At 43.4% G+C, this 288,358-nt stretch overlaps 5 protein-coding genes and 1 pseudogene across 13 annotated transcripts in view; 4 read left to right on the forward strand and 2 right to left on the reverse strand.

Moving 5' to 3' along the window:
• Positions 1-22,774, forward strand: part of LOC147458778 (uncharacterized) — a 372,832-nt gene extending 350,058 nt beyond the window's left edge. For 2 of the 9 annotated variants that reach the window (XM_086510217.1, XM_086510215.1), the window contains 6 exons: positions 13,127-13,255; positions 18,413-18,474; positions 21,122-21,463; positions 21,539-21,650; positions 21,727-21,849; positions 21,952-22,772. In XM_086510217.1, the coding sequence (XP_086366343.1) occupies positions 13,127-13,255; positions 18,413-18,474; positions 21,122-21,463; positions 21,539-21,650; positions 21,727-21,849; positions 21,952-22,071 (888 nt within the window). In that variant the 3' untranslated portion in view covers positions 22,072-22,772. Of the gene's footprint in view, positions 1-13,126; positions 13,256-18,412; positions 18,475-19,610; positions 19,748-20,267; positions 20,395-21,121; positions 21,464-21,538; positions 21,651-21,726; positions 21,850-21,951 lie in introns of those variants that run through there. The other 7 variants (XM_086510216.1, XM_086510214.1, XM_086510218.1 and 4 more) reach the window with 7 other exon arrangements.
• A 44,744-nt stretch (positions 22,775-67,518) lies between these two features.
• Positions 67,519-187,573, forward strand: LOC147458780 (ATP12 protein-like protein). Its single transcript, XM_086510223.1, has 4 exons — positions 67,519-67,954; positions 130,813-130,975; positions 131,116-131,393; positions 187,199-187,573. The coding sequence occupies exons 1-4, from the start codon at positions 67,592-67,594 to the stop codon at positions 187,295-187,297; spliced, it is 903 nt and encodes a 300-aa protein (XP_086366349.1). The 5' UTR covers positions 67,519-67,591; the 3' UTR covers positions 187,298-187,573.
• Positions 136,658-139,256, forward strand: LOC147458781 (uncharacterized; annotated as a pseudogene).
• A 48,388-nt stretch (positions 187,574-235,961) lies between the features above and the next one.
• LOC147458782 (oleoyl-acyl carrier protein thioesterase, chloroplastic-like) lies at positions 235,962-238,841 on the reverse strand. The gene is made up of 7 exons (XM_086509692.1): positions 238,226-238,841; positions 237,612-237,745; positions 237,438-237,551; positions 237,262-237,357; positions 237,102-237,189; positions 236,958-237,026; positions 235,962-236,882 (listed from the first exon to the last, which is right to left on the reverse strand). Exons 1-7 carry the CDS (start codon positions 238,703-238,705, stop codon positions 236,541-236,543), a joined length of 1,323 nt encoding a protein of 440 aa, XP_086365818.1. The 5' UTR covers positions 238,706-238,841; the 3' UTR covers positions 235,962-236,540.
• A 43,867-nt stretch (positions 238,842-282,708) lies between these two features.
• LOC147458783 (pentatricopeptide repeat-containing protein At4g13650-like) lies at positions 282,709-287,772 on the forward strand. The gene has a single exon (XM_086510224.1). It carries the CDS (start codon positions 283,033-283,035, stop codon positions 285,715-285,717), a length of 2,685 nt encoding a protein of 894 aa, XP_086366350.1. The 5' UTR covers positions 282,709-283,032; the 3' UTR covers positions 285,718-287,772.
• Positions 287,773-287,919: 147 nt separating this feature from the next.
• The window catches only part of LOC147458784 (uncharacterized), a 1,123-nt gene continuing 684 nt past the window's right edge, over positions 287,920-288,358 (reverse strand). The window contains exon 2 of the mRNA XM_086510225.1: positions 287,920-288,358. This exon is cut by the window's right edge and continues 421 nt beyond it. Within this exon, the coding sequence (XP_086366351.1) occupies positions 288,167-288,358 (192 nt within the window). The 3' untranslated portion in view covers positions 287,920-288,166.

Genomic DNA, 288,358 nt, shown 5'->3' on the forward strand with positions numbered 1-288,358 from the left:
CAAAGGAAATCCGCCCTCAACCTGGGGAAGACGAACCACAACAAAATCCAAGTTAAAAGTAAAGTCTTGTACCTGCAGAGGCACATTGTCCACTATGCCCACTGGGTAGACTGTCCGTTGGTCGGCCAACGTAACTATGAAGGGAGCAGGGCGAGTAGGCTGTAGACCTAGAGCTAACATAGTGAACTCAGGCATCAGGTTGATGCCAGATCCACCATCCACTATCACTCCCGAGAATTGCAGACCTAAAACGGACACTGTAAGGCGAGGGCTTCTATAATCAGTGAGTGGAGCAGCGGGATTAGATATCATATAGGACTCTGATGGTCGCACTGGGAGGTGCCCTCCACTAGGACCTGCTCCAAGATAAAGTGACTGAATAACACCAAGGGTGTCACTTCTAAAATTTGCATCTAGCCGCAACATGTCATAAAGGGACACTTGTTGGAAAGAACAGACTGTCTCTGCTGTAAGCTTCTCTTTTTCTACCTGTTGTTCCTTTGGTATCTTGATCTTCTGCAGATCGGAAACTGCTTCCAAGAAAGCTTCATCAATATCGAAGAGCAAAGATTTGGATTCTTTCATGGCACTGGGGGATTGCTTGTTAACAGCTGCAGGCAGGGTATTCATTGGTGTGAGAATGTGTGGGGGAGTTGAAGTTGATGGAATGCTAAGACCGAGAGCGGCTCTCTGGGCCCGGGTGAGGATGCCCGATGGCTCTTCTGCCAACTGCCGCAGCTTATTTTGAGGGGTAACCACGTGGGTAGAAGGGGGCGGCTGAGAAATAGTGCTAACTACTATCAAATTGAGCTTGGGAAAGGCAAACTCAGTCTAGCTTTGACTTGGGTTCGAAGCCGTAGATGCACGAATTTTAGGGCAATCCTTACTGTAGTGATCCTTCGTATAGGGGCAATGACGGCAGGGAGGAGACCCTTCGGGCAGAGGGCATTTGCTTTGGTAATGACCATATTCCCCGCATCTGTAGCACAAAATGGGCCGATTCACTGGACGAGTTGAAGGACGAGGTGGTCCTTGCTCCATGGAGTTGGAGGTGGAGGCATAGAAGCTGTGAGGTGGTGATGGAGCATGGGTATGATAAAAGCTCTGAGAGGGAAAAGTGCTTTGCATACCTTGCATAGGAGGGGCTGTCAGCAAAGGTGGCATATGGGGTGGATGGCCACAGGGAGAAACCATGTTGGATGCAGGTGTTGGCCCTTGCTGAAGAGAAGGACCAAGACTTTGCTGTATTTGTCGCAATCCTTTGAGGCAGTAACAATCCTTGTCCTCATGTCCAGATTTTTCACAGAAGTTGCAGTAAACCCGAAGGGGGCATTCTTGTGGAGGGTGCCTTGGAGAGCGGCATGAGCTAGACCAAACCGTAGCCTTAGTCTCTTGCTGACACTTGAGCTCTTCTAGCTCGCGTTTAATTTGTTCCAATGCCTCATGATGTGGAGGCTTCTCTTGTCTAAGAGAGAAGGATCTCTCCTCTTGAAGAGCTCGCTGTAACTTTAGGGCTTCCAGTTCCCTGCATAAAGAAGTTAAAGGATCAGAAGGACTTTCCAAAAACACAGAGGGGGTCTCTATGTGAGGGGGGTTGGTGAATAGCTTCCTAGCCCCCTCTATCCTCGTAGCAGCTGCGCTGAACTCCTCCAGAGTGGCGTCGGGTCGGAGACTCTCTTGTAGTTTTTGCTGAGAACTTTTGGGAAGCGCCTTCTCTACCCACTTCTTAACCATAAATTCACCTAGTTACTGGGGAAGCTTGGCAACTAGAGACTTGGTTTTCGTCATAAGTTCTGCAAAAGTCTCCTCTGGCTGGAGCACCATGTTGGCTAACTCATCCAACACCTTCTCCTGGTAGTCACCGGGCCTGAAAGCTGCACAGAATTGTTGCCTTAACTTAAGACTGCCCAGGTTGCAAAATGGTTCTCTGCAAATTGGTTGTACCATTTGTCTGCTAAGCCATCCAAGGTGGATGGAAAGAGTACCAAATAAGCATCTTCCCTGTTAAGACCACGACCCCTACAAAGAGATACAAACCTCCTTGCATGGTCGTCAGCATCTTCTGAAGAGAGACCTTTGAATGTAGGGAACTTGATGTTTACCTTAGCCAAAACGCTAGCCAATGGCTCCATGGCCCCTTGTTGAGCCTGTTGCTCGGTAGCCTGCTGTAGCAGAATAGGAGAGAGCTTCACTGGAGAAGGTGATCTGGAAGATGTGGAACCGGAGGGAGGAATGGGTGATGCCGTATGTGGAGGTATGGGTGATGAGGTTGATGGACTTCTAACAAGTTCCAAGGGTCGTCTTCTGTTGTAGTACTTCAGAGGACTCAAGAGTGCGCTTTGACGCTCGACTGACCGCCTTGTATGGGTCATGCAGCAACCACCAAACCAACCAAGCTTTGGGCAAGAAAACCTTGAACTGGCTGAAGACTAGTCTAGACTCTACTAGACCAGGCAGGTGACTAGACCGGGCTAGACCAGGGACGAGGAGGACTAGACCAGCATCTAGACCAGGCAAGTGACTAGACCAGGCTGGACCAGGGACGAGGAGGACTAGACCAAGGTCGAGCAGGTCTAGACCAGAGACGAGGGCAGGTTGGACTAGGGCGAGAGATGACTAGGGCCAGAGAGGACTAGACCAATTGGACCAGGCTAAAGGAGAACAGTGCAAGGCAAGGTCGGTGAAGCTAGGCAAAGTAGGCGAAGCTAGATAGACCCAACTAGCTTCAAGATTTGCACCTCACAGAGTGAAATTTCAGTTGAGGTCCCACCGTGATCGCCAAAATGAGAGCACCTGTAGAGCAGATAGTGTGTCGTGCTCTCTACAGTGGGTACTCCTCAGTGCAATGTGCGTGAAAATCTCACTCAAAACAGACTGGAAACAGGAAACAATAGACAACAACGCTCACAGACACAACAGCGACAGCAACAGTAGACCACACAAATGACTCGACTATCTCAAAGCACTGATACAGACTCTGGCGTGGCAGCACACTCAGCTCCAGTCCAGGACTCTCAAGTACAATGGGGGTGTCGAGGCTCAGATATGCAGGGAGAGTGAAGAAGTGCTGTGTGTCTAAACTCTATGCTCCAGACGACAACGCTGGACCATATATCCAGAAGATGATCCCCATAAATGGCAGTCACCTAAGCCAATCTCCAAAGTGAGTGGTGGTGGTGACCTGGCCACGATGTCCACTAGACCACCGTCCGTATCCTGCCACGTGTCACTGCCCAGCCCAGAGAGTCCGTCCAGTGTGAACCAAACTGAACCAACTGTACTAACTGAGTGTCCTGCGAAAGTGACACTGTAGCCTGCTACACACGCGCACGCGCGCACACACACACACAACACACACTCACTCACACCCCTGCGCGCGCGCGCACACACACACACTTGCGAGCGCAAAACTGTTAAGCAATGGCAGGAAATCCGCACAATAGAGTAGGGCAAGAGGTTCGCAAGACAATTCTCACAAACTCGCTCCCCTCACACAAACGAGCATGCACACGCGCACACACCTTTTTTTTGTAAATCGATTTGATTAATTTACTAGTGGGAAACCTCGAAGCGAGGAAAACCCACTGACAGGATCATATAAAATGGGAAGGACACAGAACTACTCAGCTATACAGAGTAGCTGAGTAGCTAGAAAATGGGAAGAACACAGAACTACTCAGCTATACAAAGTAGCTAGAAACATTCATAGGAAAGCTGATGCATCTCTACGGTGATATCACCAACTTCCAAAGCAAACCGTAACGGTTGCCTAAGAGAAAGCTTGAAGAGTGGAAATGGGTCTACATGAGTATGATGGAACATGTACTCATTACGCTGACGCCACAAGGTCCAATAAACCAAATATCTGACCCACATAAAGAAGACCGCAAAACGTTGTAGTGTCGGCGAGAAAATGCCAAATGCCCAGAACCTTTTGCGAAAGACAACCCCAGGAAAACGAAGACGCATACAGGCCGATACACGGCGAAGGAAGTCTCTAGTAGTGCAGCAGTCCCACAACAAGTGGCAAATGTCCTCTTCTGCCATCGAGCAACGAATGCAAGAAGAAGTGCGAATATGAGAGAAGCTTCCTCCACCAGAGATCAGATTTGTGCATGCGCCAAAGGACATCACAATGATCACCAAGCCATGATTGTGGTAGAAGAAGAGCATAAATTTGACCTGCAAAAATATCTCAAAAAGGCGTTTCCCGAAGCTCCCAGTCATACATGCGATCACCATCAGGCAAAGGTGAAACAAGCAAAAAGTCGAGCAATATGCTTTGAAGCTCTCTCCAAAACTGACGGTAATGCATACCCAATCCAAAACGGCGAGCGGCAAAGAAAACTCAAAAGTATATCCGACCTCATCGACTACATCCTCAACCACACGAATGCCACGACCAAAGAGAAATTAAGCCTGACGAGGGGAGCGGTCGACCAAAGTAAGAGAGAATACCCGACTCCAATGAAGACTTTCGAAACGAATTGAATCACCTTCCTGCCGAGGATTCCATGAAAGATGAATCGTAACCTCTTTCTAGGCAGATACCAAAGTGGAAGCAAGAGGACATCCAGGAATGGGCCCTTCCATCTTGCCAAAAACCACCTCCCAGATAGATGATTGCCAATGGCCAAAAGAGGAAGCAACAACATGCTGACCAAGGTATGCAAACATGAGAGTCCAAGGCTGAATTTGTTGCGCAAGTGTAGGCAGCAGTATAGCTTTCCTAGCAAAAACATGCCTGCGCAAATCTAAGATATTAAGGCCACCAAGACGTTTAGGAGTACAAAGCTTCTCCATCGACATCAAGCATAAGCCTTTTTTCTGAGCATGGATGGGTCCACCACAAATGAGACATAATGTTCGACGTAAGAGAATCAAGACAACGACGAGGCCAATGCATTAGTGGCAAAAAGAACTAAACGTATGCCAACAGTATGCTCTGAACAATTCGCAAATGAACATGTAAAGGCTAAGTGGATAGCTTCCAGTAATGCAATTTGACATTCAAACATTGCATAACCCCAATCCACTTTTTGAGAGTGAGTGACATTCCATCCAATTGGATAACCCAAATGCCTAGTGATCACATTTGGAGAAACAGTCTCACCTGGCCACAATAGACTATGCCAATCACAAGAATGGAGAGGCAGAAGCTTCGATTTACAAAAGTTGACTCTAAGTCCAGCCGCAATGCCAAAAAGTTCCAAGGCTTCCATAATCGCTTCGACATCCGCCTGCTGATTACGAGGCATAAACAACGAATCATTAGCGTAAGCCTGATCAACGAAGGTACAACCCGAAGGTAACTGCAGACCATGAAGACGCTCAACATAGATCAAGTGATCAAGATAAGTCAACAGCGGGTGAGTGGCAATAGCATACAACAGAGCACTAAGAGGGCAGCCCTGCCTGACCGAACAACCAAGAGGCCAAGATTCTGGTAACTCACCCTCCAAGATTCCTGAAGACGTGCTACATGCATACAAGAAATAAACCACATTGGCAAATTTAGGACCAAACCCTAGGCACCTCATCGTCGCAACAATGAAGTCCCACTGTACAGTGTCAAAGGCCTTTTCAATATCAACTTGCATAACCAGCACATCCTGCTGAGTGTACTTAGCATACTCCATGCCAATCATAACATTAGCCAGATTGTCCATAATCTGGCGACGTGGAATGAAACCATATTGAGCCTGATGGAAACCTACAAAAAGATGATCCTTAATGCGGTGCACAAGCATCTTAGTCATACACCACCAGCATCAAAGTAATCGAGCGCCAATGAGAGAATCGCTCACAGAGTGCTTGCTTAGGCAGTAATTTAAGCAAACCTTCTTTCCCATGCTGCATTTATCATGAAAAGTAGTGGTTGTTCAAGAGCCTCCCAGAAGGAGAGGAAAAATTCCACAGTAAGCCCATCCCAACCGGGAGACCGCCAACGGCCCAAAGCAAGCAACGCAGTATGCAATTCTCAGGCAGTGAAGGGGTCCTCAAGGCAACATGCATCGTGCGGAAATATGATCAGACTAACAAAAGAAAGCATCGATTGACGCGCATGACAAACGACCAAAGATGCCTGAGAAGGAGCAGCAAACACTTGTCGATAATGCAAAACCATGGCATCAGCAAGTTCTTGCTTTGAAGAAGTCCAAACACCTGAGGGAGACATGACCCGCTTGATTGCTTGTGACACTCTTGTATGATGCAAATGCTTAAAGAATTGCTTCAAAGCACAGCCTTTATCCATGAAAGCGTGTTGACGGGCATGCGTCTGCCATTTAGCAAGCTTACGCTTGTCATTATGCTAAATACACACAGAAGCTTCGTACAACTCCGACATTTCAGAATTAGACAAAGGCCGCAAATCAGCCAACACTTGCAGCCGTTGACAAGCTTGCTTCGCATCCTTGACATCCCCCCAAGTGCACTGCATGTAATGTGTGTCACAGTCACAAATAACACTTTGCACCCTCATAACAAAGCGATACCAGGCAGCATCAAGATCAAGATGCATGTGAGCAAGCAGAGGGGGAATAATCTCAGAAATCATGTCATGAACAACCTCATGAGTGAGATAAGCATTGTTAATAAGTACCAGGCATTTCCTAGGAAGAGACCGATCACAAAGAGACTGTCCAAAATTCACATTCAACAAAACAGGGTAATGATCCGATAACTGTAAGGAGTAATCGATGCTGACCTCACATACAAAATCCTTATATTGTTGCAAATTAAGCAAATGCCATCTATCCAACCGCGCTCGGTAAGAAGAGTGGGCAACATGCTGAAAAGTAAAACCAGAGGCATTTGGATGCAAATGCCGCTGTATATCAATCATCTGAGTAGAAGCAAAGAGATTATCCCATTCTTGCCAAACAACATATGTGAATTACTAGTGGTACTATCATCCATGCCAAGGGTATTATTAAAATCACCGCAAAGGAATGCATTTGAAGTCCATGAGCGAGAAGAGATGTCTCACCATAGAGCAGCCCTTTGCCTAGATGATGTATGCGCATAAATGCCTCCGAATTCACATACCTGACCGTTCAACAGGCATTGTGCCACCATCCAGCGGCCTTGCTGATCATTATACAAGGTGCAAAACAAGAACATTGACCAGCAAAATCATGGTGATTGTGTTCTTGCAAAACAACTATATCTGCCCTACATGTATGTACATAGTGTCAGGTCAGTCGCCGTTTATATTTATCAATGTTACATAACTTACACACATTTTATGAAATGCATTTAATGCGGCTGTGCATCAGAAAAACCATATATACAATGGCAAGCACACGAATCAAGTCGAGATGCCCATATGGACATCTACCTCCACCACATCCATGCCAGAACCCATCCGCTGAGTCAAAGCAGGAAACTTGTCCTTAGAATCTACTTGAGAGGTGGAAGCCTCACCCAAAAGTACATCCTTATAAGAGTGCATCGCTTTTTCCCAAGCAACAGCCGAAAGAGAGCGCTGCAAAACTACTTCAGAACATTCAGATTGCATGTGACCGAATCTACCACATCTGAAACAGGAGTTAGCAAATTTGCCCCATTTGAGTTTAAAAGGACGCTTGCCCACCCAAGGATCTCCTGAATCCACCATAATTCCATCCGGGGTATGCTTGTCCGTATCCCAAAGAATGCAAAACCTATTGGTGTTCGCATCCAATTTCGGGGGGAAAATGACCTTGCCAAGCTGAGCAGCCAACAATGGAAGAAAATGCCTCCACATGCGAGGGAAATCGACAGTTTCCACCCACACAGGACATTTGTGATGAATAAGACTTTGATAGTCCTTCATAAGTGCCCAAGGCAGAACATGGGTCATCTGCGTGCCAAAAAAGAGGGGAGACATCTCCAGCAAAAGGTTTCTAGCCTCAGTATCTGCCAATAAAACCTCATACAAACCCTGAGCACCAAAATAAACGCCTCGAACAGCCTGGCATTTGAGAAGGAAATCAACCCACTGTCCGACATCCTGCGCAACGGGCATTTTGCCAGGGAAAAACAAGATGACCGCATTCATAGTATATTGCGCTACCGGATCCATTAGGCCCTGTACTGGAATTCGCACCTCAAGGGCAGGTGCCTGACCATTCCAAGCTTTTCGGGCCTCTTCAAAGTCTTGATACAGACAACTTTTGATTTCAGAAACACTTTCCATGGCTTTACGACGCTTGAAGACACACGGGAACTCTGACATGCATCAACCTGACCACGACCGAAAACTAAAGCAAAAGACTTTTTTTTGTATTTTATCCATTTATTTATTTATAGAGACCTCAGAGATATGTACATCTCCCACAGAACACATACATATGCAAAATAACTTTGCCTGGAATACAGTAAATTGCCTCTATCTGTAAATTGCCTGACACTGTTTGCCTAGAATACTATAAACTGTCCGGAATCCTTACATTTTGCCCTTGATATTGGAGGCACTTTATGAGTTGATATCCTACAGGTCTATTGTGTGTGCTTTTAATGCCTTCCCCTTTCAGAACACCTCTGTGTTCTTCTTTGTATTCGAACTTTCGGATGGGTTTCCTTATGTTGAGGTTTGCCTTTTGTAAATGAATCCAAGATTTACAACAAAAAAATGTGTGTGCACATTCCTTACATTTTTCCCTTGATATTGGAGGCACTCCATGAGTTGATATCCTACAGTCTACTGTGTGTGCTTTTAATGCCTTCCCCTTTTAGAACACCTCTGTATTCTTCTTTGTATTCGATCTTTCTGATGGGTTTTCCTCATGTTGAGGTTTCCCATCTGTAAATTAATCCAAGATTTACAACAAAAAAATATGTGTGTATGTGTGTGTGTATGTGTGTGTGTGTGTGTGAGAGAGAGAGAGAGAGAGAGAGAGAGAGAGAGTTTCCCACCTGTAAATTCTATCAAACAAGATATGTGTGTGTGTATAGCAGTTCTAAATAAATACAAATACATACACAAACGAACTATACAGTTCACAGACCAATAATTCTAGGTAAGTACAATGGTTTAGTACAATAATTTATTTGCAATTGAAAATAAATTTTGTACAAGGTAGTAAAAATAATAAGTAAAGCTTGGGAAATAGTCATCCCAGACTCTGGCGTGTAGTAGCTTCAGGTAAGCGAATAGCTCTCAGTCATCTACCACAAAGAACAAAATGTTTTTATCAAAGAAGGTAGCCCTCACCTGCATCCATAACCACAAGAGAACAGATTGTTAGCACGTGGCTGTACACAGGTGATGCTGGGCATCCCAGTTGTTATCCATGTCACAATGAAAAAACAAACCGTTCTTTAATATGTAAAAAATTAGAGTTTATACTAGGAATACCCCCTTTTTTTCGGGAGTGAGCCTCCTCTCAAGGCTAAAAAAAAAAATATTTTATAAAAACTAAACCATAAGCCCTTTCTTTATCTGAGTCTCATATTATGCCATAATCAACATATTCTTCAAAAAACAAGTGTCTCATAAAGTCGCAAAATATGCTACTAACCAATGATTTCCATCTAAATATAACCAACCAAGGCAGGTTTACACATTTTTTAAGCAAGAGCAAGAAAACGGACAAATAATTTAATTGTTTTAATCTATAGAAAACTAGCCTTTCCATTTCTCGAAGTCATGTATGCTAGGAAAAAAGCAACAGCTTGCACAATCAGTACCAACTGAAGAAACAAGCCCAGCAACAACTCTTATCTGAAGAGCCATATAATCGAAGTTTCGCTCACTTAGTGATAGTCCAGTAACGTTCATACCAGTTGGGAAGGTCTATAAACTTGGCATAGACAATCCGCTAAAAGCAGGTGACATAGACCAGTACAAGCTAAAAGACGGACCAGCACTTACTTTTAAACAAGTAATTTTTCATCTGTCTTCATTATGCAAGAGTGGGGTCATTCCATCAAGTATTGATACCGTAAGTGATGTTTAAAAAAACATTCATGTTTAAAGATTTTTATTAAAGCTGGAGACCCATCTTTCTTCTAAAAAAACAAGATGCATCAGTTATTTAACAAGTTATATCCTTAGAGGTGTGAACAATCTGGTAACAAACATCAGCAGGCAAGATAACTTTATTATTTTCGTTTTTAATCAACTCCTACTGATCAAATGCTCATAACCTTCCAACCTAGTTTACCAAATATGGCTGTCCTTCATCAACCAACAAGTGAATTAGTTTCGAGATTTGGTATTTCATAGCATCAGAAAATAGTCCCAAAACAACCAGCTGGAATCATAACCTCAGAACAGGTATGCAACCATACGACCATGTATAACACAAAGGTCAAGTTCAAAAACAAGGCCTGCTTCCCTTAGTAAGTGAACAACATATTTAGGGCAATATCCTTAAAAGTTATCTCCTGTAAGAAAGTAACCAGGCAAAGCTAAGTCTGCAAAATTTATTTTCAATTTTCAAGAATCTAAACGGAAATCACTACATTATATGGAAAAGAATAGTATCATCATTCACAGCAATTTTTTATACTGCCAGGCATAATCATAGTAGAGACATCATTTTTAAGTCTCGAGCATAGGTAGCAACAAGGATACAGTCAAAGTGCACCGATTTTATTTAGTATACCAGTCGATCTACTATTCATGCCATAGCTTTAGGTCAACCATACCAGCATATATTGTTTTTAGGATTTCAAGAAAGTCGAAAACCATGTTAGCTAGTCAACTAGTTTATGAAGCCATCCAGTATGGTAAGCTTGGTAAAAGAGAGCATGGTTTAATAGAAGCCATACTTGTATAGGACAAGAAGGACCAGATTTTTGCCACAACTTTATAATGAGTAAGTTTTAAGTAAGATTCCGTAAGATCTAAAAAGGGATGTCTATAATCCAGGAGAAGTTACCCAGCCATAGATAAATTATCCAAAAAAGAACCGAGATTTCTAACGGTTCAGTGACAAGGTCACACACAATATGATATTCATTGATAGTTTCCATAGTAAGCATGGAGAAAGCATTTCAAAATTTTCTTCAACCCGACATGTATGTAATACTCTAGTAGTCTTTGCGCTAAATATAGATGTTAGGTGCTTTTTAACTATGGTGATATTTTAATGATGAGGACTGGCAAGGGTCTGCTAATGAAAAGGGTACAATCTACATGGCTAAGTTTAGGACTTTGAGACAAAAGTAACAAATCCAAAATTAGGCAATAAGTCGTACTACGCCTCAAAAGATCTATACTCGATCTTTTAATAGACACACTATTATGCATGGAAACAACCATCAAGATATTCCCAATCATGGTCAAGTTCTTTATCGCGAATCGAGATCTGGCAGCAAAACGTCAAGATGTAGTTCACAAATTTTATCAAGACAATCAGTCTGAGCAATCTTCCCATAACTTTAATCGAAAAAAACCCCGTCATATTGAGCGGCACTATACAAAATGCATACCAACCATTAGATTTCCCATCCAAATATTAGCAAAAAACAGTCCAGATTACGACAATGCTTGAGGCTTTTAAAAAAATATCAGTTAACCTGTAGATTTGAGGACGACGAATCCATCACCGCCTTATCAGTTTTTTTCGGCATGATGAGGACACCACAGCAAACCAGAAAATGAATGCAAAACAAAGGTTACAGAACCCAATGCTAAGTGAGTCATAAAGACTCACCTTCCAGTGTATTTATAGGAGAAGAAGCTACTCCATAGCAGAAGGGGCCAGAATCAAGCAGGAACTGCAGCCAACGATGTCTGCATTGAAGACCCCCTATATAGGGATTATTTACAGCACCGGATCCGGATGCAAGCGGTTAGCATAGGGCTCCTCCACACAATCTACGCACACTCAGCCTCACATATTTTGCAGACAAGGACGTGCGGCAGTAACCCACTGAGCATCACTCAGCAGAGATATTCTCTCACGTCACAATGATTTTAAGCATCAAGGGGAAATTTTACCCTAAGGTAACTGAGGATAAAATAACCAATAAGTTAAAAGGCATACCCACCAAAAAAAAGGAGGTTGTGAGCTAAATATGCTTTTTTAACCAAGTTGGTAGATAGCCAAGTTGTCTAGCCGGCTGTCGAGAGGTCGAAAAGCCCGGTAGATAAATTTACCAAACATACACCTGTTCACATCGATGGGTGAAAACACCATCTGTACACAACAATATTTCTAAGGCAACTATAATTAGAAGGCCATATAAATTAGACACATTAAGAGAGTAGACAATTTGCCAGTCACTACAAAGTGAGATAAAGTGAGGGAGTAATTAATTTTGGGAATTTCGAAGCAATAAACAATGAGTATAGGTATCAATGTAGTTCTATAAAAGACGGGCAATCTTTTTGAAAGGGTGAGTGCACAAAGATCTGCCTTGAGTCGCTTTCTGAGAGTTTTTTCATCCAACATATGCTATGACTCTTAGTGATGATCAAGTTTTAGCAATATCCATTGCACATCTTTAGCAGTCGCAAGTCTACTAAGAGGACCACATTGCTCTGTTATGAACGACATTTATTTCCGCAGTTAGGAACATCGGTTACTCAGACTAAGTGGTGGACATATAAGGATAGAGTGACGTGGGTGACTCTTTGGGGTCGAGAGCATTTTAAAAATAATATCCGTCTGGCTATAGTGGCAGAAGCCATGGGCCTAGGGCCACACTACTATTATGTAGAACATTCAATGAAGCAATGGTTTCTGAGCGGTTATATCTGCTAGCACAGTTTCTTCCTCCACAAAAGATTTTTTTGTATCGTGGATATGGGCAGACACTACGAGGGTATTTTAATTGCACTCCTCGCACTAAGGAGTATGGTGTAGTCTTGGAAACCCGTATCCTACCCCTGGCTGAGCGTCCAAACACTTGCTATTACTGTGATAGTTGTTTGTGCGCTCATGTAATGGATGGTTTACTTGATATGTAGGGGAGAAAGAAAGAAAAAAAAGGGGTTATTTCTTTCTAAAAATCAGGCTTTTCTATCATAAATAAAGTGGTGAAGTAAGAGAAAAAACACAAGTAGTTTTGTGTGTGTGTGTGTGTGTGTGTGTGTGTGTGTGTGTGTGTGAGAGAGAGAGAGAGAGAGAGAGAGAGAGAGAGAGAGAGAGGAGACCAAATCCTATTTGCGATAGTTTCAAATTAACAGGTTCTTTTCACATCTGATATCAAAGGGTATGTAAAAGCGTGGATGATAAAACATGTGAGCTTTGTGAAAGAGAACGCTGATTCTAAAATGTCGGAGATATATTGTTTTCGAGCACACCATGAAACAATTGTGCGTAATTATAACTATATTACTATTTTGAAATCTTGATTTTGATTAATTCTTAAGCTTGCAAGAAGCTTTTTTGTCTATCTTCATTTGCAAATCTCATTATCTATCCTAGTCACTGGAAGTCGGTTTCAAGGCCTTAGAAGCAGGGTTACATGCTCCATAAGCTTCCTTGTTCTCATTCTTGTTCTGCAAGCACACATAAGGTGGTGAAGCCTTGCTGATATACATTTGTAAAATCATAATCTTTCTAGCTCTAGCTAATGTTAGAATGTTGTGGGATGGTATAACTGAAACCGATAGAACTTTGGGCCTACTACTAGCCTATAATGCTAAGGTAGTCAAAACAATGAAGTGATGCGTGATACATCATTTTCTGATACACCAAAAACCATTCTTCCTCTTCCACAAACTTCTGTTACATTTGCACATTCATAATCCGTGAGACTACAGTATTTAAGTTTTTTTTTTCGACACACCAGAGGGCCCACAGGGGGAGGTGCTTATCCCTTCCAAATATTAGCCATGTTACATGGTCGGGCAAGGGCCGCGTACCATCGGGCAAGAGCCACGCGTAGGCATCACCATGGCCACCTAATTGATGCACCACATGCTGGGAACGACGGAGAGAACTCGTAGCAACCAGCTAGGAACCTCCTCCTCGGGTGACCCACCCCAGGAGGAGGATGCACTCGAGTGTCCAAGGGCAAGAGCCCTAGCAACGTGAACACCAGGTGAGCACAAGGTGTCCCTCTAGAGTGTGACCCAACAGGGGATTTGAACCCACAACCCGTAGGTTGAGAGGCCAAAGCCTTACCGTTAGACCAACTCTTTGGGGACTACAATATTTAAGTTAGGAAATTAATTCACGAATTAGAAATTTGTGCAGTTTATTGAATTGGAAATTTGTAAGCAGTCACACAATTTACATTTCTAATAGTTTACCATAAGAATAAAGCTTCATTAACCATTGCTAATCATACCATCTCTCTCATCAATATTAAGTACTTTCAAGTGTCTGTGATTTCACATAAAGAACGAGGCCTTTTGAACTACAATGCAATATCTTTGTTTCAATGTAAAAGCTTCAAGCTGTCTTCATTTGATTAACAACAACGAGGTAAAATTACCCTTCATTTATATCATAGTAAGAGAATACTTATCTTGAAAATTAGGTGTTCTTTTTCTCATCTTTTTGGATTGGCAGCAAAGTATGAGAGGTCTAATTTAGCCATGCTTAGTTTAGTCCTCTTACTGCTGCTATAGTCATGACAATCTTTTTAAAGATACAGCTTATAACCCACCAAGATGAAACAACTTTGCACTACTTCAAATACATGTATGTAACATGGCATTTGTCCAAGACCCCTCTTAAATGTTAGACTTACACCACTCTGCTGCTTCACAGGTCTAGGGCATGCATGTACGGCTAGTGTGCCTCCAAGTTGGCCACCCATAGCATATGCATATAGGCTGCACTTGTGTCCGGCCGCCCAAGTTTGGGGCGGCCGCCCGCCCAAGTTTGGGGCGGCCGCCCGCCCAGTATGGACTCCCATGGGCACTCCTATATATGGGGCCAGGGGGTACCCATTTCTCATACATCATTTGGCATTGTACTGTTTCTTGCTCTGGTAGTCACGGGGGTTGATCGCTCCCTCTTCCCCTACACCAGTGTTTTGTGTTGTGTCTATTGTCTCTCTCTCTCTCTCTCTCTCTCTCTCTCTCTCTCTCTCTCTTCCGCATACGCGCACTCTCACATGGTATCAAAGCTTCAGTTCTTCATGGTCGTGAGACCGGACGCGTCACCTCCGCTTCAGGTTTTCTCCGAGGGTAAAGATCTGCCAGCGTTTTCAACATGGAGGGAGGGGGGGCAGCCCCTAGGAGGATTTCATCGCAAAGGATTGCCTCTTCCCCTACGTTTTTGGCTGTGCATCTCAGATCCGCCCTTCCTCCATCAGCGCACCTCTTTTGGGACAGATTCGTCGCCAGAAGTACCTCCTGTACACCATCGTTTTTTTCAGCCTCCTCCGTTTTTGGGGCTGGACCCCCTGCGTTTTTGGGAGGACCCCCTGCGTTTTGGCTTGGGGTGGGCAGCGCTACACAGTGGGGTTTGAGATCTTTCCGTTCTCTACCCGGTTAGGCATCCAGTGCCTGGACCGGCCCAGATTTCTCTCTTTTGGCACTGTTTTGCAGGAATTTTGGTGATGTTTTTTCTTTGTTTTCAGCCCTCCGACAATTGTGCACACAGAGATAAACCCTTTCCAGACCTTCTACACCACTCCGGTCCGTTCCGCGAGCGTACGTGCACGTTGAAATTCGCTGGACAGCAGCGTTTTCATCACCTTGCAGTTGCGTTTTTTGGTGGACAGCAGCCGACAGTCTTGTGTTTTGTGCATTGGAGAATGCTACATCCGACAGGACACTATTCAGTGGTATTCCGCACGGTCTCTTGGTGATTGTTGCAGCGCATGGTAGCTTTTACATCGGCTTGATCATCTACGGGCGTACAATCCTTGGGAGATCCATTCATTCCAATCCTTGTTTGGCAGTTGCACACTCTAAAGGGGGTAGTGACTCGTGGATTGCTTTGGACACACCTATGCACTTATCTGAGGAGCTCACACGAGATATGGCCATGCTCATGGCATATGGGATCACGACTTTTTCAGAGAAGACACCACCATCTTTGGTGGATAGACACTTACCACTTGACCTCGACACGTTAGATCACTTGCTTACACAGGAGCATCTACATGGACTTAGGGACAGGATCTTGGATCTCTTCTTAGACAGGTTCATTGCTTGGATCTATAGACTGGAGTGGGACTTCAGAGCTTTGGACTCTCTTGGAGAGTTTACCCGCGAGATTCGGGAGATAGGCATCATTACGCGACTACATCCGGAGTCACCCGGAGCTTGGCTTGGATGATAGTGCAGTTGCTCTTCTATAGTCCTGATCATTTGGATTGCTACCTTCAGAGTTGCTTACACTCACCCTCAGTAACCTTACAGTAGACTTATACCCCGACATGGGCAGTAGGCCACTCCCAACTCATTCACATTGAGAGCCACACCGAGTCGTAGTTTGGCGGCGTTGCTGGCGTGAATTCTGTTTTGGTTGACACCGGAGGATTGGAGGTAGGAGATACAGGCAAGATGGCGTAGACAGATTGGTCTGGCCTTTCCTCTTCTCAGAGGATCTTTACAGCGCAGACTGCTTAGTCTGGCTTCCCTACTTCTACAGGACGATCACGGTGCAGACAGCTTGGTCTGACCACACCTCTTCTCAAAGGCCCTTCATAGCGCAGACTGTTGAGTCTGGCTTTCCCCTCATCTTGGATTACCCTACCTACTGACAAGACACCATCCGGTGGTGGTCCATGCAGTCTTCCGGTGACTACTACAGCTTACAGTAGCTTCTACAGTGCAGACTGTTTAGTCTGGCTTTCCTTGTTTCGAAGGACGTTTATGGCACAGATTACTACATCTGGCCTTCCTGGAGTTTTTCACAGCTTAGCCATTTGGCCACACTGGGTTACAGGTTCATGCATTGACAGGCTTCCGGTCATTCTCATGACGGTTCCTTGGCTTCTTCATTTTCTTCAGACGGTTTGACTACAGACACCACAAATCCTATTGGGCAGGAGTCTATTGGCACTTCTTTCTCGACAAGGAGTTGTTTTCACACTCAGTTCGGGACCTTCACGCGGTATCTTCACCCTGTACCGGCGGTACAGCAGTTTGCTTCACTACTCATGACGGCATCTTTCCACGGAGATTTCTTGGCGGTCGGGACACCCCAGACTGCTGTTACACTCATGGAGTATCCTTCAGTAAACATTGCAGCAAACATCTTCATCATTTGCCTCACATCTCTGGCTTCATACGGTTTGTTCAGCATCAGGTGCTGAGAGGGGGTGTTAGACTTACACCACTCTGCTGCTTCACAGGTCTAGGGCATGCATGTACGGCTAGTGCGCCTCCGGGCTAGCCACCATAGCATATGCATATAGGCTGCACTTGTGTCCGGCCGCCCAGGTTTGGGGCAGCCGCCCGCCCAGTATGGACTCTCTTGGGCACTCCTATATATGGGGCCAGGGGGATACCCATTTCTCATACAGCATCTGGCATTGTACGGGTCTCTCGCTCGGGTAGTCAGGGGGGCTGATCACCCCCTCTTCCCCTACACCAGCATGTCTACTGTCTCTCTCTCTCCTCTCCTCTCTCACGCTTCCGCACACGCGCACTCTCACATTAAATCCTCCATGCATGAAACTTTCTCCATGTTTCTATGCACAAGAATGCTTGTATGTGTGGAATGACAGTCTGCTGTTTTGCATGTGTCTTTCCCTGTTAGCCTCTTCTTGGATATCTCCATTGCATTGCGTATCGTGTTTCCTGGGATGTCACTTCAGTAAAAAGATATCTGCTTTTTGGCGTGTTCCCTTGTATGCTTTTGCTGCACCTTGTTTCTCTGTCAGGCTCAAGTATTGGTTTTCCATACTACATGAAAATCCTGCAGTTCCCTGATATCTCATGCTGTATGAACTTCGGTCCTCCGTCCCCACCTTTTACACACACGCACACCCATTATTTATGTATGAACATGTACACTATCTTCTAGAAAAAAAAAAGGTGGGATTAAGATACAAAGTTTGACAGTAGTTTCTCCCAAGATAAAGCAAAGACTGTGGTCTGACAGCAGGTTGGATGCTACAGTACTAAGTGATATTAGCGCTCCAATACCTTGACCACAATTGGTTACAATCGGCTGTCCAAGGTAATTAGCATCAAGTTTAGTCACTATGTCCTCTCGGCTTAATCTGAGCCACAACTTACATGTGATTCTTGGTGAGAAAGATATACTTGCTATCAGCTTGGAGCTTTTAAGTAGTTAGGGTGGCACAAGGAAAAGTCAAGACAACTGCACTACTGATGGCACTATGCTTGTTGCGTCGGGCTAATCACCAAAGTGCAAAAGAACGCTGAAATTTATTGAGGCCTATGGGCAGGGAAGGCTCCCTGCCTCCAAGAAAAATACACTTCCTATAATTTAGTACTAGAATTTCAGTTCTATCCAGAAAGAATTCTGCATAAATTCAGTACTCAAAAAAAAACGTCTTTCTTAGATCAGCTTCTGACTTGGTCTATTATTTTCAGGTCTCCATGATATTCATTGACGAGAAGAAGCTTCTCTTAACAGCATCCATTTTCTTTACCTGGTAAAGTTTCCAGTCTGATAAAAAAGTTGATCAAAACAAAAGTAGTGTGCAATTTTCTTTTCATGAAAAGTGATGGCAGGGGTCTTAATGGAAGAAAAGTTATTCTTAAGAAGGAGAAATGAGGTTGAAACACCATAGAAAGCTCACAAATCAATCTTGACTCATAGTCTACACCAGATAATGAGATTGTCATGCTTTTGCATTTGTAAAGGAGTGCATTAGTTGATTGATTACCTTGATTGCTTCTGCGCCAAGCTTGCCCTACTCAAACACATGTAATGTGAAAAGAAAGCCCCCTTTCAATAATGCCCAATTCCCGACTCTCATGAAAAGTCCACCGATTTGGCCAGCACACACACAACTCAGAAGACCTTCCTAATTGATTGACAGCAGCACAAGTCGACACCTCTACTCAAGAGTTTTATCCATGACATCCAAGCATAGTAGTATTTGGGAACCCAAATTTATTACTTTGCACCCCACCTTCATCAGGTTATTGCTATCAATGCTTCCTTTAAAACTCATCCCATTTTCCCAAGGGTCCATCATACCTGTGGCATCTTGTTTTCATTGTCAAAGATGGCAAGGGTGGGTCCATCATGGTCAAACTTGCATGATATTTGTCGATCTCGCCCGGGGGGGGGGGGGGGGGGGGGGGGGGGGGGGGGGGGGGGGGGGGGATGACACCTCCTTATGAATAGAGTCTGTTTTGATCACGTGCATAAGAATTACTTGTATATCTGAGTTGTGGAAACTTACAGGTGACTTTTGTATGTTTCTGTTTCTGTTTCAGTAAACATGTTGCTATATTACCCTGGCCCAGATGACCCTCATCTTGCTTATATACGAATAAATTCTCAACTTGATGTCTCTTGAGATGTGGTTGACGTGTCTAAAAGCACAAAATCACTAGGCACTGATATTTGCACCCTCTTGGGTACTGCATTTCATTAGCATCAAGATTACCACTGCTTTGCATAATCAAAAGAAATTTCCTTTTTTTTTTAAATCTGCAAAATGATGATATAGAGAGCATTTAACATCTGTTCAACTTGAGAGCAGCTAGGGTAAAGGGGCCATTATTATGACATCAAACTTGTGCCTCTCCGCTTTTCTTACCTGCATGCAATTTTCAGTTTCGCTTGCTGCGCCTGCTTCGCGAGGTTCGAAATGGTGGGGGGAAAAAAAATCTGCATTCAACTATGGTCGATGGATGGAGTTCCAAGTAAAACCTGAGCTGAAAACGGAAAGGCATGGAGCTGAGCCAGTTGAAGCGCAGTTTTGAGCCCTCACGTGCAGAACCAAAGAGTAACACGTACACCACTAAGCTGGCGTGCCTCATGCGCAGATGGAGCAAGCTTGTGTTTAAATTGGGAGATCCTTGTGCCAAAATTGTAACCCGTCACCTAATGGGCCCCTTTACCCGCTGGGAGGTTGGAGGGGGGGGGTGGGGGGGGGGGAGAACCATTCCCTACAATTTGACCAGCAGAGGCTGGGAGCCAATGGGGGGAGCACAAATTACGGAGGTAATGGTCAGTAGGGGACCATTCCCGACCGTCAAGAGTCGGGGGGAGAGGGGCAAATAATGAAGTGGTGACAGAGGTGACAAAGGTGTACAGGCAGCAGGAATGAGCTTTGCACTGTAATGAAGTTTTTATCAGGCTACGTGGTGGCTATCAATCTTGCAAACGTCACCATTGTTTCTTCCCAGTGCTGACATGGACCTTCTTTCATGCACACGTCGCCATCGGTTATTCCCAGGGCTGACATGGTGCTTCTGCCTTCACGCACAGGTGCACCATCAGGCAGCAGCAATGAGCTTTGCACTCTAAGAAGTTTTTATCATGCTATCTGGTGGCTGTCAATCTTGCAAACGTCACCATTGTTTCTACCCAGCACTGACGTGGACCTTTCATGCACACATCGCCATCGGTTATTCCCAGGGCTGACATGGAGCTTCTTCCTTCATGCACAGGTAGACAAGAGGGTAGTTTGATTAATACCGAGTGCTGAGGTGTTGAAGCTCTAATGGTTGCAGCACTCCATTCCACAGGAGAACGGACAGTAGATGGACGGCTGAGATTCTCAACCCCCCAGCTCCCGACCTTGACGGGCATGGTAAGCACTAGGAAGGACCCCGAGGTCCCAAGGCATCAAAGGTGTTGTTATATGGTAGGTTATCACCCATGTCATCTTTCAACATGCAAATACCTTGTTCTAAACAGAATAAGGTCAGCTCAATCCATCTTATAATTTTCTTGGTTGGCCCCACTTTCCAACGAGTGAATTGCAGTAGCCGCTACATCCACCTTTGTTGCCCAGTCAACGACCAAGCCCTTACTTGAAAGTTTCATGTCTGTATTTCTTTGCAAGCAACCTCACAAAAGGTTAAGGCTTCAGCAAGCCAAGCAGTTAAAAAGGTTTTCTGTCACAGATGCAATGCTCTTGGAAGGGGGTTCTACTGGTATGGATAAAATTTCAGAGTTGGGGTAAAAGGTAGATTCAATAAAACAAACATCTGTATCCACCTCTCAAAAGTGAAATGTCATCAATTTGAAGTGCTTGTTAAAACCAGTACTGGTCTCCTTTGACTTTACCGTAAAATTTTCAAGATGACCATGTCTGCTGATTGTCTGCTGTTTGCCAGTCGCTTGTGGACAGATGCCGGCGTGAAAATAGGGCAGTTTGGGCAGGTGAATGCCTGGGACTTGAAGGTCCCAGATACATGGGCCAGCAAAAGCCCTACATATGTTGCAAGCATGCCTACTGTTCGAGACTTGGATAGCATCTCAAGCACTCGCTCAAGCTCTCGCATTAGCACAAGTGCAGGGACTTCTGGCAGCCGCTCCACCAATAGTAGACAGGCAAGCAGAGGGAGTTTGAGCACCCCATCAGTGGAATTAATGCTGGAGCCAAAAACTAACAGTTATGAGCACAAGTATGGAGAGGCCACCAAACAAGATGCCAAAAACACAGATGACAGGATGCAGTAAGCCCTTTGTTTCCATGTTTCATATGTTATGACAGCCAAATGGCAGGAGCAAATTCTCATCTATTGTTGCAGATATCCATATTCATTCATTGCCAATGTTCTGGAGAGTGGGCCACCCCACTTGCGCCTTCAATCTTGGTTCAAACCGCTCCAGATGGCATATAACAGGAAGCTACCCACCAAAGTAAGTCTTCTCACTGTGGCTCTGATGAACAGAGCCTGACACTAACTATAACATTGTTCTTTGTGTCAATCCAAAGGACTTGACACCTTTGGGAGCCGCCATCCCTCCTCATGTATCATTCATACGGAAGAAATGTCCTCGCGAGAGCTTGAATGCAGTGGCACCCCCTAATTGCAACAGAAAGAAATCCAAAGTTCAGGTTGTAACACCCACCCCCCCCCCCCCCCCCCCCCCCCCCCCCCCCCCCCCCCCCAAAAAAAAAAAGAATTTCCTTGACGGCTGAACATCGCTTGTTGTGCAGGACTCTCCACCACGCCTGTCTTTGCCACGCTTTCGCTTGAACTCAACTGCATTGACATTCACCACAATAAAGAGTGAGACGAGTTCAGGGAAAAGTGTGAGCACCGTAGCCTACGACTGACCACTCAATGGGATTCATGTATGCAATTGCATCCTGTGGGAAGTGCACAATTTCTTTGGCCCTTCTCATGACGGAATATCACAAATTTACAAGTCAGTTTTTGCATTGAAGCAATATGTTTGGTGAAGAATATATGAAGGCTGTGAATTTGGTGAACAATATTGGTAAATCTTTATTTACAAGCATTTGGGTAGGTCAAAACATTCTCCACTGCACTTTTGGAGATATTGCTTTCCCATTTCCAACGATATTTAGCATGTGCATGTTCTTTAAGTTAGATGGGCCAACTTAATGTACCCCCCTTCCATTGACAGGCACCCTATTTTACTTCTCTTCCCCTATAGAAGGGCAATTTTTAGAAAAGGCCTTCCAATGACACATTCATGATAATTTTTCCCTTCATACAAAGAGACTCATGAAGGGAGATGTACATCAAATCCTATCGTTGGGGCCCCGACTCACAGCTACACTCTGTGGGTTTTGAGGTTTCACTCCATGATTTTGAAAAAAGGAGAATACCAAAATATCCCTTATATTTGTGGAAATTCCCCTCATATTTTGCCTTGAATTCCCAAACTAGCCTTGAATTATCCCAAAACTCTCATATTACCGAGTGTTAATCTCACAAACATCTCAAAAGACGTCTTTTTTGCAGCTTCTCATAGAAAGATCAGTTTTTCGTCAATAAAAGATGTGAGAGCTAAATTGTTTGATGGTATTGTGGGCTCTCAAGATCAGATGGCTCATTGTTTGTACACACAAATCCCTCTGTTTGTGAGCTAATTGGTGAGTTTTTTGTTCTAACACACTTAAACATAAGGCTTCTATGGTGAAACAGGAAGAAATCCATCCAAAATTGGTAAAGGGTATTTTGGAGAATTTTTGAAATTTGAAGAATATTTTGATAATTTTCACAAATTTCAGGGGTATTGGGGGGGGAGAGAGAGAGAGAGAGAGAGAGAGAGAGAGAGAGTGAGAGATGGAACATGTGCCATTGTTGAGCTTGAAATTGTAGTCATAATCAAAATCGTTGTGTAGGATTGACTATATGATTCGTGCAGCTATAATCAAACAGGTGCGTGCTCTCTAAATCGAATGGGCAACTTAATGTACTCCCCTTCCATTGACAAGTACCCTATTTTACTTCCCTTTCCCTATAGAAGGGCAATTTTTAGACAAGACCTCCCAATGATAGACTCGTGAAAATTTTGCCCTTCATACAACATACAAAATGCCTCATAAAGGAAGATGTACGTCAATCGTGTCTTTGGGGCTCACCGCTAGACTCTGCGGGTTTTGAGGTTTCACTCTATGATTTTGAAAAAAGGAAAATACCAAAATAGCCCTTAAATTCCCAAAGTGGCCTTGAATTATTCCAAATGTCTTAGATTACCATCGTGAATATCGCAAACATCTCAAAAGACGTCTTTTTTGCAGCTTCTCATAGAAAGATCAATTGTCCATCAATAAAAAGATGAGAGAGCTAAATTGTTTAATGGTATTGTGGGCTCTCAAGATCAAATGGCTCATTATTTGTACACAAAAATGCCTCTATTTGTGAGCTCATTGGTGAAATTTTTTGTTCTAACACGCTTTAAACGTAAGACTTCTATCGTGAAACAGGATAAACTATGCAAAAAATGAAGGAATACATCCAAAATTGGTACAAAGGGTATTTGGGGAATTATTGAATTTGAAGAGTGTTCTGATAATTTCCACAAATTTCAGGGGTATTTTGGTATTCTTTCCCAAAAAGGAGAGAGAGAAGGGGGGGAGGGGGGATGTTCCACTGTTGAGCTTGAATTTGTAGTCATAATCAAAATTGCTTGGTAGGACTAGAGTATAAGATTAAAGCTCCATCACTCAGTTTACAACGATGCAAGCGACAAGTGATAAAATCACAAGGCCTGTTGTGTGTCGGTAGGACTAGAGTATAAAAGGTTGAAACTCATCACTCAGTTTACAGCTATGCAAGAGACAAGTGATAAAATCACAAGGCCTGCCTACTTGCAATCAAATATAGCCAGATGAAAAAGGTGACTATTTGCAATAAGGTTTAAAATCACAAGGCTTGCTAATAATGAGATATAACTTGACAGCAAATTTTCACTAGGTGAACTCATGGAGGTTTTCTAAATCTATGACATGTTGTAGTAACCTAGGACCAAATCAAAACTGAGTTTGTTTTTGTAGTACTACTTTAAAGTATGAAACTATGGCCTCCGTATTGTCATGCCAATAATATTGAACATAAAATAACCTTTGGGGCTTAAAGAGTTTCTTAATTGATACCTCAATCAAAATAGAGAAAATAAGTGGAGTTTCCACAATACCTTTGCCTATCTCTCGCCACGAGATAGCAACATTTTTTATAGAAAATGACAAAAGGATATATGGTTTTTAGTGCATTCAATATATTTGAGTCAATTTCATGTCTTTGATCAAACTTCTAGTGCATTCCCATTCAAGCCTCACCACCAAAGTAAAAAACCGTCTCAAATCAATTTAAGCAAGAACTATTAAGGCTTTCTATACACAGCTCAATGGGTATGTTTATATCACAAGCGTTGAAGAAGGCAACTCCTACCATATCAGTAAGAGTTCAAATAACTACAACAAAGATGCCAAAGCCTATCCTTATTATTCTCTCATGCTTTCTCTTTGTCGAGATACACAATCAACCAGTGTTACATATCTTTGTTTGAAAATTTTTATAGGGGGTGGAAAACTAAAATGAAAAGGCAACACTCTTGAGATAGTGTGCTACACACATTATAGAGTTAACAAATGGAGCGAGTTCTCCAAAGCGATTTTCAAGTGAGTCCCCCCCCCCCCCCAAACCAGTTGCAATCTTTGTTCTCTCTTCTCTCATGTTCCTACTGTCCAACTCGACGATGCGGAAGCGGGGACAAAGGGGAGAAAGCACGAGAGAGAGAGAGAGAGAGAGAGAGAGAGAGAGAGAGAGAGAGAGAGAGAGAGAGAGAGACTCCTGAACCAACCAACCTTGGAAATGAATTGCAATGGGGGCAAGGGGTTGCTTATATAGCAATGGGGGCAAGGGGTTGCTTATATAGCAACCTCAATAAATTGCCATGTTCAGACTTCAGACTTTCTCCTTGTATGATGTCGACAATCTCTATCACCAAGGTTCTCACAACTCCTTTCACAACAAGATGCCCTATTTTGGGCTTGGGATCCTATTGTGGTCAACCCCCATAGCTAGGGGAGTTTCCGCACATACTACTACACGCTTTTCAAATCTTTTGAGAGCTTGTATCAATCACAGTTTCAAGGATTCAAGGTTTTTCTTAGTATTTTTGTACAAAAGTATGCAAAGGTTTAAAACTTACTCAGGAGGGTGTAATCCCTTGTAGACTTGATTGAGGGTGTAAGTCTAGACTTGCAGAAGGGTGTAATTTCCTTTATGAAAGACGATATCAAGCATCCTTATTTTGAAGTGTTCTTCTCCTTCCATCATCGACCATGTCGTCGGAACACCTCTTCGAGATGATCATTGGTTCAATTTCAAAAATCATGGTTTGGTTAAGATGCAAGCTTTTGATGCACTTCTGTGTTTTATGTTCAACACATGGAAATCAATTTCGTGCAATCTTCTCAAGGTATATTGACCCAACATAATAGTGGATGCCTCGCCAATCAAGCAACTTGCCGCAAAAGCCGGTTCCAAAATGCAATAGATGTTGGGGCTCTACACACCAGGCTCACAACATGAATGGCTTGGGCAATGGTGTTAAGGCGCAACACCATAATCAAGGGCTTCAATGACCACCATGAAGTGATCTTGGGGAATGAATTCACTGTGCAAAATGGTGACATCACTAGGGGGAATTTTGAATGTAGTGTGCCAAGAAGGATTGCCTTCTAAAGGCCGTTTGAGTGCCTCTCATACACTCTCCAAACTCTTCGAGCTCCACAACATCTTGGCACAAACCTAGAAAGGATTAGCAAAAAGAGAACACAATCCAATGTTTTACTTCTTTCTCCTCCTCCTCCCTATTTCCCTTAGTATCAAATTCAATGCATGATTTGATGGCATCCATAACCTTACATTTCTGGGGGGTGCGGCTGGAAATTTTCCTTGGGCAAGTTCCCTTGGCGAGTTGCATGTGATACTATCAAGGATTTTTTAACATCCGACAACATCTTTTGCTTCAAAGATGCTACCGACCACAAATCTAATTTGGGCCAATCCAAACCTAATAGAGATGAGGGTTCAAGCCTCCCATAAGCATCCACATTAGTAGGGACAAATATACTAGAAGTATGAATAAAAAAAAGTTCTACTTTGCACCAACTTGGTTGGACAAAGCGTGCGATAAAATTATCGCTCCAATATTGGCATGCAATGCTTTAAATATTTCCGAGAGTCTATGAAGTGGCTAATCCTCCACCAATGTAGATGAAAAATTTATTGCACAAGCAAGTAGGTACACAACTAGGCAGCCCAAAAGATTTTTCAATGTGACTCCACATAAAACTCCTCATTTTCAAAAGAGGCACCACAATGTGGTGGGAATGCCCTTCGAGCAAGTTGTTGCAACTGTATGCTTGACATTGAAAGAACGTGTTGTACAATGACTACGGTCCCCTCATCCTTAAAATTCTTGAAGACAAGGAGTTCCCTTTGCAATGATGGTCCGAATCTCCATGGTATCAAACACAGTTGGGGTGAGTAGGATGGATGCATATATTACCTAGAACCTTTGGTGCTCTTATGGCACCCACTCACCATCTACAACTCTTGTGTTGTGACATACAAGTTGTGTGAGCTCTACCTTTGGCTGCCTTTGGGGAGTAGAGGTTCCCATGTTTGAACGAAGAAAAGGAGGAGAACCAGGAGTTTGCTTCATGCTACAATCGAGGTGGGAGAAGGGGGATGAGTTTTCTTGCTTTGGCATTGAAAGTTGGGAGGTGGAGAGAAGAGCTTGCTTGGTGCTAGAATAGAGGTGGGAGAAGGTGGATGAGCTTGCTTGGTGTGGCAATGTGAGGTGGGAGAGGGAGAGAAGGGGAAGGAGCTTGCTTGGTGCTCATCAATGTACATGTAGATGTTAGTGGGTGTGGCAATGTGAGGTGGGAGATGGAGAGAAGGGGGAGGAGCTTGCTTGATGCTCAACAATGTACATGTAGATGTTGGTGGGTGTGGCAATGTGAGCTAGAAAAGGGAGAAAAGGGGGAGGAACTTTCTTGGTGCTCAACAATGTACATGTAGATGTTGGTGGGTGTGGCAATGTGAGGTAGAAAAGGGAGAGAAGGGGGAGGAGCTTGGGAAAAGGTTTTTGAATAGAGAAAATCACTTTTTAGTTAGGATAAGTTTGGGGAACTTTGAACATTAGAAAATGAGGTTTCGCAATGGAAGTAGGAGAAGGTTATTAGAGAGAGGATGTTGGGGGATAAGGTCAGTCTGGTTGTTGTAGCAATGGAGGGCTTGGGAAAAGGTTTTTGAATAGAGAAAATCACTTTTTAGTTAGGATAAGTTTGGGGAACTTTGAACATTAGAAAATGAGGTTTTGAATTTTTTCCCAAAAAAATCATTTTTTGGGTTTATGGGTGCACATTGTTACTTTTGAAGATCAAACAGTACCTTTTTGACCATAAAATATGTTTTTTTTAATCCAAATTTTAACTTTTTTAAATTCTTATGGTTTTTTGAAACTTGGGCCAAGAAAAGGGAGAAAAGAGGTCAAAGTGGTGCAACCCCCTTTCCCACTTTCTCACAAGGTAAGAGGTCATCAAGCTAATTAACCTTAATCCCAAATGACCCCCAAAAATTTTCTATGTTGCATACCAAGAATGTGATTTTCTTCACCAAAAAAATTTATCATGTCGAATTTCTCATCATGCAACTTTGCCTTATGCATCTACCTCAAGATTCTTCTTCCCAACCATATGTATTTCATCCACTTAAACAATCCAGATCACAACCTTATCATCTGTAGCTTGGTGTAGAGAGAGCCATCCATAACTCTCCTTCTATAACCTTGAGACTTCATAAAGATATCAAACTCATAATATCATTCCCCTTTTTCCTACATCCAACCACATAGACTTCTTTTAAGTTTACCAAATTATACTTTATTTTACCTACAGAAACTTTTGGTTGCTTCATGTAAATGCCTCAAATCAACATAACCATATAAGAACGCCATCTTGACATCCATTTGGACAAGGTTTAGGTCCTCTGTGGCACCAAAAGCAAGAATTGTGTAAAGAGTGTCTATTTTGTCTAAGGTAAGAATGTCCTAACAAATTCTTTACCCTCTTGTTGCTTGAGTTTCTTGGAAACCAATCTAGGCCTTCTACTTAGGCTTCCCATCACTAGGTGTGATCTTTAACTTGTAGACCGTGTTACATGGCAACATATTCTTTGCTTTTGCCAAAGAAACTAAGCCCCAAGTCCCATTCTTCTGCAAAGTATCCCCTTTTTTTGCTCAGTACATAGCTCCATAAAAGCTTGTTAACCCTTACCTCACCTTCATCTTAATGAGGCTCTTTGCAATCACTCAACATGACAGAATCAAGAGATGAGATGTATTTATTTGAAGGATGTGACACACTAGGAGCCCTCTACAAATATGGATCAATCCTTTTTCCATGTGGTTTTTCTATCGACATTCACGATAGGAGGATTTTCACCTTGCACATGTTTCCCTTGCTGCCCAACATGTAATGCATTTGGCACCTTACTATGCACAGTTTTATTGTCTTGAAGTAACATGTTATGTAGCTTACCTGCTTCTACACACGCTTCTTGTGCATCTTGTGAAACTTTGAAGTAAATATCATTACTTTGTGTGATCATGCATTTTCTTAGATCTATTTCATCTCACATTATTGCCATAACCAAGAAGAATATATTGAGTTTTGGCCAAGTTCACTCTCTTTTTTTCTTAAAACATGGTTAAAATCCTCATGAATAAAGACTATAAGATGCATGTAAGAAAGTGGATTATCATACCATATTTCCTTTAAATCTTCTTTTACTATGTCCCTATTAGGTGATCTATTGATAAGATGTTACTATATGGCAATACATTCAGCCTAAAACTCCTTCGGCAGCTACTATGCATTGTATGCAGTGTGTGTGTGACATAGTGTTGATTATGTTTGTATGTGAGAGGATGTTTGATTTTCTCTTTGTGTGTGTGTGTGTGTGTGTGTGTGTGTGTGTGTGTGTGTGTGTGTGTGTGTGTGTGTGTGTGTGTGTGTGTGTGTGTGTGTGTGTGTGTGTGGCCACAGCCAATAACGATAGCCAACAAGAATGTTGAGGTAGAAAAATTGAAACAAAAAGACAATTTCAAGATAAAGTACTGGACACAATAAACCATTTAGCTAGTGTGAGCCAATATGTCATAATTAATAGGATCTAACGCCTTTGACAACATCTCACAATAAGTAGGAAAGTAGTGAAAGGTAGTATAAAAAGCCACATAGCAATAGACCCCCAGCTTGATTGGTGAGCTAATTAGTCAATGTATGCAGCTAGGCATTTCAAAAAAATAATAGAACCATAGTAAAGAACCCTTTTGCCACAGGAAAATCCAATTTTTAGAGCCCTTAACGGGAGGATATACAAGGATCAAAGTAAAATGGCCATTAACCATATCAAAAGGGTGATCAAAATTAGAATAATGAAGTCATGATAAAACACCTTAGAATCTATTTCAAAGTAAATTAAATCAATAAATCCATGTAGTTCAAAGCAATCAAGTAGTCAAAACAACAAAAAATCATATTCCAGGAGTAGCTAAATACAAGTACACCTCATTTTATAATTAATCATAGTAGCATCCCTTGGACAAAAATCGTTAGTAAAGAAAAGGCCACATTTGGCCAAGAAATTTTCAAGATCACAACAATTATCCACTAGTTAGTAACAAGAAAGGAGAAAAGGTCAGGTTCAGTAGTGAAGATTCTTTCAGACCAAGTAATGTCAAATTTTAGCATATAGACCAATATTTTCACCAATTATCTTAGAAATTCAGATCCTCAATAAATTTATGGTGATCCAAGCCGAGAAGAAAGACCCAAACCAATCCAAATGCTGCAAATATTCATATAAAACCAGTAACAACAAATTCAATTATAAATAACCAAGGTAGCCAACAACTTATAATAGTCAATTTTGAGTATTACAAGTTAAGATCAAGTCAAAGAGTCCAGTAAAGCTAGGGCAATAGAGATTCTCCCAAGCAATGAACAGTTCCTTGATCATCACCATGTGCTTTCTCAAACCTCTAGCAATATAACAGACGTACATATCAGAATTTTATTATAAAGGATATTAGATATTCCCTATGTTTTACCACAAACAACCAGTCAGTCAATCCAAAGGAGAGTCTATGCATGAGGTATCAAGGATAAGGCAACCCCATCCTTCATCATGCAAATTACTCCATGTCTAGGGTTAAAAATCCCTTTAGTATAGCCAAAGATCCTTAAAAACATCACTTTGAGAGACTAACTAAATAGACCATTAGTAAGCTAGTGTTTAGATCAAGCAAAATTGTTAAAGGGACATGCTAGTGTTCAATGTCAAAGATTTCTTTCAAGGCAGTGGAACATAAAAAAAGGTAAAGGATATTCAAAGCTAGTTACAAAGATTTCAGCAATTCTTGTAAAATTTAACCATGCCAAGCAAGGTCCTTTTGTTGAAACAAGGGCATCAGATACTTTCAAGGTGGTGAGCAAAATGAATAAGAATTAGAAAAGTAGTAATGGATTTGTGAAGATGATGCACCCTCAACAAGCTCCATGTGTTGAAAGGTGGAGTAAAGCCCACGGATATTAGTGACCGGCAAAATAACACCACCAAAGAGCTCATTGTAAGGTCTTTGACACCCTTGCAGAGGGGATTCCCATGTCAAGGATTAATATCATGCCATTTTGGTCATAAATAGAAAGTTTCTATTTTTCGCAGTTTTTTCACATTTTATGTACTAATGATGAATATATTGATGTAAGATTTTCAAAAATGAAAGTTTTACTTTTTTGTCACCTTTGTCCAAATATGGTAAGTTTTGAGGTTCTTGCACCTACCTAAACACGACCGTCTCGTCTAAATCTACCTCGTTCTGAATTTCCATAAAATTAGATGTATGTCATAGAAATTGCTAAATATAGCAGGTGTGTACATTTGATACCTTAGTTTGTCTTCCTCAAGATCATCTTTTGATAGCAACTTTTAGAATTAACTTTTAATAAGCCAAGCTCACTTTAGACAATCAAATTTCATCCTAACGTTAATAAATTAATTCCTAAGCCTAAGGTATGCATATATATATATATATATGCATGGGCATGGGTATGTATGTCCATGTATATGTATGTGTATGAGATGTGAGTCCATAACTGACCATATCCATGGACCCATTTCTTATGGTATGTTGACTCTAAGCATGGGTAAGTACATGAGGTGTATCACCCAAAAGGGTAAAGAGGGACACCTCTAATGACTAAGTGAGAGCTTGTGACACCTCTACACATGCTTTTAGCAAGAGGGGGCGAGTAGGGGAGGTACGGGGCTAACAGGGAACCTCCAAACTCTTAATAAAGGGCATTCCCACTCAGTTTTACACACACTTGAAACGTTTAGGAGAAGGGAGCTCTGCTACTGTGGCAAACAACATGTGACTACTACATCGAAGCTTTGAGAGATCAATAACTCCAAAGCACATTTGGGTAATGTAAATCTATTATTTAATCAAGTTATTATCATCCTCTTCTCTCAATTGGAATCCTTTCCGATTGCTTCCATATTATTATTCAATTGGAATCCTTTCCAATTACTACCATATTATTATTCAATTGGAATCTTTTCGAATTCCTCTCTATTATCAAAATGATATACCCTTATTTATTTATCCTCAATTGGCAATCAATAATCATTATACGTATTTATGGTAATTTCTCTACATTACAAAGTAATGAAGGTCTCACAGCTCGATTACATAATCAATTGTGTTGACTGCATGCACAATCCTTTATCAATGTAGCTTAGATGTTGTTGGGTTAAAGGCTTAAATAACCCCTTTTTGTACATTTTTATACTTTGTGAACCTGGACACATTTTTTTAAAGTCACTTATAATAAAAGTGGGAAAACCCAAAATTCACTTATTGAGTTTTTCCCAAAAACGTGAGCTCTCTCTTTCTCTGCTTTTGATTGCAACAATTCTTCTCTGATGCACTCCGCCTCCTGCTTCTTGCCCCAATCCTGCACTACATCGCGACGTCGCGCACCTACCGGTACCTTTTGCTTCGCGCTTTCAACTGGTATCAGAGCCCTAGGGTTTCAAAACAGCCATGTGCAGTCTGCTAAAAATCAAGTAAATATTACTCTCCCACGATCAATTTCGCTTCCATCGCAAAGCTTCTTGCTTTCGGGGTCGAAAAGGTCACCAAAACTGCCAAAACAGACTGTTTTTAGGTTAAAACAAGTGATTTACACGTTATTACAGGTAAAAACAGCAATATGCAGGTGTACCAAAGTTGTGGGATCGTCAAATTTGGATTGTTCCATGTAAAGAAACTGTGGCTCTTTGTATGCAAAGTCTTGTGGTTGCTACTATATGCTGAAATTTTCAGCCTATTGCATCTCCCTTGTATACAACTTGTGGTTGAATTAAGATGGCTTCTTCCTCTTCCGCATCTGACACTAAAATTTTGATGGAAATCAAATGGTTCGATGGTCAAGGCTTCGATATTTGGCAAGAACGCATGCAAGGTATCCTTTTCTTAAAGGATTGTGAAGATGCATTGGAACATAATAAGCCACCAGGTTTGTCTGACGAAGAGTGGACCAGGTTGAATAAGAAGGCTATGCATAGCCTACATCAAAATGATGACATTTTGACGGATATCAAGCGTTTGGACTTTGCTCATGCAATATGGCAAAAGCTAAAGGCCAATTATGAGAACACCATGCCTGTGAACCAGGTGCATTTGATGCGAAAGTTGGTGAATATGCAGCTTGATGACTCGAAGTTAGATACTGAGTATTTGAGTGCTTTTACAGGTGTGTTGAGTCAGTTGCACGACAGTGGGCGTCAGCAATTTGATGATAAGTTGACAGCTATTTTCTTCCTTATGACATTGCCAGATACTTGGGAAACCTTGGTCGTCTCCTTGAGCAACAGTCCCACCCTCACGTATGACGGTGTGAGAGGGTCTATTCTCAATGAAGAGATTAGACGCAAGTCTAGTGGGGAAGGTTGTAGTTCTACCTACAATGCAAGAGGTAGAAATCAAAAGCGTGATGCGGGTAACAGGACTCAAAATAGAAGTAAGAGCAAGACAAAAGATAAGGATGTCACTTGTTATCAATGTGGCAGAAAGGGTCACAAGAAATCCGATTGTAGGTATTTCAAGAAAGAGCGGGAAAGGAAGAAGGAACTACAAGAAAAGAAGAATAAAGATGAGAAGAAAGGGAAAAAATCAGCAGGTGATTCTTTCAAGGATGCTAAGAATGCAAATGTATCCTCGAGTGTGGTCATTGAGGAGTTGTTAGACATTGAGGAAATCTTGGTTGCGGCTTCATGCCCCTCAGATTTGGTGATAGCTAATGCAGAAGACATGCTTATCTCGAAGAAAGATGTCATTGATGCATTGCTCAGTGCTAATGATGGCCTATCTCAGTCATGGATAGTGGATTCTGGTGCTTCATTCCATGTGACTCCATCTTTGGAGTGTTTTGCTACATATGCTATAGGCAATTATGGCAAGGTGTACCTTGGTGATAATTTTGCTTGCAATATTGAGGGAATGGGTACTATGCATTTGGCTCTTAACAATGGTCAAGAGCTTGTGTTGAATGGGGGTTCATGGAAGTTGCTTAAGGGCTCTATGCTTGTTGCAAAAGGGTCTAAAAGAGGACTTTGTACTATCTTCGATATAAAGCTATGCCTGGCAAGTTTCTTGATGTTGCTGAAGTTGCTTCACGGAATTGTGGCATAAGAGACTTGGCCATATGAGCCAAAAGGGTATTGATGTGCTTTCCTCTTTGAAGAGGGTTGATGTAAAAGGCAAAAACTTGGATTTTTGTAACGATTGTCTTTATGGAAAGCAAAAGAAATCTTCTTATTACTCTGGTGTTTCTCGCAAAGCTAATCCTCTTGATCTTATTCACTCCGATGTATGCACTATGCCTATTAAGTATTTTGGTGGTGCATTGTATTTTGTTGCATTCATTGATGACTGTACTAGGAAAGGATGGGTGCATTTGTTGAAAAGTAAGAGTGAGACTTTTAATGCTTTTAAGAAGTTTCATGTTTTTGTCACTACTCAAAAGAGTGCTAAGATTAAATGTCTCAGATCAAATAATGGAGGAGAGTATGTATCTGCTGAATTTCAATGTTTTTGTGATGAAAATGGGATTAAAAGGGAGTTGACAACCCCTTATAATCCGTCTCCTAATGGTGTGGCTGAAAGGTATAATCGTACTTTATGCAAGAGAGTGCGTTGCATGTTGTCCACCGTTAATCTTTTCCAAGAGTTTTGGGGAGAGGCATTGAAAATTGCAATTCATATTTTCAATCGCTCTCCTAATAGTACACTGAAAAATCACATTCCAGAGGAGGTTTGTTCTGGGAAACTTGCCTCTTATGATCATTTGAGAGTATTTGACTGCGAAGCTTTTGTTCATGTACGCAATGACTTGAGAACAAAGCTTGATATGAAGTCCATTAAAGGAGTCTTCCTAGGTTATGGGGAAGAAGATGAAATGGGCTATAGAGTGTGGTTACCACAGTTTAGAAAGGTAATATGCAGCCAGGATGCAGTGTTCAATGAGGCAAAATTGCTTAAGAATGCTACAAAATCTGATGCTGACAAGAAAACAGTCAGATTTCAGCCTTTTGTGCCACCTTTTACTGTTGAAAAAGAGCCTCGTGATGCATTACCGCAAGCTGAAATTGATAATCAGCCGGTTAACCTTGAGCCAGAAGAGGTAGGACATGATTTTGATGCTCCTCAATGAGGATGCACAACCATCGAATTAGCTGAAAATGAGTTGCCTTATGATGTAGAACCATTGCCTTAGAATGTAGATCATTGGGTATGTAGGTCAACTCGTTTGAGAAGGCAACCGCAGAGATTTACTCCCTCATTGGATCATGTAATGTTGACAGATGAGGGTGAACCTTTTATATATAAAGAGGCCAAATCATATGAGTCAAGCAATAAGTGGGAGCTTGCAATGCAAGAGGAAATGAAATCCTTGTATGCAAATGATACTTGGGATCTTGTGCCATTGCCTAAAGGGAGAAAGGCTCTTCCTAATAAATGGGTGAACAAGATTAAGATTGTGGATGAAAAACCCAAGTACAAGGCAAGATTGGTTGCAAAAGGATATGCACAGAAAGAAGGAATTGATTTTCTAGAAATCTTTTCCCCTGTTGTAAAGCTTACAACTTTACGTGTCATTTTTGCTCTCGTTGCAATGCTTGATTTGGAATTGAATCAAATGGATATAAAGACAACGTTTTTGCATGGTGACATTAAAGAGGACATATACATGAAACAACCTGAAGGTTTTGTAGTTCCTACACGTGAGGAACTTGTATGCAAATTGAAAAGGTCTCTGTATGGTTTGAGACAATCACGACGGTGGTATAAGAAGTTTGACACTTTTATGTTGTCTCAAGGCTTTAAAAGCAGCCATGCAGATCATTGTTTGTATACGAAAAGGGATGAAGATGGTAGTCCCATCATACTTGTTCTCTATGTTGATGACATGCTGCTTGCCGGGAAACATAAGACTAGTCTTGATGCTCTAAAACGTAAGCTAAATTTAGCATTTGCTATGAAGGATTTGGGTGATGCAGAGCATATTTTGGGCATGCGTATTAAAAGAGATAGAAAGCTGAAATTGTTGTTTTTATCTCAAGAAAGGTACATTGCAAAATTACTTGACAGATTTAATATGACTGATGCTAAGTCTCTTGGGGTACCTTTACCTCCATACACTAAGCTTAGCAAAGCAGATTGCCCAAAGGATGAGGTGTTATTGAAAGCAATGAAGGGAATCCCTTATGCATCAGTTTGTGGTTCTCTTATGTATGCTATGGTTGCCACTCGTCCCAACATTGCTTATGCGGTGGGAGTTGTTAGTAGATACATGTCGAATCCTGGCAAAGCGCATTGGGAAGCTTTCAAATGCATTCTGAGATATTTCAAAGGTACACGATCAAAGTGTATTTGTTATGGCAAAAGTGACTTAAAGTTGCAGGGATATTGTGATGCAAACATGGCAGGTGACATGGATACCAGGAAATCTACCTGTGGATATGTATTTGCCATTGCTAGTGGTGCAGTCTCTTGGTGTTCTAGGTTGCAGAAAATTGTGGCATTGAGTACTACTGAGGCTGAATATATTTCAGCCACCCATAGAGGCTTCAAAGGAGGCCATTTGCTTGGGCAGACTTGCAAAAGTACTTGGCATACCTACTCATACACCGTGTTGGGTTGTGATAGCCAGAGTGTTGTCTATTTAGCCAAAAATTCCATGTTCCATGCACGTACCAAACACATAGATGTGCGGTAAAACTTCATACGACAGGTATTGGAGGATGGTTTAATCACCTTGATTAAGATCCATAGACAGGATAACCTTGCAGATCTTCTCACCAAGAGTCTTGCTAAGGCTCAACATGAGCATTGCATACAACTGGTGAGAGTTGGTTAACTTAAAGACGTCATTTATGCCTTTAAGTGGGAGGTTGGTATCAGTTTCATGCGCGTACTACGACAGGTAATAGAGGATGGTCTAGTCACCTTGATTAAGATCCATACACAGGATAACCCTACAAATGTTCTCACCAAGAGACTTGCTAAGGCTCAACATGAGCATTGCATACAACAAGTGGGAGTTGGTTAACTTAAAGGCATCATTTATGTCTTTAAGTGGGAGGTTGGTATCAGTTTCATGTGCGGTACCACTTCATACGACTGGTATTGGAGGATGGTCTAGTCACATTGATTAAGATCCATACACAAAATAACCCTGCAGATGTTCTCAGTAAGAGTCTTGCTAAGGCTCAACATGAGCATTGCATACAGCTGGTGGGAGTTGGTTAGCTTAAAGGCCTCATTTATGCCTTTAAGTGGGAGGTTGTTGGGTTAAAGGCCTAAATAACCCCTTTTTGTACATTTTTATACTTTGTGAACCTAGACACATTTTTTTAAAGTCACTTATAATAAAAGTGAGAAAACCCAAAACCTCACTTATTGAGTTTTCCCTAAAAACATGAGCTCTCTCTTTCTCTGCTCTCGATTGCTAGTGCTTCTTCTCTGCTGCACTCCGCCTCCTGCTTCTTGCCCGAATTCTACACTACATTGTGACGTGCACCTATCGGTATCAAGTTAAGTTAAGTATCTAGTAGTGGGAATGGCACCCAAGAGAACTAGCTATGGTGGGTCACACGATCACGAAGTTGGAACCAATGATGGTAAAGTCAAAAGGGAAGGCCCCGATGAATGAGGATGTGCCACTTATCCCACAAAGTAATGTTATTGTTCAAGAACAGGTAGGAAACTTCGTTTTGTTCAATGCATTATGAGTAATTAGGAAGGAGAAAACTACCTAAACATTGGGTCAATCCAAATTCAACACCCCATCAATTGAACTTGTTAAATTGTTATATTAATATGAAGGACTGTTTGAGGATATATTGTGTGAAGTAGGAAATAAATGTTTGCCTAGTAGGAAAACTCTCGAACCTCCTTCATTCAACAATTTTCTGCCGATATAGTCAAAACTCTCTTTGATATCCAGGGAGGTGGTCTTAGCGGAGTGAATGCTAAAGCAGTGCATATGGGTGCACACATCTTGCGGGTTTGTGCCCAGAATGCAAGATATTACTTACGGGTTTGTGTCCAGGTTGTAAGTTAGTCCTGCAGGTTTGTGCCCAGATTGCAGGACAATTTAGTTGTATGGGCAGTCAAAGACACAGGGAGCAATCAAGTCTAGCTCAAATTGCTAATCCTCTCTTTTGGAAGGTGAAAATTAGGGACATATATAATTCTTGTATTAGTTCATGCTTTCCCTGCGAGACAGGGCTAGGAACCCTCTTCAATGGTTTAGACTCAAGTTACTTGGTGACGAGAGACCGTCCATTGAAAATCAATTCCTTCTTGGCTATATTTTCTCAAGAGATCAGGGCCTAGCGACCTATCAGGTACCCTCCTTTTGCTACATGGATCTGGTAACAAGGCGGGGACCTCACACGTGGTATCAGTGCCTAGGTTATGAAATTGGAAGAAAAAATTGTTATTCTTTAAAATTTTGGAAAAATGAATTGGAGATTTAAGTTTGAGAACTTATCAGCATTGATGTTTGAGGAAGATGCCGATGCTAAGTATCGCAAGTTCAAGACCTTTGAGATAATGTATTTTGAAGCTTTTCGCTCTTCAAATTTTGCTTTTCGATGCAACATGAGGTTTTGATGAAGGCTTTATCTCTTCCATCAACAAGAATACAAAGGGATGGGAACTTGCATGGAACTGTGAAGGTGGTATCTTTTACATCAATGTGAGGAAGCTCGGATGCCTCTCCTCTGATCTAAAGAAGCTTCAGTGGGGGAAGAGTTGCGAGTTATCCAGCTTTACTACTTCCTTGGTACTACTAGGGATGACTACACTATTATCTTTGAAGATGGCATTTCCATGACCTTAAACAAATGGGTTTTCAATCGAGTGGTCCTACTTATAGGATCAAACCCATTTTTTCCTTGACATCTTTCCTCAACCGCAAAGATGTGTATAAAAGATACTACTCATACGAAATAGTGGATTGTAAAAACTTATCCACAAATACCTATCGATTGTACCACTATGTCCTTGGGACGGCTCTAAGAATCATGTAGCTTTTTAGCAGAGCTAACCTTTGTATATATCATTATAAAATAAAAAGATACTCATCCATGAGATCTCAACTTTGTACATATCTTGATATAAATAAATTTATGGCATCTTGAATTTAATAAAGATAATTGCTTTCCAAATTTTGTCTTGAGTTGTGGAAATTTAAAGCACTTGATAATGTATTAAGTCTTAAATCAAACCATCAACAAGCGTATTATTGCGTAGGTACCCTCAAATGCTTTATACATGGCCATACAAGAGAAAAAACTTCTCCTAAAACAAGCCCAACCACCCACATTCAAAGGCGAGGGAACCCATATCGAGCGTGATGTTGAATCCTGGATTGAGGCAATGGAGGATTATTTTGAAGCTGCAGGGACCCAACCTATAAATCAAACTACGCTTGTAATGTTTCGTTTTACTGGCGATGCAAAAATATGATGGAAACAACATTGCAAGGACTTGGGTAATTCAGGATCTTCCCAGTCCTGGGAGGATATTAAGGAGCATTTACAGCACGATATCTTCCACCCGCTCATCAAGACGCCACAATGAATGAGTTCTTTTCTCTAAGGCAGTTATCTTTATCAGTGGGGGAATACTACTCCAAATTTGTAACCTTGTGAAGATATGTCTTAAAAATGACCGTTGAGCAGCAGGTAGCACGGTTCTGTCAAGGATTGAATCAACTCTTGGATACCCGTCTTGAAGCAATGAGACCCACATCACTTCAGGATGCTCTCTTAAGGGCAACACCTCTAGCTAAAGTAATGACCATGAATCAGGGGAGAGAAGGCTTTAAAAATCAAAGGGGTAGGCCCAACAATTGCAACCCTATACCTGTTAATCAAGCTTATCAACCTCGCCATGTAGCAACCGCAACTACAACAACTCAACTTGACAATCCTAATGTTTTTTGTTATGAGTGTAATGAGCTAGGACATAGGAACAGGTGTCCTAGAAGAAGTGTGTAGCAACTACTGTAAATGAAATTCCTATAGCAGTGAATGGTAGAGGTCAACCGGTTCGTTGTGGAGAAAGGAATGCAGGAACAGGCCGTGGAAGAGGAGTCGTGTTTCTAACTCATGTCATTATTATGAAAGAGCTAACATTAGGAGACCTAGCTAATGAGAGAGTAACTTTGCACCCTTGAAACTTCAAAAATGAAGCTTAGGAACATAAGCATCATCAAGCACCTAATCAAATGGACGGATTTCCCTGAAAAAGATGCAACGTGGGAAGACAAAACATCTCTCCTTAAAGATTATCCGGACTTAATTTTGAGATGAGGACATCTCAATTCTTCAAGTTGGGAAGAATGTAAGGTCTCTGGCACCCTTACAGAGGGGATTCCCATGTAAAAGATTAATATCATGGCATTTTGGTCATAAATAGAAAGTTTCTATTTTTGGCAATTTTCCCACCTTTGATGTACTAACGATGAATATATTGATGTAAGCTTTTCAAAAATGAAATTTTTACTTTTTTGTCACCTTTTTCCAAATATGTTAAGTTTTGAGGTGCTTGCATCCACCTAGACGCGATCGTCTTAGACATCATCTAAATCTACCCCGTCTTGAATTTTCATAAAAATAGTTGTCTGCCCTTAAAAGTGCTAAATATAACAGGTGTGTGCATTTGACACCTTAGTTTGTTGTCCTCAAGCTTGCCTTTTAATAGCAACTTTTAGAATTAAATTTTGATAAGCCAAGCTCACTTTAGACAATTAAATTTCATCTTAATGTTAATAAATTGATTCCTAAGTCTAAGGTATGCATATGTATGCATGTGCATGTGTATGTGTATCTATGCCCATAACTGACCATATCCATGGACCCATGGCTTATGGTATGTTGACTCTAAGCATGGGTGAGTACATGAGGTGTATTACCCAAAAGGGTAAAGAGGGACACCTCTAATGACTAAGTGGGAGCTTGTGACACCTCTACACGTGCTTTTAGCAAGAGGGGGCGAGTAGGGGAGGTATGGGTTAATTTTATCAACAAGGAACCTCCAAACTCTATGTGAAGGACATTCCCACTTAGTTTTACACACACTTGAACACACTTGAGAAAAGGGAGCTCTGTTGTTGTGGCAACAATTTGGGGACTATTGTATCAAAGCTTTGAGAGATCAATAACTCCAAAGCACATTTGGGTAATGTAAATCTATTAATTAATCAAGTTATTATCATTCTCTTCTCTCAATTGGAATCCTTTCCGATTGCTACCATATTATTATTCAATTGGAATTCTTTCCAATTACTACCATATTATTATTCAATTGGAATCCTTTCCAATTGCTACTCCTATACTCTCATTTACCTATTCTCAATTGGAAATCAGCAATCATTATACCTATTTTATGGTAATTTCTCTACATTACAAAGTAATGAAGATCTCATTGCTCGATTACATAATCAATTGTGTTGACTGCATGCACAATCCTTCATCAAGGTAACCTAGATGCTTGTGTGAATTAGCTAATCATATTCAAGAATTTTTCTTGACTAAAATGATGGATTGTTCTTGCAAGTAGATATAAGTGAGTAATCATGTGATTAGTGTATGGATTATAACGCATGTTTATCATAGGATTATGGTAGGATTAAGCAAGCATATGTTTTTGGTTTGATGTGTGGAATAATCATATATGTTTTGGAATTAAAACACTTATAATCATTTACCCTACTTCCATTGGATTCTTATACTTTAACTTACAACTTCTCAAGTTAAGTTAAGTATCTAGTAGTGGGAATGGCACCCAAGAGAACTCGCTATGGTGGATTACATGATCATGAAGCTGGAACTAGTGAAGGTAAAGGCAAAAGGGAAGGCCCCAATGAATGAGGATGTTCCACTTATCCCACGAAGTAATGTTATTGTTCAAGAACAGGTAAGAAACTTCACTTTGTTCAATGCATCATGAGTAATTAGGAAGGAGAAAACTACCCAAACATTGGGTCAATCCCAATTTAAGACCGCATCAATTGAACTTGTTAAATTTCTTTAAGTTGTATTAATATAGAAGGACTGTTTGAGGATATAATGTGTGAAGTATGACATAAATTTTTGTCTAGTAGGAAAACTCTCAAACCTTCTACATTCAAAAATCCTATACCGATATAGTCAAAACTCCCTTTGATATCCAGGGAGGTGGGCTTAGGGGAGTGAATGCTAAAGCAGTGCATATGGGTGCACACATCTTGTGGGTTTGTGCCCAGAATGCAAGATATTACTTGCGGGTTTGTGCCCAAGTTGCATGTTAGTCCTACGAGTATGTGCCCAAATTGCATGACAATTTAGTTGTATGGGCAATAAACCCTTGCCAAGAGGAGTGAACTCTTGGGGTTCAGATGTTTTAATGAAGAAGGACCATATGTTGTTTTTCTTGTAAAAAATATTTCTTTGATGCCGCTTTGATCATGTTTAAAGGACTATTTAAGCAAACTTGTGATGAAAATCTTAAATAGGAATTTTGTGTATGAACAATCATGTGGTAGTAATTAGAAAACAAGCTAAAAAGTGTGAGTGTGGGGTGGAAAGTGGGGGCTGGTGCTAGTCAAGGATGGGTGGTTTCGATTAGTCGAGAAACTATCCATTTCCTCTTATTAAGAGAAACGAAATTAGAGACTCATTGTGCCAAGAGTTGAGAAGTCCCAAATATACGTGCCCCTGAAAGCTATGGAGAAAAAGGTAATTGGATTTTCTCTCTTTTGGAAGGAGAGAATTAGGGACGTATAAAGTTCTTGTATTAGTTCATGCTTTCCTTGCGAGACAGGGCTAGGAACCCTCTTTAATGGTTCAGACTCAAGTTACTACGGCCATTGGATATCCAATTCCTTCTTGACTATGTTTTCTCAAGCAATTAGGGCCTAACGACCTGTCAAGTATCCTCCCATTGCCACATGGATATGGTAATGGAGCGAGGAACTCACACTCATACTCTTACACTCACTGTCTGTAGCTTGAAAAAAAGAAATTCCACCAAGTACAAGTCTAAATGAGGGATATAAATACCTTACCTTTATATAGAGGCAAGGCTTAGTCTTAGGCTGGCAATCAAATCTTCCTTCCATCTCCCAAACCTAGCATTTAATACATTGAAAATTTAAGAACTGTGCAAGGCTAGGTAGGGAAAATTGCAAGTGAACCATTGTAATGATTCTACAAGCTCCTTGGGAAAGAAACCACAAAATCTACTTTCAAAGAGGTACGAGTGATGATGAAGCAGCATAGGTATGGCATGTAGTGTACACCATAAGGAAGATCAAATAATACCTTTAGCAAACTCAAATGCTTCTCTATGTCCAAGTTTAAGCTCCAAGAAACTTGTGAGGAAAAAAACATGATAGGTGATGCAAGAGTAACACCCAAATGAAATGGTAACATGTGGATGCATCCCCTTTAAATTATATAATAGCCCACATGAGGCAAGAAAAAAATTCTGAGAGGCAATAGTACCTATAGAACTTACATGATTACATGCAACCTTGTCAATTGTATAGGGGGAAGTGGAGGGATTAAAGCCTATAGAGGGAGAAGGGGGGGAAGGACCATCCATTTCCTATGCGAGTCACCACAATGCAAGGGTGACAAAGACTGTAATAGAAGAGAAGACAATACTTGCATTCCCCTTCACACGGTATATCATATTCATAGAGATTTTTAAAAGTGAAAAAAAGTATCTACGCAATACCCCCATAGGGATGTTCTTCAAGTTCCAAAACAAGCAAAACCTTGTATATGTTGCAAAAAAGAGATTATAGTTTATTTGTTATAAACAATCCTATGTGGAGATTTTTGACTACCTATGATGGACGCGGTTCCTCCTCCACTTTCTTTCCCTTCTTCTTGGTCATGGTGGTAGTAAGCACTCTTTATGCAGCGATAGAAAAAGCACATATATGTAACACACAAAGGACTAAGTGAGCTCCAGAAGGGGGCTCACATTTCATGCTTTATAGGTCAAGCCAAAAGATCATCATCACCATGATCCTCAGGGAGCTAAAATGTTACTCAAGTGTGTGAGAGAAGAGGGAAGATCTTGGCGTGAAAACAATCAATAAACATGGGTTATTTCCCTCATATCTCTAAAGAGGTTGATATGGATGACCAAAACAAGGGCCCATTCCCATCATGTCAACTCTTTGGATAGGATCCCAATGTTAGTTTGAAGTTTTAGCAGTCAAAGGTGAACAATGTGCCCTATGTGTTCTCCTAGTATATAATGCACAGGAATATGTGTATTTTTGCATGGGTAACTGCCCTATCTCAAGCACCCTAATATCTCTTAGAGCTAGTAAACCCCAAGAGAAGGGGCATACTGCATCATCAAAGTGATGAGTGTATTGATGTTAATCCTTCTTTCACACCAGCACTTGGTCTTGAGTGCATGGATAATAGAGTCCATTGCATTATGTCTTGAAAGCCATTAGCACATATTTTGTTTTCGGTTTTATTAATTTCCTCAAAGACAATAAAAGTTGTAATCAAGGAATACATGGTTAGATGTAGGGTACCTAGACAAGTTTTAAGAGAATTTAAGAAAAATCATGTTGCTGTTTTGTTTTATAAACTTTGATGGAGTAACCTCCAATTTGTCCCTTTTTCAACATAATGTAACATCATATGCACTCGTGAGAGGGGTGTTTAGCATAATATTTAGATTGAGGTAGGTCACTCTCATTGTGAAGGTATAATCATTAACCTGGTTCAAAATTAGGCAATGAGGAAAATTAAGTTTGAGCTCGTCTCCTTAGACAGAGTTTTGTTTATACTAAGGAGGCCATTCATGTACGATGGTTCAATATGAAGGCAATGAGGATAAATAAGTTTAAGTTCATTCTTAAACAGGATTTTGTTTATACTAAGGAGGTCATCCATGTACGTGAAGGTATGGTTAAAAGGTATTAAGCTTTGTGTTAAATTCAGTGAGCCGAGACGTTTCTAATGCCATTTATGCTCAAAGAAGGACAGGTTGAGGTTACACATAACTGGTGAGCAAGAGAATCTCATAGGGATTCCCAGTAGTTGTTTGAATGCAGAACTACCACACTCTACAAAAGTATAATCAAGCATCTACGCAATCCTCTTACAAATGTCAGATTGATTTAGGTGAAAAGGTGCTTTTTCCTTTGGAGTTTTAAGCCATTTAGGTTCCCAATTCAAGGAAATCATTGTATATCATGTTTTGCTCACAGATTGAAAAGTGAAATTCACAAGTTTATCCAAGGTATTCATGAGGTCAAAGTTTCTAGGTAATGGGATATTTTCATAGCATTGAGTCATGTCGAAAAAAAGAGATAAAGTGATGGGAGGTTGATGAAACCTCAAACATATTTAATAAGCCAAATGTTGTTGATGGATAGATTAAGGAATCTTTTGATCATTATACTTCTCCTCCAAGAGTTAAAGAAATTCTCTTAGGATAAGATTGAGACAGACAATAATATCATTTGTGATTTTTGAAAAACAATGGAATTAGATTCATTGAATATCCAATGAAACTTATATTTGTGACTTTTGTAGATAGGGAAGAGAACCGGTATGCAGTAATGTTAGGGATCAAAAAATTAAGATATCCAAACTCGGACCACTTATATTATTGGTGAAAATATCACAAATGATGTGAATTATGTCAATATAATATTCTCCTCTAGTTGAAGTTGGTTAGCTAATACTAAAAATTAATTAAGTAATATCGTTAGGGCTAAGTTAGGGCTAAGAGGTTGCTAAGGTATATGGTTTGACCCCATAGAAATTAAAGATCTAGGGAAGAAATCTTCAATGAAATCAATATCCATACTGCATAAAAGACGGCCAAGACTCCTGAAATCTTTGCAAAACTAATCGTGGTTTCCACACGGGCAATGGGAAAATCATCACTTTTTAGAAAATATGTTTGAGACAAGATACCTTTGATAGGATCCACGTATTTCCATCTAAATATTACATTATCAAAAAAATGGTGATTTTCAAATTTACTAAAAGCTTATGCAATGACAAGCTTAGGCGGGTACATCAGAAAGTTTATTGATAAAAAGACAATGTACAAAAACTAGGTGACTAGGGTTTGGAAAACTGTAGAACATTCTTTTCCTAGAGCAACTAATTAGTACCTTTCACATAGCAAAGGTCTAGTAAATGTCTAACTTGAGGGTTTCTCCCTCTCCCTCTAATCAAACTCCTACCTTTACCGCGTAGAAAGTTGGAGTTAATTGGGAAGTATAGGACCCACTAGAACAGGTAAGATAATTGGCGACCTATTTAGGGAAGGGGTAGTTTCTTCCTCTAAACAAGGGTTGATCATGCTTTGGATAACCTTGAACCAATAAAGATACTATATGAAGAAAGGAAAGTACCAAGTTCAACTGCTTTAATCTATTTGAGTGCTTCTAACATCATGTTCCTAAGTGCATAAAGGAAATTTGAGCAAGTACCAGTTGCCAAGCTTGGTCACCTAACCATAAGAAAAATATGAATAAATGATATTTGACAAATTTAGCCGCGAAGATAAGCTCCAAATGGTTGAGAAATTACCAAATGGCATGATCGAACCACATTATACTAGACTCACAACAAGGGGCCCTACTATCCAAGAACTGACAAGCACCCTTGATATAAGGCCTATAGACATTCCCAATAGAGTTCGAATAGTATTCGGTTGTAGCTTTGAAACACCATAGCCCCTTTGGTTCTTCCATGCAATCCTATGGTTGAAGATAATTTTGCAATGTCTAGAAAACTCATGGTAAAGGAGGCCTTACTCAATTCCCCTTTGTTCAAAAATTGTATCCCCTTCAAAAGTTTAAGACAACGATCCTCAAGTAAAGCAACTAGAAGACTTGCAAGGAACAACCAAGTGTCCAATTGGATACGAGCTAAGAAGCCTTTATTGGGTAGTGAAGAGGTCAACTTTCATAGATTCTACTTCAATCTGTTTGATTGGTAAGAAAGGAAATACTTTAGAAATTTTTGGGATGGGGTCTAAAAGTGTGGCCTCAGCCATAGAACAAAGGTTTGACTAAAGCTCGTTAACAGCTTTAAAAATGGTAGGACTATGAGAAAAACTGCCACCACTCATAGGTAGGCTCAAGACAGTAGGAGTCATAATAGAGGAGGGACTAAGGCCACAAAGCTATTTAAGAAAGTTTGATAGATCCAAGCCAATAGAAGTGAAGGAGGCAGGCTCCTCACTATGGTATTTGGCCAAGATTGGAAGCTGAGAGATGTAATCTAAGAGAACCTTATTGCCATCAATCTGGCTTTTATATAGTGCAGCAAATAACTTGACCCAGTCGTTGATTGTAAGAACTTGAAGTAATGAACCATGTGAGTCAAAGGTAGTAGATGATGGAATCTTCCAGAGGGTACTTGGGTCATTAAGGAATTTCAAAACAAGAGAAGTATTGTGTGATAAAATCTTGAAAGAGGATTAAACTCTGCAAACACAAAAAAGAGAGTTACAAGGGTTCCAAAGTTGTGTATCTAATAGGTAGTTTTTTGGTAGCTCTATAATACAAATAGGGCCTAGTTCTAGGAGAAGATTGAATGGGCCCAAATAGTTCAAGAAACATAGCGTGTGGAAGTTCCTCAATCATCTCAACACTTTTAATAGCATCATAAATCACCCTCATACAAGTAGTTTGTTTGAAGTGGCCAATTACCTAATCAAATTAAAAAAAGGTGGAAATTTAGACCAATATAAATGGTAGTCAAATCTTCCTTGGAAATCCGTCAATCCAAAAAAGATGTAACAACCACAAGAAGGAGCCCTGTTTTTGAGAATCCTCTAATCATTAGAATCTAAGGCCAAGATGAGCCAAAAGGACAATGTCAAAGAGGAGAACCCAAAAACTAAGAAACCTAAGCCAGTGTCATAGCGTTTGCCAAGAAAGAATGCTCTGCATATACTATGTGTATCCTTATTTAATATAAACTAAAATACCCAAATTAGAACATGTAACAAATGTTACAAATGACAACTAACAAAGGAGAGTAAAGGGTTTTTGTACCATAATCCAAAAATTATAGATCTACTACAAGAGGGTTAGATCAGAGTTTTGATTTAGTTTTAAAATTGTTTGAAGATTTTTATTTTCCTTTAATTATCAACAAACCCGAAGAGAGAGAGAGAGAGAGAGAGAGAGAGAGAGAGAGAGAGAGAGAGAGAGAGAGAGAGATCCACTCCTACATCTATACAACAAAAAGACAATTATTTGTTAGTCCTTTGTGCATTTTACAGGCCTCAATAGACTCTATACCAGTTATCCACATTCTTAGTTTATACAATTCAAAAAAATACATTGATTGTTCTATGTCTAGAAACATGTGAAATCTTTTAAGATTTGACCATTTCTTACTCTGCCAAGCTCTTACGGCCTAGCAACCCCAAACACGTGAGAGTCCAATAACCATCAAGCATAGGATAAAATTCATTCCAAAGCTTTTTTTCATTACTCTATCAGGCTCTCAAAGCTTAGTAACCAAAGACATTGTATCTTTCATGAGCCTACCCATAAATCAATAAGGTCATCAAGAGATCAACGATATGGAGAATAAGTGAGACATATATGGTGCTTTTAACCCTAGTTAAGAAAACTATTTACATAATATCATTTGGATTTTTATTCTCTGTAGCAAACCATTTTAATGCTCAAAAAGTCCATTTGGATGATGTATATGAATGATTTAATTTGTAAAACCACTTTTTATGCAACCCATATGGCAACACCTACAACAAAACGTTAGCATTCACATGAAAAACACCCTTCTAGAGTTGTGGTGGTCATCATAACACCAACATAAGCAAAAGAATAAAAGTAGCCAATAATACTAGTTTACAACTCCATATCTATATGGATATTACATAGTATCCCAATATGGATACTCTTCAGGTTTTTTCAAAACAAGCACAACCTTGTATATGCCGCCGAAAGGAGATTATTGTTTATGCAATAAGCACAATCCTTGAGGAGATTACAATCTATATTTGTTAAGGACATTCCTATGAGGAGATTCTGGCTGCATATAATGGAGCCAATTCCTCTTCCACTTTCTTTCCCTTGTTTTTGGTCATGGTGGTAGTAAACAATCTTTACTAGCGACAAGAAACACACATAAATGTAATGAAAAAAGGAGTAACCAAGCTCCAGAGGGGGCTCACTTTTTATGCTTTGTAGGCCAAGCACCTCTCATCATCATCACCATGACAGTGAGGCGGCCAACACATGTGCTCAGAGGTGAGAGAGAAGAGGGAAGATCTTGGCATGAAAACGATCAATAGGCTAGGTTATTTCCCCCATACATTTAATGAGGTGGATATGGATGTCCAAAAGAAGGTCTCATTCCCATCATTTGTCAAATTTTTGGATAGGCATTGTTAGTTTGGGAGTTTTGGGAGCCAAAGGTGCACATAGTGCCCAATGTGTTCTTTGAGGAGCTAGCACACATGAATGTGTGTGTGTGTGTGTGTGTGTGCATGTGTGTGTGTGTGTGTGTGTGTGTGTGTGTGTGTGTGTGAGAGAGAGAGAGAGAGAGAGAGAGAGAGTCTCCCTTGACCACGAAAAAACGAATGTATACAAGTGGAGCAGTAGGCCACTATTTATGTCAATAGCCTACTATCCCCTCAAAACGAAGCATAATAAGAGAGAAATGGATAATCTAAGGCCTAGAAAAGTATTATCACAAAAAACTATAAAAAATTTGTGCACACACAAGAGGCAGAGCCACAATAACCAAATACGAATAGCAACTCCATATATATTCAACCATTCCCCCCCACCCACCCTCAAACTTACAAATTGTGAGTGATAAATGTATTAAAACCCAAAAAATTTACATTGGAAGCCGTGCTCCACTGGAGCCATGACATCTACACACATTAGACACACCAGATACATCGACTGATAAAGGGTGGCACCCTGAGGCCAATACCAACAGAACTTGGGCTGACTTGAGGTTGCAACCAAGGAGTTAGCCTTGCCATAGCACCCCCCTTGACCTGCAAGCCACTTTATAGGAGACATAATGCAAAAAAGAAGAAACACCGTAATCATAATAATTTCATTTTTTCTTTTTCTTTCGCTTAAATAAACTAACAATGTTGGTCAAAAAGCCCAAAACATGAACTACATGGCTAATGAGATCAAGCTTCAAATTTTGATCACCACCCGCATTTGAGCCAGGTTGACTTGAGTCGATCGTCTTCTCTTCAGCTGTTGATGAGTGATTCTTGTTTATCTTGTATTTTGGCTAATGATCTTGCTGTCTCTTTGCTTATCTCCCCATCATACGGTCCGATGGGCACATCTGGTTCCCCATGCATATGGATATCTGTGGGCAACCCTTCTCTTTAGCCACCTCTTTGCAAGACAAGTCCTATCCACGGATCTTATCATCCGGCCTTGGATCACCTGTAGAGAGCTTGACCTCCCTAGTAATGCGTCTCCGAGTTGTCTTGACCTTTGGGTTGCGGGCAACTCCCATCTCGTGGCAATCCTTAGCATAATGAGCAATTCTGGACATTTGTAGTAGGCATTTAAAAACAACAAAAATGATAACTCTTGTTAGAAGTTTCCAAAATTACCCATCCTTAGATCTAGATACTTGGAAATTGGCTTACTCAAATTCCACAGGACATAGACTTTTATGTCCAAGCCGGATCAACCGTTGTAGTTTTGGAATGAAAAATCACCCTACCCAACATAGTAGCAATGGAGTCCACATAGTCATTCATCCAAAGAGGAAAGGCTTTGAACATAACCCACACCCGACAGAAGTCCATAAACTCTTCATTTGGACAGAACTCGGGCAGCCAAGGCATAGCATAAGCAAAGTGGGAAGCTCCCTAGATATCCCCTCTCATCACAAGCTCCTGAACAACTTGCTTGGAAGCACACCTTGCCATGTAAAATCCATTTCCCAATGTCATAAATTGACAGATCTCATTTTTTTTTCATTGTCACTGTTGCTACCCACTCCCACAAGTTTTGAGTCGACATTCGACGCCCATAAAATAGAGCACCACACCGAGTGAGCACATCAATCCTAAAGGCTTTGTAACGCTTCTTTTAGACTAAACTCAACACACAACACATACTCATCTTCAAATTTATTCTAGCTAAGCCTAATTGCCCTGTGCAAGATTTCCTCTGCCAAAGTTTGAACTCCAAAGTGAGATGGCTTTTGAATCTTTTTTGGAATGACAGTGTTTGTAAATGCCTTTGAGGCCCTCTTCCTCCCTTTCATAGTGAACACAAAGCTAGAGCCCCACCTAGAGGGGTTCGGTGGTCCACCCTCATTGCCATCTTGGTAGTCTCCATCAAGGTCCATACCAGTGCTTATCCACAAAGGGAGAGGTGTGACCCCCCCCCCCCCCCCCCCCCCCCCAAAACTCTTTTAAGTATTAAATGATAGTTTTTTAATGATAGTTTTTTAATGATAATTTTTTGATATTGCTCGAATGGATCGCAATCCAAGGGTCACAGATTCTCACCCAAGTGAAAGCTGTAAACAGATCTTGCGATCTATAGAACAGAGCCTAGCAACTCGGGTGCCAACCCTCGTAGTACCAAAGATCACATATGTTAAAGCACTTGCTCACCGATCGTGATCCGAGACAACTAGAGATGGATTGTGATATACAAGTAGTAGCTAAGCCAAGATGCCAACTAAAGGACAAACCACAAATGCCCAGTCAGAGCAACCGTGGGCTAACTAAGATCACCTCACCGCCACCTGGCAGCACTCCTACACCCCCAAACTGGCCTTGGTTACATGGCTCAACAGAGAGGCCCATCTATTCACCAAAATCGCATGCTCGTCGATGGGACTGGAATTGGCCCCTACCCTCAGGACTGAGATCAACCCCTACTCACCAGCTCACGAACTCCATCGCGACTAACCTCCCCCCCTGACACACACCATCACCAAACATCAAGGTGTTGAAAGTCTGTCGTACATTCAATCATTTTAATCAAGACACATGATATTGACATTAATGGTATTCTTACTTCAAGAAAATTAAAAGGTATTTCTAATTCAAAGAATTCCTCAATAAAAACAAAAACAATATGCTAGTCTATAGCACACAACAACGTGCAATGATGAAGCACGTCGATTTGCAACAGTATCAGCTGGACATGAGAAAGATGGATACAACTGTGTGTGTGTGTGTGTGTGTGTGTGTGTGTGTGTGTGTGTGTGTGTGAGAGAGAGAGAGAGAGAGAGAGAGAGAGAGAGAGAGAGAGAGAGAGAAATGGAAAATAAACGAGGAGAGAAACACAAATGTACAATGTGAAGCCAAACACCTCTTTATATGGACACAAAAGGTCTTTTGACTTTCCACCTTCATATGTCTTTTGACTTTCCACTTCAGTCTGTCTTTTCATTTCCTAAACTTACCCTCCACTTACGCACTTAATATGTTTTGAAAGACTTTTTTTTTTTTGAGATTAGGGAGATCTTTTCGGTTTCTAAACTCACCCTTCACTTACGCACAATATATGTAATTTTTTTTTGAGATTGTGAGGACCTAATCCTACCTTGATAAACATTGTTATGGCTCAAGTTTCCATGTAGATGCCCTTGTGATAGGGGCAAAAGACCTTCTTGGTGTTTTGCCTATGGAAAGACTAATTTTATCCCCATACACAAAAACAACCTAAATCTGCACCTCTCGATCTCTCTTCACAACTTCCCCTACTAGGTGATATCCCAATTTCCATCACACAGACAGATTTTACTTCAAAGCACAGTTGATCAGTTGAGTTCTAGAGTGATGATTGAGATGAAGGAGACGAATGCCCAAATTGATGCCAGGATGAGTATACTAGAGAGAACTATTGTAGAGACACCTAGAGTGACTATTCCAAAGGTTGTTACTTGTTCTCTAGAGGATGTATAGCCTAGTGAGATGTTCCTATTCCTAAGACGAGTCTTAAGCTAGTAGAGATAGATAGAGTGCCAGATTCCACACGTATTGACAATTCCAGTGCAACTATCTTAGAGGTAGATGCCCCACCAGAGCCTATAGATGTGGATATTGTTGATGCCCATGACCACGAGAATGCTGACTTTATGACTAAACCATTAAAGACTGAGATACCTATAGATATGATAGAGATAGATGTTTCCATTGAAATAAATGATCGTGGGTATTCACGACCACATTCATCGACGATTGACCACGTAGATTGCCCATGCGAGACAAGGACATATGAGGTACTTATAGACCTGACTGCCACCCCACTAGAATAGAGGTCACACCCGAGGATTCAAAGATCAGTTTGTTTAGAGTGACTTCTATCACGACACTTGCGACACCACGAGATCAGGTAGAGCCTACCTTAGAGGATGTTCATAAGAGTAACACTACCTATGAGCGACCTAGGACACATCAGCCTAAAACTCATCACAAAGAGCTTACTGTAGGGCCACTAGACACATTTATGTGCCCCGCATGATGGCACAAACTAGATCATTGACTAGTGATGATATACTAGTTTGGATTGAGAGCCACAATACACATGATGGTTTATCCCAAGGTTGGCTCACATCTAGATAGTCACTAAAGACACTGGGATTCTATAGAGGACATAGATAGATTTGGGTTCCTAGACCATAGACCCTAGCAGATCCTCATAGATATCCTACCTCTTTGTTGACCACACCCATGCTACGAAGATCTAGACCATGTTCATGACGAAAGAGGCCTACCCTATGACGAGTGCTGATATGAGCTAGATATCCACTACCACATGCGAGGAGAGCTCTACATTCATTCATTGAGATACTACAAACATTAAATATTTTCCTATTGAAGAGCCGACCACCTATCACATCATAGGTCTCTAGAGCTCACCTGAAATTTTCAGTGACCATGCTATTGACTTAGAGCTCGGCAGGAATCAACCATTGAGGGATCCCAAGCCACAAATTTCATTGACCATACAGTCAGAGGTTGATGTCATCCCCCTAGACCCATTTGTTGTGCTACAGATTCTACTATCAATATGGAGCTAAGTGCTAGCTAGCCGATGACCGTGAACAGAGAGCTAGGAGATTGCAGATTTTATGTTCGGAGAGAGTTCTCTTATCCCTCCTAGTTGCACTAGCCCTTTGACTTGTGTAGATTGACTATGGTGTGGTAGACAAATGCGCACTACTAAAGGCACTTTCTTTCTTTGGTTTTTTCCTCTACACATTAGGTTTGAGACCTTAGTATAGGATTTCTTTTTATTTGCATTTAGGTAATAAAAATTTCACCTTTATGCTGACACATCTTTCTAGGTGGTAGTGTCTGGTCTTATGATTTTGCAGCATAGATAAACTTTAGCTTTTATATGGCATGGATATAACAAGATTCATCATTGCATGTTTGTTTCCATAGCTGTCGAGGAGACGCATCACCTGCCTCCACATGTACTACTTTCTATGTTTAATGTTTGTTGACATTTATATTTGTTATGATTGTGGTTGTTTAAGGTTTGATTCAATGCATTTAATTATGTCTATTATCTGCCATTAAAGATGTATAAATTTTTCTTTGATTAAGTTAATTGGCCTAGAGTTTAGGCTTATCAATGAGCCTTGAGGCTAGTAGGCCATAACTTTAGGGTGACACATTCACTTGACTACTAGTCAAGTTGGCAAAATTATTTGAGTATTTGAAACCTTAGGAGTGTTTTTAGCATAGAGAGGCTTGCTAACTTAAACAACAAAGGAAGTGGAAGTAAAAAACAAAATTATTAGATGTGTAAAAGCTAAAGCTTGAAGAGAATCTTGGTTTGGATTTGGTACTTCACTCACATGTATTGCCTATGGTACTAGAGCGCTAGAGGTTCCCAGTGTGGGCGCTTTTCTTTGAGAAGCAAAAGCCCTTGACATACAAAATAAGCACACACACTAAATGATTTTGAATTAATGTGGAAAAAAGAAAAAAGAGAAAAAGGAAAAGCAAGAAAAATAAAATGAAAAAGACTTCCATTGAGCTTCAAGTGAAAAATTCAAGCTTTTGTTAAAGTTTGAGAGTTAGTTAATTAATCTAAGCTAAAAGACACAATTAGGGAATCTTGCATTTAGATAATCCTTTTAACTTAGCTAGTACTAGAGTAATTGTTCTAATCCTCAGTCATAGCTAACTAATTGATTGACTCATCAATAAGCCCAAAACTCTCGATTAGTGAATTTTGGCAAGTGCAACTTATTTGTCCTTAATGGCAGTGTAGCATTTCATAATTCTTTGCATTTACTCATTATTACATATGCTTTGCCTTTCCCTTATGCTTTATTTCCATATGATTGAGCTTGCTACCTCATCGATGTTTTTCTTTTGCACACACATTCTTCCTCAAACGTCTATCATGACATGGCTTTGTCAGGAATAACAAAGCTTAGGAAGGGGGGAATGTAAGCATCCAACACCAGCAACAGTTTTCACCTCCTTCATGCACACATTTCCATTTGCTATGTATAGAGTCACGGTAGTTCCAAGTTGTATCTATTACTTTACTCTATGTGCCTTGGGGTGGTTGGCCATTCATTTTGGAAACCCTGGGCATATAAGTGAATTGTAGGTCAATTGAAAGAGAAGAGATCATTGTGAGAAAACTTAGAGTAGAGAAGAAGAAGAAAGAGGCTATGGAGGTGGAGGCTTGGAGCCATCCTCTCTTCACAAACTCATTAATGCATGCAATGAAATTGAGTCATATTACTTCTCTCTTGATTTTCATTCAGGTTGTGTATTAAGAAATAACTGCCCTCCACTTGCTTGACTACCTAGAGTTGTTTGGTTATGGTGTTGTGTGCAAGATTAGATTAGTGTGTAGATTAGGATTTGTGCATGCATTGCTATGATCGTAACCCCATTAGCTTGGGTGAGCTCGTGATTAGGATGTGCCTACAAGTGTTTGTAGGGAATGCAACGAAGATCAATGCGTGATTAGCATAAAGTTAATCATGTGTGTGACACTAATCCCTTCCATTAATTATCTCTTCTTCTTATTCCAGATGGCCTTTCATGATTTCTCCACTCCTTTTTAACTCGTTACTCTCACACACTCACCCTTGTGTGATGCTTCCATGCCCTAATAAGGTCACTATCATTAACGGATTTATAATTTTGTTGATTCGTTGGAGCTATGCTACAAGAGAGTCAACTCTCTCTCTCTCTCTCTCTCTCTCTCTCTCTCTCTCTCTCTCTCTCTCTTCCTGCATCTCTCTCTTTCTCCCTCCCTCACCCTCCGCTCAAGTGGACACACACACACACACACACACACACACACACACACACACACACACACACACACACACACACACACACACACACAGAGAGAAGGGGAATGAGAGAGACGAAAGAGGGAGAGAAGAAAAATATGGCTCTAAAAGCTATGTTTGGTGCGATCTTTTTGAGTAAGCGTTTAGAGCGAGCTTTTGAAAGGAGCTTTTTTTTCCCCTTGAGCGAGCTTTTTTTCTCTTTTTGCTTAAGTCACACATTTAACAAAAAAGTCTTGCTTAAAACCTTTTTGGGACGATCGTTTTTTCTCTCCGTCTCTCTCTCTCTCTCTCCCCCCCTCTCCCTTCTGTCTATCTCCTCTCTCTCACTCCCTTTCTGTCTTCATCTACCTCTCCCTTTCTCTCTCTCATCTATGCATCGATCAATTGGAACAAATGGTACTTGAACTTATGCAAGAAGAAGGCAATAAAGAGGTCACTATTTGCAATGTGATAACCATGGTTTTGTTGTATGTGGATGATGTAGTGCTTCTAACACACACTTTAGAGGATGCACAAAAACCTATGGTTGTCCTTGAGAAATTTTGCTTACATAAATGGGCTGATTGTGAATGAATCCAAAACAAAGGTTGTGCTTGTGAAAACCAACCATAAGGAGAAGCCATGCATTGTGTAGCTTTAAGTACCTTGATCTTGAGGTTCCAACCAATCACAAGTGTCATGAATGTGCTATGCATCATTTGGAAGCCATGAAGAGAGCGTACTATGAATTTGAGAACATGTGTAATGTGGGAAGTATCAAATGTTGGGTTCTCAAAAACCTTTTTGACAGATTGGTGACACCAATTCTTCTTTATGGAGTTGAAGTGTGGGGCAGGAGCATCTCAAAGTCTACTTGGAAAGAGTGGGATTTTTCTTACAAAATTTCTTCAAGTTAAGACACAAACACCATATATGCTCCTACTTCTTGAGTCAAGATTTCTTCTAATTGAAGTTATGGACATGGAAAGGGTTGTGGAGTACATGATAAAGATGCATCAAAACCCCTCACATCGACTTCCCACAATTGCATGGGAAGCAAGCAAAAAAGTCTAAAAGATGCATAAAAGCAAGACCTTGACCACACGATGGATGCAAGACATAAAGAAGTGGTTTGGGAGATGGGATGCATACACTTGCTACATGATGCCTCAATAGACTCCCAAGTGAATAAAGCTTTTCTACAACCCCAATGTATTATGGCTTGGTAAGAATACACTCGGTCACGCTTCATACACTATGTTTCCCCCAACTAAAAAGCCATGTTCTTAGCTAAAAGAGGAAACCGTACTCACCCTTATATGCTTGAGCCTATCCCCTTGTCAATAATATGTACTATTGCAGCCACTTAGCTTAGCTCCCACTCCCTTCAATGCGAGACAAAGTAACATTCACATGTAACATTTGTCCCATAGGTCATCTTTGACCTTCGAGGAAGATAATAATATCTATATATCTCTCTCTCCCTCCCCCCCCCCCCCCCCCCCCCCCCCCCCCCCTCCCTCTCTCTCTCTCTCTCTCTCTCTCAGATCTCTCTCTCTCTCTCTCTCTCTCTCTCTCTCTCTCTCTCTCTCTCTCTCTCTTAGAGAGAGAGAGAGAGAGAGAAAGATGATAGTATTAGTGTAGTTAAGGAGGATGGGTTAGTGTCCCATTCATGATTGGACAACACTATTCCTAATTAAGATAAAAATGCTTAAGAACACAAGATGATAGAAATTGGTCAATCTCACATTGCAACACGAAGTTTCATTGCTATTCGAGCATAAAAATGAGCTCAATATATAGGAGAAAAAAATGGTAGCTTTAGTGAAATCAACAATGAGGCATGGAAAATTATTCAAATTAGCCTGAGAAGAGAGTATCAAGTGGCAAAACTTGTGCACACCTCTTTGGGGCTGTTTTTGACCTATCTATTGGCTTCATATGCAAGTGGAAAAGTGCCAAAAGGTCCATGGGGTATATATGCACATGTGAGCATCATTTTGGATATGAAATCATGCATGTGGACTTAGGGAGAGTCTCCATACTAGGGGCATAAGCTAGGCTTACCCCAACAATCACCCTCCTCAGTCTAGACTATTCCAGTGATCAAATCATAGTGCCTAGGTCTCTTGTCGGATACATCTACAAAGTTCTTGTGATACATCATGATGGGTTACCACTGGATTCAACACTGATGGTTCTCTATTGGATACATCATGGTGATTCTCAGCAGATTCAACGACCACGGTTCAATCGGATACAATGTGTAGGGTCTCATGTGGTCCTAAGTTTTAGACAAAGCTGAAAGGAAGTGTGTGCGTGTGTATGTAGAGGGAAGTTGTTAGTAGCGGCTAACACACGAGATATGCTATGGATGTGCACAATGTTTCCTACTCACTTTGTACAAGGTCTTGCGCTCATTGGGAGTTCCAAAGTTGTATATGCTAGCTAGAGGGCTCAAACTTAAACCCATAGTAGAAGGGATTGTGGTGAAAGCCTTTATAAGGAAGCCTTTATGCAAGGAGGCTTCACTCTTGAGTATCCACTCTTAAGGATCCACTTTTGAGAGCTCTCTCTCTCTCTCTCTTGAGTGTTCACTCTATGGATGGCCTAGCCTTGAACTTAATGCCCATGCTTAAGTGGCTAGTGCTAATCCATTTTAATTAGAGAAGCATTCTTAATCTAATCTCTACTTTCTCATTAGTCTTAATTCTTCTATTCCATTATGCCATGAAGTACTTTCACCTTTCTCATTATTCTAGATTTGAGTGTGTGTGATGACTTCTTGCTTATTAACCACTCCTACCCTTCTATGAGCATTTGATTTGCGATATTTAACATCTCTAATTAGGTTGATTAAGTTGGTTCATAATCTTGTAATTAGTGTATGTGCCCTATTGTTTGCTTGTGTGTGGATGGGTTTTACGAAACTCTAGCACCATTCACCTTGTGTGTGTAGCTTTGATGAAGTGCCTTGATTGGCATGTGGTGATTGGAGAGGCCAACACCAATGCAATTAGTGTGTGCTTGTCATGAGTGTGCTTTGGGATTCTAGTCTATGGTAAGTCGGACTTCGGTGGGCTTAATGTGTGTAGGTGATGCTTGATCGATGATGTGACTAGAGATAGTGAATAATGGCTAATCTCTATTGCATTGGATGATCATACTCTTGAATCCTCGAGGTCATTCGATACATCCGATGCTCGTGCTTCCATGCCCTAGCCGGGTTGCCGATGCTAGGATTGATAATTTTGTTGGTCTTGGGTTGATTAGGCTATGCTACAATTACCCCCAACAGAAGTGTCGCCTCTACTCAAAAGCATGATATGTGTGAAGAGGGATGCCGCCTCTTCTCGATGTTGATGATGCCCTTAGTATCATAGTCATATTTGTCTTTGGTCTTCAAATCCTTGCGCTCGTCTCCTTGGTTGATGTCTTTGTTCTTCGTATCTTCATCTTCATGTCGATAGTCTTCATGGTCTTTGTTCTCTTTTGTGTTGTTGGTGAGCTCGTCTATGGTCATGCGATTCCTCTTGTGGTGTTTGGTCTTTGTAGAGTCCTTCATCTTCATGGAATGCCCGATCTCAGCTCCGATTTGGAAGTGTTTTAAGGTCTCATATGCTTTGCAAAATCCCAAAGCATTAGTGTAGGAGCTTATACCAATTACATTGTAAGTCATAGCCAATGCATAAGAAGTTTTACTATTCGAGAGCATGATTAGTTCTCTTAGAATACTAGGCATTTCAATGGCAAGAGCCATTGTAGAGCATGAATGCTCTATCCAAATTCTGCAAAACTCCATAGAATCACTTTGACAAGGATTAAGTTTAAGTTTCAAGCCCTTCTATTAGTTGTTTAAACTTGTGGGAACTGCTCCTGTGGTAGACACATGCATACCACCCCTTTGGATCATGCAAATTGGAGTAGCTAAGTTTAGCTTTTATATATATTATAAAAGGTTGATAATATTCAAATAAGAAATAGCATGTTCTCTGTGTGTGTGTGTGTGTGTGTGTGTGTGTGTGTGTGTGTGTGTGTGTGTGTGCGCTTTTCTTGCTCCTTTGCATGCTTAACATCTCCCATGGATCCTCCTTGGTGGCATCCACCATAGCCGAAGCCTTTCAAGTGGTAGCAGAGCCCAGGATAGCGTTCTAACATGCTTGCAGCAGGAACTTCAAGGTGTGGGTGTGTCGCCAAGCATGGAGTTTTGATAAGCGGCACTTGCAGCTTGTCTTGGTTGTCATCTTCTTGCAACGGCATATCAAAGTGTCAATGGTGAAGTGAATTCCCTTGCGTTCTGAAATGCTATCTGGTGAGTAGCCTTTCAAAATGCAAGGACAAGTGGTGACACTCGAGAAGGGTGATGAATCTCTGCACATTGGTAACCATAACTTCTCAAAATGCACTCTCTTGTAGTTATTTGTAGTTTTCAACATATTAAAACACTGCCTCGGCGTTTGCGGTGTGTTGCACACCAGGAGATGCACTTGAATCTCTCATTGGAGTTAGCTACGTACAAAGCTTCTTAAAACGTTGTTGGTGGAGGTACTTTGCAACGACCGACATAAACACTATAAAAGCTCAAGTTGGTGACAGTTGGCAAGATTCTCCGACAAGGTAGTCCAATAGCTTCCATAATGTTCCAAAAATTTTCATGCAAGAAGCATACCATGAAAAATCTCAAGATAAAGACTAAGGTGACAATTGCAATTGTTCAAACTAATTTCCACAATATGCTTTTGCTATATCTTGGTCAATCTTTTCTCATTGAAACTATCCTGATAAAACTAAAGGTGATTTATTCCTGGTTGTTTTTCAATCATAGATTTTCAACAATTCTCATGTCTCAATTGTACGAGTTATAAACACTGCCACATAAAAGAAAAAAGGTGGTAAGACCTCCCAAGTTATCAATTTTTGGTTGAGTTCTTGTTGTTTCCATTCTGATGGTTGTTTGAGAGAAGTACACACACACCCCATGTTGTTGTCATTGGGGGGGGGGGGGGCTGGGCTTTCCTACTCATTGTTTTCAAGTGGTCTGTTGAACTCTGTCGTGGTTTGTTCTCAGCCCGTTATCAGTGATTTGTAAATCACTTCTCGTGAGGTTATTAGGTAAACCTAGACCCAATGTTTGGGCGTAAACCAAAAACCCCTTGTCTTGGTAGCTTAAAAGTAGCACCAGGTTATGGGTATACCAAAACCCTTGGTTGTGAGAAAACCTGAAACTCACGCGTGTTGAGTACACCAAAAAAACTCAAAGTGTCATGAGAGTGGCAAGTCTAGTTTGGGCTTGAGGGGGGGTTGTTGGGTTTCAAGCCCTTCTGGAATTTCTCCTGTGGTGGATACATGCATACCACCCCTTTGGAGCATGCAAACTGGAGTAGCTAAGTTTAGCTTTTATATATATGTGTGTTCCCTTTTTCTGTGTGTCGAAGTCTCTCTCTCTCTCTCTCTCTCTCTCTCTCTCTCTCTCTCTCTCTCTCTCTCTCTGCTTTTCTTCCTCCTCTGCATGCTCAACATCTCCCATGGCTCCTCCTCGGTGGCGTCCACCATAGCCGAAGCCTTTCATTAAATCAATAATCTGATTATTAGCATTAATCCTCTTCTAGAGTGAGGGAAATTTGGCTTTGACGCACGACGTAGTTGATAAAATGGGCTCAAATTTGGTGAGCATATACTTTTGAGTAGGGAAAAGCTACCCCAAAGGGAATTTGATATAGTCAAAGCAGGCCACAAGAATTTGTGCTCTGAGCTGTACGCAGGTTGCGATGAAGAATTAAGCAAAATTGGGGAGTAGAACGAGAAAAAGGAGAAGCTATAGCATTGAAAGGCCGCGTCTTGACTGGAAAGTTTTTTTCACGTTGATGGCAAGCTCTAAGGAGGCTGCTTAGTGTGTAAGAAGCTCTACAAACATCAACAAAAACTTGAGGCTACCAAGCAGTACAACTGATGAAATCGTATGAAATTTGGCGAGCAATTCTTGTTTAGCATGGCAAAACTGCACCTTGAAGGAATTGTATAAGTTTGTAGTACAGCATGAGTATGATCCTTTGCAACAATGCACAAGAAGAATCTACAAATCGCCAAAATTGGCGCATGCAAGGGCTGATGGTCTACGTTGAAGCAATAGGAGGTGCGTCTTGAGATAAACTGCGACTTCTATGTTGGATGCTCCACGAATGGGACCGTGTACAAGCCGCATTCAGATTAGCAATGTAGGTGTCCATGAGATGCTAGCCTTTTCAAACATTTTCTCCATTAAAATAGGGGGAAGTCATGGGCAAGTTTGACTTTTGCTATTTGATTGGCCAAATGTGGGGTATAGCCTTGAGAAAAGAGCACGAGTTATTGATCCTTGCAATGATTAATAAAGCTTAACCTAAGGAAGCTAAAGACGAAGGATTACCAAACATTTTTTTTTTGTAAATGGTACTCTCCACCTAATTACCATGAGTGGTGGAGCAAGAGCGGCTCATATCTCACGTGATAATTAAGGGAGGATTTATTACTAAATGCAAGAGGAGTTTGAGGGCTTAAGTAATGCTTCTAATCATTGGAATAAATAGGCCTAAAGGATATGCCATAGGCTTTGATACCACTTGATAGGATTAGCATAGTTAAGGAGGATGGGTTAGTGTCCCATTCATGATTGGACAACACTAATATTAATTAAAATAAAAATTCTTAAGAAAGATGATAGAAATTGGTCAATCTCACATTGTAGCATGAAGTTATGTTGCTATTTGAGCATATAAATGAGCTCAATATATAGGATAAAAAGTGGTAGCTTGAGCGACATCATCAATGAGGTGTGGAAATCCATTCAAATTAGGCCAAGAGGAGAGTATAGAGTGGAAAAACTCGTGCACACCTTTTTGGGTTTGTTTCTACCTATTTGTTGGATTCATATGCAAGTGGAAAATTTCCAGAAAGGTCCATGGGTCATATATACACATGTGGGCATCACCTTGGATATGTAATCATGCATGTGGACTTAGAGAGAGTCTCCATACTAGGGGCATAAGCTTACCCCAACACGAGAGAGAGAGAGAGCAGAGAGAGGGGAGAGGGAGAAAATGAAAAAAAAAAGCTCGCTCTAGAAGCTTTTGGAGCGAGCTATGAAACATAAGCAAACAGAGGGAAAAAGCTCACTCCATATTAATCCCTTAGCTTTTTTACTAGACTTAGCTAGTAAAGCAATATTCAAAAAAACTTCGCTCCAAACCTGTACTCCTTGCATCCGTCCTATTCTCAAGGTCTTGCTTTTATGTGTCTTTTGAACTTTTTTACGTGCTTTCCATGCAATTGTAGAAAGTAGATGCGAGAGGATTTGATGCATCTCTATCATATACTCCACAACCCTTTCCATGCCCAAAACCTCAATCGGAAGTGATCCCGACTTAAGCAATAGGAACATGTATGATGTTTGTGTTGACTGAGAGAAAGCTTGTAAGAAAACACTTTTGAACATTCTCAAACTCTTTCGGAGTAGACTTTGAGATGTTCCCACCCCACTATTCAACTCCATGCAGAAGAATCGGTGTCATCAATGTGTCAAAGAGGTACTTCTAGAGAACCAAAACGCGTGACATCCCCTTCATCACACATGTTCTCAAATGCATAGTATGTGAAAGTGATGCATAACACACTCGTGCCACTTGTGATTGGCCGCAACCTCAAGATTAAGGTACTTAAAGCTCTCAACAACTTCAAGTGTCTAAATGTTCACTCACTTGGCACTTGGGATTCTTCTATCCTTCTCCACGAGAGAGAGAGAGAGAGAGAGAGAGAGAGAGAGAGAGAGAGAGAGAGAGAGAGAGAGAGAGAGAGAGATCCATGTAGACCACACATTGACGTTCCTCCAGGTTGAAAAATGACAACATCCTTCATAAATTTGTGTTTTTCCACCCTTTCCGTTTGCAATATGTCTGCACCACAACAAAAAAAGAAAAAAATCAAAGATGCCTTGGTAGCTTCCCCCCCTCACTCGTTGGCTTGATTTGAGCCTCTCTCTCTTTATCTATTCTTGGCCCCCAATTTTCTCTCTCTCTCTCTCTCTCTCTCTCTCTATGCATGAGGTGGGGCCAAGGGGAGGGAGCAACAAGTGTGTGTGCGAGGGCAGGTTGTGGGAAGGAGAAGTTACAAGGGTAGGGTTGTGGGTAGGCACCTCTCTCTCTCTCTCTCTCTCTCTCTCTCTCTCTCTCAATGCAAGAGGTGTGTCGGTGTAGCAAGGTGTGGCACGACGCAATAGGTGTACATGGATTTTTGATGGTGGTGGTGGTGGTGGGTCTCCTTATTGATGTGAATATATTTTGCTTATATTTGAATGTTTTTGGCCTACCCCAAAGGGGTAAGGCCTTAGTGATGCCTCCCCTATTTGCTAATGAAAAAGGGGAGGTTATTTTACGAACAATTTTTTTATTTTTTGAATTTGACAAGTTTCTAATCGATGCATGAAGTTAGTGGTCATTTATTTGATTGGGTGGATGGGGTAGGAATCCTAAGAAAAAGCAACGAAGAGATATCTTTCATGAATGAGATCTTGAAGATAATGTACATCTATATCTATATATCTATTTATATATTAAATTTTTTGTCCTCCCATCGAGGTGACTGATTCTCCATGCAACCACGTCGGATGGGATTCTAGCCTCGCCATCCAACATTTAGACCTCTAACATGGCAACACTTGGCAGTGCAAAAGGCTCCAACGTGGTGCCCATACATCGCTTTGTGCAATTCTATGCAAGCTGCAACTGATGTGGGGTGGACTAGAGTCCACGTGCTTGTAGTCCCAATCAACCACAATGGAGGTTGTCTATTGCTTTGGCTCTATCGCCTGTTGATGTATGAGCATGTATTTTGAAGCTTGAGCTGCGGCAACCAGTAGTGCCTTCACTACCTTGAGTTGTGGGTGTATTCCTTGGGACCCACTGAGTTCGCCATCAAGATCCACATGTTTGAACCACCCAAGCTTGGTCATGGGCATTGGGCACCCACATCATAACAACAAGGAGGTTCGTTGATGCCAGCCTATTGTACGCAATCTCAGATGGTCATCCCATAGGTCGAGCGCATTGGCTGCCTGCAACTTGAGAGCATCCTTCTCCTCTGCTTTCCTCTTGCAACTCCAAAAGAGCCTCATCTATGCATCACACAACAAAAAGACACCTCTGTTGCTTCGCTCAATTTCTCTATATTATTATATGAACCCCACTAGGGCCTCTTCGCCTACTTACCTTTGAGGCATAGACCGATCAAGACCTACCTTGAGTCTTTTTCCTCTCCTTCGAGCCAATGCAAGTGGGATCACAACCTTAACATGAGCAAGCATTCACAAGTGGGGCCATGCAATTGATACTCTCTCTCTCTCTCTCTCTCTCTCTCTCTCATCTTGGTCTGCAATGAATAGAGCAGCTTGTGTTTCCTGCACCATAGTTTCCTTGTGCATTTTTGTCATTTTGGCATGCACTATGGTTTTCTTGGCCCATTAACGTTCTCTATGTGGTGTGAATTGTTGTCTTTGTGGATTGTGCACCAATCATGAGTGATGCTGCATTGTCTTAGTGCTATCCTACATAAGCCCCTCAACCTCCTCAAGAACCTTAGAAGTAGCTAATGAGTGAAGGGCAAGATTGGGATTCTCAAAAGGAGATGTAGCATGTGTGGTGCGCATTACAATAAGCGATGTGACACTTGGTGATAATGATGGTGTTGATTGTGTTGTGTGGTGCAAAGGTTAATGAGGGTCGACATCACTTTCAATTGACCAAGATGATACCAATCAAACCTATGCAGTAAGTGAGGAAACTAGGGGGACCAAGATGGCCGAAAGATAGAGCTTTAATTAGAGCTACAATTGGATGCAACTAAGGTAGGGGCAAGAAGATGGCTAGAAGTAGTGGCAATGAAACATGTGGACAGAAAATGGCGGGAAACATACAAGCCAGGCTCAAGATGGTGTATATTTGGAGTTTTGGATTGTATTTTATTTTTTTGAAGCCATTCAGGAGACTTGAAAAATTAGGAGAATGTAATGACATGGTAAAAATCGCTATTGACAAAGACTTGAATAATTAGGAGAATGTCATTACATTATAAAAACACATTCTATCCTAAAAATCTCTATTGAGAAGTGTTCCAGGAATGAATTTCCATGAACTCTCATATGTGGGAGGAGAGTTACAAATTTGGTGGATAGTGAAGCTTACAAGTGCATTAGGAAAGCTAAAGCTTGAAAGTTCCTGCCTCTTTGCTTTCGAAATTTAATTAAATGAAATATTGTAAACATATATTTTATGCATGTATATATACTGTTACAAAAGGAGGAGGGATTCCACCCCCTCTCGCACCTCCTTGATTCGGCATGTGTGCCCTGCGGCTTCGACTACATAACAACGCAACAAGAGAGAGAGAGAGAGAGAGAGAGAGAGAGAGAGAGAGAGAGAGAGAGAGAGAGAGAGAAGTGACCGAAGGCCGCTAACCGTACTATTGTATGCATAACATAGAGGACCTTTCAAGTCGCATCATTTCTTGCATGTGAGCAATCCTCACACACAAGCTCTGATAGTGATATATTTTGTTGAAAGGTGTCAATGAGATTGAGGAGGAGAAGGGAGACGAAAGTGATGCCAGTGAAGATCGCATGGAGGGGCTAGTTTGCATAGAGAAATCTAAAGAAATAGCATCAAACACTAAAATGTTTTTTTACATAAAATGAAAATGGCTTAAAGACAACATTTATACCAAACATTGTAATTTTTGTATAGAGTTTAGACTCAACATTTATAACACCGAAAGTTATGTTTAAATAGAAAGGGAGACATGGTTGAGGTTGATAATCAAAGCTAGAAAGAGTATCATTATAAGCTTTAATGGATACTTCATTACACTTAATCATCACTTTGGCTATTTCGAGCACTTGAGAGCCTACATTTTTACAAAAGCTACCATCTCAATTGAAACTTTTTGGACCTCTTTAATTCCAATTTGTATTTGAACTCACTCCTAAGTTGGCTAAGGCATCCATAAATCCATTTTTCACTATCTATTTTCAATCTTCATCTCCGTGTATTGCATATCTCAGTACACACTTCCATATTGTTATACATACATGCACATGCGTATCTATCGTTATTGCACACACCTCTCTCTCTTTCTCTCTCTCTCTCACTCAAATTGAAATGATGGTCATTTTCACCTTCCCCTGCTGGCAGGCCTCGTGATTTTATCACTTACTGATTTAATTTCTCAAAATTTTGTACATTCTGTGACCTTCAAATTTAAAATTTTAAAGGTAAAACCTAAAAGCTGCAAATTGCGAGAGGACGGGAGAAGTGTCCACTGGCAAGGGTGATTGATGCCAGGAGAGGGCGTTGGGAGAGAATGAATCGGTTGAGTGGGCTATGGAAGCACTTGGGAAGGACGAAGTTGCCATACGGAGCGTGCAGAGATCCACGGATCCCGTCCTTCCTTTGCACCATCTTGTCGTGCTCCTCCTCCTCGCAGGCTGCTCGTGTTGAGCAGGCATCATTGCGTGAAGTCTCTGCACAAATGCCAGCATCCGCCCACAGTGGCCCTTCCATTGGCCGCCGCTTCTACAAGTCTGCATCTGTCAAGGCGTCTGCTGATGACGATGGATATCTGGTGATGCTGGATCATCGTGTCCTGAAGACACCCTCTAAAAAGCATCTCAAGGTGCCTTCCTTGAGACTTGCCCAAGCCATTGCTGTGGAATGGGAATATCAGGTAATTGTTTCTTTTTCCACGTAGCAGGTCACATAAGTTCATCAATTCTGCAATGTAGCTTCTGTGGTCTAAGACTCTCCAACTCTTCTCTCTATCTACGTCACAATACCATCTTTCCCGTCTAGGTGAGTTTCCCTTTGAGTGAGGAATCCCCTATACCTCTGTTGACTTCATACCTAGTCCATGTTTAGCTAATGTGGCACCTCGTCATGCAATGAAATGTGTTGCCTATGTGGCTTCTCTAATTGTACTATCCTATCTTCCAAAAGCATCCCTTCTATTGTGGGCTGACCAATGTAAGTAGTAGGCATGTGTTATGCAGTAGGTCACCCTGGATGTGAGCCTTAGATGCCAGATTGCTCTTATGTATGGAGCATCTTTGCTACGCTCAATAATCTCTGGCTAAAGTTATGCTCATTTTGTTTTCATCATAATTACTACCACGAAGAGATCATTAATATTTCTTCCTCACACTTAATTCTTTCTAACCCTAACAAGTAATATTTGTGGTTAGAGCCACAAGGATCAGCACACTATAATCCTTTGTGACTTAGCCTAATTGTTAGTCAATCATTGCATTAGTTTTCCGATCTATGTGTGCCCAATCAAGTGTTGCATGTTTGTTGGGCAAGCCATTGAGCCACTACCCTTCTTAGAAGCGAACTTAGCATTGGAAAGTTTGTCTAGGTAGTATTATCAAGCATTCCTCAATCTCTGCCCTAATTCCATCTCAATAAGGCTTTGAATATTCTCTTATCGCTCTCTCAATTGCAATCTTCCTGAGTCAACCTTGATTGTATTTTGATCGGTTAGTGATTGCATATCCCAAAAGCTATTGATCTTATATTTATGTGACGATGTGACTTTATGTGTGTGTGAGTGTGTTTGGTTTATTTATTTCATTTTGTGTTAAACAAGGAGAAGTATTTTGGTCCTTTTGTAATATTGGCTTTATTATGATCGATTCTCAAGAGTTTCTTTTGGCCTTGGTTGTGGTTTTGTTTTGTTATGTGAGTACTTTTTGTCTTTGCCTTGTTTTGTTATGTTTGTGATTAAAGTTTTACTTTATAAATTTGTATAATGTATATCATAATCGCATTACTTAAATTTTTTAACTAAATAATAATAATATCTCAATTTGGGTCCTTTGTATCAAGGATTTCTTGTGCGATTTCATGAAATATCTCTTGTGAAAGGAGAGGTGAAGTAGTGATTCTATCGTAGAAGTGCATCCCCTATCCTTCTTTTTTAGCGACAAGAACAGAAGCACCCCACCCCATGGAGATTTACTAGGCTAACTAAAACCTTTTGCAAGATAGGCTTGTAGCTACCTAGCGATCTCATCTTTCCCTTTTGAGCTAAACGTGTAAGGTTGATGAGAGACGGATGGCTATCGGGCAAAAGCTCTACCTTGTGATCAAGGTCAGGCCCATGAGACGATGAAAGCACATCTGGTAAATTTGATGTCTACATGTTAGCATAATCTTTTAAAACGGAAACCAAATATACTTCAATAGTAGGATCATGATCAAAGGAACAACATGCTCAGAGGGAGGCATAACAACATGTGAATTTACTGAATGACAATGAAAAGAAAATCAACAATGTAGTCCATGACAAAACATACTAAGGCTTGAACCTTAGGATCATGACATTAGAATCTGTGGTTCTAGAGCATAGAGAACCCTCGACTACAGGATGGATACTCATGATCAAGCTCAATAAGCATAGTATGAGATGCATAATCTTGTGACAGAGAAGCTGTTTTGCTATAGAATCACGGCATGCCTAGAATGACGTGTAGATGCTGTAAACTCATAATACAGAAGCTCAATACTTCATGATCGTGATTGTAGAGGTCGATTTGTGGCACGACCTCAATTCATCGATCCAAAACTCGATTTTTTGCGTATGAAACCGAGTAGACACGGTGTGCAAAATGGTCTTGAGCTTAAGATCGTGTACCACATGAGAAAAAATAAAATTGTGAGTGAATCCATTGCTAAATAAAGTTGTTACAGCTTGGCCATTGATTTGCCTTTTCACACATAGACAAGATCATGCGGGCCAAAAATGGTCTTATCGACTTGACAACCTTGGCATTCACGGGCATTAACATGAAAAATCTTTGAATTAGAAAAACGTAGAGTATGTGGCTCGTTGATGATATTTACTGGTGTCTTTGCTGCCGTAGAGGTGGTTGGATTCATCTTTCGTTTGGATCATCCTTGTGGTTACGGAAGTGACCGGTTTGATGGCTCATAGCCTCCATTTTTCTTCCGATCCTCGGCACAACGGGTCTTGTGAAACCGGCCTGTTTGATCCAAAAAGGGCGGTAGACTTTACTTTAAACCTTGATTTAGCTTTCACCCATTATTAGTCGTCTATTTTACCTGTACTTTCAAGACACAACAAAGGGGAGAGGGATACAGGCTGCTGGATTGCACCTGTATGAGTAGACGGACACCAGATTGGCCCCTAACTTAGGCGCCCCTTTCGGTATTTCTTTATTGTTCAAAAGAGGGAATAAACGCTGTGGTTCCTACAAGCTGCCCCACACAAACTCGGCTGAATTTCCACTGTTCCAGCCCGATTTCGGCAGCATAACTGTACTAGAACCCTTCACGGTCAGTATTCCCACGCATTGACTGACTTTCCCGACGCATACGGGCACTTTGCAAAACCTGGCGAGAATCTGCAGCACGCTGAATTCTCTGTTTTCAGCCCTGAAAATGCACCAGATCGCCTGTACAGCGGTCCCCTTGCGTCCCCGAACCTCCTGGGGGTATTAGGGTCCGTTTAGGGCCAAAACCCTAAACCTGCAAAAATACACAGCAGGCTGTAATTCACTGTTTCGGGCTCCGTTCCGCGTGCCGGTCGCATCCCTAGCAAGTCCTCGAGCTCCCGCACCTGTAGGGCTACTTGCCCTTTGAATCGGACGAGATTTCTGGCGTGAAACCTCTCCGAATTCACCTGTACCTGCGGGGGGATTAGCCGCTAGCTAATCCAGTACCTGTGCAAGAGGCTCTTGCCTCGGCAATCGCGCATGAACCCACACAACTGTACATTGGTCAAATGAAGAGCCCACTAGAGGGGCATAACATACTGCCAAAGGGGAGAGAGAGAGCAGTGCGTAGCGTGCAGGGCATCACTCCTGGCACCGCACTGTGCATAAGAGGGAAAGCAAGCACTCCATAGCTCTTAACCTGTGACAGACACTTGCAAAATGAGCCTCCCAGCTATAAATCACGTTTTTGCCTTCTCTATAAGTAGTAAACTGGCCTCAGAGTGCCAAGTGTCACTCATTTGTGCATTTTCCCGCTTTAGACCCTCGGGTCTAAAAATATCTCACCTGCAGCCTCTGTTGACTTGGCCACAGAGTAACAAAATGATCCCCATGTCAAACTGCACGTAATGACGCGAAGACATTTTCAGGTCCCAAAATAGCAGTTCCCTAAATTTTAGGAGATGCTGCCATTGTATCTTTCTAGGTCATCCGACCCTCTTTGTACACTGCGGCCACATCCAGAACTGAAATGTAGCCTCTGTAGCAAAGGATTCCACTTTGGCTAGTCAATGACCCCACTTGGCTAACCATAGTCCTTGTCCAACCTTAGTGCTCTCTTGCCCTCAGGCCTGGACTCCCTCTGGACAGTTCCACACTAGCTATGCAATGCAGGGCAGTTAGATTTCCCGAGGGGTGTTTCCAAAAAGTGAAAGTAAATAGATAATAAGAAAGAAATCAACAAAAAGGATAGATAGTAGTCACACGCTGGTGACATACCCCCCTCTTGAAATCTCAAACGTCCTCGTTTGCATCTATGTCGTCCATGCTTACTGTCAACACTGATGTATTCAACACCTGTCGACACATATACGACACATACATGCTCATTGTCAACCCTGGTGTATTCAACACCTCGTCGACTCATGTATTGCCTGCGTGTGAACCCTGTCCCAATGACATAGTGGTAGCTTCGCACTCTGCCATTGCTTTGAGTCACGAACTTTCCAATGACAAAATGGTAGCTGCACATTTTGCCACTGTCTTATAGTACACGTTGGATCCCGTAACACTTTCGAGCATACCCAAACCGACAGTTTAAGAATGCAGTTACACATGTACTCTTCAATAGAAGCAATCACTGTATCCTTGACAAACTGACAAGAAATACTCACTTCTATAGCACTAACCAAACTTTTGGACATTCCATAAGAGCAATTGCCAAACTGACAATCTGTACAGCTCTAACATTCATGTAACAGGTATTTCATTTGAGCTCACTTTAAATACCATGTACATCATTTGTTTCAGAAGCCATTGTCACACTGACAATCCATGTACCTTTGAAACTCAAGGGGTCAAGGTAGGTTGCAAATCGAAGGCTTCCAGGTAAAGTGATAACACAGTTGGTGACTCTGCAAGTTCACCTTCTTCCATCCACTTAGCATCCATTGGTGGATAGTTTCTGAACTTTACCAAGTAACGCCTAGCAACCTTGCCTTTCACTTTCCTTTCTTTGTGTGCCAAAATCTGTTCAGGGACCAAGATCTCGTCAAGTTCCTCGACTTCCGGCTGATCTTCAGCTGGCATATCTTCTGGCACATCACCCACATAGGGTCTGAGAAGACTCACATGAAACGCATTGTGAATCTTCCAACTGTCAGGCAATTTCAGCCTATATGCAACATCACTGATTATGTCGCACACTTGAAAAGGCCCATAGTAACGCATGCTGAGCTTTGGAAACACTCTTTCCTTGCCCTTCATCTTCTTTAACCTTGCCTTTTCAAAGCGTAAAAGCACCCAATCACCAAGGGAATATACCACTTCACGGCGGTGACGATCAGCTGCTTTCTTTTGCTTTGCCTGAGTCCTTTCTAAGGCCACTTTGACCTTCTTGTACATTTCATCCATGTCTTGAACATACTTATCTGCTTCAAATATCTTGTCCTTTGTATGCAGTATGGGAGGAACTTTCTTGCCACCTTCAACTATCTCAAAGGGTGCCTTGCCAGTTGATGAATGCACTGTATTATTGTATGCATACTCCACCAATGGCAAATACTGCTCCCACTTTCCTTTATGCTCTGACACATAGCACTTGAGCAGATCTAGGACAGTAGAATTTGCCTCTTCCGACTGCCCATCTGTTTGAGGATGAAATGACGAAGAGAATTTGAGCGTAGTACCCATATTCTCAAACAAGCCTTTCCAGAACAAACTAGTCATGCGTGGATCACGGTCGCTAATAATCGACTGTGGCATGCCATGATACTTGAAAATATTGCTCATAAACAAGCGTGCCATCTGATCTGGCTTTATCTTCTTCCTGACAGGAATAAAATGAGCCTGTTTGCTGAATCTGCAAATAATGGTCCAAATACCATCATTTCCTGTCTGCGTTCTCGGAAGATCAAAGATAAAATCCATAGCAATACTTTCCCATGGTTTATCTGGAATAGGTAGTGGTTGCAATAACCCTGGTGCCTTTTGCCTGTCAAACTTGACCTTTTGGCATATTAGGCATTCTCGCACAAAGGCATCCACATCCCTTCTCAATGTAGGCCAATAGAAGAATGTCTCAACCGCTTTAACTGTAGCATCGATACCACGATGCCCTGCATACGGTGGGACATGACTCTCTTCCATAACTTTGCGTCGCAATGGCTTTGTGACACACAATCTGCCATGCATCATCATGAACCCGTCTTTAAGAAGATAGTGTTCATGACGTTGTCCATCCATTAGTTGCTCGAAGACCCTTGCAAAATCTTCATCATTTGCATACTGTTCTCTCATATCATCAAGTTCATGATGATAAGGAATCGACACAGCTGAAATTTGTGGCTTCCTTGACAAGGCATCAGCCACAACGTTCTTCTTGCCTTCCACATGCACAATCTGAAAATGGAACATGGACAAGATATTTGCCCATCGCATATGCTTCTCAGATAACTTTGTCTGTGTCAAGAAGTATCGCAAGGTCTGATGGTCCGTTTGGACAACGAAATCTGCACCTAGCAGGTAGTGTTTCCAACTTAAGAGCGCATGAATCACAGCCAGTAACTCTTTCTCATAGACCTGCATGGTCATCTCTGGCCCTTGCAAAATTCTGCTCTCATAGGCTACTACCCTGCCATCTTGCATTAGCACAGCACCAATGCTACTACCGCAGGCATCACACTGGACCACAAATGACTTCCTAAGATCTGGCAACACAATGACTGGATCCGAAGTCATCTTTTCCTTTAAGAGATTAAAAGCTAAAATCTCTTTTTGTGTCCATCTAAAGGTGACTGCCTTCTTTTGAAGAGCATGTAAAGGTGAAGCAATCTCAGCGAAATTTCGGATAAACCTTCTGTAATAGGAGCATAGTCCCAAGAAGCTTCGGACATCATGCACCGTCTTCAAATTTGGCCATGACTTGATCGCTTCAACTTTTGCAGGATCCATTCTGACACCATCCTTTGAGACAATGTGTCCAAGAAAGTGAATCTCTTCCAGAAAAAACTCACTTTTCTTTGCATTGATGAGCAACCTATGACTGCGTAGCTCTTTGAACACAATGGCCAAGTGATGCCTATGCTCCTCTTCATTCTTTGAGTAGACTATCATGTCATCAAAGAATGTACCAACAAACTGCTGGTGTGGACGGAAAATTCTGTCCATCATCCTATTGAACGTAGCAGGAGCATTTGTGAGACCAAAGGGCATCACTAAAAATTCGTAAAGGCCAAACGTTGTTCTAAAAGCAGTCTTGTGCACATCCTCTGATCTAATGCGGATCTGATGATACCCACTCTTTAGATCTATCCTGCTAAACATAGCTGCTCCTTGTAATTTGTCCATAATATCATCAATTCTAGGTATAGGGAACCTATTCTTGATGGTATTCTTGTTCAGTGCACGGTAGTCGATGCACATACGCCATGAGCCATCCTTTTTCTGCACCAACAACACTGGAGAACAGAATGGAGATGAACTGGGCTGAATCAGCCCTTTTTCTAACAGCTCCTGTACTTGGCCCATTATCTCTTTCTGCTGAGCCGCACTAACCCTGTACGGAGGCTTATTTGGTGGGCTACAGCCTGGCACCAAATCTATCGCATGGTCCTCGGGTCTCTCTGGCGGTAATTGAGACGGTAATGAATCAGAAAAACAGTCACTATACTGTTGTAAAAACATTGACCTTTCTTTATCTAGCACAGATAAATTTGATTCATCACAATCTGACACTTCACGTGCAAAAACCAAGTACGCAGAAAGATGCTTTTTCATTACAGAAGTAATAGCAGAAGCTGATACAGTAGGAATAGACTCCCCTTTAAGCTTTACATCCAGAATGTGAGTCTTTCCCCTGCTCTGTACAGTGATCTTTTTGTTGTAGGCATCCATGATTCCCTGTACACGAAACAACCAAGGAATACCTAACAACACATCACATCCGTCCAGTGGCATGATGTAAAATTCTTCAGCATCTACATAGGACTGGATATGTAGACGCAACTTTCCAATGATGGGTGTCACAGCCTCTGTATGGCCAGGACATGCCAAACCTGCCTCTGCTGTATACCCCATCTCTTCAGGTCTGATTCCCAACTTTGAAGCCAATTCTGGGGAAATAAAGTTGGCTTTGGCACCTGGATCAAAGAAGATAAGCACTGTTTGATCCTTAACCTTTCCCCATGCTCTGCAAAGCTCACTTGCATCTGAATTTGGCTTGTCGCCCACCATATCTGGCACTAGACCAGCCATGGGCTTCTTTCCCTTCCTGTCCTTGTCTTCAGAATCAGCTGGCCTTTTCTTTGTAGGACAGTTGTAAGCAATGTGGCCAGGCTGCTCACATATAAAGCATTTGTTCTCTGTCCTCAGGACCTTCTTTTGCTCTTCTGACTTGCGAGGAAAACGTCTTTTCCATTTCTTTGCTGGTCCTTTTTCTGATTCAGCCGTAGCTTTGTCTTTCCCTGCGTTGGCTGACTCCTGAGTGCCTTTAGGAGCCTCATTGGGAACGTGCTTCTTGGCTGAATTTTTCTTGCCTGATCCTGCCTTGACGCCAGTGTTAAATTCACAATCTTCTCCCTTGAGCAAACCATTGCCAGTGTTTGCTACCTCGATGAGCTGCGTCAAAGTAGTGACTTTTGTCTTCGTACAGTACTTTCTCAATCCTTTAGGTAGGCCACAACAGTATTTTTCAATCTGTTCTGTCAATGGCACAAACCTATAGGAAGTTACTGGAAGTAGAGCTTTCCAAAACTTCCGATTGTAATCATCCAGATTTCTGCAAGTGGCAGCATTAAGCTGGTGCCATTCTGTCATGACATCTGCTTCGAAATCATCAGATAACCATGCTGCTGCAAAAATCTGCTTGAAGTAAATCCATGTGGACGGAGCTTGCCCTTGAAGCAATAAAGTTGTCCACCATTGTCCCGCATTCCCTGTCAAGAAAGTGGCTGCCTTGCGGACCTTTGAAGCCTCTGTAAAGTTTCCCCCTGCATAGGCCTTATCAAACTGCTGGAGGAATGAAAGAGCCTTCTTCCTGTCATCAAACCCTGTAAAGGTCGTGAATGTCACACCTTTGCCACCTTCTTTGTACGGAGTTGGCCTCTCCAGCGGCGTTAGATTGTCATATGGAAGTGACTGAAACATGGGAACACTATTAGGGTTCATTTGTGTTCCTTGGCCGCTATTAACTTGACCTGGAAATGCCATATTTGGCTGCTGATTTGTAATTCCAGCCATGCCAAAATTTGCTTGTGGCATCCCAAATTGTCCCTGAGTGCTTTGAAACCCTGGTTGCATACCCATGACACTGTACATGGGGTTAGGCATCATCGTTTGAGCACCCCCAAACACTGTTCCTGGCGTATAAAACTGATTTCCAGGTGCATGACCAGCCATGCTCTGAAATACCGATCCACCTCCAAAATAGCCAGGGTGTACTGAAGGTGGTGGGAAGACCTGTTGCATAGCCTGTAGGTTGCTTCCCTGCCCATTAGAACCAGCTATAGGCTGCTGAAAGGTGGCGGGCTGAATTGGTACAGCTTGAAAAACTGGCATCTCAGCCACCTGTTCTTGCACCTTAGGCATACGTTGTGGAGACTGCATGTTCTCCGTCAAGTGTACAGGTGTTTCCATTGACTGTGCGGTATGAATCACCTGTGCTCGAGCCTTAACAGGCTTTTGAATATGATCCAGTGACCCAACTTGCTGAGACGGAACCGGAGGTTGCAGAAAGGCTAAAAACCTCGGATTCTGCATTACTTGTGTGAACATAGCCACAGCAGTAGCCAACTGGGTCCTGAATATATCATCATCAGTCTGTGGTGGTCTTGAGGACTCACCCACTTCATGTGTCTGTTGACCCTGTGAAGAGGAAACCTCTTCAGTCACATCATCTGGTCTGTCAGCCATAATTACAATTCCTTGTGTCTGGTCTACGATCCCCTGTGTCTTCAAGCCCAAAACTGACCAAGGCTCACTTCTATGGGAAAAAGTGATTTTATCCCGTCGATGGAACCATGAAACCGGCCTGTTTGATCCAAAAAGGGCGGTAGACTTTACTTTAAACCTTGATTTAGCTTTCACCCATTATTAGTCGTCTATTTTACCTGTACTTTCAAGACACAACAAAGGGGAGAGGGATACAGGCTGCTGGATTGCACCTGTATGAGTAGACGGACACCAGATTGGCCCCTAACTTAGGCGCCCCTTTCGGTATTTCTTTATTGTTCAAAAGAGGGAATAAACGCTGTGGTTCCTACAAGCTGCCCCACACAAACTCGGCTGAATTTCCACTGTTCCAGCCCGATTTCGGCAGCATAACTGTACTAGAACCCTTCACGGTCAGTATTCCCACGCATTGACTGACTTTCCCGACGCATACGGGCACTTTGCAAAACCTGGCGAGAATCTGCAGCACGCTGAATTCTCTGTTTTCAGCCCTGAAAATGCACCAGATCGCCTGTACAGCGGTCCCCTTGCGTCCCCGAACCTCCTGGGGGTATTAGGGTCCGTTTAGGGCCAAAACCCTAAACCTGCAAAAATACACAGCAGGCTGTAATTCACTGTTTCGGGCTCCGTTCCGCGTGCCGGTCGCATCCCTAGCAAGTCCTCGAGCTCCCGCACCTGTAGGGCTACTTGCCCTTTGAATCGGACGAGATTTCTGGCGTGAAACCTCTCCGAATTCACCTGTACCTGCGGGGGGATTAGCCGCTAGCTAATCCAGTACCTGTGCAAGAGGCTCTTGCCTCGGCAATCGCGCATGAACCCACACAACTGTACATTGGTCAAATGAAGAGCCCACTAGAGGGGCATAACATACTGCCAAAGGGGAGAGAGAGAGCAGTGCGTAGCGTGCAGGGCATCACTCCTGGCACCGCACTGTGCATAAGAGGGAAAGCAAGCACTCCATAGCTCTTAACCTGTGACAGACACTTGCAAAATGAGCCTCCCAGCTATAAATCACGTTTTTGCCTTCTCTATAAGTAGTAAACTGGCCTCAGAGTGCCAAGTGTCACTCATTTGTGCATTTTCCCGCTTTAGACCCTCGGGTCTAAAAATATCTCACCTGCAGCCTCTGTTGACTTGGCCACAGAGTAACAAAATGATCCCCATGTCAAACTGCACGTAATGACGCGAAGACATTTTCAGGTCCCAAAATAGCAGTTCCCTAAATTTTAGGAGATGCTGCCATTGTATCTTTCTAGGTCATCCGACCCTCTTTGTACACTGCGGCCACATCCAGAACTGAAATGTAGCCTCTGTAGCAAAGGATTCCACTTTGGCTAGTCAATGACCCCACTTGGCTAACCATAGTCCTTGTCCAACCTTAGTGCTCTCTTGCCCTCAGGCCTGGACTCCCTCTGGACAGTTCCACACTAGCTATGCAATGCAGGGCAGTTAGATTTCCCGAGGGGTGTTTCCAAAAAGTGAAAGTAAATAGATAATAAGAAAGAAATCAACAAAAAGGATAGATAGTAGTCACACGCTGGTGACATCTTGCCTTTGCCATTTTCCTTGAATTTCCTCTTTCTAAGATGTGGTTGATTCATTTGAAGGTTCTGATGTAGCGAAGCGTTTGAATTTTGACGTGGAGGTGCCACAGTTAGTTGTCTAACTCAACTCCGCAATACGGCCAATATTTTTGTAGTTCTTCGCAAACTTGTAGATGTCCTCGAGTGATGCAAGGGGATTGTGCAATACCTTGCCGAGACCATCCGAAAAGATGAAGCATTTGTAGAATGACTTTTTGTTAAGGAGGTCCTTAGCATTTAGAGCCTTCTTTCCCATCTCCAACTTGAATAGTTTTTTGTAGCATTTGATCTTATCTACTTGCAAGAAGGGAGCACCAAAAGATCGACTGAAAATCTCCCGAGGTTGTAACCCTATCTACCACGTGTAGGTCTTGTCCTGTAGCATGATTTTTATGTGATTGATGCATTGAGCATCGGTATAATGGCACAAATCGAAGTAGCCCATCCATTTGCAGTTATGAGTCATTAGTTGTCTCTCCTCACGGCTTCCGCTTCGCTCGCCTTGGAAGGGGTCGGGATAAAATTGATGAGGCAAAATGCTCAGGGCTATAGACAACCGGACCAATGTGGGTGCAAGTCCAAGAGTCGCGTTGCATCTCTCATCGGCATTGAAGCACTGCAACAAGAGATGCATCAATAATGGTGGGAGATAGTGTTATGTCCCGCTCACAGGAGAGGGGATCTAGCTTAGATGCCGTCGGGATGGGCGTCAAGTGTTCGGGCGGACGTTGTGTGAACACGGCCAGTGTGGCCGGCCATTATTATAAAAGGGAGGCCAAGGCCTCATTTGCAGTTATCGACCTCCACTGGCAGAGTGCCCGTGGTTAGCCCGCGAGGCTAGGAGTGCGCGAGGTCACCTTGAGGAGGTGAGGCCGGGTGGTATGGGACGCTCGGTCTTACAGGTGCACGCCTACGTCCTCGGACGTTGGCCCCAGCACGGGGGAGTTGCCGGATGGTGGCTATGGTCGGGTGGTTCGTCCGACGTGTATCCGTAGGCGGTCCGTGTGGCCGGGAGATCCTATCTCCTCGTTCGTTTCATGTATCAGAGCCGGCTTGGCTGCACGAAGGATCGTGTGCACACCTACGGGCTGGTTCGAGTCGGATAACCACTATTTCACGCAAGTTTTAATGAAATAACAATTTAATTAATTATTTTCTTCTCATGAACATGCTTGCAGGTGAAGTTTTATGTGTTTTTCGCTGATTTTTTATAAATTCAGTGATCTAGCAGGTGCAAAGGCTGAAAATCAGACGATTTTTGCTGATTTTCGATGAAAATCGGTCATTTATTCATTAATCTACTGATTTTGGACTGAAAATTCAGCATACTGTTTTTTTTTTAAAATCTCTCTCTGTAACCTTCTCTTTGTGCGAAGCAGAGAGAGAGAGAGAGAGAGAGAGAGATAGAGAGAGAGAGAGTACCTCTCACTTGCAAGCAAGGGCCTGCTTGTTCTTCTGCTGTGAAGGGGAGAGACAGAGTAGTAGCGTGCTGTTGTTGCAGCGCTATAGGAGAGAGAGGCCAGCCTTTTCCAGCGTGGAGGCTGCTCCAGCGTGGACTTTTGCCTTCGTGTGTTAGCCCACAAGCGGTCACAAGCCCCAACGCCTCCCCTTTTCTCCACGCGTCAATCTCTTCCTGTCGTTGGCGCTCGATTTTTTTCTAGGCCTGCGTTGATTTTTTTTAACGCCATATGGTGAGTGTCCTTTTAATTTATTAAGAGGCCTTTTATTTTAACATGGCCAGGAACTATTTTTTTAAGGTACAGTTTGAACCCTGCAATTTATTACAGAGACTGAGTTTTCCTGCAGAGAAACTCATTTTTTGAGCTCTCTACTTCTCTCTACTGCTCCTCCCTCTCACCTGCTCGCGCCCCCGCGCTCTGGCCATCACCTGCTCGCCTTTTGACGCTCACGCCGACGCGTGGAGCTCCTCGAACTTCACTTTTTCGCGACCTTTTCTAGTTTTTCATGCACTTTGCCATGGATTCTTCCAGCTCAGATGTGCAGCGTGACGACGCGCCAGGTAACATCCAAATTCCAGTCAGGCATGCTCTTTACACATGGATTTCAAGTACTTTCCAGAGTTTCGACCAGCGTGTTACCGCTCTTGAAAACGCGAACGTTCAGACGAACATTCGCCTGGCCTCTCTCGAAGGGGTCGTGCAGGGGCTCAGTTCCCGCCTCTCTACTCTCGAAAATATTGCTCAGTCGACGACTGCGCGTATTTCCGAGGGCGAAACCCATCTCCAGCAATTGCGCACGCAGATTGTTGCTTTTGGGCACTCACAGGGTGGTCCGACTGCCACAATTCCGTACAAAACTACAAATTTCTCACGTGAAGAGGAGGAGTGTATGGAATTGGCCGTAAATAACTGGCTGCACCAGTGGACCACATACTTTGATCTCCATGGGGAGCATGATGAACGGAGGATTCAGACAATTCCTCTCTATCTGCGCAATAAGGCGCTTACTTGGTGGCGTGACATGACAGAGAAGCCTACGACGTGGGCTGATTTTTGTGTGAAATTTAAGAGGGATTTCGCTAAAATGGACCCTTTGAAAGCTTATGCCAAACTGCAGAGTCTTTCGATGAAAACTTTGTCGTTTGATAAATATACGACAGCTTTCAAAGAGGCGCTCACCTTCTGCGAGGTGGATTCCACGCACGCCGTGCACATGTACTTACTGGGGTTACATGAAGATTACCGTTGGGCCTTGATCAAGGACAAAGCCCCGACTGATGTCGAGGATGCAGTGGCAAAGGCCAGGACGTTCCATTTGATAAATGGAGCAAATTATGAGAAGAAAAGAACTGCAGACCATCAATCCGGTGAGGGTGCTTCGAGGAAGCGACCCCGATTCCAGCATAAGTCCAAATCACCATCGAGATCTTCTCAGGAGAAGAAGAAAGCAAGGAAAGCTTCAATTGCTGATGTAGTGAAGCAGGGGGCTTGCTTCGGATGTGGCCAGACGGGTCACCAAATCAAGGTGTTAGGTGCAGCGGAATGAATGTTGTATTTTCTCAAGATTAGTGATCTTTATTGCTCAAGGTTCCTTTTAGTTCTTAGGGAAAGAGAGAGCTTTCCGTCTTGTAGAGTGCTGTGGTCACGAACAAAGTGAGTGGATTGTGCGTGCAACTGAATGAGACTGAGAGAAGGAGAGAGAAGAGATACGACACCGAGAGGTTGTAAAACCCTCCTCCGAAGGCTCCACTCTCGTCGGCGAGAGTGGTCTACTTTGATTGCACAAAGGTGTACAATGCAAATGCAATGGACTGAAGCAATGGGACTATGCCGATGATGACGACGGTGATGACGACGACGATGGCTGAAATCTGAGATCTTCTAATCACTGAATTTCGGGACTGTTTCGGTGGCTGAAAATGACTGTTTTGGCTGCGTTTTCTTGGCTGAAAAATGAGGTTTCTTAGGGCTGAAAACTGATGGTCTTTATGGGCTGAATCTGCTACACTTTAGGTGAATAATGCCGGTCTTAATTTGCTGCTGAAATCCAAAAACGCCAGGGGCTGAAATTGGTCCTTCTGTCGCCGGAGTTTTGCAAATGCAAAAACGCTAGGCTGATTTGCTGTGTCGTGATGACGCCGGGGCTGATCTGCTGTGCATAAATCGCCAAGGCTGATCTAATGCAAAAACGCTAGGTCTTATGTGGAGAAAACGCCAGAGTAGTCGGGGGGGTTGGTCTTTCTGAGAAGTTGCCTGTTGAGCAAGGTGCTCCTGTTGCCTCTTCTGCCATTTAGTGCTAACTTGGGTTTGCTTATATAGAAACTTAGCAAAATTGCCCTACCTACTTTTGTTGGAAAGTCACTTAAAAATAATAAGTGAAAATCCCAATAAATAGGAAAATAGGCTAAATGCACTGGAAAATTCCCCTAACTGATGCTAATGGATTCTGATGGGAATTCCGATGATCATGCTGTGTGCAATTGGAGGATATGCATCTATGCTTATGCAGAGTCTACGAATAGACTCACAAAAGTGCCAGATCACTGCTAATCTAGACTTGACTGAACTGACTGAACCCTGTTGTGGTGTAGCTTGTCCACGGACACATAGGGTTGGGATGTGTCACGTGACATCGCCTCCTTTTCAAAGTGAGGTACTGGTACCGAACTGTATGGTGTCGAGGGAGATCGCCAACAGCATCTGGAATCCTGTAAGGGACTCTTCGCCGGCCCGCTCTGCTGTGTGGGTCGAGCGGTACTTGAACTTCATAAAGGTTTGCAAAGCTTGCTTCTTTGAGCCGCGTTGAAAGCGACACAAAGTCTTTTGAATCTCCTTTCTTGCTTCAACTTCGTCTAGAGTCCTGCTTCTTTCGTCTTCAAGAATCTCCATGGCTGAAAATTCCTGAAACCATCTCCAAGACAAAACCATGAACATACCCATTCCATGTAAAGTGAAGGAAAAAAATCTTGTCTAAAGACTGTGTATGCAATGTAGATGAACAAATAGACGGAGTGACAACCCGTTCATCAAACACATGCAAACAATGCGATGGAATCTTTTTTATTTGATCAAAATCAATCAATTGTGGCAAATCACATTGGAAATGCATATGCTTGGTGCTCATAGTGTCATGTGCTCCTTTGATGCTTCAACTTCTGTGGCTCCTTTGATGCTTTAACTTCGTCGAGAGTCCTGCTTCTTTCGTCTTCAAGAATCTCCATGGCTGAAAATTCCTGAAACCATCTCCAACACAAAACCATGAACATACCCATTCCATGTAAAGTGAAGGAAAAAAATCTTGTCTTCTCTAAAGAGTGTGCATGCAATGTAGATGAACAAATAGACGGAGTGACAACCCGTTCATCAAACGCATGCAAACAATGAGGTCGAATCTTGTCTGTGTGATCGAAATCAATCAACTGTGGCAAATCATGTTGAAAATGCCCATGCTTGGTGCTCATACTATCATGTGCTCGTTCGTAAACTGTGTCATGCCAAGGAAGAGACATGGAATGCGACTTCTTTACATACAAACTTTTCAGCTTTTCATGAAAATTCCGCATAAATTCGTCCTCATCCATGATAGAAACGTGCTCAACATACAGAATGTCATGCTTAGGAAAAGGAATCACATAACGGTGCTGACTAAAATACAGGTAACTGTCACGAATGAAACACTCGAACAATGCGTGCGTATCAAATGACTTGCATGATGATTTGGATGACAAAGATAAGCATGATGATTTGAATGATATTGCTAAGCATGATGATTTGGATGCCAATGACAAGCATGATGATTTGTAGGATCAAGATGTGATTTCTCACAAGCATGATGAATTGCATGAAGATGATGTGATTGTTCACAAGGATGATGTATTAGTGGATGCTTTTCCTAGCGAAGCTAACCTCGTTTTGTAGATTCGATCAATCACGAAGATCCGATCTTGACTTTCGAGTCGAAGCCCAAAGAATCCCCACAAGAAGATTCGATAGATCCCGAAGAAGCGATCTTGGCTCTCGAGCCTTGGTCCAAGGAACCATCACAGGAAGCATTATGTGTTCGCATGATTGATACGCACGCTTTGTTCGAGTGTTTCATTCGTGACGGTTACGTGTATTTTAGTCAGCACCGTTATGTGATTCCTTTTCCTAAGCATGACATTCTGTATGTTGAGCACGTTTCTATCATGGATGAGCACGAATGTATGCGGAATTTTCCTGAAAAGCTGAAAAGTTTGTATGTAAGGAAGTCGCATTCCATGTCTCTTCCTTGGCGTGACACAGTTGACGAACGAGCACATGATAGTATGACCACCAAGCATGGGCATTTTCATTATGATTTGCCACAGTTGATTGATTTCGATCACACAGACAAGATTCGACCTCATTGTTTGCATGCGTTTGATGAACGGGCTGTCACTCCGTCTATTTGTTCATCTACATTGCATGCACACTCTTTAGAGAAGACAAGATTTTTTTCCTTCACTTTACATGGAATGGGTATGTTCATGGTTTTGTGTTGGAGATGGTTTCAGGAATTTTCAGCCATGGAGATTCTTGAAGACAAAAGAAGCAGGACTCTCGACGAAGTTGAAGCATCAAAGGAGCCACAAAAGACTTTGTGTCGCTTTCGGCGCGGCCCAAAGAAGCAAGCGTTGCAGACCTTTATGAAGTTCAAGTACCGCTCGACCCACACAGCAGAGCGGGCCGGCGAAGAGTCCCTTCCAGGATTCCGGATGCTGTTGGCGATCTCCCTCGACGCCATACAGTTCGGTACCAGTACCTCACTTTGAAAAGGTGGGAATGGCACGTGACACATCCCAACCCTATGTGTCCGTGGATAGGCTACACCACATCAAGGTTCAGTCACTTCAGTCAAGTATAGATTAGCAGTGATCTGTCACTTTTGTGAGTCTATTCGCAGACCGTGCATGTCAAGTCACTTAGCATAGATGCATATCCTCCGGTTGCACACAACATGATCATTGGAATTCCCATCAGAATCCATTAGCATCAGTTAGGGGAATTTTCCAGTGCATTTAGCCTATTTTCCTATTTATTGGGATTTTCACTTATTATTTTTAAGTGACTTTCCAACAAAAGTAGGTAGGGCAATTTTGCTAAGTTTCTATATAAGCAAACCCAGGTTAGCACTAAATGGCAGAAGAGGCAGCGCGAGCACCTTGCTCAACAGTCAACTTCTCAGCAAGACTAACCCCCGCGACTACTCTGGCGTTTTCTCCACAGAAGACCTAGCGTTTTTGCATCAGATCAGCCTTGGCAATTTGTGCACAGCAGATCAGCCCCGGCGTCATCACGACACAGCAGATCAACCTAGCGTTTTTGCATTTGCAGAACCCCGGCGACAGAAGGACCAATTTCAGCCCCTGGCGTTTTTGGATTTTAGCAGCAAATTAAGACCGGCATTATTCACCTAAAGTGTAGCAGATTCAGCCCGTAAAGACCATCAGTTTTTAGCCCTAAGAAACCTCATTTTTCAGCCATAAAAACGCAGCCAAAACAGTCATTTTCAGCCACCGAAACAGTCCCAGAATTCAGCGATTAGAAGATCTCAGATTTCAGCCACTAAGTCGTCGTCGTCATCACCGTCGTCGTCATCGGCATAGTCACAGTTGCATCAGTCCATTGCATACGCATTGTAAACCTTTGTGCAATCAAAGTAAACCACTCTCGCCGACGAGAGTGGGGCCTTCGGAGGAGGGTTTTACAACCTCTCGGGTGTCGTATCTCTTCTCTCTCCTTCTCTCAGTTTCATTCACTTGCATGCACAATATCCACTCACTTTGTTCGTGACCACAACACTCTACAGACGGAAAGCTCTCTCTTTCCCTAAGAACTAAAAGGAACCTTGAGCAATAAAGATCACTAATCTTGAGAAAATAAAGATCTCAGATTTCAGCCATCATCGTCGTCGTCGTCATCATCATCGTTGTCGTCGTCACCGTCGTCGTCATCGGCATAGACCAAGTTGCATAGTCCATTGCATACGCATTGGACACCTTTGTGCAATCAACGTAGAACACTCTCGCCGACGAGAGTGGGGCCTTTGGAGGAGGGTTTTACAATCCTCTCGGTGTTGTATCTCTTCTCTCTCCTTCTCTCAGTCTCATTCATTTGCACGCACAATATCCACTCACTTTGTTCGTGACCACAACACTCTATAGACGCAAAGCTCTCTCTTTCCCTAAGAACTAAAAGGAACCTTGAGCAATAAAGATCACTAATCTTGAGAAAATACAACATTCATTCCGCTGCACCTAACATTGGTATCAGAGCTTTGGAAGTGTTCTGCATTACTCAGGGAAAGAACCACAAGAATTTTTTTTTGCTTGTTGCGATCGCACGAACCCAAGTTTACTTGGGCGTGGCGATTCCTAATCGTGTTTTGTTGAAGAGTGACAGGAATCCCAAGAAAGAAGGGCTTGTCCAGCCTCCCCTTGTTTCTCTTTTCACTCATTGAGAGCGGACCATGCACTTAGCGGCCGGCCAATCGACGTGAGGTGGGAAAAAGCAACCTTGGTGTGAGCGCAAGGCCGCCAAGGGGTGCGCCCACAGAAAGGAGTTGAACTCGGGTGAAGAGAAGATCCTTCTCCAACGCGATTTGCAAGCGAAAGAACACCTCAAGATGGCTGAAATCTGAGATCTAATCGTTGAATTTTGGGACTGTTTCGGTGGTTGAAAATGACTGTTTTGGCTGCGTTTTCTTGGCTGAAAAATGAGGTTTCTTAGGGCTGAAAACTGATGGTCTTTATGGGCTAACTGTGCTACACTTTAGGTGAATAATGCCGGTCTTCTTTTGCTTTTGAAATCCAAAAACGCCAGGGGCTGAAATTGGTCCTTCTGTCGCCGGGGTTCTGCAAATGCAAAAACGCTAGGTTGATCTGCTGTGTCGTGATGACGCCGGGGCTGATCTGCTGTGCACAAATCGCCAAGGCTGATCTGATGCAAAAACGCTAGGTCTTCTGTGGAGAAAACGCCAGAGTAGTCGCGGGGGTTGGTCTTGTTGAGAAGTTGCCTGTTGAGCAAGGTGCTCGTGCTGCCTCTTCTGCCATTTAGTGCTAACTTGGGTTTGCTTATATAGAAACTTAGCAAAATTGCCCTACCTACTTTTGTTGGAAAGTCACTTAAAAATAATAAGTGAAAATCCCAATAAATAGGAAAATAGGCTAAATGCACTGGAAAATTCCCCTAACTGATGCTAATGGATTCTGATGGGAATTCCAATGATCATGTTGTGTCATGAGGACGTGGCAGTTATTAACCATGTCACAGAGATGTGGCAACTGCTAACCTTGGTTGTTGGTTTCTTTCCAATGGGGTTTATTTTATTTGTTTAAGACCCTCTTTTTGAAGTAGCAAACAGTCGGACATTGTATGGCCAATGTGAACGGTAGATTCACCCGCAGATGGGAAGTGGTCGGCATTGGAATTCGTATGGTAAGAGGATGTCTAGGCTCAGAGCAAGATCATATAGGTCCCCCCGTCGCACTTAGCAAGTTGGTGGATACTAGGAAGTGAACTCAATTAAGGCGTAAAGTCAAGGTGGGATCACCAACAGAAAGTATCCGACAGTTGGGCCACATTGCACTTTTGGATGCGGTCCCAATGAGGATAGATGGTCAGAAGACCAGCGGGAGCCCGACGGAAGAATCTCCTAAAAATTAGGGAACTGCTATTTTGGGCCGTGAAATGTGTTCGCGTCATTACCTTCGGTATGACCAAGGGAACATTTTAGTGCTCTGCTGCAAAGTCAACTGATGCACCAGCTGAGAGATTTTTAAGCAGGAAACCCAATACGGGGAAATTGCATGCATGAGTGCCAAGTGGCACTTTTTGGTCAATTTACCAAGTTTGGGAGAAGAGAACTCGTAACTGACTTTCTGGAGCAGTTTTGGAGGCTGTTAACGTTGATTTTCAGCCATTTCTCTCCATTTTGAGCTTCCCATGACTTTGACTAGGTCCAAGGAGCTCATTTTCAGCATTGGAAGGCATCAGATGCGTGTTTACAGCGCTGTTTTGCTGCGTTTTCAGCGATACGCAGGTTTTGGCAGCCATGGAAATCTTCCCCTTTTTGCATCTATTTGTTCACAGATGCATTACAGGTTAAGGGTAGAAGAGGGGGCGCTCGATTTATGCTGGGAGGATGCTTCATTGAGAACCTGTCACAGGTTAAGAGCTATGGAGTGCTTCCTTTCCCTCCCATGTACAGCGTGGTGCTAGGAGTGATGCCCTGCACACTACACACTGCTCTCTCTCTCCCCTACGTGCAGTTATGTGATGCCCCACAAGAGGGCTCCTCATTTGACTGATGTACAGTTGTGTGGGTTCATGCTTTTGTGCTGAGGCAAGAGCCTCCTTGAGCAGGAACAGGGGTAGCTAACTGCTGCTCCAAAGCAGGCACTGGTGAGGGTCATAACCTCACCGTACAGGTGCAAAATCAGCGCTGTGTATGCGCTGTAAATTCACTGTTTTTCAGCCATACGGACGCTAGGATCATTGGGAATCGTGCCCCACTGGCAAAGGACAGTTAGAGGACTGTTTGGGGCTGAAAACAGGGCAAAAACCAGTAAATACAGCGTGCTGAATTTACTGTTTTTGGACAGGAATCAGAGGGTATACGACAGTGCAAGCGAGTTCCAGCAGGGAAATTGGTTTCGCGCAAGTTTTGGGGTTGTTATGCTGCCGAAATTTGGCCAAATCAAATGGTATCTAGGTGGATACACGTGAAAGATCCCCAGGACCTTACTTTGTAATTTACCCTCCTAAAGAATAAAGAAATACCGAAAGGGGCGCCAATTTTGGGGCCTACAGGTTGTCGGCGTCTGCTCGGAGCATTCTAGCTTCTGAGCCGTGTGTGTATTCAAGTGTTAACTCCCGTCGCAGGTTCTCTTTGCAAAGTGCTCTGTGTGTGTATAAAGTAAAGAATTTTCGGGTGAAAGCCAACGCCTACCGCCCTACGGGCCGGTTTCATGTTGTGTGCAACCAGAGGATATGCATCTATGCTAAGTGACTGGACATGCACGGTCTACGAATAGACTCACAAAAGTGACAGATCACTGCTAATCTAGACTTGACTGAACTGACTGAACCTTGCTGTGGTGTAGCCTATCCACGGACACATAGGGTTGGGATGTGTCACGTGCCATTCCCACCTTTTCAAAGTGAGGTACTGGTACCGAATTGTATGGCGTCGAGGGATATCACCAACAGCATCCGGAATCCTGGAAGGGACTCTTCGCCGGCCCGCTTTGCTGTGTGGGTCGAGCGGTACTTGAACTTCATAAAGGTCTGCAACGCTTGCTTCTTTGGGCCGCGCCGAAAGCGACACAAAGTCTTTTGTGGCTCCTTTGATGCTTCAACTTCGTCGAGAGTCCTGCTTCTTTCGTCTTCAAGAATCTCCATGGCTGAAAATTCCTGAAACCATCTCCAACACAAAACCATGAACATACCCATTCCATGTAAAGTGAAGGAAAAAAATATTGTCTTCTCTAAAGAGTGTGCATGCAATGTAGATGAACAAATAGACGGAGTGACAACCCGTTCATCAAACGCATGCAAACAATGAGGTCGAATCTTGTCTGTGTGATCGAAATCAATCAACTACGGCAAATCATAATGAAAATGCCCATGCTTGGTACTCATCCTATCATGTGCTCGTTCGAAAACTGTGTCATGCCAAAGAAGAGACATAGAATGTGACTTTTTGACATACAAACTTTTCAGCTTTTCACGAAATATCCGCATACATTCGTGCTCATCCATGATAGAAACGTGCCCAACATACAATATGTCATGCCTAGGAAAAGGGATCACATAACTATGCTGACTAAAATACAGGAAACCTTCACGAATGAAACACTCGAACAATGCGTGCGTATCAATCATGCGAACACATAATACTTCGTGTGAGGGTTCCTGGACCAAGGCTCGAGAGCCAAGATCGCTTCTTCTTGTACGATCGAATCGTATTGTGGGGGTTCTTTGGACCTCGACTCGAAAGCCAAGATTGATTCTTCCTGAATGATCGAATCGTCCTGTGGGGGTTTTTTAGACCTTGACTCGAAAGCCAAGATCGGATCTTCGTGATTGATCGAATCTACAACGAGGCTAGTGTTGCTAGGAAAAGCATCCCCTAACACATCATCCTTGTGAACAATCACATCATCTTCATGCAACTCATCATGCTTGTGAGAAATCACATCTTGATCATGCAAATCATCATGCTTGTGAGAAATCACATCTTGATCATGCAAATGATCATGCTTGTCATTGGCATCCAAATCATCATGCTTATCATTGTCATTCAAATCATCATGCAAGTCATTGTCAATCAAATCATCATCATGCTTCACACAATCATGCAAATCCTGTGTTTCATGCTTTGGAGAAGTAGAGACTGAGATAGTCTCCTTTTCCTGATCTTGTGTGAACTGCGCCTGCACAATAGAAGAGAGTCGCAAGAACTCTTTCATGTGTGGGTTGCTCTTTTCTTTTTGTGCTTTCATCTCGCGATCAAAATCTGCTTGTCTTGCTTTGCTCTCGCGCGCTATGGTTGCCATTCTTTCTTGGTACTTACGCTCGATGGTTTCCATGTCTTCTTCGTAGGCTTTTCTGTCTGCTTCTCTTTCTTGTTCCAACTCCTCCATAGGAGTTAGTGCAATCTTTGTTGTAGATGGTGAAGGGGGAGGGTCGGAAAAACCTCCTGGTGTGGAAAATTCTTCTTCGCCTCTCTCATGCTCATCACCTCCAAGCGAAGTATCCATTCTCCTTCGAGTGATGACCATTCTGAAGTCGCGGGATCTTGTGGGTTCTTAAGTTCACGAGGAACTTGGGTTCTTGGGTGTCTTGGGTTCTTAAGTTCACGAGGAACTTGGGTTCTTCAGGTCCTTGATTCGTGAGAATCTAGGGTTCTTGAGGTGTTCTTTTGCTTGCAAATCGCGTTTGAGAAGGATCTTCTCTTCACCCGAGTTCTACCCTTTTGTGCGGGTGCACCCCTTGGCGGCCTTGCGCTCACACCAAGGTTGCTTTTTCCCACCTCACGTCGATTGGCCGGCCGCTAAGTGCACGGTCGGCTCTCAATGAGTGAAAAGAGACACAAGGGGAGGCTGGACAGGCTCTTCTTTCTTGGGATTCCTGTCACTCTTCAACAAAACACGATTAGGAATCGCCACGCCCAAGTAAACTTGGGTTCGTGCGATCACAACAAGCAAAAAAATTCTTGTGGTTCTTCTGGTTCATGTGACACATTCCAACCCTATGTGTCCGTGGACAAGCTACACCACAGCAGGGTTTAGTCAATTCAGTCAAGTTTAGATTAGCAGTGACCTGGCACTTTTGTGAGTCTATTCGTAGACCGTGCATGCCCAGTCACTTAGCATAGATGCATATCCTCCGGTTGCACACAACATGATCATCAGAATTCCCATCAGAATCCATTAGCATCAGTTAGGGGAATTTTCCAGTGCATTTAGCCTATTTTCTTATTTATTGGGATTTTCACTTATTATTTTTATTTGACTTTCCTACAAAAGTAGGTAGGGCAATTTTGCTAAGTTAATATATAAGCAAACCCAAGTTAGCACTTTCTAGCAGAAGAGGCAGCAAGAGCACCTTGCTCAACTGGCAACTTCTTTGCAAGACCAACCCCCGCGACTACTCTGGCGTTATCTCCACAGAAGACGTAGCGTTTTTGCATCAGATCAGCCTTGGCGATTTGTGCACAGCAGATCAGCCCCGACATCATCACGACACAACAGATCAGCCTAGCGTTTTTGCATTTGCAGAACCCCGGCGACGGAATGACCAATTTCAGCCCCTGGTGTTTTTGGATTTCAGCAGCAAATTAAGACCGGCATTATTCACCTAAAGTGTAGCAGATTCAGCCCTTAAAGACCATCAGTTTTCAGCCCTAAGAAACCTCATTTTTCAGCCAAGAAAACGCAGCCAAAACAGTCATTTTCAGCCACCGAAACAGTCCCGAAATTCAGCGATTAGAAGATCTCAGATTTCAGCCATTGTCGTCGTCATTGTCATCGTCGTCATTGTTGTCGTCGTCGTCATCGTCGTCGTCATCACCGTCGTCGTCATCGGCATAGTCCAACTTGCATCTGTCGAGTGCATCTGCATTGTACGCATTTGTGCAATCAAGTAGACCACTCTCGTCAACGAGAGTCGGGCCTTCGAAGGAGGGTTTTACAACCTCTCGGGTGTCGTATCTCTTCTCTCTCCTTCTCTCAGTCTCATTCACTTGCACGCACAATCCACTCACTTTGTTCGTGACCACAGCACTCTAGAAGACGGAAAGCTCTCTCTTTCCCTAAAGAACTAAAAGGAACATTGAGCAATAAAGATCACTAATCTTGAGAAAATACAACATTCATTCCGCTGCACTCAACATTGGTATCAGAGCTTTGGAAGTGTTCTGCATTACTCAAGGAAAGAACCACAAGAACCACAAGAATTTCTTTGCTTGTTGCGATCGCACGAACGCAAGTTTACTTGGGCGTGGCGATTCCTAATCGTGTTTTGTTGAAGAGTGACAGGAATCCCAAGAAAGAAGGGCTTGTCCAGCCTCCCCTTGTGTCTCTTTTGACTCATTGAGAGCAGACCGTGCACGTAGCGGCCGGCCAATCGACGTGAGGTGGGAAAAAACAACCTTGGTGTGAGCGCAAGGCCGCCAAGGGGTGCGCCCGCAGAAAGGAGTAGAACTCGGGTGAAGAGAAGAATCTTCTCCAACGCGATTTGCAAGCGAAAGAAAACCTCAAGAACCCCAAGAACCCAAGACCCTCAAGACTCAAGAACCTCAAGAACCCAGGATTCTCACGAATCAAGGACCTCAAGAACCTCAAGAACCCAAGATTCTCACGAATCAAGGACCTCAAGAACCTCAAGACCCTCAAGAACCCAAGTTCCTCGTGAGCTTAAGATCCCAAGATCCTAGTGCATGGTCGTCACCCGAAGCGGCATGGATACTTTGCATTCAGGTGATGAGTATGAGAGAGGCGACGAAGGATTCTCCCTACCAGGAGATTTTTCAAACCCTCCCCCTTCGCCATCTACGCCACGAGTTGTCCTCACTTCTATGGAGATGATGGTCAAGTCGATGTTGGACATGATGGCAGAACAACAAGAAACGAATCGAGTTGCCTTGGCACAACTCGCAAGCAAAGCAGAAGAACAAGCAGCAAAGGACAGTGCACAAGAAGCCAAGGACCGCGAGCGCAATGAAAGAAACGACAAACTTGCTGCAAAACAAGAAGAAAATCGACTTGCTCAGGAACGTGAGCGCATTGCGCTTTCCGCAAAACAAGAAGAACAACGACTTGCTCTTGAACGCGAGCCCGCTGAAAGAAAAGAACGCAAAGTAGAAAAGGAGGCCGAGCGTGAAGCTCAAAGGGAGCTTCGCAATCAAGAATTTATAGCCCAAATCCTAGCCTCGAAGATCGAACCACCCAAAGATCGTGGGAGTTTGTCAAGTGGCGCAAGCCACGATGTGGATTCACACAATCCAGGCACAGAGAAGTTGACTTTCAGTAAGTATGACGGTAAGATGGATGCTACTGTTATTCATTCTTGGTTCCATCAATTTAATGCTTATTTTGCGACAACTAAGAAAACAGGCAATAGCAAAGTTTTGACGGTAGCTATGCACCTTGCCGATGATGCCATAAATTGGTACCACGCATGGCAAGAGGCACAGCTAGCCGCGCACCTAGAGGCAGCCGACGATTTCACGTCCCTCTCTTTTAGGTGGGCTGATTTCCAAGACAAGGTCAAGGCGCGGTTTATGCCACCTCAATACCTTGCACGACTGAAGGACGATTGGCGAGCTCTCAAGCAAAACGGTATGCCGGTTATGTCTTTCTCTAATCGGGTTTTGCAGCTCGGCACTCAATTACGCCAATCGGATGCGAAGCGCAAGGAGGCATTTCTTTACAGATTGGACGAGTATATCAAGTATGATGTCGAGGTACTCGATCCAATCGATCTTAACAAAGCGGTAGCCATTGCTCTCGCCCACGAGATGAAGCACAACAAAGGAAAGCCTAAGGAGAACAAGACTTCCACAAGTACCTCGCAAACTTCTCAGAATCTGAACGGTCAGAACGGTAAGAACGATAACTCTTCGAACCAATCTTCCAATAGTATCTCATCATAGAATTCTTACAATGAATCTAAGGGTAAGGCTAACACAATTGCTAAACCTAAGCTTACTCCAGATGAAAAGGTAGCATAAGGAATTGTAGGAGGTTACATCACTTCGGAAGAACAAAGCACTTATTCTAAGGAAGGTCGTTGTTTTCATTGTCACATTAAGGGTCACATAAAAAGAACATGTCCTAAGCCTGAATCAAATGAATCTAAAGAACCCACAACACCCACTACATCTGTCAATGCAATGAATGATAACATGATTGTGCCCAAAGTTTCTCAGGACCCTCCCATTGATGATTCTCTCATTAAATGTTATGGTCGCACGTCGCGGCACCGTTTTGTCATATTGTTTGACCCAGGTAGTATGCATGATGTGATCAACCCCTCTCTTGTTGAGAGAGCCCGCCTCGAAGTTAGTCCGAGATCTCCTATCGAGGTCTTTGGCTTTCGTCCTGGTATGGACGCTCTCATCGCGAAGGAGTGCCTTGATGTGTTGTTTGCAATTCAACAGACTGCCTTCACTAGAAGGTTTGCAATTCAACAGATTGCCTTCACTAGAAGATTTGTTGTTTCTCCTCTTTCAGGATGTGATATGATTTTAGGCATGAAATGGTTTCGTGAAATAAACCCTCTTGTTGATTGGGAGGCTAGCACTTTAACTCTCAATGCCAAAAGTGATTCTCCTACTGTTTTTCATGGAGTGGACACTTCTCCTTCTCCATCTCTCATTGCTAATATGCAGGACAAGGTTGAAAGGATTCGAGATAAGGAGACTCTCAGTCTCTTTTTCTCCACAGCATGACACACAGGATTTGCATGATTATGAGAAGCATGAGGATTTGAATGATAATGATTTGTATGATGAAAAAGACAAACATGCTAAATTGCATGAAGATGATCTGATTGTTCACAAGGATGATGTGTTAGTGGATGCTTTTCGTAGCGAAGCTAACCTCTTAGTAGATTCGATCAATCACGAAGATCCGATCTTGGCTTTCGAGTTGAGGTCCAAAGAACCCCCACAGGACGATTCGATCATTCAGGACGAACCGATCTTGGCTCTAGAGCCTTGGTCCAAAAAACCATCACAGGAAGTATTATGTGTTTGCATGATTGATACGCACGCATTGTTCGAATGTTTCATTCGTGAAGGTTTCATGTATTTTAGTCAGCATCGTTATGTGATCCCTTTTCCTAGGCATGACATATTGTATGTTGAGCACGTTTCTCTCATGGATGAGCACGAATGTATGCGGATTGTTCATGAAAAGTTGAAAATTTTGTATGTCAGGAAGTCACATTCCATGTCTCTTCCTTGGCATGACACAGTTTCCGAACGAGCATATGATTGTATGAGCACCAAGCATGGGCATTTCCATTGTGATTTGCCACAGTTGATTGATTTTGATCAAACAGAAAACATTCGAGCACATTGTTTGCATGTTTTTGATGAACGGGTTGTCACTCCGTCTATTTGTTCATCTACATTGCATACACAGTCTTTCGAGAAGACAATATTTTTTTCCTTCACTTTACATGGAATGGGTATGTTCATGGTTTTGTGTTGGAGATGGTTTCAGGAATTTTCAGCCATGGAGATTCTTGAAGACGAAAGAATCAGGACTCTAGACGAAGTTGAAGCATCGAAGGAGCCACAGAAGACTTTGTGTCGCTTTCGGCGCAGCCCAAAGAAGCAAGCGTTGCAGACCTTTATGAAGTTCAAGTACCGCTCGACCCACACATTAGAGTGGGCCGGCGAAGAGTCCCTTCCTGGATTTCGGATGGTGTTGGTGATCTCCCTCGACGCCATACAGTTCGGTACCAGTACCTCCCTTTGAAAAGGAGGGGATGTCACGTGACACATCCCAACCCTATGTGTCCGTGGACAAGCTACACCACAGTAGGGTTTAGTCAATTCTGTCAAGTTTAGATTAGCCGTGATCTCGCACTTTTGTGAGTCTATTCGTAGACCGTGCATGCCCAGTCACTTAGCATAGATGCATATCCTCCGGTTGCACACAACATGATCATCGGAATTCCCATCAGAATCCATTAGCATCAGTTAGGGGAATTTTCCAGTGCATTTAGCCTATTTTCCTATTTATTGGGATTTTCACTTATTATTTTTAAGTGACTTTCCAACAAAAGTAGGTAGTTCAATTTTGCTAAGTTTCTATATAAGCAAACCCAAGTTAGCACCAAATGGCAGAAGAGGAAGCAGGAGCACCTTGCTCAACATGCAACTTCTTAGCAAGACCAACCCCCGCGACTACTCTGGCGTTTTCTCCACAGAAGACCTAGCGTTTTTGCATCAGATCAGCCTTGGCGATTTGTGCACAGCAGATCAGCCCCGGCATCATCACGACACAGCAAATCAGCCTAGCGTTTTTGCATTTGCAGAACCCCGGCGACAGAAGGACCAATTTCAGCCCCTGGCGTTTTGGATTTCAGCAGCAAATAAAGACCGGCATTATTCACCTAAAGTGTAGCAGATTCAGCCTGTAAGGACCATCAGTTTTCAGCCCTAAGAAACCTCATTTTTCAACCAAGAAAACGCAGCCAAAACAGTCATTTTCAGCCACCGAAACAGTCCTGAAATTCAGCGATTTGAAGATCTCAGATTTCAGCCATCGTCGTCGTCGTCATCGTCGTTGTCATCACCGTCGTCGTCATCGGCATAGTCCAACTTGCATCTGTCCAGTGCATCTGCGTTGTACGCATTTGTGCAATCAAGTAGACTACTCTCGCCGACGAGAGTCGGACCTTCGGAGGAGGGTTTTACAACCTCTCGGGTGTCGTATCTCTTCTCTCTCCTTCTCTCAGTCTCATTCACTTGCACGCACAATCCACTCACTTTGTTTGTGACCACAGTACTCTACAAGACGGAAAGCTCTCTCTTTCCCTAAAGAACTAAAAGGAACCTTGAGCAATAAAGATCACTAATCTTGAGAAAATACAACATTCATTCCGCTGCACCTAACATTGAAAAGGAGGGGATGTCACGTGACACATCCCAACCCTATGTGTCCGTGGACAAGCTACACCATAACAGGGTTCAGTCAGTCTAGATTAGCAGTGATCTGGCACTTTTGTGAGTCTATTTGTAGACCGTGCATGCCCAATCAGTTAGCATAGATGCATATCCTTCGGTTGCACACAGTATGATCATCAGAATTCCCATTAGAATCCATTAGCATCAGTTAAGGGAATTTTCGAGTGCATTTAGCCTATTTGCCTATTTATTGGGATTTTCACTTATTATTTTTAAGTGACTTTCCAACAAAAGTAGGTATGTCAATTTTGCTATGTTAATATATAAGCAAACCCAAGTTAGCACTTTCTGGCAGAAGAGGCAGCAGGAGCACCTTGCTCAACAGGCAACTTCTCAGCAGAACCTTGGTGGATTCCCTCCAAGCAAGATCCCAATCCTTCGCGTCTTCTCCAAGCAGCAAATTCCTATCCCTAGCGCTTTCAACAGCATTCATCGCCGGAAAGCCAAGCCCTTTGCGTTTTTGCATCAGATCGTCGCCAGAAAGACCATCACATGCCTGGGGTTTTTCACATGCCTAGCGTTTTTGGAAATGCAAGATCAACTAGCGTTTTTGGTCAACCTCAGTCTCTAGCGTTTTGGATTTCAGCAATAGAAAAAGTAGCAGATTCAGACCACAAGAAGTAGCAGATTCAGCCCCGTAAAGATCATCAGTTTTCAGCCATGAAGAACCTCAGTTATCAGCCCTTAAACGCAGATCTGCAGTAGTCAGAAACACAGATTTTCAGCCTATGGAATAGTAGCAGATCAACCCTAGGTTTGTTGCAGATGCTCCCCCATTTTCAACCATAAAAACGCAGCCAAAACAGTCAGTTTCAGCCACCGAAGCAGTCCCCAATTCAGCGATTAGAAGCCTACAGGTTTCAGCCATCGAGTCGTCGTCGTCATCACCGTTGTCGTCATCGGCATAGTCCCATTGCATCAGTCCATTGTATACGCATTGTACACCTTTGTGTAATCAAAGAATAGACCACTCTCGCTGACGAGAGTGGGGCCTTCGGAGGAGGATTTTACAACCTCTCGGGTGTCGTATCTCTTCTCTCTCCTTCTCTCAGTCTCATTCACTTGCACGCACAATATCCACTCACTTTGCTTGTGACCACAACACTCTACAGACGGAAAGCTCTCTCTTTCCCTAAGAACTAAAAGGAACCTTGAGCAATAAAGATCACTAATCTTGAGAAAATACAACATTCATTCCGCTGCACAGTTCGGAGCACTCATCTTGAACAGAAGAAGATCAGTAGATTGCCCCAAGAAGAAAAAGACATAGAAACCGCAAGGCCGTCCTTCGGTTCAAATCCACGAGATCTCAGGTAACTCTGATGTTGTTCAAGTTGAAATCCATCACTTAGCGCATAGTTCATGCACTAACTGTGCTTTTAGCACCAAAGTGTTTGATAAGCACGATCTTCTCCGTTTCCCCGAGAAGATCAATGGTCACGACGTGATCGTACTCCTTGATAATGGAAGCTCACACAATTTTGTGGATGCAAAATTGGTGCAGAAACTGAGCCTGTGGACGCGGGATAGAGACCATGAGTATCGCGTGAAGATGGCTCGTGGCGTGGATACGGATATATAGAATCGGATGGTTCCAGACTTGTCGCTCGAGCTGGTTGATTACAAAGAGAACCTGGATTTCCACATCATGCGTCTAGACAGAGGAGATGTGATTTTAGGAATTCCATGGTTTTATGATAAACAAGACTCATTGTATATAGACTATGTACATCACTCTCTTGTTTTTGTTAAACAGAACATGCCTCATGTATCTGTGTCGCTTTGTAATCAGAAGTGTGTAAATAATGGTTTTGCAATACCAGTTGTTACTGCTTTGGAAATGTATAAAGAAATAAAGTCTTCTGATGTTGACTTTTATCAATGTGTACCATCTGCTTGGTTTGATTCGTTAGTGCTTGGTACTTCTGTCACTGAATTTTGTAAAAATGTTTCATGCTCTTCTATTGAACTTGGGGATTTCGACGAATCCAACCTTATTCGAGAAATCATGACTGATTTCAAAGATGTTTTTCCTGACGATCTACCTCCTGGCTTGCCGCCTTCGAGAGGAGTAGATCATGGCATTGAGTTGGTGGCTGGTAGTCAGCCCTTCTCAAAGCAACCCTATCGGTTTAGTAAAACTGAGGAGTAAAACCGAGGAGGACGAGATTCAACGACAGTTGAAGGATTATCTTGACAGAGGTTTTGTTTGGCCTAGCAAATCCCTGTGGGGAGCGTCAATGCTACTTTCTCGAAAGAAGGATAACACTATGCGCTTCTGCGTGGATTACAAGGGGTTGAATAAACTCACTGTCAAGAACAAGTGTCCGCTCCCACGCATGGACGATCGATAGATTGGCTCCATGGAGCGTTGTATTTTACGAAGATAGACTTGCGATCAGGCTATCATCAGATACAGATCAAACATTCCTAAGACAGGCTTCCATACGCGTTATGGTCACTACGAGTGTTTGGTCTTGCCTTTTGGTTTGACCAATGCTCCATCTACCTTCCAACAGATGATGAATGATCTGCTGAGACCATTTTTAGGCAACTTCGTTGTTGTATTTCTCGATGATATCTTGATCTACAGTCGAAGTTTGTCTGAGCACTAGTGCATATACGCACTGTTCTCGAAGTACTGAGAACTGAGAAGCTTTATGCTAAGGCTTCTAAGTGAGAATTCTCTAAGAAAGAGCTTCTGTACTTGGGTCATATCATTACTCGCGATGGAATTCGCGTCAACCCTGAAAAATTGGATAAAGTACGAAATTGGCCCATTGTGAAGAATGTGCGCCAAGTAAGGTCCTTTTTATGCTTTACTGGATTCTTTCGCAAGTTTATCAAGGATTACTCAAAAGTTGCTGCTCTGCTTACACAACTTTTAAAAGGAGGGGTGAAAGGGCCGAAGACTTCGAGTCCTCGTCGTAAAGGTAATCTCCCTGTTGTTTGGAATGAGCGTTTCGACGAGAGCTTTCAAACACTAAAGCACTTGGTGACTACTGCGCCAATATTGCACATTGTGGATCCTAGCAAACCGTTTGTGGTTGAAACGGATGCTAATGATTATGCTATTGGTGCGGCATTATACCAGGATGGACGTCTTGTTGTGTTTGAAAGTAAGAAGCTTTCTGACGCTGAGATGCGTTATCCAACGTATGAAAAGGAGCTTTACACCGTAGTCCACGCCTTGAGGAAATGGCGGCACTACTTGTATGGCTCTACGTTTGTTGCATGGACAGATCATCATTCCTTGCGCTATGTCTGTGATCAGGGTGATCTTAGAGGCCGGAAGGCTAGATGGGTTGAGCTTATGCAAGAGTTTGACTTTGAGATCCGTTATAGGAAACGATCCAGCAATCGAGTTGCCGATGCGCTCAGCAGGATTCTTGAGGTCAATGCCTTGTCTATGGCTGAAATTTCGACGGATTTCTATCTCTCTCTTCGAGGGCTATGTCGTTCCGATGACCATTTTGGCAAGATATGGAACGAGGTCGAAGCGGGGCATGACTCGCATATAGGCTTGGGTGGTCCGGAGACCCAAGTGAGTCGTGCTGGAGAGACGAGACAGCGACAATATTCCATTAGAGGTGGACTATTGTTCCGAAATGGTAAAGTCTGCGTGCCGGAAATCGATGAGATTCGACAAAGGATTTTGTGCGAATGCCACGATGTTCCTAGCGCTGGGCACCCAGGCATCCAGAGAACTTTGGCTTTGGTCAAGCGATATTTCTATTGGCCAAGAATGCTCTCTTACATAGAGAGCTATGTGAAGAGATGCGCTCAGTGCTAGGTCAATAAGGCAGAGCGCCTTAGGAAAGCTGACCTGCTACATCCATTGGAAATCCCAGATGCCAAGTGGCAGAGTATTTCCATGGACTTTATCGTTGGTTTGCCAAATACTAATCGAGGCAATGATGCTATTTGGGTTGTGGTCGATAGACTCATAAAAATGGCGAAGTTTATACCAATGAAGTCGACAATAAAAAGTTATGAGTTGGCGGTTTTATTTGTCGATCACCTTTATAAGCTGTATGGTCTCCTAGAAGATATCGTCACTGATCGTGATACTAAGTTCACTGGCCGATTTTCGCTCACCTTCAGACAAAGTTGAGTATGTCGTCTTCTGACCATCCTGAGTCCGACGGACAAACTGAGAGGATGAACCAGACTTTAGAGGACATGTTGAGAGCCTATGTCTCTCATAGGCAGTCTGACTGGGAAAGGTATCTTCCACAGCTAGAGTTTGCCTATAATAGTAGCAAGCATTCTGCTACTGGATTTAGCCCATCCATGCTGATGTATGGATTTGAGCCTAAATCCCCAATTGCTATTGGCTTAGAGAAAGTCAAGGAACGCCAAGCTTGTGATTTCCTGTATGACATGCAGGAAATGCTCGAATTGACCAAGGATAGCATAAGAACAGCTCGTGATCGAGTCACTACTTATGCTAATCAAAAGAGGTCTCCAAGGACTCTAGATGTGGGACAATGGGTTTATCTGAAGATACCCAAGGATTCCAAGACTATGCGAACAGGAAAGCATTATAAGCTTTCAGCTAGATATTGTGGTTCATTCTTGATCACAAAGAAGATTGGCCAAGTTGCCTACAAACTAGCTCTTCCTTCGGATGTTAGTGTACATCCAGTGTTTCATGTCAGCCGCCTTAAAGTGAAATTGGGCGAAGTTGACATTGTTGTGTCCATCGAGGAAAATGTATGGCAAGATATGCAATCTGAGTATATTCCTCGAGAACCAGAAGCAGTTTTAGATCATCGTACCCGTCATTCGCGCCAAAAGGCTTATGACGAGTACTTAATTAAATGGAAGGGTCAATTTGAAAGGTTTGCTACTTGGGAACGTGTTAGAGCTTTGAAGGCTCAGTATTCCCAATTCATTGATGAGGACATCAATGGTTCTTAAGGGGGGAAGTATGTTATTGTCATGTTATTGTCACGTGACACATCTCAACCCTATGTGTCCGTGGACAAGCTACACCACAGCAGGGTTCAGTCAGTCCAGTCAAGCCTAGATTAGCAGTGATCTGGCACTTTTGTGAGTCTATTCGTAGACCGTGCATGCCCAGTCACTTAGCATAGATGCATATCCTCCGGTTGCACACAGCATGATCATAAGTATTCTCTTCAGAATCCATCAGATTCAGTCAAGGGAATTTTCCAGTGCATTTAGCCTATTTTCCTATTTTTGGTTATTTTCACTTATTATTTTTAAGTGACTTTCCAACAAAAGTAGGTAGGGCAATTTTGCTAAGTTAATATATAAGCAAACCCAAGTTAGCACTTTCTGGCAGAAGAGGCAGCAGGAGCTTCCCGCTCAACAGGCAACTTCTCAGCAGTACAACCCCCCCCCCCCCCCCCCCCCCCAACACCCCCAGCGTTTTTGGATCCCCATCTTGGCGGGCATTTTCCAGCACTTGGCGCTTCAGTCCTTGTCTTGATCGCCATCACCCTCAGCATCCTAGCGACTGTAGATTCCCATGATCGCCATCAGATTCCAGCTTTGCTAGCGTTTTTCCAATTCAGCCATCAGCGTTTTTGCTAAGCAACAGAGCACATCAGCGTTTTTGTTTTCAGCATGCTCTGCAGCCGAATACTCAGCGTTTTCAGCATACACATGTGGTAGCAGATACATCCCCAATTGGTTGCAGAAGATCCACCATTTTCAGCCCTTAAAACGCAGTCAAAACAGTCAATTTCAGCCTCCGAAACAGTCCCGAAATTCAGCAGATAGAAGACCACAGATTTCAGCCATCAAGTCGTCATCGTCATCGGCTAAGTCCAAGTTGCATCAGTCCATTGCATACGCATTGTACACCTTTGTGCAATCAAAGGAGACCACTCTCGCCGATGAGAGTGGGGCCTTCGGAGGAGGGTTTTACAACCTCTCGGGTGTCGTATCTCTTCTCTCTCCTTCTCTCAGTCTCATACACTTGCACGCACAATATCCACTCACTTTGTTCGTGATCATAGCACTCTCCATAAAGACGGAAGGCTCTCTCCTTCCCTAAGAACTAAAAGGAACCTTGAGTAAATATAGATCACTAATCTTGAGAAAATACAACATTCATTCCGCTGCACCTTACATTGGTATCAAAGCTTTGGAAGTGTTCTGTACTACTCAAGGGAAGAACCACAAGAACTACAAGATTTTTTTTGCTTTTTGCGGTCGCACGAACCCAAGTTCGCTTGGGTGTGTCGATTCCTAATCGTGTTTTGTTGAAGAGTTACAGGATTCCCAAGAAAGAAGGGCTTGTCGAGCCTCCCCTTGTGTCTCTTTTCACTCATTGAGAGCGGACCGTGCACTTAGCGGCCGGCCAATTGATGCGAGGTGGAAAAAAGCAACCTTGGTGTGAGTGCAAGGCCGCCAAGGGGTGCGCCCGCAAAAAAAAGTAGAACTCAGGTGAAGAGAAGATACTTCTCCAACGCGATTTGCAAGCGAAAGAAAACCTCAAGAACCTCAAGAACCTCAAGAACCTCAAGAACCCAAGACCCTCAAGAATCAAGCACCTCAAGACCCTCAAGAACTCAAGACCCTCAAGAACCCAAGTTCTTTGCGAACTTAAGAACCCAAGATCATAGTGCATGGTCGTCACCCGAAGCGGAATGGATACTTAGCATACAGGTGATGGGCATGAGAGAGGCGACGAAGACTCTTCCCCACCCGGAGATGATTTCTTCAACCCTCCCCCTTCGCCATCTACGCCACCAAGTGCACCAAACCCTATGGAGGCAATGGTCAAGCAGATGATGGCCATGATGGATAGACAAGAAGCAAATCGCCTTGCTCAAGAAATTGCGAGCGCGACGAAAGAAACGCAAAACTTGCCGCAAAACAAGAAGACAATTGACTTGCTTTAGAACGCGAGCGCAACGAACGCAAAGAACGGAAACAACTAAGAAAGGCGGACGAGGCGGCAAGAAACGCGACCTTGGAGGCCGATTGACCGCTCAAAGATTGGCTTTGGAGACCGAGCGTGAAGCTCAATGAGAGCTACGCACTCAAGAATTGCTTCGACAAGCGTTAGCATCGAAAACCGAACCACCCAAAGATCGTGGGAGCTCCTCAAGTGGTGCAAGCCACGATGCGGATTCCAACAACCCAATCCCTGAAAAGTTGACTTTCAGTAAGTATGACGGTAAGATGGATGCTACGGTTATTCATTCTTGGTTGCATCAATTTAATGCTTATTTTGCGACAACTAAGAAGACAGGAAATAGCAAAGTTTTGACGCCAGCTATGTACATTGCCGGTGATGCCATCAATTGGTACCACACATGGCAAGAGGCACAGCTAGCCGTGCACCTAGAGGAAGCCGACGGATTGTGACTAACCTTCCACCTAGCTTGCATTCAAGGAACATTAAATGTTTGACAATTGTTGACTGTTTCAGCAAGTTTTGTATGTTGATTCCTTGTAAGGCCACAGTCACCGCACAAGATGTAGTACGGTTGTTCATAAAGCATTGGTACCCCCTCTGTGGTTTGTCAAATTCAATTGTTTCAGATAGGGATGTTAAGTTCACGTCCAATTTTTGGCACGCACTCTTTGAAAATTTTGGCACTAACTTGAATTTTTTATCGGCTTTTCATCCATAGTGAGATGGTCAAACAGAAATTTACAATCAATTGGCTTTTGATGTTTTGAAGTCATATGTGCATGATCAACAGTCTCATTGGGAGCTCTATCTCCCTTTGGTTCAAGCAATTTTGAACAACTCTTATTCCTCTGCCATTGGTAGAACTCCGTTATGAGGCAGATTTTGGACGTCGGTTCGAGTCACTTTTGACTTGCTCGGTCAGTTCAGTACCTGATGCCAATCTGAAAGTCTGTTGTTGGATGAGATTTTTGAGAGTGTGAAGCTTCGGCTAAGCAAGGCTCAAGAGTCTTACTCCCGACAGGCTAACAAGCATCGTCAGGATGTTTCTATCAAGAAAGGGGATGGGTATATTTAAGGATCATGAAGCAACGTCTTAAGCAAGTTGGAAAGAAGTGTCCTAAGTTGTCTTTTAGAATGTATGGTCGATTTCCTGTCATTAAAAAGATCAATGAGGTTTCGATGAAATTGCAATTGCCTAACTCATGGTCAATGCACAACGTTTTCCATGTTTCTTGGTTGAAAGTGTTTTAGGGAACACCTCTGAAGGACATTTCCGAAGAAGAAGAGTCCGAGATCATCGATGAAGGTAGAGTCATGGAGCCGGAGCAAGTGTTGTTGCATCGGTTTCTCCATGGCTCAGAGAAGCAAGTCAAGGATCGAGGAACCCACGAGGCAGTGTGGGTTGATGAGGAGTTTTTCAAAGATTACCTAGAGTTGTTGGCAGACTACAAGGAAGCCATGCAGCTCGGTACCTGTACCTCACTTTGAAAAGGAGGGGATGTCACGTGCACATCTAACCCTATGTGCATGTAGACAAGCTACTTTAGGTCGAGGGTTTAGGTCAGCTTAGGAAGTGTTCTTGCACCTTTGTGAGCCTGTGCGCAGGTCGCGCATGTCCAGACACTTAGAGTAGTTGCATATCCTCTGGTTGCACACGGCATGATCATCAACCTTACAATCAGTACCCATCATGAGCATTTTACAATGCACAAAACCCATTTTTCCAATTTATCCATTTTTCACTTATTATTTAATAAGTGACTTTTGTTGGAAAACTAGGTAAAGGCACAAAATATTGATATCCGAATCATTTTCCAACTCTTAAGTGTCCACCCTCGAGGAAAGAGTCAAAACTGCACCTCCGGTTATATACCACATTCCAGAATCTCCAAGTTGCTACGGGAAGTCCATGGAATGGGACAACTGAGGCTACTGAGGAATTATATGTTTCATGATGAGGAACCAAAGAATTGCACAAACCATCATATACAATGAAGAACTGGAAACCATATGTGAAGGAACTTCAACGGAACTGAGAGTGAAGCTGTAATTGATCTTTAGCTGTTTGGAACACCACCCAAGAGAATATCACCCCACTCTTAGAGTGAATCGGGAAAAAACATCCAGGAGAAAGAAACACACATCGATACTGAGATTGCAGCTAACGTGGCAAGATGAAAAGAAGATCGTGCTCCCAAGCTCTACAAGAGAAGAACAAGGTGCTGTAGAAAGCCATCAAATAGACCTTCAATCTTGTCCGCTCCACATGGAATCACAAGAGCTGTAAGGAAGTAGTCTGCGTAACTGACCTCCAAGTTGGCTATATCCCCCTTTGAAGAGAAGTATACCCGAACCATGGATAACTGTCATAACAATCTGTGCCTGTGTAACTGGATCACCCGGGATAGGTGTATTTGAAAGGAAATATAATATACTTGTGGAAACTGAAACCAAATTTGGGAGAACCAAGAAGACTATCTCCCCATTGTAAAAAATGCTCAAGCTAACTGTGACTAGTTCCTAGTCCAAGAAGCACCACTAGCTACTTGTACAAGATAACATGCCACTCTAAGGATCAATCTGTAAGACGAGGCATAGCAACTATTGCTCGGATGGAGTGGGAAGAGCAATCACCACACCACAAATCCAAAAGACGAGGCAGCCACCGAAATGGCTAAGGAAAACATCTGCCAAGATACTAATGCACTGTGGGCTCAAGCACACTATCCAAAACCGCAAGAAATGGGCAAGGAAACCAAGAACTTAAGTCATTGTGCATGGTACTCAGTTGAATGGAGCACCGGAATGAGTTTTGGCATTTCAAGTGAATTGCCCAATGTCATCCGATTATTTAGTTTGGCTTTTAGGTATTTATTTTACTTATTTGTCAAAGTCTAAGTATAGCAACTACTGAGGTTGCTATGTAGCAACCCTCAGCCCCATTGTATTGTACATATCAGTTTTTATTGCCATGGTTGATTGGTTTAGGAGATTCTCTCTCTCTCTCTCTCTCTCTCTCTCTCTCTCTCTCTCTCTCTCTCTCTCTCTCTCTCTCCCCTTGGTCTCTATCTTCCGCATCGTCGACTTTGACATGGTATCAGAGCTTCGTGCTCCGTGACCTTGGTGGAGCAAGGCGGCCTGAGAAGAACCATCATGAAGGGAACTGTATACCACTACACCCGGCGTCATCACTTTCGCCTTTACACCGGTTTCAGCCCCCCATGACTACCAGAACAAGGAGACCCGTACAATGATCAGATGATCTGTGGAAGTGGATATATAGGTGCACAAGGAGAGGTAGGGCGATGCAGAGAAAAAAACCCCACGATCAGCATGAAAAAATATATAGGGCGCCTAATACAAAGTGGGTGGCTGGCCTAGAAGTGGAGGGCCGGACAATGTAGTGGGTGGCCAGTTTGGAGACATACTAGCAGTACATGTATGCTCTAGACTTGTGAAGCAGCAGAGTGGTGTAAATCTAACACCCCCTCTAAGCAGCTGATGCTGAAAAAACCGCGTGAAGCCGAAGATGTGAGGCGAATGATAAAGATGTTTGCTGCAATGTCCACTGAAGGACAATACTCCGTGAGTGCAGCAGCAGTCTGGGGTGTCCCAACCTCCGAGAGATCTCCATGGTAAAGTGCCGTCACAAGCAGTGTAGCAAACTGTTGTACTTCGTCGATACAGGGTGAAGATACTGCGTGAAGGTCCCGAACTGAGTGTGAAAACAACTCCTTGTTGTAAAAGAAGGGCCAATAGACCTGCAAGTGTTCTGCCCAATAGGATCTATGTTGTCTGTAGTCAAACCGTTTGGAGAAAATAGGGAAGCCCAGGAACTGTCATGAGAATGACAGGAAGCTTGTCAATGCATGAACCTGTAACCCGGGTGGCAAGGTGGCATGTCACAAGACGGGCACCACGTGTCAATAGAAAAGAAGAGACTTTTAGCACTTCAATAACAATTGAACTGAAAGAGAGAGGGACGACACGCGACACGGAGTCGGGACTTCCACCCAAGAGAGTATTGGCCCCAAACCTTGGCGCCCCTTTCGGTATTTCTTTATATTGCATCAACATAGTACAAGCCGGTACTTACTCTGCACCTTCTCCAGGAAGCATGCCAGAGAATGAGTCCTAACCTCATATTTAAAGGCCCTTGGCCTAAAAAGCAACTATAGTGAAAAGCCTTCAAACTCAAAAGCATCTGGTCCAAAGCAAAGCCAAAAAATTTGCTAGCGCAATTTACGAAAATCCGTACAGTCCTGCCACGTTAACACCGCGAGCATGAAAAGCGGAAATCCGTACAGTTCTACCACATCATCAGCCAGCGTGATTTTCGGAAATTTGCCACGTCATCAGCCTGCTTCGTAAGTTCTTGTGTGTGTGTGTGAGCTCTGCTATATTTCTTGCTGCTTTGCCTCTTCACTTAGGGTTTAGGCCCCTCGGTCCACATCTACAAGTTTGCTCCCTTCTTCAGGGCTTTGACACGTCATCAGTTTGTGACATCTCCCCTTCTTGAAAGAGAGTAATGGTCCGCGATTACAGCATATCTGCAAAACAACTCAAGTTAGCTTAAAAATTTCCGAGGGTCATTCCGAGGGACAATCAGTTTGCTCTTTTGTTAAGGAGTTAGCTTCTCCTTTCGGCTCTTTTGATCAAGGAGTTAGCTTCTCCTTTCGTCAAGATCGGGACTCTTGATATTCCGGCGTAGTAAAATTAGCCATCACACCCAGACCGTACTGATCTTCCACGGATGTCTTGATTTACTAAAATTACATATCCAAGCAATCTTATCCAATTATGAATATTCGGGTTAGGCACATCACAATGCAACACAAATGCTTACATATGCATGTTACAAGACACAACAAACAGCGCCGCTGAGCACTCCCCCGAGACAAACGGTCTGCAGTATGAAGCTACTCAACGACTATCTCGTCACTCCCCTTGCAAATAACCTAAAAAGGTCCAGGCCATGAGCTCAGAGGACTGTACAACCAAACGCTCCCTAGACCGCAGTCTGCGTCGCTTGGAGGTTCAAGCATACAACCAAACGCTCCCCAGGCATCGACGTGCGTTGTTCAGAGGTTTTCTAGCATACAACAGAACGCTCCCCCGGCATCGGTCTGCGTCGTTCCGAGGTTCAAACAATACCAAAACAGTATTTCTCACTTCTCCACCCGGGAGTAACAAGACGGGCACCACGTGCCAATAGAAAAGAATAGACTTTTAGTACTTCAATAACAATTGAACCGAAAGAGAGAGAGACGACACGCGACACGGAGTGGCGGACTTCCATCCCAGAGAGTATTGGCCCCAAACCTTGACGCCCCTTTCGGTATTTCTTTATATTGCATCAACACAGTACAAGCCGGTACTCCAGACTCTTCACCTTCTCCAAGAAGCATGCCAGAGAATGAGCCATAACCTCATAATTAAAGGCCCTTGGCCTAAAAAGCAATTACTGTGAAAAGCCTTCAAACTCAAAAGCATCTGGTCCAAAAGCAAAGCCAAAAAGCTGCCAGCGCAATTTACGGAAATCCGTACAGCCCTGCTATGTCAGCACCGCCAACGTGAAAAGCGGAAATCCGTACAGTTCTACCACGTCATCAGCCAGCTTGATTTTTAGAAATCTACCACGTCATCAGCCTGCTTCGCAAGTTCTTGTGTGTGTGTGTGAGCCTTGCTTTATTTCCTGTTGATCTGCATGTTCACTTAGGGTTTACATCCCTCGGCCCACATCTGCAAGTTGGCTCCCTTCTTCAGGGCTTTGACACGTCATCAATTTGTGACATGGCGAGGCTGTGTAAAACTCGAGGAAGGCCGGATGTAGCTATCTGCACCGTAAACGTCCTCCGAAACAAGGAAATCCAGAATAAGCAGTCTGCACTGTAGAAGCTACCATAAGCTGCAGCAGTCATTGATAGACTGCACGGACCACCACCGGATGGTGTCCTGTCAGTAGGTAGGGTAATCCAAGATGAGGGGAAAGCTAGAATCAATAGTCTGTGCTGTGAAGGGCCTCTGAGAAGAGGTGTGGTTAGACCAAGCTGTTTGCACCGTGATCATCCTATATGAAGAAGGGAAGCTAGATTAAGCAATCTGCGCTGCGAATAATCTCTGAGAAGAGAAAAGGCCATATTAATTTTTGTGTGCCGTCTTGCCTGTATCTCGTGCCTCCAATCCTCTGGTGTCAACCAAAACAAAATTTGTGCCAACAATGCCACCAAACCGTAACTTGGTGTGGCTCTCAATGTAAATGAGCTGGGAGTCGCCTACTGCCAGGTCGGGGGATATGTTTCCCGGAAGGTTACCGAGGGTGAGTGTAAGCAACTTCGAAGGTAGCAATCCAAATGATCAGGAGTGTAGAAGTTGCTGAGCAACTACACTACCATCCAAACCAAGCTCCGGGTGACGCCGGATGTAGTCGTGGGTAGACTCTCCAAGAGAGTCCAAAGCACTAGTCCCACTCCATTCTATAGATCCAAGCAGTGAACCTGTCGAAGAAGAGATCCAAGATCCTCTCCCTAAGTCCATGTAGATACTCCTGTGTAAGCAAGTGATCTGACGTGTCGAGGTCAAGTGGTAAGTGTCTGGCCACCCAAGATGGTGGTGTCTTCTCTGGGAATGTTGGTAGCCCATATGCCATGAGCATGGCCATATCTCGTGTGTCCTCGTCAGATGAGTGCATACATGTGTCCACAACAAACCACAAGTCACCACCCCCTTTGGAGGGCGCAACCGCCGAATGATGGTTGGAATGAATGGATCTCCCAAGGATCGTACGCCCGTAGATGAACAAGCCGATGTCGAAGATACCGTGTACTACAGCAGTCACTGAGAGACCGCATGGACCACCACCGAATGGTGTCCTGGCAGGAGGTAACTTCACCTTTGTAAAAACACAAGCCAAGAGGCTGCTGTCCACCCAAAAACGCAACTGCGAGGTGATGAAAACGCTGCTGTCCAGCAATTTTCCGCGTGCTCGTAGCTCTCGGTAGGGTCCGGAGCAGTGCAGAGGGTGTAGGGAGGACGGAGAATCAATGTAGCAACCCAAAGTGGGCTGAAAACACTGAAAACAGCAGTGGTGAATGGCTGAAATTTGTAGCAGATGAAGAGGATTCTCGCCGGCAATGCACCGGATGCAAGGCCGGGTGGGGTAGGCAAGATCCGTATGGGTGTGGCTAGCGCTCCCCCTATCTTGCAAAAATGCTGGTGAATCAGCCAAAAACGCAGATATGACCAAAATCGCAGGTGCTATTGAAAAACGCAGATGGAGAGAGAGGGTTTTCCCGCGATGGAAAGGACCTTTAGAGGCCAATGCTTGCTGTCTGGAGGTGATCTCCATGTGGAAGAGCAAAAAACGCAGGTGGAGAAGGGTTTCTCCGCGACAGAAAAGCTCCAAGTTCCATTGCTTGCCTGGCTGATACAAAAACGCTGGCTGATCCAGCCCTTGGGAGAGAAGCCTGATGCGGGAAGCACCTAGACGATGGAGAGCTGAAGCTCTGATACCATCTAAGAGTACGCGTGTGCGAGAGAGAGAGAGAGAGAGAGAGAGAGAGAGAGAGAGAGAGAGAGAGAGAGAGAGAGAGAGAGAGAGAGAGGATTCTAGGTGCTAATCCTTAATTAAGTACTTAAACTCATGATTAAGACGTAAGAAACTTGAACTGTACTCTAGAGAAGACTTAGAAGACTCTGTGTTTGATTGATTGAAAGTGTGATACAAGGGTTCCTTTGATAGGAATTGAATAGTCATCAGTGAAGAGGCATGTCTCTTTGTGAAGAGACATGACTTTAGGCGAAAAGACACATCCTTTCGGCGAAGAGCTGCAACCATTGGGTGAAGAGTCGCATCCGTAGGGTGAAGGGGTGTGACCAGTCGTCGAAGGAGTGTGGCTTTTGGCGAAGAGCTTTGTCTTTTGGGCGAAGGGGTGTGACCATCCAAGCGCAGGGGTCCTCCTTGGCATGGCACTTCGCGTATCTGCAACTAGGAGTAGATGTATTGCTGTTAACATAGTCACAATCGTGACATTCCCTCCCATTTAAAATGAGAGTCCGTGTTAAAGAAATGACTTCTGATGTTGATAGAACTCTGGAAAAGCATTGAATCTTCGAAAATCTTCAGTCTTTGAGTTATCTGAAGTCTTTGTCTTTAACCTTTGCTTCTTGCGAAACCTTTTTGCTTTGACTGCTAAATCCAATGTCATTGCATTATTCAAAGACTTTTTAGAGGAATCTGGCATAATCAGGTTGACTGCAACAAGAGGTTGATCTTCAAAATTCTTCGTGTGATGTAAGATTTTTGGTTCAAAATCTTCCAGTAACTGCGAAATATTTGGGGAAGAGGAAATCTTCTCAAGGTATTCTTCAGATGGGGTAACTTCAACTTTAGTAATCTCTGGAGAGGATTTTGGCTTGAGACTGTAATCATCTTCCAATAATGAATCCCAAAATTCTTCAGAATCATCTTCTGGAACTGTCACTTCATGACTTGCAATTGGCATATCATCATCCAATAAAGAATCAAAGAAAGCATAGTTGTCTTCAGACTCGGAATTTGCAACTCTATCTTTATCTTTGTCTTCATCAATTGATTCAGGAGAAGTTAATGAATTCAAAAATTCATCAATAATAATATCTGTATCTGTATCGGAAATATCGGAAATCATATTCTCTTCATAATCCACTGTATCATGCTGTTTGCAATTGACTAGTACACGTGAGGCTTGAATCACTCTTTCCGCATGAGAAAGCCCGTGTAAAGTCAATTCACGTCCATCTTTGAACAAATTGATAGTATGTCCTCGAAAGCTAATTGCTGGATCGTATTGAAATAACCAATGCTGACCAAGAATCATGTCGTAATAAGATAAAGGCATGACTTCAAAATCCAGTTGATCTGCATAAGTTTGAATCTCGAACTGCAACTGTCGAACTGTCTGATCACAAGTCAAAATTGATCCATCTGCTAATTCCACGTCATATAAGTGAGATGTCTTCTGAGTTGGTAAGCCAAGCTGTTGAACTATCTGAGTGCTGACGAAATTATTCGAGCATCCGCTGTCCACCGAAATATTTATGGAGTGACCGTTGAGTAGTCCAAGAAGGCTCAAAACTTGCTTTGAGAGAGGCTCCAAAACTGAAGAATTGCACTGAGCATGCTTCATAAGAATACTCGTATCCTCTGAGACACGAATCGTATTGACCACAGATTTTCCTTTATCCTTAGCAGAATCTGGTTGTTCAGAATTCGATGATGTTTCCGTGTTGGAATTTCTTTTCAAATTAGGCGGATTTGGTCTCTTTGGACATTGATATCATCTATGGTCACCACTGCAAATTGTACATAATTCTTCCTTCTTTGAAGTCGAAGGTCCATTTGACGAAGAGCCTTGCTGAGTATTGGAATGCCCATCTTGAGAAAAATCGCGTCCTTTACCACGATCAAGTGGAGGAACATGTGAAGAAGATCTGCTTTCAGATTGTCGATCTTGAGAATAGAACTTTGAAGTTGAATAAGGTTGCGTTGCTTGCTGTCTGAACTGAGACTGATGTTGCTGACTTTGGCTATAGTTGTCTCTGCGATCACGCTGTGAAAAGCGAGCGCTATTTGAAGATCTGTTACCAGGGAGAAAATTTTGTGTAGGGTGTCAATTATCGCCAAGACGCTCCACAGGCAATTGCAGCATCCAAAGTGGTAGGGTTGTATTTGTGCACATCATCCTTCAGGTTGAGTTCGAGTCCGTCGATAAAGCTGTGAAGTTTATCAGAGGGACTAAGGGTCTCTATCTCCAGAGTTAATCTTTGGAACTCTGTGATGTACGCGGCCAAGGAACCTGTCTGGCTCAGGCGGCGAAGAGAGGACCGGGCATGAAAATCCGCATTGGCAGGTTTGAACGCCTTGCGAATAGCACGCCGGAATTTATGCCAAGAAGGTGTGTGTTTACCATCAGCAACCCGTCGTTGCCACCAAAGAAATGCTGTGTCCTTGAGCAAAGAACTAGCAAGTGCAACTTTTTTACTCTCGACCAAGTCTGTGTTCGATAAGTAAATCTCCATTTTGAACAGCCATTGGTCCAGGACGCGCTTGTCGCGGCGACCATTATACGGTTCCGGCAGCTTGACATCAAGCTTCTTCTCCTGTGCAACATTAAAAATTTTATAAAGTAATTGAAGTTCGCGACTGTCTACCTCATCACTTGGATTTGGTTCGTTTGGTTCATCCACTGAAGCTTCGGATGAAGGTGTCGAAGATGCTGCATTTGTAGTTCGAGAAACAACAGGTCGACTTCGAGAAGTGTTTTCCGTGTGCATCTCATCCAAGCGAGTGTGAAGTGATGTGAGGCTTGCGGAAAGTGTGGCCATCTGCTCCTTAATAAGAGTAAGGGCATCGTCAGATTGACCACCTCCGTCCTGAGAATGTGACATGGTTACGCCTTAAATGAACTCGAACAGGTGCAAGTTTTGGGTTGGGAATAGGTTCCGGGAATTGGAGCTGGAGAATCTGGAATAATAATAACCTTTGGTTCGGGTGCTGCCAATTGTTCGGGTTCTGGAGTATTGGGAATAAGTATTACTTCCAGCTCTGAGTACGGAAATTTACCCGCAAAATTTCATCGGGAAAAATCTGCGTAGTGGTTCGCGTTGGCCATGTGTGCGAAATATCTTGTGCAGTAGGTGCACACAGAGCAGAGCAAGGGAGAGTGGGTTTTCTCTTTGTTTTTTTTTTTTTAAAGTTAGTTTTAAAGTGAGTGAGTTCACATGGGTTTTTAAAAAATTGGGGATTGGCCGGCCACTAAAAAATGAGGTCACTTTTTTTAATAGCGTAAATTGACTTGCTGCCAGCCAGCGTAGAAACTTAGTCCAGCGTAATGAATTTGCAGCAGCGTAAGTATTCAGCCAGCATAAGTATTCAGCCAGCGTAAGTATTCAGCCAGCGTAGGAAATTGTGTAGCGCAAGAAACTTTGAACGCCAGCGATTTGGGAAATTGTAACGCAAAAGCAGCCAGCGTTGTGTCTTCTACGAAGGCAAATGTCAGCCCAACGTTTCATAAATTCAGCCTCTAGTGTACGTGACTCTCAGGGAAGGGGTGCGATCTTTGGGAAGGGGTGGCTTCCTTGTGCCCTCTCGCGAAGAGGTGCCCTTTGGATATGCAGCAGCCAACAAAGGGAATTCAGCCCCTTGCGAGTGAATGGGCACACAGGCGAAGCGACACACCTGTATGCGAAAGGGTGCGAGCAAGGTGAAGAGGTACCGTCCGTTCACATGGAGAGGTGCGCGCACAATCTCGAAGGGACACCACCCGATGAGGAGGCCAGGTACGTGGCACTCCCGCAAACCCACATTTGCATCCCTGTCCTTTGTTCTATATGTATGTAATTGGAACAGAATAGATTTAAGTTACCTCATGCTTGTATGCACATGCGTACCATCTTTCTTCTGCTTCCATGCAACCCCGGGAAGGGGTAGAGTGTAGCGGCGAGGGTGAGAGGCTCACAACCTTCGGGTCTCAGGAAAAAAATTTGCTCTGATACCACTGTGAGGATTCTAGGTGCTAATCCTTAATTAAGTACTTAAACTCATGCTTAAGACGTAAGAAACTTGAACTGTACTCGAGAGAAGACTTAGAAGACTCTGTGTTTGATTGATTGAAAGTGTGATACAAGGGTTCCTTTTATAGGAATTGAAGTACTCAGTGAAGAGGCATGTCTCTTTGTGAAGAGACATGACTTTAGGCGAAAAGACACATCCTTTCGGCGAAGAGCTGCAACCATTGGGTGAAGAGTCGCATTCGTAGGGTGAAGGGGTGTGACCAGTCGTCGAGGGAGTGTGGCTTTTGGCGAAGAGGTATGTCTTTTGGGCGAAGGGGTGTGACCATCCAAGCGCAGGGGTCCTCCTTGGCATGCATGGCACTTCGCGTATCTGCAACTAGGAGTAGATGTGCACTTCGCGTATCTGCAACTAGGAGTAGATGTATTGTTGTTAACATAGTCACAATAGAGAGAGAGAGAGAGAGAGAGAGAGAGAGAGAGAGAGAGAGAGAGAGAGAGAGAGAGAGAGAGAGAATAGACACAAACCAAAACTCTGGAGTAGGGAAGAGGGGGCGATCAGTCCCCCATGACTACCAGAACAAGGAAACCCGTACAATGATCAGATGATATGTGGAAGTGGGTACCCCCCTGGCCCCATATATAGGTGCCCAAGGGGAGGTAGGGAAATGTAGAGAAAAAACGCCACGACCAGCATGGAAAAATATATAGGGTGCCCAATACAAGGTGGGTGGCCGGACAATGCAGTGGGTGGCCAGCCCAGAGGCATACTAGCCATACATGTATGCCCTAGACTTGTGAAGCAGCAGAGTGGTGTAAATCTAATATAAAGGACCTCAAGAATCTCCCGTTTCGGCACGGCTAGAGGACGAATAGCCAAAGAGAGGGCATTGGAGGAGTTTTCTCCTTGAGAAGTGGCTTGGAGAAGTGTGAGCGAGGGGCTGAGGGCAACCGAAAATTTTGGAGAGCAGTGTGGAATGCCTTGGGAGTTGTGTGCAGCTACCCTTTCAAGTGCAATGACTTGCAAAATCCAGATCTTGTAACTTCAACATGGCCTCCCCTTGCTCGATCGCCCATGACATCAACCAAAACCAACAAATGGCTATGGATAGCAGATCAACCATCGAGTTAGCGGCTTATGCCGAACCATAGTTCTCAAGGAAACCGACATATTGTTTGGCTCGAGAATGTGAAGCCAAAATCAAATGGATGAGTTTGCTCGAGGACAGAGGCAAAGGAAAGCTTGACATGGATGGCAGTACCAATACTCCGTTAGCTGTCTCGATACCCACCACAAGGTCCGACAACAGTTGTTTTTATTGTGACATGACGCTTTGTTTGGCTTGGGAGTTTGAAGCCAAAGACAAAAGCAGGAACTCACAGGAAGACAAAGGCAAAGGCAAGCTGGCAGAGATAACGGTGATAAAGATTGGACAGAGGAGATGGGCATGGCAAATGTGGTGGCGACCACAGTGGCCATGAAACCAGATTTCTAGTCAGAGGTCAATTGTCGCCACTAGCTTCAGCCTGCAGCCAGAGAGAGGCTTATGAGTGGCAGAGGGGCAAGTTCTCTGGATAATTAATTTGGATCCTTGTGTTGGAGTTCAAGTTATTGGCGTTTGAACTCGTGGGTCGGAGTTCAAGGCACATATATCTGGCAGGGAACCAATCAGTCGTATCTAAAACACTATGGATGAGTGCACCAATCCATTGTTGTTGGTCGGATTATGGACGTGATGTGTTTCAAAGCTCATTGTCTGGAAAGTTTTGGACGTGATGTGTTCACAGTTCACGAGTGGGGATTCTTCATTCTTGGATGAGTTTGGTCTATAGTTTAATTTTCTACAAGGCAACCGATGCTCAAGATGGCATTCTTCTAAGGTACAAAGGTGAGGGTAGCAAATCCGAGGTATATCCACTTGGTCTCACTATTTATGTCCACTATGAGCTGCAGAGAGGGTGTTAGAGTTTTGGCATCTCATGTGAACTGCCCAATGTGATCCCATTATTTAGTTTGGCTTTTAGGTATTTATTTCACCTATTTGTCAAAGTCTGGGTAGGGCAATTTATTGAGGTTGCTATATAAGCAACCCTCAACCCCCATTGTATTGTACAATCATGACTCTCTCTCTCTCTCTCTCTCTCTCTCTCTCTCTCTCTCTCTCTCTCTCTCTCTATACTTCCGCATCATCGACTTTAACACGGAGGTCAACTGAAGGTAGTAACTTAAAAGCTCCCTGTGAAAGAGAAGTATCCTCAAAATTACACTCTGAGGGAACAACTGACTCAATCCCACGTTGGAACAAAGCAAACATTGCCGCTGAAAGCTCCATAGGTAAAGCTAAGAACTCCCCTTAAAATAGGAAGTCCCCCTCCCGCTCAATCGTGGAAAAGAGAATGAGTACCACCAAAAGAAATCTGAGACAACTTGAGTAAAACTACTTCCTTTGTAACTGAATAGCAAAACTTGAATCTCATGAAACTCGAGACTCAAAGAGAATAACACCATCGATAAACTCGGATTGCAAAGAATAGGAAGACCTGAAAGGTCGTCACCTTAGGATCATGTTTGCCAAAGAAGCCGTCGAGGTCTAAAGACCTAGCTACTCAAGCAAACTATAACCGGCCTGTACAACGTAGAGGGCGGTACTATTTCAATTACCTGTTAACTTTACACAGAGCATTGAGAAGGGAAGAGAACACAGTTGCGTCCAGCGACTAGAATGTCACTGCGCACACGAGACCGACACCCTGTAGGCCCCAAAGACTGACGCCCCTTTTGGTATTTCTTTATTCAAATTAAGGTAGACGATCCGACCACTTCGTACAAGCTTTCACAAAGCTGTCCAAACCTGGCGAGGGCTGAAAACGCAGGTTTTCGACCTGATTTTGGCAGCATAACGGCGCAAAAACCCTTGTAGGTCAAAAGCATCTGTCTAGGACGGATTCCCTCGCTATCTGGAAGCTTTCTGGTGAGCTGTCACAGAATTTCAGCGGGCTGTAATTCCCTGTTTTTCACTGTCGGGTGCCCAAAAGCCTGAACACACATCCCAAGGCTCTCACGAGGCTCCCCCGGTGTTCCCTTGCAGTTTAGGTGCGAAACCCTAGGGCCTAAACCTGCAGAAAAACACAGGAGGCTGCAATTCGCTGTTTCGGATCGTTTTTAGCGGAGCGAACACGCCTACGCGTGTCCCAAGGGCTCCCGCACGCAATGGGACAGTTCCCCTGTGAATTGGACGAGTTTTCACGCGAGAAAACTCTCCCAACTCGCAATCTTTCGTGATGGAACTGTGCCTACGTGTGGGGGATTAGCAATTAGCTAATCCGGTTCCTGTTCAGAAGGCTCTTGCCTTGGCAAACACGCATAAACCCCCATAACTGTACATGTTCATATGAGTAGCCCAACTAGTGGGGCATTACCATGTGTGCCAAAGGGGAGAGAGATGCACGAGAGCAAATCATCGCGCTACATGAGACAGAGGAGAAGGCAAGCTTTCCATTAAAGCTGTAAACCTGCACCCACTACTCACACACACACTGTAGCTCACTTATGATAAAAAATCAGCCTCCTCTCTCAAATTGGGCACCCCCTCTTCATGCTGGAAATGGCAAAACAGCCTGGAGCCGCCATGTGTCTAGTTTGCCCTTTTGAGTTAATTCTCTAGTTCCCACTGACTTATATAGTTATAAGTGAGTTTCCGAGTGGCCCAGACTTCATTTGGCGCACATAGGCTTCCATACTCATGAGAATTCAGTGCTAATTGGCCCGACCAGTCCCAAACTGACCGACCTAGACTCCCGTTGTGAGAAACCTATTCGGCCGCAGCCGTTTCACACTGGCCATGCAATGTCCACTTGCACCTTTTCAAGGGTTCCGGGGAAAACAAGTAAAAATAAAAATAAATAAAAATACCTAGTACTTATTTACGAAAGGCAACAGGAAAATTACACCTCTTGGTGACACACCCCACCCTTGAAATACTGCAAGCGACCTCGCTTGCATGCCAATAATACAGTTAGTATCTACTGATATCACATATATTCTATGATGGGAATCCAAGATATATATGCTTCCGGAAATGTAGCGTTAGACGATTAAACAATCCCACCAACCTGGCTACGACACATATATCAAGCATAGAAGTCCTCTAGTGTACTCTCAAGCACAAACTTTTCTAGCTAAATTCTGTATGGAAAGAGTAGATACAATTTCTTAACTACTCTCTTGAGCATCATGAACCATGCTCTTGCCTTGCTCCAAAAAGTCTACATCAAGTCACTGTGGGTTCCATCTGAAAGGCTTCAAGATACAATTGCAATAGTTGAGGTGAATCAACCAATTCAGACTCTTCCATCCATTTGGCATCCAACGATGGATAGTTCTTGAACTTCACCAAATAGCGTCTTGCAACCTTTCCTCTAACCTTTCTTTCTTTATGTGCCAATATCTGTTCAGGAACAAGGATTTCATCCAATTCTTCCACTTCGGGTTGTTCCTCATCAAGCATATTCTCTGGCACATCACCAACAAAGGGTCTTAGAAGGCTGACATGAAAAGCATTATGTATTTTCCAGCCTTCGGGTAGCTTCAACCTGTAAGCTACATCGTTGATGTTTTTTGAAATTTGAAAAGGACCATAATATCGCATACTGAGCTTAGGAAACAAGCGTTCCTTGCTTTTCCTTTTCCTTAACCTGGCCTTTTCAAAGCGCAAAAGCACCCAATCACCAAGTGAAAATACAAGTTCACGACGGTGACGATCAACAGCTTTCTTTTGCTTAGCCTGAGTCTTCTCAAGAGCAATCTTTATCTTCCTGTATGTTTCATCCATATCTTGCACATACTTATCTGCCTCAAAAATCTTGTCTTTAGTCTGCAAAATGGGCGGGACTTTCTTCCCTCCTTCCACTATCTCAAATGGTGCCTTACCTGTTGACGTATGCATAGTTTTATTGTAAGCATATTCAACCAATGGAAGATGGTGTTCCCAAGTTGCCTTGTGCTCTGACACATAACATTTGAGCAGGTCCAAAACAGTAGAATTTGCCTCTTCTGACTGTCCATCAGTTTGCGGATGAAACGAAGAAGAGAACTTTAGCGTAGTGCCCATGTTCTCAAACAATGCCTTCCAGAAAAGACTTGTCATACGTGGATCCCTGTTACTGACAATTGACTGAGCTATCCCGTGATATTTAAAGATATTGCTCATAAATATCTTGACCATGTGTTTTGGCTTTATCTTCTTCTTCACAGGAATGAAATGGGCCTGCTTACTGAACCTACAAATGATAGTCCAAATCCCATCATTGCCTGTTTGCGTCCTTGGAAGATCAAAGATAAAGTCCATTGCTATGCTTTCCCATGGCCTGTCAGGGATCGACAATGGCTGCAACAATCCCTGTTGCTTTTGCCTGTCAAATTTGACTTTTTGGCATACTAAGCATGATCTTACAAATGTGTCAACATCTTGACGTAAAGTTGGCCAATAGAAGAATGCCTCAACCCCTTTCACTGTCGCATCAATTCCACGATGCCTAGCATAAGGTGGAGCATGACTTTCCATCAAAATCTTTGGCCGTAACTGTTTAGTAACGCATAACTTTCCATGCATCATGAGAAAGTCATTCTTAAGCATAAAGTGCTCATGATGTTGCCTATCAACAAGCTGGTCATATATCCTTGCAAAATTTGAATCTTCAGCATATTGTGTCTTCATTTCGTCTAGTTCACAATGGTACAGAATTGACACTGCTGAAATTTGGGGCTTTCGTGACAACGCATCAGCCACCACATTCTTTTTCCCTTGCACATGCACAATCTGAAAATGGAACATTGACAAGATGTTTGCCCATCGCATGTGCTTCTCAGACAACTTTGTCTGTGTGAGAAAACATCGCAAGGTTTGATGATCCGTTTGGACAACAAAATCAGCCCCTAGCAGATAGTGTTTCCAACTAGTGAGAGCATGAATTACTGCCAACAATTCTTTCTCATAGACTTGCAAGTTCCTTTCAGTCTTCAAAAGAATTCTGCTCTCATATGCGACTACTCGGCCATTCTGCATTAGAACTGCACCAAGACTATGGCCACACGCATCACACTGAACCACAAAAGGTTTTGAAAGATCTGGCAAAATGATTACCGGATCTGAAGTCAGCTTCTCTTTCAAGTGTTTGAACGCTAAAATTTCCTTGGCTGTCCACTTGAAAGTAACTCCTTTTCCTTGTAGTGCAAGGAGTGGAGAAGCAATCTCAGCAAAATTTCGGATGAACCTCCTGTAGTAGGAACATAAGCGTAGAAAGCTTCGAATGTCATGTACGGACTTCAAGTCTGGCCATGACCTAATTGCTTCCACTTTAGCGGGATCCATGCGTACCCCATCCTTTGAAACAATGTGCCCAAGGAAGTGAATCTCTTGCAAAAAAAATTCACTCTTCTTCGCATTAATGAGTAGCTTGTTCTTACGTAACTTATTGAAAACTGCAGTCAAGTGATCCCTATGCTCCTCTTCAGACTTCGAATAGACCATCATGTCGTCAAAGAAGGTACCCACGAAGTTTCTATGTGGTCTAAAAATTCTGTCCATCATTCTATTAAACGTGGCCGGAGCATTTGTGAGACCAAATGGCATAACAAGAAACTCATAGAGACCAAATGTTGTCCTGAACGCAGTCTTATGGACATCTTCTGGCCTAATGCGTATCTGATGATACCCACTCTTTAGGTCTATTCTTGTAAACAATGACGCTCCCTCAAGCCGATCAAGAATGTCATCTATCCTCGGTATGGGGAACCTGTTCTTGATGGTATTCTTGTTCAAGGCGCGATAGTCAATGCACATGCGCCATGAACCATCCTTCTTCTGCACTAAGAGTATAGGTGAACAAAAAGGGGATGAACTGGGCTGAATCAGCCCCTTCTCTAAAAGCTCGTTGACCTGACTCATAATCTCTTTCTGCTGGGCTGCACTAACCCTGTATGGTGGTCTATTCGCTGGACTAGAACCTGGCACAAGATCTATGGTATGATCCTCAGGTCTCTCAGGAGCTAACTCCCCTGGCAAAGAGTCCGAAAAACAATCACTGAAACCACTCAAAAAAGTTGACCTGTCTTTATCTAAGGTAGACAAATTAGATACAACTTGAGGTACTTCTTTTGCAAAGATCAAGTACGCAGAAAGATGATTCTTTATTACAGATGAAATAGCAGAAGCAAAAACAACTGGAACAGACTCGCCTTTAAGCTTTACATCAAGGACATGAGTCTTTCCTCTATGTACAAGGGTAATCTTTTTGTTGTAAGTATCCACCATAGCATGCAACCTGTAACACCATGGGATACCTAGTAACACATCACAGCCCTCAAGTGGCATAATATGAAACTCTTCCGTATCCACATAACTCTGAATGTGCAGACGAAGCTTCCCCAAAATGGGAGTAACGGGCTCTGAATGACTTGGGCATACCAAACCTGCTTCCCCTGTCATACCCATCTCCTCTGCACGAATGCCCAACTTTGATGCCAATTCTGGTAATATGAAAATTTGCACGGGCTCCTGGATCAAAGAAAACCAGCACTGTCTGGTCTCTAACTTTGCCCCAAGCTCTGCACAACTCTGTGGCATCTGTGTTTGGCTGGTCTCCAACCAAATCTGGAACAAGTCCTGCACTTGGCTTTGGCTTCTTCCCTTTATGGTCTGACTTGTCATCCTTATCCCGTGACTTCTTCTGTGGGCATTTGTTCGCAAAATGTCCTTCTTGTTCACAAATGTAGCATTTCTTGGCCTCCCTAAGAGCTTTCCGTTCTTCAAAAGTTTTGCCAGAAAAATGCCTCTTTTGTCCTTGTCCTCATCCTGAAGAAGACTTAGATTGCTTCTTGGACGTATCACCTTCTTCAGCGGAGGGCTTCTTTGTGGGAGGCTCAGAAGGCTTTGCTGCAACATTGCCCTTGGCTGAAAACTGTTTTCCTTGGGACCCTTTCTTGTGGCTATTAAATCCATCGGAATCTCCCATTGACAAATTGCTGGCCACTCTTGCATTCTCTATCAACTGAAACATATTCATGACAGTAGTCTTTGTGCAGTAGTCCGTGATTTTCTTGGGCAATCCGCAACAGTACTTCTCAATCTGTTCTGACAATGGCACAAACCTGTAAGAGGTGACTGGCAATAGTGTGGCCCAAAACTGTTTATAACTTTATTGTACTCTTCCAGATTCGAACACTGTTTAGCATTCAACTCGTGCCATTCTGTCATCACATCCACTTCAAAAGTGTTTGTCAACCATGCAGGCCCAAAAAGTTGTTTGAATTGGACCCACGTTGTTGGGGCTTGACCTTGGTTCAACAATGCGGTCCACCATTGAAGCGCATCCCCTTTCAAGAAAGTGGCAGCCTTGCGTATCTTTGAAGATTCCGTGAAGTTTCCACCAGCATAAGCTGCATCGAACTGCTGTATGAAGGTCAAAGCCTTCAATTGGTCCTCAGTTCCTCTGAAAGTTTCAAACTTCACTCCCTGCCCACCTTCCTTGTAATCCTTAAGCTGACTCAAAGGAGCCACATTATCATAAACAGGTGCCTGTAACAATGGTGCTCCATGAGTGTTCATTCGAGTACTCGCATCAACTGTTTTTCCTGTCATATCTGCATTTTGTACGTATGGCTGCGAAAAACCAGCTATACCAAATTGTGTTCCAGGCACTCGAAACTGGCCATAGGCACCCTGAAAACATGGTTGGACACCCATGTTCGCGTACATAGGGTTACCCATGCCTGTTTGCATTGTCCCGAACACATTACCTGGCATATAACCTGTGGAAGGTCAAGCCATAGCTTGAAACACTGAACCACCTCCAAAATAACCAGGATAAGTATTAGGTAATGGAAGGGTCTGACGCATAGCGTGCTCATTACTCCCTTGACCATTCACAAACGGTTCTTGTCCAGTTAAAGCAAGTTGCTTTGGATCATTGGACACCGCTAGTTGCTCAACCACATGGGCTTTCCCTCGAGCATCATGAGTCCTCTGCGCATTGGAAATCTCCTTTTCTTGCAACGGCTCAGTCGTGCCTTGTGTAGGAGGTTGAAAACCCTGTGTCGGAGCGTGTAAGAACTCTTGCATCCTTGGGTTGTTAGCCAACTGCTGAAACATGTCCATGCAGCAACGCAGTTGAGTTCTAAACAACCTGTCCTCTTCTTGAAGAGTTGAAGGAACTTTCTCCGTGCCATGTGAGGAAGATCCCTCTTCAGGTACTTGGTCTCTCTTCTCTGCCATATCGACAAGCTCTGTGTTGCTTTCACCCACAACAATCCACGCTGCACTTTTTGAAGAAAAAGTGACTATCCCGTCGATGGAACCATATAACCGGCATGTACAACGTAGAGGGCGGTACTATTTCAATTACCTGTTAACTTTACACAGAGCACTGAGAGTTCTGTCCAGCGACTAGAATGTCACTGCGCACACGAGACCGACACCCTGTAGGCCCCAAAGACTGACGCCCCTTTTGGTATTTCTTTATTCAAATTAAGGTAGACGATCCGACCACTTCGCACAAGCTTTCACAAAGCTGTCCAAACCTGGCGAGGGCTGAAAACGCAGGTTTTCGACCTGATTTTGGCAGCATAACAGCGCAAAAACCCCTGTAGGTCAAAAGCACTTGTCTAGGACGGATTCCCTCGCTATCTGGAAGCTTTCTGGTGAGCTGTCACAGAATTTCAGCGGGCTGTAATTCCCTGTTTTTCACTGCCGGGTGCCCAAAAGCTTGTACACGCATCCCAAGGCTCTCACGAGGCTCCCCCGGTGTTCCCTTACAGTTTAGGTGCGAAACCCTAAACCTGCAGGAAAACACAGCAGGCTGCAATTCGCTGTTTTGGATCGTTTTGAGCGGAGCGAACACGCCTACGCGTGTCCCAAGGGCTCCCGCACGCAATGGGACAGTTCCCCTGTGAATTGGACGCGTTTTCACGCGAGAAAACTCTCCCAACTCGCAATCTTTCGCGATGGAACTGTGCGTACCTGTGGGGGATTAGCAATTAGCTAATCCGGTTCCTGTTCAGAAGGCTCTTGCCTTGGCAAACGCGCATAAACCCCCATAACTGTACATGTTCATATGAGTAGCCCAACTAGTGGGGCATTACCATGTGTGCCAAAGGGGAGAGAGAGATGCACGAGAGCAAATCATCGCGCTACATGAGACAGAGGAGAAGGCAAGCTTTCCATTAAAGCTGTAAACCTGCACCCACTACTCACACACACACTGTAGCTCACTTATGATAAAAAATCAGCCTCCTCTCTCAAATTGGGCGCCCCCTCTTCATGCTGGAAGTGGCAAAACTGCCTGGAGCCACCATGTGTCCAGTTTGCCCCTTTTGAGTTAATTCTCTAGTTCCCACTGACTTATAAAGTTATAAGCGACTTTCCGAGTGGTCCAAACTTCATTTGGCGCACACAGGCTTCCATACTCATCAGAATTCAGTGCTAACTGGCCTGACCAGTCCCAGACTGACCGACCTAGACTCCCGCTGTGAGAAACCTATTCGGCCGCAGCCGTTTCACACTGGCCATGCAATGTCCACTTGCACCTTTTCAAGGGTTCCGGGGAAAACAAGTAAAAGTAAAAATAAATAAAAATACCTAGTACTTATTTACGGAAGGCAACAGAAAAAATACACCTCCTGGTGACACAAACTCCCTGAGATCAAATCAAATGTTCGCCACTTCTTTGCATCTGCGAAGATCAAGCTTGTAGGTACAATCCAATAGAATATGCCAAACTGCGTACAGACTTGGAAGAGCACATATACTCCCACTATAAAAACTTGCTTCCATAAAATCTTCAACAAAATTGTTCTTTGTACCGTTGCTATACCTGCAACTGAACAGTGCAATCAATATCTAATACACAACATGAAGGATCTCGACAAATCTGTTGTCGATCATCAAGAAAACTGCCAATAGAAGGTTGCAAACTTGTCCCAAAAGTGGTGCTGACAATCTCACAAGAGATGGTAAACTTTTTGACAACTAGTACCGACAAGCTCAAAGAAGTGACCAAATGTGTAACCACTGAGGAAGGAGAGACATGGAGAAAGGGGAAGTTCACACTCCATCAAAGAACCTCCTTGAACTGTTGTCACTGTTGGCTAAGGGTCTGGCACCACCTCTAAACCTCATCCAAGGAAGTCGGATGATCAAACAAGAATTGGTGTTGGAGGTAGAAGTATCCCCCTTTGCCTGTCAAAGCCAAAGCCAACTTCAACCCATGCATTGGAATAGGCACCTGAATTGTTGCATATCGGATAAACAAGAGTCAATTAAAGCCGGAACTAGAACGTCCATCCTTAGATGACAAGGAAAATCAAAGAAAATCCTTTGCTTCAAGAAGAGAAGAGATCCCTCTTTGTGATCCATAATCCACAAGCCTGTACAAAAGTGCAGCCGAATCATCAACCTGCTACCCATCGGATAGAAAGACATTTGCAAAAGGCATAGCAAATCTGCCAATCCATCTCCTCGAAGAAAACACAGCCATAGAAACCTCCTCCAGAAGTGTTGAAGAAAATCCTACTGCTGTCCAAACACTTCTCTCTGAAGAAGAAGCTAGAAATGAATAGCTCCCCCTCTGGATCCAACAACCGCATGCTTTCTCCCTTTGCGGGAACGCGTGATAACATGACTCCATAACCAAACAATCCAACACTGCTACACATCCTGAAGCCTCCATCGGGTTCCTCTCGGTGAAGAGAGGTCGGGGTAATCAAGGGTAAAGACGGGGAAGTTGTAGACGAGGATCCAAGGCCGCCCCATACGGAAATCTGCCTCAAACTTGGAGAAAACCAGGGAAAAACAGCAAGCTTCTTCTCTCTCAATCACGTCCAAAACCGCATCGGATTAGCCGTATTTGAGCATCCAGGGTGGTCATGTCACCAAAGGCTCTGATACCATGTCAAAGGTGGCAGAGGAAGATGCAATGAAGACAAGAACTGGCTCATGTTCTGGTGCGTACCTCGACTCCGATCTAGAACACCTGCAATGCCAAACACATGAACAAGGCACACCTGTGGAGAAGAGAGATCACTAAGGTATAAAGAGACGAGACATTTGAGAGAGAGAGAGAGAGAGAGAGAGAGAGAGAGAGAGAGAGAGAGAGAGAGAGAGAGAGAGATCTGGGAGAGGCTCTCTATTGTGAAAACAATCTGCTCATACAAGTGACCACTGACACAGTCTCCACATGGGCTGCCCTAGCCTCATGACGAAGCGAGGCTTTGGTGGGGGCTCCTCCTAGCAAGAGAATTGATTCTGGAGAAAAGAAGGAAACATTTCTCGTGTAGAGAGCATGGAACCTCCTCTTTTGTGCCTGCACCTCTGCTGTGGTGCTATGCATCGTGGTGATCACATCGTCTCCGTAGAGATGCTCTGAGAAGAAAAACTCTAGGGGAATGCCCCTGCCACCCATCATCTGCATGACAGTGCTGCCCTGCACACCGTGGAGAAAAATGCTAGGGATGGGAGGCCAGCAAAAACGCTACGCATGCTGCTGCCCCCCTCCCCCCCCCCCCCCCGGGGCGTGCATACTCCTCCTAGGGCTGCCCAATGAGGGCGCCCTGCACCATAGGCTCTTCACTTTGTACACCTCTTGTGCCCTGTCCACTATATACCCACATATGTCTAGGTCGGCTGTCACCAGCGTGTGACTACTATCTATCCTTTTTGTTGATTTCTTTCTTATTATCTATTTACTTTCACTTTTTGGAAACACCCCTCGGGAAATCTAACTGCCCTGCATTGCATAGCTAGTGTGGAACTGTCCAGAGGGAGTCCAGGCCTGAGGGCAAGAGAGCACTAAGGTTGGACAAGGACTATGGTTAGCCAAGTGGGGTCATTGACTAGCCAAAGTGGAATCCTTTGCTACAGAGGCTACATTTCAGTTCTGGATGTGGCCGCAGTGTACAAAGAGGGTCGGATGACCTAGAAAGATACAATGGCAGCATCTCCTAAAGTTTAGGGAACTGCTATTTTGGGACCTGAAAATGTGTTGACGTCATTACCGCCGGAATGACAAAGGGAACATTTTCTTACTCTGCCGTGAAGTCAACTGGGCAACCGGTTGGGATATTTTTAGACGGCAACCCCGAAACGGGAAAATGCTTATAAATGTGCCAAGTGGCACCTTCTGGTGCACTTGCCTCATGCAACAAGAAGTGGCGCTGAATTTAGGAGGGGGAGAGCCTCATTTTCAGTTTTGTCACAGGTTGAGAGCTATGGAGTGCTTGCTTTCCCTCTTATGCACAGTGTGGTGCCAGGAGTGATGCCCTGCACGCTACGCACTGCCCTCTCTCTCCCCTTTGGCAGTATGTTATGCCCCTCTAGTGGGCTTTTCATTTGACCAATGTACAGTTGTGTGGGTTCATGCGCGATTGTCGAGGCAAGAGCCTCTTGCACAGGTACTGGATTAGCTAGCGGCTAATCCCCCCCGCAGGTACAGGTGAATTCGGAGAGGTTTCACGCTAGAAATCTCGTCCGATTCAAAGGGCAAGTAGCCCTACAGGTGCGGGAGCTCGAGGACTTGCTAAGGATGCGACCGGCACGCGAAACGGAGCCCGAAACAGTAAATTACAGCCTGCTGTGTATTTTTGCAGGTTTAGGGTTTTGGCCCTAAACGGACCCTAATACCCCCAGGAGGTTCGGGGACGCAAGGGGACCGTTGTACAGGTGATCTGGTGCATTTTCAGGGCTGAAAACAGAGAATTCAGCGTGCTGCAGATTCTCGCCAGGTTTTGCAAAGTGCCCGTATGCGTCGAGAAAGTCAGCCAATGCGTGGGAATACTGACTGTGAAGGGTGCTAGTACAGTTATGCTGCCGAAATCGAGCTGGAACAGTGGAAATGCAGCCGTGTTTGTGCGGGGCAGCTTGTAGGAACCACAGCGTTTATTCCCTCTTTTGAACAATAAAGAAATACCGAAAGGGGCGCCTAAGTTAGGGGCCAATCTGGTGTCCGTCTACTCATACATGTGCAATCTAGCAGCCTGTATCCCTCTCCCCTTTGTTGTGTCTTGAAAGTACAGGTAAAATAGACGACTAATAATGGGTGAAAGCTAAATCAAGGTTTGAAGTAAAGATTACCGCCCTTTTTGGATTGAACAGGCCGGTTTCATCGGCCAGCTGTCCACCAGCCCCTATGACCTGGAGAAATGGGAAATAGGGAGCCATATGGTCAATGGAAAAAATACTCGCAGGGATTGGAAAAATACTCCCACCTTGTAGGAGCCTAATGGCCATGGAACAGAGCCAAAACCGAAGGCTAAACATACTATACACAACCCGACATGAGAAACCTACCTCACACGGCCGGACACAGCCACAAAACAGCCCTCACTGCCTAGCACCTGTCCTTGGGGCCGACTGGATGAACCATAGAGATGTCGAAACTCCCCCGGATTCCATCATACACCAGGGTCTCTGGAGTCTGTACTAGTTTGGATTGTTTTGTCTTTTCCGATAGATAAGAGGACATGCACACATGTATACTTCATTTGTCTCATAGGCCGACTTCGGCCTCATATAGATGTTAAAAATTCTTTTTCTTTCTGAACCTTATAATCCAGAAGTACAGACCTTTCTGAGCATACTTATTTAAAAATTGTTATTTATAGTTGAAAATGACCTCTTATCATCCTGTTTTACAGGATCAAGATGCAATCAGGCCTTTTACGATGCCGTTGATGAAGCTCGCCTCCACAGCGATCGACAAAGTTCCAAAAGAAAGGGAAACGATAATCCATAATTTACTGGAATTTTTTCATACAGATGCTACTTGCTGTCGAGACAAGGAGGATTCCCCCCTTGGTGGTATGCATGAGTCCTCAATAAGAATGTATGGTGAAGTGTTGCAACAAGTTATATCTGTTTCATTGAGCCGATTGATGCTATTGATGTTTGTCTGGATCAATTTGGTCATTCACTTTGAGTTAATAGTATCATTTGGGCAGAGTTACAGGCAGAGGTGATGAATCCTCTGTTGGACTGGATGAAAAAGGAGTTTGGATTCAGACCAAGTCACTCAATGAGCCTGTTTGTGGGTAATCAACCTGATGAGGTGGTTAATGCCTTAGAGAGGGCCTTGAAGAATACAAATGACTGGCAGCTGGCTGCAATAGATGCCCTCTCAGCATCAGCTAAGTCGCTTGTGGTAGCTATGGCAGTTTATCGGGGCAGGCTGGGTATTGAGGATGCCACTCAAGTAATTCGGCTCGAAGAGGAATTTCAGGTTAGTTACCATGTTTTCAAGAGGAAATAGTACCTTAATTCTTGACAAAGTGGAAGGGGTGTTCCAAAATCACTATAGCTACTCTCAGCATTGAGGTTCTATTCAAAGGTGCTGTATGAACTAGCATAGCGTCCTAGGCTATAAATGCAGCAATTTTAGAAGATATATATGGACTTGACATGGAAGCTTTCCTTTAAGTGGTGATTACAGAAAAACAATTGGAGTCTACGTGTCTTAAGCATGGCTGGGGTGTTTGGAATGTGAAAGGCTCGCGGTATGCTTCATTTTGGGGGCCTTTGTAGCAATGTATTCACATGTATACAAAAAGAAAGTGTATGTGAATGTGTGTTTTATGGGGGGGGGGGGGGGGGAGGCGGGGGGCATATATTGCTACCAAGCTCTACACACACTGGGGTAATTGGTCTCATCAATTGATGATAGGAGTTTCAGCCGATGTTGTATATGCCTCCAGCTGAGTACATGGCTAGAATGACACTGTCACAAACTGTTACGTGTCAAGCCACAGAAGACCAGAGCCAACCTGCAGATCTGGGCCAAGGGGCCTAAACCCTAGAAGCAGTAGAACAGCAGAAGTTTTCACCCACTTACAGGTTTTCCCCGAGGGGGGCAAATTATTAAAGAGCTTTACCAATTTATGGGACCCCCGTCTGGTGGGGCCCAAGTGACCCTAAGACAGTTACAATAAAGCATCCACACACACACTCTGAAGAATTGCATAGCAAAGTGATGACGTGGCAGCAGCTGTACAGACCTTCTGCGTTTTGCGTTGGCTGCAACGTGGCATTGTTCGGCAGCCCGTGTTTTGCGTTGACGTGGGAGGTGTACGGATTTCTGTGTTTTACGTGCTGGCAGTTTTGGGACCAGATTCCACTTATGCCAGTTGCTTAGACTCATAGCTTTTCATGTAAATTGCTTTTGGGCCTAGGGGCTTTAAATATGAGGGTGGGCTCTCTTATCTGGCATCTTTGCGGGAGCAAGTGCAGAGCGGAGCCATCTCCTGTATATTGAGTTGAAGCAATATAAAGAAAGACCGAAAGGGGTGCTAGGGTTCGGGGCCAATACTCTCTTGGGGTGGAACTCCGCCACTCTGCGTCTCGTCACTCGTATGTCGTGCATCTCTTTTAGTTCAGTTGTTATTGAAATACTTAAAGTTTGTCTCGTTTGATCTTTTTCCGTTGGCACGTGGTGCGTTAGGATCAACACAAGTTCCATCATTAGTGCTAATATGGCCCAATGCAATGGGAAGAGGCACCCCGTGCCAACTAAAAAGAACAGATTTGGATAGACTTTTAGCACTTCAAAACAATTGAAGAGAGAGAGAGAGAGAGAGAGAGAGAGAGAGAGAGAGAGAGAGAGAGAGAGAGAGAGAGAGAGAGAGAGAGAGAGAGAGAGAGAGAGAGAGAGAGTTTTAACATGGTAGGAAACTACCCAAGAGAGAGAGAGAGAGACACGGAGTGGCGGAGCACCCCTCTTGGTATTTCTTTATAATGTTACAACTTTTGCGACTCTACTGTGCTCCAACGCAAGGTAGGATGCCAAAGTGAGAGCCCGCAATAGGCCCTTGGCCTCCAAAAAGCATTTGCTATGAAAAGCAACTGCATCCAAAAGCAACTTGACCAAAATCTAGCGCCCTCTGGGCTGAAGTGTAAAACGTGGGAGTCCGTACAATGCCATGTCATCATCTTCGCGAATTGCGGACTGGGTTGCCGCGTCAGCATGCTTCAGGCAATTTGGCTTCTGCTTGCAAGGGCTTTGAATGTTTTAGGTCCCTCTCATCCGTTGTTCTGCAAATTGGTAGGGTTAGGTTTTTTAATTCTAACCCCTCTGTCTTCAGTTAGGGTTTAGGCCGCTCGCTTGGCTTCAACGAGTTGGTCAGATAGATCCCCAAGGTTTGCCACGTCAACAATTTGTAACATATCCCCCTCTTGAAAGAAAAGTAGTTGTTTGCAATTAGTCCTGCAAAACTTCATTAAGTTAGTTCAAAAATACGAGGGTCATTCAATATTCTCATTTCGTATTGGAGCTCTTTATATTCTGTCGTAGTAGCGTTAGCCATCACACCTAGACCTCGTTGATCTTCAAAAGGGTGTCTCGATGCACTAAAGTCACATACCTTGGCAATCTCACCCAATTTGGAAAACTTAATGGTACATCAGGATGCACCACAGACGATCACAGATGCAAGTACAGGACATATGAAGACATAAACTCGCCGATGAATACTCTTCCTGAGAATGGAGGTTCCAAGCAATGAGAAATTCAAAGGCCACACTTCTCCCATGAATATTCCCCTCGAGAACCAAAGTCCGGGCCATGAAATTCAAAGGCTTGATGCAACCAAACGCTCCCCAGACCGTAGCTCGTGTCACTTGGAGGTTCCATATACAATTAAACGCTTCCCAGACGATAGCCTGCATCATTTAGAGATTTTAAAGACAACACTCACGTGAATACTCCTCCCAGGATCAAGACTCGAGCCTTGAGCTATTCTCAGATATTTTCAATCAGAGTTCTCTTGAATACTCCTCCCAGACCGATGTCCGAGCCATGAGTTATTCACATGTCAAATACAACATTGAAGTCAACATCAAAATTAGAATCAAGTAATCTTGTTTGGCACCAAGACAAGTTCAAAACATAAAAATTCAGTTTCAAACAAATCCCCAAACAGTATTCTCAAACAAAGTTCAGAATCGTAGTAAAACTAGTGGTTCTTCTTAAGGGTTTTCCATCTCTCATGCTTGAAAGGCAATGTTCATTCATTCTGCAGCCTGGTATGTGTTGTTTGCGAAAAGCACTCAAAAAATAATTTTGACTTGTGTTGCAGAACCCTAATTTGTTGTTGAAATCCTAATCTTCCAAAGTTATCGAAATAAAAATCTGTTCACGTTAATGTGTAGGTTCGTCAAGAGGATCGACTTTGTCTTCTGTTGCATATTCAAATTCTCAGTCGTTAAAAGAGGTTTTTAGAGGCTTCTGCAACATTGAGAAACGTTAAAAAGCATGTTTTTTGTGCTTTTAATGGCACACCTCAAGCTTTGATACCACTATATCGAGAAGGGGCATGTTATGTCCCGATCACAAGAGAGGGGATCTAGTCTATGACAACGTCGGGATGGGTGTCAAGTGTCTGCCCGGACATAGCGGTCACATTTATAAAACGAGGCCAAGGCCTCATTTGCAGTTATCGACCCCCACTAGCAGAGTGACAGTGGGTGAGCCTGCGAGGCTAGGTGTGTGCGAGGTCACCTCGAGGAGGTGCCTACGTCCTCAAACGTGTGCTGCCGGATGTTGGATATGGTCGGGTGGGTCCTCCGACGCGTGTCCATGGGCAATTAGTATAGTGAGGAGCTCCTTTTCGAGTAGGTTTCATGTTATCAGAGTCGGCATGGCTACTAGAGGGATTGTGTGCACACATGTGGAGAGTTTTTTTTCAAAAAGTCGGATGAGGTATTTCAACGGCTAATTACTGAAATTACTGATTTCTCTACTCGTGATTAGTGTACGGGCAATAGTTTATGTACTGTTTGCTGATTTTTCATAAAATCACAGTATGTGTTTCCTTATTTTTCTGAAATTTAGCAAAAAACTGAGAAAAGCAGGCAAATTTCATCTTTATTTTACACACACACACACACACACACACACACTGTCTTTCTATTCATAGAGCCACCAAAGGAGAGAGCAGTTCCTAGTAGTATTTCCCCTTTAGCAAGCATCGCCATGAGAGGAGAGAGAGAGATAATTGTAGAGAGAAGGGGACTCTTTAGCATGGAGAGAGAATCACGGAAAGGGACTGCCTGTGTACAGAGAGAATGAGACTCACCTTGCAAGGTGGAGAGAACTCACCAACTGATTCCAATGTGGGGAGAGAGAGAGATCGCACTGCGTGGCACTCCGAGACAGAGAAATGAAATAAAATTAAATAAAATGTTATATTATTGTCTTCAAAAGGCCAAAATGACCTATGAGACCAAACTGTTACAAAATTGTGAATCTGATACCATGTCTGGGTACAAAAAGACTAGAACAAAAATACTACTACTACTACTACTAGAATCCATCCTAATCTGCACTCTGGATGTTGAGAGAGTATGGCTCGAATCCTTTGCTGTAGTCTCCGTCGATGCTGTGTAGCCCCTCTCCTCAATCGTGGCCGTCTGGATTTCCGTAGCTCCAATGCTCGGTCGATGAGAGTGTCGGTAATGCTCGAATGAGTGTGGGCCGAGCTCTGCAGTGATGGATGCTCTTTTGGCTGTCTAATATCTAGTGAAAAAAATTTTGTAATCCGTCTCTAAGACTGTCTCTCTCTACCTCTCCCTAGTAAAGTGTCTCTATATCTGTGTAACTCAAGTACATATAGCCCAAGACATCTCTGATCCTCATAATTCATGACCCTGGAGAAAGGACTGAAACCCTTTCTAGATAAGCAGTGGAATCACGTATGTAATGTAGCTCTGACTCTGGCTCTAGCTGGCATAAGCGGCATATCCTGTTGTCTGCTGGTATCCCTTTGAATCTACCAGTCTCAATTTCCAACTGATGTGAGGATGTGCCTATCTAACCAATGGCACACTGCAAACCATGAGACATATGTGTATCCATGTAGCCTGGTTGAATCACAAACCCATCTCCTGTGAGGTGGAGAAGATGCTCTCTATAGAAAGCCATCTTCGTGCCCAACTCTTGTGGCGGCTCTATCCATGTCCTTGTGGTATCCAACTGGATCAGGTCCTGACGAATGAGTCTAGTAATCTCCACCCGTGTAAGAGACATCGAGGGTGTTTGAAGTGAGTACTGGAAAGGGGGTAGCCTGTCCATGATCAAGCCATGCATTTGAAACCATGATGTCATCTGTGCATACCAGCATGAAGTGTCCCCCTAAAGAGCTATCTGTCTGGAAGACTCAAGGGACAGTCTAGCCACAGTAACACGGAACAGGCGGAACGGGGGCATTTCGTTCTATAACGGCGTTCCGAGCAAGGCCGGCCGGGGAAACGGCTACGGGAACGGGCGGACGTTCCGATTCCGGAACGTAACAGCGGAACGGCGTTCCAGCCGGGACGGAACGGGCCGGAACGGCCGGACTGAACGTCTGGCGGCAGCTTTTAAAATTCAAATCTGGGTGGCAGTTTTTAAATTTCAAAAACAGGCGGCAGTTTTTGGAGCGCCCACTCATGGGATGGTTCACACTAGAGGTGTGTGTGTGTTGGGGGGGGGGGGGATCTTCACTATTTTCTCCTATAAAAGCTAATGCACACCCCTCACAATTTCATAGCCCTCACTCTCTGGCATTGCTACTTGAGTCTTGAAGCGCCACTCTCTCCCTCTCACCCTCCCTCTCAAGCTTGAAGCTTGAAGCCACTCTCTCACACTCTCTCTCAAGCTTGAAGCTTCAAGCCTCTCTCACCCTCTCTCTCAAGCTTGAAGCCACAAGCTCTCAAGGTTGAAGCTTCATCCCTCTCGCAACTTGCAAGCTCCATTCCAATTTCCTTCATCGCATCCCTCTCTCAAGCTCCATCCCTCTCTCAACTTTCAAGCTCCATCCCTCCATCTCTCTCTTGAGTTTCAAGCCTCAAGCCTCAAGTCTCAAGCGCCATCAACATGGCACAAGCTTCCGCATCAAATGAAGGTCCCTCGGTTGGTAAGAGAGGAAAGAAGGATGAGCCTTCATGGTGGGATGAGGTGCACTCCGAAGTCTTGGGCAAAGAAGGCGGTGCAAGATCATGGACGTGCAAACTATGTGGATTTCAATGCAAATCCGGGACAAGCAAGGTTCGAGCACATCTCCTTCACATAGTGGGGGAGCAAGTGAAACTTTGCATTATTGTGACGGCCGAGAAGAAGAAGGAGCTTGAGATCAAGGATGCCATCATAAGAGCCAAAGCAAATGATCGACCCAAGCGGAAAGCCATTGACCCCAATCACTTGGTTTTTCCTTCTTCTACCACTCATTCGCACGCTTCCGTTGGAGGTAGTAGTGCGGCGGCTCAATCATCATTTCAAACGAGCACTCCCTCTCATCCCACCCATCGTCAACGAACTCTAGATTCGTCATGGGATCCCAAAAAGAAGGAGGATGTGGATGCCGGTGTTGCCCGTTTTTTTTTATCACGATCATATCCCTTTCATAAAGGCTCGGTAAGTTCCAAGTTCTCAATGCTCTTTCATATCATGACCATAACTAGTATGTTTGTTTTTCAATCTACATTGTCTTCTCTTTTGACCTTTGTGACATGTACATTGTATAGGTCGGACTACTTCAAGGCAATGTGCACAAGGATTGGGGATTACGGGTCACACTACGTGCCACCCACTTCAGAGGCCCTCCGTACTACTCTTCTTGATAGAGAGAAGGCCGTTGTGGAGATGGCAGCCGTAAACATGAAGCGACAATGGGCCAAGTATGGAGTGACACTCATTGCAGATGGATGGAGCGACACAAGGAGGAGATCCATTTATGGGCTTGTGGCTTATTGCAAGGGAGAGATGTACTTTGCCCACTCACATGACGCCACAGAAACAGGGAAATCCGCCGATGTGCTTGCTGGAGAGTGGGCGCCTGCCATAGAGATCATTGGCCCAGAGATGGTGTTGCAGCTTGTCACGGATGGGGAGGCATCAAACAGGGCAGCCGGCGCCATTTTGGAGGGCATGTATCCCCGCATCAAAGTGTCATTTTGTATGGCACATTGTCTCAACAACCTTTTAAAGGATATAGGGCGCCTACCTTGGATTGAGCCTCTCATTACAAGTGCGTCCAAGATAGTGTCCTTCATCAACAATCACAATCTCCTTCGTGCTGCATTCTTGAAGCGGTCAGGGGGTAAGGTTCTCTTGAAGTATTGCGAGACCCGCTTTGCCTACAACTTACCTAATGGTTCATCGCCTATGCGAATGTCAGAGTGCAGTGCGGCAGATCCTCATCAGTACGGAGTATACTTCCTCATCCTACGCAAGTTCAGTCGCAGGGATCTTATGTGCAAGCAAGTCAGAGGATCCCCAGTTTTGGGAGTCACTGAAGACGATAGACCAAATGGTACAGTCGGTACTCCACTTGCTTTGAGTAGTTGATGACATGCAACCTTGCATTGGCAAGGTTTATGAGGCAATGGATCGCATGGTGGAGGCCCTCCAAACACTTGAGCCAGATGCAGATAGGTTTGAGGAGATTAGCTTGCTTTGTCAGAGCAGATGGGACGCCTATGCTTCCCCTTTCCATGATGCGGCTTTTGTGCTGGATCCAGAGTTTCAAGGTGCAGGACAGGAGCATGATGGGGAGGTGACCAAGCAATGGAACGAGATCTTGACCATGTTTCACCCTGATCGAGAAGAGCGCCGCAAAATCAAGGATCAACTTGCTATGTACAGGGATATGCGAGGATCATTTGGGCTTGCCGATGCCCAAGTTGATTGCACCAAGATCTCCTCAGTTTTGTGGTGGCAGGACTATGGCTCAGATGGGCCAGAGCTTCAGAGACTAGCTATCCGCATCCTCAGCCAAGCGGTACCTTCTCTTGCTTGGAGCAATTGTGGAGTGTTTATAGCCACGTTGCATCCAGGAAGAGAAACCGACTTGCAGTGGAGAAAGCAAATGATCTTGTATTTGTGAGTGCAAACTTGCGTATGCTTTGCAAGTCGGCATCCAAAGTATCAGATCCCTTTCTACAGAGGGAGATGGAGGCAGAGGCGGAGATACTTGGGGAGGGTGGATCTACAGAGGTTTTACATGAAGTGGATGATGCGGACGAGCCTGTTGGGGATGAGGATTGGGATGACATCCATGATCTCCATGACACCACTATAGATTGGCAGGCTGGCTCTTCTGCCACTGGTCCTTGAGCCTTGGCCCTTGACATGTTTCCATTATGGCATTTTGGCATCTATGTATTGAGCTCTTGAGTCCATAGTGGCTAGTCTTTACTCTTGAGACTCGACTCTTATCTTTTCTCAGTGCTTACCTTTTTGTAGTGCCTCGGCTGGCCTTATAAGCCACACTTGAGTTTATAGTCATAGTCTTTTAAGTTTTTAATCCGTCTTTCTGTCTATTCAACTTTATTGAGCTCTTCAATCTTTGCACTTCCTAGATAATGTTATTTGTGATGCACTTAGTATGTTATGAGGTGTCTACAACCCCGGTAAATTGAATTTACATCCGCAACCACTAACGCGCATCGTGCACAAGCGACATGTTGAAACTTAAAACATGCTTGAATATAATTCTAATTATCCAAGTAGGTGTTAGAAGCTTGACTTATAGTTGTTTCCTAACTTATAGGTTGTTTTGAGGCTAATTTCAGCGTTTTTTGGTGGACCGTTCCAGCGTTCCCGTTCCGGTCCCCGCCTATACGTTCTGGTACCGTTCTGGAGGCCCCTGTTCCGGTTCCCCGTTCCCATTCCAAGTAACTTTGAGTCTAGCATATCTGTCTATAGTAGTATCCCACAAACTGTGCACAAAGGAGACTGGTATGGTAAGCGCCTCAATCTCCATAGGAGGGGCAGCTAGCTCTGCTCGAATGATAGCGTGGGCTACGGAGAGACGAGAGAGTATTCGCAGGGGGAAGCTTCCTATTCGCTCCATTCGCAGGCGAGCGAATGAAGCTGTCCGGCTCATCCATGCAGAGATTGCTGATATACCTGAGGAGGCTTGTGGTGCAGAGGTGCTTGTACCAGAGTTGACATATGCTGAGTTTGACCCTGAGTTTGATGAGGAGGGCAATGTCCTTGATGATGGGGGCTTGCTCTCTACCGACGATTCATCTTCCGCATCTGACACAGACTTTTGAGGCTGCACGTCTTAGTGCACACTGTTGAGTGCATGCTTTGGAGGATAGGCTGCAGCAGACTTTTATTGTTATTATGGCATTGTAGTATTTCACACTACTTTGTTTTGGATCTTGATTTAGTTTGTATGGTATATGCCGACTTCTGACTGATGCCATGGACATGATGTTTGTAGTTGTTATTTGGTTTTATGATTTATAGTCATTGGTTTTCTCATTGAGTATTGAGTCTTGAGTCATTAAGTTTTATGATCAATATGTTCATTTTAAGCATTGCATTGTTAATGAGGCTGAATTTTGAAAGGTTTGTGAACTTAAATTTAGTGTAATTATCTTTTCTTACAAATGGTACGTACATATCACGTACCTAAAGGTTGGTTCAGTACGGAAGTACGTTCCGTACGTACCTAAACCGTACCGTACACTACGTACCTTTCCACCTTGGCGGAATGAATGTTTGCGCTTTGCTCAAGATGAGTCCTCCGAACTCTGCTCAAGGTTCCTTTTGTAATTATCTTTTCTTACAAATGGTACGTACATATCACGTACCTAAACGTTGGTTCAGTACGGAAGTACGTTCCGTACGTACCATACACTACGTACCTTTCCACCTTGGCGGAATGAATGTTTGCGCTTTGCTCAAGATGAGTCCTCCGAACTCTGCTCAAGGTTCCTTTTGTTCTTATGGAAGGTAGAGCCTTCCGTTCTTAATGAGAGAATGCTATGATCACAAACAAAGTGAATGGACACTGTGCGTGCAAGGTGTATGAGACTGAGAGAAAGAGAGAGAAGAGAGATACGACACTAGAGACGTTGTAAAACCCTCCTCCGAAGGCCCCACTCTCGTCGGCGAGAGTGGTCTACTTATGATTGCACAAAGTGGTACAATGACGATGCAATGGATTGATGCACTTGGGACTATGCCGGTGACGACGATGGGGATGACGACGACGACTTTAGGGCTGAAATCTGCGGTCTTTTATCTGCTGTCCATAAAAACGCTATGGCTGAAAATCTGGGACTGATTCGGGTGGCTGAAAACTGCTGTTTTGGCTGCGTTTTGAGGGCTGAAAATGGGGATCTTCTGCAATGTTTGGGGCTGAATCTGCGACTGTCTTGAATGCTGAAAACGCTGCTGCAAATGCTTCTTTTACGGCTGAAAATGAAAACGCTGGCAGATCTGGTGGCGTTAGCAAAAACGCTGGCTGGCAGGGTCTGTGGCGATGATAGTAGGGCTGAAATCGCCAAGGCTAGGGGGAGGTGCTAATGAAGACCAAAAACGCTAGGCTGATGGGAGAGGGAAAACGCCAAGGTTGATGGTGCTTGAGGGGTTCTTGCTGAGAAGGTGCCTGTTGAGCGGGGAGCTCCTGCTACCTCTTCTGCCATTGAGTGCTAACTTGGGTTTGCTTATATACAAACTTAGCAAAATTGCCCTACCTACTTTTGTTTGGAAGTCGCTTAAAAATAATAAGTGAAAAATGTCAAAAATAGGGAAAATAGGCTAAAATTACTGGAAAATTTCCCTAATCGATTCTGCTGGGAATATTGATGATCATGTTGTGTGCAACCAGAAGATATGTAACTATACCAAGTGACTGGGCCTGCACGGTCTACGAATAGACTCACAAAAGTGCCAGATCACTTCTAATCTAGACTGACTGGACTTGATTGAACCCTTGTCGTGCTGTAGCTTGTCCATGGACACATAGGGTTGGATGTGTCACGTGACATCCCCTTCTTTTCAAAGTGAGGTACTGGTACCCAACTGTATGGCGTCGAGGGAGATCGCCAATAGCATCCGGAATCTTGGAAGGGACTCTTCGTCGGCCCACTCTGATGTGTGGGTCGTGCGGTACTTGAACTTCATAAAGGTCTGCAACGCTTGCTTCTTTGGGCCGCGCCGAAAGCGACACAAAGTCTTCTGTGGCTCCTTCAATGCTTCAACTTCAGCGAGAGTCGTGCTTCTTCCATCTTCAAGAATCTCCATGGCTAAAAATTCCTGAAACCATTTCCAACACAAAACCATGAACATACCCATTCCATATAAAGTGACCGGAGAAAATCTTGTCTTCTCTAAAGACTGTGCATGCAATGTAAATGAACCAATAGACGGAATGCCAAACCGTTCACCACATACACGCAAACAATGAGATCGAATCTTTGTCTTATGATCTAGAGCAATCAACTGTGGCAATTCACAATGGAGATGCCCATGCTTGGTGCTTATACTTTCATGTGCTCGTTCGGAAACTGTGTCATGCCAAGGAAGAGACATGGAATGTGACTTTCTTACATACATATTTTTCAGCTTTTCATGAGAAATCCGCATACATTCGTGCTCATTCATGAGTAGAACGTGCTCAACGTACAATATGTCATGGCTAGGAAAAGGGATCACATAAAGATGCTAACTAAAATACAAGAAACGATCACGAATGAAACATTCGAACAATGCGTGCGTATCAACCTGTGACAAAACTGAAAATGAGGCTCTCTCTCCTTCAAATTCACCGCCACTTCTTGTTGCATGAGGAAAGTGCACCAGAATGTGCCACTTGGCACATTTACAAGCATTTTCCCGTTTCGGGGTTGCCGCCTAAAAATATCCCAACCGGTTGCCCAGTTGACTTCACGGCAGAGTAAGAAAATGTTCCCCTTGTCATTCCGGCAATAATGACATCAACACATTTTCAGGTCATAAAATAGCAGTTCCCTAAATTTTAGGAGCTGCTACCATTGTATCTTTCTAGGTCATCCGACCCTCTTTGTACACTGCGGCCACATCTAGAACTGAAATGTAGCCTCTGTAGCAAAGGATTCCACTTTGGCTAGTCAATGACCCCACTTGGCTAACCATAGTCCTTGTCCAACCTTAGTGCTCTCTTGCCCTCAGGCCTGGACTCCCTCTGGACAGTTCGACACTAGCTATGCAATGCAGGGCAGTTAGATTTCCCGAGGGGTGTTTCCAAAAAGTGAAAGTAAATAGAAAATAAGAAAGAAATCAACAAAAAGGATAGATAGTAGTCACACACTGGTGACACTAACACATCATCCTTGTGAACAATCACATCATCTTCATGCAACTCATCATGCTTGTGAGAAATCACATCTTGATCATGCAAATCATCATGCTCGTCAGAAATCACATCTTGACCATGCAAAATCATCATGCTTGTCATTGTCATCCAAATCATTATGCAAATCATTGGTATCCAAATCATCATGCTTATCATTGTCATTCAAATCATTATGCAAGTCATTTCAATCAAATCATCATCATGCTTCACACAATCATGCAAATCTTGTGTGTCATGCTTGGGAGAAGAAGAGACTGAGAGAGTCTCCTTTCCCCAAATCTCTTGCATCTGTGCCTGAACTTGAGAATAGAGTCGCCAGAACTCTTTGTTTTGTCAGTCGCTTTGTTCTTGTATTGCTTTGTTCGTTGCTTGTCTTTCTTTATTCTCGCGATCAAATTTGGCTTGAATTTCTTTTTCTACCAAGTCGTACTGACGCTGTATGGCTGCCATTCCTTCTTTGTATTCACGATCTATGGCTGCCCTTTGTTCTTCGTAGACCTTTCTTTCTGCTTCTCCTTTGGCTTTTCGTTCTTTGCGTTCCAACTTCCTTTCCATGAACAATTGCTTCAACTCATCTATAAGAGTTAGTGCAATCTTTGTCGTAGATGGGGAAGGGTGAGGGTTGTAAAAACCTCCTGGTGGGGAAAATTCTTCTTCGTCTCTCTTATGCTCATCAGCTCCAAGCGAAGTATCCATTCCGCTTCGAGTGATAACCATTCTGAAGTCGTGGGTTCTTGTGGTCTTTGGTTCTTAAGTTCACGAGGAACTTGGGTTCTTGCGGGTCTTGGGTTCTGAAGTTCCTCGGGAACGGTTGTTGGGGATCTTGAGGTTCTTGAGGTTATCTTTCGCTTGCAAACTGTGGTTGAGATGGATCTTCTCTTCACCCGAGTTCTACTCCTTTCCGCGAGCGCACCCCTTGGCGGCCTTGCGCTCACACCAAGGTTGCTTTTTCCCACCTCACGTCGATTGGCCGACCGCTAAGTGCACGGTCCGGTCTCAATGAGTGAAAAGAGGCACAAGGAGGGGTTGGACAAGCCCATCTTTCTTGGGTTTCTTGTCACTCTTCAAAAAACATGATTAGGAATCGACACGCCCTAGCGAACTTGGGTTCGTGCGACCGCAACAAGCAAAAAAAATTGTTGTGATTCTTGTGGTTCTTTCCTTGAGTGATACAGAACACTGTCAAAGCTCTGATACCAACGTTAGGTGCAGCGGAATGCAGAGTGGAATCCGTACGTACGTACGGTACAGCACGGCATTAAAAGAAATTTTTGGCGTTTTCTGCTCGGACGAATTTCGCTAGGGGACGCATTCAGATGAGCTTATTAGTGTGAAGGGGAGAAAGCCTTAGGCTTTTTTAACCGACCACTGTAGCAAAAGAGTCTCTGTTCTGTTACAGAGAAGTCTGCAGAGGAGTGCACAGAGACCTGCAGAGCCGAGCTACGCCCGTGAAAAGGTACTGCTTCTGCCACTATGCAGTCCGTACTCTTCTCGCACTCCGTACTCCTCATGTGTGTGCACTCTTTTGCATTTGCAATGTGCAGGATTCGTTATGCCGCATAAAACCAACCCCAACTGGTCGCTCCACACCAATGTGTTGAGCATCATCACGACCACTTCTCAGCAAGGTTCCGGCACACGCTTATGGCAATGCAAGTATTGTGGGGACCAATACACCAGCACTATTACGCGAGTCAAAAAGCACTTGATGGGCATCGGGTGCATTGATAAGATTGGTGCATGTGAGAAAATACCACCACCTTTGAGGGAGCAGCTTATTCAAGAGTATTTTCCTGTTGGTGCTCCTGGTTTGAGAGGTGCTCCCAGCACACAGGATGCTTTACATGATGGTTTTGCTGTAGAGCTGGAGTCTTTAGGTGCGGAGACAGAGGTTGGAGGAGGTTCGGCCTCCATGCAACGGAAGAGAGCATGTGTTGGCGGTGAAGATGAGGATTCCTTGCCACGTGAAAAAGGTACATCTGAAACACCAACGCAGACCGGTGAAAGAGAGTCAGAGGGTGGCAGAGATGGAGATATGTCGCACTCTTGTTGAGTGCAACATATCTTTCAATGTTTTGCGCACAGATCAATGGAAAAGAATGGTAAAAGCCATTGCACAGGTGGGGCCTACTGAGACATGGACAGGTCTTGATTACACCAAGATGCGCACCATTATGTTAGATGAATAGAAGACCTTAATTGACAAGGCACTTACGCCTGTGAAAGCTGGATGGAAGGAGTTTGGATGCACCATTATCTCAGATGGTTGGGCAGACATACGTAGACGACACATAATCAATATCCTTGTGTCTTCTGCTTTGGGCACCTATTTCTTGCGTGCTGTGGACGCAGGAAATGCAGAGGAAAAGATCATGGCTGAGTTTATTTTTGGTCACATCAAAACAGCCGTAGAGAAGGTTGGCAAGGAGAATGTTGTGTAGGTGGTGACAAATAATGCAGCTAATTGCAAGGCAATGGGATTTATGGTGGAGCAACAGTTTCCTGGCATAGTGTGAACTCCATGTGCTGCACATTGTTTGGATTTGCTCATGGAGGATATTGTCAAACTTTCATGGGTGCAGCCCATAGTTGCAGATGTAGTCAAGGTCACCACATTCTTTCGCAAGAAACATCGGGCTCTTGCTATCTTTCGCAGCCATAGCACTTTGGATATGGTTCGACCTTCAAAAACTAGGTTTGCCTACATTTACTTGGTTTTACAGAGGCTCTACAAACTAAGAGATCCACTACTCCTGACAGTGGTGGATCCAAAATGGCGAGGCATGTCAAGATCGCAAGATGAATCTACAAAATACTTGCAGAGGCGGATCCTTGATGAGAGCTTTTGGCAAGAAGTGCACGCTCTTTTAGTGGCACTCAAGCCAGTCTACGTCCTCCTTCGATTGACGGATATGGAGGGATCGACCTTGGGACTAGTCTATCATCTGTTTATGCAGATGAAAGACCACATTTCCAAATGCGATTTGTTGACTATTGATCGGTTCCTCATGTTCTAATGGTTGTCTGTTTTAATCATCAAGTCTCAAGTTCTAACTTGTATTGACAAGTTGTTTTGATATTTCAGCCGATCAGATTTATTGGGATGTGTTGAGAGCCGCTGGACTTTCACGAGCCGTCCCATAATGTGATGGCTGCCATGCTTCATCCTCTCTACAGATCGCCAGAGCTATGGAGTGATACCTTGCTCAGCACAAAACAATCAGAGTATGTTGGGCTCATGTTTTCAGAGGATGATCAGCTTGGGATAGACAAGGAATTCACCAATTACATGAATGGCATGGGCGCTTCTTTCACTAGAGCAGTTTCTTTGAGGAAGGAAACCACAAAGTATCCTTTGATGTGGTGGCACTCGTATGGGAGAGTTGGTCTTCCCAACCTCTCACGCATTGCTCTTCGTTTCCTTTCTCAGGTTAGGAAACTGCCATCCATGATTCCATTGTATATACTATTTTAAACTTTTAACTATCTTTATATTACTTGACACTTGTCACTCTTCTAATTTTGTGTCCATTGATGATTGCACTCTTACTTGAGCACTGAGCACGATTGCTCGGTTGGAGCATGTGAGCGCAATTGGAGTGCTTACTCTCTCATACACACGAAGTTTCGAAATCGCCTTAGCACTTCTCAGTTGGAGAAGTCGGTGTATTGCAGAGCCAACATGAGGCTCGTGCGGAGTTACCATTCTTTGGGGCAACCCAAACAGGTAAATTATCTTGATGTTGGCCATTGTAAACTCAACCTGCAAGCATATGCCATAAATAAGTCATTTTAACTTTATTTTACTTTATTTTACACTAACACATCATCTTCATGCAACTCATCATGCTTGTGAGAAATCACATCTTGATCATGCAAATCATCATGCTCGTCAGAAATCACATCTTGACCATGCAAAATCATCATGCTTGTCATTGTCATCCAAATCATTGGTATCCAAATCATCATGCTTATCATTGTCATTCAAATCATTATGCAAGTCATTTCAATCAAATCATCATCATGCTTCACACAATCATGCAAATCTTGTGTGTCATGCTTGGGAGAAGAAGAGACTGAGAGAGTCTCCTTTCCCCAAATCTCTTGCATCTGTGCCTGAACTTGAGAATAGAGTCGCCAGAACTCTTTGTTTTGTCGGTCGCTTTGTTCTTGTATTGCTTTGTTCGTTGCTTGTCTTTCTTTATTCTCGCGATCAAATTTGACTTGACTTTCTTTTTCTACCAAGTCGTACTGACGCTGTATGGCTGCCATTCCTTCTTTGTATTCACGACCTATGGCTGCCCTTTGTTCTGCGTAGACCTTTCTTTCTGCTTCTCCTTTGGCTTTCCGTTCTTTGCGTGTCAACTTCCTTTCCATGAACAATTGCTTCAACTCATCCATAAGAGTTAGTGCAATCTTTGTCGTAGATGGGGAAGGGTGAGGGTTGTAAAAACCTCCTGGTGGGGAAAATTCTTCTTCGCCTTTCTCATGCTCATCACCTCCAAGCGAAGTATCGATTCCGCTTCGAGTGATGACCATTCTGAAGTCGTGGGTTCTTGCGGGTTCTTGTGGTCTTGGTTTCTCAAGTTCACGAGGAACTTGGGTTCTTGCGGGTCTTGGGTTCTTAAGTTCCCAAGGAACTTGGGTTGTTGGGGATCTTGAGGTTCTTGAGGTTATCTTTCTCTTGCAAACCGTGTTTGAGAAGGATCTTCTCTTCACTCGAGTTCTACTCCTTTTGTCGGGCGCACCCCTTAGCGGCCTTCCGCTCACACCAAGTGATACCGGCCCGTGGGGCGGTAGGCGTTGGCTTTCACCCGAAATTCTTTACTTTAGACACACACAGAGAGAACGTGCAAAGTAAACCTGCTATGGGAATTAACACTTGAATACACACATTGCTCGGAAGCTAGAATGCCTCGAGCTGACGCCGACAACCTGTAGGCCCCGAAATTGGCGCCCCTTTCGGTATTTCTTTATTCTTTAGGAGGATAAATTACAAAGAAGAGTCCCGTGAATCTTTCACCTGTATCCCGCAAGATACTACCTGATTTGGCCAAATTTCGGCAGCATAATAGCTCGCTTCTATTGGCGTATTCCCTCTGATTCGTGCCCAAAAACAATAAATTCAGCATGCTGTATTTATTGGTTTTTGCCCTGTTTTCAGTCCCAAACAGTCCCCTAGCTGTCCGCTGTCAGTGGGGCACGATTCCCAATGGTCCTGGCGTCCGTATGGCTATAAAACAGTCAAACTACAGCGCATACAGAGCACTGATTTTGCACCTGTACGGAGGGTTATGACCCTCACTGGTGTCTGCTTTGGAGTAGCAGTCATCTACCCCTGTTCCTGCTCAAGGAGGCTCTTGCCTCAGCACAAAAGCATGAACCCACACAGCTGTACATTAGTCAAATGAGGAGCCCTCACGTAACTACACGTAGGGGAAAGAGAGAGCAGTGTGTAGCGTGCAGGGCATCACTCCTAGCACCACATTGTACATAAGAGGGAAAGGAAGCACTCCATAGCTCTTAACCTGTGACAAAATGCAAATGAAGCCCTCTCCCAGCTTAAAATTCAGCGCATTTTTTCCTGTAGGTGGCAAGTCCATGAAAAATTGACATTTGGCGCATTTACAAGCATTTGCCCGTTTCAGGTTTTCCGCTTAAAAATATCTCAACCGACACGTCAGTTGACTTCGTGGCAGAGTTGTAAAATGTTCCCCTAGTCATACCGGAGGTAATGACGCGAACACATTTCACGGCCCAAAATAGCAGTTACCTAAATTTTAGGAAATGATTCCGTTGGGCTCCCTGTGGTCATCTGACCATCTATCCTCAATGGGACCACATCCAAAAGTGCAACATGGCCCAACTGTCGGATACTTTCTGTGGGTAGTCACACGTTGACTTTAGGCCTTTATTGAGTTCACTTCCTAGTATCCACCAACTTGCTATGTGCGACGGGGGGACCTATATGATCTTGCTCTGAGCCTAGACATCCTCTTACCATACGAATTCCAGTGTCGACCACTACCCAGCTGCGGGTGAAACTACCGTTCACATTTGCCATGCAATGCCCGATCGTTTGCTACTTCAAGAAGAGGGTCTCAAAAATAAAACAAAACCCCTTGGAAAGAAACCAACAAGTAAAGTTAGCAGTTGCCACGTCCTCTTGACATAGTTAACAGTTGCCATGTCCCCGTGACATACCCCCCTCTTGAAATCGCAAACGTCCTCGATTGCATACCATAAATACACGCCACTGATGATCTTGTGCTATTAACACTCTTTTCTCATCGCATGTATCCACAAGAAAGGTCATAACATATAGATACAAATGACTTTATGAGGCCTTCAGACTTTTGTCATTTCCATCTATTACACTGAATTCATATGTACATTTGATGTACTAGCTCTATCATTACCCCTCCTTTGCACACGTTGGGTTGGGGCATATGTAGGCTGTAACCCAAAGGCTTCAATGTAAAGCTGCAATACATTTGGTGACTCTGACAGTATGCTCTTCCATCCACTTGGCATCCATAGGCGGATAGTTCTTGAACTTCACCAAATAGCGTCTTGCAACTTGTCCTTTAACTTTTCTGTCCTTATGTGCCAAAACTTGCTCAGGTACCAGGATCTCATCAAGTTCCTCAAGTTCTGGTTGAGCCTCATCTGGCATATCTTCTGGCACATCACCCACGAAGGGTCTTAGAAGACTCACTGAAACGCATTATGAACCCTGCATCAGGCAATTTCAGCCTGTAAGCCACATCGTTGATCTTGTCAAGCACTTGAAAAGGCCCATAGTAACGCATGCTGAGCTTAGGAAACAGCCGTTCCTTGCCCTTCATCTTCTTTAACCTTACCTTTTTGAACCTTAACAGAACCCAATCACCAGGTGATAATAGCAATTCACGACGGTGTCGATCAACAGCCTTTTTTTGCTTTGCCTAAGTCTTCTCCAAGGCAACTTTAATCTTCTTATACATCTCATCCATGTTCTCAACATATTGATCTGTCTCAAAGATCTTGTCCTTTGTATGCAAAATGGGAGGAACCTTTTTGCCGCCTTCAACAATTTGAAAAGGTGCTTTGCCAGTAGACGAATGCACCGTATTATTGTACGCATACTCAAGCATAGGCAAATACTGTTCCCACTTGCCCTTATTATCTAACACATAGCATTTCAGTAGATCTAAGACAGTTGAATTAGCCTCTTTTGACTGTCCATCAGTTTGTGGATGAAATGAAGACGAGAACTTGAGCGTAGTGCCCATGTTCTCAAACAATCCTATCTAGAACAAACTGGTCATGCGAGGATCACGATCATTGATAATCGATTGTGGCATACCATGGTACTTAAACACATTGTACATGAACAAGCGTGCCATCTGATCAGATTTTATCTTCTTCCTGATAGGGATAAAATGGGCGTGCTTGCTGAACCTGTAGATAATGGTCCATATACCATCATTCCTTGTTGGCGTTCTTGGAAGATCAAAGATAAAGTCCATAGCAATGGTTTCCCATGGCTTATCCGGAATCGGCAGTGGTTGTAACAACCCTGGTGCCTTTGCCTGTCAAACTTGACCTTTTGGCAAACTATGCATGCTCGCACAAAGACATCCACATCTCTCCTCAAGGTAGGCCAAAGAAGAATGTCTCTACCGCTTTAACTGTTGCATCAATGCCACGATGCCCTGCATACGGTGGGACATGACTCTCTTCCATGACCTTATGTTGCAATGGCCTAGTGACACAAAGTCTGCCATGCATCATCATAAAACCATCTCTGAGGAGGTAGTGCTCGTGATGTTGCCCCTCTTGTAACTGTTCAAAGATCCTTGCAAAATCTTCATGAGCAGTATACTGTTCCTTCATGTCATCGAACTCATGATGATAAGGAATTGACACAACTGAAATTTGTGGCTTTCTTGATAACGCATAAGCCACAACGTTCTTCTTGCCTTCCACATGCATAATGTGGAAGTGGAACATGGAAAGAATGTTTGCGCATCGCATATGTTTTTCGAATAACTTTGACTGTGTCAAGAAGTATCGCAAGGTCTTATGATCTGTTTGGACAACAAAATAAGCACCTTAGAGGTAGTGCTTCCAGCTAGAAAGCGCATGAATCACGGCCAAGAGCTCTTTCTCATAGACTTGCATAGTCCTCTCTGATCCTTGCAAAATTCAGCTTTCATAAGCTACTACCCGTCCATCTTGCATTAGCACTGATCCGATGCTACTGCCACACGCGTCACACTGGACGACAAATGACTTCCTGATATCTGGCAAAACAGTAATTGGATCTGACGTCAACTTTTCCTTCAAGAGACTAAAAGATGAAATCTCTTTTTCGGTCCATCTGAAAGTGACCTCTTTCTTTTGCAAAGCGTGAAGAGGCGATGCTATCTTTGCAAAATTTCTGATAAACCTTTTATAGTAGGAACACAATCCCAAGAAGCTTCTGACATTGTGCACAGTCTTCAAGTCTGGCCATGTCTTGATAGCTTCGACCTTTGCGGGATCCATTCTAACACCATCCTTTGAGACTATGTGGCCCAGAAGGTGGATCTCTTCCAGGAAGAATTCACTTTTCTTAGGATTGACAAGTACTGCGCAGCTCTTTGAACACAATTGTCAAGGGACGCCTATGCTCCTCTTCATTCTTCGAATACACTATCATGTCAACGAAGACTGTTCCAACAAACTGTTGATGCGAGCGGAAAATCCGGTCCATCATTCTGTTGAGCGTGGCAAGAGCATTTGTTAGCCCAAACGGCATCACTAGAAACTCATAAAGACCAAATGTCGTTCTAAACGCAATCTTGTGCACATCCTCTGGCCTTATACGAATTTGATGGTACCCACTCTTAAGGTCTATCCTGCTGAAAATTGCAGCACCCTCTAAACGATCAAGAATATCATCAATTTTAGGAATAGGAAACCTATTCTTGATGGTATTCTTATTCAACGCACGGTAATCAATACACATGCGCCATGAGCCATCCTTTTTCTGCACTAGGAGCACTGGGGAGCAAAAGGGTGAAGAACTAGGCTGAATCAGCCCCTTCTCTAATAACTCCTCAATCTGGCCCATAATCTCTTTCTGCTGCGCCGCACTAATCCTGTAGGGAGGTCTATTTGGTGGGCTACACCCTGGCACCAAATCTATCCGATGGTCCTCAGGTCTCTCTGGCGGCAATTGCGACGGTAATGAATCAGAAAAACAGTCACTAAACTTTTGCAAAAATGCTGACCTTTTTTTATCTAACACAGATAAATTTGACTGATCACTATCCGAGACATCACGTGCAAAAATCAAGTACACAGAAAGATGATTCTTTATTACAGAAGTGATAGCAGAAGCAGATATAATAGGTCTTGGCTCTCCTGTAAGCTTTACATCCAAGATGTGAGTTTTGCCCCTATGCTGTACAGTGATCTTTTTGTTGTAGGCATCCAAGACTCCATGCATTCAGAACATCCACGGGATCCCCAACAAGGCGTCACAACCTTCCAGCGGCATGATGCAGAACTCTTCTGTGTCCACATATGACTGAATATGCAGACGCAATTTTCCAATGATGGGAGTAACACACTCTCAGTGGCCAGGACATGCCAACCCTGCCTCTGCTGTGTACCCCATCTCTTCAGCTTTGATGCCTAGCTTCATAGCTAACTCTGGTGAGATAAAGTTGGCTTTGGCACCTAGATCAAAGAAGATGAGTGCCGTCTGACCCCTAACTTTACCCCATGCCCTGCATAACTCACTGGCATCTGTGCTAGGCCTGTCACCGACCATGTCTGGCACTAAACCTGCCGTGGGTTTAGGCTTCTTGCCTTCCTGATCTTCTTTATCCTCTGACTCAGCTGGTCTTTTCCTTTGTGGACAATTAATAGAAAAGTGACCAGGCTGCTCGCATATAAAGCATTTGTTCTCAGCCATTAGGACCTTCTTTTGCTCGAGCGACTTACGCACAAAAGGCTTCCTTTTTTGTTTCTTTGCCTGCGCTCCAAAAGTCCCAGCTGAATCCTTGTCTTTGGTGGCCTTTTTTGACCTCTGTGACGCAGCAGGAGCCGTTTTCACAAAGGGATTCTTCGCTGAATTTTTCTTTTGATGCCCTCCTTTGTCACTGCTCGGAAATCCACTGTCCTCTCCTTTCAACAAGGCAAGACCAGTGTTCGCAATTTCCATAAGCTGAGTGAGGGTAGCCACTCTGTTCTTTGTACAGTAATCGCGAAGCCCTTTAGGCAACCCACAACAATACTTCTCTATCTGCTCTGTCAATGGCACAAATCTGTAGGAGGTCACTGAGAGTAACGCTTTACAAAACCTCCTATTGTACTCCAGCAAGCTCTTACATGAAGCTGAAGTAAGGTGGTGCCAATCTGTCATGACGTCGGCTTCAAATTCATTTGACAGCCAAGTAGATGCAAACATTTGCTTGAAGTAAACCCAAGTGGCGGGTGCCTGTCCTTGCATTAACAATGTTGTCCACCATGTAAGTGCATTGTCCTTTAAGAAAGTGGCAGCTTTCCTGACCTTCGAGGCCTCTGTAAAATTCCCTCCCGCATAAGCTGTATCAAACTGCTGGAGGAAAGTGAGGGACTTTGTCTTATCCTCGAAACCACTGAAGGTACTGAACTTTACAGCTGCACCACCTTCTTTGTAAGCCTTCGGCTTCTCTAGTGCCCCCAAGTTGTCCTACGGAATGGTTTGCAACATGGGAACTGTAGTAGGCATGATCGGCACATCTTGGCCATTCACATTTTGCATCAGAGGTGCGATATCTGGATGCTGTCCAGAAAAACCAGCCATGCCAAAATGACCATGTGGCACCCCAAACTGACCCTGGTTGCAGTGAAAATCTTGCTGCATGCCGATACTACCATACATGGGGTTTGGCATGATGCCTTGCATACCCCCGAACACTGTTCGTGGCATGTACGGCTGACTTGCAGCGCATAACCAGCCATACTTTGGAACACTGATCCAACCCCGAAATACCCAGGATGTACCATGGGTGGTGGAAAAACTGAGTGCATAGCCTGGTGTCCAGTCCCCTGTCCATTCAAGACAGCATGCTGGCTCTGAAAGGTGGCGGGCTGAACTGGCATAACCTGAGTAATAGGCGTTCTAGCCACTTGTTCAAGCACGGGAGGAACTTGTTTTGGAACCCCTGACTCCGTAACATGCGAGTGTTCCCTTCCCTCCTGAGCCGCATGAAGTACCTGGGCTTGAGCATCAACAAGCTCCGTACGCGGCGTAGGTTGCCTATTTTGTTGTTGCTCTGGTGGCGCTTGCAAGAACTCCATAAACCTTGGATTCTGCACAAGCTGCGAAAAGACATTCACCGTGGCAACTAATTGAACCTTGAACGGATCATCCTCAAGTTGCCCTGTCGTAAAGCCCTATACTACTGGCGGAACATTCACATTGATAGGAGGTACAGACTAACGTGGCCGTGAGCTCTTGCCAATCTCGAAAACCATAGGGATCTCCTGCCTGTCCTTTGAAGAGGAACCCTCTTCCATAATGCCCTTACCCTTGTCGGCCATAGTGTAATCCCCTCGTTCCTGCACTCTGTGTCTTTACCCAAAACAATCTAGGCTCACTCTTTAAGGAAAAAGTGATTGAATCCCGGCACCGGAATCATGAAACCGGCCCGTGGGGCGGTAGGCGTTGGCTTTCACCCGAAATTCTTTACTTTAGACACACACAGAGAGAACGTGCAAAGGAAACCTGCTACGGGAATTAACACTTGAATACACACACGGCTCGGAAGCTAGAATGCCCCGAGCAGATGCCGACAACCTGTAGGCCCCGAAATTGGCGCCCCTTTCGGTATTTCTTTATTCTTTAGGAGGGTAAATTACAAAGAAGAGTCCCGGGAATCTTTCACCTATATCCCGCAAGATACTACTTGATTTGGCCTAATTTCGGCAGCATAACAGCCCCAAAACTTGCACGAAATCAATTCCCCTACTAAAACTCGCTTCTACTGGCGTATGCCCTCTGATTCCTGCCCAAAAACAGTAAATTCAGCACGCTGTATTTACTAGTTTTTGCTCTGTTTTCAGCCCCAAACAGTCCCCTAGCTGTCCTCTGCCAGTGGCGCACGATTCCCAATGGTCCCGGCGTCCGTATGGCTGAAAAACAGTCAATTTACAGCGCTGATTTTGCACCTGTACAGTGAGGTTATGACCCTCACCGGTGCCTGCTTTGGAGTAGCAGTCATCTACCCTTGTTCTTGCTCAAGGAGGCTCTTGCCTCAGCACAAAAGCATGAACCCACACAACTGTACATCAGTCAAATGAGGAGCCCTCTTGTGGGGCATCACGTAACTGCACGTAGGGGAAAGAGAGAGCAGTGTGTAGCGTGCAGGGCATCACTCCTAGCACCACACTGTACATAAGAGGGAAAGGAAGCACTCCATAGCTCTTAACCTGTGACAAAATGCAAATGAAGCCCTCTCCCAGCTTAAAATTCAGCCCATTTTTTCCTGTAGGAGGCAAGTCCATGAAAAACTGACACTTGGCGCATTTACAAGCATTTGCCCGTTTCGGGTTTGCCGCTTAAAAATATCTCAACCGACGCGTCAGTTGACTTCGTGGCAGAGTTGTAAAATGTTCTCCTAGTCATATCGGAGGTAATGACGCGAACACATTTCACGGCCCAAAATAGCAGTTACCTAAATTTTAGGAAATGATTCTGTTGGGCTCCCTGTGGTCATCTGACCATCTATCCTTATTGGGACCACATCCAAAAGTGCAACATGGCCCAACTGTCGGATACTTTCTGTTGGTAGTCACACGTTGACTTTAGGCCTTTATTGAGTTCACTTCCTAGTATCCACCAACTTGCTAAGTGCGACGGGGGGACCTATATGATCTTGCTCTGAGCCTAGACGTCCTCTTACCATACGAATTCCAGTGCCGACCACTACCCATCTGCAGGTGTAACTACCATTCACATTGACCGTTTGCTACTTCAAGAAGAGGGTCTCAAAAATAAAACAAAACTATTTGGAAAGAAACCAACAAGTAAAGTTAGCAGTTGCCATGTCCTCGTGACATAGTTAATAGTTGCCACGTCCCCGTGACACCAAGGTTGCTTTTTCCCACCTCACTTCGATTGGCCGGCCGCTAAGTGCACGGTCCGCTCTCAATGAGTGAAAAGAGGCACAAGGGGAGGCTGGACAAGCCCTTCTTTCTTGGGATTCTTGTCACTCTTCAGAAAACACGATTAGGAATCGACACGCCCAAGCAAACTTGGGTTCGTGCGACTGCAACAAGCAAAAAAAATTCTTGTGATTCTTGTGGTTCTTTCCTTGAGTGATACAGAACACTGCCAAAGCTCTGATACCAATGTTAGGTGCAGCGGAATGAATGTTTGCGCTTTGCTCAAGATGAGTGCTCCGAACTCTGCTCAAGGTTCCTTTTGTTCTTATGGAAGGTAGAGCCTTCCGTTCTTAATGAGAGAATGCTATGATCACAAACAAAGTGAATGGACACTGTGCGTGCAAGTGTATGAGATTGAGAGGAAGAGAGATACGACACCAGAGACGTTGTAAAACCCTCCTCCGAAGGCCCCACTCTCGTCGGCGAGAGTGGTCTACTTATGATTGCACAAAGTGCTACAATGACGATGCAATGGACTGATGCACTTGGGACTATGCCGGTGACGACGACGGGGATGACGACGATGACGACTTTAGGGCTGAAATCTGCGTTCTTCTATTTGCTATCCATAAAAACGCTATGGCTGAAAATCTGGGATTGATTCGGGTGGCTGAAAACTGCTGTTTTGGTTGCTTTTTTAGGGCTGAAAATGGGGATCTCATGCAATGTCTGGGGCTGAATCTGCTACTGTCTTGAATGCTGAAAACGCTGCTGCAAATGCTTCATTTACGGCTGAAAATGAAAACGCTGGCAGATCTGGTGGCGTTAGTAAAAACACTGGCTGGCTGGGACTGTGGCGATGATAGCAAGGCTGAAATCGCCAAGTCTAGGGGGAGGTGCTGATGAAGACCAAAAACGCTAGGCTGATGGGAGAGAGAAAACACCAAGGTTGATGGTGCTTGAGGGGTTCTTGCTGAGAAGGTGCCTATTGAGCGGGGAGCTCCTGCTGCCTCTTCTGCCATTGAGTGCTAACTTGGGTTTGCTTATATACAAACTTAGCAAAATTGCCCTACCTACTTTTGTTGGGAAGTCCCTTAAAAATAATAAGTGAAAAATGTCAAAAATAGGGAAAATAGGCTAAATACACTGGAAAATTCCCCTACTTGATTCTAATGGATTGTGATGAGAATACTGATGATCATGCTGTGTGCAACCAGAGGATATGTATCTATACCAAGTGATTGGGCATGCACGGTCTACGAATAGACTCACAAAAGTGCCAGATCACTTCTAATATAGACTTACTGGACTTGACTGAACCCTGGTCGTGCTGTAGCTTGTCCATGGACACATAGGGTTGGATGTGTCACGTGGCATGACCATATGTGAAAGTTTGTGGTGATCTCCTGATCCATTGTGGTGTGGTGTTAAATACCAAAACCTCGGTTTTACCGAGGTTTACAGACAATCCACTATCCTCTGCAAAATTGTGTAATGCATCCATCTGTCACTGCATACCCTGTGGTGAGTCAGAGATCAACACAATATCATCGACATATAACAATGGGATCCACGTCCCTGCCAGCTGGGCACCTCTATCATCCATCAAATCAACACTATGGGCACCCCCATCTCCTGCAGTCTGCGCATCAATCGAGCTCTTGGTACCATGTCAAATGCTTTGCGGAAATCCACAAAGCTACAATAAATCTGTCTCCCATGTGACCTGCCCTCCTCAACGATGGCTCTGAGTGCCAAGAGTATGATTAAGAGCGGAGAACCGTCTCCTAAAACCGGCTTGGCCCTTTGCTCGTACACCGTCACCCTCTGCCCAATTACTCAACTGCTGCTCAAGAATGGATGCATACAACCGTGCCAATGTGTGCCCAACCATAATAGTGCGGATCACTTGCCTTGAAGATAGGCACAATAGTAGACAACCTCCAAGTCTAAGGTAACCCCTCACACATGGCACGATTGAACAACATTGGAAGAACCTCTACCAGCATATCTCTAGCATGTATAAAGTGCTCTGCTACTAGACCATCATGATCATATGCCCTATTGGTCCTCATGCTGTCAATGGCTCTCTTGATTATCTCAGTGGTAAAGAAGGTCCTGGTAGGTGGGCATGGCTCTGTAGGATCTGGAAGGGGGTCCTGCCCAGGAACTGTATATAACGATGTCGCATACTGGCCCCACACATGAGGAGAAGTATTCACTGGGGGAGGGGAGTGCTGGAGTGCTCATGAAAGAATCGCCATGCCTCTCCTGAGTCTCTACTCAAGAACATTTGATACAAGTCTCGTTCCGTCTGGGCCAAATAAGCTCGTTTCTTCCGTGGCAGAAGGCGCCAGGAAGCAATTCGAGACTGTCTGTAAGTAATGACTCCTAAAAGAAGATCTCTTAGGAGCTCGGCTCTCATCTCTCTGCACTCATCATACCAATTATTCTGGGGCATTCTCCCAGAACATCGCCTCTGACTCGATTGAGTGTGTGGATATGCCTCTGATGCGGCACCATGTAGTGTCTTGGTCAGTAAAGTGGTGCACTCCTCCATTGAGAGACCAGGACTAGCTGTGCATAATGGCTATAGATCTCCTCTGTATAAACCGAGTCAGTCTCTGGTGTAAGTGTATAACGGGTATGTGACCTGCCTCCTAATGTCTGGGTTGTACTATCTTGAAATGAAACGGACAATGTCAAAAGAGCGTGATCCATTGCTACACCCACTGATCTGGCTCCCACAATGAAATCCTGAATACCATCGTAACAGGAAATGGCCGTTTTCAGGTCTCCGTTCCCCGTTCCCATTCCAAGTGCCCGTTCTGAATCCCCGTTTCGTGTTTCAAACGTGAGTACCCGTAACAGGGAATGGCATTTTGTTCGGCGTTCCCGTTCCTGGTAACTATGCTGAATACAAGGAATAAAGCTCGGATGTGCCATAACATAGTCCACTGTACTGGCCCCGTGTCTGTGTGGAAAGCATGTGAAACGGGTTGCTCCAGGATATCGCTGTAAGCCATTAATTATGGCTAACCCATGTGTGGTCGTCATCTCTGAGAGGTATCTCCCATACTCCGTCTGTTCTCTATCATGTGAGCATCTGTCAAGCCCAAGTCACCCACATCAACCTCTCTAAGCATCTCATCTGAAGTGTCATAGAAGACTGTCTGAGAGTCGCCCGTTCGGGCATTGAAGTCCCCTAGGAGGATGGTATCACCATCCCTAGAAAACTCCCATATCATCATCTAGTATAGAGAAAGGCGACTGTCCTCTCGGTGCAGCATATAATAATGTACTGGGGGGAGGGGGAGTAACCTATGGCAATGTATAGAAATTGGCCTGTGTCACCTCTCAGCCTCACTACATGTATCTAGCATGATCATCTCTCCGTACAATATGTAGTAGTGGTTGTAACTCCTCCCTAAATAGCATTGCTACTCCTCCTGAACCTCTACTCCCATGCTCAGATCTCGCGACTGTCCTGTGGGCTCTCTCCCATCTCATGTGGCATAAGCTGTCCAGGGGCATGATGAGTCTCTTAGAAGAAAACAATGTCCCTCTCTCTGAAACTTTCCTCAAAGGCACCAACGTCCAACCTCATAGATCCATTACAAATCCAAGTAGCCATCTTCAGTGTGGTCCCATAGGTCTCACAACGTCATGTAGAGTGCCGCTCTACAATCACCACCCGACCATCTCTGTAAAAGGCCGTCTTTCCCTTCTCCCTTGCTGCCGTAATCTCTGGCATTACCTCTCTCATATGCGCAAGCTGTGAGAGAGTGAGATCATCACCGAGGAAATTACTTGTCTTCTTGAGAGTAGGCCTCTTTTTGAGGAATTTCTTCTCCTCTTCCAAGGAGGGAAAGTGTAGTATGAGAGCTCTCTTTTTTGAAGATTCTCCCGGGCCACCACTCTTCTAGCCCAGTCTCCATGCCTTTGTGTGTCAAGGCTTGTCCACCCCCATCATGGATGTGAGGATTGTGACCTCTTTTCCTACATTGTTTATGTCCTTGAGGCCGGTTACCCTCACATGTAGAGCCCGCATCCTCCTCCTTTGTTCCTCTTCGAGGGTCATGTTAAGTGGGTGTACAAGGAGCTTCCTTACCTTTTTCTTTCTTGGTGACCTCAATCCATTTTTCGGCCTCTTCTACTTTCTTTTGTGTTGCGGAGATGACCGCGGCCCATGACTTCTTCTCCTCATCTTCCTTGATAACCTGTGTTTCTTCTCTCATGGTATTCAGTTCTTCCATCATGGATAGTTGAATTTTGCCGTCTTCGAGCTGCCCACTTTTTGCTGCAAGAAGTTCACCTTGGAGAGTTCGGATTGTGGCTTCTTGTGAAGCCGCTTGCTCTTCGACGCGAGAAATCCTTTCGCAGAGGTTCTTCTTCTCCTCTTTCCATTCCTCCATCTTTTGAAGAAAGGTTGCCTCCATCTCTCTCTTCCACTCCTTCACTTCAACTTCAAGCGTTCATATCCGCTTGTTGGTAATTGAGAACTTCATGTTGAGAGGGAGGCGGGCTATAGCCACTGGAGAGGCCATGTGAAAAGGGGAGGGGGGGGGAGAGAGAGAGAGAGAGAGAGAGAGAGAGAGAGAGAGAGAGAGAGAGAGAGTGAGTGTGCTGGCTTTCCTGATGCATCATATAAAATCCTACGCCACTTGCTTCTCACGCTTTAGTTCTTTGCCTCCTTTTGAATTTGGGCTTGGCCAAGTTTTAAAAAACGGGCCTTACCTATATAAGAGTTAAAAACTACAGAGAGCTAAAAAAATCTTAGAAGCTCATTTTCTGAGTTTTCTGCTCCTCTCCCAAGCCTCCTCTCTTGCGTTTGCTTGCGCTTTGACTCTCCCACCATCACTTGCAGACATCCAGACGCTCCAATGGATGCGGAGAGCCTCATGATACTCAACTTTTTAGAAAGGAAAATTGCAAAAGGACTTGTTTTCACGTGAGAATTTCAGTTTTCCATCAAATTTCATCATGAATTTCTCCAACTGAGGTGAACAATGTGAAGATACACATTGTAACTCTCTCAAACCATGCGAGGATTTAATGCTTGTGTGGTCGCTCTCGAAAATACAGCTCAGTCGACGACTGTGGGCATTTCTTAGAACATCAGCAATTGTAGACGCAAGTTGTTACTTCTGGAAAAAGAAGCTAGCTACGCTCGCTGCTGTTGCTCCCTCGCGCGCTTCGCCTGCTCTACCTTGCCATCCCCTCCCCCTCGCGCCACACAGTGCTCCCCCCCTCACCTCGCTGCCCCCTTCCTTCGCTCGCTGCCCTCCTCCTTACCTTGCCACGCTGCCTCCTCCCCCCCTGTCCCGCTGTCCTGCCTGTTGCGCTGTCCCTTCCCACCCTGCCTCGCTGCCCCCTCCCACACTATCCCGTTGCTCTTGCCCGCCCCCCCGCTCCCTCCCCCCCGCTCCTCCTGCTTGTGCCACCCCCCCCCGCCTCGAGTCTCTTGTCTCTATCAGAGCTGGTTCACAGCGACACCAACTCATTTTGCTTGTTTTGACGCCTTTGACTCCCCTTCATTCGCCCTTGCAGCAACAAACACAGATGGAGGATTGTGCTCCGCCACAGAGAGACTCCACTGTAGCCCCCTCGCCCGACCCCGCAGATCCTACCATCCGACTTGCTCTCTTGCGGACAGAGCAAGCGAGCTTAGAGGCAGAGGTGGCACGCCTTCAAGCCACCTCTGTTATTTGCAAGATTCTTTGTACCAGACCCAGCAGAGGGGAAGTGCATGATCTTCTTTGGGCCCGCCTTCTCGCAGAGGTGGGCAAGATTCTCGATGTTCAGCTTCTCGGACGTGGCTACTACCAGATAGAGTTTGAGACCCCCGAGATGGTGTCCAAGGTCATTGCGATGAGCCCCTTGGTCATTTGAGCAGTTCGAGCTCACTTTTGACAGTGGCGCCACAATTTTGACTGAGCTATTGACATTATTATGGAGGAGGTAGACTTGCCTATCTTAGTCTTCTTCCCCGGCATGAGGAGGGAGTACGTTCCGCTCCTTTCCAAGATAGGGGCGATTGGGACTGTATTGGAGACACCTTGCACAACAGCCTCTGTAGCTACCAAGGCGGCCGGGGATCTAATTGTTTTGCTTCGGGACACCCACACTCTCTCGAAGGTCATCCTACTACCTCGGATGAGTGGAGGCTGGTTCTGTCTGAGCGTGGAGTATTCGGGCCTCCCTAATCAATGTTTTATTTGTCGTGAGATGGGCCATCTTGCGAAGGCCTGTCCACGGAGGAGACCCCGACCTACACCACACGCTCAGCCCTAGCCTTCAAGGACTGGCCAGCAGCAGCAGACAGTCACAAGGTACGCAGGCAGAGCCACCCTCCGAGCCTGGGGCTCAAGCAGAGGAGGGCTGGCAGCAGGCTCGTGGTCGACGTCAACAGGGGCCGCCATGCCAACTTGGCCCTTAGAGTGGTCCCAGGCTCCAATCCAGCAGCAATAGATTCCCACAGGGAATTGATTCGACCCCTTTTCAGTAGGACCAGGTCCCTGCTCCACCCTCCACCTTAGCCTCACCTTCGACAGCCCCTCCCCCCCCCCCCCCCCCCCCCCGAGTTCCCTTGCGTTCCTCCCCCTCCACCTCCTCTCTTTGCCTCTCCACCTTGCCCTCCTCCCTCTACCGCTCTCCCACGCCCCCCCTCTCCTCCTCCTCTCATGGGCTCCCTTGCTTCCACATCTCCTTCCGTTCCTTCCCCGCAGCCTTATTGGGCACAACCTTACTTGGCTGCTAGGAGATCTCTTGGCATCACTTTTGCCACGAGTCGCTTGGCGAGAGAGGGACAACCTTTCGTACGACCCCCCTTTCTGGTGCAGACGTTTCCCTTTGCAGCAATTCCTCATGGTCCGACGAGCTTCGACATTGTCGTTGCTTGGGATTTCTTTGCCTACGACTTTACACGGTTTCTCGGCGACCCCCCACCAGACCTTGAGGCAACTTGCTTCAGAGTTCATGTACTGTTCCTTGCAACTAGAGGGATAGAGGCCTTGGACTGAGCGGTTGGCTTCTCTTTTCCCCTATACGGGATGGACCAGTTTGAGTGGTCTAGACTCAGTGTTGGAGTGGCTGCACGCACAGGCCCTCGACTTCTCTCATCACATGGAGACCGAGGGGTTACAGACTTGGTTCAGACTTTGTGGCCGTTGGCCAAGTTTTTAGTGACACCTCCAGACTCAGCAGGATGTACACATATTGTGGTTCATTTCTTTGTTGACACGCAGAGCACACCATGTTATATACACATACATGAGGACTCTTGAGGAGTTTGCTTTGTACACGGCTCGTTCTACTTGGGCTTGGGCTAGAGACTCTTTGTAGTCACGTCTATCTCGGGGATGCTCGGATGCGGATTACTCCCCATCCAAGCTTGCCTCGAAGATATCACGGGTAGCTGTTGCTGCAACGTTAGTTCTCTCTTGCTCCTCATGAGGATCATCTCATGGAACTTGCAGGGATTAGGTGGGCCCTAGTTTCAGAGCCAGAGGGGCCGATTGCGTCAGGAGCTTCAACAATGCCTTGTGGGAGGAGAGATTGACCGCAAGCATCATCTGTGTGAGAGTCGCATAGAACGTTGTGGTCAGCTTTTGGGTGGGCGGTATGAGACATTTTGGCCAGCTGCATTTGGACCTGGTGGCGTCCAGGGAGGGGTATGTATGACCATTGCGGACTCTTGGTAGCAAGCCATTGTGGACAGAGGGATTATTGTGCCTGGCAAGGTTGAGTGGATCACTATGAAGGTTCAGGGGTGCCTCTTGGGTTTCCTGAACATCTATGCGTCCAATGTGGCTAGGAGACGTGTATAGTTTTGGTCTTACATTGTAGAGTCTCTGCCGCTCGCAGAGCAATGGTGCATTGGGGGTGACTTCAACATGGTGGAGGACCCCTCTGACAAGATTGGAGGTATCCATACTACCGTGCATGGAGTTGAGTTGACAGCTTGGGAGATGTTATGTATGAGTGTGGGTTTCAGATGTGTGGCAGCATCCTAGCTTTGTGAGGCTCCCAGAAAGCCTAGCTTTCTCTCGTTCGAACCGCAAAGTGGGAGGAGTGAATCTATCTCGGATAGATCGCTTCTACACTAGTGACCACTTTTGTGACTTGGGTGCGACAATTTGCATTTTGGCTGGGACTTCTTTTTCGGACCATGCACCAGTGATCTTCACAGTGAGAGATAGACAGAGGAAGGGGAGGATGATGCTTCACATCCTTGAGAGGGTCTTGCTGGACTTTGCGCTTCACTGGCTCTTTGGACAGAGGGCTTAGACATGCAGGACTCTCTTGCTGACAGAGTGGCCTCTGGACTTGCTTAGCTTAGTCAGCTATTTCTCCAAGAGTCTACCGCTCGCAGCCAAAGGAGGAGTAGCGTCTCCGACGAGGTGTTGCTTCCTTGCAAAGGATGCAAGAGCAGCATCCAGACAGTCCCTGGTTGAAGGAGTAGTTGCAGCACGCTCGCGAGGATCTCGCCAGCACAGAGAAGAGGCGCCATGAGTTTGCTTTCCATCGATAGGCATCTCAGTGGACCCAGGTGGGTGACAAAGTGACAGGGGCTTTCTTTGAGAGAGTGGGATCCCGACATGCGCATGCTAGGGTCAGCCAATTGGGGAGGCCTGATGGGTCAGTTGCTTCAAAGCCGGAGGACATGCGTGCAATTGCTATTGACTTTTACCGTGACCTGCTGCTAGCAGAGACTTAGTAAGAGCGTCAGGATGCATGCAGAGAGCAGGTTTTGGCACAGATGCCTTGTCTTGTGACTGAGGAGATGCGCTACAGGCTTGAGTTGCCGCTTAAGCTAGAGGAGCTGCACGCGGCCCTCAGAGCACTTCCCCGTGGTAGCTGTCTAGGTGAGGATGGTTTGACTCTCAGCTTTTTCTTGGAGTACAGAGACTTGCTTGGCTTAAATCTCTGCAGTGATTTTCAGTACATCCTACACACAGGAGAGATGCCTGACAGCATGAGTGAGGGCCTGATTTACCTCATTCCCAAGGAGGGTGGCTCCTTGGATGAGATTCGACAGTGGCGGCCCATCACCATCCTCAACTCAGCCTACAAAATTCTTGCCAAGGCTTTGAGTTAAGGATTCAACCACCTCTAGAGAGCATTATACATGGGACACAGACAAGTTTTGTCAAGGAGCGTACTTTTTGGGAGGCATTTGCCCTCGCGCGCCTCTGTGGTGAGGATCTGGTGATACTTCTTCTCGATTTTGAGAAGGCCTACGATAGAGTTGACTGGGACTTTTTGGAGGGCACTCTACGCAAGATGGGCTTCTTTGATGCCTTGATCAAAGGTGTGTCAACTCTTTACAGACGGGCACACAATCAGGTACTTTTGTCAAGTGGTAGAGGTGATTGTTTCATGCTCACATGTTCGGTTAGACATGGCTGCCCTCTTGCCCCCTTCCTCTTTCAGTTTTATGTTGAGGCGATGAGCAGATTTTTGGTTTCACAGCAGGTTGGTCTACGTGGCTTAGCGGTCCCTGTTTGGGGAGACGAGCCTGGATACTGAGTTTGCAGACGACTCAACTTTGTACTTGGAGGGCCAGGAGGCAAACCTTCACAGATGTGAGCAGGCTCTTGAGACCTTTTGTTGTGCATCATGCGCACTGATCAACTGGAGAAAGACAGTGGCTTTCTCGGTTGCTAGTGCTTCTATGCCTGATTGGCTGCTAGGTGAGGGTTTCATATGGATTTCCCCAGGGATTGCAGTTTAATACTTGGGCTGTCAGGTTGGCTTGGACTTGTCTCCTCAGCATTAGATTGCCTCCCTCCTCTTGTCCATCAGGAGGAAGTTGTTACATTGGAGCTCCGCTCGTCTTTCTCTGGCAGACAGAGTTGTAGTGGCCAACCAGGTGTTGTTGGCTACTGTGTGGTACATCACTTCTTGTTGGATCTTTTCGAGTTCCTTGATCAGCCAGGTATAGAGGGTGATGAGGAATTTCCTTTGGTTAGGGCACGGCACTCAGATAGCATGGGCCAAAGTGGCCTGGCAAGTCATCACTCTACCTTGTTCTCAGGGGGGGGGTTGGGGATCATAGACCCAGCACAGCAGAGCAAAGCCCTTCTTGGGAAGTTTGTTGTCAGAGGATTGCTTCTAGGGGAGGAGCCCAAGAAGGAGTTTTTGCTTCAACGGCTTAGTGCTAGAGTGCCTTAGACTGGAGGCCCTTGGAGACGTTCGACCAGATGGATTTTCACATAGATGTGCAGAGTTGGCTTGACCAAGAGACTGGAGGACCGTTTTGTTGTGAGTCTACTCCGCTCATGATAGCAACTGCGGAGAGGCCTGGAGCAGCATCAACCTACTTGCACAGAGGAGCGCCTGAGAGAGTCCCTTGTATGGAACCTTATGGTTAGCACTCAGAGAGGCCACTTGGTTGATAGTAGGCCTCATGTTTCTTTGGGTCCCATGGCAGAGGGTCCAGCACGCACTTTAGGTGATTGGCTACAGTTCTCAGGCTTGTCAGAGGAGCTTCAGAGCATCCAGCTACAGGGCATGAGAGGGGTGCAAAGCATGTGTTAGGACATCACAGAGGCAGCACCAGCTGAGTGGCTCACACCTCTCGAGTCAGCAACACCCAGATGGATGGGGGCCTTCATGTGACTGGAGGTCCTCATTGTAGTTCGAGCTTGCTTAGAGACTGTACCCTCCTTGTTTTTCGAGCTACAGGGTGAGGGTCGTCTACACCGAGTTTCAGTAGAGGCCCCACAGGTGGCAGAGTGCTGTTTTAACTTTTCAGAGGATCCGAGTTGTGGGCATCTGTGGGAGGACTTGTGTCATAGATCCTGACCAAGTAGCTCTTGAGATTGGCCACTGCAGGTTGTGGGCTTGGGAGAGCTGTCCATTGGCACGAGTGTAGTGGGATCCTGGAGAGTGGTTTTGGAGGGACCCTTTATTCTCAGCCGACCATCCAGGTGTCCCCTTCTTTCAGTACTCTGTTTGTCTCGGATGTCACATACTGACAGCACGGAGAGAAGCTCGTCCTTCTGCAACATCTCATTGGCAAGAGGAGGGTCTCACAACTGAGTTCTTGTCAGCTTTTTGGGCGAGGTTTGCGGACGCCAGACAGCCACGGCGAGTCACTTTGTTCCAATGGGTGGTTGCATATCGAGCTATAGCAGTGGGAAGCTGGCTTGTACATAGTGGTCTCTCGGCAGCATGCGCCATCCTGTGGAGAGTCGGCGTTGTGTCCTTAGGGTGATGCCAACTTTTTCCACAGTACCGCAGTACACTTGGGGGGTAGCTGCTTGGTCCACTCTCATGGGCCCAACACTATCCTCCATCAATAGGATGATACTGATGCAGGGGGGTTGACCTACACTCCAGCCTCTTGCTACAGAGCTTACTCCACAGGAGTGGTGCAGTGAGAGAGAGGAGTGTTGGGAGCTCATCTGTGGCCAGACACTCTGGTTCATTTGGCGGGCCCGTTGCTTCCGCATCCCTGAGGCTCGCCCTGTACCACCAGCAGAGACGGTTCGAGATCTTTGGCTAGAGCTGATCCATACTCTCAAAGGACAGTTCGAGAGACTTCAAGGCAGCTCGGACCGCATGCGGGAGCGTAGAGAGGCTTTCCTTCGACTCTGGCGCCCTGGGCTTTTCTTCACCATGGTCCAGGTTCATTAACTAATAGAAGGATCTTTTTCTCAGAAAAAAAAGTTGTTACTTCTGGGTGTTCACAAAGTGGTACCATTAAATGATTCCGTACAAAACTACTAATTTCTCAGGGGAAGAGCAGGAATGTACATAATTTGCTGTAAATAATTGGCTCTTTAGTGGACTACATACTTTGATCTCCATCAAGAGCATGATGAACACATGATTTTAATGATTCCTCTCTGTTGCGCAGTAAGGGGCTTACCTGGTGGCGTGACATGATAGACAAGCCTACTACGTGGGCTGATTTTTGCGTTAAGTTTAAGAAGGATCTCACAAAAATTGATCCTTTGAAAGCTTATTTATGCTAAGCTACAGAGTCTTTCAATGAAAACCTTGTCCTTTGACAAATATACTACGGCTTTCAAGGAGGCACTCACCTTCTGTAAGGTGGACTTTACGCATGGTGTGCATATGTATCTGTTGGGTGTACCTAAAGATTATCGTTGGGTCTTGTCTAAAGATGAAGCTGTGACCGATGTTGAAGATGCTAAGGGGAAGGCCAAAACGTTCAAACTATTTGATAAATGGAATGAATTATGAGAAGAGAAGAAATTTTAATCACCAATCCGGTGAGGGTACTTCGAGGGAGCGATCGTGATTCCAACACAAGCCCAAGGTGTCGTCAAGATCTTCTCTCAACACCATCTCGTGTGGTGTCCAAGAGAAGAAGAAAGCCAAGAATGCTATCATTCATGATGCAAAGAAGAAGGGAGCTTGTTTTGGTTGTGGTCAGATGTGTCGTCAAATCAATAAAAAACTGCCCCAAGAAGAAGACCAAGAAATCGCAAGGACGGCCTTCGGTTCATATTCATGAGATCTCAAATAACTGTGATTTTCTTAAAGTTGAAATCCATCATTTAGCGCATAGTTCATGCACTAATTGTACGCTTAGCACCAAAGTGTTTGATAAGCACGAGCCTCTTCATTTTTTTGGAAAGGCCAATGTTCACGATGTGATTGTACTCCTCGATAATGGAAGCTCACATATATTGATGTATGGAATCAGATGGTTCTAACTTGACACTCGAGCTAGCTGACTACAAAGATAATGTGGATTTTCACATCATGCGCTTGGATAGAGAAAATCTTATCTTGTTAATTCCATGGTTTTTTGATAAACAAGATACATTCTATATAGACTATGTACCAAGGTAGGATCAAAACGTACGTACAGATCCGTTCCGTACCGTATAGACATACTGTATGATCCGTACAGTACAGATCGATCCGTACAATTCACTTTTTAAAATTTTCTTTTTGGAAGATAAGCATGGCTGAGGGTTTTTGATGCATTTTGTTGACTTATGGGCGACCAAACAGTTCTCATTTGAGCTTTAATATGCCTGTCCAATCATCAATGTTGTCTAAAATTTGAAGTCTCTTGCAGTAGTTACACAGTATGTGGTTGTCTTGTAAAACATGTCTATAAATGTCTCTAAAAGTTGTTGCCCTCTCTTGTTTTTTATCAGAAATGTCCTAGAAAGTTGGTAAATTGAGTTTTTTTTTTTACAAGAGTACGTATTTTTACGTACATAAATTTTTTTCTTGTACGGAACAACGTACAGTACGTACATATACGCCACGTACAGTATGTTTGGTACCACCTTGCTATGCACATCATTCCCTTGTTTTTGTTAAACAGGACATGCCTCGTGTCCGTTTATCATATTTTTGTAAATAATGGGTTTGCAATATCAATTGTCATTGCTTTCGAAATGTTTAACAATACGAAGTCTTCTCATGTAGACTTTTACCAATGTATACCATGTGCATGGTTTGATATATTAGTGCTTGACACTTTTGTCATTGAATTTCGTAAAAAACTTTCATGTTCTTCTGTTGAACTTCAAGATTCCAACCAATCCATCATTATCCAAAAAAATTTCAAGGATGTCTTTCTTGATGATCTACCTCTTGTCTTGCTGCCTTCAAGAGGAGTAGATCATGCCATTGAAGTGGCGGCTGATAGTCAGCCTTTTTCAAAGCAACTCTACCGGTTTAGTAAAACCGAACAAGACGAAATTCAGTGACAGCTGAAGGATTATCTCAACAGGGGGTTCGTTCGACCAAGTCTTAAGGGGGAAGGAATGTGAGGTATATTATAGTTAGGGCATGCGCACAATACTCGGCTAGGGGTTGGGATTGTGGGAACTACCTCTAAGGGCATCGATAAAGATCAAGGGAGCCAAGTGTCATAAAAATAAGAAAAGTTACCCATGCAGCGAGGCGGCGGCCCCGAGGATCTTGAGAAGGGAGTTGTGGAGTTGGGTGTGTGGAACTGTTGGGTCTGTTCTAAGCTCGCCATAGCCTAATATCTGGCAATGGTAATTGTTTTTCTACTGTGGAAAAGAGAGGATGCATAGTGTATCCATGTCCTTGTAGAAGTAATAATGAGAGAGAGAGAGAGAGAGAGAGAGAGAGAGAGAGAGAGAGAGAGAGGAGGGAGAAGAAGAAGAAGAAGATGATTGTTTTTACGTCGTAGAAAACTATCCCAAGAGACTTAAAGATCTATCCAATGAGTAGAGTTGAACTCAAGACTTGTTATTCAAGAGGGAAATGGCATAACCAATTTACCACACTTGGGTGATAAAAAGGTTATTCCATTTTCCTCTTTTTATTAGCGCGCACACGCACCCACACACACACACCCAAGAAGAAGATTGTTTTAACATCTAGGAAACTATCCCAAGAGACCTTAAAGATCTATCCGAGGAGGAAGTTGAACTCAAGATTTGTTATTCAAGAGGGAAATGGCATAACCAATTTACCACACTTGAGAGAGAGAGAGAAATGAAATGAAATGAAATGATATATTAACGTCTTCAAAAGGCCAAAATGACCTATGTGACCATCAGATACAAAGTGGTGAATCTAATACAATGTCTGAAGTACAAGTACAAAAAAGTACTGAATGTAGAAACTGAAAACTGAAAACTGAAAATTGAAAATGAAGTGTGAAATGTGAAAATGTAGAGTAGGCCCTCAATGACATTCTGGGTGTCGTGCTAGAATGCCTCTGATCCTCTGTTGGAGTCTCCGTCGATGGAGTGTGCTCCTGTGTCTCGGTCGTGGTCGTCTCGATCTCCCGAGCTCAGCCGCCCTGTCAATGAGGGTGCCTCTGGTATGAATGTGGGTACAACCCAACCCTGTGCTGGTGGTTGGTCTGCTGGCTCCCTCGATCCAAAGAAGTCTGTGATCTGTCTCTGTGACTGTTGCACTCCATGTCTCCTCAACAGACTATCTCTATGTCGGTGTAGCTCAAGTAGATATAAGCCAAGGCATCTCTGATCCTGATACCTCATGACTCTATCTAGGGGTCCAAAACCCTCCCTGAATAAGCAATGGAAGCGCCCTCGTATCTCATAATACAGAGTGTAGTGGCATATGTAGTGTAGCTCTGTCTCTGGCTCTCTATCGCATAGTTGGCATATCCTAGACTCCGGTGGTATCCCTCTAAATCTACCCGTCTCAATCTCCAGCTGGTGTGAAGATGTGCGAATCTGACCAATAGCACATCGCAGACCATGAGACAAATGAGTGTCCATGTAGCTCGGACGAATCACAAACCCATCTCTCGAAAGTTGGAGAAGATGCTCTTTGTAGAAAGCCATCTTCGTGCCCAACTCCTGCATCGGCTCTACCCATGTCCTCCTGGTGTCCAACTGTATAAGATCCTGACGAATGAGTCTAGTGGTGTGACTGGCAGGGAGGGTGCATCCAGGGAATACTGAAAAGGAGGCAATCTATCCATGTTGAAACCATGCCTCTAAAACCATGAGGTCATTTGCGCATACCAACATGATGCGTCTCCCTGCATCGCTAACTATCTAGAGGACTCAAGAGCCAATCTAGTATATCTGCCTCTATGTGTATCCCATAGATTGTGCATAAAGGACAGTGATCTGGTAAGAGCCTCAATCTCTATAGGAGGGGCGGCTATCTCCGCTCGAATAATCGCATGTGGTACGGAGGCCTTGGCTCTAATCATCTGGGATATCATAAGTACCAAGGTTCTCTCCATGCTCCTCCAACTGTCATGATTCACAGATGGTCCCCAAACCTGGACCCCATAAAGCATAGCTGAAGCAACCAAAGTATCAAAGAGCCATAGCTTTGTTCGTGGTTCTTGAAACTGAACCTGCGAACACATCCTCTCTAGCCCTCCCAATGCCGCATAGGCTCTGGAGAGTCTAGTCTCTGCTACTCTCCTCAGAGTAAACCTTGGTCTTGTGAATACCACCCCCAGGTATGTATATTCATCTGTGTACTCCACAGTATCCTGACCATATACGAGTGTAGGTGCCGATCTCTTGACCCACTGTGGTGTGGTGTGGTGTTAAACACCATAACCTTGGTTTTACCAAGGTTCACGGACAATCCACTATCCTCTGCAAAGCTGTGCAATGCATCCAATTGTCTCTGCATGCCCTCTGGTGACTCTGATATCAACACAATATCATCAACATATAATAATGAAGGGATCCATGTCCCTGCTAGTTGAGCGCCTTTGTCGCCCTCTGTCAATGTAGTCAGAGACTTCATCTACAGACATACCAAAAAGTGAAGGGGACAAAGGACACCCCTGTTTCACTCCAATAGTGGAATGAACAATGTCAGAAATCCCCTCAAGAGTGCGTACCTGGCCAGTCACTGAGCCTTATAAAGCCATGATTCCCCATATGATCTCTGTGGGTACTCCTAACTTCAGTAGCCTATGCATCAATCTGGCCCTCGGCACTGTGTCAAATGCTTTGCGGAAGTCCACAAAGCAACAATACATCCGTCTTCCATGTGCCCGACCCTCCTTAATAATGGTTTAGAGTGTAAGAAGATGGTCCAAAGTGGAGAAACCCCTCCTAAATCTAGCCTGTCCTGCTGCTCGTATGCCCTCATTTTCTGCACATTTACTCAGTTGCTGTTCAAGAATGGATGCATACAACCGTGCCAATGTGTGCCCTATCATAATAGTACGGTAGTTCCCTGGCACCGTGGGGTCCCTTGTCTTGAAGAGAGGTACAATAGTAGATAATCTCCAAGACTCGGGTAGTCCCTCACATATGACACGGTTAAACAACCGCGCAAGAACCTCTGACAGTAAATCTCTAGCATGTATCAAGTGCTCTGCCACCAAACCTTCACGATCATATGCTCTCCTAGTCCTCATCCTGTCAATGGCGTTCTTCACCATCTCAGTGGTAAAGAAGGTACTAGTGGCTGGACATGAAGGTCTGGTAATTATGGTTGCCCAGGTACTGTATATAATGATGCTGCATACTGACCCCAAATCTCGGGAGAAGTAATCATTGGAGGAGGTGAGTGTTCATGGAAGAGACGCCAGGCCTCACCTGAATCTTGACTCAAAAAGAGCTGATACCAATCACGTTCCATCTGGGCTAAAAAGGCACGCTTCTTCCGTCGCACTAAACGTTGAAGGGCAATCCGAGACTGTCTATATGTAATGACTCCAAGTATAAGCTCGCTCTGAATTTGAACTCTCATCTCTCTGCACTCCTCATCATACCAACTATTCTGAGGCATGTTCCCAGAACGTCTTCTCTGATCTGGTTGAGTGTATGGGTATGCCTCTGCTGCTGCCCCATGCAAGATCTCTGTCAATAGAGTGGTGATCTCTTCCACGATATATACTATATACAGGCTCGACTGCCCACATCCGCCTGAAATCTCCTCCACATAGACCGAGTCCGTCTCTGGTGTAAAAGTATATTGTGTGTGTGCAATCCTCCGTGGTGTCTGAGAGGCGTTATACTGGAAAGAGATTGAAAAAGTCAGGAGAGCATGGTCCACTGCTACTCCAACAGGTCTAGGTCCCACACTGAGATCCTGAATACTAGAGATGAAACTCGGTGAAGTCATGACATAGTCCACTGTACTGGCCCCATGTCTGTGTGGAAAGCATGTGAATCCCCCAGACGAAGGAAAAATCTCTACACCATTAAGTATGGCCAAACCATGCGTAGTCATCATCTCCATGAGATATCTCCCATACACTGTGTGCTCTCTCTCTTGTGAGTGTCTGTCAAGCCCCATGTCTGATATATCCATCTCTCTAAGCATCTCCTCCGAGGTATCATAAAATACCGTTTGGGAGTTGGCCGTCCTGGCATTAAAGTCTCCGAAGAGAATGATATCTCCATCTCTAGAAAACTCCCGTATGTCATCATCAAGTATAGAGAAAGGGGATTGCGCTCTAGGTGAGGTATAGACTGATGTGCTAGGGGGAAAGTAGCATACAGCAATGTATAAGAATCTGCCCGTCTCAGCTCTCTGTCTCACCCACATGTATCTCGCCTGGTCATCTCTCCGGACAATCTGTAATAGCGGCTGCAACTCCTCCTTGAATAAGATTGCTACCCCTCCTGAACCTCGACTCCCATGTTGGGATCCAGTGTCTGGCCGACAAGCTGTCTCCCATGAATACACTTGGCATCAACTGTCCAGATTTCTGATGTGTCTCTGAGTAAAAGACAATGTCTCTATCTCTGAAGCTATCCTCAAAGGCACCCACATCCAGCCTATATGATCCATTACAATTCCATGCCGCCATCCGGAGTGTGGTCCATATGTCTCGCACCGTCATGTTGTGCGTCTTTCCAAAACCACTACTTTCCCTCCTCTATAAAAGGCAATTTTCCCTTCTCCCTTGGTGCTTTGATCTCTGGCATCAACTCTTGCATATGTGCTATTTGTGCTAAAGTAAGGTCATCCCCCATAAATATCCCAGTTTTCTTAAGTGCTGGTCTCTTCTTCAGGAATTCTTTCCTTGTTTCCAAAGTCAGGAAACGCAAAATAAGTGCTCTCTCTTTGACATTTCCCTTCTCATCCACTCCCTTCTTTCCTACTCTCCAAGCACCTATGTGCATAGGTTCCGGGATTTCCATTCGCTGCAAGAGTTCCTTCACTTCTTCTTCTACATTTTCGGTGTCTTTGATACCAGTAATACGCACATGGAGGGCTCTATTCCTCCTCTTCTATTCCTCCTCAATGGTCATATTGATGATGGTAGAAGTCTGTGCGGCTTCTGGCATCCGGGCCTTCCCTTTCTTTGCACCTTCAATTCATTTTTCTGCTTCGTCCATGAGGAAACCTCTTTTGAGTTTTGTTCTCCCCTTTGCGCAGAGTTTTCACCCGCTCCTTAAAATCTTCGAGCTCCTTTAGCATCAAGGGCTGATTCCCATTTCCATTTTGGGCATAATTTTACAAGCTGCAAGTTCCCCTTTAAGCTCTTCAATCACTGCATCTTTTTCCTTCATGCACTTTTCCACATTGGTTTTCCAAGATTCAAAGCTTGCAATTGCCTCATCCAACTTTTTCTGCATAATACATTCCATTACATTCACTTCTGCCCGCATTAGAGCCTGCATCTCCCCTTTCACAGATAGATACATCTCATCGTGCTTACCAAGCATCGCTTTATCCAATTCTTTCCTCATATCTGCATAGATAGAATTCTTATAACTCTCTGCGTTTGCATGCATCTCTTACCTGATGTCATCTCTCATAAAGCTGAGCTCCGATTTAATCATCACTTGAACCTTTCCATCATTAAATCATCTTGGACTCTTAAGGGTTTTCCTTGCCCGCAGAGAGCTTGGCGAGAGTATACTATCTTTGTTCCTCCGCTTGAATGTCGCTTTCATTTTTTGTGGGGTGGTGAAGCCACTTGCATCACCATCCTCGGCTGGTTGGTCCATCCGAGAGCGAAGAACAAAGCGAGCACTGAGTCGAGGCCCTCACCAGCAGAGGTCTCGCCCTCGCCCTGGTTGGCCTCGCCCTCGTCACCAAGCCCTCGCCCTCGCCCTGGCTGACTGCTCTTGTCCTCGTCCTCGCCCTGGCTGGCTGGTCTCGCCCTCGCCCTCGCCCTCGCCCTGGCTCAACCTGGCTGGTCTCTGCCCTCGCCCTCGCCTTGGCTGGCTGCCTTCGCCCTCGCTTTTGCCCTGGCTGGCTCGTCCTTGCCCTTGGCTTTTGAGGTGGAGAGAGAGAGAGAGAGAGAGAGAGAGAGAGAGAGAGAGAGAGAGAGAGAGAGAGAGAGAGAGAGAGAGAGAGAGAGAGAGAGAGAGAGAGAGAGTCGCAGGTGCCTCTCACAATAGGCATTTTGTTTAGGGGGAGTAGGAGTCTTTGTAGTTTACAGAGGATTTTGGCTATTCAATAGGCTTCACATCTCCAGAAGATGTCCCTTTTTTCGAGATCTTGCGTGCTCGATTCTTTGTGGTTCGTCCATGGAGATCTCCAAATGTTTTTGAGGAGTGGGCCACTATGTGTTGACATGTTTTTCTTGTAATTGTCAGGAGCATGCCACATTTTCCTCGGTAGAGAGAGAGATTCCATGATCAGATTTAGAGTGCAGGTTTTACACGTTGACTCCGTTTGGACGAGGGAGGCCGTCTATGATACCATATAGGAGAAGACAATTGTTGAGGCTAATTACTTTATGAATATCAAACAATTTGCAGATTTGTTTGAGAGTCAGTTTAGAGAGGTCTGAGGAAGTTGGTTTGGTGAGAGAGTTGTGCATCTTGGTACCTTCCCTTGGCTTTTGAGGTGGACAGCGAGGGGGTCCCTCTTGCCTCTCTTACAGTTTGGTTGCGCGGTAGATCTGCATCCTTTTTTGGCGTACATCATCTGGAAATGTTAGAGTGGATGCGAATGATATTGGAAGCGGCCTATGGACCTGGATTTAACAGTCCCCTGGCTTTTGTGAGCTGCTACAGGAGGTTTTAACAGTGGATGCTTTATATTAGTTAGGTAACCAGCATTGGGATGTGGTTTTCTTACACTGCATGAGGTGGACAAAGCTTCGGGCAGATTTAGGTAGACTTGATCACAATCTAGATAGGTGTACTTCACCAACTGATTTGAGTATCTTTATCTTTAGATGTATCTTGTGGTTGGATTTGGGATTTTTCCCTATGATCTCCTTGTATACCTTTGGATTTCAAGTAATGGAAAGGTCAAAGCCCCACTTTTATTGCAAAACGGGAAGAAAGAGAGAGAGAGAGAGAGAGAGAGAGAGAGAGAGAGAGAGAGAGAGAGAGAGAGATTTGATTTGATATTTACGTCCTCGGGGGGCCAAAATGACCCATGGGACCCTCGAAAACTCTAAGCAAACTCCCCTTGCGGGTGTGTGTGGTGTGTAGCACCCTTTGCCTTTTCCATGAGTAGTGTGTGATGTTCTACAATACTGGCTAGGTATATGCCTAGTAGTGTGTGATGTTCTACAATACTGGCTAGGTATATGCCTAGAGCTGTAGGAGATGGGTCGGTTTTAGAGAGCAATTCCTCAAGAGTAGTGCATCCCCTTGTAAGCTGCTGAAAATCAGTGGGTATGTCGGTGTATGCGGGGCATTCTAGAGTCACATGTGTCTCATCCTCAAATCTTTTGTAAACTGCATTGGGTGCATTCTCTTTGGCTTGCATCAATTTTCAGCCATCCTCCTGTCTCTACTTTCAGCCTGTGAGCTCTCATACGCATCATAGTGATGGCTCTTCTTGCTCGGTGACACATAGGAGTTCTTATGTGAACTTGTGTTTCTGACATTTTGTATGCCTCCCAATACTTTGTGTGTACATCATGTTTGCAATAGTATTCAAATTTAGATCTGTGTGTAGCTGTCTTCCATTTGTTGTGGAGATTGTCTAGCGCTGTCAACTCAAAATTCAGCATATAATCTCCTTCTTTTCCTTCTTCGATAGGCATGTCTACATATGCTTCCACATTCCATCTTGCAAACCATCTCTTGATGTCTTGTACCAGACTTGAGGAGAGGATTTTGCCCTTGTTGGTTTTTTGTGGTGCACAACCGACTCCCCATGCCACTTGTGGTATTCTATTGGGAGACATCTTCTTCACCGTCATAATGTATTTGTACATTCTCTGCAATGCTTTCATTTCTACTGGCCTGTTGCTTGTTTCCAACATCATCACGGAGTATGGTGTCGTCGTTTTGACCCCAAGATGTCTACATAAGAACTTCTTTTGTATCTTTTCTATTTCGTTCCATGTACTGGCCGATATGCTAGCACCCCAAACTTCCACCCCGTATAGTATGGTCTGTACTACGCATGTTTCAAATACCATTGCTTTGATCTCCCATCTTCGGATATTGCTTTGTGTACACATATTCTCAAATTGGTTGTATTACGCCTTGCCCGCATCAAGTCTGCTTCTTACACAACTTCCCCATGCATGATTGGAAGGAATATCCACTCCCAAATATTTAAAACTATCCACCACTTCGATTGCTTGGTCTAGGTACATCACCTTGGGCTGGTTTTCTATTTTGTGTGTTCTTATGGACATAATCTTCGTCTTTTTCACATTGACAGCTAAGCCCGTAGCTTCACAGAAAGCATGCACGGCATCCATTGATCTTTGTAATGACCTAAGGTTATATGCAAAAAGGACTACATCATCCGCATATATGAGAAGCCAAAGTATGAAAGCTCCAATACTTGGTCTATCTTCTTCTTGTGCGAGTGCTTGTTGTATGAAGTCCTCAAGGTGATCTATGCGTAATCCAAAAAGTGTTGGGGACAGAGGGCAGCCTTGTTTCACTCCCATGTTACTTTCGAACTCTTGGGAGAAACCCGTTTGCATTTTCAACATGCATCTCACCTTTTTGTAGAGACGAGCCACCGCCGCTCTAAGGTGTATCGGTACTCCAATGTTTTTCATTCTTTTCCACAAACCATCTCTGCAAACTGTGTCAAACGCTTTTTTGAAGTCCACAAAACAACAATACAAAGTTTTGTCCTTCAATCGGCTTTCTTCCATCAATACTCTGAGCGACATGAGGTGATCTATAGTGCTGTATTGACATCTAAAGCCTGCTTGACCAATTGCACGTTTGTCATTACATTTAGCCCATAAAGTGATCTCTTTTTCCAAAATGCTACCCAAGAGTTTTGCCATGCATGAACCAACCATAATAGTGCGATAGTTTTCTGGCTGATTGCTGTCCCCACTTTTGAATAAGGCCTTAATCCAGTTTTCTTGCCAATCTGCGGGTAGATCTTGCGTGGCTGCTTGATTTAGGAGTCTATGGATCCATTCCTTGGCCACCTTGCCTGACCATTTCAGCATTTCCGAGCTCATGTTATTGGTGTCTAATGCTTTCCCATTCTCAAGCTTTTGTATACCTTTTAGAGTTGCCTTCATAGTCAAGGGTTCTTTCGTTTGCAACTCGGGTTGATTTCCAATCATTTCCTTAGCATCTTTGTGTACATAAAGTTGTCCCACATAAGCATACATGTCTTCTTGGCTGATGTCTCCCATGATTTCCTGTCGTTTCCCTTTGATTTTCTGCCACGCCCCTTTCGGGTTCTCTTTGAAATGCTTGATCTCTTTTTGTTCTTTTTCCAGCTCATATCTTCTTCTTTTCTTTCGTAGGAGTGCATTATATTCTTTGACTAAAGGTGTCCATTCCTCCTCTGACTTGAGTGTCATTCTCAACCTGTGTTTGGCTGCCTTACATTCTTCATCAAACCTTGAATTATGTGGCATGCCTTTTGCATCTTTCTTCTGTTTGCGAGCTCTACCCATTACAACTTCAAGGGTTGTGATCATTGCTTGTTTGAAAAATGCTATCAAGAAAAGTCGCATATTCCTTTTTCTTTTCTATTTGCATTTTGTATGACCAAGTCGGCTCTGCTGCTATCTTTTCCTTCCTTTGTGTGGGCACTCGTAACCATATTTGAATGGGTGTGTGGTCCGAGTTTGGGGATCGTTCTCCCACCGCAAAATCATGTATTATGTGTGATCCATCGTAACTAACCAACATGTAGTCAATGGTGCTCATCCCTTTATTGGCCGTGTAGCATGTGTATTTACCCGAGTTTGCAAATTTCCGCGATCCATTTATGACTAACATTTGCATGGAGTTCATCATGCTAATCAAGGCTGATCCTTGTGGATTTGTTATTTGGTCATGAGAGCACCTCTCCCACATAGGATCGGGGGTGTCATATCCCTCCTTATTGGCAGGATGTAGTGTGAAATCCACAACTTGCATTTGAGTGTGTGCTATACGAGCATTCAAGTCTCCCATAAGCATGACTATGCCCTCTTGTGTGTAGGTTTCAATATCTGCATACAATTCTCCAAAAGGATCTCCTTTGTCTATTTTGAAGGCATTATAGAATGACGACTCTCTATGCGGTATGTAGCATCCAGCAAGGAATATTGGCTTATCCTTTGTCTCAATTTTGATCCAGATATATCTTTTATATTCATCAACCTTGCTTATTTTCATCACCTTGTGCAATTCCTCCTTGTACATCACTGCAACCCCGCCTTGACCCCTCATTTTCATACTTGGCATCCATATGGATTGTGTCATATATCCCTCAATGCAAGGGATACGGCATGCATCATGTTCCCATGTTTCAAGCAAAAGAAGTACATCTGCTTTAGGCAAAACTTCTTGCAGTCCATCTCCTTTGTGCCAGGGGAAACCCCGACAATTCCAACTTGTTACGTGTATATTTGTGATCCCATGGGTCCCTACCTGTCATGCCTGCTGTGATGTCCCCGTATTAGGGGATGCGTTCTTTATGCTTTCTTCATATGCCTGTCTCCGTTTTTTTTGTTGCATGGGCGTCCTGTCCTCACTAATGTAGATTGTGCTATCTTTCAAGAAAATCCGTGCATTCTCAAGGATGATGGCTCGTTTGCGTGCATCTAACAATGTGCATACAATCGCACGATTGCCCTCGGCTCTTTTTTGGCCCACACGGTGTGCCCCATATACGACCACGTCTTGCATTCCAAACTTGTCTGTGATGATATCTGTTACATCCGTTTTCAAAGTGAGCACTTTTTCATTGTCAGATTCGGGTACGCCATGAATCACAATGTTCATATTGCGTTTCTTGCGTTCATGGTATTCTGTCTCATCCACATTTACATACCTATCTGTCGCATGTGATATAGCATGTGAATTCGCATGACCATTCCTTACTACATTTGCCCATGAGTTTGCATGCCCAAGTACATTTTGTTGTGTGTCGCATACATTTGCAAGCTTCTCCTCTTGGGTAGTTACCTGCTTGTTTAAAGTGTCTTGTAATGCTTGAAATTTCTCTTCTTCTTGCGTGATTTTCAGGTCATGCGTGTGCTCTAACTCCTGGTTTTTGAGAGCAAGTTTCTTAATGTCCTCACTCTGCCTCATCATCATTTCTTGCATAGATGTAATGAGACCCCATATGTCTTGCATAGAGCATACAACCGGACCGTCCATTCTTGTGATTGTACCTGTGTTTTTCCCTGTACCTGTAGTTGTACCTGTACCTGTTTCTGTTTTGGGTGGAGTAGCTAGTTTTTCTTTCGTGTTCGCCATTGTGCGTATTGGTGATGATCGTACTGATAGGCCACTTCTTGAGACTCGCAGATTGACGGCCTCACTCATACATGGAGAGGGATGCTCTATTATTGAAAATGAGACTGAGACAGCCTGCGCGTGAGCAGCAGGCATTGGCCTGAGCCTTTGTGAGAGAGAGAGAGAGAGAGAGAAAAAGAAAGAAAGAAAGAAAGAAAGAAAGATTTTTAACGTCTATGTCAGGCGAAAATCGGCCTATGAGACAAATCAAATGTACATGGTGTGTATGTCATCCGTCTATCGGAAAGACAAATGAAACAAAATTGATACAAAACTGAACCGAATGTAGGTAGTGGAGTATCTGAGGAGGGATGGAGCTCTATCTCTAGGGGTATATGCATGTCTGTATGCTCAAGGTAGTACAATCATGAGAATGCATCAAGCTATCTAGCTCCATCCTGTACTAATGGGGGGATGTAAGATGTGGTACATGGGTGGGTCTGGTGCCAAGGCTACCCGGATGAAAGCTGTCGGGTTGGCCCTCATTTGAGCCACTCGCTCCTCAGTGGCACGGCGCTCCCGGGCTCGGATCTCCTCGATCTGTCGGTGGTGGGAGCTCGCGCCCCTGTAGCCTGTGACTCGTGGTCGTCGTCTAGCTCGGTTCACCTCCGCCTGTGGGAGTGTCACTCCCCTCTGAGTGTCTGGTGAGGGGGGGGCGGAAATCCTCTGAAAGAAGTCTGTGAGCTGCGACTGTCTCCCCTCTGTCTGTGTAGCTGTGTGTGGCTGTAGTAGTGTGTCCCGATGGCTCTGTATGTCTAGTAAGAAACGTCCGAGCTGTCTCTGATCTCGAGATTCCATGATCTCTTGGAGAGTGGGCTGTCCTCTAAATAGGGCCTCATACCTGCCTCTGATCTCAGTGTATGCTCTGCATCTACATACAAAGTGCTCCTCACTCTCCACCTCCTCTGTGCAGGCTCTGCAGATTCGCTCCTCCCTGGGAACACCAATATGTCTCCCGATCTCCATCTCTAACCTGTGTGAAGCCACTCTCAGCTGACCAATCGCCACCCGTGAGCTATGTGGCATATATGTGTCCATGTAGCGTGGTCTCTGTATGAACCCCCCAGACAATATGGTGAGAAACTGGTCTCTGTAATCTGACATCCTCGTCCCCAAGCTAGGTGCCTCCCAGACTCTCCTAGTGTATAGCTGCCACAGATCCTGTCTCAATACCAAGTTCCTCTCACTGCGAGAGAGGTGAACATATGGTGAGTGGGGGTCGTACTGGAATGGTGGTAGGCTCTCCATGTCAAGACCGTGTCCCTCAAACCATGCTCTGACCTGTGAGTACCATGCTCTCTCATGCCCATTCTCTGATAGCTGTATAGCTGCCTCAAATGCTCTACGGGTAAGTCTGTCAGGAGGTAGCTCTCTCATCCTCTGGATGAAGCAAACTGTCTGGAATAGTGCCTCTACAACCATAGGTGGTGTGGCGAGCTCGGCTCTAATAATGTCATGTGGCACTGTTTTCTTGCTGCGGAGCAAGCGTGAGATCATATATACTTGTGGTCTCTCAAGCTGTGTCCACCGGTCAGCTGTCAATCCTGGTGCCCATACTGCCGCCGAGTACATCAAGGCCGGGGTGACTAAGGTGTCGAAAAGCCACCCCTTCGTGCGGGGCTCCTGAAAGTGTGCCTGGTGGCACCTCCGCTCTAGCATGGCCAGAGCTGCATATCCTCGGGTGAGCCTGTCAACAGCAGCCTGCCTCATAGTGAAGGGTCCTGGTAGGCTGGTGAATGTGATGCCAAGGTAGACATAGGAGGTGACTACATCAACCTGTCTTCCTGCTGCTGTGAAGGTGGCGGCGCTCCTCACTGCACTGGATGTGTGAAATATCATAACCTTGGTTTTGCCAAGGTTCACAGTCAACCCCCTGTGTGTGCTGAATTCGTCCAAGGCCTCAAGATGGCGTTGCAAGCCCTCGGGTGACTCTGAAATCAACACAATATCATCAGCATATAACATGATGTGGACCGGAGTACCTGCCAAGTCGCTCCCCTCTCCCCCTGCTCGCAGTATGTAGTCGGAGATCTCGTCGATGTATAGCCCAAAGAGTGTCGGGGAGACTGGGCATCCTTGCTTAACACCAATGGTGCTAGCAATGGTCTCTGAAAAACCGCCTGGGCAACGAACCCGACCCGTCACCCTCTCATAGAGAGCATATATGGCCCAAATCATCTCTGTTGGTACCCCAATGCTGTGAAGGCGCTGGAAGAGTCTCTCGCGTGGGACTGTGTCAAAGGCCTTGCGGAAGTCCACAAAGCAGCAGTAAAGCCTCTTCTTCCGCGCCTTTGCCCCATCAATGAGGCAACGCAGAACGAAGATGTGGTCAATGGTGGAGAAAGCTCGTCTGAAACCTGCCTGGCCTGGAGCTCGTAAACCCTCGATCTCTGCGTAGCAGCTGAGCTGTGCCTCAAGTACTGCTCCATATAGCTTGGCCATCGTGTGGCCAATCATGATAGTCCTGTAGTTCCCTGGGTCCAGGGTGTCGCCAGATTTGTGGATAGGCACTATGGTGTGCTGTGTCCACTCCTCTGGGAAGCCCTCCCCTATAGCCCGGTTGAAGACATGTGCAATCAACGGGGCTATAGTGGAGGCCGCATAAATGATGTGCTCACTCTGTAATCCAGTATGGTCAGCTGATCGTCTGTGCTGCATGCGGCGTATTGCCCTCTCTACCATCTCTGCTGTAAAGAAGGAGGAGCACGTGGGGCGTGGCTCGTGTGGTTGTGGGATAGGAGGCTGCCCTGGCACTTCATAAAGTCGCTCTGCATAATCATGCCATATCTGTGGATCCTCAATAGCTGTAGTCGGACGTGGCTCGCGTAGGGTGCGCCATGCCGTCGCGCTATCCATGCTCATGTATAGGCGGTATAGCTCAAGCTCCTGTGCCTCTTCGAATGCTCGCCGCTTTTGGCGTGTCAGCGTCTTCATATGCCGTTTGGCCTCTCTCTCTGTGATCTCTCCCAAGGCTCGCTGTGCACGGAGGCGTCGGTATAGCTCTCTGCACTCATCATCATACCAGCGGTTCTGAGGCATAGTCCCGGGGGGGGGGGGGGGGGGGGGGGGGGGGGGGGGAGTGCGTCCTGTGTGAGTGGTGTGTGGAAAAGAGCTAATAGCTGAAGTGTGGAGAACGGAAGAGATATGTGATGTGAGAACTGAGAGTGGTGTGGATGGGTGGAGGAGACATAGGCCATGTTCGACCTTGGCCGAGTAAATAGAGGCTAGCTCATGTGTGAAATGGATGGTGGTGTGTGGAGTGTGTGTTGTGGAGCTGTGTGGGATGGTATCTCCGGTGATGGAGAAAGAGAGGTATGTGTGGTCGGCTCCGATGGGTATGGGTGGAATGGTGAAGGATGTGATAAGGTGTGTAGCCTCCCTGCGTCCCAGAATATAGTCGACTGTACTCCCCCCTCCTTCTGCAACTCCATGTGGCATACAAGTCAGGCCCCCTGAGGTGGGCCACTGGACCATCCCGTTATAAATAACGAGACGGTGCTGGGAGCCAAGTCGAAGTAGATGTCGTCCGTAGGCTGTGATTGGAGCTCTGTCTGCTGTATCTCTCATAGTAGCCTCCTCATCTAGAGTGTGTAGTGCCTCTGGGTCCTCATGGTCATATGTCTCACACTGCTCACTGCGCGTACGAGCATTGAAGTCTCCCATAAGGAAGACTTCACCCAGTGTGGAGTACTCCATAATCTCCTCCGTGAGGCATGCGTACGGTGACTCCTGCTCAATAGGGGCGAATCTGGAGCCTGTGGGAGCAAAGTAGCAAAGGGCAATGTAGACGATCCTGTCTTGTGAGAGCTCGAGGCGAATCCACATGTAGCGAGCCTGTGGGTCCCGGGCAACAATCTGTAGTCTGCTGTGAAGCCCCTGTCTAAAGAGTATGGCCACTCCTCCTGAGCCGCGAGTGGTGTGTTGGCGCATACATCCTCGATGTAGAGACTCCCACTGGAATCCATGTATCCGTGGTAACCCTCTCTCCGGGCTCTCGTGTGTCTCTGTAAGTAGAATGATGTCTCGACCTCTCATCACCTCCTCAAGTCTCTCTGGGTGTGTCCATAGGTCTCCATTGCAATTCCAAACCGTGACATGAATCTCCTCGTGTGTCCCACAGGCCGCAAGTCCCTATGCGATGGTCTTGCCATCAATGATAACCCTACCATCTCGATATACTGCCTTCTTCCCTTCTTTGCGGGCTTGGTGGACTCGAGGCATGCACGCGCGACGGTGATCTTGTTGCATCTTTGTGAGGTCATCATCAAGATAAATCGGGGGGCCTTCTATCCCTCTCAAGATGACCCTCTTTCGGAGGAAGGAAGTTCGAGACTCCTCGGAGGCGAATTGGAGGATGAGAGCTCTTTTCTTTGGATCTTTGCCGGCTCTCCAAACTTTGGAGAAAGGGATCTCTTCTTCCTTGTATCCCACTTTCTTGCATAAAGCTTTCCCATCGCTTTCGGGTGTAGACCCTTCTTCTTCTTTGATGCCGGTCACTCGCACATTAAGACGGCGAGCTTGTCGCATCTTCTCCTTTTCGATGGTTGTGTGTACGATGAGTACCTCATCTTTTTGGGCTTCCTCTCTTGCTACCTTCTTGATGTTCTTTTTGACCACTTCGACCCATCCTTCTTTGGTGGCCTCTAATTTGTCCTCAATGCTTGCGGTGAGGGCTTTGGTGATCTCCTCCTTGAGGGCTTCCTTAGCCTCCCCTTTAATCTCTCCTTCCTCGGGGGTGAGGGATGTGATGGAAGCATGAAGGAGATCGATTTGTGCCTTCATCTCTTCTTGCTCTTTCCTCCATCTCTCCCTCTCCTTCTCGTTCTCCCGTTCCCTTCTCTCCTTCTCCTCTTTAAGATTTTGGATTTCCGCTCTCATGTCCTCCTTCTCTTCGTTCCATAGCTTGATGAAGGTGGCTTTCTCCTCCTTCCATATCTCTCTCTCCATCCGCCATTCTTTCATGTCCTCCTCCAATTGTGCAAGCCTCTTGTTCGTGAGCATGAAGGACGTTGTCTTCGTTGTCGGTGTCGGTGTCTTGATGATGGGGGAAGACATGGTTGTCTGCGTAGCTACCCTCTCTTCATATTGTGAAGAAGAGGGGAGAAGGGGAAGAGAACACTCAGCGTGTGTGTATGTGTGTATGTGTGTAGTGTGTGTGTGGGTATGTATCCGTATGTGTGTGTGTGTGTGTGTGTCTGAGAGAGAGAGAGATGGCTGCGGGTACGGCAATAAACAAGACGGTCAGAGAGCAGGGGGCAGCGGCCAGGGGATGGGGATGGGGTGTGTGTGTTCAGTGGATGGGCTGGTCGTCTTGGCGTGCAGGGAGCAGCGCACAGGGGGGGGGGCAGCGCGCAGGAGGGAGCAGCGCACAGGGGTGGGGCAGCGCGCAGAGAGAGAGAGAGAGAGAGAGAGAGAGAGAGAGAGAGAGAGAGAGATCCACACTATGCGCAGAGAGAGAGAGAGAGAGAGAGAGAGAGAGAGAGAGAGAGAGAGAGAGAGAGAGAGAGAGAGAGAGAGAGAGAGAGAGAGCGCTGACACTCTCATTAGAATCAAGCCGTGTGTGCATTTTATTACACTTTAAACTTCTTTTCAACTTTCTTTTTGTGGGCCCTGTTGGCAAATGTAGGCTGGTACGGATTTTAAATGAGTTTAGCATCTGTAAAAATATTATTGTTTGCAGTATGAAGAGGTAATCGGAAAATGTTCGTGCGTGTTTTTGCTTAATGCAGATAGAAGCTTGGGGGCTTGTTGAAGGTGGTCATGATATTGATGTAGCAGACTTAAAGTGCAGGGTGGCAGCTGCCTCTGTTTTCTTGAGACTGTTCTAAAGATCTTCAGGACCTGTTCTACCACTTGGCAATTCTAGGCTATAAGAAAGGATCCTTTCCACGAGCCGATCGAAGGTTTAAGCTCTGAGGGCCCTTTTAATGTTGGCTTTTTATGAGAAATAAGATTCTGTTATAGATGTTTTGTGTGTGGTCATACAAGTTTTGACATGATGCTTTAAGTCTGTTGTTGGCAATCATATGCTAACCCACGGGTACTTCTCTGGCTCTGCTTTTATCTTGGTTCAATCTGGTTTACTCTCAAGTTTCACACTGTCATCCTAGTTTTACCGTCTCTGCAATGTCTGGTGCATTGCAACTATGAGCTATTCTTATAAATCTATTTGTTTTGCTACGCTGTTGTATTCTGGAATGACTTGTTAAAGATGGTTAAGGCAAATTCTTGTACACGGCCCAAAAGATTTTGCTTACTGCGAAGCCGGAAAAATCTTCCCCTTTTGGTAATTGCTAAGGGCATTCACTCACTGCCAGATACAAGAGCATGCGTCTCTCTCTTGGATTGATTTCCTTGGCAAAGCTGTATATCCTCCTATTAACAAGACAATGCCAAATATTCAAACATGGGTGATCATTACAAACCAATGAAGCATGAGAAGTGCAATTTGTGAACCGCATTCAAGCACAGCATATATGTGTGGTAGAAGGAAACAAAGAAATGCCTCAGTAATAAGCACGTGCTCAATATGCGCCATGCCATCATCTTTCATGGTCACAGTACTTGGACATTGGTGCCAGAGCTGTCAATGTGACAAGCCAACCTCTGTTTTTCTTGCTCATACCAAGAGCCCCACACTAGCTTCAAGTTGGGCAAATCTGAATACATAGAGCATTTGGATTGCATGTAAAACATTAGTGCACAAACCTGTGTAGTTTACCAAGAAAACCGTGCACAATACGGTCTGTCATCAGCATCTGGGATCTGTGTAAATTTGAAGAACAAATTTAATAGAGAGAAGTTACCAGCCATGGTACATTTCTATTATTTTAAAATTTTAATTGTTCAAGAATATTGCAGTATTATACAATTGTCCTCAGCTAATTCATCATTTTATTTGGGTACAACTTGGGCAACTTTTTTACCTACACATTTCATTGAATTGTTGTGGATTGATGTGGGTGTTATTGAATGCAACCAAAATTTTTGTCAATTATTTGATTGCAAAATCCACTGTTTTGTGCTATGAGAAGCTTAAAGTAGTCATTCTTCGCATTTTCCTCTTGCCTTTGCTGTTTTGCCACCTGTTAGTGAGCTAATAAGCAACAAAATTTAAATCATACATTTTCATAATTCCAGAACTCATTTTGTGTTTTTGTTCAGTAAGGCTTAGGGTAGGTTATGCAGAGCGGCCTTGGACAAAGAGAATGGCCAAATGCTATTAAAGGGAGTACCTCAACGGGTCACAAGGGTTGCCTTCTGTGACCATACCTAGGTGCCAATGAAGAGGGTGCAATAAGAGGCATTGTCGTCGCAGTTTTGCCTCTACTTCTTGTAGGGCATCAACAATAGTTTCCTACACATGTTCACCTCATGCTAATCCAAATGCCTTCAGGATTTATGGGATCCATTAAAAATGCACAACCAATTAGAAAATAACAGCAAGGAGCAGTTTTTTGTTCAGTGCATAAGATTCCTTTGTGATGCGTTGTCACAGCTTTGAAGAATCCCACCATCAAGTACATGCGACTTTTTTCGAGTAGGCTATGGCATCATATGGAGTCCCCCTCTACACCAAGAGAGAGTTTCATTTAAGGCCAAGATTGCCTGAACCGATCTTTTCTTTGCCTACATTGTATTATCATTTTTAAAACAATTTTTGTTCAATGAAGGAAGGTCTTTTGAAAACAAATTTCTTACATTTTCTCGCCTTGAGAAACCAAAGGGCCTTGTAGCAAGCAGCAAGAATAATTGTTGCAAAGCTCTCAAAGTTGCAAGTTCAAAATTGGTTCAGCATCTCATTCAAATATGCCGCTATAAATTTTATATCTTCATTTTGATTGGATCCAATTGTTAAAACCAAGCAGCAAAAAGATGATGGGTGTGGTTGTTGACAAATAGAAAGTATGATCGATGTATCCCAGTTAAGGCATTAGCGTGGGCATCAAGTACAAAAGATGCATGTGGCTTGTTTTCCTTGTGTAAGAGAAATGCATATTTGTACTTAGATATTTCAATAAACCATCTAGATAGCTTGTATAGGTTGTCTATACGTCATTGGTGAAGTTTGCATGCATTTGGACATCAAAATAGTGCGCAAAGTCACCATTCCTTTCGTGCCAGCAGCTATTCCATTATTCCTTTTTTTTAACAGCGAGACTCTTCATTGCAGCATATACCTCTATTATGCTAGATACATGACAACGTTAATATGCTTTCATGGCATCTCCATGGTGAAATGTATTGCCAATAACGTGTCCTCTCTCTCTCTCTCTCTCTCTCTCTCTCACACACACACACACACACACAGACACACTGTCATTTTACTCTTCTAATGATTACTTCATCTAGCTACAACTTCTTGGCAGCCATTACATGTTTTCTTTACCATGAGTATATATAATGTAAGAGCGCACGCGCGCACACGCACAGTTGCTCTCTTCTCATAACTCTTTTATCTTCTAAAATGTTTTCTTTTTTTGCCTGTAGCCGCTATTTGCTAAGCAAGGTACGAATTCTCTCGATATATATTTAGTCTGAAGGGCTACGGTTTCAAGGATATAAATTATGAGTCTTAGAACAATGGCACACATATGCACTAAATCAAGTGTTGTGTTGGTTGAGTTTGTTGGGCTATAGAGCTGTGATGGGCACATTGTCTATAATTCGTGTTTAGGTTGATTGGTGTTAGGTGGTCTATCTTAAACTATAGTTCAGGATTCCTCCTCGCGGCTCTCATGGTCTTTTGACTTTGTCGGTTCTAGGATTGCAAGTTAATCCATCTATACTTGCCTTGCTTCTAAATAATTTTTCAGGTACACACTCAGGATAAGATGACTCCTCGCATGAGAGTCATTCATGGTCCACTCAAACACGCAAGGATAATGGAACAAATTGCACAATATCTAAAACCCCCTAGAACAAGACCTTTTCTTGCTAGAAAGGCAAAAAGCAATGTAATCTCTTATCCAAAATAGTCACTTTCTAATCTTCAAACTTTTATTACAGGCCCTATCCCTCTCCCAAGGCCTGGAGTTAGCTTCAGAACCTCTTTCTGTGGCTACCTCCCTTGTCCTTTGATGTATAAGCAACTTGGATGCATCACAACTTATCTATGATTTTGCCCCTGCATCTGACAAAAAGTCATCTATCTTACATATGCTCTCCTTTAATGACTGGGTCAAAATTTTGGCTACTTTAGACAAAGATTCGGCAGATGGTATAGCCATGATCTCTCAATACATCACCCAACTACCTGTACTCGCTTTACAATACAATCATGAGCTTGCTCATTTTTCTTCTTGGTGTTGAAAGTGCTAATTTTTTTAAGAAACTATATGGCCTCAATCCCACTTTCGTTAGTACCCCTATTATCCCACAAACTGGTGGCCTCTTTTGCAGAGACATTGCTACTCTAGAAGCTGTCAAAGAATTTTTGAATAATTTATGCACCCTCAATGACTCCACCCTGTTAGAGATGGTTCCCAAAGTCTCCAAAGTCTTCCCTTTCTACCAGTCAGACAAATTGAAGTTGAGTCCTTTGGTGTTGACTAACAGCTATGAAGTCTTCCCAACAAAGCTTTTTTGACACGTATCCTAAGTGAAACTTGGGTATATCTTGCCAACCTACCTGCTTCTACAGTGGAAGATTGCAGACTCAAAGCACTAAAGGTAGTTAGTTTTGGGACAATGGGGAGCTCATAAAGGTGTCTTTTAACCTCAAATTTATTGATCACTCTAAATGTTCATCTAATGCTAGCCTATATATTCGCACAAAAGGAAATATGGAGTTTGCCAAGAGCTATCTTGACTTCTAACTCACTAACCACCCCCAACAGCTCTTTTACATGTTTCCTAACACCTGTGGATTCTTCTAGTTTCAATAGAGGAATGTAGAGGTAAAAACACTTCAAACCAGCACCTCCTTGACATGTAACTTATTTACCATGCAGGTAATTTTTTATCCTTGTGGGAAGAAGCATAGTTATAGCAAAGCTTCGGCGGCAAATCATATCTATGGACACTGTTTACACCAGAATGAACTCCTTGACTGGTTTTCATCCAAATCTATCTTTTGTGAGTGTTTTGACATACCTTTTGCTTATCATAACTTGTTAGAAAATATCTTAGTAGGTTGGACTTATTACCATCCTATTAAGAATTAGTGTACAACAATGACTTTTACGCCGCAATGCTATTTCTATATGTTCTTGTGAAAAGTGTGATGCATTGTGTAAATAGGAAAGCATGTCTGTAGTTGCGATTTTAAAATTACCAATGATTCCGCAGTTCATAGGATTATTGCCAAAGGTCAGAACCGGTTTTTCCAAAAAAACCCTTACCTTGCCCTTTCAACTTTACTTAGATGTTTGAATGAGCTAGTCAACACTCTCTGATTGGAGAAGACACTCCTACTGGACTTAACCAAATTGGTCAAACAATGTTTTTTTTCTCAAAAAGTGGCTCTTTTACCACATAACTGGTTATCTACTGGATCACACCTGACTTCACCCTTAAGATCCAAAAACTCGCACAAAAATGATTTAATGTCGGTCTTGATAAGGCCGTCAATTACTTACTCTTATGTGTAAAAACCTTGCATGGAAGGCTGCTCACTTACGTCTAACCGGGGATGTGTTGCACTACTTAAATTATATCCTTTTGACGTCATTAATATTGTAGTAGTCTTAGATATTCTCTTGAGATGGTCAAATTACTTGTATTGTTCCCTACTTATAAACATCACAAAGGTAAATTTTGATGGATTTCGAACGCCTCGAATGGAATCTTCACAAATATTTCTAAAGACATTACCTTATGCATGGACCTCATATTAACTGAGTTTGAATCGGTTTCTGTAAAGAAATAGAATTTCTGTTTAGATTTTCTCAAGATCCACTACAACCCATTTTGGCTTGTAAAGAACTTTACTGAGGTTATTCTTAACCTCCCCAGACAATTCTTTAATCTTTTTTTGGCCGACATTACTCAATGTTACAAAAACATTCCCCTCAATGGCGATATTGGATTAAAAAACATTTTGAAACTAATGACTGAGATTGTATTTAGCAATGCTAAACTAAGAGTTCCGTTTCACATTTCCCTTGCTAATAAACCTAGATGGATAAAAAAACTAACTTAACACACATTGATCACATTGATGACAATAACCTATATGACTTCACTTCATGGCTTCTAGATAATTACTTTGTACATTTTGGTGAAACTGCTATAACCAAAGCCTTGGGATTCCAATGTTCTTCTCTTGCTCACCCCTTGTGTGAAACCTTTACCTAGCCTATTTTGAGTATAAGTGGTTTCTTGAAACCATGAAAAATAAAAATATCAACCACAAACTCTACATTTTTAATCATACCTATAGATACATGGATGACATTATTAGCCTTAATAACAAAGCCCTTTTCGTTGAAATTACGTCAATATATCCAAATTGCCTTAAAATTGAACCGACTCTCATTAACGTTTTTAATACTTCTGAGTATAAGTGGTTTCTTGAAACCATGAAAAATAAAAATATCAACCACAAATTCTACCTTTTTAATCATACCTATAGATATGTGGATGACATTATTAGCCTTAATAACAAAGCCTTTTTTGACGAAATCACGTCAATATATCCAAATTGCCTTAAAATTGAACCAACTCTCGGTAATGTTTTTAGTACTTCTTCAGGGTTCTTCTCCACCTCTTTACAATTCCTTAATTTCTCAATTATGTTACACAATCCCTGTAATGGTGACTTTGATCTCCGTTTTATTTGGAAATGGGATAACCTAAATATCTCTTCTGTAGAGTTTATTAAAAAGAAAAGTAATCGACTACATAAGGCGGCACTGAACACATGTATCAGTTTACTCTACATGATTCTGTATTCCTCTTCTGATTGCTTTGCAGCATGGGAAGATATCAATAATCTCATTAACAAATTTTGTCTCAATGGTTTCAAGAAAAACGACCTAATCAACACTCTCACTAGTGCTATCTCACCTAAGAATTGGCCCGACTTAAGAATTAATTGTACTAATCTGATAACATTAATCATGCAGTAGGCTCATACTCAATGGGTCTACTGCCAACTCATTGAGTATGGTGCCTTTACCTAATCCATACTTTGGCTACTGCTTATCTAGTAGTTGCAACACACTCACACACACATATCACTATCTGGTTTAATTTAAGCCCTGTTAACCCACAGATACTACATCATTTCTTGGCAAAACTATTTATACTATGAACCTTGAGCTCTTTTTTTCAGTCTTAAACTATTGCTATCTCAATGGAACAAACTACTTCTCTAATCAACCACTTCCCAATTTTTTGTTGGGAATAAACCCCTTTGGTATGAGTAACAGATTTCTCTCACCCGCATGGGAACTGCCACCCATTAGTTGTCTATAAAAATCGTATCTACTGAACCCCTCGTGGGAAGGTGACCCTTACTGGTGGGTGCTTGGTGTATGATATACTATGTCATGATTTCAGTACTCAACATTTAAACATTTTATACCCCCCAGGAGGGTAGGGTAATTATCTTGTTTTCATGCTCCCCCCCTCTCTCCCCCTCTATAGTGTATCTCCTGCTGACGAACTAACGCTCACACAAAATCTTGCTATACTAATGTATATAATTTTACCCTATGCTTCTCTCTCTCCTACCTAATTGCTACTGTCTAACCATGGTGACTGGATAGTGGTACTATTAGTCTCGAAGCTTGGACCTTTTGAGTACACAGATTGAGAGGGATTCACCACTCAATGTAATGCAAACTGGCTCAACCTTTGGGTACTGCGATAAAAGAAGGTGAGGGTTTATTTGGCCCCTCACTTAGCCTCGATTGCGTGGTGTGTGTATATGAAAGAAAGGAGTGAGGGCATTTTCGTTAATCCTGGAGTAAAGAGTGTGATCACTTGTATCCATGGAGTTGGTCGAGCATGATAATGATTCTCAGGTGGGATAATAATTCTTAGGTGGTGCCTTACCTGGCTTGAGTTTTTTTGCAACTTACGATTCGTTCTCAAATATACTGGCTTACTGTTTTAGATTGCCACACTCAGCATACACTAAATTGTTTTTTTTTTTTTTTAAGAGAGAGGATGCATCCACTATCTAGTGATTGATCTTGATGCATCCTTTTGTGATATGAATTTTGTTGCTTGATTATATGCCTTTGTAGGATGGTCTACTTCGTCCCAGTTTTTTTTATTATACAAGGCATCGTACTTAGGATTGCCAGTTTTTTTACGAATAGATGTTTCATCCCGTTTGATATTTTGTAGGCCTTGAGATTGAATTATATTGATATAACTGATCCTACTTTGTTAGTTTAATACTTGAGATTAATTATTTTAAAAAAAGATGAAGAGAGAGTAAGTGAGACGACGGGATGGCTAATATCTATGTTAGAAGCAATTATTTTTTTCAATTTAGTTGGATAAATAAGCTATAACTTTGGCATAAGATCATCAAAGGAGTATATTGCTTTATTAGATTTGATATGCACGTTCTTTTTATGCATTATTCATGAGGTTTTGGTTATCTAGGAAGGGTTATACAAACTCGTTTAAACATTCGTTCAGTCTTGTACTTTGTCTATTATAAAATGAGTAGCCTGGGTGGCGTATATTTTCTGAAGGGTTTGCAAGGGAAGACTGAAAAAATATTATAAAGTTGTTATGTCTTTGACATGCACTAAGACATTCAAGATCATAATTTACCTTGCTTAAGTACTAAGTGGGACACTAAGAAATCTTGTATAGTGATTGGCAAACATACACTTCTTCTGAAGTGCCTTTAACCAAAGCTACATAAACACATAAAAACAAAGATCTATAGGACAAATATGGGTTTAAACATTTGGCTCAGCACGGATAGTGGCCTTTTGATCAAAACTTAATTTAAGTAAATAAATGTTAAACTACTTAAAAAGTTGAGGTAAATAGTAACCTTTTTTTAATCTATAAACTCACTTGAATCTTAAAGGAGCGATGACCTTTTTTATTACAAGTTAATAATGAACTTGAAAAGGAACTCAAAAGAAAACACACCTTATACATAAACATGGATTTATAATTACAAAAAAAGACAAGTAAAACTACTCTAAGATTCACATTTATTTTGGATAGTAGGTTTAAGTTCAAAAAAGGTTGCAAGATGGACATGGATAAAAACTGGTAGGGTCCATTGCACCTGTAATATATATTCAAGGTTAACGTATCTGTTGTTTTGTTTGTATGGATGCAGGTAAGGACTCTATATTCTCTTAGGATCTTTTTTTGCTTAGCTGTCGTTTGTCATTGATGTGCCTGACCCTTTCCACATTGTAGACAATCATCACAAATTACCCCATGAACAAAATCACTAGAATGATATCTCATTTTGATATTTATGTACAAAAATGAATCAAAGATTGAGTCGTTTTTTTGCTATTCCTTGTCCCTTGTCAAAAGACAAATGTCTTTTGAACTATCATGTTCCTTTGTGTATAAGTAAATAGTTTAAAAACATCAGAGCGCGCGCGCACACACACACACACACACACACACACACACACACACACACACACACACACACATCGGGGCTACTAGATGATCCCCTTTATTAGGGCCCTACTACCTTTTAAACTTTTCTCTATGCAAAAAAATGGGCTTTGTCCTCTTGATATTACATATCTTGATTTGTTGTTATTATATGAGTAATATCTTTTAGATTTATGCTCTGACATTTCATCGATACTCATCAAACTTTGGGATTTTTTTTACCATTTCTCTTAAGGATTCGCTATAATGCTCTTTTAAGGTCTACTTAAAACTACTCAGTTATTGGAGTGTTGGGGCCTTGATCTAATGGGAACCTCCTCTTAAACCCTCTTTCTCTTAAGGATGCCCTATAATGCTCTTTTAAGGTCTACTTAAAACTACTCCGTTATTGGAGTGTTGGGGCCTTGATCATTAATGGGAACCTCCTCCAAAACCCTCTTTTTCTTCTTGGATCTAATGGGAACCCTCTCTTCAAATTCTCTCAAGGACGCTCCATAGAACGGGCCTCTTATTTTCTAAATCAACCAGCTCCCATATGGAGTGCTTGCATCTAGTGGGAATCCCCTGTTAGGCTTCACTCACCTACTTACTTGGAATTATGGGAAGGAAGTTACTTCGCACATGGAGAGGTGGTGCTTTGCAACTCCTCTCCTATCATCATATCTACCGTGCCTCGCACAAATCACTCTCTCCTTCTCCCCTCCCTATGATGACATCGGTATTTAAGTCTCCTTTTGTTCTATCAAAGGGCTCGACCTTCATTGAAGAAGGTATGACAACACCTCTCATCTCTCTGTGACTTGATCTTGATTGCAATAGGGCATTCAACCACAACTAGAAGGGTGTTTTACATCCCCTTTTTATGATCGTGCAGACATATCATAGTTATTCTTGGAGTATGTATCTATTCATGCTTCGTTGCACCTTTGGTTGGGTGGTGATACCATGCATGAGTAGAAGGTTTCCCTCCTCTGGCTTTGATGATTCTGCCCAATGTACATACCACCTCCTTATCAAGACTATGGATGTAGGCATGGTGACTTCAACACAATGGTAGCTTTAATTTATTGGAAAGTTTTCCTTATTGGTGTCAATAATTTTCTTCATAGTTCTAGGGCTCTACTTATTCTAGATGCTCGTTTCCTTTAACAGAGTCCTGTTTGGTTTTTGAACCCAAGTCATGGCCTGGCTTATGGACTATAGGTCCATATGATTGGTTGACATGATGGTGACCTACTTTCTTTTAAACTTCTACATTTATATAAGGTGATGGATTATTCATCCCTCACTTAGCCTTGGGTTATCATGTTATTTTTTTCAAGGTTAGAGAGTGTGGATGATATATTGTGATTAACTTTGAGTTGTGGGCTACATTCCCATGCTACAAATGGAACTTGTTGAGGATGCTTTCTCTTCATGTGTTACTTTTGTATGCTTTATGATTTCACTTTGGAATTGCTTCAATGACATGACCTTGATATGTATAAAGGAATTTGCTTTGTTGGAGATTTTGGTGTTCAGCTGAGCTCAAAATACCAAGCTGAGGTTCCCTCTCATAAAACAAGCATGATAATCCTATTCTGATCTTATTTTAAAAAATTAAAAGATTATGGTTTAATATACTTGTAAGTTAATACCGTTTCTCTTTGGCTTATATGATAGAAAGGGAAAATTTTCTAAGGCTATGTTCTCGAGAATGTTGAAACTATGGGTTTCTCGCCCTTGAGGAGATAATGCAAGGAGCTTTCTCCTCACTCCCAAAAGCTTGTCAAATAAGCCTTTACTATTAAGGTTCTAATGTTAATAAGTGTAGGTATTGACGTTGCTATGGCATTGTATGTTACCAAACTATGAAGATCTTATCTTAATGACTTGTATCCCTTCTCACTTTTAAGGTTCATTATTGAGCTGTATGCTTTGTCTTGTTGTTATATTTGTCAAGCATTGCCTATATTATGTGATACACTTGTTTTTTTGAAAGGTCTTAGAATCTTGCGTCTTTACTAATGTTAAAGATGCTTTGCTACCGCATAATGGATTTTTATATGCTCTTAATAAGAATGTAGTGGATACTACCTCGATGAAATTTTTCGTGTAAGACAAGGCCCTGATTAGTTCTAGTGGCCGGCTCTTACCTACTTTTGTGTTCACTTTCCCCGTTGTGCTTGCCTTCACTACTGCCAAACACTTGTGTATTAATTTGGAAGCCTTGGTAACTCTTTGATACTAGGCTCTGGTTCTCTATGTGCCATATTGGCTGTAAAGCTCAACATGGTCTACCCTGCTAGATTATCCTCTTACCGGCATTTGATGAGGGTTTCACTAGACAATGATTTCTTTCCATGTGGAAGATGTCTTTATTTGTAATGATTATAGCTAACCTTATACATACTTGGTTGATTTTTTGGCTGTGTAGTAACGATTACTTGATGGGATTGATAGCTCAAAGTGCAATTTACCTTGCTAATTTTGCACCTTGATTAGACTTCTGCTATAACTCTTTGACTAATCCACCAATTGTTTGGTTATGTAACAAGCTTTGGCCCTATCCCATGTCGTTGAGCTAGCTTTTGAGCCCCTATTTGCTTGCTTCTTCTCTTCTAGTGCTAAACTTGCCAAATTTTTGAAGAAACTATGTGGTCTTAATTTGTTTTTTGTCACTATATCGTCCACCCCTATTGTCCCTCAATCTGCTAGTCTTTTTTGTAGAGATATGGTTGCCTTAGAGGTCCTTAAGGAATTCCAAAACAATCTTTGTACCCTTAGTGAAACCTTTTTGTTCGAAATGGGACCAAATTCCTCCAAAGTTTTCCCCTTTCTTTCCATTAGAAAGTCAAAGATGAGTCCTTTGGAGTTGACCACCAACAGAGGATTTTACCTAACATGACCTTCTCAACACCCGTCCTTAGTAAAACATGGGTAACTTGCTAACCTTACAACTACCACAAATGAGGATTGATGACTTTAAATACTAAATGGTAGGCAATTTCTTGACAAAAGAGAGCCCATAAAGGCACCTTACAACCTTAATTTTGTGGATCACTTCAACCGCACATCTAATGCACATCTACATATCCACACAAAGGGATCCATGGATTTTGCAAAGAGTAACCTGAGCTCAATATTACACTAAATCAACTTGGAATGTATATAGGCATTACTTAAAGTGCACGTGCAAATTTCCTCATGGGCTGCAATTTTGTAGAGATAACGGGTGCAACAGCCGTTGTAGCAACAACAGGTGTACACACAATGTGCCAACATAAGCAACAATGGCATCATGATTATGGTGGTAGCTTGGTGAGGTAGTATGGCAACATTAATAGTGGTGCACCAATGCTCCTAGCTATGTAGTAGTAAGAGGATGGTGGATGTGACATGATTTTTCAATGGACTCAGTGCCACTTTGAGATCCTCTTGCTCGGGTGCCCAAAAATGGAGTGTCGTCTTGTCTCAAAAAGTCAAAGAGCCCATTAGTAGGGCTCCATTCACACGAGAGCTCTTCTCTCTCTCTCTCTCTCTCTCTCTCTCTCTCTCTCTCACACACACACACACACACACACACACACACACACACACACACAACTACACAACTAAAATTGGAAGTGCATTAGTGAGCACTAATCTCAATCAAATCTAAATATTAAACAATCACCAAAAAGTTGGAAACAAAGAGTTTTTGTAAGCATAGTTGAAGGCTCAAAAGCTACAGAAATCATGCATTTCAAGGTTCTATTGAAAGCTCTTGATGATCACCTCCATCACACACGAGTGATGCAATGTGTTGTGAGCCCTAAAGGAACTAATTGAAGATGGAAATTATGCAATAACCACACTAAATGAAAAAACTAATTGAAGGTGAAAACTATGCAAGAAATTAACACTAAATGCAATTTCCTCCTCTTTTAATCACCAAAGGGTAGTGAAGCATGCTCATGCCCAGGTGGTGATTAGGGTGTGGAATTATTAAGAAAGATAATGCAGTAGGGATTAATAGGCCTAGGTGTGAACCATCAGCTCTAATACCACATGAAAGAGAATTGGGTTATGGTAAAATTCTAGTGAGCGATTCATGGCATAGCTAGTAGGTTAATTACAAGAAATTAGAGAGAAAGAGAGATTAACATTAGTAGGGGTCCCCCAATTTCCAAATAATTCATGTGAATCAAGTATCATGTGGTTTGGCCACCCTATCTTGTACATTCTTAACCATCTAGAACTCCTCTTTTTGGACAAGCCAGTTTATTTTCATTCGTTCCTCTTCTATTCTTGTCTTGATGGACAAGCCAGTTTCTTAGTGATTGCCCAAATTGCATTTAATAACTTCATAAGCTTGATGCTTGATATTCTTAAAGGTTAAAATCAAATGAACTTGTTACCTACCTAACCACATATGCAAACTACAAAGGTGTTAAGTTTGCTACGAGTTTGCTTGAACCATGTATTAAAGAAGATAACGCACCCTCTTTGAAGAGACAAAATTCTCTCACTAAACACACACAACCACATATTGATAGTACTAGATGAGCCCCTTTTTCAGGGCCCTACTACCTTCTAAACTTTCCTTGATGCACATATTGGAGTGCTTGCATCTAGTGGGAAACCTTTAGGCTTCACCCACCTACGTACTTGGAATTATGAGGGGGCAATTACTTCTGCCACCCACACCATGATGTTGTTCTCTCCAACTTCTCCCCTATCATTTTCTCTATCGTGCCTCATGCATATCACTCTAACATTGATATTCAAGTCTCCTCCTATTGTGTCGATGGGATCGACCCTCATTGAGGATAGTATGAAAATACCTCTTGTTTGTGATTTGACCTTGGTTGCAATAGGGCATTAAACCACCACTAGAAGGACTTTTGGCATCCCCTTTTGATGACTTTTGGCAAGTTGTGCTTACTGCTGTCAATATTTTGATTCATAGTTGTAGGGACCTACATGTTCTAGATGTTGGTTTTCTATAACAAAGTCTTGTTTTTCTTCGTGCACCTCAGCCATGGCCTGGCTAATGGACTATTAGGTGCAACTAATGGGCTCAAGGTAGTGATGGCTTCCCACCTTCTACCTTTGTTTAAGGTGAGGAATTCTTCATCCCTCACTTAGCCTTGAGTTGTATTTTTTTTCCCAGGTTAGATAGGAAGTCCGCATTCCAAATTGTATCTTTCGATTGTCTTTGAGTTATGGCTACATTCCCCTGCTACAAATGGAACTTGTTGAGGGTGCTTTCTCTTCACAAGTTACTTTTTGTGTTTAATGACTACACTTAGGAATTTCTTGAATGAAATGTATAAGAATTTTCTTTGTTGGAAATTTTGGGGTTCAATTGAGGTCAAAATACCTTGGCTGTGGTTCCCTCTCATAAACTAATCTTGCTATTCCTATTCTGATCCTAACTTGAAAAAAATTGAAAGACTATGGCTTGGTATACTTTTAAGTTGATAATATTTGTCTTTTGTTTATATGAGAGAGGGAAGAATGTTCTGCAGTTGTGCCCTATTTGACAGTGTTGGAATCTATGGGTTGCTCACCCTTGAGGAGATAATGCAAGGAGCGTCCTTTTGACTTCCAAAAACCTTGACTATTAACGTTCTACCATTAATATTTGTAATTGCTAATGTTGCTCTGACACTATGTATGTTTCCAAAATCCAAGGATCTTACCTTGATGGATTGTATCCCTTCTCCCTCTTGGACTTTATATACTCAGTTTCCTTTTTTTTGTCTTTTTCTTTCTATTTGCATACCTTCCTTGTGTTTCCCTTTACTTGTTTTTTGCTCTCATACTAGACATGTCTTCTCATAAACTCTTTGCTCAAATTTTGTATGTTTGGAAAAATGATTTTTCCCGAACACTGGGTGGAAGCGAAACGGGATCGGTCAAGAAGTGTAAGGCAAATATTGATTCCTCACTAGCTACCACGGCTTGTCAGTGTCAGAAGTGGCAGCGCAATATGCGGGTGAATAACAAGAACCTCCGATCGTGCACAAGGTCCAATGCAAATCCTCCTCCTGTGAAGAACCCTAAACCTCTCTCTGAATGACGATGAAGAAGCAGGTGTATGCCATCGTCTTTCCGCTCTTTGTGAGTGCGTGCATGACATGATCGATGAGACAACAAGAGAATGGAAGTAGAACGGGGTATATATGCAATGTGCAACCTTTTGCTTGCCTTTCGAAATGGCTTGCCAAAAGTGTGTGTGTGTGTGTGTGTGTGTGTGTGAGAGAGAGAGAGAGAGAGAGAGAGAGAGAGAGAGAGGCTTGACGAGAGCACTCACTGAGTTCAAACCCGATTCATGGACCAAAGTTGGCCTTTTGGGATTACCTTGCAATACTTGTTTCATCTCTCTCCCATCTGGCATCAAGCCGCACATTGTTGTACCCACCGACTATATGCAAGCATGGTGCCCGGTTTTCTACTGTAGTCAATGATCCGCGCTTAGCTAATCACTCTATTGCTACCTCCATTGGCCGGTACATCGTGAGCCATATCATACTACTGGTTTGCTCCTACAACCAGTCCGCACCGGAACAAACCAATAGGCAACTATCCTCGGAAGAAAAAATCATTGATTCTTTTTTTTTTGGGTTGAAAGAATATAGGGTAAATTACCAAACTACCCCTTTAGTTTGTGGAGATTCCCAAAATACACCTCAAATTTCAGAATTCCCAAAATACCCCCATCATAAATTCTCAAAATGCCCTCCAAAATTCCAAAATTCCTAAAAGAGCCTTGGTTGTGAGATTAAATATCTCCAAAGATAAAAAAGTTTGCAAATTTTCGTAAGAAGACTGATGTTTATCAATAGAAGATGCAAAAACTAAAATTTGAGTTGCTCATTTAGGCTTTGGAGATGAATTGCTCCATTGTGTTAAGACATAATTGGCTTTTTCTTGAGATAATTTTTGACAAATTACATGCTAATCTCAACTGTCCAAAAGCAATAAAGATTAGAAAATGTTGAACAATCCAACCGAAAACAAATACAAGGGTATTTTGGGAATTTTTGAAATTTGAGGGGTATTTTGGGAATTCCCACAAATTAGAGGGGTGTTTTGGTATGTTTTTCAAAAGTATATTTTTTGTTAGTTAAAAAGCGGTCCGTTTGAGATTGAGAGACCTCGTTGGCTGCAAGAAAAGCAAATGGTGGTCTCCTCACCTTGTCAGAGGACCGGCCTTACCAGCCTGACCATCTTTTCTCTTGCACGCCGATGCGGTCGTTCTCCAAAAGTGGGAGCTCAAATGTAGCTTGTAGGCTTTGAGCCTTGGCAATCATCAAGAAATGTGCACGCCTTACCACCTGACCACGGGAAGCTCGCTAAAAAATATGGCCAACATTTTGCTTATAGCCTAGTGTGACACTATGAGGTTGCCTCTATCCAAAGGGAAACTGGGTGGGTTCTTTGACATGTGATTTAACTATACATTTTTTGCATTCTCAAAATTTTGGGACACTTGAATTTAATTTAAGGCAAGAAGTGCTGGATAAGGACAACCATACAGTTGTTGACGATATGGTTGATGATCCATCACCTCTTGGCTATAACATTGGTGACTCTTGTGGTTTTTGCAAGGAAAATACTATGTGTAAATAGCCATTGTAGTTTCAAATTTTTTTTTCACTAGAATTAGCATTTCTAAAGAGACTCGCTCGTTAATTTTGTTGCTCGCAAATATTTGCTCGCCATCTCGTATAACTCCTAACAAAAGGAGTAATGACCTTTTGCTAATTACGTTAAGCTAGGATTTGGAACTAAACTTGTAGGACAAATAGCTAATTTTAAAGTTTTTAGGAAAAAATACCAAAATACCCCTCTAATTTGTGGAAATTTCCAAAATATCCTTCAAATTTCAAAATTTTTCAATATATCCCTCATATTTTGTCATAATTCCCAAAATGCCCTTCAAATTTTCCAAAATTCCCAAAATACCTTTGGTTGTGAAAGTAAATAGCTTTTCATAAGAACACTGTACTAAAACTAGAATTTGAGCTGGTTGTCTTTTTTTGTGAGGTAATTTGTGGCAAATTACATGCTAAGCACTAAAAAAAAACCGATCTCCATTGTCCAAAAAGAACAAAGATTAGGAAATCATGAACAAACTAACTAAAGTAGATACAAGGGTATTTTGGGAATTTTTGAAATTTGAGAGGTATTTTGGGAATTTCCACAAATTAGAAGGATATTTTGGTAATTTTCCCTTTTTTTTTTCAAGTACTACATGGATCACAATTGACAAGTTTTTTAACACCTATAAAACATATCCAAAGCAAACATATGTATTGTCTCGTTAGATTATTGGAATAATTTCTCATTTTTGTGACCATATTTGTATGAAAATGAATCAAATACTAAGTCGTTTTTAATGCAAACATCTTCCTGCAGCTTCAAGTCAATCATCTGTTGAACATGATGTTCTTTTGTGCATAAGTATTATTTTTCATATAACAACAAATAAACAAACACACACTCACATTCAAAATAGATGAGTTCCTAGTGACTTTTATATGTGAGCTAATAGTTGTCCTCTCTCACTCACACTCACACTCACACGCTCACTCTCACACACACACTCTCTCTCTCTCTCTCTCTCTCTCTCTCTCTCTCTCTCTCTCTCTCTACACACACACACACACACACACAAGTTCAAAGTAGGTGAAATATTATATGTGAAAGTTGATAGGTTCCAAAGGGAGGACTGAAAATAAAAACATAAGAATCATCTCTATAGGTATTCAAAGTAGATTGATTCCAAAAACATAAAAGTGTGAAAGTACCAGCTTGAGCAAACTGTGTCACTTAAAGGTATGGCTCATCCTAAAAAAAATTGGCACTTAGGAAAAGAGGGCCATGAGGGGTTCACAAAATATGCTCATTGTTAATCGTCAATGGCTAGCTGGCGACTGATAAATAGAAATATCTGATGAATCTCGACTTAAGTCTAAATTTATCTTCAAATAAAGAATCCATTCACAATTAGTGCCTACTGAATACTTTGAGTTTCTCCGAGGGATAGTTGTTTTGAGCCTTGAAAATATGTACATTTGGAGCTACAAGTAAGGCATGCTACACAATGGTATGTTGTACGCATTGGCCCCTACACTCATTATATATCTACCTTGGGACACAATGTATTTCTAGGGCGCGCTTAGGTTATCCTAAGTACCCAAAAACTATTGACCACTAGGTTTATTATGTTGAAAGTATAGGATTGAGAGGGGATTAGTGAGTGTAGCATTCATTGTGTGTGTGGGATCAAAGAGGGCAGACACAATGTAGACTCTAAAGTTGCTTCTAATTATGCATTAGGAAAAAAAAAATCACAAAGCCACGTATATAAGCATTGATAGAAGGTGATATCATGGGCTAAAACCTCATCATATACATCAGCATCCTAGGTGGAAAGCTACACTTGCTATCACATGGTTTATGCCACATATGCTATGAATGGACAAGAGATGGTGCATACCATAATTTGGCCAATTGGACAAAGCCCAACAAATCTCCTCTTGGGATTTAGGCAAGTGATCATTTGCATAGAGACTATAATGTCTCACAGGCTATACCACATAAGGTAATGAAGTCACAAAGTCTATGCCACAGAGGCTACAAAATCTTTCAATGGATGATGGTGTTGTAAAGCCTAAATGATGGTGTTGTAAAGCCTAACGATCTCTCCCTCCCCTCAAATAAATAATTTCCTAGGACCAAGTAGTCCAAATATCCGAGAAAAGACTCCAATGATGAGGCCAAGGATCACCCATATCCTCCACATGTTGTCGTTGTTGTCCCTTCGTCCAATCTTCAATTTGTTGTGGCACCTCCCACACACCTTGTCTTCTACTTCATTTGTTATTAGTGCTTTGATGTGGCGGCTATTGTAATTCGTCCATACTTGTCTTTGATAGCTTCGCCTTTGATTTGGTTCTTCTTCTCTTTAAAGGTATTTCGCATACATAGCTTTGAATGGGTGATGTGTATGTGAGAATTTAATGCTATACCATCAAATGTTGCATACACTTCTTTTGTACCACCTCCACATAATGAGATTAATTGTAGATGTTCGTGTTCCTCATTGAAATGTACTCGATGATATGTTTACCATCCATAGCAAGGCCTTCTAGGTGCATAGGTGTGATCCTACGTGCAAAGTGTCATATACATTGCGAATATTATTGTACTCTACAAAAAAAAACAGCCCCAAGTTGTATGAGGACCCTCCATAGAAGACTTTTCTTCACTAGTGGGAACTTACACCAAAGCTTTTGGGAACTTGGTGAGAGAAGTCTCCAAGCATCACTATTAGGAGACAGCACCATGGTGAGGTGATGAGAAATGCCTCTTAATTATGCAAAAACCTTGCAAGGATTTGAAATTAAGTGCCCCCCCCCCCCCCCAAAAACCAAAAATTTGAAGTACTGTAGAAATCTAGTGTTGGATCTTTACAACTTCTTGCCACCTAATAGCGCTAAAGATTCTCCCTTGAAGTTGAAGTTAAGAAAGTCAACTTTAGCTTCTGTATATGTAGCAATATACATAGGTGCCCCAAGGCTACCTTATGGGCCAACATTGCAACTTTGTTGATTGAAAGATGAATCGAAAATGCTGCTCAATAAGATGTGAAGCTCAAGGGCAATCCACCAAGGATTGCAAAATCTGTACTATAGATTTCGAGTTTGCCACTAGCTCGTAGCAAGAGTTGTAGCAAAGATCGGTTAGGTGTAGGAAAAAAGCTACACTGACTAGTTGTATGTGCTTGATAACACTTGCCCATGGGCTTGGATCCATGTTGCTTTGAGCTAGGCTCGCTATGCACTAGTGAATAGTGGGATTAAGTTAAAATTTGTTAAATACATGTTCTATAGGACAAGGATGAAAAATAGATTCATGCATCGAGCTGCTTGGAACACTCAAGAGGGTAGGTGTATCATCTCTAGTCTAGTATCCTCTTTTTTTTGTGTACAAGGCTCTGTTGGAACCCTAGCCCCCTCAAGGCACATATAGTGCTTGAGGGAGATCGTATTCTTTTCGAGTTAATATAAATTCTCTAAACTCACAATTGTGAGTATGGGAAAAAGAGGATGAACGAGACAACCTCCTTAAACGTAGTGATGCAACTAAGAGCCCCGTTTCGCCAAGCCCTTGCATGAGCTACGGTGCAAAAATGCCATGAGTTGTAATCTCGCATTAATTGCATGTCATAAAATCTAATATCTAACCAATCCAAATGATTTCCTCATATTAAATTGATCATTTAATGTGGGAGAATCAACGGGAACAAGGGTTAGAATATAGACATGTGCTTACGGGTCTATCTCAACACGGGGCCAATGGTAAAGGGGTTCAACTGAGAGATGATATATCAAAGAGTAAGGCTAGCTAATGGAGCTTAAAAGACCTTAGGGTTAGCTTTATTAAAGACCTCCAAATGTTAGTGTTAAAAGTCCTTTGACCTTAGGTAAGCTAGGGATGTGCTTGAGGTGGGAACCCGGCCCAAGTTTAAGGTGCTTGCTGACTAAGGTGCTTGAGGTGCTTAATGCCTAAGGTGATAAGGTGCTCCATGACTAAGGTGCTTGAGGGTAAGGTGTTCCACAATGTCAATGCATGTCCCTACTCAAGGGGGGCGAGCTCTCATTCTAGGGTCTAGAGAGAGAACACACACCCTCACACAAGGCAAGCTTGGTACTAAGAAGGCAAATACGACACTTGTCAAGCTCCCCTTCATGTTGCCCTCATAGTGTGCCTAAAACCTATTGGTTAGCCTCCCAAGGTGTCCAATAATAATCTAGTTGATTTAATTAATTGTTTTTGCATTTATCAAGTCCTCTCTCTCAAAGGGGAAAGGGGGCACTTGCCCCAAGACTATCCTTGTTGCTTGATATGCACTAAGCCTATGATTGGCCAAGCTTGAGGAGGTCCAATCATATGCAAGGTAGTGCTAGAAGAGGGGGTCGACCAAAGCAAGGAGGGGGGTTGCTTGGCGGGTATACTCTTCCACACACACTCTCTCTCTCTCTCTCTCATTGTGTGAAGTGCAAAGTGCAAGAGCTCCATTTCCTTCTCCAAGCAAGTAGAGAAGTTGAGAGCCTACACCAACACTCTTGGCTATGGAATGCAAATCCAACCAAGAGCCATGCTTAAATGCTTAAGCTTGTCATCTTCTCCATCTTCGTTACTATGCTATTATGTATGCTAGCAAGAAGAGTGATGATAAGTGAGGAACTATTTCTTTCTCCTATGAATGTTTCTTCTTCCTCTTCCCTACCCTCATTCCCCGTTAGCTCTCTCCACATTTGAAGGTGTCCGAGGCCTTGGGACAAGGCTGGGGATAGGTAGTTCTTTTTATAAAGTCTATGTTATGCTCATGATGCATGAAGCTTTTCATCTTCATTGCATCACCTAGGTCACAAGGAACACAAAGATTATATTATCCTAAGTCTTTCTTGATGGGAGAACCTATAATACAAAATCCTATTGGAGGGGGGATGGCTCCACATAAACCCAGTCCTCAACTGTTGTCAAGTTCTCTAAACTGTCTCTCTTGCAAAAATATCGTTCATGCCAAGTTAATTAAGTACTATGATTATGTTGCTACTATCAATTAAGTTCACCCTCTATGTTCTCAAAGTAGTTTCACAAAAAGGTTCTCTCTAATTCTCTTAATTTCGATATTCTCAAAGTACATAGGCCATTTCCATTACATTGCATGATTTTTTATCCTTGCTACCGACAATTGGCAGTGGCGAAGTCTACACGCATAGCGACAGTTCCAAATTAAGGCTCGTGCCCCAAACCATCAGTCGAAAACACCACAATCTAGCATCGTGAGGTGAAGTGCTACAAGTATTCGCCATTGTTCGGAATTTTGTAGGGGTTGCAGTGCAAGGGGCAACCCCTCCATGCTCCATAAGAACAATCTACTTTTCTACGTGACTACTCAATTACGAAGGATAGAAGTGTTGTAGCCCCCCTAGCCCTTGGGTGGGACGAGGCTCTAATATATCCGTTCGCCCTTCTATTTGAGGGGACTAGCAAACGACAAATAATGCTTTAGATTAATCTCCATAATTTTAGGTGGAGAGACCTTACTATTAATTGAGCTTTAAAAAAGGTAAGTTTTGGGCGATGGTCTAAGGGTGTGAGGTGACGATGGTCTGCGGGCCGCTGGCTGAGGCCTTGGGTTGGAAAGAGGGTCGGACTGCGATCAACCGCTTGTGCTGCTTTATTGATTGCGATCCATCCCAATTATGTACCTTAGTTGTCTTGGGCTAGGGTCAGGTCATGCTTGAGCATCATGTTACGAAAGGAAGTCCTTCAAAACTTCAACGACTTATCATCAAGCAAGGGGTGGGGGGGCCGGGGGGGGGGGGGGGGGGGGGGGGGGGGGGGGGTTTGGGTGGGTCTCACCCCTCCCTCAGTGGGTCATTGCAGGTGATGTCAAAAGTGTAGGGCGACGCTGAGGGGGGTTCGCTGGATCCCTCTAGACATGGCACAAACTTTGTTTTCATTGCGGAAGGGAGGAAAAGTGCTTCGGATTTGGATGCAAATTCTTCCAATTTGGAAAAGATTTTGAAGCCATCTTACTTTAATTCTTGCACATTGGCACATGAAATCCTTCTTGGGTGATTAGACTTAGTCAAATAAAGTTGAAGATGGTTACACGGTGCATGCAGAGTTCAACCTGGAGGTGGCACTCCAAAACCTTCAGACTTGCTGTGCTCACTGATTGTGCTATATTTTATGGGTTTCTGAATGTCGGCACAAGGCTTGTGGGAGTGGACAACAGCGACGACAAAAAAGAGAAATGCGATATGCTTGTTCATAGCGGTTGGAAAAGGCATTATGTGGCAGGTTGCGCCACCCAGCAAACTGTCCAAGTGTTGGTTATGAGAGGAGGCATTTGGGAAGTGTCCGACTTTGCATATGGCATGCCTTGAACACTCGAGTTCAATCCTAACAAAGAATTTATGGTATTCTACCTAGTGTGGATTATGTTCAAGGGCCTCCCTATCTCACAGGAGGCATTTGGGGAGTGTCCTACTTTGCATATGGCATGCCTTGGACACTCGAGTTCAATCCTAACAAAGAGTTTATGGAATTCTACCTAGTGTGGATTATGTTCAAGGGCCTCCCTATCTGGCTTCATGACTATGTTGACTCCATAGCTGCAATGTTGGGCTGGGTGCTTTTCAATCCGAACCTTCAGCGGGTCACATCGAGCTTTGGCATAAAGGTGTACATTTTGTGGAATATGAGTAATCCAATTCCCAAGTATTTGGATTTGAGTATGGGTAGAGTTAGGCCCTCTGCGAGTGACCCTAGGCCGGATGATAAGGCCAGTGGAAATGATCTAGCATTCAAAGAGGCGGCTGTAGAGAAAGGTTGCCTGGGAATGGAAATGCAAGAAGAACCCGTTGCGCCAATCGGACCGTCTAGGGTGAGATAAGCAAAGACATTGTGGACTCATTAGCTGAGATGCAAGATAAATTAGTCACGTGGTAATCCCATGTTAGAGACGCAGAATCATGCTAGTCAGCCCTACGTGAATATAGATGGAACTCAGGACCCTTAAGCTTGATCTCATCGGCCATGTAGCTCATGTTTTGGGTCGTAGCACTAGCATTGTTAGCTTACTTAAACGAAAGAAAAAGAAAAAGTGCTTCTGGGTTCCCATTCTCTCGGCAATATATTCCTTTTGCAGTGGCTTTAGCGGTCAAGGCGGATGCCGTGGCAAGGCTACCTTCTTGGTGGCAACCCCAAGTTTGACTTAGTTCCCCTCTACTTTTTTGGGACACAAGGTGGCACCCTTTATGGATTGATGCATCTAATGGTGTGTATTTAGGATGTTGGGAGATGCCATGGCTCCAAAAGAGTATGCCTTACTATGCAAATTTTTTGGTTTTTAATAAAGTGATTCGCCTCCTGCTTTCTTTTTTAAAACCCGTAGGCACATACTTTGTGAGTATGAGAAAAAAAAGGTAAGTTTTCCTCGAAGTGATGCTTTTATTTAGAAAGGTAAGTCTTCCTCCTAGGTAACCACCAAAAGTTTAGATGCACATTGGGAACCGGCTCTGCTTGTTGTTTTTGCTTTAGAGAGCAACCCACTAAAAACTCCCGAATGCTTTTGTACCACGTGTTCCATGCAAAATAAAATGTCCTAGCCTACTATTGGATATGCCCAGGTGGTTGTCCGAGAGATATGCAGTCAAATTTGCAAAACCCTAAACACTGCCCGCCGTTTAGATGTTTGAAAAGAGTTAAACTTTGGAATTCGTGAAACAAGTGATGAAATCTTGAGGCCTGCCCTTGAATGATCGGTTGCTACTACAATGACCAAGTGATGACTATGAAGACAACGAACTAGCTTTGGATAGATGTATACTAAGCAATAGTGAAGCTCAAAGCCAAGGAAATTAGCCAAGAACTTAGTGAGGAATACAAGACAAGGGTTTTAATGAAAGAAGGATACAGGGAGCCGAGCCAAGGTAGCATTGAGCTCAGGGAATGCCAAGAGCCAATGCTAGATCAGGCAAGAATAAAGAAGGGGGCTTGGAGTGTGAGACAATCTTTTAAACACAAGTAGAGGCAAATTATGTATGAGTTCAACCAAGCATGAATTGGCATCGTATCAAATGATCAATTTTTTGCATTAACACTCTTGAGAGCATTCTGTGATGAGTACATTGCACACCTTCTCACAACCAAAAAAGGAATAACAAAAGAAGAAAATTGTGCTTTTAGAGAGGGGAGAGGAGCCAGGAAGAACATGGGAGAAAGTAGCCTAAGAGATAGAAAGAAGGAGTCATGGGAAGGAAAAGCTCCTCAAAATTTTTGCCCATCAAGAGAGAGAAAGATGCAAGCATTATCAAACTATGATTTATTCTAAAACAGGAACAACAATTTCTATTTTCTCTTGAAGAAAGATACTTTCTTAGGACTTTGTGTAGAGATGTTTCTCTACTCAAAATCTCTACATTGTCGACAGAGCTTGTAGTTTCCATAAGCTGGGCTTGTTGCAAATCAATCCTTCTCCCAAGGTTATCAAGCACTCCTTCTCTTAAGTAATTTTGAGCATCATGATCCTACGTACTTCACACCAAATCATACCGCTTGCACCTTGAGCAACATTTGCACCTATTTGGTAGCTGCATTTACCTCCTCAATCTAGTCATTTGTAATGTAAATATTAGCTCCTAAAAGGTTGGAATGAGACTATAAAATGCACTCATAACAAACTTGCCTAGCTTGTTTTATGGTCTCAACCATAGATGCTATGGACATGGTATCGAAAGCGGCGGTAAATTGTTTTGGCCACAAGCAAGGTTTCCCATGACATAGGGTCTTTGCCTAGAGAGAATAGCCCAGCCCCTAAGTGCTTGGCACCCCCAAAATTCACCAAAAATTTGGAAAAGCATCAAACGATCTAAACTCATATTTTTTAATACATTTGGCTCACTTTGGCCAAATTTGAGAAGTTTGAACCGTTATAGGGACTCGTTGGTAGATTAAACTGGCAAGACCCAAGTTTTTAGCCCATAAAATGCTAAGATCGCTTTTGATTATTGGTGTCTGATTGTGAATTTAGGGTTATCAATGTTCCAAGGGATCCTTAAACTCTATGGCTGCTTATTCCAGCCTTTATGACTAGTATATGGTGATTAAATCCCTTCGTGGGCATTAACGCCTCGGTAGCAACATCGAGCACATGTTAGTCTTGGCTGCCCTTGGAGGGGCGGCCTCCACTAGCTCCAAAAAGAAGGGGTATTGAAATCTCCCTGGATGGAGCTGTAGGGCCTTTTACCCCAAGGGACATCCATCACCACATGGGCATCTCTACCATGAAGAGTAGCATCACCAACATCACATGCCATGCACTCGCCCTGCCCCACATGCCAACTCGAGTCTCCCTCCCCACTTGCACCTCGTAGGAAGCAGGTTTGGAAAACGGAGCTCCCTAACAACTGCAATGAAAAACTTATTCTACCACTATTTTGCATAGAAGGTTTTCTGTAGCTAGATGAAAACACACTATTGCTAAATCTATCTAGTAAGACTCTTCTTTTTTATGTTTTTTTTTAATTTTTTGCATTAGTTTAGTTCAATATACATTGATATGAGGCTCCATATTCTTAAACCTCAAATAACCCTAACTACTTTCCAATAGGAGGATCTTCATCCATGGGGCCATCGAGATCCCATATATTGCTTGCTACTGTCACCCATCTCGTGCTTTTGCTACTGTTTATTGAGTGGGGAGAACCAGTCTACTTTGTACATAAGTTTGGTATTCTTATTCTTATTGAGAGGTGGAGTTGGAGGGTTGATGATCTAGGGAGGAGCTTCCAATTTGAGCATCACACAACCAGCCAAAATTGTGAGGCTAGGATAAATAATAGAGCTTATGTTTGCATGCAAGTCACTAATAATGAACGTGAAAAGGTAGGCATTGTTGGTGATCTATTATTATCAAAATTAATAGGCATTATAACAACATTGAATGTGAAAACAATGCGTGGCTTCTTGATGTGATTAGAGAAGAGGGCTTCCCCATAGGCCCTCTAAACTTTAAAGGTGCTCCTTGGAGGACTCTTGGAAAAAATAGTTTCTGCGTCTTAGTGTTGCTCAAAAGTAAAGGGCCCAGCACCTAAATTAATTTTAGGGGGGACTCTTGGAAAAATTAACTTTTGCCTCATAGTGTTGCTCAAAAGTAAAGGGCCCAGCACCTAAAATAGTATTTGACAAAAAAGTTTTAGGGGTCCTTAAACCACTTCCTACATATGAGAAACTCCTTTACAACTTGATGTGGGAGGTAAGGACGTAAAAGAGAGAGAGAGAGAGAGAGAGAGAGTGTGTGTGTACCTAAATTTGCTTGTGATTAAATGTTTCAGAGGGTATTGTTAACCCTCACGGCTCACGGACACCCTATCACCTACGACGGACGTGTATTATGTATTTGGTAGAGTCAGGTATCGGGCTTGTCGGACCAATAGGAAAAGGGTAAGAGTGATCGCCGATGAGAGACGGACTCTAACTGGGACATTCAAGGGATTAGTTGGCTAAGCATGGACGCCCAAGTGTGAATGGGGTGAGCTCATACAAAAGTCAATTAAACCTAAAATTCACTTATTCTCTCATTTGTGCAATAGAAGAGTGCTCTTGCTCAATTTCCATCTCCATCTTCTTCTTCTTCACCTCCTTGTGTGCGTGTGTGTGTATGTGTGTGTGTGTGAGAGAGAGAGAGAGAGTGCAATCGAGCATTGCGGCGGCACGACGGCGGTGAAGCAGTTGAGCGCGACGTAGTGGCATCTCCTTCTTCTTCGCGACGAGGAATCCTCCACGACAGGAGCATAGAGCGGTGAGTGACACACCATTGCCCTCTTTTGAGCTTACTAGTTAAGCTAGTTGTGTACTTGGAGCCGTCTGTGGCTCGTACACAGTGTTAGGCAAAGCCCTTGCTTCGACAGTGCGGCAAGGAGCACACATTTTTGGCGCCGCTGTCGGGGAATCGCCCTGCACTAAGCCCAAGAGGCACTTTGTGCTTCTCCTATGAGTTGTTTGTAGTAGGAAAGAAGAAGAAGAGGAAGAGGAATGAGTTATTTTTCTGCAAGTTGTTAATTTCTGTATTGTCTGCAAATTCTGTGATTTCTGCATAATGTTGTGTTTTCTGTTTGCACACAGTCTTTGCACAATTAGTAGTCGTTAGCTTGTTCGCAGTGAATGAATAAGTAGGTAGGCAGTTAGCAATTTCTGTTTGCACACAGTCTGTACACAGTTTTCTATCAAAGTTTGCCTACACACAGTCTTTGCACAGGAAGGTAGTGAGAGAGGAAGTAGGTGGACAGTTAGCCCACTGTCAGTAAGCAGGTAGATTAGTTAGTGGTTAGCAGCATTGTTAGTAAGTAGATAAGGTAGTGAGCTGTCTGTGAGCTGTTGACAGAGAGGTTAGGTAGGTGTTGACAGTGTGTGTGGCCAAGAAAGGGTCACCTAAACTGCGCGCGATCGTCGCCTCAAAAAAAAAAAAAAAAAAAAAAACCGAAAATATTTAAGCGTGAGTGATTGGGGGGCTACACTAAAATTTTGATCGGGATCGGGATCATTTCCCCAAGCCCAAGCCCTCAGTCCTATGATATATATTAGATTCACTTTTATATATATACCCTACCCCCTCAAGAGGGAATGAGAGCATGTGGGGCAAGTCCTCCACTCTCCTCCCTTCTCTTCCCACTTACACCCTTAGACTTTCTAATTTGGGCCTAGTTCCCTACTAGAAATCGACGGTTTTAGGGATTCCGAGGGCATAAAGTGACCAAACGGAGGGCTGTAAAGAACGGCACGTCCCTCTGACCGAAACGCTCGTTTTGAGCTATCATACGTTCTATTCTATAGCTGGGTCTGAAAAAAAGGACAAAAAAATCAAAAAATAAATAAATAAGAAAAGACTTGGGTTGCAAAACACCCAAAATTACTAGGTGAGCAGCCTTCACGGGCACTCACTGACACTTCTAGGGGATCCAAGTCATATGAACCTACGCTCTGGACGAGTGTTAGAGCACGAGCATATTGGTAGTGCCTCCATTTACGCGGGCACCCATTATTCCTCCACCCTAGGTTCTGGACCTTCGGCCGGGACTCAAGGTAGCGCGACCCAAGATCCTCATATCGCGTTTAGTGATTCTTCCTCTGACTACGAAGTCATGGAGGGGTATTCTACACCAAACCCTGATAGTTCAAGTCAAGACATGCATGCCATGGGCCCACGGCCCGGGTCCAGCGTGTTTAGCCGCTTAAAAGAGACCCTTAGTAGAGTTACTCTCTCCGAACATGCGGTTAATGAAATAAATGAAGGGAGTGGGGAAGTAAATTCGTCATTCATGCCTAAAATAGACCCTATGCTTCTTGAGAGTGTGCATGTGAATGTTCCATCCACTGCACCTCTTGATCCTTTATGACTATCTCCCTATGAGGTTCTACTACCCGATGGTAGGAGTTTTGCCGAAGTCCAAGAGATCGAACGCTATATGCAAGCAACAAGGGAGAGGGAAATTCAGAACCTACGAAGGCTGGAACAAAGTCGAGCCCTGAAAGCAAAGGCTCCTATGACAACAATCATGCCAACCGAGCAACCGAGTGCTCCCAAGGTAGCAGTCACGGAGGGGCAAGCGATGGGGAGCAATAATGCTTCCACTTCGAGGGAAACCTCCAGCATGCCAGGCCTAGATGGGATATTTCTAAACGAAAATTGGAAGTATGACCTACAAGCAGAAGCTTTAACTGATCGGTACAGAGGACACACCTATCATGTGGGTTGGTTAGATGTTCTACAATCCACATCGGGTGCTACTAGCATAGATGAGCAGCAACAGAAAGTCTGTGATGTCCTCCATAGGATTGTCGAGTTAGAAAGACAGAACACAGGGATCAACATGCCTTCAATAGGCCTAATGAGATTCTTGGATACGGGAAAGGCCAACCAACCAACCCTATCACAAATGGAGACTCCCTCAGTGAGCCCCATTGATCCTCCATATGTTGTTTCGCCAGGAGCCTCAGTACAATCTGAGCCCACAAGTGGGAGCTTTACCTTCCCAGATCTAGCTCATCTTTCTCTTAATGACACTACGGCTACCATGCATATCCCAGTGGTGAGCATGGCAAGAAGTACACCATGGAGTTCATTTGTTAACACTGCGCCGATGCCTAGTAGCACAGTGCCCCCAACTATACCTACATGTATGTATCAATCGTGTGCACTTGTCGTACCTCAGCCTCATGTAGCTCCTACACCTCCGATTATTCAAAGAGCTTACAATCCACAATGGCATTATCCAAGCTCTTATACAAGTGGAGCCATGCCATTTAATAATAACATGCCATATCAGGCACCCCCTATGCCTAGGGCCACGCCTGTAAACTTTGGACCACCGTCTGGTACACCACCATACGAAATATGGGACCCAAGAGCCGCGCGTATGCCAAGGCCAAGGCCAACTCCCATCTCACATGTGGTTCCAGGAGCACATACACCCATTATACCTGCTCAAATAGGAGATTTGGCAGCATTTGCTCAAACTATCGGTCGTTCTATTGCGGAAAACATGCGTAGTGCACCTGATAGAGAGCCTAGGAGCAAGGCAGTTCAAGTAGCTAAGCTCACACAGAAATTCAGTGGAGACGGAGATTCTAGAAAGCATATGGAAGTCTTTGAACATGTGTGCGATTCCTTGGAAGAGCACAATGAACTACATAAGTGTAAGGCTTTGAGTTTGACCCTAAGCGGAAAGGTTGGATATTGGTATAGAACCTTAAGAGTAGAAGAGAAAACGATCTACTCTACTCTTAGGAGACTGTTCTTAAAAGAATACATACGGGAGGGAGTACTTTGGGGTGTAGCCTCTCAGCTCCAGAAAGCCCAACGAGAAGAAGGTGAATCCGTGAGAGACTTCATTAGTCGCCTAAAGAATTTGAATTCTCGATGCAATCCAAACGAGCGATTCAACAACAACCAATTACTCGATAGATTCATTAGGGGACTACGACATGAAAGTATCTATAATGGCCTAGTCATTAGAGGTATCACTACTTGGGAAGTAGTCACCATGAATGCAATCCAATTGGAGGATAATTTAATGATTGCAGGAGAAAGAGTGTCTGCCGAGCCGAAGTCTAGTAGCTCGCAAGCATCAGGGCATGAGCCAATGAAGATAAAGCCAATCGTGAAAGAGCAAACGATATCTAAGATGACTCTGGCAGATCTCACCAAGGCCATCCAAGAAATCCTTAGGGGTAATCGTACTCCACAAAACACTCATATGTATCCAAGAAGGGAGCAACAATGGTGCTCAATTTGCTTGGGCCCACATACTATGAGTGAATGCCCTACTTTCAGAGTAAAGTTTAACAGGACTTGTAACGTGTGTGGTAGGTATGGCCATCAAGCGAAGGATTGCCTAATGCTTAAACGCATCATGGAAAATAGACCGCCTATAGCTTGGGCAGACTCACCTCGAGTTCCTGCATTGATGCCTACCCCACACATGGAGCAACAATTGCCATTACAGCACATGGTCCCTAGAACCCAAAATGTGGTCCAAACCACACCGTTGCCACCTCCAGTGCTAGGACCGCAACCCCCTCATCTAAGAGTTACACCTATGAACCAAATAGGTTGCGAGTCATCTAGTACTTATGTAGATTGCGAAGAGGACATAGACTCTAGTATCACCTATGGAGTCGACATACTTGAGGAGTGTCCCATGTACTATATGGAAGACCATTGGGGACAAATCAAACCCGTATATCAAGCTACTGCGCTAGCAGCAAGAGGCCAAAACATTAATAGTTTTGCCAGGAGACCACCTCTTCAGTGCTACGAATGTGGTGGACCACATCGAGTAGCTGAGTGCCCCATTAGAATGCAAAAGAATGCTGCACTAATGCAAACAAGTCAAGGGAGTGCATTGACAATTCCAATACTCATTTGTAATCGTTGTGGCATAGATCATTTGATCGCACAGTGTCCTAACAATCCAAACGCGCCGAAAATCACACCATTGAACTTAATAGAGATTGTGGATGGGACACCACCAACTATAAACATAGCACCAGTGAATGCACTCACACGGTTGATGCTCCAAAAGCAAAATTACATTCTCGAAGAGAGAGATGCTGCATCCATTGGCCGAGCGAGAAAGAAGAAAACACGAAGAAAGAAATCCCTTAATGCTTCTAGCTCAAAACCTAGTTCAAAGACTAACATAGGGACAGGAGAGGATCCCATGTATATGAATGACCCTAAGGATGACTCAGATTCGATAGAGACCACGGAGACCAAAACTGTTACTACAAAGGAAAAAGCCAGTGAGGAGGATCACGAGAGGGAATTACGACGAACACCAAAAGAGTATTCAAAGTTAAACCACCCAGTTGTGAACCCCCAAGATAAGCCACGAGAGACAAAAAATGAGGATTGCAAGAGAAAGATTGGAACCTATCCAAACCCAACAGTGGAAATTGAACGAGTCCAACAACTGAGGGGTTTGGTGGAAGAAACTCAATGAACATTAGAACCTGAACCCAAACATATCCAGATGTCGGACACAGTGTTTCCCACACAAGTTCAACCTCACAAGAACTACAGGCCGTTAGCTATACCCAGTATCATTCGGGAAGAGAGTGAGGGTAGGACATCTGAAAGTGGACACACACCTTTCCTACTAGAGAGAATGTTTGGTGAGGGAATGCCCGACCCCCTTGACGAAGTGGAGATTCCATCTTCACCATTCTCTTGTCAGGATCCTACGTCCCACAAGATGCCATTAAATGTTTCCAAATTGATGGATTTCATGTCTTCAGAAGTTAGAACCACCATCATGTCAAAACTATATAAAGACCCCGAGCTAGTCTCAGCTCTTCGAGCCTTCCTCAATGGAGAATTACAGGCCGGATTACTACAGTTTGCACATATAAACAAACCTGACTCGGTAATGAATGATGAGGAACATTTAGCACCACCATCTGACCTAGCGCGACATGAATCTGTAATTGAAGTACCCGTTAACAAGTTGGGGCAATACTTTGAAGGTGATGAATCTAATGCTACTCTACCAATCACTACTAAAGGATTAACTGTAAAGGGGGTCCTTGACGGTGGTGCGGGAGTCAGCATGGTGACAAAGAGTTGTTGGGAGTCTATGGGGCGACCTCACCTTGAAGCCACAAGCGTAGTGGTAAAAATGGCTAATGGATCTATTGTTACGCCTATTGGAATGATAAAGGATCTCAGGATCAACGTCTTGGGACACAAGGTAAGGCAGACTTTCATTGTTATGGATTTTTCCAAGCATCCTATGTCATTTGAGATGATCTTAGCGCATCCATTCATGAGGGAAGCAAAAATGGTGCATGACTGGTCCAAAAACCACGTCTACTTACAGTTCCAAGACTCTGTCATTGGAGTTGATCTTTTAAGTGGTCGAACGCATCCTCTAGGAAATAAATTCATCATTGATAATTGATCAGACACAACAATTCACTCAGCTCCATTACAATATTGTTACACATGTAACGAAGACACGGATATTGGGGAGAACTCTCCTTATATGGATATCCTACCCGGAATGGCTGAGTCAGACAATGTCGATTGGGTGCACCTAGTGGCAACTATAGATACATGGGGAGCTAGAGAAACAACTTGGGTAACACCAGATGGGGAAGAGATACCACACATTGCACCAGTAAACATGTTAGGTGTCGCACATGTAACATCCGATGATAAGAAAGAGGCACACCTACCTGAGAGTGAAACTGATGATTCCTCAAAGGCTTCAGGCCAATACACATCAGAAACGGAATCTCAGGGAGAAATGGATTCAGAACCTGAGGAAACATCGAGTGAACCAAGTATAGAAACTGAACACTCAAGGCCTAGTACGACCATCTATGGTAATTTATATGAGAGTGAAGAAGATACAAGCGAAGACCTATCAGGTGAGTCGAGTTCAAACATTTACCAAAATCAAAACCTTAACAAGAAACAAAGGTCATATAAGAGACGACGATATCGAGAAAATGTGAGAGCTAGGATAAACTATTGGGGTATAAAGCCCAATATGGTCGCCCAGGTAAGTGGGCGGGCCGCCAGGTATGTACACATATTCTTTTGTAAAAACCTAATAAGAACTCACTATGCTCTACACATTACAGTAGAGCGAGTTCACCATATCGTCGTGCTCTTCTTCTCGCACTCTCTCTCGCGTCGCACTTCCGCTCGTACTCCTTCAACTGGTATCAGAGCTCAGATCGAGGCGCGGGGCAAAACTGCAAGAGGCTAGAGTCACCAGCTCAGATTGGAGTGAAATTCGACAGGCAAAGACACGGCCCCAAATCTCGTGGGGGAGCCCGTACGGATTGGTGTGCTCAAAATTTCATTCTAAGGTCATCTCGGTCACCGTTCGGCTTCGACAAAGTTCTGCGCAGGCCATTTTCGACTACGTGGTCTCAGCGGGTGCAGATCTGACTCTGCAAATTTGGGGTTTTTGGCCTACGACTGCAGGTGCTGAGGATATCGACACTCCTAGAGTGTTGATTTGTGGCTGTCTACACATCGAAGGACGGCTCACAGTTCTTGGAGACGTGTCACATACGACACGGGCGCATCTACACACAGACTGTAGGCGACATCCACTAGTTCATCAGGTAGCTTGTGTTTGCTGCTTGATATTCCAGATTTCATCCTGACATTGCAGGTACTTCCACATGGGATGTATTGTCAGAGATGATGTATGTCTGTTGAGGGTTTGCTGGCTGTGAGTCACGCAGCAAACAACCGCCGCAGCGGTTACAGCATACAGTGGGAAATTTGTGGATGTATGACTTTGTGGGAAGTCTATGTACTGTCAGATTTACTGCAGCCTTTGTTGAGGGTCGAGTGAGGTTTTATTGAGCTGGGGGATTCTCGAATGTTGAGATCCTTTTGGTGATACAGGTCTTGGAGCGATCCTCGAGCACCCTTAGATAGGCAGCTAGGATGTATTGACTGTGAGTAAGACAGTTGGGATTGCATCTTTGCTTTACTGCCGTTGAGGCATTGTCGCAGTCTATGCTTACAGGACCGTGACAGGACAGTCAGAGATAGTACAGGTGCAGGACAGGTTTACCCGCAACTTACAGTGTCAGAGAGACACTGTTTTTTGAGCTGTTTTTTGGTCTGTTTTTGAGTACACCAAAGCCATTTTACAAAGGAGACTCTGTCGAAATTTATGCAGAATCTGAAGCTTTCTTGGTTCATTTGACAGGTTGATATTGGTTCAGAGGTCAGTTTACAGGGGAAACTCTGCCGAATTTTTGCCAGGAAAGTAAACCACTTTGAAGCATAGCTATGGCTGGATCACAAGACACTGCTCTTTACAATATCAAGAAGCTGGATGGAACCAATTTCCCATTGTGGAAGAAGCAGATTTGGCACGTGTTGGTACAAAAGAAGCAGATAAAAGCTATAAAGCTCAAGGGGATAAAACCAGAAGATATGGACGAAGATGAATGGAGCGAAATGGATGAATTGGCACTTTCTACGATTATGATGACTTTGGCAGAAAGCGTTTACTTCAATGTAGCATACGAGATGTCGGCTTATCAAGCATGGTTAAAGCTGAGTGATCTTTATGAGAAGCAGAGTGCAGCTTCACAGGTATACTGGCTTAAAAAGCTTGTTGACTTGAAGATGAAAGAAGGGACACCTATGTCCAATCATCTGAATGAATTCAACACAATCTATAGTCAGTTGTCAGCTCAAGGTGTCAAGTTTGATGAACCTGTTAGAGCTATGTTCCTGTTGATCACATTGCCGGAAAGATGGGACACTTTTCGCACAGCTTTGAGTAATTCTGCACCTCCACATGGTTTGAACATAGCAGGTATAGAAGGAAGTCTGCTTACTGAAGAAACCAATAGAAAGACAATGGACAAAAAAGACTTAGTTATCAGAGGACGGACCAAAGAAAAGTACAAAGGTGGAAAGAGAAATCAGTCTCGTAGCAAGTCCCGCAGTGCTAAAGGCAAGAGTGACATAGAATGCTACCATTGTGGCAAGAAGGGTCACATGAAAAGAGACTGTAGAGAATGGAAAGCAGAAAAAGGCAAAGAGAAAGCTGAAGACCATGGTGAGAAGAACAAGTCCTCAGTGAAGATTCAAGAAATAAATGTGAGAAACGCTGTTGCAGAGGATGACAGTCTAGTGTCAGGAGACATCTACTTCTTGAAGAATACAATGGACTCAGCTCTTCTTAGAGCATCTGATTGAAATACACTGAGTGATTGGATTATAGACTCAGGGGCATCACTTCATGTGTCTCCAAACAAGGAGTGGTTTACTTCTTATGTGACCACTAAAGATCATGTTCGGCTAGGCAATGGGCAGACATGTGAGATCTTAGGTGTTGGAGATGTTCAATTGAAGTTTCGGAATGGCTCTTCTTTCACGCTGAAGAATGTGAGACATGTTCCCGCAATTACAAAGAGCTTGATCAGCACAGGTTTACTTGATGATGCTGGCTACGTCACCACTTTTGGACAGAACATGTGGAAGATATCCAAGGGTTCTATGACAGTAGCACATGGAGTAAAGTCTAGAGGACATTACATGATTTATGTATCAAATGTCTCTAAAAATGTAATTAATGTAACCGAGCAGCCGAACGTTTCTTTGTGGCATAGCCGGTTAGGACATATGTCCAAGAAGGGAATGGAAATCTTGCCTCGTTCTGGTTATTTGCCTGGCTTTTCATTTAATGATTTTGAATTCTGTGAGCATTGTCTGTATGGTAAGCAAACACGGCATCCACATAAGCATAGAAGAAGTAGAAAAGATACACAGTTAGCACTTGTTCATAGTGATTTGTGTGGACCTATGCCTAACCTATCTCTAGGGGGAGCTTCTTACTTTATGACATTTATAGATGATTACTCGAGGAAAGTATGGGTTTACTTTCTCAAGCACAAGGATGAAGCGTTTAGTGTTTTCAAAACGTTTGTGACACTTGTGGAGAATCAAAGTGGCAAGAAGCTTAAATGCTTACGCACTGACAATGGTGGAGAGTATGTTTCAAAGGCCTTTCAGGACTTTTGTGAGTCAAAAGGTATAAAACGTGAACTTACTGCTCCTTACAATCCTCCTCAAAATGGTGTTGCCGAGAGGATGAATAGAACCATACAAGAGAAGGTCAGAAGTATGTTGTCTAATGCACAACTGCCAAATGGGTTTTGGGCTGAAGCTGTATCAACAGCTGTTCATCTTGTAAATAGATCTCCTAGCAAGGTTTTGCAAAAGGATTCAGTGTCAGAGATGGTATGGTCAGGCAAAATACCCTCATACAAGCATCTCAGAGTCTTTGGCTGTGAGGCATATATTCACGTTCCAAAGAAATTTAGGAACAAACTTGAGCCAAAGAGTAGAAAGTGCATCTTTCTAGGCTATGGTAATTCTGGTGAGATGGGGTACAGACTTTGGGATCCCGAATCCAGAAAGGTTGTCCGCAGCAATGATGTTCACTTTAATGAATCCAAATATCATTCTAAACCAGAGAGGGTTGAGGAGATTAGAAGAGTTGTCTTCCAAGAAGATGGACCTGCACGTGCAAGACAAAATGTCACGGCTCAAGAGGAGCAAGCACAGGATAGAGTGGAACCATAGGTTGTGGCTGAGCCTGAGCCACCTATTGTGCGTAGTTCTGGACGTGTCACACGACCTCCTAATAGGTTTGTTCCATCTATGAACTGTGTCATGTTGACTGATTGCAATGAGCCTTCATGTTATAAGGAAGCAGTGCAAATGAAGGACTCCGAGAATTGGCAATTGGCCATGCAGTCAAACATGACAGCTCTGCATAAAAACCAGACATGGAAGCTAGTTAAATTACCACGAGGCAAAAAGGCTCTACCCTGTAAATGGGTTTACCGGTATAAGATCACCGCTCATGATAGTCAGCCAAAGTACAAATCAAGGCTTGTTGCCAAGGGCTTTAAGCAAGAACAAGGCATTGACTTTGATGAAGTCTTCTCTCCGGTGGTCAAAATGACTACATTGAGATGCTTTCTTGCATTGGTTGCCATTATTGATTTGGTGTTGCACCAAATGGATGTCAAGACAGCGTTCTTGCATGGTGATTTAGATGTGGAAATTTACATGCAACAGCCAGAAGGGTTTGTTGAGAAAGGCAAGGAAGATTGGGTATGCCAGTTGTTAAAGAGTCTTTATGGCTTAAAACAATCACCGAGGGCATGGTACCATAAATTCCACAAGTTTATGCTTTCTCAAGGCTACAAACGTAGTGAGTTCGATCACTGTCTATATACAAAGAAGGCTAAGGATGGCAGTTGGCTTATCCTTATTTTGTATGTGGATGACATGTTGATTGCTGGCAAGCACTTGGAAGAAATTTCAGCTTTGAAGTCAAAGATGGCAAAATCGTTTGACATGAAAGACATGGGTGAGGCAAGTCATATACTTGGTATGCGCATTGAGAGAGACAGATCAAAGAAGTTGATTTGGTTATCTCAAACAGAGTATATTGACAAGGTTTTGCAACGTTTCAATATGGAGAAGGGAAAGGCATTGAGTGTTCCATTACCACCATATGTGAAACTTAGCAAACAAGATTGTCCTGTGTCTGAGGAAGAACAGGCTGAAATGGATAAGATTCCATATGGGTTTGTAGTGGGTAGTTTGATGTATGCAATGATTGCTACTCGCCCAGACATTGCATTTGCAGTGGGAGTAGTAAGTCGATACATGTCAAACACAGGCAAGAAACATTGGGAGGCAGTGAAAGGAATATTGAGATACCTGAAAGCTACAAAGAGTATGCGTATATGCTATGGGAGTCAGGAGCTAAGTGTAAAGGGTTTTACAGACTCAGATTATGCAGGTGACTTAGACAACTGAAGGTCTACGTCAGGGTATGTCTTTACATTGGCTGGTGGAGCAGTATCATGGCGTTCTAGATTACAAGATTGTGTTACTCAGTCTACTACAGAGGCTGAATATGTTGCAGCATCAGAGGCATGCAAAGAATCAATTTGGCTTAATCGACTAGTAACAGATTTGGGAATCAAAGAAGAGATGCATGTGTTATATTGTGATAGTCAAAGTGCTATACAATTGGCTCGCAATCCAGTTTATCACTCAAAGACAAAGCATGTGGATGTGAAGTATCATTTCATCAAGGAAATGCTCGAGGATAAGCAACTTCAGCTTGTCAAAGTTCACACCACAGAAAATCCTGCTGATCTACTTACAAAAGGATTTACCTCAGACAGCTTTGCGCATTTTCGCAAGCAGTTAGGTGTAGGGTAGTACGTCACTTCTCTACATCTCTTGTATATTAGCTTGTATAGTATCTTCTCTCACACTTAAAGTACCACATTGGACTTTAAGTGGGAGGTTCTTGGGGTATAAAGCCCAATGTGGTCGCCCAGGTAAGTGGGCGGGCCGCCAGGTATGTACACATATTCTTTTGTAAAAACCTAATAAGAACTCACTATGCTCTACACATTACAGTAGAGCGAGTTCACCATATCGTCGTGCTCTTCTTCTCGCACTCTCTCTCGCGTCGCACTTCCGCTCGTACTCCTTCATAAACAAGGAAAGATCTACTGCAGAATGGCTTAGCTATCTAGGGGCATGTGATGCTCATCGAAAGCTAGTAGACAATTGGGGTGAACATCTCCAAAGTGTCATGTGGTGCAGCCCGCAACCCATTGACCTCGCTCAATTGGAGGTTACAGAGCCGAAATTGAGTCGAACTATAAGAAGACGTCAAAACCGAGAGTTAGCACAACAACAAAAGGAGGCAGAACTAAAAGAAAGGTCTCCGTCAAGACAAGAGCCTGCTGACTTACATACGGCTCCTGAACATTTTAAATCTTATACCACAAGGGAGCGAAAGGTTGTGTATGCCAAAGCCCAACGAATACCTACCAATGGAAGCAGTGGAGTCTATGATGGTCAAGTGGTAGTTAAAGAGATAGAATTAGCAGAACCAGGTGAGGAGTCTAAACCAGTTTTTATTGCTCAGGACCTTACCGAAACTGAAGAGGCTGTACTTAAGGAGATCCTCAAGGAATACAAGGATATCTTTGCTTGGACATATCATGACATGAAGGGCGTTCCACCTTCTGTGGTGCAACATACAATTCCCATGATCAACATTGCTAAACCCGTCCAACAACGAGCCTATCCAATGAATCCTAAGTACGCCAAAATTGTACAAGAGGAGATTGAAAAACTTATCCAATGTGGATTCATATACCCTATTGAGCACTCAGAATGGGTTTCTCCAATAGTCATTGTGCTAAAAAAGAATGGGAAACTAAGAGTGTGCGTGGACCTCAAGAAAGTTAATGCAGCTACTAGGAGAGATCATTATCCCTTGCCATATTCAGAACATGTGCTTGAAAGAGTTGCGGGCAAGGAAGCTTATAGCTTTTTAGATGGCTACTCTGGTTACAATCAAATCACAATTGCATTAGAGGACCAAGCTAAAACTGCTTTTATCACAGAGTTTGGAGTGTTTGCATTTCGTGTTATGGCTTTTGGCTTAACAAATGCCTCTGCTACATTCCAACGATTGATAATCACTGCGTTTAAAGAATTTCTAAGGGAGTTTTGTGAAGCTTTCCTAGACGACCTTTGTGTTTATTCTTCTTGGGAGAAGCATTTGTTATATCTACGAAAAATATTTGAAAGGTGCAGATTTTATCTCATCTCATTGAACCCTTTCAAATGCCAATTTTGGGTTAAGCATGGAGTCATTCTAGGGCATATAGTGTCCAAGAACGGGATATCCACAGATGAGAGTGAGATTAAAGCCATTGCCGATTTGCCACCACCTACGAACTATAAAGGAGTTCAAAGATTTATGGGCCATGTTGGTTATTATCGAAGGTTTATTTTAAACTTTGCTGAGATAGCGCGTCCATTGTACAAGCTTCTTATCGAGTTTCACTGGACGGACGAATGTCATCAATCTTATGAGTTATTAAAGAAGGCCCTAACAAGTGCTCCAATCCTGCGAACACCTGATTGAAATGTACCTTTTCATGTGCATATTGATGCATCAAACTTTGCTATTGGGTGTGTTCTAACTCAACCAGGAGAACATAAATTGGACTACCCTTTTAGCTTTGCAAGTCGCCAATTAAATGATGCCGAGATGAACTACACTACTACAGAGCGCGAAGGTCTAGCTATGATTTACGCAGTAAACAAATTTCGCTATTACCTTCTTGCTACCAAGTTTGTGTTTTATGTTGATCATCAAGCATTGCTAATATTTGGTAAACAAGCCGTGTTCCACAGGTCGAATTACACGATGGTTGTTAATTCTTCTTGAGTTTGACTTCACCGTTGTTGTGAGGCCTGGGAGAAAACATGTCATGGCGGATCATTTATCTCGTATCCCTGATGGCGAAGCTCCTACGGGGGTTGATGATGAATTGCCTGATACTCCTTTGTTCATTGTTGAGACAATGCCTGAATGGAGTGAAAAGATTGTTAACTTCTTAGTTAATGGTTTTCCACCCAAAGAGCTGCGAAAAGATATAGCTCAAAAATTAATCAAGGAATGCGAACCCTATTGCTTACTGGCGTGAACTCTCTATAAGAGAGGAAAAGATGATGTTCTTAGACGCTGTGCCCACGAGGATGAGTATTTATATATTCTATAAGAGGCACACATGGGCGTAGCTGGTGGTCACTTTTCAGGAAAGTTGACTGCCCGAAAGATCTTACAGTCAGACTATTGGTGGCCCACTCTGTTTAAGGATGCATCACTTTTTGCAAAGGGATGTGATGAATGTCAACGCTTCAAGAAGCCACAAAAAAGGGATAGGATGCCTCTACATCCCATCAAGGTAACCCAACCATTTGAAAAGTGGGGCTTAGACTTTGTAGGACCGATTAGTCCGGCTGCACGTAACACGCAATCACGATATATCATTGTGGCTACCGACTATGTAACCAAATGGGCTGAAGCAAAAGCAACACGAAAGGCGGATGCAAAAACAACAGCTAAGTTCCTCTTTGAGAACATTATCACACGTTTTGGATGCCCCTTTGAACTTGTGAGTGACAATGGAACTCATTTTATAAATGAAGTAATAAAAGAACTCACATCAAACTTCATGATATCTCACCACAAGTCTACACCCTATTATCCCCAAGCAAATGGCCAAGCTAAGAGTACCAACAAAACTCTCATCTCCATTTTGACAAAGAAATTGAGGCTCATCGCACTGATTGGGACCTAAAGCTTACATCAGCTTTATGGGCTTATCGTACTGCGTATAAAGTTGCTATTAATTGCACACCGTTTAAGATGGTGTATGGCTAAGAAGCAGTTATGCCATGGGAGCTTGTCATTCCTAGTCTTCGAGTAGCTTCTCAAGAAGGTTGGGATGGTAACCCCTTAGTGGAGCGATTATATATCCTGGAAAGGCTAGATGAAGAGAGGCAATTAGCTGTGCGAAATGCTCTAGTGGAGAAGGATAGGAGAAAGAAGTGGTTTGATAGCCATTTAAAGGATAAAAACATCAAGGTTGGTGATAAAGTTCTTACGTACGGGGTACGTAATGAAAAGAAGAAATTGAAATACGCTGGTAAGGGACCATATCGAGTGTGTGAAATTACCCCGCAAGATACCATTCGTGTGGAAACTCTAGATGGAGTTGAAACCATTGGATTCCTTAATGGGAGTAAATTCAAAAAATATTATGATCCTCTAAGCCAGGAAGAGTTGCAAGCCATCCATCAAAAGAAGGTTGCCAAGGAACAAGCAGAGCTTAGAAAAATCCAAGCAAGAGTTGAGGCTCGAGAACGACAACAACGTCTTAGATGCCAACGAGAGGCTAATATGGGAATCACGCAAGCATTTTTCGAGGACACAGATGACGACTCATTAGAATCTGAGCCACCCCTACAATACCCAATTGAGCTAAATAGCCCCTATGGGAAAGTACTATACAATGCCTTATTAGATACGGGAGCTAAACACAATTTGTTATCCTATGGAGTTTGGTGTCAATTAGGGAAACCGACCCTATCCCCGAGTACGATGCAAGTCAAGGGCATTAATAAAAAGAAAACTGCTATTCTTGGAGTCTTTCAGACCCCTGTTGTCTATGACAATGAAAGCATAGTGCAGAGGTTTCTAGTCATGCCCGCGGGAGCTATGGAAGGCAACGTAAACCTGGGACGCACGTGTATGTTGGCAACCAAATGCACTATTAATTAGGATACTGGTAGTGTCACAACGCGACCACCGACTCTTACCTCTATCATTCAAGCAAAGTCACCTACGTTGCAAACTCTAGCACAGTTGAAGGATAGCCAACATTCACAAGCCAAGGTGGTTAACTCGTCTTTGCCGGCTACCCATGAACCTAGCACTTCAACACTTGTAGTTGCAGCAAGCAGTAATATTGCAAGTACTCAACCTGCATGACCTAAGAGTACATATCAATGGGTCCCCAAGGCCTTACTTCCAACTATCTCAACCCTCCCATCCATTCCAAGAAAAAATTCCCCTGGAAAACCAAGAGCGCGCTCTAGGAGAGTCAAGACCAAATCACGAAGGATTTCAAAACAACTATTAGAATCCCAAGGCTACTATGATGGAAATAAGCAAATTTGGGCACCTAAACGTTAAATGTGTCCTTCCCTATCGACAACAAACCCATATGAGTCAAACAATGTAACGCTAAAGCCAATGGCAAACCGTGGGAAGGGAAAGATCACAGAATGCTACACACCTAGTCCAGAGCTAGTTTGGGCTCCAAGGCAAAACCAATTTATTCCACCTAGCTCAGGAAGGGGGGAGTTCCATGAAGCTTCTAGCTCCTCATGTAATACATCCATAGAGGTAAAAGCTTCTACACAGCCTCCACCTACAATAGTGGACCTCCATGAAGCTACAAAGGAATCCACACCTTCCAGTGTTCAAGAATCACCTGATGAACCACTTCAAGTTCGATCCTGGGAGAGTACCTTATCACCCTTGCAACTCGACGAGGCACCTAAGGTAATAAAAAACTACTAGCAAAAATCTTCACCTATAACAACTTGGAACAACTGGTTTCAAAGGGTGACAACATCATTTCAAACGGTATGATCTACCCAAGGAAGGGGGGAGTGTTTGTGGATATCCATTATTCACTTGCTTCCCTCTCAACCTTTCTCCCTGACCTCTTAATCTCCAATCTTCGGGAATGTATATATAAAGCCTTATAATCACAAAAACAAGATAAAAAAGTAAAAGAGCAAGAGCCATAACACAAAATCTAAAAACAAATTATGCACAAGAACACGACCCTTGTAATATTTGCACTCTAACCATCATCTATTTACGTGTACAGATATGGCTAGTACGCTAGAGTCATCCACTCCTGCCTTGGGTGAGAGGCACCTTCGTTACCACTCTTCAAATCAAGCGCGACCATCGACACAAACAGGTGTTTCTTGTCCATTGGCATTGCCCCTTATTTTTTTTGTATCTATGATTGTCTGCTTTAATTGTGATTGGTAGCCTAATATTCACCGTATTTTCTTAGTATCAAACATTTTCTTAGTATCAAACATTTAATTCAATGTAATTTTTTGTCATAATCACTTGTCTAGGTTTAAAAATCAAGCAGTCCGACTAAGCTAGTTTGACCAAGTTAGGTGTTAGAGATCTTCTCTTAATACCATGGGGAATGCCTTCCTAATAATCAATGGTTACTTAGGTTCTTAATCCGATTTAGGCAGCATTGTGTGAAATGTACTAGGGCTTTCTAGTGGGCTTGACCCTATTGACCTTTAGCTTAAGTATTATAAAGGGAGTTTACTAGTGTGATGAGCTTGGGGAGATGTATCAATGTTATATGACCCCCCAAAGTTACAAAATTAAAATGCTGGAAATGAACAAACAAAAAATCAAAGTGCCACATTGTAAAATCTTAAGCTGGAAGAGAAATCTTAGCTTGATTTGGTACTTCACTCACATGTATTGCCTATGGTACTAGAGCCCTAGAGGTTCCCAGTGTGGGCGCTTTTCCTTGAAAAGCAAAAAACCCAAGGCATACAAAATAAGCACACACATCAAATTGAATCACTGTGAAAAGACTTTGGGGGGTCAAAGAAAAAGTAATCAATCAGGCGATGATTTCATGAGAAATTCCTTTTATGGTAGCTTAACTACAAGGTCTTCTAGATATAGCCTCTAGTCAGTCCTCGAACATGAATACTTGGCTCTCGCGATTAAACAACTTACGACGAACGTGTATTATGTATTTGGTAGAGTCACGTACCGGGCTTGTCGGACCAATAGGAAAAGGGTAAGAGTGACCGCCGATGAGAGGCGCACTCTAACTGGGACATTCAAGGGATTAGTTGGCTAAGCATGGACGCCCAAGTGTGAATGGGGTGAGCTCATATAAAAGCCAACTAAACCTAAAATTCACTTATTCTCTCATTTGTGCAATAGAAGAGTGCTCTTGCTCCATCTCCATCTCCATCTTCTTCTTCTTCACCTCCTTGTGTGTGTGTGTGTGTGTGTGTGTGTGTGTGTGTGTGTGTGTGTGTGTGAGAGAGAGAGAGAGAGAGTGCAATCGAGCATTGCGGCGGCACGACGGCGGTGAAGCGGTTGAGCGTGACGTAGTGGCGTCTCCTTCTTCTTCGTGGCGAGGAATCCTCCACGGCAGGAGCATAGAGCGGTGAGTGACACACCATTGCCCTCTTTTGAGCTTACTAGTTAAGCTAGTTGTGTGCTTGGAGCCGTCTGTGGCTCGCACACAGTGTTAGGCAAGGCCCTTGCTTCGACAGTGCGGCAAGGAGCGCACAGGTATATGGGTACACAAAGAGATTATAAAAGGGCCATCCACCTTCTATATTTAAATTGCTCCTTCCCTTGGATGTCAATTTAGAGGGCATACGGGGAAGCCCTCTAAGCCTCCTAAGCTATCAACTAATCTAACATCACATGGCCAAAAATTACAAATTCTAATCATGCTCGTGCCAAGCCATGACGTCTCCCAACAATCATCGATACATTGACTGATAGAGGAGCCATCCTGTGACAGTGGAAAGGACCTCAAAGTGAAAGTTGACTAAACCATGGGCCAAATCTTGTATACTATCCTCACAATACGGGGCCAATCACTATGTTCCATTCCTCTGAGTTCACCCGTTTTTCTATGGCGATAATCGCTTTCCTGCTTTCTTGTATTATCTCTAAGAACTTAGTTGTTTCAAGGGTGTACTCGAAGACTCGGCAATTCTTGGCCTTCCACACGTGTTTGAAGTAGCAAAATTCAATGATTTGTGTGAATGATTTGTGTGTGGATGAGAAGTTCTCGACTCTTGAACACCTTCCCACCTAGAAATAGATCATTTTGAAGAACCCTATCTTCCAATTTTTTTGAACCCAATTGAAAACCTTCCCTGCTAGGCCACATAGTGCAGAAGATCCTCACTATTTGTTTTGCATTGTGAGCATCTATTTGGGCCAATGCCTCTGTCTAGGATCTTCACCCCAGTAGGTAAGGCTCCGCAAAAGGACCTTCCATCGAGAAACATTCGTCCTAAGCGGCCATTTTGGGCACCAGATTTCTTCGCGATTGTCACCCATCTTGATTCCCACCATTTCTTGCCCCATTACCTGTTCAGGGGGAAGAACCAATCCGGTGATACCATAAGAGTGTTGTACACGTCCTTGGTTTGTGATTTTAGGAAATGTCTGTTCGTGGCCAGTGCTAGACTTTCCACTCAAATATGGATACGCAGGTAGGCAGCAAGCATTCATCCAACCTGTCCAAAACTCTAATGGCCAGCATTCCTTCAATCCCATTGAGGCGGAACTAGGAGGCTAGTTAGTCTATTCCTTTCTAGCTCCTTCCTTTCTAGCTCCTGCTGCTGCTGTCCCAAAATTGGCCCAGTCATCAAAGACCTTTATTATTGATTTTTCTAGCAACTTTCTTACAGAATGGGTTCAAAAGAACGCTTCCCGCCTTCGAAAGCCAAAGAAACCAGTGACTTATAGAGTTATGAAAGTATCTTATTATTTCTCCCCATTCCAAGGCCTCTGTTGCTCTGTTGCACTTTTAAACTATCTCGCCCATTGTGTCCCCAAGTTTCAAGTTAGACCGCCGAGGTGCAAGCAACTTATTGTGTATCTTAGGACCTTTCCAATGGCCCCCTTATGAGCACAGTTTGGTCTTGTCCATCATGACCTTTGTCATAATGGCCCATGCATGTTCTTCCTTTGTGAGTGCAACCACCAACTTAGAACACTTGGCCTCCCCATGAATATCAAGGTTAAGGATCTCAATACCGCCTTGCTCTACAGGTCTCGCAACAAAATCCCATCCAGCCCATATCACCTAATCCAACACCTTCTATGTAGCTAGCTTTCTAGATCTTGGGAGGTACACAAGGGCCAGACAATTATGTCTCTGCGGAAGCCCTAGCAAGTGTGTCAACTTTTTTGGTATTTTGTGACGTGTTTGATGTTTAAAGCCAAAGTTAGCAAATGTGTTTGTTACTAGCTTTTAGTGTCCTGGCAATAATAATTTACACTACAACTTAAGTACACATCACGCGTGATTATGGAATGATTTTTAGATTGTCTCTCTTCATGCTTTAATTACTTTTAGTCTAGCAAATTAAATCAGTCAGTTGTAGCTTGTTCTGGAAATATTTACGTGGAATGAACAAGTGGTTGATGACTCATCCTACCCTAGCTACGTCAAGTCTAGTGCTCTTTAATTAAAAAAGAAACAAGTTAACTGGAAATTAAAATGGTCTGTCTTTTTCCTGTACTTAAAAATATGAAGTATAACAAGTAGGAAAAAAATATGATATGCTTAGAAAAGTGAGTCACCTTAAAGAATGATGTCAATATACAAATTATGCAACTGTTGAATATATTTGTAAATCAAATAATCTCTCTCTCTCTCTCTCTCTCTCTCTCTCTCTCTCTCCACAACGTGCATAGACACACACAAGAGGACTGTGAGGCATGAGAGAGGATTTGAAATCAGTGAAAGTCTAAGAATCCTAAATTTCATACAACTTAAATCAATCAAATAGATTTGCAATGAAAGAATGCCCGATATTGAATGAGAGAAAATCTATAACATCTTCACATTGTACATTGTACATTGTAAAATGAAAGAATGAAAGAGTTAACATTTGACTGTCATCACATTAATGATTTTGGATTTAGCCACAAAAAATTAATAACCTCCACATAGTCCTTCGGAATGCCAAAAAAGCACTATCATCGAGATCCCATCTGTACTATCTATGATGGGAGGAGGGATTCCGGCTTCCTCCAGCTCCGGTGGTGTGCTCTGCAGCCCAACGCTCTCAGAGAGAGACAGTGGAGCTGCTGGCCATACTAGTGTGACATAAAGGAACATTTTAATATGGGGCTCCTCCACCAAAATTACAAAACGAAAAATGAAGACTTAACAGAAAGCCACAAATATAGGCTTGTAGGATAGGGGCTCAAAATGCAAGATGTCTACAATCTAAAGATGCTTCTTTCTAGAATGACATTGTGCAACGAAATTTTTAGAACACGTTTGACCAAGTTTGAGAATATTCCATTACTAATCTACATTTTGGTGTAATTGTATGACAAATTGGTGCACTTTTATGCGAGCGGTGTGATTATCAACTATAAACTTGTCTTAAGTTACAAACCTTTGAATTATTTTTCGGATTGAGAGATACAGTATTCACACAAATGTAGTATATACTCGACTTGGGTTTGGTCTTATTGAAGAATTGTTAAACAATGCATACCTAACACTTGCTCGCATTCACGACAAGATTTAGAAATTTTCTCATGTAGGAAAACGGAGTCTTTTTCAGTGTTTTTCATACAATGCATAACATCATGGGCTTCTGCTCGAGAGGCAACGCATACCTAGCTAAGTACGGATGGGGGCAAGGGATCTCACATATGGTAGTCATCCCCACAAGATAATGAATCTCTATCTGTTTACATTCATTCTTGTAGGGCTTATACCAAGCATACCCTTCCTTGTGCAACGTTATTTTTCAAACACCCTTCCGTGAAGGTCTTTTTGGGCAAATTTCTCCACGTTGGGAACAGCTTGAAAAAAATTCCCATGCTTGTGCAAGCTAGGTAAATCTCAAAGGTAGGCCGGCAGAAAGGGTGTGCAAGTTTCAGGATATCGATGATATTTCTATAACACATTTCACCAATTTGAGAGTATTCCATTTAGCACTGTACACTTTTGGTCTGATTGTACCTAATGACGACAATTAATAGAATATCCTCAAGACCAAAAGAAAAATTATTATCAACTAATAAATTCTCTCAAGAAGCAAACCTTTGAATTGTTTTACAAATATTTCTTTGAGTCGAGAGATGATATTGAATGGGTTTCTCTACACAACCTCAGTATTCGACTTTGGCCGTTCTGGCTTGTTCTGTTCATTGTGCCATAATGAGCTGTTGGGGGCCACCACTTTAGTAGGCCCCACCTTCGACTTCTCTTTTAAGTTTTAGTCAATACCAATTGATATTCTGAATAACCTAAAATTTACTATGGGATAAAACTAAGGCCTTACTCAGGCATGAACAGTAATTAGTATATAGGAGCAGACGACCAACACAACGAGTCGTTCTCGCATGACGACCAACACAATTTCAACAAAGATCGTAAGGTACGAGGCCGCATCCAAGACTTGATGCATGAGCATGTTGAAAAGAGCAGCACTGGATTTGGAGTCGAAGCCCAAGGTACACATTAAGTATATCACCTCGTAATGTTAAGAACGAATTTTGCGATGAAAATCTTCATTAAGATTTTCTGCCACTGTTAATAAGGTCTACTGTTAATAAGGTTTGGAGTTAAAGAGGTATTTTACTATACCTTATTTATACGAGCTTGTGAAATGCTCTTCGTATGTGTGAATACTATACAGATGTACTATTTACCTGGCATCTAACAGGCATGGGTCTGCACTTTGCCCTCTACAACCTTGTCCGACTTTCTCTTCCAAACTGACCGCCCTCGGTTTATCTCAACAACAGTACCGGCTAACCTAAGAAAATGCAAAAACTCAATCCCATCACCATTTGATGGAGCTGACACTGAGCCATTTATAGCAGTTCCGTTGCTTGTAGCACTTGGGCAGGGTTGCATATGCCCCGTGCTATCTGCAGTATAAGGGCAACACTCGAGACTTCCAAGTGCCTCCACAACATCACCATATTTGCATTCACGCCTGTAGTCCAATGTGATTCTATGGAGCTGGTGAGTATCAAGTACATGCTGGGGCACACTCTGTGGAGCAAGAGAAGCTTTTAAGTGAGACAAACGAAATATATAGTCAAAGCCAAACAGAATGCCAATGCACACCTCTAGAGTCCAACCGATGTATGCGACATTATTTACATGCTGGTTCATATCTAGATCACCACGTCTTGGCTGCCAGCATTATTAGCAAGTATAAGATCATGTATCTTAAAAGTTAAGATCGCAACTCACTGAGAATTCACTTACCGTGAGACCTGATCGCATATATTCTGCTGGCTCATCAAGCTTTGGGATCTTCTTCAAACAAGAGCTATTGTCTTCTGGAAATGCATACCTGCCATAACATACACAAAAATTTGAGAGACTTGCAATGGTGCCTAAATCATGGTGCTACCATTGTACATACCGAGGTATAGTTGGAAAATAGGGCATGTACTCATCACGCACATCATCTGTGATTCGTGAAAGTCGTCTGGTATCTTCATTCATCATCACCCAGGTGCTACATGTGGTAAATTGAACAGTCACAATTTTGGCTAAATTCAGGAATGGAATGACGTTACTAATCACATCAGTGCTCACCTCGTTGCTCGGCTGATAAGTTTCCCTGTTGCCACATTTGTCATTAGCCAATCTCTCCTCGTACCTACTTTCCCCTCAGTTTGACACCAAGTCTCCAATTGTACGACATCCCCCCTGCATACCACGAAGCTCAGTGCAAGGAGTCACTGTGTGATGCTTATGTTAGGAGCTTACCAGACAGGGTAGTCATCCACTTCTATGTGCATGCGGGTGGTCACCCATATTAAGCGCCGTTTGCGCATGGATGGAGTGGTTGCAAAGCCATCAGTGGAGAAGCCAACACTCAAAGCATGATCGCATGCCACTTCCTGGTTGTAATTGAGGCACCATACAAGTCAAAAGGCAAGACATACTTGAAACCAGACTTGGGGGTTCATAATTAGTAATAATAAGGGGATGTCACCTGCGTACATGAAATGCCCGTTTCATACCCCCATATACGGGAGCATTCTTTCCTAGACAATAACCTTAGTAAATCCCTTGGGAACCATACCGGATTGCTTTTGCGCGTTACATGAACAAGAACCATGCTGTTTACGCATCCATTGAGTGCCCAACTCTCTAAGAAAGGTTTTGCATTGAAAGCCAGGGGGGGTGCTGCATGCAGTACGCAGTATAAACACCTTTTCATGAAGCTGAGGAGAACAAAAATCTACCTGGAGAAGGTTGGCAACTATTGACGCATCTATTGAGTGGCCAACTCTCTAAGAAAGGTTTTGCATTGAAAGCCAGGGGAATGCTGCATGCAGTAACACCATTTCATGAAACCGAAGAAAACAAAAATCTACCTGGAGAAGGTTGGCAATGGTTTCAATGGATGCAGTGCGGTTCATGCCAACCTCGTAGCATCGAATGACAAAATTCTCCCTGTACGAGAGGAGGGAGGCGTCAAGGCCACCTACTCGAAGAGCATCTGCAAGCGATCTCACGTCAGAAAGAAGGGAGTACTTGGGATCCTCTGTGCGAAAAAGGTCTTGCTTCTGCATTTTTGTTGATGGTGTCTCTTGATTCCCTACAGGAAGGGCGCCATTGCCTGAGCTTACGTGTTGTATGCTTGAGGTTGCCGCACAGTCCACGATGTGGGTGTTCCTGGCCAAGCTCTCGCAAACTCTTGAGTGCGCAGAGGCTGAGGCTCCTGAGCCATCCACCGTTCTAAAGCTTGTAGAGATCGACGACGAGGGCTTTGCAGGCTCAGAAAAGCAGGAGACCTTGCAGGTTGTTCGAGGTACGAGCAATGCATTTTGCAGAAGAAAAATTCTATGAGCCATAGCGAGATCTGTGCAGGTAGGCTACTCCTCTAGGTCACTCTCCTCTCCTCCCAACTCCAGAGCGAGAAAGAGAGGCAGAGTACTGCAGCAGCGAGCAGCGAGCGAAAATATAAAATTGGAAATCGACCGACGATCCCTGTAGCTTCTCATTTGGACTGAAAGGAAGCTGGTGTTTTTTCGCCTCCACGTGGCGCTTGTCACATACGTGGGCCTTGGGCGTCTCCTTTTAATACTTGTAAGGCGGATCTCCTATAATAAGTATGTGGTCGATTCTGGCATCTTTTGAGATCTTTCCTTAGTATTCTGCAGGTAGCCACGCTTTTCAAAGGAAAAGAAATGTAAGAATCTTAGAAGATTCCTTTTGGGTCTTCTCTCTTTTTGCATGCCACGACCACGTGTGGCTCTCTCTCGCCCGCCTTTTTCTCAGTTTTCATGGTTGATGAAATCGCTCTCTCTCTCTCTCTCTCCTTGTCGAATCCACAGAGCTAGGTGTGGCAAAATCTTGTGAAGCTTGTTTTTGCCAAATGTGAATGGAAGGTCTCTCACTTTTTTTTTTTTTTTTAAATAGCAAAACTCACAATTGTGAGTGAAGGTCTCTCACTTCTCACTTCACCTTGAAGGCCCGTGACTAATTTACGCAAGGGGTGAGGAATTCATAGTGGGCATTGCAGAAATGTGACGTGCTTGGCAATATTGATATGTATTCGCAAGGTGAGGAGGGGCAGAGGGTTGATACAAGTCTCGGGAGTTGGATGTGGACTGCATGGTGTATAGGGAAGAATCTTTATACTAACGGATTTTATTAATAGTATGCCAAATATGTAGGAATGAATTATGTATGTATGTATCTATGTCTTCACGATTTCGAAAAATTGAGAGGATGAGAATCCATAGATATTCTCTCTTCCTCTTTTGATTGGTCATTGGTCATGAGTAGGTCCACTTGGACCTATATATGTCTCTCTCCCTATATCTCTCTTAGCAAATGGAGGCCACGGGGTGAGGGCTAGGAACATAGCCGACATCAGTAGGAGCTCAAGGTCTCTCTCTCCCCCTTTTTCTACAACAATTTAAGACAAGGTGGGTCTCTCCCTCTTTCTCACTAGTAAAGGAAGGCCGTGTCTAACAAATGAAGCTTGAGGGGGTGCAGGTGGATAAAGGGGAAGCTGGGAATCTAGGATAATAATGATTCATATTTATGACTAGTAAAACAACGCCTCCTTCGACTGCGGCATGACCTCTCTCTCTCTCTCTCTCTCTCTCTCTCTACTTTTGGTCTCATAGATCATAATGGACTTTTGGAGGCATGGATAGAACATTTTGCTTCGTTTTGTTTCATCTCTATGCATTGTAGAACCTTGTCTCTTTCCTTAATTTGACTTCGGGTGTAGCCACTCTAGCAAGGTGCGATTGTGCGTTTGGGGCGGGCCCCATTTCCTTGCTGCAAGTATGTGCTATTTTCAAGTAATATCACGAATATCATAATGTATCCTACTGTCTTGGCACAGATCCTTCTTCTTAGCGCAATCTTTAAGTGAGCTCACAAATCCCCTCCTACCTTGGTACAAATCCTTCTTATTAGTGTAGTCTTTAAATGAGCTCACAAAAGAAAGATTATAATCCCTTCCGCTCTAGGTTTCCTCTCTCTCTCTCTCTCTCTCTCTCTCTCTCTCTCTCTCTCTCTCTCTCTCTCTCTCTCTCTCTCTCTCTCAGACACACACACACACACACACACGTTGATAGAGGATCTCCCATCACCGCCATTCTCGAGGTGTCATGGTCTCTCTCTCTCTCTCTCTCTCTCTCTCTCTCTCTCTCTCTCTCTCTCTCTCTCTCTCTCTCTCTCTCTCTCTCTCTGATGGTGCGTTTGACATGGCTGCTGGACTTTGGTGGGTCTGACATGGCCCAAAGAATGAACGTTGTGTCTTACGAGGACTTGCCTATGTGCACCCCTCCTCCAGGCCATCGGTTCTCTCTCTCTCTCTCTCTCTCTCTCTCTCTACTTTTTCCCTCTGTTTGCTTATGTTTCATAGCTCACTCCAAAAGCTTCTAGAGTGAGATTTTTTTTCCCATTTTCTCCCTCTCCTCTCTCTCTCTCTCTCTCTCTCTCTCTCTCTCTCTCTCTCTCACTCACTCACTATCCCTCCTCCAAGTCTCTACCACTCACTCTCTCCCCTCGGCTACACAAAGAGACTCAACTCAGACAATGCTCTCTCTCTCTCTCTCTCTCTCTCTCTCTCTCTCTCTCTCTCTCTCTCTCTCTCTCTCTCTCTCTCTCTCTCTCTCTCTCTCCAAGAGAATGAAGGCTGGAAGGCTGCAAAGAATTCACTGCATCAGAATGTGTATATCTGTTTTCGCTTCCATAATTCTATGCTACAAAACCAATCCATATTCAGTCGGATCCATGGATATTGACAAAGCCAATTTCCTTAGCGTGGATCCAGAAGCACTGACAGCAGCCAATGGTCGTGCAGCTCACGACGGTAGGCTGCTAGTAGAGCGCCTCAAGCAGCCATATCACCAACATTACGAAAGTCGCAAGCACTTGGTTGAAAGCAACAATAAGGTGGAATTGAAAGTGGAGGGGGAGCGCCATTGATGGTAATTCGTGGAGGCGGCATACTTGGATCCTCCCACTCAGGTGCGGCTCATCGATTGCAATGCCAGCTGCTTGCAAAACCAAGTGGTGTTGGTGGCTTGGCGGGATGTGCGTAGATCTAGAAGCACTGACAGCAGCCAATGGTCATGCGGCTCACGATGGTAGGCTGTTAGTGGAGTGCCTCAAGCGGCCATATCGCCAACATTACGAAAGTTGCAAGCGCTTGGTTGAAAGCAACGATGTGGCGGAACTGCAAGTGGAGGGGGAGCGTCATCGATGGTAATTCGTGGAGGCGGCATACTTGGATCCTCCTGCTCAAATGCGGCTCATCGACTGCCATGCCAGCTACCTGCAAAACCAAGTGGTGTTGGTGGATTGGCACGATGACCAGGTCAAATGTTTCGCGGCCATATATCTCTCATACCTTCAGGATGGAGGTGTACCAAGTGTTCGAGTGCGAATGCACAGCTTTGGTAGGCCCTGCCCAATATCCTCGACATGTGTGCCATCCTTACGGGCGTTGGGGTGGCTTACGCCTGGCACGAATCATCTCCCCCCCCCCCCCCCCCCCCCCTCTCTCTCTCTCTCTCTCTCTCTCTCTCTCTCAATGTGTGGGGAGTCGGGACCCAAAGAATGAACGCTCCTCTAGGCCACCGGTTCTCTCTCTCTCTCTCTCTCTCTCTCTCTCTCTCTCTCTCTCTCTCTCTATATATATATATATATATATATATATATATATATATATATATATATATATATATATATATATATATATATATATATATCGACAATCGAGATCCTTTTTTGAGTGATTAGCATGCAACTAGTATGTGACCCGCGCGTTGTTGCGGCTAAGAAAATCATGGAAATTGGAGATCTCTCTCACTCACATACACACACACACACACGAAGACATATATAGGTAGGCGTGTACTCTCTCTCTCTCTCTCTCTCTCTCTCTCACACACACACACACACACACACACACACACACACACACACACACACACGGAGACATATATAGGTAGGTGTGTGTGTGAGCCTTGCTCGCCCACGTGTGAGGAGAATGAAACTATAGTCCTTGGAATCACTCTAGCAAGATAACAATGCATAGCTATGCCTTCTGTCTCTCTCTCTCTCTCTCTCTCTCTCTCTCTCTCTCTCTCTCTCTCTCTCTCTCATATTAGATCTTAAGATCAAGATTCATCGAGTAGATCTCTGCTATCCCTTTTTCCACCTTTTCTCCCTTTCTCAATTCTTTTGATTTGAGGACTGGATAGCTCTCTCTCTCTCTCTCTCTCTCTCTCTCTCTCTCTCTCTCTCTTAATGAGCACATGGAGATTTTTAGTCAAATGGTTGCGAGCGACTCATTCTTCACACGACTTCTAATAAATTCAAAGTGCCCATATCTCCTTGCTAATCAACCAACAACAATGTATCATATTTCTACCAGCTTGATTTTGTTGTGCCATGCTATCAAAACCATGACTTGCAAATAAACATGCTTCTCATGACCCTCTATTCGTTGAAGCAAGATAGGTTTCGGTTGGTGCTACGCTCTGGGGTCACTTTTAAAGGGCTACCAGGTTACCAAGGAAAGTCTCTCTCTCTCTCTCTCTCTCTCTCTCTCTCTCTCACACACACACACACACACACACACACACACACACACCGTACACACATAGTCTCTCTCTCTCTCTCTCTCTCTCTCTCTCTCACACACACACACACACACACACACACACACACACACACACATACAGTATGTCGAGTCATGGTTGCAAGTGCTCCTACCTAAGCCATCAACTCTTTTTCCTCAGCCCAAGCACTTAGTGTCTTGAGTAAACCCATGGACACCCATTGCCTTGAGCACCCATTTGCTACTACCAAGCGTTCCCCACAAGAAAGCAGCGCCTCTCCCTGTTCAACTCTGCTTCACAACCAAGTTATTGCTGCTAAATATCACAGCACCACCGCTTGGCCTATTGTACCTAGATGTGATCACCAGTAGCTACCCTAATCAAGGTCTTGGTTCTAATTTTGGTGACCCACCTCATTCTTTCTCTTTCTTTGTCTAGTTGCTAGTGGCAAAGTGCTCTGTGTGTGTGTGTGTGTGTGTGTGTGTGTGTGTGTGTGTGTGTGTGTGACACACGGTGATGGTGACACACACACACACACAGTGCACACGCGTATGCGTAACACACATGCAAGTTGTCAGGCATACAATTTTGGATATTATAGCTTGCATGTTGTTGAAAAATGGTGGATTTTCTCTCTCTCTCTCTCTCTCTCTCTCTCTCTCTCTCATACACACACACACAAATTAACACGATGTCAGGTGTGTACAATTTTGACTATTTCAAGGCATTGGAAAAGAATTGATTTGCATTGAATTTGGAGTACTTCATGTAATTTTTAAAGTCTCTTTAATATGTCTATAGAAAGGAGGACAACCATAGGGACATGTGGAGACCCTCACAAAGAAGTTTAGTGCAATAGCCTTAAAATATAGTAAATTTGCTTTTAAAGTTTTTGAAAAGAACATAGTATAGTCGAATGATTGAAAAGTCCTTCCTTTAGTGTAATCCCACCTACATATTTTGAAATTTATCTCTAAATTTTAGATTTGAAGGTGAGAAAACCTACAAAGTAAAGAAATTGAGTGTAATAGCCTTCGAATATAATAAAGTAGCCCCTAAATTTATCATATGTAAGCTTTTTGAGTTTTTGGGAGAAAGTATTCTGTCTCACCTTGATTTAGTGCAACCCCCCTTACAAATTTTTGAGATTTGCCTCAAAATATCTAATTTGTCTTTAAGTGCTTGCAAAAACTTAGGCTTAGTGCAATCCCACCTATGACTTTTGAGATTCACCTTTGAATTCTGAGTCAACCCAAAGCAAGAGCAAGAAATCTAGCATAAAGACCTAAAAAATAGCCAAGATTTTCCAGAGTTGCCTCTTGTCATCCGCCTTCGCTATCTGTTGAGGTCCGCTCTTGCCTTGGGCTTACACGCCTTCTGCTTTGGATTTGTCGGATCAAAATTTTTCAATTACGTTAATTCTCAATTTTGTAGATGTCAATGTTGATTCATGATTCTTGATTGTGGATTCTATTGATCGTCGCTTTGTTGATTGCTGATTGTAAGACCAATGCTTATTCTCCCTCCCCCCTCTCTCTCATGCTGGTGTGATAGTCCCCTCTCTCTCTCTCTCTCTCTCTCTCTCTCTCTCTCTCTCTCTCTCTCTCACACACACACACACACACACACACACACACACACACACACACATGATGAATCACATGGACCATTCTCTATTTCTCATCACACACAAAATCTTGCAATCAATAACGTCGAATTCTCTCTCTCTCCTTCATACACACACACACACACACAATGCGTGCAGGGCATCCACAAAAAATCATTGGTCTTCTATTGTTGAATCATTGAGCTCGTTGCACTTCAGTATTGCAATGCAAATGTGGAAGGCCTTCTTGCAACGCTCCAACACCTCAACGAAATGGCATGTCAACTCTGTCTCTCATACACACACACACACACACACACACACACACAAAGGCAACGGGTCTCTCTCTCTCTCTCTCACACACACACAGAGACAAAACACGGATACATGCGTGCAACTATTGAGCTTTGAGCAGTAAGGCTAGAGAGAGATCATTTACGACATGGAAGGTTTGTGCAATCCTACAAAGGGAGATTCATTAGGACATGGCCACACAAAGCTTAGTTGTTTATAAGCCTTGAAAATTTTAACTAAGACTGGCTCGACAGTCCAAAACATCACAGGTAGCAGCAAGTAGTGAGGGAGAGTGAGACGCAAACAATAGAGAGAGAGAAAGAGGACTGATCGACAAGAAACCGATGTAGTTTGAAAATTATGCTCTTTTAGGCATAGTAAGCCGATGAAAATCTACACGCTAACGAAAATTTTGGGTTGATGTAATGAACCACTAAGCTTTGCATGACCATAGCCTTAGATGACACATGGAGGGAAGTTCCTTCAAAATGTAAAGTAAACCCACCCTTGAAATGGCTTAAAAAGCAAAAGTAGTCACTGGCATGAAGTGAAATTCCATGGCTTTCCCAAAAACTAAAACTATTATAAATATAGACAAACTACTAAGTTTTCTACTTTACATTTGTACTACTCAGAAGTCTTCATTTTTGCATTTCTTAAGATTTCCTTTGAAACGAAGCAGAGTGTGACATGTGGATTTGCTCAAAAATTTTAAGCTCCATTATAAAGAGTATAGATATAGATTTGTCCCAAATTGCCTCACAAAAAAAAGGCCATCATGTCTAATAAAAATGATGAAGTGATTCATCTCTAAAGCCTAGTATCTTGTATTGATAGACAATTAGTCTCTAATGAAAAGCTACAAACTTTTTTATCTTTGGAGAAATTTAATCTTGTGACCAAGGGTATGTGTGGTCGATTGTGAAGAAAAGGCCAGGGCTATTTTGGGAATTCTTGAAAATTTGAAGAACATTTTGGGAATTTATGATAAAATATTGGGAGGGGGAAAGTGCGCACAACGGACTGTGTGTGTGTGTGTAGCACGTTGCAGGCCTCGCCTCAATGTTGCACTAGCATAGCCAGCCCAAACCCCATTGTCATTCCGCTCACGGTTGCCTTTGTAGTCGGCATCATTATGAGATCGTTTAGTTTGGAAGTGTGCCTTCCCTTTTCCTGGCACTGTTTTCGTTGAAGGTGTAGCTGTCAACAGCCAGTCGCCTCTCTCTCTCTCTCTTCTTTTTCCGCGCAAGCAATCCCTGTCTCTCTCTTTTCGAGTTCGCAGGTGCAGGCTACACAACCTGGATGAAGCTTGTATTGCCATGTGACAAGGGGGGGGGGGATCCCTCCCCCTTTTATTATAGTAAAGATGTGCCAATATGATTAGCAGTGTTTTTTAAAATTAAGTCTTTAAAGAGAATCTCTATTATTCTTTCTCTCTCTCTCGCTCTCTCTCTCTCTCTCTCTCTTAATTAAGGCAACGAAATTGTAGTGTGCATGAACATGCTGAAAGCATAGCGTGCCATTACGAGCTTGTGCAAAAGGCATGGCTTGCGGACATGGCAAGAGAGGTTGGAGGTACTCCTGATTGTTTGCTAGTGACCTTTGAGACGTGACAAAAATTGAGGAAATGTTGGCATCTAAGGCCTCTTTAGGGTAAAACCCCCAACTTAAGGACATTGAAAAAGGATTTGCTCAATGTCGTCATGTGCTGCAATGTTGGAGGTGTTTGAGGGAGGAAATGGGAGCCCCATGCCTTGGGGTACATGATGATCTTGGCGATTTTGAATCCGACAATCAATAGAGGAAACGCAATAGCTCTTTTTTACTCGTTGTGTAAAAAAATAGCAACCCCATGGGCGGACATACTTGTCGATTAAAAAAAGACAGCAAATGGCGAGTATTGAACCTACGATCCTGCGAATTGAATTGTGACACATCAAGCTAACCGTCCTGCCACTCACTCCTTTGTGTACTCACCCCCAGCCCCGCCAGTCCTTAACAAATGTCCTTAATCTGGGGGTTGTCCCTTTATTGGGGGTTTTACCCTAACCCTTGTAGGTATGTGCCTTGCTCCTTCTCAAACTACCTTTCTATGCAACCCTCGTCGTTTATTGACAAGGTGTGTGTGTGTGTGTGGGGGGGGGGGGGGGGGGGGGGGAGGAGGACACAGGGGGACAAGTGTTGTGAGATCTCCTCTATGTATCCACGCTAATTGATCATGTCCTAGGTCATGGGTATACTTGTTCACATGGCGTCCCTATTTTCCCTCGCACTTTATCACTTGGATGGCTCTAGATTTACCCACTCTACATCAAGCACATAATTCCCTCCTTTGGTTGGTAAAGAATCCACCCCCCACTGCGCACGTGTGCAGCCTTGTCGATCATAGCAAATCATAGCTAGGGTAGAGCAGGTATAGAGATGATGAACTTTTGAGGCTTTAATCTATAGTTATGATGCAAGATTTTGAGCGCAACCTGGTGGAGACGGAAGCTGTAAATGAGCAGAAGATGCATGAAGCCGCTTCGCAAATGGCACAAGAGAGGTGCTTCACGACAAAGAACTCCATTTCACTCTGTAACAAAATGAAGCGCCAATAAGCAAGGACGAAGGTGACCCAAAACAAAGACCCTCGTGTGGGGTTTTCGAACCCTCTACCCCACCAACCAGAGTCGTGAATGTCATGCTCTGCTACCCACTACACCGAGTTCGTTGTCTGACTTCTAAAGCGCAGGTTTCTATTTTATTGGGGAGTCAATGGACTCTCTTTTGGGGCCCGACCACTTACTGGCTCCCCTACCCTACCCTCTATATCTATATATTGGCACCTCTCTACACTATCTATGCGAGCATTGTATCGTGTATAAGTTAAGCGAAATTCTACTTTATGTCATTATCTTTGTCGGCTTGTCACTAGTCTCTTGAGTATTTGATTAAGTTGATTTACTATTTATACAATAATAAAAAGCGAAGGGATCCCCCCCCCCCCCCCTTAAACCCTGCTTGCTCCAGCTGCCCCCGGCAGTGTTCCCTGCAATTATTCCCGTTGAGAGAGAGAGAGAGAGAGAGAGAGAGAGAGAGAGAGAGAGAGAGAGAGAGAGAGGGGTGGGTTACCACGTGGCAAAAACTGCTGCCTCCAGGGAGCCCCCGTCTCTTGCAGTCACTCACGATCACCCTCCCGACTTGACATTGAGACAGCTCTCTCTCTCTCTCTCTCTCTCTCTCTCTCTCTCTCTCTAGCTTTGCAACGCCCTTGAGGTGCGGGTAAGTAATCTCTCTCCTCTTGTCTTCGCAGTGCGGTATCCTTGAGCTACGGGCTAGGCCTGCTTTAAACTAGCCCCAGGTTTCCTCCAAACTGAGCCTCCCTCCGTGTCGCGCCACCCTATCTAATTCCATTGTTTCTCGCTGCTTTGTCCACTGGTGATCGTTGTTGATGGCTTTGCTACTAGGGCATCAGCTAGCTCTGTTGCTCTGACACCTGTATTGCTAGGGGTCCCTACACTCCTGGCAATGGAAGCCTTCATGGCCTCAAGGCCACGAAATAAAGATCAGTTGTTATGGGAGTTGGGAGGCCGCTTTTTGCCAGTTGCATAGAGGAGACCTTACTAGCTGCAGAATGGACGTGCTCACATCATTCTCCACCTATTCTTACCTTCTCTTGATCGGCTGCTCACCTTCTGCCTTTTTGAAGTATCTTCCACTCTTAGTCGCTCTAGATTCGGGGGGGGGGGGGAGAGAGAGAGAGAGAGAGAGAGAGAGCACTCCATTTCACCTCCCATGATAGGATCGAGCAGGTCCACAACCAATGCCCAATAAGTTCGCAACAAATTTTTTAGAGTTGCCCAATTACAAATTTCATAGAATTTCCCACAGCCAACATGTTCGCAACCAAAGACCCATGCAGACTCGCTCTATGGTGGGCAAGCTACAAGTGTGGTGATTTTTGTTCATGTATGAATATTTGCAATGCCATTGTTGCATGTCCTTGAAGAGGCTTGAGCTGTCACCAACATGAAAATATATTTGAAGTTGGAGAGAGAGAGAGAGAGAGAGAGAGAGAGGCATAGGCAAGGGCCTATAAGGCTGGGTTCAGACTGAAGCGGCGGAAGAAACAAGACTTCGCAAATCTTCCGCCGCCTAGTGTGAACAGTGTGGAGGAGGAAAAGTGAAAAAGTGAAGGGGATTGAGAGAGGCCATCAACTCTTCCGAGGGGGGGGGGGGGGGGGGGGGGGGGGGGGGGTCGGAAGAAAAATGGAGGGCCCGACGAAAGAGTGCCTCAAATCTAACCAATCAAGTTTCGCCATGAAGAATCCACGCCCCTTTGCATTTCTCTTCCGCCGTCTAGTCTGAAGCCACCCTAAGGCTGGGTTCAGACTGAAGCGACGGAAGAAACAAGACTTCGCAAATCTTCCGCCGCCTAGTGTGAACAGTGTGGAGGAGGAAAAGTGAAAAAGTGAAGGGGGTTGAGAGAGACCATCAACTCTTCCGAAGGGGGAGGGGGGTCGGAAGAAAAATGGAGGGCCCGACGAAAGAGTGCCTCAAATCTAACCAATCAAGTTTCGCCATGAAAAATCCACGTCCCTTTGCATTTCTCTTCCGCCGTCTAATCTGAACCCACCCTAAGACCAAACTCATACAATCTTGGTGGATCTAATACAATGTCTTACAAAATAAAAATGAAGTACAAGGGGGAGGGATTCCGGGTCCTACCGCTTGCCACATGTTGAACCCTGCTTGCTCCGGCCGCCCTGATAGTGTTACCTGCAATTGTTCCCACTGTGAGAGAGAGAGAGAGAGAGAGAGAGAGAGAGACAGGCGGCTGCGCAAGAGAGAGAGACGGTTGCGCAAGAGAGAGAGGTGGGTTACCACATGGCAAAAATTGCTGCCTCCAGGGAGCCCCTGTCTCTTGCAGTCACTCACGATTACCCTCCCCACTCGGCATTGAGATGGCATGCGCTCTCTCTCTCTCTCTCTCTCTCTCTCTCTCTCTGGCTTTGCAGCGCCCTTGAGGTGCGGGCATGTAATCTCTCTCCTCTCGGCTTAGCAGTGCGGTATCCTCAACCTGTGGTCTACGCTTGCTTTAAACTAGCCCCAGGTTTCCTCCAAACAGAGCCTCCCTCCGTGGCGTGCCACCCTCCTCCTCGCACCGCCCTCTTTGATCCCATCATTTCTCGGTGCTCTATCCTCTGCTGATCGCTTCTGAAGGCTCTGCTACTAGGGGGTCAAGTAGCTCTGCTGCTCCGTCACATGTATTGCTAGGGGTCCTTGCGTTGCTGGCAACGCCAGCTTCATGGCCTCAAGGTCATAAATACAGATCAATTGTTAAGGGAGCTGGGAGGGTTCTTATTGCAAGCTGCATAGAGGAGACCTTACTTGCTGCAGAATGGATGTGGTCACATCATTCTCCACCTGTTCCTTGCCTTCCCTTCATCGGCTTCTCACCTTCTGCCTTCTTCAAGTATCTTCCACTCTCAGTCGCGCAGAGCAGATTAATCCTGCATGTGGGCCATGCACCTCCTGGCCCCCGCAGAGCAGAGCTTGCGACAGTGTGTGAGAGAGAGATACAGAGAGCACTCATGTGTAGAGGCAGGAGAATGAAATGAAATGGTATATAAGACGTCTTCAAAGGGACAAGTGCCTATGAGACTAAACTCATACAGTTTTTGTGGATCTAAGATAATGTCTAATCACAAAATAAAAATAAAGTCAAAGGGCGAGGGATTTCAATCCCCCACCACACATCTAACGAGGCTTGCTCCGGCTGCCGCCGACAATGTTCCCTGCAATTGTTCCCATTGATAGAGAGAGAGAGAGACACACCATTGCGCATGAGAGAGAGGTGGGTTACCATGTGGAAAAAATTGCTTCTTCCAGGGAGCCTTCGTCTCTTGCAGTCACTCACGATCACCCTCCCAACTCGGCATTGAGACGACGTGCTCTCTCTCTCTCTCTCTCTCTCTCTCTCTCTCTCTCTCTGGCTTTGGAGCGCCCTTGCGATTCGGGCACTTAATATCTCTCCTCTCGGCTTCGCAGTGCGGTATCCTCGAGCTGCGGGATAGGCCTGGTTTAAACTAGCCCCAGGTTTCCTCCAAACTGAGCCTCCCTCCGTGGCGTGCCGCCACCCTCCTCCTTGCACCGACTTCTCTGATCCCATCCTTTCTCGCTGCTTTGTCCTCTGGTGATCGCTGCTGATGGCGCTGCTAGTAGGGCATCAACTAGCTGTGTTGCTTCGTCACGGTATTGCTAGGGGTCCCTGCGCTGCTAACAACGATAGCCTTCATGGCCTCAAGGCCACGAAATACAGATCAGCCGTTATCGGAGTGGGGAGGGTGCTTATTGCAAGCTGTATTGAGAAGACCTTACTAGCTGTAGAATGGACATGCTCACATCATTCTCCACCTGTTTCTTGCCTTCTCTTCATAGGCTGCTCACCTTCTGCCTTCTTGAAGTATCTTCCAGTCTCAATCGCTCTAGATTCGAGGAGAGAGAGAGAGAGAGAGAGAGAGAGAGAGAGAGAGAGAGAGAGAGATGTGTTGTTCACGTCCAATTACCTTGTGCCTTTTTGAAGTATCTTCCACTATCAATCACTCTAGATTCGAAAAGAGAGAGAGAGAGAGAGAGAGAGAGAGAGAGAGAGAGAGATTCCGGCCCCTCCTGGCGCATGGCAGAAGCAGATTAATTCTGCATGTGGGCCGTGCGCCTCCTGGCTGCACAGCTTGTGACAGTGAGAGAGAGAGAGATAGAGAGAGCACTCATGTGTAGAGGCAGGAGAATGAAATGAAATGGTATATTAAACGTCTTCAAAGGGGCAAGGGACTATGAGACCAAACTCATACAATTTTTTGCGGATCTAATATAATGTCTAATTACAAAATAAAAATAAAGTAAAAGGGGGAGGGATTTCGGCTCCCCCCCCCCAATCCTCACCACACATCGAATGCTGCTTGCTCCGGCTGCCCCGGCAGTGTTCTCTGCAATTGTTCTTGCTGAGAGAGAGAGAGAGAGAGAGAGAGAGAGAGAGAGAGAGAGAGAGAGAGGCGGTGCGCAAGAGAGAGAGGTGGGTTACCATGTGGCAAAAACTGCTGCCTCCAGGGAGCCCCCGTCTCTTGCAATCACTCAGGATCACCCTCCCGACTCGGCATTGAGATGGCGTGCACTCTCTCTCTGGCTTTGTAGCACCCTTGTGATGCGGGCACGTAATGTCTCTCCTCTCTGCTTCGCAATGCGGTATCCTCGAGCTGCGGGCTAGGCCTGCTTTAAACTTGCCCCGGGTTTCCTCCAAACTGACCCTCCCTCCGTGGCGCGCCACCACCCTCCTCCTTGCATCGACTTCTCTGATCCCATCATTTCTCGCCGCTCTGTCCTCTAGTGATCGCTGCTGACGGCGCTCCTACTAGGGTGTCAACTAGCTCTGTTAGTCCATCACTGGTATTGCTAGGGGTCCCTGCACTGTTGGCAACTACAGCCTTCATGGCCTCAAGGCCACGAAATCAGATCAGCCGTTATGGGAGTTGGGAGGGTGCTTATTGCAAGTTGCATTGAGAAGACCTTACTAGCTGCAGAATGGACGTGCTCAATCATTCTCCACCTGTTCCTTGCCTTCTCTTCATCGGCTGCTCACCTTCTGCCTTCTTGAAGTATCTTCCTCTCTTAGTCGCTCTAGATTCAAGAGAGAGAGAGAGAGAGAGAGAGATTTGTTGTTTATGTCCATTTACCTTCTGCCTTCTTGAGTATCTTCCATGTTAGTCGCTCTAGATTCAAGAAAAGAGAGAGAGAGAGAGAGAGAGAGAGAGAGAGAGAGAGAGAGAGAGAGAGAGAGAGAGAGAGAGAGAGAGAGATGTGTTGTTCACGTCCAATTTCCTTCTGCCTTCTTGAAGTATCTTCCACTGGCAGTCACTCTAGATTCGAGAAGAGAGAGAGAGAGAGAGAGAGAGAGAGAGAGAGAGAGAGAGAGAGATTTTATTATGGTCCTCGAAGGTCAAATATGACCTATGGGACCAAAGTTACATGTGATGTAGTATGTGTATGGCTGATGAGTGACTTTCGATGCTCCAAAATTGTGGTGATGAGAGTCGCAATGGAGAGCCCACACTGTGGCTTGGAGAGAAAAGTGTGTAGGTCTAAGTTATGGCTAAAAATGTAAGAGAAGCAAGTTCAGATGTGACGAAAAGCTGAGCACTCGAGTAGTGTGGGGTACTCAGACTCTCGAACTTTCAGTGAGCATAATTATTAATGTGCACAGTCGATTTTACTCTTCTCCATTGCCCCAACGCCCTATCTCGCATCGAAGGAAATGGGAGCTAAGCCAAATGGCTGCGATAGTGCGTATCGTCGACAAGGGGATGGGCTCAAGCATGTAAGCGTGAGTACGGTTTCCTCTTTCAGCGAAGAACATGGTTTTGTAGTTGGGGGCAATATGAGTGGTGTAATGTATGAAGCGTGACCCACCGGATTTCTCCCAGGCCGTAATACATTGGTGTTGTAGAAAAGCTTCATTCACTTGGAAGTCAATTGAAGCATCATGTAGCAAGTATCATGCATCCCATCTCCCAAACCACTTCTTTATGTCTTGCATCCATCCCGTGCTCAAGATCTTGCTTTTTGCGTCTTTTGAACTTTTTTTCTTGCTTCCCATGCAATTGTAGGAAGTCGATGTGAGGGGTTTTGATGCATCTTTATCATGTACTCCACAACCCTTTCCATGCCCATAACCTCAATTGGAAGAGATCCCGACTCAAGAAGTAGGAGCATATATGGTGTTTGTGTCTTCACTTGGAGAAAGTTTGTAAGAAAACGCTTTTGGACATTCTCAAACTCTTTCCAAGTAGACTTTGAGATGCTCGTGCCCTACACTTCAACTCCATAAAGAAGAACCGGTGTCACCGATGCATCAAAAAGATACTTCTTGAGAACCCAACACTTGATGTTTCCCGCATTACACATGTTCTCAAATGCATAATATGCTCTTTTTCCCGCTTTCAAATGACGCATAGCACATTCATGCCACTTGTGATTGGACGGAACCTCAAGGCCAAGGTACTTAAAGCTTTCAACAACTTTAAGTGTCTCATTGTTGTACACAATGCATGGCTTCTCCTTATGGTTGGTTTTCACAAGCATAACCTTTGTTTTGGACTCATTCACAATCAGACCATTATGCAAGCAAAAGTTCTCAAGGACAACCATAAGCTTTTGTGCATCTTCTAAAGTGTGTGCTAGAAGCACTACATCATCCGCATACAACAAAAACATGATTTCCGCATTGTAAATAGTGACCTCTTCAATGCATTATTCTTGCATAAAGTCAAGTACCATTTATTCCAATTGATCAATGCATAGACCAAAGAGAGTTGGTGACAACGGACATCCTTGTTTAACTCCAATAGTGCTTACAATTTTTTTTGAAATTTCTCTTCCCATGCACAATTGAGAAATCAATTTCTCATAGATTTGAGAAACCGCAAGCATAAACTAACTTGGCACTTGGAGTTCTTCCATCCTTCTCCACAAATTGTTACGTGGAATCATATCAAAGGCTTTCTTAAAGTCCACAAAACAACAATACAATTGCTTGCCTTTCAATCAACTTTCCTCCATGAGAACACGAAGAGTGACAAGATGATCAATGGTGCTATGGCATCGATGAAAATCCGCTTGTCCCTTTACACGCTTGTCATTCTCTTCAACACAATCACTCAATTTCATCTTCATTATGCACCCAAACAACTTTGCCATATGAGACCAATCATTATAGTCCGGTAGTTGTTTACATTCTTTACATCCCCTCCTTCATGCAAAGGCTTAACCCAATTAGTACTCCAATCATAAGGCATACCATGTTGAAGTTCAAGGTTAAACATATCACACATCCACTCATGGGTAAAATCTCTCGTCCATTTGACATTTCCGGCTTGATACCTTAAAGATCTCTCGCTTTTCGAGTGGCCAACTTTTCAAGCCCACCGCATATATCCTCAACAGTTAAAAAAAAGGGCATACATGGGAGCAAACCATAAAATGGCATTTTTTCAGCATTTGCTTGCTCATATAATTGCCTGCAATGTGCGTACATATCCACAAGACTCAAGTTACCAAAATTCTCAACCCGCTTGCCGCTCAAGTTTCTTCAAAATCTTCCACATGCATGTGCCTTTTCTTGGACTTGAAAAAGTTGTTGCTTTACTTCCCATCTTCTTCTCTTCTTTTAAATCAATGCCTTGTATGTATGCAAATGACTTTGATAGTTTTCTTTGTCCATAGTTGCATCAAGATTTATCAAGGACTTTCGAGCATCTTGACATTCTTTATTAAACCACCTTTTGCGTGATCTATCTTTGTTGATACCATGGAGATGCTTTATGGCAAAGCATTCTTCGGCACAAGAACAAATAGCTTTCTTGAAAGCTTCCCATTTAATTTCCAATGGTGCATCATATTGAAGCTTTCTCATCCATAATTTTTGCTCAACCATTTCAATGTACATTGGTGCCCGTTTGAAATCCATACATAGTGATAATTTCTCTTTCCTTTGGCTGAGATTATCATGCTTAGTTGCTTCTCCACATGAAAGGTCAATACATAAGGTGTGATGGTCAGATTTTGGGGTCCATTGGCCAAACATAAAACTCTTTATGCGATACATGATGGCTTTGGAGAGTAGCATATAGTCAATCACACTATCCCCATTATGTCTCCTACATGTGAATCCATTGGTTCCACTCTACAAAGATACACCATTGGCAATGAGCATACCCGTGCTATTACACATGTGTAAAAGTGACTTTCCATAGTGATCCGGCTCTTTCTCATCCATTGAAGTATGATCATACAAGTGAACTTCCTCTAACTCCCTTGAAATGTATGGCATAGAAAATTGTTGAGTATCATGTTGCAATGTTTTTGTGTGAGCTTTCATATCCCCAAATACAATAACATCACCTTCACCTTTGAAATAAGCAATGTCCTCTTCTAATTCAAAAACTAGCTGATCTCTATCCATGCAAGCATAAAAGGGGGAATCATGATGAGGAATGTAGCAACCGGCTACAAAAATGGGTGCTCTTTTTAGTGTCATAATTTTCAGCTATACATAACGTTTGTACTTGTCATCTTCACAATTGATACAAAATCTTCCAACCCTTTCTTAACCATACATGCTACCCCTCCTTGTCCTCTTCGTTGCTTGAGATTCTTTGACTACATCAATGAATGTACATTGTAATTCTCCAAGCCGTTAATCCTTTGTGTATCACGCTCCCAAGTTTCAACAAGAAGTACAACATCGGCTTTGCTTATTAGTTCATCAATGCCAACCCCCGCATTCCATGGGTATCCATTACAATTCCAAAAGCATATTTTCAATTATAACTCGGTCTCATAGGTCACGCATCCCTATTTGCTCGAGGGACTTGCCTCCTCCTTGGGCACATTTTCTTCATCAAAGATCTCCTTGTTTTTATTATTCTTTTCCTCATATGCTTTGCAATGCATATTTTGTTGCTTGATAGTGCGATCTTCACATACAAAACATTTTGTATCCCTCAAACAGATCCAACTATTATCAAGGATAATCTTTTGCTTGGTCTCATCCGGCATGGTGCATACAGTTGTCCGTTCTCCCGAGCAAGGAGCTCCTTGCTTCCCCACTCTATGTGCTCCATAGACCATAACTCCAAACATGCCAAAGTGGGTTTTGAAGAAATATTCAATAACAATGGCAAGAGAAGGAGGTATCTTTAACTTCTCTTCGGGAATTCCATGAATAACAATGTTCTTGGAACTTCGCTCCCGTTCCTTCAACTTCTCCACATCCACATTCTCAACATTCTTTGTTTGAACCTTAACTTGCATGAGTGAGGAATTAGAAACCACATTGCTACCACATACTTCAGTCCAAGACTTGTTTGTGCATACATTTTTCATGTTGCATACATCCTTGCTCATGGTGTCAAATTTCTCCTCTTTCAATACATGGTTATGCTCTACTTTGCTCATACGCTCCTTCAAAACATTCAAGTTACAAGAGAGCGTTTACATTCCTTGACTTCCTCTTCAAGTTGTATCAAACGTGTTGTTTGTATCTCAAGTGTCCTCTTGAGATTCTCATTCTCAACCACAAGTACCCTTAGTGTGCCATTCTCCATAGCAAGTGCTCATAAGTCTTCACCTTGTTTGTTTACGGTCTCTTGCAATGATACCAAGTACGCCATGATCATGGTTTTTGATGTCGTTGGTTGGGTGGTTGTGTTGCTATCTCCACACTTAGGAGATTTTGGATCATTTTCCACAATGTTTGTGGACCTTGTTGAAGAAGAAGAACCCTTGCGAGTGCCGGAAGACATTGTATGTAAAATAAGAGATGAGAGTCAATTTTCCTGAACCTGTTCACTTCGGAAATGTTTCTACAGAAACACATTTCATAACTCTAAATCTTTTTGTCTTTACATCAATGTGTAGAGGTATTTGTTCTCTTTGATTTAAGCCATAGATCACCCAAATCGGAGTTCGGATGAAGAAGTTATGATCAATCCGAGAGAGAGAGAGAGAGAGAGAGAGAGAGAGAGAGAGAGAGAGAGAGAGAGAGAGAGGGTGCACTCCATTTCACCTCCCATGGTAGGATTGAGCAGGCTCACAACCAATGCCCAATAAGTTGAGAAATTTTTTTTAGAGTTGTCCAATTACAAATTTCATAGAATGTCCCACGGCCAACATGATTGCCAACGCGTCGTAACCAAAGACCCATGCAGAATTGCTCTATGGTGGGCAAGTTGTAAGTGTGGTGATTTTTGTTCATTTGTGAACATTTACAATGCCATTGTTGCATGTCCTTGAAGAGGCTTGAGCAGTCACCAACATGAAAATATATTTGAAGCGAGCGAGAGAGAGAGAGAGAGAGAGAGAGAGAGAGAGAGAGAGAGAGAGAGAGAGAGATATTTCAGCCCCTCTTGACGCATGGCGAAAGCAGATTAATCCCTGTTCGTGGGTCGCCGCAAGGACGCTTGTAGTATAGCTTTTTGGTACTTACATAAATGTCAATACTGAGGGAAGTGACTTGGATGGGATACGAAGACTCTTTGAGATCGTCAATCTCAAGAAGTGAACCTTAACAAGCAAACACAACAACTCTATAAGCAAACCAACACTCAAAGATCAGGAAAATCTGCCTATGTCCTTTCTCACAATTGTAGGTCATCACGCTATTTTGGCACTTGAACGGACTCGAAACGTAATGAAACTTTAGGAGGAGGTCTGGGACACCTAGGGGCACTATCCTAGCAACTCTGGTCGCATTCTGACAAGGTACCAAAATCACAATGCATCATGAAAAAGGTCCTGAAAACTACAACAGAACATACAAGAAATGTCGTCCTATGGTTTAAGAACACTCTCCTATGGTCATAACGACTATAAAAAGTGATTTTAAGCACTCAAATATGCATTTAAGACTCACAGACGCATAGTAGCGAACCACAACAAAACTGACAATGCTTACACTATAACGAGAGAGCAAAGAAAGAGGAACACAATGCAAGTTTCGAAATTGAAAACTGATTACCCATTCATTAACTGCGATGATTACAAGTTGGAGTAGCTCGTAGCTTGAGCGTACGTACCACAGAGCTTTCTCTTGTTCTCTAAAGATAAGCCCAAGGACCAAGGTTATTGACTTTTATACCTAGGGCAATCTAAATGGCCAGTGGGTGACTCACATGGATCTTTACAAATATCATGACATCATTACAACTCAAGGAATTGATCCACTACTCTAGAATTAGGATTTGATCCACTACTCTGGAATCAGGATTTACACACAGTATTACTACACTAGCTCGGCAAAATAATAGACTACAAATGTGGGGTTCGGCTACGTGTCCGACCAGCTGGGCACTCATTTGATTTGTTCCCAAACATTCCCCCCTTCCTAATTCGTGTTGTCCCTTGACACGACCTTGTGCAGTCTTGTCATAGGTTTGTCTTCAGCTTTGTCTTCAAGGTTGGACTTCAGCTTGGGAAGTGCTTTGTCGTTGATGACTCTCCCCCCTTCCTTGAGTGATTCATATCTGCTATGTTATTTTTGATGCGTGTGTTGGACTTCAATTGTCGAGGGAATTTTGCATCTGTTGCTCATTCTTCTTCTTGGTGTCTTTTTGGCCGTGAAGATTTCTCTTGATGTGTTTGCCTTTGTGGTTGACTTGAAATACTTCATTGGCTACAACATTATTGATCTCCTTATGGTTTGTTGTGGAGAGATCTCTTGTTGATGTCGTCATTGCTTGTCATTGTAGGCCAGTTTTTATGTTGTTCCTTTTGGTAATGGAGCTTTGTTGTCAACCTTGAAGATAAAAGATTCTCTTGATAAGCATAAGGAGACCTTCAGTTTTTGCTCCAAGTCGTTGTTGATTGATTTGGGTAGACAATTCTTTATTGTTGATGTAGAAGGAATATATACAAGAAGATAATGTGATTCTAGATCAGGGTCTAAAACCTGGATGACCAAAGGAAAAAAACCCAGTGGGAAAAAAGTGCCTTTGGTATACGCTCTTACTGGAGTTGAGCATTTGGATTTGAAGTACCTGTCATGCAAGGTGAGTGCTTGGAAGAACAAAGGAAGAGTGCCTAATGCAAGTGCCAATTATAGGACACTCTATATGCATATGATAAATTTTTAAACAAAAGCATGCAGTGCGAAAGAGGGATTTGATGGATGCTTCAAGGAACAAATGTAGCACATGTGACATCAAAGGACGTTTCAATAGCTTCCACGTTTCCAAGAAGGGTTTTTGATGTAGAAGCTTCTCCACTCATTCCTCACTGTGTTGAGTGCGTGAGTGTCTTTTGGACTTCCTCCTTCACTTACCACTATACTTCAATGACTTCGACTCTTATGCTCACATGTACTAGCATGAGCGACACAACGTAATTATGCTCAACTCTTTCAGCTTGAGCAGTACCTAGAATAAGTAAGACGCTTAGACCACAGAGAATATTACATGAAGGTTTGAGACTAATGCCTTGCTCATTTAGTGGCTTAGCTGCCCGACTCTGACTTTTGTGCCACGTATTTTTAATGGTGACTTGGACTTACTGTTCAAGGCCAAAAACACAATTCCATAAGTTCTGGAAAATTTAGGTTGTGTTGTTCTTTGGATGCCACCATTTTGTCGAGTAGGTTGGCATATTTTGGCTCCTCTTGGCTTGCTTGTCGTATGTTGTCACTACTTTGTGGAACGAGTTTGTCAATTTTTTTGAAGACAGATGGAGCCTTTTCTTTATCTTGCATGAGAAGCGACTGAATTTGTGTGTGGGCTCTTTGTGTTTGAGTTTCCACGAGCAATTTTGGAACCCACCTTGTCTTTGGTCCTTGTGTGATTGTCTTTTGCATTTTATCTTCTTCTATAATTTGATAGACAATAGGCTTCGGTATCCATATCTGATGATTTCCTTTGTAAAAGCCTTGATTTTGGAGTTGATAACAAGGTATCTATCTAGAGACTGCAACAACCTTGGTTGCAATGGGCTTCTGTTGGATATTGGTTGTCTTTGCTTGCTTTGGGGTAGAATCTTGTGCTACATGATTTTTCTTGGTTGTTCTGGACTGAGCTACAATTTTTGGTAACCATATTTGAGTGTTACCTTCATAAAATCCTTGCTCTTTGAGTAGCTTCACTGGAATCATCCGCTGCTTCACCTTTTGTGTTGGGTAGCTTTGACGAGGTCTTACTTTCGTACACAAACTTGTCGCATTGCTTTCTCGGAAGGTCTTTTCTTCTACCTTTTGTGGTAGTTCTTTCTCCTGGTTGAGTTGTTTATCTTGCGTTTATAGCTCGTCTTGCTCTTTGTAGAACTCTTTGGTTGAGACGAATAGATCCAGGCTGTTACTTTAGGCTTTTTGGCCCAAACATTAGTGTTTCTTTGGAAGTATCCGTGAGCAGTGATTGACTCATTTGATGCTACCCACCCTGTCACCTTTTGTTGTTGAGGTTCAACTTGTGCTTCATGTATCCAAACTGGGTAGTTGACTTTGATGTGCTCTTTGGATACCATTACTTGGTTGACATTCTTCGGCTTCTTCCTAATGCTTTCATGTGATGGAAACTTTGGTTGATAGACTTTTTGTTTTGGTTTCCATTACATTGTCGATGGTTTGGCTCTTGATGTAGAGGCTTTGTTGAGATTTTGATGTAGACTTGTTGAAGGTACAGTAGTCTTGCGAGGTTGATATACTTCAAATTTTACCTTAGCTTTACCTTTTTCAGCAATGCTTGGTTGCTCCTTTTTTGAATTGACTTGAGGTGCTTTTGGGGTTTTTGATGGTTTTGTTCCTGAAGATTTTTCTTGTGGTTGAAAGAAGATGTTCCTCTAGATTTCTGTCAGGATCAGACTCTCCTTGATGTGATGGGAGTCAATTATGTAAAAAGTGTCCTTATACTCTTCGGTACTCAACTTGAGTACAGCTGCTGCCACTCCTAAGCTAGGAATTGGTGTTCTGGAACTTGTGTACACTATCTCCTCTAGCTCTTTAATTGGTGGATTTCCCACCATGATCCACGTGCCATAATTCATTAGATTCTTTGTTGCTTCCGGATCCATCACAGCTCAACATGCAATTTTGAGTCCTGTTTCTCCACATATGCTGAATTTGATCATCGTAGGAGATAATTGATCTTTTTCTTTGTTCCTGTTCTTCTTTTGATCGTATATCTTCAGTCAAGTTGTACGTATATCTTCTCTGCCAAAGTTGCGCTAGTAATAAGGCATGTTGTGTGTGTGTATCCTCTACCACATAAAATTTATGTGGATAGAGATGTTGGTTGACCTGTACTATGAGCACTATCCATCCCAATACCTTAATCGAATGTTCTGAATAATTGTGGAGTTTGTGTTTTGTCTTTTGTAATTGGTTGTCAAGTTAAAGTTTCTTGTAAAGTTTGTAGGAGATCAAGTTGCCTTGAGATCCCGAATCAAGCATCGCTATGGCCTTCACTTAATTGTGTCCTATTTTGACATCGATTTCGGGCTCTTGTATGGTCTCGTTGTCAAAGTCTGTGACTTGAATTGCATTTATATTCATAGGTGGTCCATGTTGTTGTTTTTGTCAAAGAAGCTTCCTTTTTTCTATCCTTTCCTTGGTCTCTGCTTGAGCTTCTACAACAATTTTCTCTTTTGTGTGCATCCGTTTCTTTGTGTGATGAATTTGTTGGAGCATATTTGAGGTTAGTGGTAGATGAAATCTTTTTAGTCGACAACCACTAATCTAGTTAGGCATTTCTTCCCCATCCAATGTAGCAAGCTTGATGGCCCCACTTGGTGATAAGTGTTTGATCACAAAGGGTCCTATCCCTCGCTTTTTAAGTTTCTTTGCATGATGTCCTATACGCCCATAAAGTTGAATGTAGCTTCTGATCCCAATCCGTTCTAGACTCTGATACTATCTTAGTTAAGGTTGTTCATAGAGTCTTATTTGTAGCTTCTGCTTGGCCATTAGCTTGTGGGTGGTAGGGAGATGACTTCTTATGAACTATCATGAAGTCTTCAAGAAGATTTTTGATTATCTCATTTATAAAATGTGTGCTTCGATCACTGACAATTTCTATAGGTAGACCATATCTAACAAAGACATTTTCGTATAAAAATTGTGCAGTAGTTATGGCATCAGCCTTCTGTGTAGATTTAGCTTCTACCCATTTGGTGAGATAATATGCGGCTACGATGATGTACTGGGCATGCATTTTGTAAGCAGGGGTGAGATTGGCCCAACAAAGTCTATTCCCCAAATTGGCAAAAGCTTTGGCTCCCATCATTGGCCATAAGTGCATCTCATCCCGCTTTGTTGGTACATTGGTTCGTTGACAAGACTCACATCATTTTGTATATCTGTTTGCATCCATAAGTAATGTTGGCCACCATATTATGAAGAAAAGGATAATTTTTGCTGTTTTTTCCCCTGAGAAATGGCCCCTACTAATCCCTCCATGTGCTTGTTCCAGGATTGGAATGTACATGTTGTCCATTGCACACAGCCTAAGTTGGTTATCCTTTCCCCTTTTATAGAGTTGATTTTCAATCAAAGTAAAATCACAAGCTTCTATTTCTATCGTTCTCTGTCGTGCTTTGGTGATATTTTCAGGAAATGTCTGTTTCTCCAAGTAGTCAACAATGTATTGACTCCATTCTGGTGTAAGTGTTATCTGAAACAATGTCGCATGTTCGATGGGTGGGCTTGATCTGCATTGGTGCAACCAATTACATAATCATGAACATCAATGCGCATGGAAAGTTTTTGTTGCTAAATAATGAAAAGTTAACGCCTGATTATGCGCTTCCAACAAATATGTTTCTTATTCCTCAGGGTTTATGCTCACTCTTAGGATACCCTCGGAGCCTAAATTATATAAACGTCCCCCAATCAACTGAAAGTTCTTAGCTTGGTAAATCGTTCTTCATTTAAGATCTAGGTCTATTTTGTCGAATTCCCTGCCGTGTGATAGTAGCTTGACGATCTCTTGGGACCACTTAGGTACCATTTCTATATTGAAGAGATATGCATTCGGGAGATCCTCATCCAGACCGTCTGGAGCTTCTCCATTTGGTAATCATGAAAGGTGGTCTGGTCTGAGATGCATCTTCCCCTTTTTAACCACTAGCGTAAAGTCAAACTCCAGCAATTTGATGAATCATCTTACGATCCGCCCAGTGTTGCATGGTTTGTTGACAAGGTATAAAAGGGCTTGATGGTCTATGAAAAACACAAATTTATTTACAAGGAGATAATGCCAAAATTTCTTAACAGCATAAATCATTCCAAGCCCCTCTCTTTCGGTGGTGGTGTAATTCTTTTCAACACTATTTAGTTGTTGGTTGGAATAATTGACCGGGAAATCGATAGTTCCCTCACCTGGTTGAGCTAGAATACATCCTATAGCAAATGCAGATGCATCTATATGGACATGAAAGACTTTTTTCCAATCAGGTGCCTATAGCACCGAAGCGGATACAAGGGAATCTTTTAATTCTTAAATGATTCTTCGCGCTCATCTATCCATTCAAAGATCACTATTAGTCTATACAAGGGGTTGGGCAATAATTGCATACATGTGTACGAACCTCCTGTAATAACCACAATGTCCCATAAAGCATTGTACTTGCTTTGCATTGATTGGCTTAGGCATTTTGATAATCATCTTAATCTTATCCAAATCTGTGGATATGCCATTCTTCGAGACAATATGCCCCAAGATTCATCCTTATCTTACCATGAAAACGCATTTTTTGGATTAAGGAAAATCCTGTATGTCCTGCATTTCTCGAATATCCTTTTTAGGTGTTTCTTATGTTTCTCTCTTTGCAGAAAGTGTACACATAGGTCATCCATATAGATTTCCAAGAAATTCCTCAAGCACTCCTTGAAGGCATGGGCCATCAATCTTTGAAATTTTGCAGGTGCATTTGTCAACCCAAATGGCATGACCCGATATGCAAATATGCCCCATTCTGTGGCAAATGCCATTTTATATTGGTCCTTGGGTGCAATTTCAAGTTGATTGTAACTAGAGAACCCATCCAAGAAGGAATATGCACGCTTTCCTGCCACTCGTTCAAGGACGTGGTCCGTAATTGGTAAGGGATAGTTATCCCTTATTGTGGCTGCATTGACTTTTTTGAGGTTGACACACACTCGGAGTTTACCATTCTTTTTGGGTACAACAACGATTGGAGATACACAATCAGTGTGTTCTATCTCATAGATAAAATCCGCTTCTTTTAGTTTATCAATCTTTTCCTTGATATGCTTAGCAAAGGTATCATTGTACGTGTATGGCCTTTGTCTGCTAGGTTTTGCATCAGGTTTTAAAGGGATAGTATGTTGACATATTGTCGGATCCACTCCCTTTAAATCCTTGTAAGACCATGCAAACACATCCTTATATTCCTAAAGAAGGCTGAGAAGCTCCTCTTTCTCTTCTTGGCTCAGGTTGGTGGCTATATAGACGGGTTGCGATTTCCCTCCAGGTCTGGCTAGGTCTACTTATTTTGCATCTTCCAACCCATCATAAGACTCTTTCTCTCGTCATTCTCTTCTGGGCTGTGTCAGCACTATCTTCTGGTCTTGAATAGTGAACTTTCTATAATTGGAAGGTATACTCTTATGGTTTTCGCTATTGTCTATCTCATCCTCTTTGTTGTCAGTTTTGGTTGTCCATACTTCCCTCAGAGTCTTATTGAGCTCTTGGTACCTTTTCTTACGTTAGGCTTTCGTCAATTTTGGTTCTTCTAATTTGTTCGATTCTATTTCCATTCTTTTTTATTTAGTTTCCGCCTTCAACTTCCGAGTTCGTTTTTTTACATCCCTAGGATTTTCTTTTGTCCTAGGGTCTTGATCTCGAGAGATCTAGGGTGATATTTTGTTTTAATGCACTCTTCGGCCTTTACCAAAGATAAGAATTCCGTTCTGTTTTCTATGTTTGGCATTGGGTTATTTCTGGCCTTGTGAGCTCCCTTCCTTTTTTTGTAATGTGCTTGACGTCCAGGTTTTTGATTTGAAAAATCATAAAACCTTACATCATGCATTATTTCCTCTAGCTCATTGGGGTTGTCAGAACATTCATTATCTGCATCATCATCTCATTCAAGATGATCTGTAGAATCGTGGAACAACTCTCCATCTATTTCTTGCTTATTTTCAAATTTTCTTGATTGAACTAAGATTTGGTAATCATCACCTTCTATTAACTCAACCATGTAGTATGAACCACATCATAACCATCCTGGTCACAAAACTTAGTCGTTGGTTCCTCCACAATAGCGCACACATCTAAGGTTGCTAGAATATGTGTCCATTCTAAAGGTTCTAAGGACTCTTCTGAGAAAGGTTGTGGAATGTATTATGTATCCTCAATCGCTCTGTCTAGAATATATTCTTCTTGTTTTAGGCTTCCACAATTGGATGCCCCACACATCCATAACTCCTTTGGTTTACCTAGCCAGTCTAGGAGTTCTGACCCTACTATCGTAGCAGAATCAAACTCCTCTATCGAGGTTCTGTCGACATCTTTGTAGCTATGTTCTTTAAGGTTTATTCTCGTAGTAGTCTCCATGTGTCTGAGGTATATGTGATTGTAGCCCCAATCTTGGACCATCTTTACTGTCGGATGAAGGGTCGTCCAAGTATTATGTCATAGTTATCTTTCTTGCCAAAATCCATGATTGCAAAGGTATGCTTGTACTCGATTCCAAAAGACGTAACAACTATTTTTTCTAAAAGCCCTTTGGGCCTCTCCATATAACCAAAAGCTTCATCCTGGTGGTTTTCAAAGCTGGTTTTCCCCATTTCTTCCATACATCCTTTGTTGCGATGGCTACACCAGCTCCACTGTCAAGAATTTCCATGGCCGTGACACCTTCTAATTCAATTGGGAGTGTGGTATTTCCATCTTCCCCCTCATAGTATTCTCCTACCTTGTTTAAAGGCACTGGTTGCATGTTTACTTGAGGTTTCTCTAGTTCCTTGATTCCTTCCTGCATTCGTGAATTTGGATCCCTTACTCCAAATTTTTTGATACATTTTCCTACCGTATTCCATATATTAGGTCTTATTCTGAGAAGCTTGGCTAGAGTAATGGTACAAGTCACTGGAGTTGATAAGAGGGTTATCAACCCCTGGGAGTCCATACCCTTCCTTGTAGAGAGTCCTTGTGATGGAACAACCTTCACATCCGACTTTGCTTCATACTCTCCCATATAAGAGGTCAAAGTTCTCAGAGATATAGGCTGACTATCCCAAGATTTCACGGACCCCTTGTCTCCCCTATACGAGTGCATTTCTAGATGTGCTTGAGGTCCTGCCTCAAATTCTTCAATAGGAGGAAAGAAGGCATCTTCTCCTATATTGGTTTTGTTAACCCTTTGGCTTGGTTCATTAGCTTCATTGGCTTCCCTTATCTGTCTCCAAAGATCATTCAAGCCCTCATTCCCTTTATTTAATTCCGGTATGATAGGTTGAAAACCTTCTGAAGTTTGGTCTATTGAGTTCAGCACTATCCCAGGTTTTTTGATTGAATGTTCAGGTTCTAATTCAATTTCCAGGCTAATAGTTATTCTTTCAGATCCATGTGTTGGAGGATTCCCTGGTATTGATACTAGAAGTTCTACCTCCTCCATTTGTTTCCTTGCAGTTGGTTCTAGTAAGGTTTGTGCTGTTTGGATCATCTTTTGACACATTTCCAGTCTCTGTTTTTCTAACTCAGCATAGGGATAAGTAATCCATTTTTGTTCCTGAGTTTGGTCAATTTTAAGCCTTGAGTCGTATGCTTTCAAGAGTACGTCTAGATGTTTGCTTACTTTCTCTACTAGCACAGATCTGCCTGATCCCACACTTTTTCATTTCCCCTTCTTCTCAAGCTCTATGTCTGTTGGTGTTTCTAGTTTTTGAACTGTTTGTCTTTCAAGTTTTTCCAGTATGTCTTTGGTTCATTGTAATTCTTCTGTTAGGAAATTTTGTTCTCTTTCTTTCCTAACTTCTACGCGTGCTTTTCTAGCCTTCCATGTGTTTTGATGGCTTTTTCGTTCAATGCTAGGTGCTTTCAGTCCTAGTTCTTCATTTACAGGTCCTCATTCTCTTTTTGAGCTTGAGCTCGTGTGATAACCTGTATAGGTATCATTGTTTCGTTTTCTGAACCACTGCTTGAAGGGATCGCCTCCAAAATGTTTAAAGTTGTTTTAACCACTTTGCTTGGATTTTTTAAACAATCGGCAATCAAATGAGTGATGATGCAGTCTGGACAATACGCATTGACTCGGACAATTTTCGTATGAGGACAGTCTTTCATAAGATGGTCGCCCCCACATTTATAGCACGGTCCCAACGGTTGTCATGGTGCTCCTTGAGCACCCCTCTGTTGGTAAGCAGGTCTTGGTACATTGAAACCTCCATTGGCTATGAACAACAACGTTCTCTCATCCAAACTATATCTACTTTTTGCTGCAGCATGTGCCGTTGTTGGTGGTCCAACATTGCCGATCATGCTCCATGGTTCCGGTGCTCTCAGCTCTTCTGGTGGGTAGTATGTTGGACAAGCCATTGTTCCACTTGGCTCTTCGTAATAGACAGGTACATGCACTAAGGCTTGTTCCTCTGGTTCTTCCAGAGCAGGTGTATATCTTATCCCTTGGGAGTGGTGGTTGTTGCCCTAAAACTGGTTGTGGTCGTTCAACCCCAACTGGTCCTGGAAAATTCCCTTCTATATATCTAGGTACAGGTGGCACTTGAGGTGGTGCTACTTGTGGTTGGGGAACATACCATTGTTTTCTCACATACCCCTTATTGTAGTAGCATTCCTCAGTAACATGATTTGTCCATTTTTTCTCAATGATGCACAACTTTAATTGCTTAGCCTGTGGCTTGGCAAATGGGCTAATCCTCTTTAGCACCTCTCCTATCAATCACTCTTGATTTACTTCTGGTTCATTTTGTTGTACTTACTTCCCAAACTTTGATCCACTTTGTTGAGATGATGAATCATCATCTCTGTTTCTTTGATCTCCATCTCTGTAGATTGCATAGTTATCTACCAAGAATAAAGCCTCTTTTGGTTAACTCATTCAGAGTGGGACTTTTCTTCTGCAAATCCTTTTGAAGGTCTGCATTTCTCAAGCCTTGGATGAATATCAACATCAGTCTGGATTGAGTAGGTAATTCTTCCATTGGGTAAAATTTTATGTATTGTTTCAATCGTAGGGCTGCCTTCCTGACAGATTCCCCCTCTTTCTGCTTAAACTTGTGGATTTGAGAAACAATATTGTGGGCTATTCCTCTTTGAGAGAATTCCTCCACAAACTCGTCAAAAACTTCTTGAATGGTCTTAGAATCCTGTCTTTCAATAGAATCAAACCAGATGGCAGCGTCCTCCTGTAAGGTGAGTCCAAATCCAGCAGATTGTGTATCGAAGTCTCTCACCTCTTCTGCTCAGATCACTCTCAAGAACGTTGCCACGTGATCTCTAGGATCCCCTTCTCTTGAATACCTCTTGTGTACCCATTTTTGGACTTGAGAAGGTCTAACACGTCTGTGTTCTTCCAGTCGGCGGACTGTGGAATCTCCTCGTCCTTCTCCCATCACAAGGTCTCGTCCAGGTCTCAATCTTCCGTCAAGTGCTCCCCCCATCCCATATCCTCTATAATCAATAGGTGGTTCCGTTACAAACCCTCTTTGATTTTTGATTCTCTCCATATAGGGGAATCCTAAAGTTATCGACACCGTTGTTGGTCCCTTGCTCTCCTTGGGATAAGAATAAGAGTAAGTGGGCATGGGTGAGACTATAGGGGTCACATATGATTTGTTTGTAATAGGGACTTCGCCTCTATAGAACTCATGTTCCCTTGTCACTGTGGGTCGCAACCATGATTGCAACGTTTCAGGATTTGTGTTGAGATACGAAGGAAAAACTGGCATTTCTACCGTTTCGACTTGCCTAGCTGGAAATTTGGTCGCATCCTCTATTTCCTCAAATGGATTGGTGGATTTACTGGGGGTAGGGTTTAGTCCTTGAGTGGAGGCTAGGTCTATTGGAATTACTCTGGTGGCTATCAATATTGCTACCTCTGCTTTCTCTATCGGCAGATACTCTCGTCCATATTTGTCAACATATAGTATGAGACTCCCTTCACGTGATTCATATGAGAACAAGTACATAGTCTTTTCTGTGCCTAGCTCAAAGGCAAATGGTGCTAGACATCGGAAATATGTCTTGACTCTCCCATTCAGGTATTCATAGATTCCTACCGCTCCTTGGTTAGTCGCAACTTTAGTCACCTTCTTGTCAAACACTAGGGTGGCATTAGGAAGGTCTATTAGAGGAGGTATTTTGGTGATTTCAGAAACCATCTTTCCCTTTACCACATTATCCCCGTACTTGTTGTAGTTCTTTGGATCCTTAACAATAAGGTAATGTGTTCCCTCCTCATCACGGAATGTATCCCCATCATTGCAATATAGAAGGGCATCCACTCCTTCTGCTGGTTTTTCCTCAATACATATGCTTTTTCATCCCTTTTCATCAGCATATACCAGAGCCCCATTTGCATTTGGTCCTTCTAAGTAAAGGGTTGTAAACCTCATTGTCCGAGGAGGGTTCTTAGAGGTGCTCCCTCCTTTCTCCTTGGGTTGGTCGGTTAACCGTGGTGTTCTGGTCCGCCATGAGATAATAAGATTGTTCAGAGGATGTGTCGGTTCCATAACTGTCTTCTATGATTGGTGCTAGTGGATCTATTCTAGCCTGAGTCACACTCTCCTCCTTAGACACTATGCTAACCAGATATCCTTGTGATTTCTGGTCTCTTTGGAGGTTTCTTCATGATCTTAAATACATCAATTCCTTTACACCACTACCAATCCAAACCTTTTACCTTAAAAGTTGGCTCTGTCATTTCTTACTCTGGCTATTTCAGCTCTCCAATTGGTTGACTGCTTGCACTTTCAATTGGCCTTGACTTGTTGGACCTTGTTGTTGGCTATTTATACAAAACTCTGCAAATCTTTGTCAATGGTGGTTCTCCTTTTAGTAACATTCAGTATTGATTAGTAAGAACATGCAAGTATTTCCCATCCAAAGTTTGTTTTGGAAGGGTTGGTTCCCCGTATACGTTCTTCTCACTGAATTGACTAGTAAAATGTGTTGTCATAGTTAAGTGGAATACTTGGTAGGCTCAATTTACTCAATATGCTCTAAATCTATCCCTTAGACTTTATACGCATATAAAGTCTATTTGACAAAAATGGCAATATTTCTTCTCCAGATGTTCTCTACCATGCACGTAATTCTCAGAAACTTTCAAAATGACAATTGGACCACTTTTGTGCAAGTTATAATTAGATGCAGTCTGATTCTGCATCATTTTTTGTTCTTTGGCACTTACTGGCTCAAATATGCTCCAAAATGAATATAGTATTGGCTTTTGGCTTCTAAGGTCCCTTAGAATGCAAGGATATGTCCCAATTTAGCTTTTGAAGTCAATAGAGCCAAAAAGACATCATACACGTATAAAATCTTTTTTACCAAATTGAATTTTTTTTTGCGTGCTCATACCCCCTGTGTAGTCTGAAGTTAAAAAATGTTCAATATTATTAAAATAGACATTATACGCATATAATGTCTTTTTGACCCAATTGAAATGAATCTTGCTCCAGAGGCAGTCCAACACTTAGGGACTTCACAAATATTCTCTGACTTGAGTTTGGAATCAAGTTTGTTCAAGTTGTGGCCAAAAAGGGTGTGAAGAATGTTTGGATTGTTTCCTGGTCTTTTTAAGCTCATATTTTGATCCAAATGCAATAAAATTTAAGCTATGGACTCTCTCAATGCTCTGGGCCACTTTGGATTACTCATTTGCACACTTTAAGTCTAATCTAAGCCAAAACACATCATACGCGTATAAAGTCTTTTTGACCAGTTTGAAGTGATTTTTCTGTTTAAGGTTCTCCTTTATGTGTAAACAAAGCATATGTGCTCAAAATCAAGTTTTGATACCAATGTTTCACCAACTCAACACTTTTTCTTTTTTTTTTTGGGCTAAAATTTGCAAAATTCTATCCAAATGTCAGGTTGGCTGACGAAATGGTGTGAAATCTTGCAATCAAGCTTATAGCTATCTTCCTAGTGCTTTGGTGATGACCAACATGTAGATTACTGACCAAATCTAAGTTGGAGACATCATACGAGTATAAAATCTTTTTGACCAGATTTCAAATCTGTTTCTATCCCATGTTCCTTTATTTATTTATAAGCATCTTGTACACGTGTTTACAACAAAATTTAAAGCTCAAAAGCGCTCACAGTCACAAAGTTCTGCCTATTTTCCGTCAGAACCACTCCGTCTTTTGGCTTTTGGTCCCCAATTCTATGTCAAAATTTCCCACTCAAGGTGTGTAGTCTGAAGTTAAAAAATGTTCAATATTATTAAAATAGACATTATACGCGTATAATGTCTTTTTGACCCAATTGAAATGAATCTTGCTCCGGAGGTAGTCCAACACTTGGGGACTTCACAAATATTCTCTGACTTGAGTTTGGAATCAAGTTTGTTCAAGTTGTAGCCAAAAAGGGTGTGAAGAATGTTTGGATTGTTTCCTGGTCTTTTTAAGCTAAGATTTTGATCGAAATGCAATAAAATTTAAGCTATGGACTCTCTCAATGCTCTGGGCCACTTTGGATTACTCATTTGTACACTTTGAGTCTAATCTAAGCCAAAACACATCATACGCGTATAAAGTCTTTTTGTCCAGTTTGAAGTGATTTTTCTGTTTAAGGTTGTCCTTTATGTGTACACAAAGCATATGTGCTCAAAATCAAGTTTTGATACCAATGTTTCACCAACTCAACACTTTTTTTTTTGTTTTTGGCTAGAATTTGCAAAATTCTCTCCAAATGTCAGGTTGGCTGACGAAATGGTGTGAAATCTTGCAATCAAGCTTATAGCTATCTTCCTAGTGCTTTGGTGATGACCAACATGCAGATTACTGACCAAATCTAAGTTGGAGACATCAGACGTGTATAAAATCTTTTTGACCAGATTTCAAATCTGTTTCTATCCCATGTTCCTTTATTTATTTATAAGCATCTTGTACACGTGTTTACAGTAAAATTTAAAGCTCAAAAGTGCTCACAGTCACAAAGTTCTGCCTTTTTTCTGTCAGAACCACTCTGTCTTTTGGCTTTTGGTCCCCAATTCTATGTCAAAATTTCCCACTCAAGGTGTGTAGTCTGAAGTTAAAAAATGTTCAATATTATTAAAATAGACATTATACGCGTATAATGTCTTTTTGACCCAATTGAAATGAATCTTGCTCCAGAGGTAGTCCAACACTTAGGGACTTCACAAATATTCTCTGACTTGAGTTTGGAATCAAGTTTGTTCAAGTTGTGGTCAGAAAGGGTGTGAAGAGTGTTTGGATTGTTTCCTGGTCTTTTTAAGCTAAGATTTTGATCGAAATGCAATAAAATTTAAGCTATGGACTCTCTCAATGCTCTGGGCCACTTTGGATTACTCATTTGTACACTTTGAGTCTAATCTAAGCCAAAACACATCATACGCGTATAAAGTCTTTTTGTCCAGTTTGAAGTGATTTTTCTGTTTAAGGTTGTCCTTTATGTGTACACAAAGCATATGTGCTCAAAATCAAGTTTTGATACCAATGTTTCACCAACTCAACACTTTTTTTTTTGTTTTTGGCTAGAATTTGCAAAATTCTCTCCAAATGTCAGGTTGGCTGACGAAATGGTGTGAAATCTTGCAATCAAGCTTATAGCTATCTTCCTAGTGCTTTGGTGATGACCAACATGCAGATTACTGACCAAATCTAAGTTGGAGACATCAGACGTGTATAAAATCTTTTTGACCAGATTTCAAATCTGTTTCTATCCCATGTTCCTTTATTTATTTATAAGCATCTTGTACACGTGTTTACAGTAAAATTTAAAGCTCAAAAGTGCTCACAGTCACAAAGTTCTGCCTTTTTTCCGTCAGAACCACTCCGTCTTTTGGCTTTTGGTCCCCAATTCTATGTCAAAATTTCCCACTCAAGGTGTGTAGTCTGAAGTAAAAAAATGTTCAATATTATTAAAATAGACATTATACGCGTATAATGTCTTTTTGACCCAATTGAAATGAATCTTGCTCCAGAGGTAGTCCAACACTTAGGGACTTCACAAATATTCTCTGACTTGAGTTTGGAATCAAGTTTGTTCAAGTTGTGGCCAAAAAGGGTGTGAAGAATGTTTGGATTGTTTCCTGGTCTTTTTAAGCTCAGATTTTGATCCAAATGCAATAAAATTTAAGCTATGGACTCTCTCAATGCTCTGGGCTACTTTGGATTACTCATTTGCACACTTTGAGTCTAATCTAAGCCAAAACACATCATACGCGTATAAAGTCTTTTTGACCACTTTGAAGTGATTTTTCTGTTTAAGGTTGTCCTTTATGTGTACACAAAGCATATGTGGGAGTTTGCCATTGTCAGAAGATAAGCTCTTAACTGACACACACGTACTAGCTAATGCCTTTATCACCTCATCAACCACTGAAACTCCAAAACCAATTCAATTCTAAACTAAAACCATCAAGACAGGTGACCAAGGCAAGACACACGGTTCCTAGCTCCTCTCTATAGGTCCTAACTAAACTAAGATAGAAAAGAATACTCTGGCACACCAAAGGAATTCTCACTTTATAGGATTAGTCAAAGGTCACCTACCTAGGGGTTCGTTCCCCGGCAACAGCGCCAATGTTGGCTGGTATGCCGCGAGCGGACGCTAGCATAGCAAGAACAGTACCAACAACTCTATGTCGGCCGAGGGTGAAGCTTAATCTGTGGGCGCTTGTAAACAAGAAGATGGGTGGCAACCACCTTCTCGACCTTCTAAGGCAATTTCTAATTGAGGAATTTAAATCTAAGCGTTCTTATGCACTAGTGAAAGCAATCCAACCTACGATGCTCATGCTATCCGAAACTAAGCCAAATGCATTCAAAATGTCACGAAACTCACAAGATATACTCTCCTTATCATGAGATCAATACCCTATGGACCATGACTTGATATTTGACCTCTAACTACCTCTTGCAACAATCTCACGTATAAAGACAGGCATCAAAATACAGGTTACCATTTTTCTTTGCATATGGTCCTAACACATAGCTCTACTCCTCGTGAGTTCGTAGGTGCAAAGAACTCATCAAACGAATACCCGGTTTGCAAGAAAACTCACCCAGAAGCTCGTAGGAGCTTGCTTTGCGAAGTCGTCGGGAATCGTACACTCTTGGTGTTGGACGGAAGCCCTCGCTATTGCTAACATGTTGACGGTGTCGCTTTCACAATGGACCTTCCGTAGAGAGCTTAGGAAGGAGAATAAATCACGCACTCTCTCTCTCAGACACAATGCACAGTGAAAGACCAATTGATTAATTGAAAAGTTAAGCTTAGGGTTACAAAATTTGACTTATTAACATTCCTCCTTAGCTTCCCACAAAATCTAATGGCTGCTCAAATATTACAAAAAGTATCATTCCATTTCAAAAAATAATGATACAACAAATTGGGAAAACTTCTTTTGTGTTCTGCCGTCAACAATATTGTCGATAAGATCTAGTCGTGCCTAAGAAGATTTGAAGCTCCTTAATTGTGTTGGGATGTGGCCATCGAAGAATGGAAACAACCTTGTTGGTGTCCATCTTGATTCCAGAATAAGAGATCAAATGACCGAGGTAATGTATCTGTGTTTTAAAGAAATCGCACTTGCTTGGCTTAGCATACAACGCGTGGGTTCGTAGTTGTTCGAACAGTAATTGTAAGTGTTCTATGTGTTCTTTTTTAGTCTTACTGTAAATGACAATGTCATCAAGGAAAACCACATCAAATTTTCCAAGATAGGGACGTAAGACACTATCCATGAGTATCATAAATGTAGTAGGAGCATTGGTTAAACCAAAAGGCATAACCAAAAATTCAAAATGCCCGAACTGTGTTTTGAAGATAGTATTAGAGATATTTTTCAAAAGGATACGCACCTGGTGGTATCCTTGTGAGTGCACGGATGTGGTGCGTGTGCGCAGAGAGTGCGAAGGGGAGAGAGGAAGAGAGAGAGCACGACACAGGATGTGGGTGGAGCTCCCAAATCTCACTGTGTGAGTACCATGTGAGAGTGTAAGTGAGAGCTCCTTATTCTTTGTATGTATAAAGAATAAGGAGATAAATGTGGACAACCAGACACTGGCCGGCGGACACAGGCAAAGCACGATGAGGCACACCGCCTTTACCTAACATTCTCCCACTAAAGGCTGTGTGCCAATAAGTGACGAGAAGACTAGCCTACAACTAGTATATACAAGAGGTGAGAAAAGACGACTCTCAACCTATGCCCACTCGCTCACTCCAAACATGCTCTAGTGTAGATGCAACATGCATACCACTAGGGCTAGAGCTACAATGACACTCATGATGCAGGTATCGAGTGACAACCTCCATGGCTCCACAATGCATAATGCCAGTGTCAGTCATCGCACGACTGACAACTCCCACTGCAAATGTACCAACCGCATAAGCAAGATCAGGTCTCGAAACCGAAAGGTCAGACATGAGAGACCCGAAAGACGAAGAAACATGCACTATGTGTGCCAACCTATCCCTGTCAGCAACCTCAGTGCCATATGCATCCTCATCAGGAACCACCTGACTATGCATCACCATGTCAGCATCATCTAGCAAATGCATGTCCGCTGAGAATGACTACAAAACCGAAAAATCAGCACCACTGCAATCACACACAGTTGTCTGAAGGACACTGTCGCCCTCAAACGTATAAAACGCATGATAGAACAATGCATCGGTCTCTGGCTCAACTGATGTTAGCTCAACTGATGACTGACAAAGCTGTGCATCCCCAGAGATACCACTGTCTGCGTGAACATCACCACAAGACAAATGCACAACCTGCTCTCCATGCAGCACATCGGCAAAAGAGACATTCCTCGTCTTTCGCTCCAAACATGGCTACAAATACACAGAGACTATACCACCTCGTGTGTTAGAAATATGCAAAGGGTATACCATACCACTCCTAGCACCTCTGGCTATCACTAGTGATCCCCTATGCATCTAAAATGACCGCTCTCCAAGTAGTACACAATGTCCACTACTCTTATCTGACGCACTAAAATGAGACTCTAACTGAGTCCTGGTACATAACGTACATCTCGTAGAGTAAGCAATGCACCGCTAGGTAAAGAAATGCATACATGTCCAGCACCCTCTATGTCATATGTTGAACCATCAGCAAACTGCACACAACCAAGTCTCCCACTAGAGAAAGAGCAAAACAAATCACGACGTGACGTCACGTGAAAAACTGCATGCTCTTCTAGTAGAAAACGCATAGACAATTTGCTATCCCAAGACACAAAGTAGTTTGAAGGCAAGCTAGACTCAAAAGTGACATGCCCCTCACATGCATACTCTCTAGAATCTGTCCTCATAGTAGCACCATGCATCTGCCTCTTCCGCTGCCTCATACGCCTGAAGCAACGACGCCTAATATGCCCCTTGTGGCCACAATACCAACATGTCAGTCGCCCTGAACAAAAATCGCCTCTCATGGCCATGACAAACAATGGCAAACAATGCTCGAGATCACAAAACTCTCCCACCTGAGAGCAAACCACTATCTCAAGCAGACAAAGGAGCAAACTATTAAGCTCACAAGCCTCTACAATAGGCAAACAAATTTAACAAAATTTTGGCAGAGTCTCCCTTGTAACTGGAGCAAAAACTCAACAGTAAACCGCAAATGGAGACAACACAAAATGCCCAAATGGCCAAATCCGGGAATGTAGTCGTCCGGAATCACCTCACAAAGTCATACAAAGAGCAAGCACGCTCTAGTTGGAGTACCACTCAACGGAATATTGACAAAACCTATCAACCTGTTTGCATAAACAAGCTTCAATGGATGCGCATAAACAAGTGCTCAACTGCGAGCATCAACGATGCATCCAAAATACTTAGCCATGATGGCTCCACATCTCCACATCTGTTCCCCCATAGAGCATACATTAACACAAAACCATGTGCCGAGAAACTGCATACGGATATGCCTTAGTCCAAGAACCACATCCCAAATCAACACTTGTATACACAATTGCAAGTTAAATCATCACCCAATGGACTCCACAATGTGACGTACATATCCCCAGACGCAATGTACACAATGATTTGCAGTATACAAGCCCTTAACTGTCAAATCTTTTGTGTCTCAAAAAAATCCAGGTTGCTGCAGAAAATTCAGAGATCAGAATTTCAAAATTTTGATATCCCCGTTGCACCTGGAACGTTGACAAACCTTGGAGTAGACCCCTAGATCATATAGATCTGAGATATGCCAAAAAAACAATGTTTTTGGCTCAAAAGTGCAGCAAAAACTTGCTGCTGTTGCAAAAATTTTAGAGGTCAAAATTAGCACAAATGGACATCACCATTGTGTCCGGAGCGTGCCAAAATCTCAGGTTAGACCTTGACCTTGCATAAGTTGCATTTCGTATGCAAAAGTTATGCAAAAATCGTTGTTTTGGAGCCCGAAAAATGACCTGCGGAAATGAAAATCTGCATTCTTCCTGCAAGTATGGCTGCAAATAACCATACACACTTGCAATACACTCTTCCCTCAAGCTTGGAAATGTCCATCAAGCTTCCATGAGCATAGATTTGGTGGTTGCTCACCGATCTCAAGCTTCCACCGAAAACAAGCTCACCATAGCCAAAAGCTCACTTCTTTGTAGCACTCTATCTGTTGTGAAGCCAAAGCTCTAATACCATTTGTGAGTGCGCGGATGCGGTGCGCGTGCGCAGAGAGTGCGAAGGGGAGAGAGGAAGAGAGAGAGCACGACACAGGATGTGGGTGAAGCTCCCAAATCTCACTGTGTGAGTACCATGTGAGAGTGTAAGTGAGAGCTCCTTATTCTTTGTACGTATAAAGAATAAGGAGATAAATGTGGGCAGCCAGACACTGGCCGACGGACACGGGCTAAGCACGATGAGGCACACCGTCTTTACCTAACAATCCTGAACAAAGATCTATATTTGTATAGTATCTTGCCCCATGGAGTTGATCAAACAACTCATCCACTCGAGGCAGAGGATACTTGTTCTTGATGGTTATGGCGTTTAATCCGCGATAATCTACGGACATGCGCGTAGTACCATCTTTCTTTTTAACAATAGAATTGGCGATATCCAAGGCCAAGTGCTAGGTCTAATGAAACCATGAGTGAGATAGTCAACCAACTGACCCTCAATCTCATTGGCCTCACTAGCACTCATACGATAAGGTGGTTTACTCATCGGTTTAGTGCCCAACAAGACATCTATGCCATGCTACACATCACGTGTAGGGGGTAAACCCGACGGTAAATCACTTGAGAATACATCATTATACTGTGTGAGTAAGTGAGTCAGCTTTTTTCGTGCAAAAGGAGAAAGTAAACTAGAGTTATGGTGGTATGAATAATCTTGTAGTTTCTTTAATGTTTGTTTTACAACAGTTGCACGTTGCTCAATATAAATAGAATTAAGAGCACTTTGCTCTCTAGAATTTTTAGCACTTTGCTTTTCATTAAAATTCAGTCACTTTGCATACTATAACTAGAATCCACAACACTTTGCTCTTGGGAATTCACAAGACTTGGAGACAAGCAGTAACATTAAAAGACTTCATCTATTAAATCTACTTTCTGTATAATAGAAATCTCGGTTGTACATATAAGAGGTGCACATGGTTTATTTTTCTCACCAAGCAAAATCACATGTTTACCATTTGGCCATAAAGGATAAGGAGTTGTGTTCGTAACTAGTGTGCAATGTGTTTCCTAAACCATGCAACCACTCCCGTCCTAAAACTAGATTAGCACGATCCATGTTCATATCTTGAAAGTCAAGGGTCATCGTCCCGTTGAACTACCGTGTCCCATACTTTTGTATCATTTCTAGACATTTGTTCTACCAAATACTTGTGGGAGCAGGGAGTCTATGTAAGCTTCAATTCCTTGACTAGCTTATAGTTAAAGAAGATATGAGTTGCAAAATTATCCACTAAAGATGAACATTTTGTCTGTTAATAGTATCGTGCATGGGAATCAACTCATGTGGACCAAAGGTAGGCTGCCACATTGAAGCAGGTACACAACACTTGTGCTTTCTTCCATATGAAGAACCTCTACAACACAATATTTAGAAGATGAATCTAATCTGAGGCATTGCATCGTGTGCATGTCCTTTTCTTTGCCTTGCAAAAGAGGACAATCCTTCTTGCTATGCTGGTCTGAAAGACATTTGAAACACAAATTGTGTTTCTTTGCACGGTCAAAATCAACAATGCTGAGAGACCCACGTGGAGTATCTCGTGATTGCTTAGGCTTCTTAGGCTCTTGAGGGCGCGGAGAAGTAGATTGTCTCTTGTTCCTCTTGGAACATGTGGGAGATCTACCTCGTCATTGGCTCTTAACCGAATTGCTCTTAGCAAAAGTATTCTTTGGGTAGGGAATATTTCCGTTCCTCTCTTGGTCATCATCATACGTTTGGGCATGAGCGATGACTTCTTCCAAAGTTTTTGGATGTTGGGTCTTGACATGAAGATGACAGTCTTTTTCAAAGCCCCTATTGAAACCCAGTATCTTTTGGAATTCATCTATACCTTTTAGTTTTAATATGATTTCTCGATACTTAGAAAGATACTGAGTGAGAGAGAGGCCAGACATGTAGCATGCATCCCATGCTAACCAATTCTTATCTTCTTCATTGGAGTCCAAAAACTCTTTAGAGAAAGAAGCTTGAAACACAGCCCAAAACTGAGGACGAACATCTATTGGAAATGTCATCCACCACTTATAGGCCTTGCATTTAAGAGATAGACTTGTTTCTAGAGCTGTCTCAATATCTCGGGTGTGTCTCAGCCTATGAATATCACTCCATTTGTGTAAGAACGTATTGACCGCATCCTTGTTGCGATCACGCTCTTCACCGTGAAACTCAGGAATGGTGATATTCTTAAGTAATGCATTGCTTCCTTCTGCATCTTTTGAAGCACTTGCCTCATGGACTCCTTGAGTTGTGCAAGCTTGAATTCCTTGAACCATGCTAGCTTGGGCTCTTTGAGCCGTCTGTGAATTCATAAATTTCATAAGTAGCTCAGTAAGGTTTACAACATTTGCATTTAATGCAGAGAGGTCGCGTTCAAGTACGCTTTGGCGATTTTTCAAAGTCTTGAAAGCAGCCATATCTACAAGGCCATGATCTCCTAGATTATCATCGTCATGCATATGAATGTCGATAGCGCTCGTGGTTGTTGGATTTTGATGTGCGTGCTTAAAATCAAAAGTGTGTGTAGGTGGGATATCCTTGTCGGCCATGGTAAACACACGCTATTGTAGAGAGAAAAAATGGCGACTTGTACCTTGTAAAACTTGAGGTTTTTGTGTTTTTTATGCTCAACAATTTTGCGTTGCATGCGATCCTCGCCTTGCGGAAATTGTAGCGCTTCACGTCGTGTTCTTTGTAAGAACACCTTCGTTGATTTTTCACAAAACTCGTCGTTTTTGTAAAGGCTTTTTGTTCACTTGTGAAGCTTCTTTCTTGAAGAAAAATGAATTTTGGAAGAAAACTTACCTCTCTCTAAGGAGTGAAAAGGAAGGATGAAACTACTTCCTTGAAGTTTGTAGCTTTCCTTTCCTTGTAGCTTTCTTTGTGTTGTTCTAGCTTTCTTTGTCAACACAATTATGCTATCTTTCCTCATTGAATACAACAAGTCTCAATATCAATAGCTTGGATGGTAGGGTGTTGGCCTCTTACCCTCATGGGGTGGGTTCAACCCTCCTTCATGCAAGGTTTAGAGGCCCTTCCTATGTACGTGGCAAACAGAGCCTCGGTGTCGTAGAGTCGTTGACTGAGTTTGCCTTGGTCATTGCCTTGGTCGTGCACTGTGGAGGGCGGTAGTGGACGGTTGTTGTTACTCGCTGTCTGTTCCCATGTTGCACATAGAACACTGTACCTATCTTTTGCTACGCTATGGGCCGTTGTCTTCCCCGCTTGTTACCTGCGGATCATGGGAGAGGAGATGTGCGTTTCGCTTTTTCCTTTCTCGAAATAGCTCGGATACCACTGAAAGGAGGAGAGTAATACAGTGTGCTAGTTTCTACCCAACCATGCTATCTTATAGCCTCCCCCTAGTGTACACACTGTCCGACCGTTCCGATGGCCTTGCCCGTAGGACCCGTGTCCTTACAAGTACGATGTGGGTGGAGCTCTTGGTGAGGATTTGAATTGCCTTGCCCGTAGGACCCGTGTCCTTACAAGCAAGATGTGGGTGGAGCTCTTAGTGAGGATTTGAATTGCCTCACTACTTCTTATTGTTTTATATAATCAAAAGAATACATAAAGTTAGTACGGTCAGTGTGATGGGTGTCCGGCCAGTTGGCATGAACCCTAACATTGTATACTAAGGCAATAGGATACGTGTCAATATTCTTGATAGTGGGGTTTTTTCAAAAGAAAAAGTGCTTAGGAAATGCTTACAAGATGTTCACACTTCCAATTCAAGGTGTCGTTTCTTGGGTTGTAGAGTCTATATCCATTAACATGGGTAGTACAATGAAGCTACCTCTACATGACGAGGTTATTACTCAAGGGCAATGATTTTGGTTCCCATGTATATTAATGAGGTATACTTCTAAAAACACAAAATGTTTTTCAAGAGCTTCCCATCCATGATTATCAACAATCAAAGGCCTATTCGATTCATACTATGCTTAATTCAGCTTTGCTTGATATGTATGCTTAGTAATGTGACTTGCAAAACACTTCAACTTTCTTATGGGATTCCTATTTGGGGAGGTTGTCTCTTATAGTGCAATTATTGCAGGTTATATTTAAACTTAGGCACCTTTGGGATGTTTTCAGTGTACACAAGGCCATGACCTCTCTCCACATGTGAACACCTTCACTTGCATTTTGAAGGCATGTGACACAACTGGGGGATGGTGAGATTAATATGCAAATAAAATTAAAAACCAACATCTCTCTTGGTGAAGACATACATGCCAAGTGTGGTTTGAATAGAGCTGCTAATGCTTCTCTTCTCCAAGTCACATACTATATACATAGTGGAGCATTGCAGGACCAAGCTATGCAAGTACATATTTTGATGCATAAGTTTAAGTCTTGGAGAGCAATTGCGAAAGAGAGGGAGAGGAGAGGACACGAGAGAGATAATATTATTTTGGGCAGCAGGTTATGCACTAGCACCTCAAACGAGTGTTGAACTCAAGACGTGTTCTCGTAGCAATTCGGAATTGAGAGAGAGAGAGAGAGAGAGAGAGAACGGATTGATAGAAGCGACGATTGTATGAAGGCTCGACTGGTATCATCCTGAAGTCGCAGGCTTTCCTTAGATGGGAAGAGTTCAATGGCACAAGGCATGCAAATTAGAAGCACCTTCTATTTGAAGAGAATCCCATCTCCTTCATGAGAACGACAAAAAATGGGTGCCCTTGCACAGGGCAGGCCAAAAAGAAATACCTGAAATGTTTCATGAGGAAACAACCGCAACAGTATAGAAGGACAGGGAAACCCACAACCTCTTTCAAGGATATGTTAGCATGGCACTGAGCTTCAAAGAATCTATTCTACTTGAAGGAAGCGTTTTAGAACTACCACCATTGGATGCTATCGCTACTGACCTGCACAATTGTAGAAAAGAAAAGAATCTCCCTCTTGCCAAGCATGCACACTTGCAAATCCTCAGAAATGGGCTGGAAACTAACCAATCGCTGGGGAATTTTATTGTCCCGATGTTTGTTGAATGTGGAAGCATGCTCGATGCCCAAAAGGTTTTCGCCAAGCTCCCACAGCCCAATGAGCATTCATGGACTTCTCTCATTCAAGGTTGTGTACAGTATGGGGAACATGAGAGTGCGCTTAGCTTGTTCAAGAAAATGCAGCAAGACTCTGTAGCGCCTAGTGGCTACACATATTTAGCTTTGCTAAAAGCTTGTGGACACTTAAAGTGGGCTAAGGAGGGCCATGCTTTTCACCTGGACATAGTGAAACATGGATTTGAGGAAGAGCCTTTTGTTAGTGACTACATTCTGGAAATGTATGCAAAGTGTGGCTCTTTTGCAGAAGCTCGGAGAATTTTTGATGGGCTTGTGAACCAGGATTTGAGACTCTGGACCACTCTGATTGTACGATATGTTGAACATGGCTTCTATGAGGAAGCGCTAAGCTGCTTGATGGAAATGCAGCAGCAGAGTGTTTCTCCAAATGACGTTGCATTGGTATGCTGCCTAAAAGCCTGCACTGCGTTGGGTTATATTGACAGGGGCCAGTGTTTACACACACAGATTATTCAAAAAGGATTTGAAGAAGATATCTTCATTGGCAACACCTTGGTGGATTTCTATGTCAATAGTGGCTTGCTCATCGAAGCCCAAGAGGTCTTCGATGGGCTTTCGACTCGTGATGTAGTCTCATGGACCGCACTGATTTCAGGTTATGCAGAACAAGAGTTTGGGCAAGAAGCATTGAGCTGCTTTGAGAGCATGCTTTTAGAGGGCATGATTCCAAATTTTGTCACATACTTTTCCAGCTTGAAAGCTTGTGTCCTTATAAGGGCCATTGACCAGGGAAGAGCTCTGCACATTGCGACAACCAAGGAAGGATTTGAGCAGGAATATCTTGTAAGCAGCACTCTCATTGATCTGTATTCAAAATGTGGCCAACTTGTAGAAGCGCGAGCTGTGTTTGACACACTGCCAGCTCGAAATGTGGTCTTGTGGACGGCACTCATCACGGGCTATGCTGAGCATGGGCTTGCGATGGAAGCACTGAACTGCTGGAGGCAAATGCAGGCTGAGGGTATTTCTGCAGATGCAGCTACGTTTGTTTGCATATTGAAGGTTTGTGGAAGCTTAGGATTAATAGAGTGTGGGTTTCAAGTACATTTATGTGTTGTTATAGAGGGCTATGCTCAAAATTGCTACGTTGGTAGCACTCTGGTCGACATGTATGCTAGATGTGGCTTCTTCACAGAAGCACGAGCAGCCCTTAAAGAAATGCCTGTCCACTCGGTAGTTGCTTGGACGGCACTCATGGATGGTTATACTGATCATGGGTTTGGTCAGGAGGCACTTGCATGTTATGCAGAGATGCAATCCGAAGGCTTGTCTCCAAATGCGCACACTTTTGTGTGTTCCTTGAAAGCTTCTATGGTTGCAGACTCTATCCGTGAAGGGAAAAATCTACACATAAGCATTGTGAAATGTGGAATTGAGAAGGATGCATTTGTTGGCTGCACTTTAGTAGACATGTATTCGAAAGGTGGCTTTCTTGAAGAAGCACATTGTACTTTCAATGGGCTTCGAGCTCGGGATGCTGTTGTTTGGAATTCGGTGATCATTGGTTGTGTGGCGTGTAAGGACTTCGAACGAGCATTGAGTTACTCAAGGCAGATGCAAGTGGAGGGTGTCTATCCAAATACAATGACCTGGAACGCATTACTTATGGGTCTTTCTGAGCATGAAGAAGTTGCAAGGTCTATTGAATTTTACATGCAAATGCTCGACCAAGGTGTTATACCTGATAATTTGACGTATGTCAGTGTATTGAAAGCTTGTGGTAACTCAGCAGCTTTAGAAACTGGGAAATATTTTCACACTCAAGTTGAGAACCTGCGTCGGTGGTGTGATGTTGGTGAAGCTGGTGAAGTTATTATAGCAACCACTCTCATTGACATGTACAGCAAATGTGGCTGTATGAGAGACGCTCAGCTCGTCTGTGACAATATGTCCAAAAGAGATTTGCTGGCTTGGGCCACCCTCATCGCAGGCTATGCAAGGCACGGAGACTGTGAGTGCATTATTGGTTTGATAAAGGCAATGGGCAATGAGGGGTTGAAGCCAGATGAGTTTATTTCTTTCAATGTACTTACTGCATGTAGTCATGCGGGTCAGGTGATGAAAGGGACAACGTTTCTTGAAGGAATGAATGTGAAGTATGGTACCCACCCAACTGTTACACATGAAAACTGTGCTATTGATCTTCTGAGTCGTGCAGGGCAAGTTGTTGAGGCTGTCACGATTTTGATGGAAATGTCCTTCCAGCCTGACAGTATAACCTGGAATACTGTTTTAGCTGCTTGTCATTGCTATGCTGAAATAGACATTAGTCAGCATGCATTTAAGCATGTGGCATACTTGGATGATAATGGTGGGTCTGCCTTTGTTTTGATGTCAAACATCTATGCAGATGGTGGTGACGACACTACATGGCTAGATCAAATTTGAGAATGGTTAAGAACTAGCTGCTGTATTTTAATACAGGTGAGAAACAACCCACCACCACCATTGTGACCTGTTTTTTGACTAGCCAGTGAAATGTTTACCCAGAAGACTTGTGCACTGTGGGTGATGAGCCTGGGAGTACAAAGTAGGGTCGACGGAACTGCTCAAGAACGTTAACATAATCACGTCCATGTATATATGTACACGTGTACAATTTCTCATGTAAACAGCTGTCCAGATGCCCAGTGATTTCATTCATTTAACCTTGAAAGAATCTATTTTCATCAGGGAAAACCTGCATGCACTTTCAATGTGTTTAGGCAGTGTTTCAGACTGCACAAGAAAAGCAATTCTACAGAGGCGTGAATCCCTCATGGCTGTGATTGGTCAAGAGCAAACACTACCTTTCTGGACCCACACAGTTCCACCTTTCAGTGCAGATTGTGGGAAGGCATTGCCCAGGTCAGGGTTTTCTAAAACGAAGCTCAACGCTGGGTTGTTGAAGAAGATACAGTCCGGTTACAATCTTCAGTCGATGTCAAGGGGATGAAACCTCTCTAGCTGTACAGAATGGTCAGCAACTAGAGGGGAGATGTAGTAGAGGTTAGATATGGGGTTATCAGCCTGAGGTGGCAGATATATCATTTGTTTTAAAATTCATCTGAGCACCGTCTTGTATCCCATCTAGTGATGGTGCTCGGACTTGCCGATGACTATACAGAGTTTCTAGAATGTGGAGCTTTCAAAAAGCTCTGAAAGCTCTCCTCTCTTGCAATATTTGACCTGGATGAATGTCACTGAAAAGCGTCCTAGGGGACAGCTCTGCATCATGAAGTTGAGGATCATGTATTCTGAGGGGCAGCAAGACTATTGCATGCCAGAATGTCGTGGAGAGCAGAAAAATTAGGCCAATATGGATTGAGAAATGATAGTTTACAGAGAACAGGCCAGGTATATCAATTTGTGCATGTTGAGTCTTGGCACCACTGATTAATATGCATCCCCCATTCTTGTTCTCCTCAGATTAAGCTTTAGCATGATTGTGATGATTCTGAATATTCAACAGCTGTCTGATTGCGAGGTCTCACCTATCTACAAAAGAGGGGAAGATTCTAGCTACCCGAAGGTATTGCTGTCCTTATCAACCGACGGTTAAGGATGCATTGTTAGTTGTTACACACCCAGCTAATACAACTTGCCTCAATGGGGTAGTAGAAGCGCTCCTGCTACATCCTATACATGGTCTCGAACACTTTTAACAAATAGCAGGCCCTTTGTATTAGCTATTTTGTCGCTCATCTGTATGTTTTCCAGCAACTTGAGCATGGAGATTTTGCTTTGCGTAGGAAGCACATCTAGGAGTATCTCACCAAACACTATATGGTCTACGAAACAGCAAACGCATTGTCATTGGTTGCTTAGGGCACAACTACATGATCAAGAGAAAATGGAACATACAATAGTTTTCTAATTATAAGCCAGCTCATTGCTCCATGCATCCACCAATTTGGCATTGATGATATTGGCGGGTGTGTCTTGTTATTTTATTAGTTTTAATAATGACGAATTACAGATAAGTTCATGGGTTGAATTTGGCTTGCGGCACCGCACCCCTTTAAATTACCATCTTGCACTTTGTTGGTTTTTGTTGGTGGAGACGGGGAGAAGGTAGAGACCATGAGCAGAAAGAGAGAGATTTGACAGAGATAGAGATGCGTGCAGCTCAAAAGCTCTACAATGATTTTTTATGAAGCCTTGAAGGCCCATTCATAGACTAACCTTCACCCCGCAGTTTCCAACCATATTCAAAATAGTGGTGCATAAGCTGCATGGTCTCCGAGAACCTTTATACAGAGGTTTTCATGGCTAACACTCTCCCATTATGACACCTTCATCACCCTTATTGCCTCCAAGCAACCCGACACAAATCACATAATTAATGTCATCAAAACCCATACATGTGTTTGTCGACTCAGCACTGATGCAAACATGAACGGAGCCAACCCTAGCTTGCCATTTGGAACCACCTGTTTCAGATTCCTTACAAGAAACTTAAGGACAACTTCCCTATATTGACGTATTGTTGAGGCTCATTATTGGGTGAATTCAATCAACTAACTGCCAGCATTATTCAAACGCTTGCCTTACAGCTTGGGAAACATCTAAGGCTCTCACATCAGCCACTTAACCACACCAGAATCAAACTTCAGCAAAACCTTCTCCATTCCGGGCAGAGAATTTCATACTAAGAGAAGCAGCACAAGATACAATGTAGGGGGGACCAGGAAGAAGCAGGGCTCTTTATCCCTACTCTCTCTGCACGTGTGTGTGTGTATATATATATGTGCGTGCATCTTGGTAGAACGATACAGACCGCTATTGTATCTAAACAAAAGAATTTAAGAATTTTGTGCAGCCGGCAAACATACACCCAGAATGACCCCAGAGGGTCTCAAGGACGAAGCCAGGAAAAGCCCTCTAACTTGGCTCTGCACGTAGGGCAAGCGCTGCCATTGGCCTTCTGATGTTTAATAATACAAGAAAGGCAGAACTGAGAGTGCATACATGGGATCAACACCGTGTCGCGCGCCTTGTCCATGCATATGCAACAAATTGACTTCTGTTTCTCCTCCTCGAGTTCCTT

This window comes from Adiantum capillus-veneris, chromosome 4, assembly GCF_014529385.1.
Source record: "Adiantum capillus-veneris isolate H3 chromosome 4, ASM1452938v2, whole genome shotgun sequence".
Classification (NCBI taxonomy): Eukaryota; Viridiplantae; Streptophyta; class Polypodiopsida; order Polypodiales; family Pteridaceae; genus Adiantum; species Adiantum capillus-veneris.

Coding starts and splice junctions, on each gene's coding strand:
- LOC147458780 (XM_086510223.1), top strand. CDS start 67,592: ATGAATCGGTTGAGTGGGCTATGGAAGCACTTGGGAAGGACGAAGTTG. Junction 67,955..130,812: donor CTGTGGAATGGGAATATCAG/GTAATTGTTTCT, acceptor CCTGTTTTACAG/GATCAAGATGCAATCAGGCC. Junction 131,394..187,198: donor GGCTCGAAGAGGAATTTCAG/GTTAGTTACCAT, acceptor TGCTTAATGCAG/ATAGAAGCTTGGGGGCTTGT.
- LOC147458782 (XM_086509692.1), bottom strand. CDS start 238,705: ATGGCTCATAGAATTTTTCTTCTGCAAAATGCATTGCTCGTACCTCGA. Junction 237,190..237,261: donor TATTTTCCAACTATACCTCG/GTATGTACAATG, acceptor ATGTTATGGCAG/GTATGCATTTCCAGAAGACA. Junction 236,883..236,957: donor ACATCGGTTGGACTCTAGAG/GTGTGCATTGGC, acceptor CTTGCTCCACAG/AGTGTGCCCCAGCATGTACT.
- LOC147458783 (XM_086510224.1), top strand. CDS start 283,033: ATGGCACTGAGCTTCAAAGAATCTATTCTACTTGAAGGAAGCGTTTTA.